Below are 230,357 nucleotides of genomic sequence, written 5' to 3' on the forward strand. Positions count from 1 at the left end.
GGCTGCTGGGCATTATGTACAATCAATGTAATAGTGTTGCAGTATATGTCAGCACTGTATCAATAAAGGAAAAGAATCACCTGCAACAGCTTCTCTATCCTGGAAAATAGAAATTTGTGAGAAATAAAAACCAAAATGGCCACTAGGGGAGATATGAGAGATAAAATAAATAAATACTTTCGATGTGCTGTTTCTCATATAGACACGTGCCCCAAATAAATGTAATTCATGTTCCTGTATTACAGAGAATGAAGGTGGCAAACTTGGAGGAAAAATATGTAGGCAAAATCCAATTATTTTATTTATCAACAGTTACAAGTCTATAGCAAACAAACCAAACAAAAAAACAGGGTATTGTTTAAAGGAAATCTTACATTGCTTTAGTCTTACAAATGAATATCAGTTTACTTAGTGAGATTTATGATTGGCAAACCCTTTGCTCCTCCAGCGCCTTCTCAGCAGCCAGACGGGTGCCGTGAGCTCCATGCCGCATCTGTGTGATTATACAGGTTGCAGGATTCCCTGTTATTCAACAATGAACTGACAGACGACAATAACACTACTGCGACTGCCACGATCATCTGTTCCTAAAATGGGTAGAACAGGAGCCCTGTGGTCAGCACACTGGGAAACCTATAATTACAGGCAGTCGCGGTAACTGGTCGTGTGGTATTTACTAACACTGTGCCAAAGTTGGTGCCACTTTTTAAGCATCCCCAGTGAGTTCCTGCCTCGGGAACCTGAAGAAATGGGAGAATAAAAAAAAATAAAGGGGGAGACTTTCCAAACTTTACTCCATTTTAGTCCACCGTCGCACTCCTCTTATACTTTCACAAGAAATTGCTTAGAATTTACTGTACTTTTGCATTCATTTTCCTCTCTTCATATTTCCATTTGCAATGCTGTAATTCTGTGAATATATATATAGAATTCATTTCATATTTTGTTCTCTGCTTTCCATACTCAGTTCTCGGTGTTGGACTGGGCCGGCAGGACACCGGGAAAAAACCCGGTAGGCCCCGGCCCTCATGGACCCCTGCAGCCCAGACCTGCTCCTCTGATTGGCTGGGCCATCAATAAAATGATATGCGGCGCTGTGCATGCTCTCGGGGGCCCCCGAAGTTTGGAACCCAATGGGCCCCCAGTGCTCCAGTCCAACCCTGTCAGTTCTTGTGTTCAGACCTCTGTTCCATTCAATTCAGTACATGATTAATGTGATTATCCCAAAACAAAAAAAAAAGGTTGGTGGCAAATTAACTATATACTGTCTGCAAGTATTAATGCTAAGATACCCCATTTGCTTCTTATATGGCTGGGTTTGTTATATACAGTATATGAATCAAGGTCTGTTTTATAAACACCTTTCTTGATTCTGATTTATAGTGATTGGTCCCAGTCCCTCGATCAGGGGACAAACAGGGCCGGATTTACATAGCAGGCGCCCCTACGCCCTCTGCCGTTCATCGCCCCCTTCCCTTCCTCTTCCATTTTGCACATGAGCAAATTTTCAGCATAGGGTCTGGAGTAAAGGGGATTAATGCAGAGGAATTTTTAAAAATGATTGTATCTCCTGCAAATCCCCAGTGCTTCCGAACCAATGCAGATGTGGTTGGACAGCTTGCTGCCCCCCTAAATTTCTGGCGCCCTAGGCCGGGGGCCTTTGTGGCCTTTCCTCAAATCCGGGGACAAACTCAAATAGATTCAAATCAATCCTGGATATTTACTCCCCAATAGGAGTAACAGGCTGTGTATAGTACATTTCTGTATAGATAAGTAACATGGGGAAATTCCTCAGCAGTGTTCCTATTTCATACATAGACTAGATGATTTTTTGATAATGTGTATTACAGCATTATAGTCTTGTATGGTTTAACCACTCTTCTAAAGTGTTCCATCGCATTTCTTAATAAAAACCAAATGAAAATAACAGACACAAATGCGTACTGAAATGACATTAAGAGGCAAAAGCAGCAAAAAGGAACGGGTTGTGATACAATGAAATCCGTTAAGACCTGTACAAAGGGACTGTACAATTTACATATACATTTATATACAGACACTCCATTTTTCCCTCGGTCACGAGTTCAATTCCTATTTCTCAGTAGCAGATTTTTTTTTTATAAAAACATCTAAAAAAAAAAAAAAGAAGCAACATTTTCTTCTCATTTCCATTCAGATAATGGAACATAAAAAAACAAAACAAAAAAAAACCTTATGAATAAAGTTCACTCAAAAGTGCAAACATTGTGAGATCCATCGGAGGCACTGCAACTGCGCCCACAGCATGCCTCTCTTCTCTCTGTCTCCTTCTTCTGGCCGGCTCTCCTACGCAAGGCGACCTACCGGGCAAATATGGATTAATAAACATGCCATAAAGGACAAGACACAAATAAACAACATTAATATATCGCCCTGAGAGGCCATGTATAATAAAGTGGCCTCCAAATCATTCTAATCACTTAGTAAAGGTAGAGGCTTCCAAATAAGAAATACTGTAAGCAAACTACCATTTCTCTGCAGATTTGCATTTTTGTGCTACTGTTAATGTTGTGAAAATGCAGTGAATAGTAGTTATATTGCTGACTTACTGAAGGGGTTAGAGCCGGGCCGCTTTCCAGGAGGGAAACTTCCAGCATTTGCACCTGGAAAAAGATTAAGAAATCAGTAATATTCCTAATCCTGAATTTGCTTGCATTTATGCAGCAGGGATTTACAATTCAGAAGGGTATTAGAGTTCAGCACTTCTTATGAGCTCTAACACGCCATCCAGAAGAAAAGGGCAAAGATAAATGTGCAACACAAGCATGAAAAATGTTCCTGGAGTGCCAAATAAGGCTGTGATTGGCAGTAGTGTATTGGTGTATTGGTAGCCCCAATGTGGACTGACAGCCTACAAGAGACTCTATTTTGGCAGTACATCTGGTTTTTATACAACTAAAACTTGCCTCCAAGCCTGGAATTCTAAAATAAGCACCTGCTTTGAGGCCACTGAGAGCAACATCCAAGGGCCTGGAGAGCGACATGTTACTCACAAGCTACTGGTTGGGGATCACTGCTTAAGGGGTGATTCACCTTTAATTTAACCTTTAGTATGTTATAGAATGGCCAGTTCTAAGCAACTTTTCAATTGGTCTTCATTTTTTTTTAAATAGTGTTTGCCTCTTTCCAGCTTTCAAATGAGGGTCACTGAGCACATCAAAAAAAAAAATGCTCTGTAAGGCTACAAATGTATTGTTATTGCTACTTTTTATTACTCATCTTTCTATTCAGGCCTCTCCTATTCATATTCCAGTCTCAGTGCATGGTTGTTGGGGTAATTTGGACCCTAGCAACCAGATTGCTGAAACTGCAAACTGGAGAGCTGCTGATTAAAAAGCTAAATAACTCAAATCCTACAAATAATAAAAAATGAAAACCAATTGCAAATTACCTAAGAATATTCCTCTACACGTCACACTAATGGTTAGCTGAAAGGTCAACAACTCCTTTCCAAGAAGTATATCACGAAGGCTACAAACTACAAGGGATAAAAGTCATGTGGGAATGATGGGATGTGGAGTTGTTAGATGGGGATAAATCAGCTCTTGGGCATTTTGATCTAGCCAGGTATATATTGGATAATATCTGTGGGTTTGTGTCTGCTTCTTTATCTTTAGACTGCTATATGTCTGTCTGCTTCAAACAGTGCAGGGATTTGCTTTGCACATTGGACAAAGCAATCTGAAGCAGTTATACAAGTGGCCACTAGATGGCGGGCTAAGATCACACATAGATCAGTACATTGAGTCAGAACAGTGTCAATGTAGTAGTATAACTGCCATTTTTAATAGAAGAGAACCCTGCAGGGTACGAAAGTAAATGACATTGATCCAGATTTACAGAAGTAACTTTAATCAAGTTTTTGAGGAATACAGCAATTACATTTTGAACTGTATAGGAATTAGCAAGAAAACATCCCTATAATAACACCCAATAATAAGGGCAGAGAAAGACGAGAAGATTCTGGGAGATTTAGTCGCCCGGCAACAAGTCGCCTCTTTTTTGGGGCGACTAATCTCCCCGAATGGCCTCCCTGTCGTCTACAATCTAACTCACCGGCGGGATAGCACTCGGATGGCTTCATTTTCCGAAGTTAATTCAAAGTTACCTGACAAGGAATCTTCGGGCAACTTCGGAAAATGAAGCGATCCGAGAGCCATCCCACTGGCAATTGAGATTCCAGATTCCAGCCAGTGGGAAGGCTTTTTGGGGGGTTAGTCGCCTAAAGGAGAGGCGATTAGTAGCCGGGCGACTAAATCTCCCCGAATATTCGCGTCTCTGCCCTAAAGGACAAGATGAGCCTTCGTTTGTATGGGCATGCAGAAATATCAGTCTGTCAGCTCTTTCCTGCTAAATGCTGTCACCGGATCACCAGTGATTTTCAAGGAGCTTTCCCTAGGGGAATCTAAATCATAGGGTTAAACAGCAGCACAGCAGGTTCACAGTGTGTTTATTTATCCTTGTTGGTGGTGGCTGGGGATCAGAACGTAACTCATTCTGCCTATGCAATTCACACAAGGTTGCTGTTGTTTTCCTAAATGGGAACAATTTGCTCATGGTCGTTAGCAGCAGGCCTTGCCATCATTCCAACAGACAAACACTAGTGGCTTATGTTTTATTTTTCCCCCCCCCTGATGGCTGCTGGAACACCGAGACTTGAGCCCCAGTACATTTTATTAGGGATCTATTTGTTTGTTCAGCGGTGGCCGTTTACAGTGCACATCACGCAGGTTCTTATACAGAGTGTATGGAATGTTGATGCTGCAAAGGGAACTAACTAAAGGAGCAGGGACGGGTGGATATGATTTGGTTTTACGACAGGACAAGGGTCAATCTGGTACTGTAAGTAAGGCTAAAGAGCTATAAGCTGCACATCCCTGATGAATGGAATTCCACCCATTGAGATGAAGGCTCCATCCACTACATTAAGGGGGCTCCTCATTCTTACACTCCAGCCCTGATATCTCTCATTTGCTAAATGTGCACAAAGGGTAATAAGGTTGGAACAATACAACATTCCCAGAATTCTGCCATAATTAGAGGTGCTGCAAAACACGCACTAGCCACTACTTGCTCCTGATATGTCAGTCTTGGAACAATAGTTGCGCTTCTTTCAGAATTGAAGTTACAATAGTGTCAGTGTTGGGGTTCTGGGAATGGGGTTCTGGGAATGACACCAGGGAGCACCTGCAGGTGAAACATACAAAGAAAGCCCTATGTTTACTGACTGTTCAAGGAGGAAGGTACAGGGCTCCCTTGTGCCCGAATGTGCTGCCTTATAAAGAACACCTATGTATCCATCAGATCATATAGGTGCATGGACAAGGCAATATGCTGCATCTATTTTTGCACCCATACTGCACCTAGGGGTTGAATAAAGTTCTTAAATATTTGCTTTTTCTTTTGCGCTCTTCAGCTACCTCCCCAAGGACACTTAATCATAGCCATTGAGCCTATGATTAAGTGTCCTTGGGGGACACGAAACGCCTCAGGCTTTTATACATAATGTAAAATAAAGACTTTTTGTACTGTTTAAAAATTTGGGCTCCTGGATTCTACTGATTGACTGAGTTTGGTGTTCTGGAGTGGAGCCTGTCCGTTATTCCTGTTTTCTGTGTCTTGCGCCCCTTTGCTGAAGGTCTGGGGCATGAGCACCCGGACCCACTGTGGAAAGCGGTAAGCTTGTCCTTTTACTTATTTACAAAATCCATGCTTTCTATGATCCTTAATATATTGTTTGTAAACCACACTCATTACCCACCTCTCTCTCTCTCTCTCTCTCTCTCTCTCTCTCACTCTCTCTCTCTCTCTCTCTCTCTCTCTCTCTCTCTCTCCATGTCTCCTTCACTAGTCTACATTGTAATTTCTGTTGATGGTTATATTTCATTGGACATTTACAGTAGCTCTTACTGCCATTAAGTGCTTTCTACCAGAGAAAATAAACATGTGTTTTACAAACATCCAATTACCTGGTTCCTTGCGGACTCCTAGACAGCCTTTAAGCTCTGGAAATGAAATGGATTTGTCCTTATTAAGATCACAGTAGTCAGTGAAACGCCGGGCACATTTCTTGGGTTTGGCTTTCTTTTTTACGTATCTTTTGAAGGGCTTCATCTCCTTCTTGTTTATGTCCTCACTGGCGTTGCTGTCTAACTGGCTGAAGTACCAAAGGACCACTCTTTCCTCCAGTGTGTGATTGGGATCTGGCTCTGAGAATCTGTAACGCAGAGATTACAAGAATTATATTTGCTCCCCAGGATTATTGTTGAAGTTTTACGCTCCATGGAATAAACCAAGTTGGTTTAACTTTTAGGTGGCTACCTATTAGCAAGAGAGGAAGACCAAACAGATATTTGCTTAATACATGGGCAAACCCAGCCCCAATGAAAATATTTATGCATTTAAATGCATTAGAGCAACCTACAGGCATTCATTGGTCACTTGTTTGAAAATAGATATTTGGCGATGTGTTACTTCCCAGCAAACAAAACGTTGTAACCTTTATTTACATTTTCCCAATGAGTTCCTTGTAACTGACCTCCCGCCTGCGGCCGGCGCTGCTGAGTTGATGGCTTGCACCATGTCCGTGGTGAGAGCGTCCAATAAACTGGTGATGAATTCCAGCTTCTTTCCTTCTGGACAACCTAGGAGGGAAGAAACAAATCAGCAGCTGTAAAGGAAAAAATATTCAGTACAAATATGAGCCTTTTCATTTGCCATCGTCACTTCTAGAAAAAGAGCATTTTTGCCAAGCTAAATTTTTTTTAGAAAAATGCAGACTGTGTGCTGAGGACTTAGCGCTGGATGGCTAATAAAAAGCAGCAGGAGCAGTTTCAAGTATTATTGGAATAAATAAAGTACGTCAGTGTACTGAAAGCTTGCCATTTCCACCAAACTCATGAGCAGCGAGATACATATGGAGGTACCTGCCACTGATGGACAATTAGGAGCAGCTTCATATAGAACTGAAGAGATGTTTGGAGAAAAACAGCCATTGGTCTAACCATGACCAAATCGCTTATTCTGAAAATTAAAATTGCTAAAGAGTAGTTGCTCAAACCAGTGTTTACTTCCACTATTCTAACTCTTAAGGCTCATTTATCATGCTGGTTAAAACATCACTGGTGATGTTGCTCACAGCAACCAATCAGATCTTTGCAAAAACGGAACTAGAGGGGGGCGGGCCCTGGCACAGGACGCGCAGCCGGGCCCCCCGCCCCCCTCTATACACCCGGAACTGGCCTGGAAACATGCGGCGGGCGGACTGCCGGGGGGCCCTGAGGGGGTGCGGGCCCTGGCCCTCTCGCACCCCCTGCTCCCCCGGTAGTTCTGCCCCTGGATCTTTGCTTTTGTTATCTAACTTGTAGGTGACTTGAAATCTAATTGCTGATTGCTTACTATAGGCGTGATGCTTTTCTCCATTGTTTTACACGGCATGATTAATAGGGCCCTTAACTCTTAATCCAAACACCACTGACGTATAAAGTGTCACTTTCGAACAACATCAATGGTTGTGTGCTAGAGGCAGAATTGGACCTGTGACTGTCATCCCACAATGTGCACTAACACATTATAAGGTGGCAAATTCATAAAAGCTGTTGTCAACAGGCAGCCAGCAAACAACGTGATTAGTGAAAGATTTCTAACAGCGGTTCCCAAACTGTGAGGTTGCTCCCAAAGAAGGGCTTGGAGCAGTGGTAGGGGACTTCAGTCTGAATGCCTAAATATTGCAATGCATCTAAAATCCAAGCTTTAAGGCCAATTAGGGTGATGTTTGGGGGGAAAATGTATTCTACTTGGAACTCTGACTGAATGACTGATACATCAATGATTTGCTATAGCTGTAATCTTTTGAGCTAGGGAGACTCTGGCTAAAGGTTAGACTTCCTCTGATCCTCTAAAGATGTTCTACAACCACTTACCTGGAATACATGAATATCATGCAGTATAGAAGGTAAAGGTTTGCTATCTCCCATTGGACACCAAACAATCTGTCTATCTCTTGCAAGTACCCTATAAGCCTTTGATCACACTGCATAAGCATAGCTGCCTGTCATGCAACTTTTCACAAGTGATACTCAAGGTATTTGTTGGGCAGCCCTTCCCTTATTTTAAACCATGTTTCTCGGCACTGCCTAAAGCTATATCAGCAAATGATTCAGCCAATAAGCACTTCACAGGGGGAGCCATATTTGGGTCACTAGAATGTCCTGCAAGTTCGAGTAAAACGACAATCTCACAATAGAATGTGATTTACTGATGGCTGCTAATGTCCGTATATCAGGGACAAGCACATACAGACATTTTCATCCTGCTGTGTCTAGACTGGGCCGCAGTAGAACTATCAGAAGCTCAAGACTTCCATTTTCATTCATTTATTAGCACGTATCAGCAGATATCAGCTTAGTAAGTGATTCTGTCCACGAGAATGGCTGCTAAATCAGCTCCTATACACTATACTTGCTAAGCAGTTGCTCCCTGTGACAATATTGCTTTAAATGTAACTGAAACCAGCATTTCTATTATCCAGGCAGCTGGTAAAGTACTGCAGAGATAAGAGACATCACAGAGAAACTCATGGAAGTGATAAAGCAGTCAGTAACAATTACTGCAGGTATTCACTCTGCGGAGCGGCATCCTCCCCTTTGCCCCAGCTTTCCAAAGTGATTTGTGAGGGTTTACTGTGGCTTTAAATCTCCTCGGTGCTCTTTAATAGATCAAACCGATTCTCCCATCATTTGGTTCTCATTATGTCTTTGTAAAGGGACTGGAGAGGACAAGGTAAATCTGCATTCATTCCTCAATCTCCTTCTGATCTACTCTCCTTTCCCGACATCAACGCTCTCCTAATCCATACAAGGAGGTTAGATTCTCAAACAATGAGCAGATTCCCAGCAATGGCAACTACAGATGCAATTCATTTCATCTGTCTATGTAACTTATGGGTGTAGGCTTGCTTGTGTCAAAGGAATCTCTGGAGCAGAGCTACTTTCCATCAGTAGATAGCAACAGCATGTATTAACCATTTCACAACTATCATGGCTCAAGTCAAGATGCACCCATTATTGCTACCAGCAAAGACTTACTCAGCATGTATTAGGAATTTTTATTTACATAGATAATAAAAACCCTTTTACAAAATAATGTACACCTTCAAATTATTAACATTAGGCAAAGCTAATTAATGAAAGTCCATTTGTGACAGTTCATGTAGTATGTGACACCAAACCACCCAATCCACCCTCCAGAGGATAGTCAGACTCAGCATGTATTAGGGTGGTGGCACACATGGCTACTGGGGGAGATTAGTTGCCCAGCGACAAATCGCCTCCTCTTCGAGCGATTAATCTCCCCTAAATGTCTTCCCTCCCAGCTAGTCCCTCCCAGCTAGAATGCAAATCGCCGGTGGGATTGCACTCGGAATGGTTAGTTTTCCGAAGTCGAACAAAGTTGCCTAACGAGGAAACTTCAGGCGACTCCGGAAATCCGAAGCGATCCGAGTGCTATCCAGCTGGAGATTTTCATTCTAGACAGCGGGAAGGCATTTAGGGGAGATTAGTCTCCCGAAAAAGAGGCGATTTGTCGTTGGGCGACTAATCTCCCCCAGTAGCCATGTGTGCCACCACCCTTAACTTGCATTAGTACAATAAAACCTCCAATGGAAGACCATACAGTTTAAGGAGCAAATAAATGATTAGAATTTTGAGACAATGTCCTATCTGTATAACATCAACCTCATTATCACCTCCCAAAGCCCCTGTGTCAACTTTAGTCGTATAATCCTGGAATAACAGAATGTCATAGGGCCCAAAGTGATACAAGTTAGACTGTGGCCAGAACCAAAGGAACCATTAATGCCAGTAAGTTTGAATAGGAATGTGTGTACTGTCTATAGCCATGAAAGATAGAATATAAAACATAGCTATACATTCCAGTGTATTAAACATATGCAAACAAACTGCTGCCATTGTCTTAAAGACAAACTGACACCAGAAATTAATTTTTTTTTTTTTTACTATAATAACATTGTCTTTGTATGCTATTTCTGATTTTCCTATAAAAGTTTTAAGGAGGCTTTTACATTACCCATCTGATCCCCCATGTTCGTCGATGAGGGGGCTGCCATATTTGTGCAGCCGAAGTCCGTTATCTTTAGAAACTGACAGTTTGAGATGGGATAGTCAGGTTGGCAAAACAGTCAAGAACTTCAAGTAACAATTACTTACAAAAGCAGCCTTCTCAGTGAAAAATGATCAACATGACCTATAGGGTATAGGTAGATAAATATTTTGAAGAGTAGTTTTTAGTGTCAGTATTACTTCAAGATGGCTGGCCTCAGCCGCCCTTGTCATGTACCACAGGTCACCTTTTCTATTATAATATAATTACAGATATGAGATTCATTATCCAGAAGCCCGTTATCCAGAAAGTTCCGAGTTACGTAAAGACTACATTTTATCCAAATAATACACATTTTTACAAATGATTTCCCTTTTCTCTGTAATAATAAAACAGTACCTTGTACTTGATCCAAACTAAGATATAATTAATCCTTATTGGAGGCAAAACCAGCCTTATGGGTTTATTTAATATTTACATGATTTTCTAGTAGACTTAAAGGGTTGTTCACCTTTGAGACAACATTTAGTATGATGTAGAGTGTGATATTCTGAGACAATTTGCAATTTGTTTTCATTTTTTATTATAGAAGGTTTTTGAGTTATTTCGCTTTTTATTCAGCAGCTCTTCAATTTGCATCTTAAAGGAGAAGTCAATCCGTAACTACAAATGTATTGTTATTCATACTTTTTATTACTGATCCTTCTATTCAGGGTTCAGGCCTCTCCTATTCATATTCCAGTCTCTTATTCAAATCAGTGCATGGTTGCTAGTGTAATATGGACCCGAGTTACATGATTGGCTAAAGGAGAATTCAACCCTTAACTTAAAAAAAACCCTACCCTACGTAGACCCCTTTCCCTCCTCCCCCCAGCCTAGCTGCCCCCCCCAAATGCCCCTAACGTTTTACTTATCCCTCGGTGCAGATTCAGGGATCACAGTTCACTGCAGCCAACTTCCGGGTCTTCGTGTCTTTATCCAGCGCTTTGTCAATTTCCGTCCTTTTGGCGCATGCGCAGGCCCGGATTTCTGGCGAGGCCACAAAAAATTTTAGGAGCTGCATGCCACCCTGCCGCATCCTAAATTTAAGAGCGCAATCAAGGCTGGTGCTAGGACCGCACGGCCTCAGGATGGGGCGTGTGAAGCTTCAGCGCTGGCCTCGGGGCGCCACTTGAGTAAATCCGGCCCTGCGCATGCGTAGTTGTCGCAAACCGGGAAATTGCTCCAACTGCGCATGCACTGCTTCGCCGGTCTTCTGTGAGCTGAGACTGAGACCGGCGAAGCAGCGCGGGGTAAGGAAAAGTTAGGGGCATTTCCCTGGGGTAGCAGCAAGGCTGGGGGCGAGGTGGGAGGGGGGTCTACGTAGAGTAGGGGGATAGGGTTTTTTTACGGGTTGAACTCTCCTTTAACAAATCTGCTAACTAGGGTCCAAATTCCCCTAGCAACCATACATTGATTTGGATAAGAGACTGGAATATGAATAGGCGTGGACCTGAATAGAAGGATCAGTAATAAAAAAAATGTAACGATACATTTGTAGCCTTACAGAGCATTTGTTTTTTAGAAGGGCGTCCGCTGCAAAGAGTCACAAGAAAAAGGCAAATAACTATAAAACTATAAAAAATAAATAATTGAAAACCCAAATGAAAAGTTGCTTAGAATTGGCCATTCTATAACATAATAAAAGTTACCTTAAAGGTGAACGACCCCTTTAAGGTATGAAGATCCAAGTCCCGAGCATTTTGGATAATAGGTCCCATACCTGTACTAGAGGGTTTGTATATTACAACTGTCTTGGATAATGGTTTCTAATGTAAATCCTTCAGTCTACCAGGAGGTCAGCGTTAACACATACAAGTGATCAACCCAGAACTCATAGTGCAATGGATTACCCATGGACGGGTTCTTCATATACACAATTTAACATGGGACCAGCTTTTATGTCAAGCAATCTATTGCAGCAACGTTTCTTTTTTTCCACATCTTTTACAAATGACTTCGATTTCAGGTGTTTGAGGTTTCGGCTGCAGGACAAGCCAAAACACACACAAATGTATATAAGATGTGTAAAGGCTGTGAAATCAATTAGATGTGTTAATGCCAGTAACTATACAGTCTATGCAACTGCACAACCCTGTTCAAATGATACAAAATGTTTCTGGCTGTTTATTTAATTCTTACTACTGAGCAGGAACAAAACCATTCGTTCTCTTCATTTGAATCTGGTCGCTAAGCAAAGAAAAATACCTTCCATAAATCAAAGTAACATTTTCATCTCATTTATTTAAACACAGCACTTAAGCAATTCTTTTGTGTATAAAGACAAAAGCTTTCATAAAAGTGTGGAACCGTTACCTGTAAAAGGTTTACTGACAAAAAAGATTTGTTATTGAGCTTAAAGTGACCCCGGTGCATATGAATAATTAGCTCTATCATGTAGCTCTTTAAAGTTGCATATATGTTGTGTTATTGCTTGTTTGGGAACTCTGTATAATAGGGTCTAATCCTTAAACATGATAAATACGGATTTCTCTGACACGACTTCCAAAATATAAAATATTGTACTTTATTTAATCCATTCAAATGTGTCAGTTTAGGTACAATGCATGATAACAATAATGTACAAACACTCTGAGGAAGTGCCTTAGGGCACGAAAACGCATCAATGTTGAGTAATGTGCATTGTACGTAAGATGACAAATTTTAATGGATTAAATAAAGTACAATATTTTATATTTTGGAAGTCGTGTCAGAGAAATCCGTATTTATCATGTAGAAAGTGATTCCTTGGCCAGGAACCCGGATTAGGGGACACGTGACGTCCGGAGCCAATCGGAGATCCCCCACCGAGATGTGAATTCTGGTCAAATCCTTAAACCCCAGCTACAAAGACCCATTTCATTCATTCAGGACCCTGCCAGATGAAGTGTATAATTCAGGAAATAGAATTCTGGGTAATGTAGTCCTTCATCCAAATGCTGGCTGAACTGACCTCCAACCAGTCAGCATTTAGATCAGTGATCCCCAACCAGTAGCTCATGAGCAACATGTTGCTCTCCAACCCCTTGGATGTTGCTCCCAGTGGCCTCAAGGCAGGTGCTTATTTTTGAATTCCAGGCTTGGAGACAAGTTTTGGTTGTATAAAAACCAGGTGCACTGCCAAACAGAGTCTCAATGTAGGGTGTCAAACCACATAGGGGCTACTAAATGACCAATCACAGCCCTTATTTGGCACCCAAGAACATTCTTCATAATAATGTTGCTCCCCAACTACTTTTACTTCTGAATGTTGCTCACGGGTTCAAAGGGTTGGGGATCCTTGATCTAGATGGAGGGGTAAATACCCCATAATTCTATTTTCTGAAGCAAGTCTGACAGCTGCCTGACTTAAATCAGAAGGACGAGGGTGTCTGTAGCTGGGGTTCCAGGAAAGACAGTGTTTTATGGAAGCTATATCAATAGCAATATCAATAGCACCACAAATAGGGAACTTAAAGTATTTTAGAAGATGTTGTTAAATGATTACAGGTGTCAGAGACTCTTAAATGTCAGTATAATGTATCAATTTATGTAAAACAGTTATTATACCCAATTTATACATTGTATAAAAACAAAAAATACCAATAAATTACTTCCCTTTAAGGCCACCTCCAACATTATTACCAGTTTGCTTCAACTTTCTAAGCATTCTGTAATATCCTTTCAATATGTCTCATTTTCTAATGTTCCCTACATTTCCCTCTTAGCCAAAAATCTTTACTATTCCTTCATCCCCTATTAACCTACCTCTCTCATTCCCCATTCTACAACACTGATCAATTTGTCACATAAACCATCCTACTTCTTCCACAACTATTCCCTATTTTCAGCCATTGATTTGCCCACCTTTAAACTGTGTGTTGTCATCTGTCAGTATTTCTGCCTTCACTTCCATTATCTATCTCAACACTCCCTCATTGGGTCTCATCAGTCATCCTCTTTGAGCTCTTTTCAATTTGTAATTGGAAAATGTACAGGGCACCTTAATTATTGTATGTCATTTACTCACAATTTACATTCTTGGTATCTTATTTAGGGGCATTGTTACAGCTTACCCAACTGCCCCTTACTAGTGTGCCAGCTGTGATATCTTCAGAATTAGAATTCAGAATACAGAATTACGCTACTCGCCTTGTGTTCAAATATTGTTTTCCATTGTAAAATAATTTTATTTTACATAGTACTATTTTATCATGTTAAAACTCCATTAGGGCAGAGACACATGCTCAGATTCGGGGAGATTTAGTCGCGACTATTCTCCCCGAACTGCCTCCCACTGGCTAGAATGTAAATTTCCGGTGGGATGGCAGTTGGTGCGCTTCGTTTTCCAAAGTAGCCGAAGTTGCCTCACTAGAAAACTTGGCAGACTTTGGAAAACGAAGTGTTCCAAGTGCCAACCCGCCGGCAATTTAGATTCTAGCCGGCGGGAGGCAGTTTGGGGAGATTAGTCACCCAGAAGAAGAGGAGATTTGATGTTGGGCAACCAATCTCCCCAAATCTGAGCGTGTGTCTCTGCCCTTGAGGTAATGAAGCATGGGCTCCACCCAGCCTTGGATCTGGCAATTCTTAATAGCATGCCAATAAAGCCCACTAAACGTCATGCAATATGTACAATAATGGTGAAATTTGGTATATCCATTATGCCAGATACTCCCTGACAATAACTGAATTCTGATGGGAGGCACAAAGAACCAAAAGGATTTCAGCTAGCCAAATCAAGCTATATAAACCATGGGCCTGTAACTTCCAAACCACAGTCACTCTTTAAGGACCACTATTGACCAGACTAAAGTAAAACTTGTCTTTCTCTTAATGCATTGGGTGGCTGTGTCACTTCCCATGACCAGTAGCCTTAAGCATAATATATACAGTATCTACAGGGCTTCCCATTTGAACTTCATTGGTGTAGTCCTCTGTCTGGAGACATTGCACATACAGTAAATACTGTGCATGTGAAATTCTGCCCAGCACTTGGCTTGGACACAATGTCCATGCACACTACACAGTAAGAACTAGTAGAACAGTATAAGTGAAACCTAATTCCTTTTAGAAAAAGACTCTGTAGTTTATTAGGCATAGCACTGCTAGTCATTGAAAGTAACATGGTGGGCCTTTGCTTTAAAACAATTCCATAAAGGCTACTTTATTTTGGATTTTAGCTTCTCTTTAAAAGATATTTAAGGGGAAACTAAACTGTGCATGTAAAGTATAACATGGAGTGTATACCATCCATATGTGACTACATGAGACTGTAGATGGGGCTGTCTGACTAGGAAATGTTCAGTTACACCTTATGCACTACATGCTTGTTAGTAGACTCCTTATCTTTATTCTACAATTTCCAGGGTGTCTGAAATGTTTGTCTTAATTCTGATGCAATTCCTTTGGCAAGTTACTTAATCTCCATAGGCACTACAGTTAGATTGTAAGCTCTACTGGACATTGATTCCCTGTACCTAAATAATCAGTGTACAGAGCTGAATAAAATGAGTGGCTTTCTGAATAAAGACAATAACACAATGTAATTACTGATATATTCGAAAGCTATAGAACCAGCTGTGCCTACTGCAGTCTGGCAGTGCATCTCCATCCCCTGCCATAGGCGTGTAGAGAGATAAGATAAAAGTGATAAAGCTCACACTGAGCCAGTTGGAACAGGGTGTCTGGAATGTTCACATTAATTCTGATGTACAAACAAAGAGGAAATGTGATCTGTTTTTGCCTTTGATGGGGGGGGGTTTTGCTTTACAGAGTGGGGCTGGGACCCTCATTCCAAATGCAATCTTGGTAAAGTACTTCCTCTGGGGACACATCCATGTTGTCGTAAGCTACTTTTGAAGGCAGTAATTGTTTTGAGAAATGCTTGTTTCCCTTTAAAGCCTGATCAGCCCTTGGAATGTATGACTGGGGCTGATCTCTGCTAGAATGGAGGCAAGATTAATCACTTACAAGTCAGGGCTACTGTATACTGGACAAATTAAAGACTTTTAAAGATTTTAAACAATTACCAGAACCCTCCGGTATTCCAGGGTAATAACTTTTTAAAATATTTTTAAAATATATTTTTTAATTATGGCTGGCTAGATTTGGTTTGAGAGGAGTATTACGTATTTGGCTGAATCCTAAAAGGGCATGGATTGCTTGTATGACAAAGGTGTAAACACTGCAAAACTCAAGTCTCAATTCATATTTCTAACCAGTGCCAAGCTATATAAACATACTTCCAACATTAGTTTGTTGCTCTAAGAGTGTGAAATGATGGCAAGAGTTTTGCTATGCTTGGATTCCAAGCAAAACCGCAGTTAATTCATTCTATCAAAAGTCACTCATGCAGATATGCATCTATTTCAGTTATACCCATCATGGCATCACTCAATACCTCTGGTCCAAAGTGCTACACGGAGAAGGAAACCAAGTCAACAGTTCAATTTTAAATAACAATACGTATGTGTATGTTCTCAATACTTCTAGTCTGAGACAAAATGAGCTGGTTACTATGGCATATGGTCATCTCACTAATCCAGGGCATTCACCACTGGGCAGTCCTGTGAGTACAACTAGTTGGATTCCACTAAGCATGCAGTTAATATCCTCCAGTGCTTCTCCTTAAAGGGATCCTGTCATCGGAAAACATGTTTTTTTTCAAAACGCATCAGTTAATAGTGCTACTCCAGCAGAATTCTGCACTGAAATCCATTTCTCAAAAGAGCAAACAAATTTTTTTATATTCAGTTTTGAAATCTGACATGGGGCTAGACATTTTGTCAATTTCCCAGCTGCCCCTGGTCATGTGACTTGTGCCTGCACTTTAGGAGAGAAATGCTTTCTGGCAGGCTGCTGTTTTTCCTTCTCAATGTAACTGAATGTGTCTCAGTGGGACATGGGTTTTTACTATTGAGTGTTGTTCTTAGATCTACCAGGCAGCTGTTATCTTGTGTTAGGGAGCTGCTATCTGGTTACCTTCCCATTGTTCTTTTGTTTGGCTGCTGGGGGGGTAAAGGGAGGGGGTGATATCACTCCAATTTGCAGTACAGCAGTAAAGAGTGATTGAAGCTTATCAGAGCACAAGTCACATGACTTGGGGCAGCTGGGAAATTGACAAAATATCTAGCCCCATGTCAGATTTCAAAATTGAATATAAAAAAATCTGTTTGCTCTTTTGAGAAATGGATTTCAGTGCAGAATTCTGCTGGAGCAGCACTATTAACTGATTCATTTTGGGAAAAAAATGTTTTTTTCCCATGACAGTATCCCTTCAACTCTTCACAGGAAAAGCATCACAAGGATCTAACTCAGTCTAAATAATTTACCTTACAAAACGTGTGCATTAAAGGCATACATCATCGTGCAGCTTTCCATCTGTTCAAGTATATATGCATATATGGTATCCAGAAAAAAACCGCTTACTAATGTCCAGTTAAGGACCAAAAGTCTGTTAGAAGTATCCTTATATTGACTGTGTATGTTCAAGTACATATGCATATATTATGTCCGGAAAAACCAACATACTAATGTCCAGTCAAGGACCCAAATTCTGTTGAAAGTCTCATATTGACTGTGTGTAGCATGCAGCAGGGAACATTTATTTATTAGACTTGGATAACATGCAAAATGCAAAAAACAAACCTCCTTGTATTTTAAGGAGCAGTTGTTTGTGTTCCAAGAAGAGAGCACAAAGATTTGCACGAATGTACCTGTGCAAACCCTCCCAGACTAGTGAGGTTCGGGCACCCCAAGACATAGGAGATCACTCTACTTAACATGGCTGCCTTGGCATCAGCAGTAATACACCTTGTGCTATTGCTTAGGAAAAGGGGACTTTGAATAAGCATTGAGGAGTCTTAAGTGCTGACCTTAATGCTCTTGAAGCCCTATATGTTTGCTCCAAGCAGGCCAGACAAACCAAAAATGGAATCCTGATTAAATTAAATGGATAAATAGAATCCTCTCCTGAATTTAATGGCAAATAAAAGTGTGAGATTTGATTGAAAGAATGACTATCCTTATTCTTTTTAGTATGGTGCATGGTGGCCTAGTCCTACAGCAAATAATAACATATGGTGTAGCTTTAAGGTAACAGGGGATCTAATGCCTGGAACACATTGATGTTATCATTATTTTTTCCAACCTGCTAATTCTCTGTCTTTAAATGGGTCTTCAGCGTCCGTATTTTTCCATCTGGCATCACTTTCGCACACAGGAGTTTCATAACTGCGCGGGATTCAAACACAACATTGAAATTGCAACAGAAACTTGATGTTCAGGTTTATATTTAATCAAAAACAGTAAAACAATATGGCCATGCATGCATAACTTTATGTATTTCTACAAATGTATACTAACTTACATAAATGTATGGGTAGACTAGAAATAGGTCTCCATAAAGCTATGAATGCAGTGAGCTTGTCTGTTATGACTGCTCTCTGCCATTACTGGGTCTTGTGGATCTGGCCATGTCTCCACAAAGGCTATAGTCTAACAAACCATAAAAAAAGCTGCTTTTAAAGGACATATTAGAACAGTGGTGATTTAAGATCACAATACAGCATGCAGGCGGCATTAAGGCGCATATTATATTATTTTTTCCATTAATATTTTTATTATTAAAACTTTAAGGGAATACTTCATCCCTACAAATATTCTTTTCATAAAAACATCTGTTCCATCCTATATGATTGAGTATAAACCTTACATTAATAGACAGTCATGTGTTCATATGCTTAAATGAAGCCTGTATCCTGTGATGGTCAGATTACGGTCTTACTGCAGCTCCCAGTATTTACAGATATCCATGATGCACACCAGGGATATACTGTAAGTGACTATAAAACCATGTTTGGAGTTCCCCTTTCTTTACATTTCCATCCTACCCTCTGAAAATTGCTACAAACTCAAAAATACTTCTCCTGCGGTCTAAAACCATGTCATTTTAATGGTAATAAGTATTTCAGTGTCAGACTTGCCCACCAGGATACCAGAAAAACTCCCCCGGCCATTTGCCTTGTATGTCTAAACCATGGCTAGTCCCCCAAAGAGAATAAAATTAGGGGAGCATTTACGTAAGATATTAACATTTAAGTAAAAGTGATGAAGAAAATAAAGAAAGTAAAGGAAAAGCAGTTCGGAGAGTGGGCCTGAGGGCCAGGATTTATGCTGAGCCTCAGGCACCCCATTCGGACACTGAGTTCTTTATCATGTACAGTTTGAAAATATTTCTGTTGTATTTATAATGCTCAAACAAAGTAATTTTTACCGTGTAGATGTTCCAGGCAATGGACGACCAGTGTCTACTAAGACACACCAACAATATCCAGTGGACTGGTGGCACTGCACAGGTTTGTAAAGGCCGCCTGGGGCACATTCTGGAATCACAATTCCCTCTCTTGGGTTCAGTTTGGCTTCCTCCAGAGCACTTTGTCGCTCCTGATCGCAGGAATTTGCCTTCTCTGCAAAAAGAAAACAAGTGTTAGCTATTTAGCACAGACTGATTTAATATTTCCATACAGTATAGGCAGGTTGCTCATGATTTTTGTGCTAGAATCCTTTCAGTGATCCCACAAAACAATATGCTTAGTATTATTACAAATGTCTCTCTCTCTCTCTAGTTTTTCCATTGTAAAAATGATCTAAGCAGCCATTCATTTTGCATAAGATCAAAAATATATGACCCAGTGCAAGTATATGTTCCCTTTTTAAGTAAAACAGTTTTAGTTAAACTTGAACCCTCAAGACTTGACTAGATCCATGTACCTCCATGCTGTACCCCTGTCTTTCCTTGGGTTCACCTGATGTTGCTTCAATTACAGTAGAGCCCCACCAGAAAAAAATGGTGCAATATCCAGGAAAATTTAACTCATGGTGCAATTTATATTGATGGGACCTCAAAACAAACTCTGTACTGTAAATTGAAAACTTAAATCAGGGCATGAAAAATTGTGGTTTTACTGTATATCACTACAGATGTCGGGGCTGAAACTATAACTATGAAATGTTTCCCTTCTTGACATAGTTATACCGATACCTCACACCCCCTAAGGGAATATGGGCACCTTTAACAAAGGAGGTAGTGGGCTAGATGACTGTACCTATTGGCACCCAGTACTAGTATAAACATAACTGGCATGGGGCAGGGTTGGCTAAATAGTTAGAGAGATTCCAGCTAAAGAAACATCCAATGTATATTTTCTAACAATTTGCAGGCCAACAATTTCTTCTTTGTCTGGGCCAGCTCTATGAAATAAAAATTGTCAACTTGGTTGTCTGGGGTGTCTGCAAAGAAGAATAAAATCCAAAGAGGTTACCAAATATTCACAGACAAATGAGACTATTAGTCCTGAAAAACCACTGAGATTAGTACTAGAATCCTAACACTGTACCTGAGTGTTACAAGGCTCCCAGATGGGAATGCTGTAAATAGCCCTTAAGTCCTCTTCTTTATTATAGTTGCTGTTATGCAGCTCAGCCTTGTTTTTGGCAGCATTACAAATAAGCATAGTCTGAAAAAAACAGCGTTGGCCCTGCACTATCTTCTTGCTGCCAATCTCAAAATTGGCATCAGCATTGTAACTGGAGAAAACTTCTTCTGCTCAGACAGACTTAATTGCTTTTTAGGCTAGGGGGGAATTTTTAGAGTTTTTATCCCTAAAGGTAAATGCAGGTGAGAACTCTATCAAGAACAGGCATGTGCTTCTACATCTGCATACACCATACTCTGTCCAATTTTGGCATTTGAGGTGATCAACCTGTGCAGTTCTACACGTCCCCGCAATGAAAAGCTTTTGTATCATGAATTTGTGGATAATCCACTAGAAACCCTAAATAGGGATAGGAATTTTGAGTTGCCTGCACCATTAGCATGGAGAACACCCACCCAATATATATCATTTATCTATTTTTTTCTATCAAAGCAGTTAAAATACTAATGGTTTTGGGAGAGTTATCCATCAGACTCACCATAAAAGCTGGTTATTGTTAAAAGTCTACCTGATCTTTTCCATACCCCTTTCCACTTAGATGCTCCTCTATTTCATTTTAGTCAATCAGTGCAAATGAAAAATTCCAGTATCAGCCCTAGAGGAGAATCCAGGGCAGGAGATGTGGATAGGATCTAAAGGTATGAGAGAAACTTTCTATAGCCAACAGCTATATCTTGGAGGGAGGGTGGAATACTAAAAAAAGGCTAGAATATGACTCCCTTTGCACTTTTGATGGCATGCTTCATACCTTTTATCATCAGACAGGATACTGCAGCTTAGATATTTTTGCTGAAGAATTACCACCTTGATACATAAAATACAGAACAAGTCCAATTTGTACAAGTTGTAGATTATGAACAATGTCACCTGTGTTATGATATTTGAATTACCCTGAGGCATGGATAGATGAGACTTTTTTGTACATATCCTATGACCAGGCATTGTAAAGTTTGGGGTACATAATAGCCTTATGTGTTTCACGCACACAGCACTTAAGCATAGGCTGAGATTGGATAGATGAGGGCTGCCTTATCTAATAATACAGCAGTCCAGTTGTTTTTAGATTGACCTATACTAGATATACCATGACCTGGATGAATGAAAATCTTCATAGTCATAATAATACTTCAATTTCATATCAGGGTGTGATTGGAAAAAACCTGTATGAATTAGCAAGAGTTGTGTATGAAGGGCCTCCCTGTGTTTACGACCGTAGTTCACTGCCCTTCTTTACTTATCCTACAAAATAAATGCAATAATAATAAAACATTTACAATACTTTTCTCCATTTACAAGCTCTTCTGTTTGCTAACAAAATGTTCTGATTTGTGCCAGATACAAAATGGTCCCGCAGGTTCACTTTAAACTATAGAGCAGACTGCAACCTTTGTTTTCTTTTTAAATGTAAAACAATACTTTGCGTAGACTATAAACTTCTATCAAGCAGCATGGTTGTAATTTTACAGTTAAATTCCAGTCTTTCAAAAAAAAAATTAATACGACACATGATTTGAATACCAGCCCTGATGGTTCAGGGTTAAATGGATGATTAAAAGTAGGCAGCCTGGGCCAGGGATATCCATTCAGCTCTCATTAGAGTATTTGATTTCTCTAAATCAGTATCTTAATTTCTCTCAATCAACCCTTTACCTGCCTTTCATCTGCCCTCTCTCACAAAGAATCCACCTCCTTTTCCAAAGAAAGAATTCACCTTTCAGCCAAAAAAAAAAGAAAAAAAATGCTAAAGGGTAAAGAAAATGTATTGTAATGTAATATTTCTGTTTAACAGCCTGTTCCCTGAGCACATGGAGAGCACATCCATCAAACGTATTGTGTGCACTGAACATCCACTTTACAGATTTGTATGTATATATGTATACTGTAAGAGGGGGTACCAGTAATGATTTTCTTAGCTAAGTAATTCTCCCACATCTCTATAGAACATCATTGTTCAGTGTATATATATATGTGTATATATTCCTTTTTTAGAAATCGGTTGCATCTAAAGTGGCATTGGGAAGTTTTAAAAAATGCCATCTTTTGTTTTATACGGCACTTAACTACGTCGGTATATGCAACGAACTGAGAATGTATTGTAACTTGTAATTTCCTTGTTTTTGATCAGAGTCAAATTATTATTAATTATTCAATGTAATAATTAAATAATTCTGATCACTACATACAGTGTCATATAGATTTAAATAATGATCACTTCAATATGTACAAGTATATGATACTGTATAGGAATACAAAATACTGCTACTTATAATCATTACATTGTATATATCACTATGTAGTATCCAATATTGTAAAATGAGTGGAACTTGCTGCCACTAAAAAAAAACGTGATGGAGATTGAAAGATGCGCTTGAAATCTCAGTGATCAACGTCATAGATAGTGATGGGCGAATTTATTCGCCAGGAGCGAATTCACGACAAATTCTTGCTATTCACCGCCGGCAAATAAATTTGCGAAACCGCCGTGAAAATTCACCAGCAAAAATTCGTCCAAAAAAACTGGTAGACACCAGTGCCGTTTCGAAAATTTTTCACCGTTTTGAGAATTTCGCCCCAAATTTCCCCATCACTAGTCATAGATCCTGAAAGAAAATGGTGGCTGTCAACCCCACTCTGCTACTCTGCATATGGTGAGCAGATGAGGGGAACAGAGGCACAGGCATTTGGATGATATGTTTAGGGAAGGCAGAGCATGGCCTATGGTTGAAAATACTTAGCAGAAGTCGGTTCCCCTTTAAATTACTTTAAACCCATGCTCCTTTACAGCTAAGTGATCCAGACTTCAACCCTCTAAGCAGAGGAGACAGGAGCTGAGCATCCTTCCTTCCTGGACAGCTCACAGCATAGGATGTGAATCTCCACATTTGTGAAGAGCGATCCATTCCAGTGCTTTTACACGCTTGATCAGGCTTGATTAAAGCATTTATTCAGGCAGCCTTCAGACAGTCTGATAAATTAAGGAGCACAATAAAATGTATAAGAAAAAATGATAATGGCATCAAGATGGTCTCAGTCAAGAAGAAGCACTTATTGCTAAACTGTAAACTATTTACACACTTCACTTTTATCTTCTCCTCTAAATATCTTTGAGTTAACGTGCAGCTGTTTCCTACAGTAGGTATGCATGGCCACAAACAGAATCCGGCCAGTATGGACCACAATGTTACATGAATCAAGATTAACAGCTTTATGCAACCTTTTTACCGTAATGGCATGTGGGCTAATTCCAAATGGTTTTTGCCTGAGCTTGGTGGACATGAGGCATAACGTCCAGAATTGAATGTACTCCTAGAATCTTAAATTATAGGTTCTTTGTGCATAGAATTTGTAGTGACTACTTATTTGTTTCCTACATAGTCTTGGGACTGGCACAGACTGATGTTTTCATATATCTGTAACCTTGGTATGAGTTAAAATGGGACCCTAACCTTGGGTTGCCTAGTGATGAGTGAAATTTCTAACCAAGTTTCCCGTTGAAAATGATGCCCATAGATTCCAATGGGTGAAAAAATTGGAGCACATCAAAAAAAAAATGTTGTCGCCTATAGACTGGCAAATTTTTGGCGTTTCCCAAATTTCAGCGAGGCAAAATGGGTTAGATTTGCGCATCCCTAGTTGCCACTTGTCCGTTGTTGACCTAGATGACCAAAAACCAGGAAAACACTAGAAATATGGAAACCCTATGATAGGGTCTTATATTTTAACTCATAACTCATTAAAACTGCCTGCCCAGTTTTCCAAATTAGGAAATCCAGACAGGACTCTCCTTGATTGACATAGTGATTGGCCAATTGCCACGTCATAGTGTTGCCCCTGATGTCACACCCCCTTGCTTGGATTCCAGCAGCTCGAAAGCGAGAACCCTACCCTAACCCTACACTGGACCTCACAGGTGGACTGCCACTGAAATACTGCCCGATGAGTTTGCTATCTTTTACCTGATCGCTTTCAGCTAATTTTTTATTACAAAATTGTTCCAATGGAAATACTTTTCAGTAATCTGGTAAAATAATATGCCCTGTAGCGACCCATGGACCTTTTCAAAAATAGGTAGTAGAAAAAGTGCCCAGAGGGTTAATGGCCATTTTGTGTCCTTATTTAAACAGTGCCAGACAAAATCAATTTTGTAAAAAGGTGATTATCCTTTTAACACAACTCCCTCTTTAAAAATACTGTTTGTCTAACAGTGACACTTTAAATTTACAATGCAAATGTTTTTGCAAGGCGATCCCTTCAACGACAGGAATATAACCATTAAATAGCAAAACACTGCTTCTTTCAGCAGAGCCAGCTAATAAACAAAGCTGGAAATGTGAAGATTACAGTGTGAGCTGTGTATATAGGGACAGAAAAAAAAAGAGTCGAAAAAGTATTTTTTCTAAGCAAACACATGTAATGCATTAGGTAATTCCTGCTGCATGAAGAGTTTATATGAATGCTCATATTTTACAGAGGCGACATACTGTAAGACAGTTAAGGGGCAGATTGACAGGTTGAAAGGTGTAAATAAATAAGGTTGTTCTAGTTCTCTATGGGTTGGGTATTTACAAGTGACCCATACAGATGTGACCTATGCCACGGTGAAGGTATCACGACACATGGCAATATATTATTACTGCATTGCAAAAAGTTTCCATGGGATTCAATAGGCACACTTGTACTGTACAGAAAGAGTAGCTGAAAAGCACCATTAATTGTAACGGCGATGTGTTTGGATAGTAGGCAGAAAACTAGTTGCATGAGGGAAAATAAAGATTTTTTTTGTTCTAACCCAAAAAAAGAATATATATATATATAAAAACAGCGTTCAACGGACATTGATTACAGGTAATGCTAAAATGCACATAAAATATAAAACAAGTTAGGGACCGCCATTCGGGGTTTACCTTGACGTGGTATGGTGGCTTATCAATTTTATGATCATAACTTTGTAACAAAATAACCCCTGTTGTGGGTACATTTGCAATAGCATTTATTATACTTATATATATACTTTAAAGCCTTTAGAGTGCTCCCACAACCCCCCTGTTTTGATATATATATATATATATATATATATATATATATATATATATATATATATATATATATATATATATATATATATCTATCTCTATCTCTATATCTATATATATATATATATATATATATATATATATATATATATATATATATATTGAAATATTTATCATTTAAACAATTCCCATAACTTTACAATAAATTGTAAAATAATGGGAATAGTAATTGCAAAATTACAATAATAGTTAAAGGAGAACTAAACCCTAAAAATGAATATGGCTAAAAATGACATATTTTATATACTGAACTTATTGCATCAGCCTAAAGTTTCAGCTTGTCAATAGCAGCAATGATCCAGGACTTCAAACTTGTCACAGAGGGTCACCATCTTGGAAAGTGTCTGAGACACTCACATGCTCAGTGGACTCTGAGCAGCTGTTGAGAAGCTAAGCTTAGGGGTTGTAGCAAAATATCCATCAGAAAATGAGGTTGGACTGTAATATAAGCTAATGCTACAGGACTGATTATTAAATTCTGATGCTAATTGCACTGTGCTGCCATGTAGTAATTATCTGTATTAATTACCAATAGGGATGGGCGAATTTTAACCGTTTCGTTTTGCCAAAAATTCGCTGCCGGTGAAATGTCGCCGATTTTGACAAGCTTCTTTTTTTCTTGACGCACAATGCCATCCAAGTCTATTGGCGTCATTTCTGCGGCGAAAAAATTCACCCTTCCCTAAACTAATCGACCTTATATTGTGACATTTCTATTCTATGTGTACTGTATATTGTGAGTGGGTCCCTAAGCTCAGTAAGTGACAGCAGCACAGAGCATGTGCAGTGAATCAGCAGAAAAGAAGATGAGGAGCTACTGGGGCATCTGTGGAGACACAGATCTTTACTGCTAAACGGCTGTGGTTGCCTTGTGCTGGTACAGAAGCCCAAAACATAATGTATAGAATTTTTAGTCTACTTCTTTAGTTAAGCTTAGGTCTCCTTTAAATAAAATGACATTCATTATTTCAGAGAAACCCATGTCAAGGTATAATGCCAAAATATATTTTTTTTATACCAATAGGTTTCAGTATTTTTTTAGTATGAGCAGCCATTTGCTGTGCCTGTTTTCTGATTATTCTAAGGGTAATGTAATAAAAGGTGCAAAGTCAGCCTAGATCTAGTAACCCTTATATGTTTATTAAAAATAACTTTCATTGTTGGATTATTGGGCTCATATCGATGATTATTTAACTCATACAGTATATGTTATCTTTCAATCAGATTAGCAGTAAATGTTACCTGCTGATTGGTTGATATGGTTCTGTACAATAGCAGCACCACTTATTACATTGCCCTATTTCTATTGTTATCCAAATTATAAGACAATAAGGAAAAAGGAATAGAGACAGAAGAAGCTAAATGAAGAAGCTAAAAGAGGTAAAAAGGGTGGGGGGGCTTGAAAATCAAGAGACAGGATGGAATTAAGAAGAACAAACTGGGAGAAGAGTGGGAAAAGGAAAATGAACAGGAGATCATGATATTAAGATAAATGAGGCTATGATGAGAAAAAATAAAATGGAATATCAAAACAAAAGAAAACTGATGAGAGAGAAGCTAAGACAATGGAATGACCAAGAAAGAAATAAACATATTTTTCTATGTGTACAGAACCCATGGCCCTGCACCCTGTCCAGCAATGCTTTCCTCCAGTTCAGCAAATGTGGGATCAGATACTCTGCCACAAGTTCCAAGGATCCAGAACAGCAGTAAAAAGTGTTGGCGTTAGAAATGGTTCATCCTGTCTACCGAATATAAATTTACATTGGAGGACATTCCTAGTTAAACACGCTGCCTGCTATCCATCATCTTGTGAAAAGGTCTATTTGCTGTTCTACCCAGTTCATTTCACATTACTGTCTCCTGCAAGGTTAGTGGCACTCTTTAAGTAATATGTTTTCTTTCGCTTTCAATCGGATAGTAAAAGGGGCTAGAGAGAAACCAAATTCTTTAAAGGTCATTTATCATACCCTTCTAAGGGGCCTCCTTTATTTTTACTGCCACATAGAATTTTAGCACCAGTGGATACAAGGCAATTATTGGCTTGTGTTCCCCCCTTCCATTATGTACACTTTACACCTTTTCATAAAATGGATTAACTGGCCTCTTTTTTTGAATATTTATGGGTTTTTTGGCTGGCTGTCTGGGAAAAGCCAAAAGCTCTACTCTTTTCCTGCCCTCTTAACTCAAGTCTGTCAAACTATATGGGCATATTCTGTCTGCCATCCATAGTGGCTGTGGCATTTTCAGTGCCCAAAATCAATATTGTCCATTGCAATTATTGGGACACACATTCCAACAAATCCAAAATTGGAGCAGAAAGACAACACTCCAGATTGGATATATCTATTGGTTAAAATAAAATGTGTCATGACTTTTATATAGGACACTACATTTTATGACATTCGGTTTATAAAGCCTTGTATTATAAAATAACCTGACATCACCTTCCTTTGACAAATTTAAGATTATTTTCCATGATTAATATTTTCACTGTTGACTTTAAATGACTACTTTAATACACAGCTTATTTAAACTGGTGTAAAACACAGTTAGGAAAATTGACATTGCTTACGTTATGTGACGGTAAAGGAAAGCATCCAATGAATTGATTTAACAAAGCAGATTAATGTGTTAATTTATTAGAATGAGTTAATTGAATTTTATTCTATGGGGTGTTAAAGCTCCACCAAAATCATTAAACCCCAGGAAATTAACAAGCACTGCCTTCATTAATGCAATAGACATTTGAAGAAGCTCTTTCCCACACTGGAATAAATCATAATGATGATCAGATTGTGGTCAATATTACTTTTAATCTGTCTTAATGTATAAGACTTGATTAAACTCCATCAAACCTTTGTTTCATGGCCATAAACATGTTATGGTTGTAATATATAATGATTTCAGATGTGTTGTTTTAGGATTTCTACATTCAGAAAGACTAAACTGGGTTCATTTTGCAACTGCAAGTGTTTAGATAAATATTAGTGAAATAAACACATACAGGTCTAGACAGGAATAGTAACTAGACCATGATGTAATACAACTAAATTATAAATATGTTTTCAACACACAAAACGGCTGTATCCATTTAAAGCAAGAATTGCATGCACTCCTGCTTTCATTTTAAGCTGCAGGGTTCTGGATCTTTGCAACTCACCACCTTTTGACCCCCTTTTGACAATCAAAGGGCAGAATGGAGGATGGTTGATAACTTCAGTATTTTATGATGGTTTAGAGAGAAATAAGTGGTCAGCAATAAGCTGTGATGGACTGGTGGGGTGAACGGGTAAAATACCTTGGTAAAGTACCACATCTGCTTTTATTATTAATATAGACCACTCTTTCCTTAACAGTTGTTCTTCAAACATGTGGGAGACAGAGACTGGGCAACAAAATAAAAGGCAAACCAGTTGAGATGAGTCTAAGTGAAATTCTAAAATGGTACCTTAATGCAGGATTCACTGCAACATGAACTAATCCAACTAAGCTATTTGTAATATAAGTGTTGTTTATTGTATAGCATGTAATATAACAAAAGGCTTGGGATAGAGGGACAAACCAGATAGTTATGCTGAGACGGTTTGTCCCATTCAAGGTCGCAAGACCCATTATATATATTTTGCTGACTGGTTACTACTAGACAGACCCCTAAATTATAGTCCCCCCAAAGTTTTCTTTAGACGCTGATCCATTGCCAGCTTCTCTTTTGTCAATATACTGCTTAAGAATTGGATGTGCAAATTTAGTGATAACAACAGATCTTCATTTATATAGAAATGATATTACATCAGCTTTATTTGCGTTCACTAACACAGTCTGGATAAAACCCACAGGTACACCATCTGGCTCAGGAATGTCACTTTTTTTTTTGGCCTACTCTATGTCATGTCTCCTCCAAGGAAATCTTCATAGCAGTCAGATCCAAAAGATTTTAAGAAGTCAAAGAAAATTACCTTAATGCAGAACAAAAATTGGCATATTTATATGAACATCACAAAATGCCATGAGTCAATCAGACAATAAGTTATTTTCGCTACTCATTAAAAAAAAATCAGGTTTCCAGTCATCTCCGTTTGGTAATGTAGAAATAAAAAGTACAGTTTCCAACAGCATTAGGCTATGACACATTATTTTTGGGCTGAAAAGCACCAGTGCCAATACTGGAAAATGCCCTGTGTGTTATAAGGCTTACAACCAGTGGTAACTTGTAACTAGGGCTGTATAACATTAAGTGTTAAGTGTTGTAGGCATAAAGACAAAAGTGTACTGATAACTGAAGGCCTAAGCTGGTAATTTACCTGGGTCTAATGAACAGCCAATTACAATGCTGATTTAATTACTCTCAGGAACATTTTTGTGCTGCATAAATATGGATTTATTGAAAGTATGACAGCAGAAGGCTTGACTGATTATTAAGGCTTGCCTGTAATTATTGTCTACAAGTATACATTTCTACGTTTTTCATAACTGTTCAATGTGCAATTCTGTTACACCAATAAATTGTGCTATATAGTATGATTTTTAAAATATTATTACATTATACTGTTATTACTTTTATCTGAGCAGACATGGATTTTTAGTTCTAGGCCAGACATGGCAATGGAGAGGCCTCTAAACATGATCATCAGACTCGTGTTTGGATCATACAGAAATAGAAAACTGTAGTGTAACTTTCTGTAAAAATGGAATATGTGGTGATGGCAGGAGAAGTTTAAACAGTAAAGTTTTTGTAAATTATCATATATTACTATCCCAAAAGATATATGATAATGGAGCCCATACCTGGGTGTTTAACGCTTGAGCTGTTTAGTTTGGCATCTTTGATAACAAGGTGCTTTATCCAGAGCGTAGGAGCGGTGATGTCTGCAAAAAACAAAAGATGATAAATGCAATAAAATTGAAATCGAGCATTCAGAAGAGTAGGTACTTTTAATTAGTCTCCCTCTATTATTAATATTATGATTATTATGATTATTATTAATAATAATTATAATAGTTTGGTTATATAGCAGGTTCATTTAAAGGGCCACTGTACATGCATTTCTTATTTTTCCCCTTATATTTGTGCAATGGAATGCTTAAGAGGTGAATGTGTAATTCCCTGTCTTCCCATACCTCCTTGCCTTATTTAACAGTATTACAGGCCAGGTATCAAACTTGCTTATCAGCTCCTACAGCCCTCCAGTAATTCCATAATCCCTTAACAAGAAGGGATGGCACAATGATACCAGTGAAACAGGGCATATATGGATTTCAGTCCAAAGCCACAGACACAGAGATGTCATACATCTAGGCTAGCATAGGCATTCCTGTGTTTTAAGCACAATACAGGAAATGTTGAGATTCTAGTGGCCTTTTAACACCTTTATAATAACCTACACTGAAGTATTATACATTTATTTTTATTAAATGTAGGGAGAGCTCTGAAAATCAATGCATGCAGAAGTAAAAGAGAGCAGAAATAGTAGCACAAGCACAAAACAGCAAGAGGACAGTACATGAAAGAAGAACATTTAAATAAATGAATACTCTGAAATTAGGACTGTGTACTGGGAAGCTCACAATGTCTCCTTCACTCTCTACAATACAGCAGGAATTAACTATGATGATGTGCTAGAGGTGATTCAGAGAAAGCCCACAAGCCCATATTTATGCATTTAGCATAGCACCTTGGCAATGTAATGCAAAAGGTTGTTCCTGTTTATTTTATCACTACCATTAACCCTACACTCTTTCTTTTATACAAGTCATTCTGTTGAAAAAAATCCAGTTAGCTTTGCTGCACAATACACACGGCTGGCCAATTTTGAATAAATGAGTGATGCTGATGATAGAATGAGAGAATACGATGTGGTGAGAAAATGGGAGGCTTTATGGATGGAAATGAGAATACAATGCCACAAACAGATGGACCAGGAAGGAAAGAGACACCACAAGGACCGCAGGTACCCTAACAGGAATTGAAAGAGACCCATCCTAGGCTACTCAAAGGGATTCTGTCATGATTTTTATGATGTAGTTTACACTGCAATTAATGCACTTTACAATATAAAATGTAATTCCTGAACCAGCAATGTATTTTTTTAGTTGTAATATTGGTGTGTAGGCAGCCATCTCAGGTCAATTTGCCTGGTCATGTGCTTTCAGAAAGAGCCAGCACTTTAGGATGGAACTGCTTTCTGGCAGGCTGTTGTTTATCCTACAATGTAACTGAATGTGTCTCAGTGGGACCTGGATTTAACTATTGAGTGCTGTTCTTATATCTACAAGGGAGCTGTTATCTTGTATCAGGGAGCTGTTATCTGGTTACCTTCCCATTGTTCTGTTGTTAGGCTGCTGGGAGGAAAGGAGTAAAGAGTGGCTAAAGTTTATCAGAGCACAAGTCACATGACTGGGGGCAGCTGGGAAACTGACAATATGTCTACCCCCATGTCAGATTTCAAAATTAAATATATTTATTTTTCAGAAATGGATTTAAGTGCAGAATTCTGCTGGAGCAGCACTATTAACTGGTGCTTTTGGAAAAAAAAATCCCATTACAGTACCCCTTTAAAACGTTCCGCTGGGTAATGGAAATAAGCTTAGCTGTGTTCAAGACATAGTAAAGGCAAGCTTATATTTCCATACCGATCTGTGCAGAGATGTGGCCCAGGCAGAACAGACATTTGTACTGCACACAGGTCTTGTGACCACAAATACTTCATACTTGTGATCAATTTATCAGGAGCCACTTTCTTGTTCTCCAAATAGCAGTGAATGAAATCCCCTATGGGACATCATTCTTATAGTTGCTTTGGCAAACTGAGACAATTAACTAGAGAGGTCATTAAATGCAGGCAGGTGTGACATTCTAAAGGTTTACATGGCATTTTTATGTGTAAAACAAGGAACTCTGCATTAGAATGATGCTTACGTTCAAAGGTTATTACTTGGCAAATTCAAGAATGCAGTCTAGCATCTTATTTATTTGGCCATTGGGTAGTAATATCTTACTGAAGTCTACAGAAGACCTCCTATTTGAAAGAACCAGCAGTAGTTTCATAATGAATATATATAGAACTCTTAGTCCTATTGTGAACATGGATATCAAATATGCTTTTCTTGTCTTCAGATCCATACAGTACATCTTACCCTTATCAGAAAATAAACGTACCCCTTTTTATCATTTCCCAACAAAGCCCATAGGGAGCAGACTTTATTGAAACAATTTGCCAGGAAATCTCCACTTAAGGGAATAAATTGGAAGCACAATACACAACCATAAAGGTAAGGGAGACCATGCATGCTATTTTGTTCTAGCACTTTGTCTCATGGAAATGTGATAAAACGTGTTAGTCAGACCCACACAGATATTCCATATACAGAATCAATGAACTTTGTAAATGTGCAATTCACTGGAGTTAGTCAGTATGTTGGTTTTACCTATAGAAAGGGGGTATTACTAATTTATAGAGGGTGATTCATTAATTAGCTAGACATCTCCAGTCATTTATAGCTTAGGCTATTCTGTGGCCAAAGAGAACATGATATAACCTGTGGCTGGACAGTATTATAAGGAATCTGTCAGGGATAAGTGAATGTGTTTGGTTTACTTTAAATGCAGCTCACATCTTGTTACTACACAATATTGTCTGCCTTTCTAACTGGAACCTATTTCTTCATAGTCCATATTACTATAGTGACTAAAAGATAGGTCTTCCTTATTCCAGGAGATCAGGGCACTCCACAGTTGCCATTATATTTTCTTATTTGTCTGTTTCTAAATACCGTTTCCATAATTTTGAGCTTTCTGGATAACAGGTTTTTGGGTAACAGATCCCATACCTCTAGTTATTAGGGATAGGGAGTCATTTCTACACTTAGGGGCACATTTACTATGGGTCGAATATCGAGGGTTAATTAATCCTCGATATTTGACCATCGAAGTTAAATCCTTCAACTTCGAATATCGAAGTCGAAGGATTTACCGCAATTTGATTGAACGATTGAAGGAAAAATCGAACGATTAAATCCTTCAAGTTGAACGATTCGAAAGATTTTCCTTTGATCACAAATTGCCTAGAAAGCCTATGGGGACCTTCCATTGGTGCTCGGTAGGTTTTAGGTGGCGAAGTAGGTGGTCGAAGTTTTTTTTAAAGAGACAGTACTTCGACTATCGAATGGTCGAATAGTCGAATGATTTTTAGTTTGAATCGTTCGATTCATAGTCGAAGGTCGAAGTAGCCAATTCGATGGTCGAAGTAGCCAAAAAAATACTTCGAAATTCAAAGTATTTTTCCTTCTAATCCTTCACTCGAGCTAAGTAAATGTGCCCCATAATATTAACATATTCCTTTGCCCCTAAAGAGAGACTGAGAAGGATATATGTCAAAACTTTGCTTAAAGGAACATTTGACAAGCCAAGAAGAAAATTTCAAATAACTGCTAACCACATATGTTTGGAAAGCAGTGCTGGCTACATGTTTCAATTACTTTGTGATTAATGGATGTATTCAACTTGGCCTTAAGCATTAAATATGAAATCTTCAACTCAACAAATATTTAGTGTTGATCGAGCACCGTATAGTAATTTAATACGTTCACACAGTCAGAACCAAATGCTCTACATGGATTTCTGAGAAATGAGGCCCACTTTTTAATTTTTTTTTTTTTAGATCTGCCATATTGTTAAATAAACCTGTCTGCATTATGGCTGTTTTTATAAGCAAATGACCCTTCTCTGGTAAAAGAGAAGATTTCCTGAGTCAATGACTAAACCTGCTCATGGGATGCAAGCAGGAAATTGCTGACCTTAAGGTCGTTGTCACTTTTGTAAACCATCAAGTTGGTTATAACAAGGGAACCAGAAACAGGTGTTAATCAGCTGTGCAGAAAGAGGAGATTAAGGGGGCACTGAACCCTACTTCTCATACATAACAGAAAAATGAGAGGTTCTTCTGATCTTATCTATTACAGGAATAATGCAAAGATTTGTGAGTGAACCATATAAACCACATAAAGAAATAAAATCAGTAATGTACACATGAATGATAGTATGAATGAGTACCAATCATCACAGGGCTTTATTGGAAGGCACACACAATAACTGTCTGTCTTGCATTATACACAGTAAAAAAAAATCATAATCCATTAGACCTCAAACAAATGTGTAATGAACTATACAAGAAGAGATGTGATGCATTATACATAGTCCCTTACCTCCTAGTTCATGAAGGTGCAAAGCAGGGTGTAGAAGCAACCTGGCCTCTTGCTTAGACTGTTCTGATTTTCTCCCCTCTCATCCCTCTCTCCTCTTATCAAGCCAAATAAAGATTTATAAAACCAACACCCATTAAAAAGAATTAGTAATACTGTGAGGGCCTAAATTGTTATTGATAGAAACAAAACAAAGAAGCCCGCATCCCATTCCCCCGAGAACTTGGTTAGTATGCCAGCACAGACACCTATAAAAACCAATTGGCTGATTGGTGACACTCATTTTCATGATCAAATTCACATTATTTATAGCATGTTGTACTCGATCTACACTCTAGCACTGTTATCCTCACATACATCCCACTTAATGCTTCCAACAAATACATTTTGCTATTTAGTGGAATACAGGTCCTATGCAATTGTTGGAGCAAAGGCCATCTTTTGGTTGGGTCACCAATTCGCAGTACAGGTATAGGACCTATTCTGCATAATGCTCGGTACCTGGGGTTTTCTGGATATGGAAACTTTCTGTAATTTGAATCTCCATACCTTAAGTCTGCTTTGAATCATTTAAATATTAAATAACCCATTAGGATTGTTTTGTGTTTAATAAGGATTAATTATATCTTAACTTAGATACAGTACAAGATACTTTTTTAATTTTTACAGAGAAAAAGTGAATCACGTTTAAAAATTAGAATTATTTGCTTAAAAGTCTATGGAAGCTGGAAGTCTATGGATACTGTGGGTCACACTGCAAGTGAAACCATGGATTTATGCAGCTTAGTTGTATGATAATTAAAGAGAAAAAAAAATCAGGCAAAACAAATAATAGGATATTGGCTTCCCTGCATTTCAGACCTTTCTGTACAATAGATTTTAGGATAATACATCCCGTTTCTGTACATAAGTTTTCAATTGGGACTGTGTGCAAGTTTCATAGAAAGATTCTCTGTAAAGCATTCTGTATCCTTTCAGTACTAGAATAATAAGTATACACAATTCAAACTGTGAGAATGCTGGCAGCCTGGTCCTTATCCCTTATCCTTATATCAGTAAGCACAGCTTATAACACAGTTAGACACAGAGGGCCTCATTTTTTAACAGGGACGAAAGGTTGAAGAAAATCATCACAAACTGGGTTGTTTTTCTCCTGCATAGTAAATACAGCCATGGAGTTTGCAGTTAATAAATTGTGGCCATAACATAATGGGCATGTAGACATATAGTTACATGCCCCTCAATTGCCTGAAACACAATATTTTACCATTTGCCATACAATATGCAAATTAAGCCCTGTATTCATACTTTGTTACTGACAAAGTCATAAGGTATCCCTGCATCTCCTTGGTTTCCTTGGGAGCTGTCCTTATCCAATTGCACAAAAAATTCAAGGAATTCGAGGTTTTCGTTGTCTTAGTCAGAACGTTCTGTGTTTATTTGTCATACTTTTAATATTAGGATCTGTTAATAAATTACGTGGTTTTAGAGAAAATGTGTTTTTCTTGCTGGTTCAAAAACCTCTAAAATTAGAGTGTTGATAAATGGGCCTCTAATACTCACAACAGGTGCACTGCCACTATGTACACAAAAAGTATTGAGTTTAAAAGTGTGCAAACGAGTGAACATTATTGTGACTAGCAGGTGTGTCTATATAAGTAAATGAGCTCACAGAGAGTCATGTTGAAAGAATTGCCTCTGCAGTTTTTGGGGCATAGGTGCTAGCTTTGATTTCACAACACTATTCATAGATTATTATTGCCATCTTCCCTGCCATATGCATACTCTTATGGATTCCTGTAACCAACAATGTACCAAATTTGCACCCTACTTAACTATATTCCAGGAGGGAAAGCAAAAAGTGTAACTTGAAAAGGACACATCCCATCCCCTGACAGATAAAGTCAGGATTCCAATACTTAATAAAATAATCCCTACCTATGACCCCACCCCCTACGTTTTGTGATGGATGATCCGAACTCTGAATTTCACCCCTAAGTATTGGGTGAGGGCCTCTTCTCCCTGTATGAAAAAAAAACAAACAAAAGTCCTGTAAGACAAAGATTTTTCCTACCTTTTCCCAGGTCCAGCAAAATAAAACACCCTTATCTTCACCTTTAGCCTGAATTAATAATAATAATAATAATATCAACCAGAAAATGTGTAGTTACATACATGTGTGTCTCCTGGGAAAAACCTTGGGGAAAAATTAGTATACATTAGCCCACTGGATAATGGGTTGGATTTAATTTGAAGAGAAAAACTTATCTCAGGATGTACCACATGAAACCTCAATTGACGTCTATGAAAAACCTGAAACTGAATTAGGAGATAAGTCTTTCACATTAATTGTTCCCAATTCAAATCCAGAAAAAACATAACCTGTTCTCACAATTCAATCAGATGCAGAGCAATTTCCCATAAAAATATTTGCTCCCAACTATGTCATGTTATGTCCATCATATAAAAAAACGTTACATAACTGGTTGGATTTGATTACCAACAAAATCAAAAATAGGGCACAAGTGGAGATCCTTTTACCGTCCAAGTACACGGTAGACCAAAGAAAAGTCGTTTCACTTGTATTAAAAAAAACTGTGTGTTTATAAGTCAAAGCTAATAAGGTGGATAAGGTGTCATGTGAAGCTTTGACTAATAAACACACACTTTTTTTTCAATACAATTGGAAAACATTTTTTTTCCAAGAGTTGATCAGGATTATAAATAAATAAATAAATAAATAAAGGGAATCTATCATTTGCCAATTGTAGTAAATATTTTTTACTACATCAGAGTTATCTCTATTTAAATACATTTTCTTAAAATAAATTCTGGGTAAGCATCTCTGTGTATTTTTATGCACGTTTGTTACATATGAGCTTGCCCATGTAAATAATGTATGGTCTTACTTTAGCACAGAATTGACCAGCATAAGTGCCAGCAGACAATTAACAGTCCCAATGCCTGCCAGATTGTGTATGTTTAATCTCCAGCTGGTATAACTGGGTAACTGGTTAAATAGATAGGCTGTGCAAAATAAAAAATGTTTCTAATATAGTTATAATGTAATTTATAAAGGCTGGAGTGACTGGATGTCTAACATAATAGCCAGAACACTACTTCCTGCTTTGCAGCTCTCTAATCTCTTATAAGCAAAGTAACTGAACAGTTATGTCCCATATGCCCCACCCCCTATTAGTCACTGATTGGTTACTGACTGGTAAAAGGTTAGAGATCTGCAAAGCAGGAAGTTGAGTTCTGGCAATTATGTTAGACATCCACATCCTGTCCGGATTTGACCCGAACAGACAGGTATTTTGAAGGGCTGCCCAGGTCAAAACTTCCTGCCCGGTTTTCCAAATAAGGAAGCAGGGCTGGATTTCCCATGAGTTGCCAATCACTGACTGCCGTGTCATAGCTCCGCCCTTAGACGCCACAGTCGGCCCATCCACATCACGGCCCACCCCCTCCATGTCACGGCCTGCCCCCTGCCCAGTCTCCACTGGGGGAAAGGTGGTAACCCTACTTTATACATTACATTTTTGGCTAACTATATTAGAAACAATTTATATTTTGCAAAGCCTATCTATTTACCCAGTTTCAGTTTCACACTGAACTGTTCCTTTAAAGGAGAAACAAACCCTTAATAAAAAAACACCTACCCCATACCCTAAATAGACCCCCTCCCCCCAACCTAGCTGCCCCCCAGGGCAAATGCCCCTAACTCTTTACTAACCTCTCCATGCAGATTCTGTCCAGCGGAGTTCACGGGGGCCATCTTCAGCTGCTTCGGTAATCTTTGGAATGAGCTTCTGTAATTTTCATGCGCTTCTGCGTATGCGCAGTTATTGCGAAACAGAAAATTGCTCCAACTGCGCATGCGCCGCTTCGTCAGTCTCATTCTGATCATTACCGAAGAGAAGAATATGGCGTCCGTGAACTGGAAAGAATTTGCACGGAGGGGTAAGTAAAGACAAGGCTGGGGGGAGGAAGGAGGGGGGTCTATGTAGGGTAGGGTTTTTTTTATTAAGGGTTTGTTTCTCCTTTAAGTATTAAAGTTCTAAGAAATATTCCAAAATGTAACATGAACACTGTTTTAATCCTGACAGTTTAATAGTCAAATTGATAGCTTATAATTAATAATGTAAAATTTATAACAAGCATTTATTTTTGTGTAACATTTCATTTCTTGAAAAAAGTAAAACTTGAATCTGTATACAATTTATAGAATAATAAGGCATGATTGGTTTCAGTATACTGGACATTCGAATAACATAGGCCTTCATTATATATGTGTCTGTATATAGATACATACATACATATACTGGAAGGGTCACACTGCACTAAAAATGATCTGCCTGGGTGTACTCCACAGGGTTTGAAAGAAAAATCAAACAAATGTATTTAAATCCCAACGTTTCCACCACCTTTTGTTTTTATTTCACATTCTGTTTGTGACTGAAATGTTGGGATTTAAAATATATCAGATTTTTTTTCAAGACCTGTGGAGTGCTTATATATATATATATATATATATATATATATATATATATATATATATATATATATATATATATATATATATATATATATATATATACCTAAAAAACACACACACAGGACTTATAAGGTGCAAAAAATATAAAAGATTTATTGCAACGTTTCGGCTCCTGTACTCGAGCCTTCTTCAGGTGGTGCCTCCTGAAGAAGGTTCGAGTACAGGAGCCGAAACGTTGCAATAAATCTTTTTTATTTTTTGCACCTTATAAGTCCTGTGTGTGCGGTTTTTTGTCGTTCTATGCATTATTCACTATAACCTGCACCAGGGCAATTGCCTATGGATTAGAGTGCTCCAGCTGCATGAAAGAGTATATATATATATATATATATATATATATATATATATATATATTTATATATATATATATATATATATATTTATATATATATATATATATATATTTATAATTTGTCTGCAGGTAGTGCAACCCCTCCCCCACATGCCTCCATATTTCTTTCTTTTTCTGGTGAGCAACACAAAGCTACACAATAAAAAAAAACACATGCAGAATAACTGTCATTGAAAACACTCTTTAAATACATTTTTATAAAAGGGACACCATCATCAAAATTAAAATGATTTTATTTGTAGTTGTAAACATTTAGTAACAGTGCTTCATTTATAGGAGATGCCATTAAAAAACGCCTCTCCGAACTTTGAAAACAAAAGAGTAGAGGAAAGAAAATACTTTTGATGGGTTACAGGAAAGAAAGGTGAGTAACTCAAATTATGAGAATGTTATAGTCAATTTTAGTCTTTGCACAGGGAAGTGCAATTGTTTTGTCTCCTTTTCTGTGAAAAAAAAATCATTCTTTATGAGCAGGAAGTGTCATGGATCTTAATTATAAATACTCATCATTTGCATATTTAACATAACTATTGTACAACATTGAAAGGGCCTTGATAAAATCAGAAGCAATAATGGAACTGACACAAAGGGGCTAATTACATCCGGAAAAATAACTGTCTCTTCTCTTCTCAATTGTTGCAATGAAGATAAGGAGAGATATATAACATTTTACTGCACGAGAAATCTAACTAAACGTTATTAGATCGGCCCCAAAGTGTTAATAGTAATTGATTTGAGAAACAAAATCATAGAACCTATAAACTATTTGTTTTAATGAAAACCAGCAAATTGAATATATGAACTTTTTTTTCCATACAGAGATTTGTTTTATAGTATGGTCCATATCCCAGCCAATCCCCTACTGTATAAATTCTTTTTACTGCTAATGTGCCACATGTCTATACAAGAGACAACCTACTGCTATATAAACACTTTATCATACAGAAGTGTATTTAACAGCATGGTTACATGACCTAGAAACAGACAATCTTTTACCATATGAGCTCCATACAGATGCGTAGTTCACATTATTGGCAAATCCACACAACAGCAAACTCCCCCCCCCCCATTTAATTCTGCTACAAACAAGTATAGTGAAAAACAAAATTAATTGTTAGTAGAGGTAACCAAGGACTGCCAACTGAGTGCCTTTACAGTATATAGATAACTTAGCTATGTGTATAGTAGTCACAATTTGTGGGTATCAGGGTATATGTTATCAGTTTTGATTATGCATTGATAAATACATGAAACAGAGTTTAATTATGAACATGTTAGGAGCAGTGGGTGTCTGGGATTTATCTTTTTCTTCTAATTAAAACAAATATTTTGGGCAAAGAGTTTGTTTATGGTAAGTCTGTATTTGGTGTTCCATATCTACTTAATGACACAATCTGTGTCACAAGTCTCCAATATGTTAAGTGTGGGTATATGATTCCTTCTTCAGGATGAATAAGCCTTAATTGTGATATAATATGGTTTTATTTGTACATCTATGGTGAAATGAGTGCAAGATCATTTTAATACTATTAACAGGTTGCAAGGACAAAAAGAACTTGTGCATTTTAACTGGCTAGTTATCGCAATTCAGAGATATATCTATTCTATATTTTGGTAATTAAGAACAACAATATATTTTATGGAAGCTATTACTATATAGATATCCATAGCAGAATAAATCTAGTAAATCTAAAAATTAAAAAATTACATTATGAACTTTGTTCCAAATGAGGTATTTCACATAAATTTTAATTTTTGTTTCCATAGAATTTATCTTTTGTGCATGAAGGCCCAATGTTTTTATTGGCCATAAATAGTATGTCTACCTTTCCTAGAGTAAAGATTGTACACCTAAGGTATGTCTCCATCAAATCCTTTAATGGAATGTACCTGTCTCAATGTTACATGTGTTATCACTGGGCTTTATTTCTTTTAGGTGAAACACAGGGGGGCACTAAGGCAACAAATACATTTACAGAAATGTACTGTACAGAGAAACTAGTGCTAGACTATATCTTTTAAACATAAAAACTCAGAAATAAGAGAAAATAATGGAAAAGGAATACATTTGATAGACCAAAGTAAATCAGTTGAGGTTCTAAACAGAGCCAACGCCATTTTCTTTGTATTGGTTCAGTCTTGGTGCCATGGAATTACTAGAAGCACTTCCATGTTCCGGAGAATACCAGAACTAAAATATATGCATGTGGGTATAATAACTATTAAGTTCAATGAGATCATGTAAGAAAGATAGGCCACACCTCAAGGCATGGCTTTATTCATTCCACAGGATGAACCAGAAACTAATACATACGCAAAGTAGTTTATTTGTAAAAAAAAAAAAAAAGAACCAACTTTCACAGACTGGAAATATATCTGGTTGGCTACACTTCATCACAGTCCCATCGGAGCAAAATTTTAAAAATGTACTTGAAGCATCACAAAGAACACCGTACAAGATGTGGAACCTATCGAACATTACAGTACAGTTATGCCCTCCAATCTCATTTTGCACTAATTCATTTGGCTATGAAGTCTGCATCTTCCACTGAAGAGTCAAACTATGCTTTATGAATCTTTACCCCAAGACCCTTATAGCAGGGACCGCAATCACCGGGCCACAGACCAGTAGCGGGCCACAAGCTATGTCGAACTGGGCCATCTCTGCAATTGCAATTACCTGCAACCCAAGCTCCCTGACGTGCCATTGCCATAACAACAGCCCAGGAAGGTTTCTACCAAACCTACACATCTACATCCCCACCCCCACCTTAGTCCTCGTAAAAATTGTCTTGCTTGAACTGGTCCATGGTGCAAAAAAGGTCGGGTACCGCTGCTTTATGGGATTCATCTGAAGAGTTTTCTAAGTTATATAGTTTTATATAGCCCTGTGGCAGTAATGAACCTTTTGGTGAAAGAAAGGTTTTAGGGTGTCTGGTTATGTCTTACAAATGTACTGTCATTATGGGTCAATATAGAAACTGTGTTATTGCCAGTTAATTGAAGCCATGAAGCATCTAGCAGTTTCTATTGGATTAAAAGGAAGGCAGCTAGCATTCACCTGGCAAGTCTCTCTAGAAGAGGCTAACTAAGCGAAGGACATGCTACAAAAATGCTAAATACTTACCATCTCCTTCGAAAACATGCCGGCTTTCCATGGTGGGTGTAGGCTTTGATCCATCATCTGAATTGAGGGTAAGAAAGAATCGAAAAGAAACTACCATTATTGAGGTAAATGCTATCTACTCTAAAGAACTGTTGAATGTTTTTGGTACGTGGCCAGGCCACATTAACACACAGACACAAGTAGACAGTCACACAAACAACAAATTTTGGTGAGGATGGAGGGGGGGCCTATAAAATTACTCACCATTTAAAGCATTTCTAGAATTTTCCACGTTTTGTATTGATTAAAGCAATGAAAGCACTCAAGCATTTGATGTCTTGATTGATGATCCTTGGTTCATACAGAGGTTTATTAGCTTTTCAGACTTAACGGTGAAACCTTAAAACAAATTACTTATAAACTGAAAACCTGTATGGGCTTAACATAACACTTTGGGCTGGGAGACATAAAACAAGAAAAATGAAAATATTTTTCCTTCAGCTCCATAATGTCCCCAGTCTACTTGCTAAGTAAAACTGTTTTGTATGAATGCATTTATTTGATCCCTGGGCGATAGTTGACTGTTAAAATTATATTGTTCCACAGCAAATATTTATTAGAAAAATATATTGCAATATGTTTCTATGCATGTTTATGGTCTGTACAATACTGGTTTCTATTATAAGGCACTGATGATTAAAGAAGGTATTTATACTTTTTTCTTTAAAATATATTGTGTTTCTTGAATTATTAAGTTTAGAAAGAAAGGCTAAATTTCTCCTTGATCTACATAAAACTTTTAAAATATCTGGAATTATACTGATCTGAGAATCGAACAACAGACTTTGTTACTAAGAAAAAAAAAACATTTATTCCTTACAGAATAAGCCCCAAAGCTTGTTGCATTAGTCTTGAGAAAGAAATGCCTTAAACCCTAATACATTATTAAAGGATAATGTAAACTTGTGATACGGTATTCCTTTATTTGATGTTAAAGGAAAAAGTAGAACTACCATGATTTGTTGACCTGTTGTTAGGGCCATGAAATCACAGGTAGGTATGTGTTACCAGCCAATAGCCAGAAAAGTTTATTGAAGGGAACGGATTATATATACATTCTCATATGGGTGGAACAAATAAGAAAAGTATGTTTCAATAATACACTATTATGAATTAGGGCAAAAATGGAAATATGTACACATTTATATATTATCTAAATATATAAATAATTATTATATAATATTATATTCTACCATTTCTCATTTTACAAGTAAATATATGCATGTGGGTATAATATTGAATTGTATTTTGAAACGAAAAAGTTAACAGTATTCTTTAGTAATTAGTTAGTAATAATATGATTATTACTAATGATTTCAACCCAGTAGCTGCTAGTGAATGAAAAAATCTCAATTCAAACATTATATCATATCTACCCACCCATGTATCCAGAAAAAAACCTACTTGCCGATGATTAAATGCCTCTACCTACTTATAATTATATATTTCTGCTCCAACTGTTGTATGTTCCATGGCCAAACCATTTTTATTTTTCAAATGGCAGACAAGCTGGCACGACATTTACTTAGATGATTATATTTCTTCTTTAAGGAAAAAACCTAGTAAAAGCCAGAGACCTCCCCAGGCAGCTGGTTGACTGACAATGGTTGTTGGCATCTGCTTTTTTCTGTTCTGATTAAAGAACATCAACATTGAAGGCACAATTTTCTTTTTTCTTTTTTTTTGCTGAAACAATTTACATATGTACTGGACTAATATTAGAAATTGCATCCATATTGAAAGAGGAAAACTTTGAGCCATTCTCAAATTACCTGAGATATTCTGCAACATTTCTACTGCTTTTTACCACTTGTTTTGGTCAGTTGCTGGACATTATCATACATGCAATCAGGCTCAAGGTAAATTTGCCACACTATGTTTTGTACCTATGTACTATTGCACTGATTGTGATGTAATGCGTGTGCTGGGATCCACAACCTTTGATGGAATACATTTTTTTGCATAGAGAAGATAATTTAATTCCAAGCAATTTCCATTGTACATTAATTAAAATGTCAGTGTCTCTAAATTAATTTGCAAATGTAACTGCAATTTAAAAAGGTTGTCCACCTTAAAATTAACTTTTAGTATGATGCAGAGAGTTTTTTTTTTTGAGAATGACATTTATAGTAACTGTAAAATAATGTTGATTAATGTATAATGTAAATGTAAAAGGGGAAAGTTGCTCAATATTACATTTTCTCTTTTAAGCAGATCAAACAAAAGAGTCACTTTGCTAGCGCCACCATAGGAAGGTTTAGAATTTGTTCTCAGCATTAGCTAACTCGAGAACCTGCCACAGCCTCTTGTTATGTCTTGTAGGAAAAAAGTATTATACCATAAATCAGCCTCACAATTCTCTAAAGTTGGGCAGAGCGCGACCACTAATATATGTTCCCACTACATCTAAACCGAGACCCATACAAAGTTCTGACTGGTGGAATAATAGTATTGATGAGTCTGAAGCTAAAACTCAACTCAACTGTTAAAACTGCTCTACTACTAAAACTCTACTATTTACACAAGTGCCAATGGCTCTCTTTATGACGGAGTGCTCAAGGAGTTGCCTCTTGATCCAGATACATTAACCCCAATGAGACACTTTTGATAAAGTTTCAAGAATCTCTTCATTAGAGGTGCCATATTGTTCTATAACACCTTAGTTCTATGACATATTACAAACTACTTTAATTGCTGCTGGGGGTATGGAGTATCAGGCACTCTCTGGCTAGTCAGGGCATTAGTACAACAAAGTCCTTGGGGATGCACCAAGCACGTTAAGCTTGTGTTCGTGATGTTACTTTCCATTAATAACAGAAAAAGTGACTATAAAATGAGTATTTTGAAAGTGGGGAAAGGTTTATATATAACTGCTGTTGGTAATAATTTCCACTAAAAAAAAAAAAAAAGCAAAAATGAATAGTTTATATGTTTAGTGTTACTTCATCTTAGGCATCTGCAACTTGTGGCTTTCCAGCTGTTGCTGAAATAAAACTCCGCTAGTAGAAGGCTGACAGGTTACAGTTCTCTGCTTTAGGTGATCACGTTGCTTAAAGTTGCGGAGGCAATTTGTTGTTTGCCAGGGACCTAGTAAATTTTATTTAATGGTGGGGAGGTCTATAATATGTTTATCTTAAGAAGAATTAACATTAGCGAAAAAGACAAATGTATGTCTAAAATTAGGATGTATTGGGAATATTTCCTAGGAAAATAAATACATATGTAATCATAAATTGCCACTGAGGCAAAAGCAGGGTGGGAAACCTTTATGTCTAGACTAAAAGGCAAAATGATGAACTGTGATTTACCCTAACGGACAGTCATTATGATCTCAGTGGCAACAACTACTTGGATCATTGTTATGATATGGATCGACTGAATGTCAACACAGATTGTTCTTCATAGAAAAGTGATCATCCTTTCAGGAATGCAGATTTGATCAAGATTTATATCGCTCAAACTCACTAGAAATAAAACTTGAAATGTAAAATTTCTCATAGGCTGCTGTGACATACCTCTAGCCAGTCGATTTATTTAGGATTTGATTCCCAATGTTAAATAAAAATAATATTTTTTTTCCGGTTTTATTATTGATTTGGATAGGATAACATAATGGATTCACTCAAAAATTCTTACAAAGGCCAAATGGATAAGAATACTGTAGGATTCCCCTTTTGTCAATATATTGCTCTTATCCCCTCTTGTTTTTCTTGTATATCACAGTCTTCAAAAAGTAAGGAATGGCAAGAAAGACCTTCAATTATCATCTGATATTTAGATGCCCATTTACTAAGGGTCGAAGTGAATTCAAAGTGAATTTTTGAATTCAAAAACGTTGAATTTCTAAGTAGTTTTTGGGTACTTCGACCATCGAATTCAATTCAAATTGAAAAAACTTTGAATATTCGACCTTTGGAAAATCGAAGTACTGTCTCTTTAAAAATCTTCGACACTTCGCCACCTTAAACCTGCCGAATTGCTATGTTAGCCTAAGTTTTTAGAAGTCAAAGTTTTTTTTTTTGAAAATCGTTCGATCGTTTGATTAAAGTGTTCGAATCGTTCGATCTGAATGATTTCTATGATCGATTGAACGATTTGAATTCGATCTAAAACAGCAAAATTCACTCAAAAAAAAAACCTTCAACTATCGAATTTCTACAATTCGATGGTCGAATTTCGAAGTTTTACCACTTAGAAATTCGACCCTTAGTAAATGTGCCCCCAAGTGTCTTAATTCAACACTTGGGGGCAGATTCACTAACTTCGAGTGAAGGATTCGAATGAAAAAAATTCGAATTTCGAAGTATTTTTTGGGTACTTCGACCATCGAATTGGTTAAATTCGTTCGAATTCGAACGAAATCGAACGAATCGAACGAAAAATCGTTCGACTATTCGACCATTCGATAGTCGAAGTACTTTCCCTTTAAAAAAAACTTCGACCCCCTACTTCGGCAGATAAAACCTACCGAAGTCAATGTTAGCCTATGGGGAAGGTCCCCATAGGCTTGCTAACCTTTTTTTGATCGAAGGATTTTCCTTCGATCGTTGGATTAAAATCCTTCGAATCGTTCGATTCGAAGGATTTAATCGTTCGATCGAACGAAAAATCGTTCGATCGATCGAACGAACGTTTAGCGCTAAATCCTTCGACTTCGATATTCGAAGTCGAAGGATTTCAATTCGAGGGTCGAATTTCGAAGTATTTTTAACTTCGAAATTCGACCCTTAATGAATCTGCCCCCAAGTGTTATCAGCATCACAGGCAAATGAGTTAAAATATTGTTATTAGTAGGCTCTTTAGTAAAAACACAAACAATACAGGACTATGAAGAATACATATTGTATATACATAACCACTCAAACAGCCATAAAGTCAACAAAAACAATACAAAACTAAACGTTTGCTATTAAAACAAAATCTCTACTCCCCAAAACGTTGCCCAAGAAGATCTTTTTGGCACAAATAAACTGAAAATGTGTGACAGGAAATTCTCTCACTCTCTCCTTCTGTCTCCCAGTGGTATATGGATTTCCTCTACTGTTATACCCCTGGTCACAGATAGAAAATTTTGTGGTTGACTTTTTTTTGTGTGCAAGATTTGGACAAATCATTAGTGCTTAACTAAACCCATAAAGCCATGCTACTTTAATGCACTGGACAAGCTTAGGGCTTATGTATGTGCAAACAAGTGAAGAGAACATGTTGTGATAGATAATTTGCACTACATTTGTTCCATACACCCCCCCCATGTGCACTTTGGTGAATACGCCAAAAATATATTAGAGGTAATATTAATATGAATCATTTGAGATTGAGTTCAGTTTGTATTACATCCTGATACTTTATAGAGCCATATCCAATGATTTACAGATTTGGTTGTTCTATTTAGCAGTCACGTGGCACAGGTCCTATGGATGGTATTATGTCAAAAACAGAGTCATAGGCTACAAGTGTCCTGTGAAGCTCAATGGAAATACATTTGCCCTTTGCAGAGAGGAAGAAGGCTCATGTAACAAAAAAAAACCTAACAATAAAAATAAGCAAAATATCCCTTCCAACAAACATTTCCAATACCCAATTCACATTTGCCCCATATGCCCGTTTGCACCTCAAATTAATCTCAGGATTTAAAACATTATAATAATTTCTCTTTTAATGTACTACATCTGTATCCAGGCAAAAAACATGATACGTTCTGGAGCCGAGAACCTACACAAAATATATAAAAATGTTATGACTTTCCTCGAGACGGTTTTCATTAATACATATGGTGTGCTCATTTTGTATATTAGCTTCACTGCCATTGCCCTGCTATTCAAACCCCAGAGAGATGTTTGCTTATTGTTTCATATTAAATATGGATAGTGGGGATCAGAATTCCTGGCACGACAAAGCCATTCTTTGTATCTTTGTTCTCTTGAACAGAATAAGCTTTACATTATTTGACTTGTACAATCATACTTTTATTTTCCATATTTCCAAGATGCTGGCAGTTCTGATTGTTTTCCTAAGCATAACCATACACATATAAAGCCATGGAATCTATACATATATATTCACAAAGCACTCGGCGAAGTTCAAAACCATCACCCGCAACATGTCAAACTTTTCCATAAGTGTTATTTCTACATAAAATATGATTTAATAAACTTACAGGCACATCAGCTCGGCTCAGGGATTTCAAACCTGAAGTCTTCCAGCTGTTCTGAGTATGATGGGGATTGAAGTTTAGAATAGCCAGCTTGTGAAACCTTGGGAAAATGTGATTTTTACATTAGGGGTCATTTATTAAGACCTAAGCAGAAATGCAAGAGTGCTAAGGGTGCAAGAAGCCAGGTCCCCGGTGTTGCTGTAATCTGTACTGGATCACAAAATCGGGTGCGAGGTACAGAGAACACCATTGCCGGACCTGTCATGCCCTAACCCCTGACAGAGGTCTGGGGCTAAATACAGGATCCCATTGAATCCTGATTCTGCTGCCACTCCCTAACTTGCATGACATGCAAGTAGGGGGACAGAAGGGGTGTGGAATAGGGGGTGACTACGATCCTTCTTGCCAGCCTCTCATGAATACATTGCTGTCAAATATAGTCAAAGCTGTATTCATGGGGGCAGCCATACCTCTCTGCATATGTTTATCAGAAGGCATCCTTGTGGCAGGGAATGTGTAGTGTTCTTATATCTTAGCAGCTTTAAGTGAAAATGGCTTTGCTAGCATTAAATGCAGTCATTAGTCAGCATATCTTTCAGATACAGGTATGGAATCCATTATCTAGAAAGCTCCGAATTACTGAAAGTCCATCTCCCATAGACTAAATTTTATTCAAATAACTTTTTTCTCTGTAATAATAAAACAGTAGCTTGTACTTGATCCAAACTGAGATATAATTCATCCTTATTGGAAACAAAACCTGCCTATTGGGTTTATTTCATGTTTACATGATTTTATACTAGACTTAAGGTATGAAGATCCAAATCACGGAAAGATCCATTATCCGGTAAACCTGATTCTGGATAACGGGTCCCATACCTGTATTCTAAATTCAATACCACTTGGAGATGTGACTTATTTGAAACAATTATTCTGCCACAAATAAGCAATTCATACTGATTTGCATTCTAACCGAACTGCGATATAAGATCTACAAAAGAAGTAATTTTAATGGCTATTATATTTCAAAAGAAATTTAAGTGAAGTGTATAAATTCCTGCGCACTATTGAGTTGTGCTTAACAAATGAAAAAAAAAATGGAATAAAATGTGGGGGATTCTCATGCAGACATTTCTGAAGACTAGAAATATATACTCTTTCGTTTTCACAAAGTTATTTTGCTACAAATTACTGTGAATAACCCTAATAGTATCATTTTAGGTAAACGCAAAAATATGTTTTAAGATATTTAATTCACTTAACTGTAGATGCTTTAATGGGTTTAGATTATTTCTGAGAATAAACTAAATGAGAAGCTGCAGTAATGGTGGCTTTCTCAATAGTGCATTGTACTGCAATTATATACTTCAAAGCTTGCAGATTGCACAGATGTGGCATTAGAGAGCAATAGAGAAGTGATAGAGCGGAAGCTTAGTGAGAAATACAAGATCTCTTCTTTTTTTTTAAGCCCACTTTGCAGGTGCATCTATGTAAGAACAAGAACAAGACTCGCATAGAACTAGAAGGGCAATACACTGAATGTGCTAATTGTCACAGCAATTCTTCTCTCTGCTCTGTGATTAAAAGGCAGTCTATGGAGACGACGGGAAGGCCTCTCGACCCCTAACAGCCCTACTGAAAGCCTCTTATGTTTGCCTTTTTGAGTCCTGATTGACAAATTCACTGCATGGCGGAGAAAACTGCTGCCAGAAGTACAATGTTCATTGGCTATGCTTATTCTTGCATGGGACCTTTGAGGAGTAAAAGAGAAGCGCACTCGTCAAAGACGAGTGAGAAAGACAGGAGTTTGGTGAGTCAACTTCAGAAGAAATAATTGTTTAGAGTGTACAATAAAGTGTATTATGAGAGGGCACAATGAACTTTCACCGTGCATCTTGAATAGTGAGATGTCAAAGTCCTAATGTACTGTGTATTAATGGCATCACTCTTGGTCACAACCCCGTTTCATTTGAATTAATTATTTTAATGGACACCAAACAATAAGAGTGGGAGACAAAGGACAATGTAACATCTATGTATTGGGCAAACATTTAAATTCAGCCATTTTGCCTTTTTTTTTTTTATTGGAGTGCTGTGAAAAATGTATAATAATGCAGCGGAATGCTTAATGAATCAGATGAAAGTGAGTGTAGGCATGACTTTGACATAGTTGTCCAGTTTGAATATACTGCAATATATATCTCTATATATAAATATATATCTCTATATATATATATATATATATATATATATATATATATATATATATATATATATATATATATATATATATATATATATATATATATATTAAAGTAGAATTCTTAATGAATCAGATGAGTGTAGGACTGGTCAGACCAGGTATGACTTTGACATAGTTGGCCATCTTAAATATACTATATCTATATCTATATATATCTCTATATCTCTCTCTCTCTCTCTCTCTCTCTCTCTCTCTCTCTCTCTCTCTCTCTCTCTCTCTCTCTCTCTCTCTCTCTCTCTCTCTCTCTCTCTCTCTCTCTCTCTCTCTCTCTCTATATATATATATATATATAGGCATTTTTTTAGTAGCTTGATGCTTAATGCACTAATTTTATCATCACAGCTCCATTATAAGGCGTGCTTTTGGTTTATTTTCTTTAAAACCCCATGCTCCCCCTGTTTTTTTTTAAACATGGTATATGCACATAGGCACAAAGAAATGCGCTGCTAATTCAAAGAACAACAATAATGTATTTAATATTATTTTAATGCCTTTTATTGGTAGTAGGTCAAGCAAAATATCCCCATAAGTATTCTCCCTCCTGGTTGATCACATGGGGTTATTTAGAAAGCAGCTATTACTACCTCATCACAACACTTTAGACTGTATCAGCAGTGAGTTTACATATGTAACTCATCAAGGTTTGCGCATTGCTGGTGACAGTGCATGTCTAGCAGCCAACTGGTTGAGCAGTCTGTGATATAGAAATAAAACTGCTTGAGTCAGGCATAAAACATTCATCAGTATGTAGCAGTCAGGAAAGTGCAGTTAGAAATTTATATGCTGAAATTGCTATCACACCCACAAATCCTTGCACATATAGTATATATTTCTGCAAAGCAACTTTACTATAATCTGTGTACATTTTAGCCTTGACGTGCTCAAGTGGATAAAATGGCAACCAACATACTCACATTACAGTAACTGTTCCAGAGGGGCCATCAAGTGTGTATAAACCAGCGCTTAGAAAGAATACATTGATTCAATATATTTAATAAATTATTTAGAGAAAGCTTTCCATCTTGCAGGTTAATTATTCTTACTTAAATTTCCATAAGCACATTGTACAATTAGTGCCAAATGAAAGAAAATTCAAGGTAACAAGATATGGAGAAGGTGCTTACACTGAGCTTTCTCGGGCTCGCTGCCTCGTAAGTAAGCCAGCAAATACACCAGTGATAAATCACAAAGTCCCAATTTAGTGTAATTTACTGGGATCCCATTTTCTCCCGTTTAACTTTTTTTTTTATAATACATAATCTGGCTTTCTACAAATCACCAGCAGGTTAGGGTCTCTGTATGACACTGCTGTTATTAAGTGTGTCCACTGCATGGATTTAGCATGATTAATCACAAGCTGTCATTCTTTCCCCATAACAGGAACACCTCCAGCGTTTTCACACTATTTCAACTATGAAGTAAATGATGAGGTCTTACATTTGGCACTGATACCTGGCAGGCCCTCCAAAAAAAGTATACAAGCTAAGAAGGTATTCTAAAAATAAACTTTGTGGGATTATGCAGATCATAAAGAAAGAGTTATTATTTCTATATGCAGCTTGAATGCTACCAGTTTAAGACGAGTTGTGGAGATATTCTAAGTAAAATGTGTCATCAATTTCTTGGCTGCTATTCTAACCCCCTGCTTGCAGGGCTCTGCTACCAAAGATTACAACCATTCTTCTTGTAGACCTCACAATTTGCAAGCACCAGGGCCATTTTTAAGATGTTCTGGGGCCCTCTATCAACGGTGTTTGCTTTACTTGTTCAGAGTCATAAAATCTCTGCAGGCAGTATCAAAAATATATATTCACTGACCCCACTGACCAATGGTAGTTAAACACCGTGAAAACTAAGGTTCAAGTTTAGTTGACTGAATCGTAAGAATTCTTCTGAATCTACACCTTTTGTTAAGAAAAACAAATTGGCTTTTTATAATGAAAATGATGTGAGCATCATAAGCCAAAGTTACAATTTTGTGCCATTTTCTGTTTTGAATGATCTGGGATCACAATGGGATTTAACTACATACACTTAGGGGCAAATTCATCAAGGGTCGAATATCGAGGGTTAATTAACCCTCGATATTCGACTGGGGAATGAAAAGCCTTCGACTTCGAACATCGAAGTCGAAGGATTTTGCGCAAATACTTCGATCAAACGATCGAAGGAATAATCGTTCAATCGAACGATTAAATCCTTCGAATTGAATGATTAAATCCTTCGAATCGAACGATTAAATCCTTCGAATCGAACGATTCAAAGGATTTTAATCCAACGATCGAAGGATTATCCTTCGACCAAAAAAAGTTAGACAAGCCTATGAGGACCTTCCCCATAGGCTAACATTGAGCTCGGTAGCTTTTAGGTGGGCGAACTAGGGGGTCAAAGTTTTTCTTAAAGAGACAGTACTTCGACTATCGAATGGTCGAATAGTCGAACGATTTTTAGTTAGAATCCTTCGATTCGAAGTCGAAGTCGTAGTCGAAGGTCGAAGTAGCCCATTTGATGGTCGAAGTAGCCAAAAAAACACTTCGAAATTCGAAGTTTTTCTTCTTCTATTCCTTCACTCTAACTTAGTTAATCCATGAGCGATAGTGAGTGATGCGAAAGGTATCAAAGTTGCGCTAGCGTTAATTCGTCAAGCAAAGCGAAGTTACACTAGCGATGCCTAATTTGCATATGGTGCCAAGTTAAAGTACAATTGACGTATTGTATATGCAGCATAAACTACATTACACAACACAAACCTGGGAAACATTCATATTATAAAATAGAGTTGTTATATTGCCCTACACATGTGCCAACTGTATAGTTTAGATGCCATATGTTAGGAAATGTAGGGGGGAATGAGGGTACCCCAAAAAAGAATTTACGTTCTTTTTCAGCCTACCACCCTTAAAAAAGTAAAAGACGCCAGCATTTTTTGGGACTTAGAAAAAAATGCAACTTTTTTTGGAGCAAGTCCTATCTACTCTATTGCACTTCGCCTGGTCTGTGGTGGTGAAGGCAAGTCTTGGGCAAGAGGTAATGTTCAGTAAAATCCGCAAGTTAGTGAATTAGCGTAATTACGTCCCTTTGCCAGAGCGCAACCTCATCTGGCATTAGGGTGCGAAGTACCGATAGAGTCAGTCTACTTCGTTAGAGAATTTACGCCAGCAACCGTTAGTAGATTATAGTAAATTATACTCCCTGTTAAGCATATAATAACTTATAAAATAATTCTCTTAAGATTCAAAGCCTGTTGCTCTACCACACCCCACTACATCTCCATACGTGTCCATATGTTCCTAATCATCTCCTCCATCTCTCTCAAGTTTAACCACTTTCTCATAATACCCATATGTACTGCCATCTTGGTCCTCCATATGATTAGAATTAAATCCATGAATTCTATCATAAGAAACTCTCTCCTAAACTCATCATACATACTGTATCTGCTGGGGCACTGATAGAGTATCTGATTCAGTTATGGAACTTATGGGCCAATGCACGATTACAAAGCATTACAAACCACACCGAAAGTAAAGAATATTGCTCTTTTTGGGAAACAAAAACAATACATTTGATACATACAAATTTCATTTCTTCCCCATGTTCATTCTACAGCAAAAAGACTGTAGAAAACCATTATATTTACTTGACTGTTGTTTTTGTTGTATGTTTTAACATATCTTGATGTTGGACTGCTGTGTTTTGTAAGGAAAGAGACATAGGTGGCAGTGATTAAAGGAAATTAATATTCAACATATTTTACATTCATACAGAAAAAATTGACATAAAAAAATTTTTTTTTATATGCCTAAAACCTGTTACTCAGCAATATGCAGTGTTTCTCAGCACAAATAAAAACATTTATTATTGATGATAGTGCCCCTTTAACATTTGTATACAAATAATGAGCTGTAGACAAAACAGTGTATATTAAAATTATTACATGAAGCAAATTAAAAATGAAATGTAGCAGAACACAAAAAAATGTAAACCAACACTGAACCAAGCTAAGAGCCTTTCTGAATTGTTAAAGGCACTTCTTCATATAGTGTTAAGTATTTCTGTACTGGTGGATGGTCCAGTAACGAATTTAAGATAATCTACTCACCCCATGTGATAATGCGGACTTTATTCATCACTGCTTAAGTCGGAATGTTCATAATGGTCTGATGTCAGGAGTAATTTGCATACTAAAGTTGGAAACCATGAACCAGCGACATGCAAACAATATACTACTTTGTGTGACCTTTTGCTAATTTTTCTCTTTTGACCTCCTTTTCCATTCCACCTGGTGTCTCCTTTTCGCTACCCTATTTACTGTCTCCATTAATTCTCTCATTAACTAATGCCTTTTACCTTATATTTCATAAAATACTTCTTTGGCTCTTTCATTTTCAACCCTGTTTGCCAGTTTGTTACCATTTTTTCTGTTGACTTATTCTCGTCTTGCTTTCACTAGTCTCACTCTTTTCAGTTTTCAACTGAAGGAAAAAGGAATGATAATAATCATGTACCAGAGCAATACTATTATCCTAAGACTACCTACTAATACCTAAATAAACATCTAAATGTACATATTTTGTGCTCTCACCAGGAAGGCTAAATATATAATTGCTATTGTCTAATATTGTTCATGGGAGATCCATAAAATAAACAACTGAATTAATGTTCTAAATGCCCCATTTGATAATGATTCTGACACTGTATGTGGCATGAGAGCATATTTTAGACTGTGTTTACCTCTTAGATTGACTGACAAATAGGGCTATTAAAATTATTCATAAAGATGCGGCAGACTTTGTCCTGGCATCCAAGACCCATGGCTTACAGTTATAGTGAGTATACTTGAAATTATTTGCTTCATTGTTATGGGTTTATTTTTGCTTTTGATTTCTGTTCTGTAATTTACTTCAGCATCCTATGAGACACCAGGCAATTTCTTTTTGGAAACATCAGTATTACTCGATTAATTTTTGTATCAAATCACAGAACTGCACTCACCTCTCCTGCCGGAATTGCCCTGACTTGAGGGCTTCTCAGTTACAGAACCTTCAAAGAAAAAAAAAGGGGGAGATGTAAAATATTCCCAGTGTTCAATTTTGTTTCGCAGCTCAATTTAACACCACACTGGCCACTGCAAGTAATCAACAACATAATGAATTACAGGCCTCCCTGCTAGTAAAGGTATTTGTTACCTATGATGACTAGTCACAGCCTAACCTGGTCTTGTACCACTCAGCAGCCAATAACAGGCTTGATGTCAGTGTTCTAATTACCCTGATTGGTTGCATTTGGTTACTGAACCAATGCAAATGATTGTCCTTACCAAATAACCACTAGGGTATTTTAGTTCATTCCAGTCATTAGACTTTTAACTATTGCTATATTCCCCAACAGAATAATGAATTTTAGGAACTCAGACATATGTTACCATTGATTACCTTGTAACTAAATGGTACCTATTCCAATCCTACATAACTCCTAGCAAAGTAAGCTTCCAGGATGCCTTGTCATACGAATAGGTATAATAACCAGCTGATTAGTCATTCTAGGACATATGTTTGGGCTAGTAACATTAAGATGATCTTGTATTAAGATATTTGTTCATGACAGTGTGCTATAATGCAAAGGATTATATCCCCCTCCAGCTTGGCATACAAGAAAAAATAAGCTAGTTCCAAATCAGGAACTTTATGCTCCTACTCTCTAGATCAATTTTTGAGCGAGAAAAGACAAGAAAACACATGAATTCAGGAAACAAGAGCCAACAGTAAGATAAAAAAAAAAACGTAGGATATGAAGAAAAAAATCAAACCAAATATGAACTTTTATAATCTGCTATTATTTGAGTCTTTCAGCCCCTCAAATCCCTGCATGGCAGCCCTCAATGCAAAATAAATAAATGTAATATATAAATATATATATTTGTGTGTCTTCTTGGGAAAAGTCCTCTTGCTGGGACCAAAACTTTGATAACCACCAATAAATAACTTATTTACAAGTCCCATGAGTGCTCCAAGTTTTCTTATATGGATACACATTTCACTGGATGCACTTGGGCTATTGATTTTTGTTTGGGAATTCATTACTACTACACCAGCTATATTGTTTAATATACACTTATAATGTCACATACTGTATAATATATATTTAAAGACCCTTGAATTTTTTTGAGTTAAAGTTAACCATGTTCAAGCTCTTGCAGGGTTCGGTTTTGGGGACAAATTTAGAAGCTGGGTGCAACTGTTGTATTCCTGCCCATTGCCAAAAGTATGCATGAATAGCTTAATCTCTGAACCCTTGCCACTGGACAGGGGTACCAGACAGGGCTGAAAATGTGCCAAAGGAATGGACGGCACTCCACGCTGCGGACCGAGCACCCCTGAAGAGGAACAGAAGCTGCTATAGGAGGGGAGGCTGAGCGGTCTCCTAGGAGAGATAGAGGTACCAGACAGGGCTGCCCTCTGTTCCCTGCACTACTCTTGTCATAGAGGTACTAGCCATCATAGTCAGGGCCAATAAAAAGATAGAGGGTTGTAAATATGGAGACATGGAGGAAAATATAGCGTTATATGCCGATGATGTGATGATATTTCTGGCAGACCCGACAGACTCCCTAGACAGACTCCTCCAAATGGCAAATCTGTTCGGGAAATTCTCTGGGTTGCTTATAAATTGGGAAAAATCCCATATATTTCTTCTGGATGATGAAGCCCCAAATTACCAATTACCCTGCCAACCTCTGCAATGGGTTACCCGTTTCCAACACTTAGGTATTTCCTTTGCTAAAATCTTTAGACACTATCTGCAAGACAAATTGAACCCTATGCTAAAATAGCCAGCCAGATGAAGGCATGGAGCTCACTCCCGTTAACACCACCGGGTAGAGTTGCATCAGTAAAATGATTTTCCTGCCGCAACTATTGTATATATTTGCCAGTCTACATACCAAAAAAGGTGTTTACCCAACTAGACTCAGACATCAAGACATTTGTTTGGGCAGGGAAGGGTAGCAGGCTTGCATATTTAGTCCTGCAACTCCCAAGTCTGCAGGGTGGGGTGGCCCTCCCAGACTAGAGATCCTACTACCTAGCATCTCAACTGCAACATCTGCTACCATGGACTATACAGGACAAAACCGATGCCTCCTACACTACACTTAGCTCATGCTGGGGTAATGAAGCAGTGCCACCATTGCATGCCCACTCCCTATTATAGGAACCCTTTTTCGAATATGGGAGACAGCACTAACACTTACCCAATATCAAAGGGTTTTCCAAGCATATAAATGTATAGCACTTAAGTGGCTTTCAGGAGACCCCCCTACAGTGCAAATGTGGAAATTACTGTTCCAAGCACATAAATATATAGCACTGAAGTGGCTTTCAGGTGACCCCCCCTACAGTGCAAATGTGGAAATTACTTATGCAAGAACACCTCACGCTGGCTCAATTAGTGTTTATACAAAGGAACGCACAAAACAAATTTAATCTGGTGTGGCAAGGCTGGGCGGATGCTTTAAAGTGAGAAGTTGTCCCTTCCTGAGAAACATTGACAATATACAACCTGTTGCACCGGCTTGTATGTGTAACACTGTGAAAGACTGCACTGTGGACAAAAAAGATATTGTGAACTGTATCTTCACCAACCATTGTTTTAATTTTCTTTTTAGTTTTGTATTTTGATTATGTTTTTCTTTTCTCTTTTTATTTTGTTATCTGGTTGTAAAAAAACAATAAAAAAGGATTATAACAAAAAAAAGTTAATCGTGTTCTTGTATCACTGTTTACATGATAGTGGGCTAACTGAGCTACAGCATCTTCCGCAGGCATGCAGAGATTGTTAAAGAGTTCCTAATCATCCTACGTTCACCTTTGCATAAAATGTGGTTTCAGAAGCTTTGGGTGGGTATAAATAATCATCTTTTAATGGACATTTAATTGCTGTGTTAGTGACATTATGAATTCAGTTTGAATGGACTTTATGGAAAGTGTTTACATCTTTAACTGCCTCCAGGACTATTTCAGGAGCATAACAGACTTTCCATATTGCTTTTGACATTTCTAGAAAGTCACCTGATGAAACAAGACAATGAAAGAACTCTGGACACTTCACTTAAGAAAAAACATGTATAATGCATACTGGATGTGGCCAAGATCCTGCTTGTCTTATTGTAAATGGAAGGAGATGCTCTTCCCCAGAGCTTGCCTTTTTGGGTAGTGATATGCTAGTGATTTACTGGCATAAGGACTAATGATTTTAGGGAACTAATTCTTTACATTCTCTTATTCGTGAACAAAGTGGGGAAACAAACATTTATTTTATAACGAGCACAGTGTTATTGTGTTATGGAGGTGTTTCAGTAACTGTGATACTAAACAGAATAATGCAGGGCCAAGTCCATGGTGTGCAGGGCTTCCAGTAAAGCTTGTAACAATGTAGTGGTGCCAGCCAAAATGAATCTTAGTTCTCAGTGAGCCCTAGTGCCCGCGGTAAACTGCTTATGGTATCCCCAACTGTATGTGCCCAGCAACCAAGCACTTTGGCAAGCTAGCTGCTTCGTGAAAACAATTAACCTGCTTAAAGTACCAAACAGAGTTGTTTATACACAGCCAGAAGCTTTCCTGTCTAGGCGGCAGAGCAATTCTTTATTTCCATTGCTTTAAATGTGGATCTGTGGCTCTCAGACACAACTCAGGGTTGTCAAGGTATTTTTTATACAGTTAGCTAAAGAGGTATTGAAGTGAGGTTGTATATGATTATCAAGGTGATCAGATTGGGAAAGTAAACAAATCCACTCCATGCTTCACTCAGCATGTCCTCTGCCATCCCATGGTCCCTTCTACTGTCTCTATCCCATTAGGTTGAGCCTTCTGCCCCCCATTTTACCATCTGCTATCCTTATAGACAATGACTGCCAGTCCCAACAATTGTACTGGTACACCACCACTGGTACAAGCTGCTGCTTTGTAGACAAGTGATATTGGGATGATGATGATGTTGAAACCCAATGCTTGATGAGTTCAGAGGGACACATTGCAAAAGTCGTAAAGAAGAAATACTAGCATTTCTTGCAAATGTTAATGCACAGTTATATTTATTTTCACAAACTTTAAAACACAGGAAGAAAGAAAAGAGTAATTGTGGCATGTGCACATTTTGAACCCCCCAGTTAGTATTTAATAACAGCCTCTTTGGCACAGGTCGCAGCTTATAAACACCTTTTGTGAGTCATTTAGATCCTGTTGTAGGGAATTTTTATTCTTGCAAATTACTTCTATGTTTAAAATTTACCTACAGATTTTTAATGGGGACCGTGAGGGCTATTCCAAAACCTGCAACTACCTTTTCTAAGAAGCTCATGGTGGCTTATGGTTTAGATTCACTGTTTTGTTGAAAGATCCATTCCCTTTTCAGCTCCAGCTTCTTGACTTAATGTTTCATATTGGCATCAAGAACTTGAAGATATTAAGTGGAATACATTGTTCCCTCTATATGTACAATGTTTCCTGTGCCACCGGCTGCCACACAACCACGAAGCATAATGGATTCACCACCCATGTTTAACAGTTGCAAGGTTTTGCTTCATAGTTTTCTTCTCCAAACAAACCTGTGTTTATTCTGCCCAAAGAATTTACTCTTTATCAGACATTGATACCATATTTAATATCTGATGTTTGTGATGAGATTGCAGGTAAGGTTTCTGCCTGATGACTTCCATGAAGATCATGTTTGTGCAAGCAATGTTGTCCCGTGGAACAGTGCAGCTCCACTCCTGTGTCACTCAATTCTCAGTGCAGGTCCTGAGAATTAAAATAGGCCCTGGCATTTCAGGTACACAGAGGCCCAATCAGCCCCCACCAGCCCACTAAATAGTGACTTTCTATGGCACCTTATAGCAGCACCTCTGGCATTTGCCAGAACCCACAGATTGCCAGTCCGGGCCTGCTTTGCAGTCATATGAGGGTTTGCTTTTGCCATTATGGGCAGAAACTGCCAGTTCTCTCTGAAAGTTTCTTGTTCTTCCAGATCTTGCCTTGACTTCCACAGATCATTGTAGTTCCAAGCTGGAAGGCTTTTGCAATCATTTTATGGCCTTCTCCTGCTTCAGACATCAGTTAGCTTAATTTTCAGATACTCACTCAATTGCTCACAGGAGCCCATTGTTGTTGAGTGACAGGCCAAACAATGGTTATGACTGGCCAAGTGGAAAGGGGTTCAAACGATTTAACATGCCACAATTACTATTTTCTGTGTTCCTATATTTTAATGTTTATGAAATTTCTACATACAAAATTAAACAAGAAACAGGGGTGCCAAAATGTTTACATTTAGCTTTATATCTAACAACCCCCTGCAATTTGGCTATGTTTGTTACATTAGTTTGCATCCTTACTGATGATTTGCTCTGTGAGTAGTTTGCAGTAGTTGCTGTTTCTGTAAGACAAAGATAGTGAAGGGATGGTTGTTTTTTCAGTGTCTTGCTATTCACATGGTTGTTTCAGTATGGGTGTGGTGGTTTAGCTGGACCTTTATCTGTAAGTGATTGTGCTTGTGTTGGCTAGAGGCAGAGGAATACAAGGACAAATCAACTTAGTTCGGATTTATTTAGAGCTTAGAAAGAAATACCAGAGCACATGTGACAGGAAAAAGAAGCAGAAGCAGGGTCATAATTCTATGATTCTCGGAAAACTTCTGTCCTTCCTTTATGCTTCCTATTTTGCACCTGCAAAGCCAGCATGAGAGAACTCAATGGAACTGCACTTTTGCTATTATTCTTATAAAACGTGACAGGGCTCTTCAGCCGCCAGCTACCCAAATACCCTGTAGGTCAGCTGGTTCGTCAAATGGGGGCTCAGCTAGACTATTTGTACCAGAATGATCAGTTCAGCATTCCATAGATAATTGAAGATTCTGTTTCAGGACCCAGCTGGCCTGCAATGTCCTTGGGTACTGTCTTCTCTACCTTTGAGAGCATAATACACCCTAACCATGAATCCTCTTTAGTATAGGCAAAAACCATATCCCTAATATAATTATATTAAGTATAATGTACAAGCCAACTGCTTATTGCAGGACAAAAGTCAGTTTTCTGTGCACAGCAGTAGGCTGGATACATTTAATGCATTTGACTAGGAACTACCAAATCACTTTCCTTGTTAGAGTATTCTGTACGGCTGTAATAATAAAATAACCATATTTGCTATAAAATGTGCGTAGTGCAGTACATACCCTTTTACTAGAGGTTAGTATCCCCTCTTGCTCATGGGGCGGAAATGTGCCATGTTTATTACTCCAAGCGGCAATACATAGAGATAACCAGTAGGTGGAACTCCTGTTGCACTACAATGCTCCCACTATGATCCCACTAACTAAGAGAAATTGTCAGCTGGTCCATTAGCTACTTTGCTGCAGTGTTGAACTCACTATAGCTCTAGAATAATAAATAGGATATACAATGAAAGAAAATTCTGCAATCAATTATGCAATCGTGCTGTATGCTACACATACAGCACAGGGCATGGGCACATATATGGCAAGAATTAATTTCGGTATCACCTGCAAATATACAATTTTCTTTGCACCTTAAGTGCCTACCCTGACAATTGTCTACTGTTGTGTGGACAGACATGTCTCCCAGGCCTTAATCTTTCTACCACGTAGGTAAAACGTTGCAGAAGGTGAACAAACCTTTTAAACGTGTACAATTAATTTTGATAAGAAAGAGGACAATCGGAGTAATTTTGAATTGCCCAAAACATACAGCTAATATAAGGGCTAATACCACTTTTGGAGCTCAGGGCTGTTAATCCTACCTTCCCAAGTAATATGAACACCAAAAAGCTCAGAGAAGACATGGCCATTCCAACTCACCTATAACAAATCCATCAACATTTACTGTACTGGATCTGGATCTGGACTGAACTGGATCCTAACTTGAATCTGTTAAAGTCACATGATATTAAGGGTCTAGATTCTACTGAGAATTACGTATTTGGTCAGACCTGAGCAAATCCTGAGCTGAATCCTGAACTGAGTGGTTTCCTAGCATGTATAAACATTTGAAAGACATAGTAATAATTCTAAGCAATTTTCCAATTTCCATTATTGTATTTTAATGACTTTAAACTTGTATTTTTTAAATGTATTTGCAACTGAAAGCGGAATATTCCAGGACTGCTTTGTGTCATAGTAAGATATATTAGGATTTTGAAAATTCGGAGCTTAAACTCTTGAAATTAAAATTAATTTATATGGACACAAATTACATATCTTTATGTGCCACAAAACCTACATAACTAGAGTCTTTGAGCCCTTTTATTAATTGTTGCATGTATATGTTTATGTGCTTCGACCTGCTTCTGGCCGAGTTGGAACTGACAATTTATAAGGCCCGAAAATATTCAAAGTTGGAGAAGCATCAATATAGTATAATACTATAATAAATTTCCAGTCAACCAGTAAACATTGAGAGTTATTATTATTATCTGTCTTTCCAACAGACGTCTCATTTTGTAGTATGGCACATACTGGTGTCACAGTGCTTTAATTAAAAACTATATTGGTAAGACTGGATAAGAGACTTCAAAGTATCCATCTCTGGTCTGGCCATGGTGTTTAGAATTGTTGTTACGTTCTCTGGGAGAAAAAAAGGATGAATAGGCTAAAGTGCTGTATATTTCTCCACATTCTGTTATTTGCCAGTGTTTATTTTTCTTAAACCCTATGTGACTGTCCTGAGAAAAGTGTGTAATTTTGGCAACAAAACGGGGCAATACGTCATGTACAATATGGTAACCTTACATGTCATGTTCCTGCAGGTTGACCTTGAAGGCCAGAACAGAGAGAAACACTTTCAGAATGGGAAACCTTCTAAGAGTAAGAGAGTTTATGAAATGTCCACTCCAGTAATTGAAAAACTCTGGCTGTAGGGAAGAAAAGAGAAAACAGCTGCCCATCTTTTCTGTTGTGACATTTCCTTGTATAAGCAGAGGGCTCCAGATGCTTTTTGTATGGCTGGCTGGTTTCCCAAAGCTCCTACAAGAGTGGCATTTTGGATAGGAGGTACTGTAGGGTCTTTTTCACATCTGAAGTAAGTCAAATGGATAAATAATAAAGGATTTTTTTTTTTTGGTTCTTGAGTCGGTTTTCAATTTGATTTTGGCTGGCAAGTGAATTTATTGAGAATAGAATGAGAAAACATGGAATGAGAAAAACACTTATTGGGTGACAAAGACAAGATCAAAGCTTCTATCATCCCTCCTGCTATACACACAGCATGGCCTCAAACCCACTGTTTTGAGAGTTATCCACATTTGTAATGTTTCTTTAGGTCCCTTTGGATAGCTGTGCAAAGATTTAATATGAGTGTAACCAGTAATAGCATGGTCAGGTGGGCTAAAATGAGTCAAATAGCCCTCCACAACATCCTAATTCTGTGTATCATGTGGAGAGCCAGGCCAATGAGCTTTGGCACCCAAGGCATAGTTAGTGGTAGATACAGGCCAACATACACAGGAAGGGAAAGATGGGACCAAAAGCTATTATTGATAATTTATTGGATTTGGGCAACAAAACTGCATTAAATTATTCACACGAACATACAACATGTGAGCAGAAGTGTTTTATGTCTCATTTGGCCCACCTCATCACTACTCTGTTGGTTATTCTTACGTTTCTTCTAATAAAGAGAACTATCCTCACAAACAAGGTGTGCCCTCTTATAATGACTTTGTATTTTGTAGTTTTTCTTCAGCAGGAGAAAATACTTCTGTTTCACGAGACTTACCAGGAAACAGAGCATGGATTAAATGAAGACAGTGGGGCTCATTTTATAATGCTGCACCAGTGCAGAAACCCATAGCAATCAATCACCAAATACTGTTGATTAATCTACTGCAAGTTAGAGTAAAATCAAATGTCTGATTACTTTGGGTTACTTACCAAGCTGGTGCTAATTTTCCCAGTGTTAGAAACTGAACTCTTTAACTAATGCTGCTGTCACTCTACAGGACTGAACTGCAAGAAGTGGGGCCCCCATTACAACAGTAACATTCAAAACTCCCATTTATCCATTTTCCTGTAATGTAGACTGCCGCCCTTCTTCCCATGTGCAGTACATTTTATCTTTAACACAGACGCATGAGAAAGGTGAAGAATCATTTACCATTTCTGCCAGCCCATGGAATTAAATATATTAAGTTTCTATATTACCTGAACATACAGGTGTTTTGTTCTGCACTGAAGAGCCGCTTACAGGTTTGCCATCAGGGGTGACGCACCAGCAGTATCCTGTGAACGTATGACATTGCACCTGTTGAATGAGAACAAAGCCTTTATTTTATTTTCTCTAGGCTTGGGAAATTTTTGAAATCAAACTGTTTAAGTTTGTAAACAGTGACTGTCATTGCTTTCTGCCCTAGGACCTCTCCTAATCTACAAGTCTGTATATATATAGCAATTTTAAACAAAAATACTTGTTTATAGAGGAGTAACTTTATAGATGTTGAGTATTATAACAAAACTCTATTAGGCTGCATCTGTGCCTGATATCAATGTAATATTTAAAAAAGAGTACTGGAAAGAAATGATTCACATTCATTTAGTTTTTTGTGCATGGGTAGCAAGAGAATTCCTTGCCATTTGCGGTTTTCCTTCTTACATCAAAAACCAAAACTGTGATGATGATGATTTGGTCACTCTAGATTGAGATGGCACCTTACTGTCTGTATAGTAGGGCACAAAAGACAGCTGCTGATGCAGAGTTCTGCTGATGGTTCTGAATTAGCTCATGTTATGATCCAAACGCTAACCCGAGGAGTTGCTAAATTTGGCCCATCGCCAGGGTGGTCAAATGGGGCAAAGATCTACTCCGTAACCTCAACAAATTTACAGATCTCTCCTTGTATTGCTGGCATAAGTCATGTTGAGATAACAGCTGGTTCAGCTCTTAAGAGGCATGCAGGGACCCTCCTTGCGTTTATTTAATCATATTGTAAGCTCTTGTGAACATGGCCATCTAACACTATTTTTATTCTGTAGCCTTTGTTTATTAAAAGTTCATGTAAAGCCTTTTTATAACTTTCTGGCACTATATAAATAAATGCTGATGATATACAATATTCGGGAGCATGCCCTTTAGGAACCTGATAAGGGTGCAGGTCCCCAAAACTACTACATATAGGCAGGGGAGATCTCTACTTTTACTACTGCATTGCCTTGATAAGATGGTCATTTGTCAAATACATCACAGAAACTATGCAGACCACCTATGATAATAAGCAAGACGGGTAGTGGCGTAACTACCTATACAGCATATCCAGCAGTCTCGGGAGGAACCAGACCAAGAGGTCTTCTGTATTATAGTACCCCCTCCCCAACCTCTTGTACCTTTAAAATATTGGTGCACTCCAGGCCCAGGATGTGCAGCGAGAGTGGGTCAGGATGGGGGACAGGGGAGGAGGGACTGTTCAAGCTGGGCCCCCCCAGTAGACATTTTGGTGGGGGGACCCAATGCTTCTGAGTTATACCACTGAGGACTGGTCAGTCCAGGCAGTTAAGCAATAAGATACCAAGGGGCAGTCTGGCTATGAAGCTTCAGACAGTAGAATGACTCTGATCACATCCCTGCAGAGGACAACAGATACCAGTCTGTCTGGAAAGCATTACCACTGCAGGTTGGAAAGCACAGATACGATTACCAAACAGAATGGTTTAGTATAATATCCATAATAACATGAACCTGTTGAACAACATAGCAGAAAACAGTGAACCATATTTTGCTTTCCCTTCAGTGATGGCTGCAGCAGTGGATCTTTTCATGAGCAGGATCATGTGTTGACTTGCAAAGTGTGATCCCTATAGAAGAACTAAAACTGTCAGCACTTGCATTTAGGTGCTTAAATGTCCTTCTTTGCTGGACACCACCTCACACAGCAACCCCCATAAGTTACCAGGAAAATGATCCTACAGGCCAATGGTCATGGAATAACACCACTAGGGTGAAAAGAAAGAAAAAAATGATGTTATACAGGGATGACTGTAGCTAGGAAGAGTTTTATAATAGTTAACATTTGCTCATATTCTGCACAATGATTTGCCATGAAACTATGTAGTATGTTCATGACATATTGAGGAAAAGCAAAACATTTATAAAATATAACAATGTCCAATAAAAATGTATCTATTTGAGGATAGTCCAGAACAACATATCACCTCTTTATTTAATGTTCTTCTTTTCTTTGTGGACCTGCATTCCACTGGTTTGACAGCTAGGCTTAAGATCTCCCAAAGGTGGCAAAGAATTTCCAAGCACTTTTAGACTGCTTTCAGGGGGTTCTGAGTTTTTTACATTAGAGATGTGATCTCTGAGCAATTACAGTCTCAGCAGTAAATGTTTGTCTTGGGTCTGGACCATTTGCTAAGCAATCACTTTTCCCCTATGAAAAAACTAGAGGAGAAGAAGCCAAAACTAACAATTTCTTGAATGACTATTCTTCATTTTGTCTATCACATCAAAATACATACATCTGGCTTTCTGTTGTTTTCTGGAATATGTATGGAATATGTTCTTATTAAATAATGTTTATGAAATTGTTATCTTTAGACATCTGTTCAGCAAGAAGAAATAGTTTACTGTTGTTACAACAACAACAAAAATATATGAAATTATATTACTTTCTTATTTATTCCCATATCATGCCTCCCTAATGTTGTGGAGACCAACTGCCACAACTGCCTCTCTTTGCACCTTAGCTGTATGGCAAAATTTCACAATTCATCTGTTCATAGGATTCCACAATAGTAATAGTAAAATAATGCTAACAATTCATGTAAAAATACGAATTTCCTGGGTGCTCGCCCCCTAGCGCCCGCCCGCACTACAACCCCCCACGAGTGCACTCGAGTTTTTCCCAGAAAAGCAGCTGGGCAGCAGGCCGCCCCTAATATTTTGCCGCCCTTGGCCCCGGCCTTTGTGGCCTCGCCACAAATCCGGGCCTGGAAATTCACCTCAGTATAGCCATGTAAGATGGATAGTGTGACATACGAGACAATTTATCTCTCTTAATGTGTTCTGATCAGTTATTCCTGGGGGTAGATTTTGCAGGCTCTGTGTAGGTTTACTACCTGCTGCTTTATGGCATTTAGCTGCAAACAAGCTGGTCCTTCTCCTCTGCCCCATTCCCCCCAGGCCTTATTCATATGTTCCAACCATCCCCAGAGCAAGCCAGACACAATCAGTATATATATATATATATATATAAATATATATATATATATATATATATATATATATATATATATATATATATATATATATATATATACTTTAAATATATATCAGTTTTATATATATCAGTTTTATGACTGTGTTGCCCTTGGTTGTCTGGTACCTCTTACACATACGAGTTTATAGGTGCTCAAAGGGGCCCAGACAGTTAGGATTCAATTGTGAGTGCACATTTTGCGTACCAGCTGGTCACATACTACCCAAGTCCCATTGGGACAAGTCAGGAATATCTTGTGCAGCACCATCTGTTGGTCAGAGGTCAGCTGATTTGTGGTTGGTTAGAGTTGTGCCTATGGCAGAGGTCAGCCAGTAAGGCCTCTGCAGATTAGCCTTGAATTAGCAGTATTTTTGTAGTCCCTTTTTACTTGTTGCCTACTTAATACACCAGGTCAATGGAACTACCCCCAGTTTCAGTAATATTACAGTAAGTTCAGTAATTTTTGTTCTACAGACATTCCATGTAGAATGTAGAAGGGAGGGCCAAACATATTAACCTCATAGAAATAATACATTTTCTAAATATCATCTGCTAAAAATACTGTATTGTTACTGAAATAATAAAAGTTAATGTTCAGTATCCCCTATCAGTAATCCACATCTCTACATGTTGGCTTTGAGTCAAAGTAGTTGATGGACAGTTAGCTCTAATATATCACTGATCTGTGCTCCCTTTGCCTAGATAATGTACTAGAGTTAAGTGTCTTAATAAAAAAAAATGACACAGCTTATATAAGAGGCAGAAGGATTGGTGAAGATAATTTCTTTTTAAATTGATATCTGTTACCCAGCCAAACAAGAGTGATTTCAATACAAGACTGGAAGACAAAAAGGGCCTGAATGAAAAATAGCTTACACTAAAAATTTAGACTGATGATGACATTGTACAGCTTATGCTAAAGACAGAACAGAAAGGCAAACAGTTGAAGACTGTCTATAAGGTGTATCGTCAATACCTTATTTAAAGGCAGCAGGTTGTAGAGGATACTAGGAAGATGGAAGAAATAACACACATTATTCATAATAAGAGCACTAAATACTGTGAAATATGGGAACCATGGGTTAGGTTTCTTAACAAATAGGTTTAAATGGGGGGATAGGCCAAAAGAAGATCAAATGGAGGATCTTTCTGTTTATAAAGATGACCTATCTGGGGGTCTGGCAAGCGAATCAGCCTGAACAACAAAATGGTAATTGTTTCATGCAGCTTTGTATGTTAAAGCGATGGGTCGCGTGCTAAGTTTGTGAATCATGGAAGTGTAGCGCTTGTTTTATATTTTCTTAATCTACTTTGTTATATTCTCATCTACCTTTTATCATTTTATCTATTTATATTTCTGTCACTAGACTATCTTTGTAAAAATTGTTAAATAAACTATGAAAATAAAAAAATACCTTTTTTAAAGGTGATCTGCTTTGTAAACAAAGACTGTTAATTGTTAGCTTTAAAAAGTTTAGATATTGAAAGCGGTCAGAATAAACTTGGAATGCTTTCATTTGTCACCTTATCTTCTTTTCCTACATCCAGATAAATAACCAATATGAGAAACTACACAGCCTTTTCCAAACTATTTGTGTCCGGCCCAGTGTGATATGCACAGTCAATTTATAAGCTCCAGATTTCTACTTTTATGGTAAAATAAAGGCATAAAATACAAAGCCACACTAAGCCATCAGAAGAGGAACCATATCCTATAGAGGCTGTAGGAGGCTCCTGTGCTGGTATATGACAATAATTCTTCAAGCCCAGAAACACACCCATACACTCCGATAAATGGGACCTAAAGTGGTTCTATAAACACTTCAGTAGTTCCTATTGCTTCTCCAATCACCCGATCTAAACACTATTAAATCTAACTGAGATGTTTTGGAATCTAATAATTGTAGACTAAATTTTACTCTCCTTCATTTCTCAAACTTTTTGAATAATGATTCAACATCCCACTAAGAAAATATTTAAACTTGTAATATAATTCCCTGGGCAGTTCCAGATAAGTTGAGACTTCTTAGTTTTTCCTCTTCTGTATCTTCTTAAAAAGTACGATCCCTGTGCTGCTTGAGGATCTTGCAGATCTACATGATCTCTATGTTGATCCTCTCTGTACTCAGTCACCTCCTTTGCTCTAATTACCTCAATCTGTCCTTATACTCTAGCAGACTAGACTCTAGGGGGCACATTTACTTAGCTCGAGTGAAGGAATAGAAAAAAAAAACCTTCGAATTTCGAATGTTTTTTTTGGCTACTTCAACCATCAAATTGGCTACTTCGACTTCGAATCGAATGATTCGAACTAAAAATCGTTTGACTATTTGACCATTCGATAGTCGAAGTACTGTCTCTTTAAAAAAAAAGTTCGACCCCCTACTTCGCCACCTAAAACCTACCGAAGTGCAATGTTAGCCTATGGGGAAGGTCCCCATAGGCTTTCTAACGTTTTTTCGGTCGAAGAAAAATCGTTCGATCAATGGCTTAAGATCCTTCGAATCAAATGATTTGAAGGATTTAATCGTTCTTCGATCAAACTATTTGCGCTAAATTCTTCGACTTCGATATTCGAAATCGAAGGATTTACATTCAGCAGTCGAATATCGAGGGTTAATTAACCCTCGATATTTGACCTTCGAAGTTAAATCCTTCAACTTCGAATATCGAAGTCGAAGGATTTACCAATATTCGTTTGAACGATTCAAAGGATTTTAATCCATCAATCGAATGAAATTCCTTCGATCAGAAATTTGCTAGAAAGCCTATGGGGACCTTTCCGAATAGGCTAACATTGATGCTCAGTAGGTTTTATTTGGCGAAGTAGGGGGTCGAAGTATTTTTTAAAGAGACAGTACTTCGACTATCGAATGGTCGATTAGTCAAAGTCGTAGTGGAAGGTTGAAGTAGCCAATTCGATGGTTGAAGTAGCCAAAAAATACGTTTGAAATTCGAAGTATTTTTTATTCTATTCATTCACTCGAGCTAAGTAAATGTGCCCCTAGGTCTGTATGCAATGGCAACATACAAGATAGATCTATCCAAAAATACAGTACACGTATATCCCACAGCAATGGGATGGTGACTAATTAAAATATATACAGCAGCATTTGCAAAAAGGCCAACACATACACAGCAACTGTTTTTGGAAGAGATTATTTTAGCTTTTTAGATTCCTTTCTTTAGGTCCAAGTCATTAGGGTCCTTCCTCTCCCAATCTATTGCCATATTGTAACACAAAATGCTGCTTGTTTTGGTGCAGATTTAGGAACATGTTGGTAAGAGTCACGCTAGTGGACTTCTTTCCTAATGCTCCAAGGTGATTGGCTGTTACAAACTTACATAGTAAGTAAGTAAGTAAGGTTGAAAAAAGACACATGTCCATCGAGTTCAACCTTTTTTTTTTTTTTTTTAATTGCAAACAACCAATCCTTAGTTTGACTACATTATTGTGGAATCAGTATTGTACACAAACAAAGCCACTTTGTACTTTAAAGATGGTCCATTCTTCCTGCTTTCTTAATGGTCCCTCTTTGAATTCCAAAATCTTATCTTTTCACACCATCCATGTCCTCTGCCTTTTCTCCCTTTTTAACATTTTACTTAACTAGGTTTTTCTGTACCATTTGCCTTTTTATCTCCTTCTAAATTCTACTTGACATTTTATCACCTAGAAAAATATCTAAGCATACCATCTCTTATCCACAACACCTCTTGCATAGCAGTATGTTCAGGACTGCTATACTCGGCTCTCGCAATGGTTTTCTTTGTAAGTCTCCTGTATCTAAATTTGACCGGACACTTATTAGGGAGTATTCTCTTTTCTTGTGCCTGTTTCTGATTGAGTTTGCCTTGTGCGTGGCTTTGATTTGGAGCGCTTACTGTAAAAGCCCCTTATTGTTGAATTCTTATCCAATGTGTTTTGGGCAGAGTGCAGCTGAAAATAAATAAATACATAGATACAGTACATGCTTCCCTGCATGCTTAAATGTTGTGTAATCAATGAGATAATTGATGCTTTTTACTTTGATGTCCCATTTCCCTGATGATAGAAGTTCAGTTAATTGGAGAAAGAGTTCAGTGATTAATGAATGCTAGCCAGGGGAAATGGCTGCCTTCTTTTCAACTTCATCTTACAGGCATATTTGGCATTTTTATTAACCTCTTAAACTAGGTATAAAAATCAGAACACGGCAACTGTGAACAGAAGAAAGAAAAAAAAAAACTCACACATGTTAAAAAGTTAATAAATCTTAACATATTTTTTATTTTCCATTCCTTTTAATATGACTGTACAATTGAACGTAACTCTAGAAATATTTAATTATCTAAGGCGTCATTACTAAGGGGCCAACTGTATTGAAAATATATTATGCTGCTGTAAAATGGATTTTACTTTTCCGCTCTTAAGTACTGAGGCTGCTTAACAAATTACAGGCACTGCTGAAGTAACAACATGACAAAATACAGAGGAACTCGGCTCAAACAGCCTGGAATCTAGAGCTAGATAAAGGATATCCAGGCTAGCATTCCTCAAACTGCTTGAGGATTGAATGATGAACACCACGTTGGCAGAAAATGCTACATTGGAAGTGAAACTATCCTTCTGGTGTCTGGCAATTAAAAAATCAAATGTGATGGATATCACTAGTTACCACAATGAGTAAGGCAGAAATCATTTATAACAGAGCTGTTATTATGGGATTGCAGTTTTACAAACCTGCTGTATTCAATGATGTATCAGCAAAGCAGAGAATATTCATTTGGTTAAGTCATTTTATTAGCTTAGCAAACATCTGGAAGTGGCTATATAGTTCACTAAAATGCTGTTTGGTATTTTAAATATCTAAAGTCTACAGGATATATGATTTTAGGGAGTAAAAAAAACACATGTATCCCAAAGTCGGGCTGAAAACTGTAACTTGCCAGAAGATGCTATGAATATAATAGGAATAGCCAGCCTGTGACCATGTCTCTAAGAATGAAGTGTTGAAGATCAAAGTCAACTGGAGAGCAACACTTTGACATACTTCACCATAAATCTTATTCTCTCAGTTCTTAATAAAACAATAACAAGCTGCTTCTATTTAATTCCAAGGCATGTTCCAATGTAAACTTTTGTTGCCGAACAAAACAATACTGTACTGGTTTGACACATAGCTATCTTGAAGAAGAATTTTCCATAATGCTCATATTTTAATAATCACCCAAAAGCCATGTGAAATGAATTAAAAATAATGTGAAACAAGCACAGAATAATGTGTGCAGGGTCACAGGGCGATTCTACAATTATGTTAGGTGTCCGTTCCATTTTTCTTTTATTATCAGAAGGGACAACATATAAAACCAGGTCTGATATGTCATACGATCAACCATGTTTACTTCTCAAACTCCCCTGCAAGTGCAGGTACATTACTCCTTATAAAATAGGTATGGGACTCGTTATGCTCGGCACCTGGGGTTTTCCGGATAACTGATCTTTCTGTAATTTGGAACTTCATATAAACACAATAGGCTGGTTTTGCTTCCAACAAGGATTAATTATATCTTAGCTTGGATCAAGTATAAGGCAATGTTTTATTAATACAGACAAAGGGGAAACTATTTTTTAAAAATCAGGATAATTTGGATAAAATGGAGTCTATGGGAGATGACCATTCTGTAATTCGAAGCTTTCTGGATAATGGGATTCTGGATAATAGATCCCATACTTGCACAAGTTGCAGTGAGTTAAAGGAAAACTATACCCCCTAAACAATGTAGATCTCTATAAAAATATATTGAATAAAAAAGCAAAGCTTCATGCAAATAAACCATTTCCATAAAATATACCCTTTAGTAGTATGTGCCATTGGGTAATCATTAATAGAAAATTGGCATTTTAAAAAATAAGGGCCGTCCCCTGGGATCCTAGGATTCACAGTGCACACAAACAAATCAAACAAACTATACATGTTAGGTGACATGAGCCAATTAACAGACAGAGTTGTGTCTTTTGCTTCCACACTTCTTCTTGTTACAGTTAGAGCTGCAGTATTTCTGGTCAGGTGATCTCTGAGGCAGCACACAGGCCATCACAAAATGGTGGATCAAGTCAAGAGATGTAAAATGGCAATATTTACTTAAATATATATACCAGTTTGGTAAGATTCTTTAATATGCAAATTAATTTGATATAATTTGTTGCTTAAATATCCATTTTGGGGGTATAGTTTTCCTATAAGTGCCAATGTACAGATAATAACTACTGATCTAATAATCTCACTATGCACCATTTATAAGCAGATATCAGTAGTAATTGTTTGAAGGAACTACCGTGTATATACTCGAGTATAAGCCGAGTTTTTCAGCCCCCAAAATATGCTGAAAAACTCTACCTCGGCTTATACTCAGGTCAAGCGCAAAAACCGTCATCAGCGTCTAAGAATAGTCGCCGGCGCCTAAGAATAGTCGCCAGCGCCCAAGAATAGTTGCCGGTGTCCAAGAATAGTCTCCAAGAATATTCGCTGGCGTCCAAGAATGGTCACCGGCATCCAAAAATTAGACGCCGGCACCTCCAATGGGAGCAGAAACCCTACATTTTTTGATTGAAACTTACCAGAAGCTGCTACATTTCTCACCCTCGGCTTTACTCTAGTCAATAAGCTTTCCCAGTTTTTGGAGGTATTTGTGACCATACACAGATAAAAAAATATACAAAAGACTTATTTCTATTAAAGAATGAGAACAAAATCTGGTTAGTGCACAAAAGGATGTCATTATATCACAAACTCCATTCTGTACAGTTTAACAAGCAATCTGTCTCACAAATGTATAACCTACATGTAATGGACGCACTTATGTGCAAAGTTACTTACAGAAAGAATTTTGTAAAAAAAAAACTTGGACATAATATATAATAGTGTAACTAACTAGTACATGTCAAGCTAGATTTGAATGACAAAAATGTGCAGAATGGAGCTTGTGATTTAATGACATCCTTTTGTGCACTAAATAGAAACCTCAAAGCAATGCATGTGCAAATTACAGGAGTTAGATGCCTTTACAGTTTTTATTATAAAAAATTTAAGAAAATGTCAAATATAATGGATCTTACATAAAAAATCATGAAAAAGTTTCTTGCATTTTTTCCAGATATTCCTTGTAACAAAAATGCACTCAAGAAAACAATCTAGAAACCATTTCTCAAATTGTATAGTTCCTATATATTTTAAAGGGTTTGTTCACTTTCAAACTATCTTTTAGTATGACACAGAGAGTGATATTCTGCAACAATTTGCAATTGGTTTTAATTTGTTATTATTGGTGGTATTTGAGTTATTTTGATTTTTATTCATCAACTCCAACTTACCTTTGCAACCATGCACTGATTTAAATAAGAGACAGGAAGCAGGAAGATTTCAAAGAGCAAAATATTTAAATGTGAGCCATAGCAACACCAATGAGCGTTGAAAAAGATATAAATTGCCTGCTCACTGTCCTATAGGCAACTGCTATCCAATATGTGTAGATAACACATTCTTATGTGCAATTCAATCTCTGCCAGTGTTATATTAAAACCTCCAGCAGGGGACGCAAGGGAATATAGTTTAGCTAAATAGTTGACTGAAAGGGATACTACCATTTTTTTTAGCTGCTTATTTTCATTTATAATGCTTAGATATATATATATATTTAGAGTTACATTTAGCAATTTTAATATTATGCACCCAACCCATAATTCTGCCAGAATTCAGAAAAAATACTAAAAGAAACATCAATAATAAACTTTTGCTATTGTGGGATTGGGCTTTACCATAATAAACCTCTGAATTGGATAAATATCACTAGCTAGGCAAAAGAATCCTAATAATAATATTCACTTTTGTTTAACTATTCAAACAGTTCTGGGTGTCTACATTTATATATTCAGCACTAGCCCATCTGCCTAGCAACACGAGTCTTACAAGTTCCCTGTCTGTGGTTTTAATCCTCTGGTGTTGAATGGAACATGATAGGTTCCAAACAAGGAACCAGTCCAAGAAATATCTTAGCTCTGCATATGAAATGAACCTAGAGGAAAAGAATTTCAAGATAGATCTTTCCAGAATCAACATGTTTGACTTAAATAGACACAGGACCTTATTAATTGATTTGAGACTTATGTTTATTCTTGTTAAGGGGAAAGTATTTACAATTTTGTATTACCTCTGTTATGTTGGTGTTTGCTTTTGCTACTGTAAGTTATAAAGACTGCTTTGGCAGAAGCAGAAAACATAGCAGCTCCTACCTTTTTGTATAAATACAAATGTGCAGATAATTCTTTATGCAACCCGATATCCAGAAAGCTCTGATTAATGGGAAGGCCATCTCCCATAGAGTCCATTTAAAGCAAATAATTCTAATTTTTAAAAATGAATAAAACAGTAGCTTGTACTTGATGTTTACTAAACGACACAAAGCAATCCTATTGGGTTTCTATTTTAGCAGAGTTAAGGTATAGAGTTCCAAATTACAATTATTTATCTGAAAAGAACTCCAGGTCCCAAGCATTCTGCATAATAGATCATATACCTATAGCTTTCATTAAAGAATGAAGTATAAATCATAATAATAAACAGGATATTTCTCTTTTTCATATACTGATTACCACTTACCACATACATCTTTTACTTTTTAATAATTGAAGTTAAAAAAATATCTTGCAATAACATTAAAGGGATCCTGTCATCAGAAAACATGTTTTTTTCCCAAAACGCATCAGTTAATAGTGCTGCTCCAGCAGAATTCTGCACTGAAATCCATTTCTCAAAAGAGCAAACAGATTTTTTTATATTCAATTTTGAAATCTGACATGGGGCTAGACATTTTGTCAATTTCCCAGCTGCCCCCAGTCATGTGACTTGTGCCTGCACTTTAGGAGAGAAATGCTTTCTGGCAGGCTGCTGTTTTTCCTTCTCAATGTAACTGAATGTGTCTCAATGAGACATGGGTTTTAACTATTGAGTGTTGTTGTTAGGTCTTAGATCTACCAGGCAGCTGTTATCTTGTGTTAGGGAGCTGTTATCTGGTTACCTTCCCATTGTTCTTTTGTTTGGCTGCTGGGGGGAAAGGGAGGGTGATATCACTTCAACTTGCAGTACAGCAGTAAAGAGTGATTGAAGTTTATCAGAGCACAAGTCACATGACTTGGGGCAGCTGGGAAATTGACAATATGTCTAGCCCCATGTCAGATTTCAAAATTTAATATAAAAAAATCTGTTTGCTCTTTTGAGAAATGGATTTCAGTGCAGAATTCTGCTGGAGCAGCACTATTAACTGATTCTTTTTGAAAAAATTTTTTTTCCCATGACAGTATCCCTATATCTTTTCCTGTTTGTAGGAATGTTATTTTGAATGCCTTCATAAAGTACTGATGCAAACCAGCCAGCCTTTTTTGGACCTATTCTCTTTTCTGGTTCCTGAATATTTTTTTATTTTGTTTTAATAAAGTAATAAAGAGCCGGCCTATTACAGAAAGCTGTACTGGGCAATGAAAATAAGCAGGCAATGATAAAAGGATAAAGTGAAACAGGAGAGAAGCCAGGCTTGAAAGAATGTGATCGGAGGGGACGTAAGCATGACAGAAAGGGAGGATATACAGTGAATATTGCGCTAGGAACTAAATGCTGAAAGACTCGAGAGAAAGAGTAGAGGAAGCATAATCAAGAATGAAAAGATGTCTGGGATGATTAAATGCTGAAACATGGAGAGAAAACTAAACACAGACGAATGTGTCTAAGCTATGACGGAAATGTAACAGGATATTCCATTTTCTACAAAATGTTGTTATATGGGAAAAAAATTGACTGAATGCTTTGCTCCTGGTACAGTGTAAGTTACATTATCCAGAAACCCGTTATTCAGAAAACTCCAAATTATGGGAAGGCAATCTCCCATTAACTCCATTGTAATCAAATAATTCAAATTTTAAAAAAAAAATGTAAATGATTTCCTTTTTCTCTCTAATAATAACACAGTTCCTTGTACTTGATCCCAACTAAGATATAATTAATCATTACTAAAAGAAAAACAATCCTAATGGGTTTAATAAATATTGAAATTCTTTTTTAGTAGACTTAAGGTATGGTGATCCACATTATTGAAACATCCCTTATCTGGAAAAGCCAGGTCCTGAGCATTCTGGATAACAGGTCCCATACCTGTACTTCAAGGGAAGAAATATTCCCTCACCTTCCAGCCTCTATCTTTGTTCTCCCTCAATTACGTCATCGGTGTATTGGCAAAAATAGTGAGCTCATCTGTTCTCTGGCTGATGCATTACAAAATGTGAGATCCTTTATTGGGAAAACTGTATTCCAGAAGGTTCGAAATTATGGCAAGGCCCTCTCCTATAGAGTCAATTTTAAGCAAATAACTCTAAATTTTAAAATGATTTCCTGTTTCTCTGTAATAATAAAACAGTACCTTGTACTTGATGGTAACTAAACTGCATGAATCCCTACTGGCAGGGGCTATCCCAGCCCCTTCTTTGCCTGAGGCAGCTAGTGGCTGCCCACCCCTGAGGGCGTTGAGGGGGGGTCCACAAAGTTGGAGGAGATAACTAGTGGGGTGCTGCCACCTTAGACAACACCCCTGCATACTGGTGGGAAAACAATCCAATTTTTAGCAGACCTAAGTATGGTGATTCAAATTACGGAAAGATCCCAGGTCCAAAGCATTCTGAATAATAGATCTTATACCACTTTAAAAATTCTGTGGAATATGTGGGTGCTATATAAGTACAGATTAATAATAATAATCGTACAGCACAAGAAGATTGAGGAATGCAATTGTAGTGCCCCAGACCAATGTTTGGACTAAGGTGAATGGAGAAATAGGCATGTAATCCACCGCATTCAACCTGTGCCAGCTAAAGAATAATTAGGAGTAGATAACTGAGCTTAAGTTGTTTCATGCATTCCTTGGGGCATATTCACTAAAGGCGAGTTTTCGCCAGCGACTGCTTTGCCAGGCGCTAATTTGTTACCACTAAACTAATTCACTAATATGCGAAGTTGCGTCTCAGCAAAAAAACGCTGGCAAATTTTTCGGTGGGGCGAGCATTTCATAGCGAATTATCGCTAGCGTTCATTTCTGCCCAGCTAAACCTAGCTAACACTCTTGTGATTTGATGAATTTGAATAGGGCAGGTACCTAAATGTCGTATGGACGTCTTTAATAGTAATGTTGGTGCAAATGCTTGAAGAGGCCACTTTTTCAAACACATGTCCAATGAGCTATAATAAAGACAGAAGAGATCCTGTAATGCCCTAGACATGAGCCCACCTTTAAACAAATGTGGCATGCCCCTCAAATTAGCTTTACAAATTCCTCACACATAAATCTTTAATAGTTTGGACCTTAAGGGCAAGGCCAGACGTGACGTTTTTGCAGCGTTTTTACGTTGGGTTTTTAAAAAAGAACAGCCAGGCGTATATACGCCACTGAAACCACATGCGACCGTCAACATACGTTTTTCATGCGTTTTTCAGCATGTAGGATTCTTTTCCCAACATGCACTTCTCATTGTTCTCATTGAGAATTTGGATGCCATATTTAAAATACTATTTACGCAAAGTGTGGTTTCAAACATGCAGATACCATAGAGTCTATTGATTTGCTAGTTTCTTGGCGTATTGGCGTTTCTGCTAAAAAAACGCCAATACTGGCGTCCTGTAGCGGATTTCAGCTTGCAATCGCCCTGTGTGAATTGCCATAGTGTGTTTTCCATTGGTTTCAGTGGTAGTGCAGTTTATGCGTATTTACGACTGGCTGTTCTTTTTTAAAAACGCAATGTAAAAACACCGCAAAAACGCCACGTCTGGCCTTGCCCTTAAAGGCAATCCCACTAATTTTAATCACACTATATCAATTATTTAAATCTTTTTTCCTTCAGTCTGGGAATTCATAATTATAGCAAGCAGGCAGGAGCCATTTTGTGGACACTGTAAAATAATAATTCCAGCAGCACTCCGATATGTGAATCAAAGATTATTTATTCATGCCATTAGCAGAGCGACGTTTCGGGCTATTCCAGCCCTTTATCAAGCTAAATGCAGTGGACACTGTTATTAAGACAAGCCTTGCATCATCTCAAAATCTTGTTTGTGCACCAGAATGGGGGACCTGATGTCCATCCCCATGTACTGGTTACACAATTAAATGGTGAAGAGAACTGGGGAATGTGGGGAGAGCAGTGACATCTAGGAAGTGCTGAATGGAAAGTGAAAGTAATTGTCTGCCCCGCCTTTATGCCTAAGGCATAGAAGAGGGGCAGACAATATTTGATTGACAGATGAGATTTTTAAATGAGCTTACAACAGCTATAAATGCTTTAATAAAAAATAGAAATTGGATTTCATGTTTCATTTGAAAAGGACTTTTATTATACAGCTTTTTGTGTCTGAATGACAGGTCCACGTTAATCATGTATGCTACATTAGTTGTGCATATATGGATACACAATGATGACTATCAACTATAATTCTTTGCAGAATTATAAACAGAATGAGAAGGATTTTTTAATCTCTTTACCTAGCAACTATAATAATGTTGACAACATTTATATTCACAAGAGGGTTATGAGATTCAGCAATTTCATATTTGCATTTTAAAATAAAAAGGTTCATTTGTGCATGGGAGGCAAGATGCAAAGTACAAAAAACAGGTGCAAAGTTCAGATGTGTTTGACCAAGATGCAACTTGCACCACCAATATGTAATTCCATGATTTGTACCTTACTGCAAGCGAAACACAAGCAAGCACTAGCAGCCACCATAGAAGGGAGGGCATTTAGTTGGAACATGGATGTCCCCTTGGACATTTATCACAAGGTGCTTCTTTTGGGGCAAATGTGAATACAAACTGCATTGAGACCCCTGTATGTAAGGCTGGATAAGCTGAGAGTTGTGATGATTTGGGCTTTGTGATGCTGACAAGCTTTGTGATATCTTTCCAATGCCTTTCATTTTAGAGTAGAGTGGCTTTAAGCAAAAGTCTCTTTTTTTCGAGACAGTATGGTTAAGATTTTGGAAACGAATGTACATATGGAATGAGTAATAATACATTCAGAATTAAGGAATGAAAATGTAATATACAAATCTAAATCAAGCCTTTGAGCTCTACTTATGTCTCAGAATTGACTGATTAGCCTATAATTTGTTTCATACATTTTGGCATAGTGGAAATAAACAATTGTTTCATAATAGAATTTAGTATAAAAATGTGTGGCTTTGGAATCATTTTTCCAGCTTCAGATGCCCTTTATATAGATTGTGTATGGAAATCATTATTGGCTGTGTTTAAATTGAATGTATATCCAAGTGGCTTAAGTCAGCAGCAGTAGACGTTCTATTTATCCTATTGTCATAAAGTAAAATTTTTGTATTTTATCTTGAGCAGGTAAAACCTCAATTCTGCATTTTTAGCCTCGGCAAAAAACTAAAATTCAAGCTTTACGGTAGAGGCAAAATCATTTAAACACTGGTTTTAGTAATTGTATTTACACATTTAGTTATGACTTGTTATTATTGTCCAATTTTATGCATCTCTTTAAGTCGTTTTTTTAAAACTATACAACAAAGCTTACTAAAAATCAAGCAGATTGTGGTTTGCATTGGTCCCCCCCAGCCATGCCTCGACAACCTCTTATATACCTCCACACAATATCTCGTAATCCTCAGCAATTTTTGGCCCAGGGAAATGGGACTGTTCTCTCTAAAAAGAGGCAATTTGGAGGTAGGCAAATGCATATGGTTAAAAAATATAACACATATATAGGCCTATGAATTATAGCAGGACACCAGGTAAAATACAGGCAAGGGAACTGTTATCAATAATGCTCTGGACCTGGGGCTTTCCAGATCAGGGATTGTTCCATAATTTGGATCACCATACCTAAGTCTACTAAAAAATCATTTAAACATGAATTATACTAATAGGGTTGTTGTGTCTGTAATAACAATTAATTATATCTTAGTTGGGATCAAGTACGATGTACTGTTTTATAATCACAGAGACAAAAACTGAATTATTTGATTTAAATGGAGTTTATAGAATATACATGGCCTTCCCATAATACAGAGCTTTTTGGATACCTGAACAAGAATGGCATAAAACGAGAGATATAAAGATGAAAGTAGTCCTCTAAAATATATTTCTCGTTTGTTAAGTGGAAAAAAAATGTTCCATATATAAATGTAATTTAAAAAAAACATATATAGAGAGAGAGAGAGAGAGAGAGAGAGAGAGAGAGAGAGAGAGAGAGAGAGAGATAATAAGTAATAAGATACATATATGTAAGTAAAAGATAAATAAAATAGAAACTGTAGGATTTGCCAGCGTATAGATCTTTAAACTATTTATTTAATGTTTCTATTAAATCTTGGAATCCCCGTTGACAGCTTATTTGAAATATGCATTTTTTCATAAAACTGAAATGGAGCCAAATGGAGCCAAGATCTAAGGTGACTGTAAGAAATCCTTGCCATGATTTACACTGGAACTACCTAGAAGAAAAGTAATTACCGGTCCCAGCAGTTCACAGATGGATTTACAATTTCAAATGTAACGGCAAACTTGCATCTATCTTCCTTTCTATATTCAACACACCATAAAGCAAGCACTGGATGAAGCCAAGCCAGGTTATCACAGCACACTTATAAGACAGACATCCTTTGGTCAGCAAAATAAGGTGTGTATATAACCCAAAATAGCTACATTTACGTAAATGCAACTTACTGTGCAAAATATGCGTTTGTATATAACATTTGAGTCTACAAAAGGACTTCCTTCCGTGAATATTTTAACCAGATGTCAAGCTTCTTGGAATCAAGGCTAATTGTTCTTTCAGAAATTTCTTTGCCTTGATTTAAGCTAGCAAAAAGCACTATAGAAACTATAGAAATACAGTTTCACAGTTTCCCTGCTCTATAATGATGCCAAAAACATGATTGATGGAAGCACTCAGAACAATATGTCCGGCACAAAAAAATCATTCATCTACTTTGACAATAAAGACACTGCCAAATCCACCACCACTGGGGAGTTAAAGCGGGAAAGAAAAATGTTTTCTAGCAACTTTGCAAATAACCCCGGATCACATTTAGCATTAATATCTCGCCCAAAAAACAAATGTAGTGTGTCTGCATTGTGCTAAAGAATGAAAAAAAATCACAAATGAAATGGAAACGAAGACCCTATTGATTTGAAAGTGTTGAATTATATAATGAAAGCGTTAGTGGCTGTGGGGTGGTTACTGTTCTTTTAGTCTTGCACTCCCCACCTCACTCTCCCCTTTCCTCTGTTCTGTACAGTAACAGGAAGGTAATAGGGGGGTTTGTATCACCTTCAGACAATTGAATGAAACTCTGAGTTCCCTCCTTTTCCTCTTCCTTTGCTATAAATCAGCCGCCTTTGCCCTCTTGTTACAACCTGCCAGAATAATACCTGCGCCACTTGGTCCAGCGTCCCACCCTCCCACTTCTTGCTGTGGCTTAAATTGATTTAAAAATCAAGTTGTTTTAAAATTTTATTAATCCTTGCCGAATCCTCGTGCCTAGCCAAACTGAATCCTTAAAATCTCATGTGGTTCTCTTTTTCCCTTCCTGTCTCTGATCTGCATATGCAAATTAGGATTCAGTTTTGCATATCCAAAATAGTGAATTAGCTGCATCCCTAGTTTTCACTTTACAACAATGTACATGCAATTGTCACAGCCATGGTGGTTTTGTCCTTACTGTATTGTGGTAAAATAACCTCAATGTAACGCCCATTGCCTACTCAGTGGTTGGCATCTGCAGGGTTAGGCTGGGCCAGAGGAACACAGAGTTAAAACCCAGTGGGCCCTGCCAGCCCAAACCTGCACCTGTACCCATAAAGTGGATCACCGTACCAGAGGCCACCCCTTTAGACTAGAAGAAAAGAACTTTCATTTGAAGCAACGTAGAGGGTTCTTCACAGTCAGGACAGTGAGGTTGTGGAATGCACTGCCGGGTGATGTTGTGATGGCTGATGGCTTGGATGATTTTTTGGACAGACATAATATCCAAGGCTATTGTGATACTAAACTCTATAGTTAGTATAGGTATGGGTAGATAGAATTTTAATTAAAAGTAGGGAGGGGTGTGTGTATGGATGATGGGTTTTCATTTGGAGGGGTTGAACTTGATGGACTTTGTCTTTTTTCAACCCAATTTAACTATGTAACTATGTATTCAGCCCGCGCTGTACCCTGATGTCCCCTGCCCTGCTGCAACTACTGGTTAGGTATGCGTGGGGACCCGGAAGGGGGTTGCAACTGAGAGACTGTAGGGGTATTTCAGGAGATGCAGGGGGGCCCGGAGTGGGGATGGGGGCCCCTGTGGTGGAAGACCTGGTGGGCCTCCGACCTGGGCATCCAGAATGGGTTTTTACAGATGTATAGGTTATACTTATCCAACAGCAAGAACTGTTTTTCCATTGTGTTTAATAAAGCTGTGGCCAACTCTCACCCAACCTCATGTATGTACATTTTTTGGTGTAGTCTAGGCAAGCAATGGTTAAAATTCTATTCATAGAATAAATACATTTTTTGACAAAAAGTATTTTGACAAAAAAAGAACATTTTACATTTGGCTAAAAACAAAAATCCTAAATAGTAATTAAAAGTGAAAATATTTAAATATTACAAGTCCCTCATTGAACAGTAATGTCAGGGCATCCAAGTGTTCAGATATAATGTAATGCAACATAATTTTTGAGAGGTTACTGCCATAGAGTACAATGACTGCTCATAGCTGGAGAACAGTTTCTAATTCAAAAAAAAGGCAATGGGTGAAAGGCGGGAATGTTCTGATAAATTAACAAAATTCCAGAATGTCAGGAAAAGGATAGTGAAGGTGATACAATTCCAGATGCTGGGAGATTGCCAAGAAATTGCCAGGAATCCCAATTTAGACTTTGATACATCTCCTTCACATGTTTTTTTCCTTCATGGCAGTCCTTCTAAATATAGAAAATCTGAATTTTAAAGAGTGGGATTATTTAGGGCAAGCCCCAACTTAGTCCAGATATGCCCAGTAACACCCAGATGCAGCTCAATAACCCACTTGGGAGGAGTCTGTGATTCCATCTAAAAGTGTAACTCTGAGGCTTTATCCATGAAATACAGACGCCGCATTACCAACCTGTAACTTACATAGGCAATTTAGTAAGCAGTCTGATTTGTGGAGTTTTGCTTATGTATCAGCTGAGTACCATTAATTACAAAAGTTCTCTGTTGGAACACAGACTAATTCTTACTTGAGTAAATGATCCATCTTCATTGCATTCAGGTATAAACACAGCTTCCTGGGGCTTCTTTGCCTGTTCAAGCGCTTGAGTCCTTTCCAGACGACACTTGCTCTGACCAGCATCTACAGAGTAAACACATTTTTGAGGTCCATTTTCTAATTCCAAGATAAAAAACTATCTTTATAAGCAATGGTCATTTTTTTTTTAGCAATGTTTTTGGAGGAAGTTTGGGATTAACTTGTGCATGCAGTAATGGCAGGGCTGATCCTGGCTCCTCTGCTGACCCCCTCCACCCATTGTGCTCACCTTTTTGTGGCCGGAGTGGGTCAAGGAGGGGGCCACGATGCCACGGGCAGGGTGCGCTTCGCCAATGAGGCGACTTGAGACTGTCGCCTCAGGCGGCAGCGCCCCACTAGGTACCAGGGGCGGCAAAAATGCCGCTCCTGGTACTTTAAGAGCCAAATTTCCGGTTTTCGCTCCTGGCCACGGGTGGAGGTCCAGGTGGGTCCGGGAACTAGCGAGAGAGAGTGCAATTACGCTCTCTGCACTAGAAGAGCCAAATGGTTTTCGGCTCTTAAAGTTACTAGGAGCTCAATTTTTTCCACCCCTGGTAACCAGTGGTAAGCTGCCCCCTGAGGTGAGTTTCTCAACTCATAGGCACAGGGCCCCTGACTGATGGTAAAGTATGAGGGTATAACTTCATATGTACATGGTGGGGCTACTTCTCCAACCACTTATACTATGCAGTAACACTGATATATGGAGGCACTTATTTACATATAGTCAAAAAAATATTTAAGGGCATACAACAAAAGACATCGAGTTTGCATCAAATCTAGTAATCCATAGCAACCAATCAGCACATACCATTTACTATTATGTAGATACTTGTGTTAAAGCAAACATCTGATTGGTAGCTATGAGTTACAAGATCTGGTTTGCTTCTAATACATTACCACATATTAAATGCTATCACGGGTATACTGTCAGATTTTATGTCAGTCGGGAGTTATGTAGGTAACCTCTACCAACAAGGGATGCATCAAGTACTGAATCCCATCCCTAACCCTCCACTTCTTCTGTAATTTTCAAAGAAGCAGCTAGCTATAGAGGCCATTTAAAGCAGAGGTATGACAAGCTCCAAAGAGAGATCATTTGTCTCCTAACTTTAAGGCATTTTCTAGGAACAGAACATGCACTATTTGCCCCAACATATTTAACCACCATTTCTAAATAGTGAAATTGCTTATTTAGGCCAAACCCACTGCTGACAGTTATATAATAAAACACAGACCCATGTAATACCCAGGGGTGCTGCGCCAAAGAGGCGAGAAACTCGCCTCAGACGGCAGCGCCCCACTAGGTACCAGGGACGGCACAAATGCCGCTCCTTGTACTTTAAGAGCCGAAATTCAGCTCTTCTAGTGCAGAGAGCGCAATTTTGCCCTCCCTGCCACCTTTGTGGTGCGAAAAAGGTGAGCGCACTGGGAGGGGGGGCGGCAGCAACAGCAAGCTGCCTCAGGTGGCGGAGGGGCAGGATCACCCCTGGTAATACCACAAGAAAGAACCTTCAGCAACCAGTTGCCCTTTACTATTTTAGTATAATAGTGCTCTTTTGCAAAAAGCAAGGCCTGTACAAACTGCTTTTGCTAAGATGGGAATGTAAAAACTTGACTGAGCCCTGACCATAAACCCAAACAAACCCCTGCCAGATTAATTGGAACATCCCTACCCAACCTCACTAATACTCTTGTAGCTGAAAGGAAACAAACTCCTCCAAAAACATTCCCATTTCTAATGGAAAGTCTTCCCGAAAGAGTACAGGCTGTTATAGCAGGTAGGGTAGGGACACACTGGGCGATTTGGGGAGATTTAGTCGCCTGGCGACTAATCGCAGCGACTTTTCTTCCTGAATGTCTCCCCTCACTCTGCGCCTGGATAAAATGAAAAGTCGCCGGCGCTAATCACACACGGCGATTCGTTTTCCGAAATCGCCCGAAGTTGCCTCACGAGGAAACTTCGGGCGACTTCGGAAAACGAATCGCCGCGTGTGATTAGCGCAGGCGATTTTTCATTTTAGCCAGGCGCAGAGCGAGGGGAGGCATTCGGGGAAGATTGGTCGTGGAAAGTCGCGGCGATTAGTCGCCAGGCGACTAAATCTCCCCAAATCGCCCAGTGTGTCCCTACCCTAAAGGATCGACCAAAAATGTGGATGCACATTTTACATAAATATAAAAAAGAAAGTAAGAAGGAGACAGACAAAGTTATGCAAATAAAAAATCTACATGACCTATGCATATAAATATATAGTATTTTCTTGCCTTTGCACCTTCCACGTTGGGTCACACTAAGGGAAGAGTCCTTGCACTTGGCTCGTTGATAATCGCACATAGATTCATAGGTCCGACCATCTGAAGCACATACTGGTTTATGTTGTGGCCTGGTGCAGTGAGGATTGCACTGAGGGTCTCTGTCCCGATCACTTATTAAAAACTGGAAGAGAAAGCAAAAGCCATAAACAACTTGCTTACCGTTCCACCTAAATTATTTCAAGTGAACAGCTACAAACATGTGTAAAAATTAGATATCAATAACACAAGATTCTGGCATTCAAAATTCTGCATAAAATGCAAACCTCAAGTCTTATGGCTGTCTTTACCTTACCACAGGGCCATAAATACCACTGAGAGGATCATGGTGATTTTGAGCTCACCTGCCTTACCTGAGGTATCAAATCTGAGCAGCCTCATAGGCTAATTAGGGCCAGCCAATCACTGAATCCTTCCTATATAAATCTATTTCTCAATCCCAGCCACAGCATTATGGATGAGTTCCTAGCTTTTGCCATGACTGATAGGGATGCACCAAATCCAGGATTCAGTTCGGGATTCGGCCAGGATTCTGCCTTTTTCAGCAGGATTTGGATTCAGCCAAATCCCTGTGCCTGTCCGAACCGAATCCGAATCCTAATTTACATAAGTAAAGTAGGGGCAGGTAGGAAAATCAGGAGACTTGCCATAAAAGAAGATTTTTTTTCCACTTTTTCCTTTCCTGCCCTAATTTGCCCATGCAAATTAGGATTCAGATTTGATTCGGTATTCAGCTGAATCTTTCACGAAGGATTCAGGCATTTTGCTGAATCCCAAATAGTGGATTCAGTGCATGCCTAATTCCTGAGTAATATGACTATCCCTAATTATTATTACTACTTCTTCTTTGCCTAGTCTATGGAATTTTGCTTTGAGTAACTTTGAGTATTCTAGTGTCCCCTGCCTTGCCATAGTTTCCTTCTATTCTGTAACCACTTTGTCCTGTTCTATACTTGTTCGGTCCTGATCTAGTCTGCCCTGTTCTGCACCTGCTCCATCCTGTTCTGCGTAGTCCTGTCCCTGGCTGTAGGAACCATGACCTTTTCCATCCTGTTCCAGTCTACTTTCCTCATTGGGCCCCTGCTTTTGCTTGCATGAAACACTCACTAACATCCCGTATAGAGACCCCTTACAAAAAAGCACCCAAGAGCTAAGGAATATTAGGCTGTATGTGTACATTACATAGGGGGCCTGATCATACAAAGCCAAATCTGAATATATTATATTGCTTTAAGCAAAACAAAGACATCCTTAGATGGTATTAACAATTCTTGTTGAACAGTTATATGGGTCACGTTGACCTATTTTTTCCCTTTCTCTTTGCCATAAGTTATAAAACCCCTGAAATCACTACATGATACCTCATCTGTTCTTTGCATTCCCTGTTTTTTATTAGAAGTGTTGAAATCTGCATTTGCTCGTTGAACTTTTTACATTCTCGATTTGCCAAACATAAGAATTTAACTAATTGAGCTAAAGTAGTGATGAAAGGTAATGTAATTACCAAAAATGGGAATTTCCACTGTGAGGAAAGCTAGCGGTGAGAGAATGATGCCTGATACAAGTTTACAGATGTAACTCTAATAGAGGAACTGAAAAAAAAAAAGCTAGCAGCCACCAGCCAAGTTTAATATGGAGAGTAACGGTACTTGTAATAATGCCTGATGCAGAGGTTGGAGAGGATTAAACTAATAGCGCAACTTGAAAAATGGTGGCCGCCTTCTGCTGATTTTCTTTTTGTAATTATATCAAAGGCAATAATTGCAAGGCCTCAGAATCATTGTTACTTGGCAAAAACAAGTTCCCACTTGTGCTTGGAGGTGCATTTAGGAGGGATGGCCATAGTCTACTTTTGTGCAGCGGGCACGTAATCTATTTCATCTAAAGTGCTAATACAGATGCACGAGTGTTTTACAGACTGTTTAACAGTTCTATCAAACGGGAAGCGTTCCAAGGTTTCTTGTTTACCTGTCAAATAAAGAAGGCATTGAATAATTACACCAATCAGCATCCACATGATTTTATGCCTCTGAGATATGATCTGTATTTAACCTTTTCAGTGTTTTCTACATGTAGGAGCAAGGCATCCATTATCCACGATGAATACACAAGCACAAATAGAATACTGCTGAAGGAGTGATAGATAATGCAAGGGCTCCATTTCATTTGTTGGAAAGTCTGGATTGAGCTCAGTTTTGGCTGCGGCATTCTTGTTTGAAAAGGTTCATTTATGCTGAATCACGAAATGTAAATGCGAAAGTTCAGTTATCCTCATACAGCTTGATATTTCGCAAGTACTGCTGAGTATAAGACAGGAGGGGAAAGGAAAACTGAAAAGGGACAGTTTTATTATTATTATTATTATTTTAACTATTATTATCACTGGGTTTTCTAAGGCCCACCAAGAACCTGGCACCCTGGACCCACTTGCATAACAATTAGATATAGATAGTGCTAAATGTATGCTTACATAAATAATGAATAGAATATATATATATATATAATATATATATGTATGTATGTATGTATGTATGTATGTATGTATGTATATATATACACAAAAGCCATGAATATCCTGTAAATTATATTCTTATAAACGGTGAGTTCTGATGTCATCAGTTATAAATCGTGAGTTCTGAGGTCATTTCTGTCACATGACTAACTGAAATTTGTGTATTACAATAAATAAAGTACCCCCAGTTGAAAAATATGAGGATATTTGAAGTTACCCTGGAGTTCCATGACCTGTATAAAAACACTCGGCCTTCGGCCTCGTGTTTTTATATGGTCATGTAACTCCTCGGTAACTTATAATATCCTTATATTTTACAAGAGGGGGTACTTTATTCACTATATAATCTACAGTCTGGTCATTTCCCTTTGGGACCAGACTGTAAATTATATCCTTATAAACGGCGAGTTCTGACGTCAGAATTCGCCGTTTATAACAGAGGCCCCCAGGTCGCCGAATTTGACGCAGCGGGCCGGAATTTGATGCCACGAGTCAAAAACAGATGCCGGCGCGCTCAAAATTTGACACCGGTGACCAAAATTTCGACGCCGACCCCTCCGACCCCCCCCCCCACAAAATGTAGATTATAATGCAAAATGTACCCCCTACTAGAAATTTATAAAGATATCAGAAGTCACCTCGGAGTTATGTGACCTGTATAAAAGCACTCGTAATTTATAAATATCTTTATAAATTACAGTAGGGGGTACATTATCCACCATATAAAAGCTTTTATACAGGTCACATAACTCCGAGGTGACTTCTGATATCTTTATAAATTACAGTAGGGGTACATTATCCACTATATATATATATATATATATATATATATATATATATATAGTGGATAATGTACCCCCTACTGTAATTCATAAAGATATTTATAAATTACGAATGCTTTTATACAGGTCACATAACTCTGATTATTCTTATTGCTTATTGATTATTCCACTGATTTATTAATGACTTGTGTTCAGTGTATATATATATATATATATATATATATATATATATATATATATATATATATATATATATATATATATATAATCCAGTAAATGGACCCGCACTCAAGGATCCTTGAAAAAGGTCCCAGAGAGGACCGAAACGTTGGAAATGAACTTGTGAATAAAGACACAATTATTTCACTAATATGAACGAGTGCCGGTCCATTTACTGGATTATATTATCAAGCTTTGACCAACGCACCACCATTGACAGAATTATATCCGGAAGGAGTGCGTTCACTGCACAGACATAATATATATATATATATATATATATATATACATACACAAATAAGATCCGCACTCACAGGACTTATGAAAATTATAGAAAATTTATTGCAAGAGTATAACGTTTCGGCCTCCTCCGAGGCCTTTTTCAAAGTAACAAATACATAAACACAAATGCTTTAAATACCTAGATTGGCGGGAAAAAGATTTTTTAGCCAATTAAAGATGACGTGTCCACCTCATCATCAAAGCACGACAAATATACATATCCCAGACAACATAATGTTTATCACAAAATCACTACACAAAAGTAAATTACAATGTAACAAAACCCACTCTCTAATACAATGTTAAAAACATATTAAAACCAAATATTCAGTAACATTTCCCAATTTGTTGCCATAATTGTTAACATAGTTGTTACTTGTTACGAAAAATATCAAAGTTTGAATAAGGGTGGAAGGTCTACCCAGGGGCTCCCTCTGCATATATATATATTCGATGTTACTTTTCTAATAACTGAAACTGGATAACATTCTAGTAACCATCATATTAACCCTCTCTCTACCGCTTAGTCTCATTATAACCCAATATCTCGCCCACCATCAATAATTTATTGTCAGGACATGGTAAATGTGCTTATCATAGTTATACTCATTATTAATATATCCATTAATATTCACTATAGGGTCCGCACCGTACCAAACAAGAGGCCCTACATTTATTCTATCCCAATGACCTGTATCTATATGACCTGATATTTAGGCATGTGCAAACTGTGCATGTGTATCCGGCTACATCTATATACTGCACCAACGATCCTTCGTGTAAAACCATACTAAGGTTGAAAAAATATCATTGTGAAGTTAAAAAATTTAAAAAAAATTTTTATAAATGTGAATGCCCCAAATCATGTAATATAATCAATAATACTCCTCAATATATAATAGAAATATATAAAGAAATATATAAAGATACACGTGAACATAAAGTGAAAAAAGAATAAAAAATGAAAATAAAAAGTACATCTAATATGCCCCAAGTGTCCAGAATTCATGATCCCGATCGTGATGTATCCATCAATCTTCATTAACCCCATAGTGTCAAAAGATGAATGAATAAAATCATACTATAATTGGTGCTGATACGAAAACGGAATGTCCTCTGTTTGGCCGCTGACCCCCCCAGTCGATGTGTCAGGCAGCAGTAGATGTTCCACTTCCATCTATTGGTGTTTTATCCAGTTTCAGTTATTACAATAGTAACATCGAATATATATATATGCAGAGGGAGCCCCTGGGTAGACCTTCCACCCTTATTCAAACTTTGATATTTTTCGTAAAAAGTAACAACTATGTTAACAATTATGGCAACAAATTGGGAAATATTACAGAATAATTGGTTTTAATATGTTTTTAACATTGTATTAGAGAGTGGGCTTTGTTACATTGTAATTTACTTTTGTGTAGTGATTTTGTGATAAATATCATGTTGTCTGGGATATGTATATTTGTCGTGCTTTGATGATGAGGTGGACACGTCATCTTTAATTGGCTAAAAAATCTTATACCCGCCAATCTAGGTATTTAAAGCATTTGTGTTTATGTATTTGTTACTTTGAAAAAGGCCTCGGAGGAGGCCGAAACGTTATACTCTTGCAATAAATTTTCTATAATTTCCATAAGTCCTGTGAGTGCGGATCTTATTTGTGTATGTGGAGATTGAAACTGTTGATACTGCACCCAGGCGTTTGAAACTATGTATCGAGAGTGCTGGCTTCATGGAGGACTATATATATATATATATATATATATATATATATATATATATATATATATAGAGAGAGATAATCAGCACTCACCATTCACTTGGTCACTTGCTGGGTGCTAACCAATCAATACTTATTTATTCACAGTCCATGAAAGCACTCACAGCAGACGCCATCCAGCGTGTATCAAAAGGTTATTTATTGGTGCATGGTGTATCGACGCATTTCGGCTCACCTGGAGCCGTCGTAAGGATCCTGACGACGGCTCCAGGTGAGCCGAAACGCGTCGATACACCATGCACCAATAAATAACCTTTTAATACACGCTGGATGGCGTCTGCTGTGAGTGCTTTCATGGACTGTGAATAAATATATATATATATATATATATATATATATATATATATATATATATATAATGACACTTTCTTTGTATCTCAAATGACAAATAATATACTGTAACTTGGAAAGGGTACATTTAAATTATGTAAGAGTATATATTTTATTCATTACATTTACCTTGATATTTTACAGAGCCATGTAAGGCTGTGATTAAACCTACTGACTATACCGTTGCTATGAGCATTTGAAAACCACACACCAGAACAAAAACAGAGACTGAGCAATTCCAAACAAGCCAGATAATAAATAAAAAAACATATTTTTTTACACCATGATTTAATGAGAATTTTAAGGCACCATAAAAAAAAAGAATCAGAGTTTTCCTTTAAAGTTGGACTCTAGCTTGCGCCAAATGAATGTATGTGGTTCCTGCTGTAATCATTGAATCTGTGCATAAACAGATGTGCACTGACTGTGACCCTTGCACATTGGTTATCCGGTCTACTTAGATCTTTTTAACACCCGTTTGTAGATGAAGACAGGTTTCCAAAATCGGCTGATAGCTGCGAACCCGAAAGGCAAAAATGAGTTAGCGTGGTAATTAGCACAAAACTAGGTGATGCTTGCGAGGCCTGTACTGTTTAAACACTTTTATGACTTTGTGAGAATTTCTAGCGGGCTTATGTGTGTTCTGCACGAGATTTGTACAACCAATTAGCACATGTAAAGAATGATGACATTTTAAGATACTAAAGTTTCTGAACTGTAGGAACACCTCCTGTTGCCCCAGGACACACTGTAAATGGTTTAAGTCGAAGGACTTTTAAAACAGAACAAGCTTCAGGCTTTAATATGTGATTAAATATCTTCATTTCTTAGTTCATAGTTAGTAAGTGCCCAATGCTAATAGTCACATTGCATACTGCCTAACATTTTGGAAACAGAAAGAGGGACAAAAATATCTTTGACCACGCCCATTTCGTGACCACACCCCCTAATTACCATGTCCATTTTAGAAAATGTGGCAGGTTATGAAAGTTTGAACACATTTCTGTGGTTTTTGTGTTATTACAGTTTTGCTAATGAAGGCGAATTGCTCTTTAAGCTGTTTCCACAGCTTCCCCAAGAGAATCTTATATTGTTACATAAGTATCTAAGTATCTATTCTGGGCTCTCTGCCAAAAGCCAATTAAGTTAGGAACGTTGTGTCTTTTTCTGGCTGTTCAGTGTAGGAGATCAAAGAGAAAGTCAGGACATTTCAGTTACAATCCGGGACTGCAGGCTGAGCTGTCAAAATCAGGACAGTCCCATGAAAAACGGGACAGTTGGGAGGTATGCATTGTATGAAGCTCTATGGGGCAAATTTACTAAAGGGCGAAGTGACTAATGGTAGCGTAAATTCGCTAGCGAAGTCGACCTACTCTACCGATACTTCGCACCCTTACGCCAGGCGTAGTTGCGCTCTGGCGAAGGGACGACGTAACTACTCTAATTCACTAACTTGCGCATTTTACTGAACGTTACCTCTTGCGCCAGACTTGCCTTCAAAAAAAGTTGAAATTTTTTCTAAGTCCCAAAAAACGCTGGCTTCTTTTACTTTTTTTAGGGTGATAAGCTGAAAAAGATCGTATATCTTTTTGGGGGCACCCTCCTTACCCCTTACATTTCTTAACATATGGCACATTGTGTAGTGTAATGTATTTGCTGCTATATATACGTCCATTCAACTTTAATTTGGCGCCGTATGCAAATTAGGCATCGCTAGCGTAACTTCGCTTTGCTTGACGAATTAACGCTAGCGCAAATTTGCTACCATTCGCCTCTTTGAGCGAAACTTCGGATTTTAGTGAATTAGCGGCACCCTGGCAAAAATTTGCCTGGCGAAGAGTGGTGGAGGCGTCGCTAGCGCATTTTCACTGCTTAGTGAATTTGCCCTATGTATTTAGCTATATATATATTGTCATATATATATTAGAACAGCAGGAAAACGAGTGACTTTTACTACATTTTACCTTAATGCAGTCATAAGAGAGGTCATGAAGGCCATAGCTACGTAAGATACTACTGAGATAATAATGTATGCTAAGATACACTTTACAGTTTTCACCCCTGTTGGGCATGAAATGCGTTAAATTGATTTTTTTTTGTCCTAATAAATTATTTTTTAACTTTTAAATTATTCCCACTACAGTCTGAATTTTTGATGTTTCTCAACTTCACACACTTGTTTAGTTGCTTATTGCTAGGAATAGGTCTGAACAACAACAAGTAGGCCAGACAGTTAACATTCAAAGCTGTTGCATCAGAAAGAACATTAGGGATACACTAGTAATACCCCTAAAGGCACATCTGTTAGCTGCCCTCTCATTCATCCTTTCCTCTCAGGTGTTTCCATCCATATAACACACTAAATAAAAATGGCTCCTGTGTTAAGGTGGGGCCAGATAACAGCTGCTGTCTGGGTCCCTTCAGGCTGAGTCTGAAGCTTTTTGGCTTGTGTTTGGGGCCCATCAACTATGCTGGCGATTCATTTACTATAAAATACGTGTTAATAATAAAAGTAGTAAGCGGCACAGTTATAAGAAGTTGGCAGTAAAATTCAGATTAGACAAGGATCACAAGAAAAACTAAATCTAAATGTAATTCTGCAAAAAGCACTTATGAAAAAGTATACCCGGGGGTCAAATAGGGTGTATGAAGTCACTCCTGCTAATCCTTTAAAATGTCTTTTCTTTAATGGTAAAACATTTGGGATCTGCCTTCTCTTTGCATGTCTTCCACATGTAATAATGTATGTATATGTCCAACAGTTAATGTCTTATTCGTAATTCATCAACTGCAAAGCCCTCTTTTCCTTATGTGTCAGTGGTGTGGATTTCCGATACATTAATTACACTGCTTATTTCGCTAAGTGTTTCCATTATTTCTACCTCTAAATTTTATTGTGCCTTGGCTTAGAGCTGCTCGGCCCGTCTGGATGAGACAACCCATAAATCGTCCAATTTACAGTAACTGAGTCACAAAATTTGAAACACAGAATAATCTATAGAGTTAAAAATGGCTGCAACAAAGCTGCATTAGGGAGCCTGGAACCACAAATAGTCAACTTTGCTTAAAGGGGTGGTTCACCTTTAAGTTAACTTTTAATATGTCATAGAATTGGTAATTCTAAGCAAGTTTCCATTTGGACTTAATTTTTACTTTTTAATAGTTTTTGAATTATATGCCTTCTTCTTTCAACGTTATCCAGCTTTCAAATGGGGGTCACTGACCCCATCTAAAACATATGCTCTGTAATGCTACAAATGTATTGTTATTGCTACTTTTTATTGCTCATCTTTCTATTGGGGCCTCTCCTATTTATATTCCTGTCTCTTATTCAAATGGATTCTAGGGTAATTAGCAACAGGATTGTTGAAAGATTAAACTGGAAAACTACTGAATATAAAGCTAATAAAAAAATAAAAAATGAAGACCAACTGCAAATTATTTCAGAATATCTCTATGTCATACTAAAAGTTAATTTAAAGGTGAACATCCCCTTTAAGGAGCAAATGTGAGTGCATTTTATGTCTAACCTAAATCTTCATTCTATTACAAAATAAACACAATAACATCTAATGCACCCCCAATGAAAAACACTATTAAAATTAAAAAAAAAATTTATGAGTATTCATTCTAGCTTAGTTACCATCAAGTGAACATATAGGGTCTCATTTCTCAGGTCACAGGGGTGCAAAGTTGCATTCCTTAGGACCCATTCACTGAGCACTGCACCAGGGACACTAGACCATGAAGGCTGTGCTTTGCACTTTAAATAAAAATCCAACAAAAGATACAGATCACAGTGTTGTCAGGATCAAGGGTGCCCAGCACTTAACACAAGCTATAGTCTGGCAGTAAGGACATGGCTCCTTGTCCCTACTTCTGCTCCCTAGCTTGTGGATGGTGTGCAAATAATAGGGTATTCTAACACACTCTGTATGCTGGATCACCATACACAGACAGTATGGGACCTGTTATCCAGAATGCTTGGGACCTGGGGTTTTCCGGATAAGGGATCTTTCCATAATTTGACTCTCTTATCTTAAGTCTACTAAAACATAATTTAAACATTAAATAAACCCATTAGCATTGTTTTCCTCCAATAAGGATTAATTATATCTTAGTTGGGATCAACTACAAGGTACTATTTTATTATTACAGAAAAAAAGTCAATCATTTAAAAAAAAAAAAATTAATTATTTGATTGGAATGGAGTCTACGAGAGATGGCCTTCCCATAATTTGGAACTTTCTGGATAACGTGTTTCAAGATAATAGATCCCGTACCTGTACTACATTCAGTGTGAAGCACAACCCTTTGCCTGATGTTTTAGAACACAAACAGTGCAAAGTTATTTTAAGTGGACCCAAACATAAAAATCTGTATTAAAAAAAGTCCTTTTCAAATTAAACAGGAAACCCAAATTATTTTTTTATTTAAGCATTCATAGCTGTAGTAAACTCATTCTTCCGCTTTAAATCAAATATTGCTTGCCCCTCCTGTATGCCTTAGGCATTGAGGCAGAAAAGCAATAGTAGAGTGCTTACACCCCTAAGCATATACCTTTTGCGGTACTAGGTGCAACATTGGGGGACCCACGCCTACCACAGGAGTCTTGAAGTTACATGGAGAAAAATACCAATGGCACACTGAAAATTGAAAAAGTGCAAGGTTTATTCACCCCAAAAACATTCACAAAAAAGGCAACGTTTCAGGTCACCCAGGCCCTTTAGCAATCCTAGGCATAGAGGCAGGGCAGGCAATTACTTTGACTTTCCATTCAGCACTTACTAGATGTCACTGCTCTCCCCACATTCCCCCCGTTCTCTTTATCATTTAATTGTGTAACCAGTACATGGGGATGGACATCAGGTTCCCCCTTCTGGTGCACAAACAAGAGATGATGGAAGGTTTGTCTTAATAACAGTGTCCATAAAATGGCTCCTGCCTGCTTGCTATAATTATTAATTCGCAGACGGAAGGAAACAAGATTCAAATAATTCTTACAGTGTAATTAAAGTTCATTTTGCTTGACTAACATGATAAAATAGGATTTGGAATTATATGTTTGGGTGACGGGTCCCCTTTAAATATAACGGCAACCTGCATAGTAGCGCCAGCTTTTTCTCTTCAATGGGTGCGAGACAACACTTGAAATCACCCCTGTAAATATAATTGGCCATTGCCGATATGTATGGGGTCCTGTTACTAAACAGGACCCCATACATAGTAGAAATCACATTAACTCTGAAGGAGGGGGTGATAATCGAGCATTTTTTCCCTGTCCCATTAAGTGAAAAATACTATAATATAAAGAGAAATGACACTGTCACTATTCCAAGGTTTTGTAAAGGCTTTCAAACAGCGGACATTGTACTTATGTTTATTCTCTGAGCTCTGGTAATGCTTAACAATGTGGCATTTCCTCAAGGTGCACTGGCAGTCATTCTATTCAAGGTAAGCAACAACTTGGTCCTGAGCCTAAATAGATTTTTTTCTTGTAAGTACTCAAAATTGCTTCCTGCCTGTGCCCTCTTGGCCATAAATGCCTGATTTGAATTTGAAAAACAGAACCAATATAAGATCGCAATTTCTTCTGGCATCTAACCAAAGAATGAGAATTACATTCAATTGAATGAGTCCACTTGCCTCTCGGTCATTCATTCTAAATGCATAAAATGGCACTTAGGCTTCTTTGAAACTGGCAACGCGGTTACATGACAGAGATACGCACAGGCCTAAGAGATTTGAATTGCAAAATGGCGTAAAGTGACCCTTTCAACCAGGTACTGTGGGTTTGGCTCACGGAGCAGTGAATGGAGCCCATTGTGTTTTCTTCTATTATGTGAAATCAAAGTGTTCTCAGATATTACTCTACACTGTAGGATTATTTCCAACCTCTGATAATGTGTCTTCACCTAAGCAGATTTTAAAATACTTAGGAAGAATTATTTGCTAATGTTTACATAATATTTCTGGGAAATGTTAAGAATAATTCTTTTCTTAATCAAAACCAACCCACCATAGCATTGAGAAGGGCAAAAGGACTGTGTCCAATATAAAAGCTTTAAGTGGCATTTCATATTCAACATGTGTCTTATCAATTCATTTTAAAGGAAAGTTAAACTTGGGCTAAGAGGAGCACCAGTGCTAAGTTTTAGGATATTGAATGTAATCACTGGGGAGTGCTTAAAATCCCCCCCCCCCTTCATGATTTACCTGTTACATTTTATCAAAAATTAACAGAATTTTAAACAGAAGGGGCTGCATTTTTTGCCCACTAGTTCTTTTATCAATTTAGCTGTTCCCATTTTCCACCCATTAACCCTACCAACTTCTTTTACAGGAAAAACAGTGCCCACCACACACCAGTCGCCCATACTGCATTGCATGCTACTGTAAGTGTAACATAGGTACATATTTATATTATTGTTCTTCCTAGACGGGACAGGTAATTAGTTAAATTAAAACAGTAGCTTTTCGATCATACAACTTCCACTTTTGGAGTATTTATCTTTATTTCAAGGTGATGGGCCCCAAAGTTCATGTGCTACTACAAAAACAGAGGTCTAATCTTAATTACTTGGAGAGAGTTATTAGAGGTAATTTACATTTGAGTTAGAAAGTATATGAGGGCCATGGTATTGAATTACGTGTTTATAGCCTAAGTATCCAAATGTGATAAGAATCATATCGATCCACTCGAGCTAAGTTTAGTGCCTTAAGAGGTGCCTTTTAGAGTATAGATTGGGACATTATGTTTTCTGCTATAAACACAGAACAGCAATGATATTAAATCGTTACTGTTCTCAATTGTATTCCCATAAGAAGTAAATGTAGAAGCATCAAGAACCACCCTATGTGGACAGAAGCTGCATTTAATGAATATAAACACTATAATGAATGTTGTAAACTAGCAATCCAGAAGCCATAGATTAGAAATGAGGAGCGCATTGTGTCAGAGGTGAACACTAACCCCAAAAAGTACATTAATAGTTAAAAAGATATGGGTTGAGAGTGTGGCTCCTTTAAATAATGGAACCAGTATGATTGTATGAACAGATACAGAGAGTTCCCAGACCTATCGCATAGCTGCACTGTTGGCTCAGCTCAATCTAGTCAGTGGCTGACTCAGGATATGGTTCTTAAAGCTTTACTAAAAAGTAATGTGAATAAGGCACCAGGTCCAGATGGACTACACCCTCGAGCTCTAAGAGTGCTTAGTTAAGTTTTAGACCAGCCTCTATTTCTGATTTTCTCTGACTTGCTTTCTTTTGGTATGTTATCTATGGATTGGAGGAAAGCTGATGTAATTCCTATATTTAAAAAGGGATTATGATCTCAGCCTGGCAATTACAGGCCAGTAAGTTTGACATCCGTGGTGGGCAAATTATTTGAAGGCTTGTTAAGGGATCACGTTCAAAATATTGTCCAAGTGAATGGCATTATGAGCAGCATGGCTTTATGAAGGATATGTCATGAGGTAAGTAGGATGCTGTTCCAAAAGGGGTTTGAGGGGCACACACCTGGTTAGTTTTCTTGGTTAATTGGGTGCACCTCCCGCAGTGTCCTTCCACACTGAGCCACAGGAATCAGAAAAGAGATGGGCAGCACTCCAGGAATGAGTAAAACTTGCCTTTATTTACACACAGCAGGGCAGCATAGCAACGTTTCGAGCCTCGCACGGCTCTTTGTCAAGCTTGACAAAGAGCCGTGCGAGGCTCGAAACGTTGCTATGCTGCCCTGCTGTGTGTAAATAAAGGCAAGTTTTTCTCATTCCTGGAGTGCTGCCCATCTCTTTTCTGATTCCTGTAAGTAGGATGCTGGACAGCAGCGGGCAGTGGATGGTATTTATTTGGATTTTGCCAAGGAGTTTGATACAGTGCCCCACAAACGACTGCTTTCTACACTAAGGGCTGTTGGGCTTAATGAAGTCATTTGCACATGGATAAGAAACTGGCTACAGGATCGAGTATAGAGAGTGGTTGTTAATGGTTCTCTACTTGGAGTAAGGTTCTTAGTGGGGTTCCTCAAGGCTCTGCATTGGGCCCACTTTTGTTTAACTTTTTCATTAATGACTTAGGGGAAGGTATTGTAAGTAATTTATCAGTTTTTGCAGATCACACAAAACTATGCATCCCATTTAATTCCATCCAGGATGTGACATCTTTGCAACAAGATCTTGACAAACTGGCAATCTGGGCAGCTAAGTGGCAAATGAGTTTCAATGTTGATAAATGTAAAGTCATGCACCTGGGATATGAAAATATCCAAGCCACTTCTACCCTTAATGGGACTGCACTAGGCAAATCCATAACAGAAAAGGACCTTGGAGTCCTTGTAGATAATAAACTTGGCTGTAGCAAGCAATGCCAGTCAGTAGCTTTTTTTCTGGGCTGTAGTATACATTGCTCCTGGCTTTAGACAGGTTGCAGTATGGTTGGCTCCTGGTTTTGCCTTGCTTTAAATGTTCCTGGTAGCTTGCAGAATGGTTGGGTCCTGGCTTTTGTAGGATTTATGTTTGGGTTTGGCACTTGGCTGTCACTACCTCTTTTGGCCCTTGGGTTTCTAGACCAGTTTCATAGAGTACATGTTATATATGATATTTTTGGAGCTTTTGCCAATATCGCTACGCTGGACCAGCTGGGCTTTTGTCAGTTTTATTGTGTTGAGGCAAGTTGTGGAGCTTTTGTCAGATTCTCCACGCTAGATCTTTGGGACAGTTTTTACGGATTTTGGTCTATTTGGTTGTTAAAGGGGGTTATTCAACTTAAAATGTACTTTAGGTTGCAGACATCTACAGACATCTGGTCACAAAGGATGAATTACCCTAGAAACCAGGGTATGGTTTTCAAATGGAAAAACAACAGTGATTAATGAAAAAATGACAATAAAATATAAGCCACGAAGTCAGTGTGTTTTTGAGTTGCTGGGGCCACTGACCTAGACAAGATAGCATTTTCCGTTGCAGTCTAGAAAAAGTCAAATGTTGCTTAGACCTGGTCCAAACTAGAATATACTAAAAGATAATAAGGGTGAACCTCCCCTTTTTAAAAATGGAGCAATAAGTGACTAGTTTTAATATGTTAAAAAAAAAACCTTCCATGTCCTTTCCTTTTAGTCATAGTAACTATATGACATGTCACAAGAAGCCATATGTCTGTATTTTGCCTCCTCTGTAGTGGTACATCCCATTCCCATTGAACACTGATGGCTTTCCAGCTGTTTTTTATTGCCTTTACAAGTAGACTTAAATTGAAAACATATCTGACCTGTTGCACAAGTTGCACCTACCCATTTTGGTCTCAGGTCTTTTTTTAGCATGTTCATTTCTAGAAAACCATAATGGCAAACACATAAACTACAATGCAGAATAATTCTGATGATACAAGAAAAGTGATATGACCTTGCTCAAAGCGCTTCATACATAGGGCCTGCAATTATTATGTTTTAATAATAAATAAATAAAAATGCATCATTTGTAAATATATACTTGTAAACAGTGTGTAGTCCTGTCATTAGTAATAATTGGTGCTTGGTTGTCTCACTTTGTCATATGACTCATTAAAACTTCACTATGATATACTTTGTATGTTGAAATATAAGGATTTTAGAAGTTGCTTGATACATGACCGGTTGCCTGTACCTTCATATGGCTATAAAAATTTTACAGGCCGATGTACATTATATATATACACAATATATAGTCTTGAAAGGGAAAGCATGAGCTAGTAAAACATGTTTGTACTCCAACAATGTGGGGTAGTTCAAAAGGAGACACCCACCTAATTCAAGGGACTCAAGTGGGTAAGACCCATGGACAATGCATTAAATCCCTTTGAGGCACCCTGTGAGATCCTAATATGCTTGGGCATGCAACTATGGTGCAATACCCTTGTTGTTCTGATGTGATCTGCCATGTTCCTTTGTTTTTCAATAGTTTTTCAGTCCTGTTTAAGAACCCATGGAGCCCAAAATACTTTGTGAAATGGTATGTAGGAAAGATCCTTCATTTTATTTGCAAGGGCCCAGAAAAAAAGAGAGGAGTTGTATGTACCAGTGCTCTAGCACAGAAAGCAGTGCCCCAGTGGTACAAACCGTTATAGCTACATGAGCTAAGCCTGCTAAGAGCTAAAATATCATAGAGTAAAATAAAGTGACTGGATGTAATTATATCTGCTAAATCCAAAATCCAAAATCAGTATTCCAATAAAGAAGCAACTGCATCTACCAAACATAGAGAACATTGTCAATTCTCTACATTAACACCATGCAGCAGACTTTGGAAAAGGTGACCAATCGTAAAAGTACATGACTTCCTGATGATTCAGCAGCTACACATACCGGCTCTGTATTTCTGTTTATCTTTCGAGATATCAGCACGATAGGTGCTTCTGCACTCTGTCTACTTTTTTGAAAGCTTGTTTTAATTCCATGCTCTCTTATTGAAGCCCCCGCTGCTTTTATTTGATTTTTTTTTCTTTTTTGATCCTATCTACTTGGGCTTCTTAAATTAGTTTGAATTAATTGAAGTTCTGACATCATCAGAAAGGTTTACCTCCTGGCACGGATCCTGAAGTGCTGTTAAATGAAATGCACAGAACTATAAGGCTGAAGTTCACTGCTCAGTTTCCAGGTGAAGGATATAAATCTGATGCCTTAACCCATTCTCCATGACACAAGATTAAAAGCAGTGCTAACTGGCGCCACATTTTCTGGGTCAAATCAATATGTTTGAAAGGCCGTCCTCACACCAAGGGTGCTGTCATAAGGTGGCGACAGAGTGATTGTGACTTATGGGATATTGTGGGAAGACATTTTCAGCCGTAAAGAACATTAATAAATCTTTCTCAATTGTTGCAATTTTGCACTACACCTTACAAAGCTGTGATCATTCAGGCATTCTTGGTTTTAATATTGTTTCTTTGATTAGAAAAGTAAAATAAATTACATGGATATGATTTTATGCTGAGTTCTTTAAAAAAGAAAAGAAAGAAAGAAGTGCCAGTAAATGCCAGAATTCTGTCAGTTTGCTTCTACATTTGCCAAAACCTATTATGCCCCCATTGCCAAATCTCTAAATGAATACTATCGGCACGCCTGGTCTATTCTGTCAATATTAAGAATATTTTTTCTCTTTAACTCAATATGTTCCTTACATACTACACAAAAGAAATCCATCCCACCGCCATGTATGGTTTTAGAGCTTTTGGCATTCAACACATGTAATCTGCAATTTAAATAGGAAAAGTCCTGTATAAACCCTTTAAAACAATGACACCAAGCCACCATGAAGCCAATGCAGTTGGAGACAAAAAAAAGAGGTGGGGGAAAGTTGCTTTTTGCATTTTCTTGTCTCTTCGTGGAATCCCGAAAGAGACATGAAATCTAAACACTCAGGGGCCGATTCATCAAGGGTCGAATATCGAGGGTTAATTAACCCTCGATATTCGACTGGGAACTAAAATCGTTCGACTTCGAATATCGAAGTCGAACGATTTAGCTCTAATCCTACGTTCGATCGATGGAAGGATTTTTCATTCGATCGAACGATTAAATCGTTCGAATCGAACGATTCGAAGGATTTTAATCCAACGATCGAAGGAAAATCCTTCGATCAAAAAAAGGTTAGCAAGCCTATGGGGACCTTCCCCATAGGCTAACATTGACTTCGGTAGCTTTTAGCTGCCGAAGTAGGGGGTCGAAGTTTTTTTTAAAGGGAAAGTACTTCGACTATCGAATGGTCGAATAGTCGAACGATTTTTCGTTCGAATCGTTCGATTTCGTTCGAATTTGAACGAATTTAACCAATTCGATGGTCGAAGTACCCAAAAAATACTTCGAAATTCGAATTTTTTTAATTCGAATCCTTCACTCGAGCTTAGTGAATCGGCCCCTCAGTGTCAGACTGGCCCACCAGGATACCAGGAAAACTCCTGATGGGCCAGGTGTCAGTGGGCCCTCATGCTGCTAAACATTTGCCCTATTTCAAGGCCATTCCCTATTTCTATGTGAACAAAGCAGCTAAACAGATAGAATAATAGGTTATAGTATGTAAAGAAACGTGTAGTAGTCTAGAATAGTGTAGAATAGAGGTTGAGTGAGGAGAGGAAGAATGAGTACTGAGAGTGGGCCCCTGGTCTATGGTTTTTGGGTGGGCCCCTGGTCTAAGATTTTTGGGTGGGCCCCTGGTGTCCCAGTCCGACACTGTAAACACTACACCTATAAGTAAAAAGCATTTCTTTCTTTGATTCCTAGGTGATTTTACTCATTTCTCATACTCATTTCTCTTAACACCAAATATCATAGGCAGAAAAGAATAGGTGTCTCGTGGGTGCAGAAAGCATATTCTTACCTTGATTCCAGGGCTTATGCACTAGCTATCATCTTCCATGTACAGTATTTCTCTGAATGGTAGGTTGATATTTTAGAAATTATTTTTCATATATGCAAAGCAGAAGTTTATTATGCTCAACATTTCGTTCCCCCACAGAGACCTTCGTCAGGAGTCAAACAGTGCAACCAGACCCACAATAGTGTGACAGAATTTAAATTCTGTCACTATTTGACTCCTGACGAAGGTCAGGGGGACCAAAACGTTGAGCATAATAAACCTTTGGAAGATTGGTTCAGCATGTTCTGTGAGTGCCGTTCTTCTGCATTGCTTGTGTTGTTTCTTATCTGGGACACCCAGGTGAAACAACTGTCTATGGTGTGCTGGTGTGCACCTAATGTCTCTCTCTCTCTCTCTATACTGTGTATATATATATATATATATATATATATTTTGGTACTTTAGCAAATTGGGAGGTATGCAGCCTCTGTAGTCATAAACTTATGGCACCAGCACACCATCTATGGAAAATGTTGACGTTGCCTGCAGCTTCCTTTTAGAATACTGTATATACACAATAGGTTATACCCCACATACTTTATTGTCTGCCATAAAGAACGGGAATGGAAAATAAACTCTTCTAAAATGTAGATTCCTCATATGAACCTCTATTGCTATTTATCTCAAAGAAAGCAACATGTGGTTCACTTCAAATAAACAGATGGGTTGAATATTATAGACTAATAACTTGGGTTTCACCAAAGAGCTGCCATTACAACAACTTCAGCAACTTGCCTCTCAGTAATAGACCCATATTGGCACAGTTCTTAAAATATGTCTCATACTGTATGGTGTTTTTTCCATCTTCAGCATTTCCATTTATTCTGGTTCCAGACCACCAGCATTTATAACACAGATTTGTGGTTTACTAAAACAATATGCAGCTTTGTATGGCTTACCACATTCCAAAAAAGGCAAAAAGCCTTGGCTCGCCAATGATTTCCTCAAGCCTCCAGTGAAAAACTATTGTATAGTATTCACACAGAATGTAGATCAAACAGTGACTAATATATGGTACATGGAAACAAGAATTTGATAGCGGTTGAAACCACTTGTCTCATCTCGCCTCGTTGTTTTCCTATCTACAAATGTTCCCTTATTAGGCTTACCCACTCCTTGTGTCAGGCAGTATTTATAAAGTATTAACAAAGCTGTGTATTACAATAGCAAGTTGAGAATAAAAAGAGAAGTGAGAAATCAAGAACCTCTTGGAATAATATTCATGGGGTAGCTTCCAAACGAGTCTGTACTGTCTGTTCTGATGTCCACTAGATGTCACTGTATGAATGAAGCAAGTCTGAAGTTCTTCACAGCTTCCTTCAACTGCTGTCACTGACAAAGGACAAATCACATACTACATTGCATTTTCTTCACCGTGAAATGAAAAAGTAAAATGCACTACCTTAACAGTATTTTACTCTATAGTGTCTTTTGACCTGTTTGCTCAACCACTGGTCCCTGGTTCTGTAGCCATCAACTGTACTGACCATGCCAGTTCATGGGGTCATTTGGAAAGTTTAAAAAATACAGTGAAATATCTAGAAACTTCTAAATGCATTTTCAGGATAGCAAGACTCAAATGTCAAGATCAAAAGCTACCCAGGGAGACCTCCACAGACCATTTTGTATGACATCAATGTTTTATAATAATTAAGACCCCAAACAGGTAATAATGGATAGCTGGCCTACAGCATGGATGATCTTGAACAGCATCAGGAAATGTTAAGTTAGTTGTTTCCCTAGCAAGACTAGCAGTGGTACATTAAATAAGTGGTGGTTAATGTAACAAAAGGCCCACATATTGTCCATATAAACATTGGCATAACTGCACTTACTATCTGTACTGTAACTAGGTTGTCAGTGTTTGGGTGGATGCATTTACTAACTTCTGTGTATGGGGAAAAGGTTTGGTTGACATAGTCAGATAACATTTTGTTTACTTTGGACTCACACATGACTTCAGTACAAAAAAGTGGATAGGGATGACATTTTGCTTGTTGTTATCAACAAACATTTATAAAGTGAGGCCGAAACCTTGTTTCAGTTGGCAGTAGGCAGCAATTTTCCAGAGGAGGCAAAAAAGTCACCCCTCATAAATTTAAAAGGCCAAATTGTGGGTTTTGAACCAGAAATTCTGTTTCTATAGTGCGGAAAGCACAATTCTGCTGTCTGAACTAGTTAAGTGGCACCCCTATTGCCATGGTTGGAGTGCAGAAAATGAAAGTGCTGAGGGGTAGCATCGGGAAGGCCACCTCAGAAGACACAGGGTTCCAAAACGGTCTGATGGTATAACAATATACAATCATTCTAGAGGAGCATATTTGCTTAAAATTGTTTGGGCAAAGAACAAAGAATGACTATGAGCATGAAGATTTTTTATTCTTTCTGCTATGAGTGCAATTAAACATATGTAAAAAGGGTGGAACAGTCATAAAGTAAACTGCAAGTGAACTGGTAATAATTTCCCTGGAGCTTCCAGCTAATCAGACATTCTGTTAATCCTTAATTATATTATTTCTGACATAGTTTTTAATAAATGCATATGTGCAGCATTTTGTGCAGGAAGCAAACCTCTTTGGAAGCCAGTACCAAATGGAGGCCAGTGAACATGACCAATGATGTAAGTTCAATTATAAAACAATGGAAAATAAAAGAAACCCTAGCTTGTCTGGGGTCACAGTTTAAACCAGTCAACAGATGTACTGAGCCAAACTGCTGTAGTGAAGGTACGAAGTAGATGTACAAAATGAATCCAGGAATCCAGGAAAATGTAAAGGTTATATATATATATATATACGGTATATATCCTGTGTCTTCGTATTTGGAAGATACACCGACAGGAGTACTATTAAAAGAATGTTAGTAATACTTTAAAGGGCAAATTAACTGCCTTTTTTTTACCTGAGCTCATTCAATTGGACTTATCTAGAAAAGGTATATAAACACTATCTGAACTTTGAAAAAGAACTATATTTTTTATACAAACATATCTGATTCCACAGAGCTATTTAATGCATAAGAACCATTTCCCACCCCAACCCTTTTGACTACTAACACCTCCCTCAACTTGTTCCAATGGGAAGTAATGGGTTATGGGACTTGAAGTCGCTCTGCTTTTCATAGTGGGTGCTACACAAATTCTGTTTAAAGCAGAGGAACTTCAAGTCCCAGAATCCATCATATCAGTACGGTACAAGGTGAGGTAGGGGTTGGATCAATTTGTGAACCTAAGGGGGGAACTGGTTTGAATAAAGGGTTGCCACCTGATCCCAATATTATTAATTGGGAAAAAAGATAAATATATCGGAAGGCCGGTATTTTTTTCCAGAAAAGGCGGCAACACTATTCCTATACCACAATTATGGTTTCCTTTTAAGCTGTGCAAACAGGTAAATCTGTGTAAAAAAAACACAAGTTCAGGTAGTATTTATGCATCTTTTTATACATAACTGAGCTCAGCTCCCACATGGGACCTGGCCAGATATATTTGGTGTTGTGTGCATAGGGTTGCCAACTTTTATATACAAGCTACCAATGAGGGTGGGTGGTGATTTAAGAAGGTGGCATTATGGTGGATCAGTGTTGTGGCCAGGCAGCTAGGGGAAACTGGTGGTGAGAGGATTGGGAATGTAACTGATAGGTTGGACACAAAAATGCAATTCTCCCACGCCACAAGGTACTGTGTCCTGTTGCTTACCAGCATATAAATTCTCTTAATAAATGTGCATAGCAGCATAACTCAGCTGGAACCTTGAAGAGCATAGTGGTCCTTGTAAATGTGATTGTCCTTTGTAAGATTATTACTAGAAATGGTATGCCATAAAAGTCATCGGGTGTAACCTAGTTGCAATTGACATTCACTTGTGATGCATACCAAACTCCCAAATGACCCTGGCTACAATCAGATAATAATGACTGATGGTGACCGTTGTCCACTATTCTTTCAGACTCAACATTGAAATTAGTACAGGTACTCACTGCTTAGCCAAAACATACACACGGTTAAATGTATTAAAAGGTGATAACACACTCCAGTGAGTAAAGATCTTTGTTGTTCCTTAGAGCTTCTTTTTTATGGCCCCATACCTCTTCCAAATGAAAAAAAAAATCATCAAAGCATTATGTGGGCTTTAAATAGCTTTGACTCGCTGGATGGTTTTCTCATTTTAGTACTTTCTCCCCCTAAAGTTAGCTTTGTTATTCACTTGAGCACCGACTGGGCCAAGGCTTCCTAACTGATTACCGCTGTGCCGCATCCAGCCAAAAAACGACTGTAGAGCCAACAACCCTATATTTTATTATATTTTATTATACTCAGTACGCTTGGTCCTTAATGCATTTATTCCTTTATGAAACATCCCACATTACCAGGGAAATTACAGAGCACTGGTTTTGGGCAAGCATTCAACGAGAATTTAATACCGCATCTTTTAACATTGTGCGAGAAGAATATGATTGAACATATGGAAAAAGTGTCAGATGAAGTGATTACAATTCTAGATGGAATTTTCCAAATGTCTGCACAAGAATAGAACGTCGGGGATTAAAGGATTCCTTAATCAAGCAGTCCACGTTAAAGGGTGAAGACATTGTCTGTTTTTGATGAAACCCGTTTTATTACTTGCAGGGAGTGAAAGTCACTTCCTTCTGTTTGATGGTAAACAAATGTTGTTGTCTTAGTTTGGATAACAACATTTGTAGATGCTATTAGATGTTAACGTGTTGAACTAAAGCTGGGATCTATAATATATTATTCAGCAGTTTAAAGGAAAACTATACCCCCAAACAAAAATATATTGCATAAAACAGTTGATATGTAAAACAAATCAAGCAATCCATGCATGTTAGTTCACATGAGCCAATTAACGGACAAATTTCTGTCTTTTGCTTCCCACATTTCTTTCTGTTACAGTTAGAGCTGCAGTATTTCTGGTCAGGTGATCTCTGAGGCAGCACACAGACCGTCACTAAATGGTGGTTCAAGGCAAGAGATGTAAAAGGGCAATATTTACTTAAATATATACAGTATATTCCAGTTTTATAAGCTTCTTAATATGATATAAACTATCTGTTGCTTAAGTGTTCATTTTGGGGCTAATGTTATTCATTAACTGTAGAGAAAGCAGTTACTACAACAGCTGGGTGGGAAGGTGGTATTCTATAGGGAACTGAAGCATAAGCCGTTTTAAAATGTTGGCATTAAAAATTCCTTATTACCTTATTGAGGGGGCTCACAGATATTGTTTTTTGAGATTTAGAGGTTGACATTTCAGAGTACACCCTAACAAAGTGGCCTGTGTACATATAAAATGTATCGAAATGCTTTTTTTAGAATTCATTTAGGACTCGACAGGACAGTGCAATCTATTTGAAGCCATAAACAGAAGCTGTTTTTTCCACAGGACTATGGAGAATGCCCCTACAGCTATATGGTAGGTTCCACCAACATGTATAAGCACCAATACACAAAGGAAGAATGCTCCTTGTACACAATAAGCAGAAACACCCTCATATTTTACTGTCTGCTCCAGCAAGTAAAATAAAAACATTGCATATAAATAGAGTATTTTTCCCCATGCATGCAGCTGGCTGGCTGGATAGGTCCGTAGGGAACCCTGATCAAACCTTAAACTGCTTCATAAATCCACATGAGTCTAAAAAAACACAAACAGTCATGGCCACCAGCATACGGAATGTCATAGCTCCCAACAGTCAGAGCAGTTAAAGTGTGACTTGCCTGCTTCCAGTGAAAGTGAAGATAGGAGCAAATTAATTGCTTGCAGAAACCATGACTTAATACCCAGCCGGTCACACAGAAACCCTTGTAACAATTCCTCAAAAACAGGCATACTAATAAACAGTAAAATATTACCACAGATTTGTTAGCAGTGCGTTTTTTGGTCTGAAGCTTTGCAGCTGTAATAGGTTTTGTTTGGTTTGTGGATTGGGAACACCGTCTTTGACAAGGACCAGGAAATTTGCAATCACAAGAAACTCAAAACCCAAGAAATTCTTGTTGGTAGCATCTAGTTGATAAGTTAGAATAAATTACCTCCATATGTAATAAAGGGCATTAAGTTTGCCCAAGTAACCAACCACAACCCAAAAAAAATGTTTCCTTTTAAACAGGTGATCACTAATTACTTTATTATTTAATGTTTAAAAGATTTTTAGCAGACTTAAGGTAGGGGGATCCAAATTACGTGAGGACCCCTTATTCCCAGGTCCTAAGCATTCCAGATAACTGGAAAAAGCTTCTGTTTTTAAATAATTATGTGAGAGTATTATTCTCAGATTTATAGAAGGGTTTGGTACTTTAAAATGCCTTAATGAAATAAAATAAAAATGACTGCAAATAGGGGAACCGCGGCCCAGTTTGGCCATTAAATCCTAGTCCCAAGACTTTCCTCGGAAGATCCTCTGATAAACAGAGAGAGAGATATCAATGCTAGTCCTGATGTCTTTAGCCCTCTCTGTTTTACCCTTGTCCCCAGCCCTCCTTGCTCACTGTTCTCATTGTTGTGAATAGAGATCTGTTTGGAGGCTGCATATGGGCCTTATACCACCATGTGGATGGCGCTGCTCTAAGGGTTACCACATGCAGAGCATGAATCAGAGCAGCCATCAGTTCCCCGCTAGGACTATTCAGAAAGGAGCCTCGGCTGAACACAGTTGCAGCTGTATTTGCTCTAAAGGGATTTGAAAGACACTGCCTTAATTCTGCTTCTTGGACAAACTTGACTCACCATACAAAAAAATGAGTATTTTCCAGGAAAAGAGAACATTAACTTTTTGTCATAGGTGAATACGACTTCTTTGAAAATCAGCACACTTTTGTGCAATACAATTAACCCTTGGGTCTGTTTAAAAATAAAAGATTTGAATAGTTCTGATCTGTATCTATCTATCTATCTATCTATCTATCTATCTATCTATCTATCTATCTATCTATCTATCTATCTATCTATCTATTAGAGATGCACCACATCCACTATTTTAGGATTTGGCCGAATCCCGATTCCTTTGTGAAAGATTCTGGCAAATACCAAACTGAATCCGAACCCTAATTTGCATACAGTATGTAAATTAAGGAAACGAGGGGGAAAGAGAACCACACACGGTAAAAAAACTTCCTTGTTTGTGTGATGAACAGTCACCTGATTTTTTGGATTCAGATTTGGTTCGGCCAGACACTTGGATTCTGCCAAATCCGAATCCTGCAGAAAAAGGCAGAATCTTGGCCAAATCCTGAACCGATTCCTGGATTTGGTGCATCTATCTACTGTATATTATTCAGTATATTCAGTTAACTTCCTGTAAGGTGATGAACACATCTTTCGAGCATCTTGTTTTCATGGGATAAACGCAAAAGGCAGCAGGGTTTACTAGAAAAGGAGTGGGGTCTGGGAGAATGTAGTTTAAATGCTGTTTTCAATTGAGAATATTCACTGCTTTTGTTCAAAAGAATCAGGATAATTGTTGTTCAGCAGTTATGGGTTCGGGTTTGTCTGCACAAGCTGTACAATGCATTAGAAATAAATATAAGAATCTCAACATTTATGCAGTGCAGTAAATACAAAATTCAGTGTATGACTAAACATATGACAGTATAAAAAATGCCACAACAATTACACATTATGTAAGTCATAGACACTGTTACACTCTAACAGAATCTTTATTTTTTTTCTTTTTGTTAATTAGTCCCATTCGAGGAACAAACCCCACATTGGAGGTAATACCCACTCTGACACTAATTTATTGTTACTTACTAGTTCTGGAGTTTAATTTATCTCTTTGTTTAGATGTGCAAAAAATCATCAAAAATGACAAGTGCAACTAAAGCTTCAAGGCAAGGTAAACAAAATACATTTATCATATCAAATAAATATAGCTGCTTCCCCAAGTAGCAGTACTACATACATTTTAAAATTTTTGCAACTGGTCTTCATTTTTTATGCTTTATAGTTTTCATATTATTTATGATACTTTCCAGCTTTCGAACACAGTTTACTGACTCTAGTAGCTCATAAATTATTGGTCTATGGGGCAACAATTATATTATTATTGTTATTTTGTATTCAGGGCCTCTCCTTATGATATTCCAGTCTCTTATTCAAACCACTGCCTGGTTGCTAGGGTACTTTAGACCCTAGCAACCAGATAGCTGCTGAAATTCCACCAAAAAGCAACTGAACAAAAAGCTAAATATTTCAAAAAACACAAGTAAAAAAAAAAAGAATCCCAATTGCAAATTGTCACTCTCATCAAAAGTTAATTTAAAGGTAAACATCCTTTCTAGCATAAGGGCTCTTACAGACGAGCGTTTTTACCTGCGCTCCCCTGCGTTCCGTTTTTCTGCGTTCAGCCGCAGGGAAGCGCAGGAATAGACGAATTACATTTTTTCCAATGGGGCTGTACTAACACAGGTGCGTATAGACGCCGAACGTAGAAAAAAATGCAGCATGTTGCGTCTCAACCTGCGTTCGGCGCCTACACGCGCCTGTGTGAGTACAGCCTCATTGGAAAAAATGTAATGCGTCTATTCCTGCGCAGGGGAGCGCAGGTATAAACGCAGGGGAGCGCAGGTATAAACGCTCATCTGTAAGAGCCCTAAAAGGGCAAATATATTGCCATAATTTGTTGCACGTGTAGCAGTAATTAATCCAGACAGTAATCTGAATGCTATTTTGGGGGTTTTTGCCCAAAGAGGGAGAGAGATTAGGAAACTGGGCTACAGGTTATCCAATCTGTAGAATGTTTATGGATGGCTGACTTTAATGGACTCAAGTTGTTATGCCAAACTAATTTATACCACTTGACCCCTAATGTAAAAAGACAAAGCAGCAGACCTATTACATATAACATGCCTAATGCTAATGGATATAAAAATGCAAATATTTTTGAGCACCCCCTTGCCAGACACTTCACCCTGTACTTACTGCAGGCAGTGGACCACAATTGAAGGTACCTGGAAAGGTTATTTGCAGAGTATTTGGCTGTAATACATGAGCATCGGGTCAACATGCTTATATATCAGATACAGACAAAGAAAGGCACTGTGCCATAAGACTTCATTTGGCCTTTTATTAAGATGTTCATGTTCATGATTAGTAAAAGTTGTTTTTGTTTCTAAAACTATCTTACCAAAATACATTTCTAAGAATAAAAAAAAAAAACATGAAAAACTTTTAAAGGAAATTAGGGTAGAAAATGCACAGGTACCAAATTACCCAAATTGTTTCCACTTTGGAGAGCTTGTTTGCTGCTGTGAAATCATTAACCTCTGCCACAAGCAGGAGAGATCCTAATGTAAAATAAACATTCTGAGGAAAGTAGAAATTCCACCATCTAAATGAAAGAGCCAAAAAAAACCAAATGCAAACAACTGATCAATTAAGATAAGAATCAAAAATGAACACAAACCAACTAAACAACCAGTCGGTGGCTTTTAAGAATTGATTGCTTTCCAATTGATTGCTTCCAATATGTTCTGCTTAATGGATAGAAAACAAAGCAATGCATTGTGCCACAATAAACATCCTCATACTGTTGTCCTTTTGTACGATTTGATATAGCCGTTACCATGTTTGATTCCTAACTTATACAATTAGCCAACCCCAACAGCTATACAATTAGCCAACCCCCCAAAAAAATTGTTGCACCGCCTCGTGCGTCAAAACCAGGGGCGTAACTACAGAGGAAGCAGACCCTGCGGCTACAGGGGAGCCCAGGAGGTGCAGGGGGCCCCATGAGGCTCTCGTTGATGAGCAATTTGAACATATATTGGTAAAACAGGACAAACACTGGATATGTTGGGGGCCCTAAAATTAATTTGCTGTGGGGCCCAGCAACATCTAGTTACGCCACTGGTCAAAACTATTTTGTAGCCCATAGACTTCAATGGATTCTAGCGAAATTTCGTCATTTACTAATTTTTGACAAAGCGAAACAGATCCAATTCGCCCATCACTATTCCCTAGTGTTAAAGGCGGTCTTAACCCCAAGAAAATTAAGCATTTCTGAAATTGACATTCGTTTCCATGCACTTCCTATATATTCGGTTAACCCATGAGTTGCCAAGTTTCAGTAGAGCCAAAAGCCTTGTTTTAGTCTACAACTGCAAATATCTAACAAACCACAAAAAAATAGAAAACGTATGTGAATTGCAAAAGTGTGCACCCTGAGTAAGTTGGCATCAATTCATATTTTTGCTATAGATCCCATGTCAGATCTGGAAAGATACCAGGGCCAGAAGAGATACTGTAGGGATTGAGAAAGCCGCACCAGGGAGTGTTACCTTTTATTTCCTAGGGAAACCCACATTTCTAGGGCTCCTTTATGAATACAACTTTAAAATGGAAGTAAAATGGCATGACATTAATGCTATCAGAAAAGGTACTTGCACTTTTGAGTACTTGCAGGGATGATCACAGCACAAGCAGGTTCATTTATGCAAGGGAATCACAATCAGCCTAGATGTGGCAGAAGTTATAGGGTCCACTTGCATCAATAGGTACCATAGACTTGTACCAAGTGATAATGTCATTAATAATGGGGCACATCAGTAGTGATGCCATCCAAAATCAAATCATGTGGAAACTGCACCCATCAAAACTTGATCGCAATTTACCAAATGTACTTTTGCATCCATATTGGTGCATGATTTGAACCTAGGACTCCAAAGGCATATAATACATATTATTTAAACACAGTACTAGACAAAATGATGCACTTAACCCCATCAGACTGCTGAAATTGAACTAAGCCTTCCACTTTCATCCATGGCTTTACATGATCTAAAGTAAGGTCTCGATAATGTCCCTTTAAACCTTAGACTGTTTATACAGACAACAGTTGTAATTTTAATCACTTCATCAGAATTATCTTTTTCCTGATCGTTGTTGTGTTAAACAAGGCTGCAGTTTCCAAGCCAAAACTATTAGTTGTGGAGGCTTCTGTAATTCATCCTCTCAGCTGACTGACTGGCCGAGCTCTGTATCTTTGCTGGAAGAAACAGTTCATTTATCTCTTTTAAACACTGGTTCTACTTCTGACACAATGTCTTGTTTTATAAAAACTTAGCAGTTTAACAGTAACCAGTCTGATTATTCTGCATGGGTTCTTGCAAAATCCAAGAAATTGCATATTTTAACCAACCAAAAAAAATCCTCACACACTTGTGATCTGCCTCTAGTGGTGGAGGTCAGAGGTTCGAAAAGAGCCTGCCCATCTTCTTAGGCTGCTCTTTTGTCCATGGCCTTGTCCTTTCCATGTATATAATACATGATACATACCTCCCAACTGTCCCTTTTTCAGAGGGACAGTGTCTCTTTTGACAGCTCAACCTGCAGTCCCTCATTTGTACTGTAAAGTCCCTATTTTGTCTGCACTGAACAGCCAGAAAAAGAAACAAAGTTTCTAACTAAATTGGCTTTTAGCAGAGAGCACAGAACAGCTAACAAGTGCAAATAAGATACTTTGAACAATTTTGAGACACAAAAAAACAGTTTAGATAAGGAGAAATATTTTCAAACTTTAATAACCTGCCAAATTTTGTAAAATGAACATGGTAATTAGGAGGTGTGGCCACAGAAAGGGTTTGTGGTCAAAAAATGTTGCTGCACCACGTGCAAATTTTTTGTCCCTCTTTTTACTTCGAAAATGTTGGGAGGTATGTGATTACTAAGTGGCTAACAGCTAAGTGCAAACACTTGAGAGTTGGAGAGTATACTAGAACCCATAACATTGATACAGGTATGGGATCTATTATCCAGAAACCCGTTATCCAGAAAGTTCCAGAAATATGGAAAGGCCATCTCCCTTAGACTCCACTTTATCCAAATAATCCAAATTTTTAAAAATGATTTCCTTTTTCTCTCTGTAATAATAAAACAGTACCTTGTACTTGATCCAAACTAAGATACAATTATTGCTTATTGGAGGCCTATTGGATTTATTTAATGTTTACATGATTGTCTAGTAGACTTAAGGTGTGAGGATAACGTTAAGGAAAGATCTGTTATCTGGAAAACCCCAGGTCCAGAGCATTCTGGATAACAGGTCCCATTCCTGTATATATACACATCAGGTGTTATGATGTTTTATATCTACCTCTAGACGCTCAGGTTGGCGGGTGCATTTCAGTTCCTCTGCGCGCTGGTGCACATGCGCTCACTCCTACGGGTGTCGCTGCGCAATTGCGCATGTGAGGTGACATAACTACTGCCATTCTCTGCCATCTTTGTTTAGAATTTTGTGTCTCCTTCTGCTCCCTCACTTCCTTCTTCTGTTTTTGTGCCAAAACTCCCTATTTAAACCCATTCTCTCATTATCCCCTTTCCCAAGCTGGCTTCTGGTTGTGTTCAGATCATCACAAGCCTTGTTTCCATTGTGTGTTTCTGATTCCTGATCTCTTCCTGTTTGTTTACAATTCTTGCCACTTGCCCTTTACCAATTGCCTGTATTGCCTAGGGGTGCCACAAAGGAAATCCAGGCCTGGCTCTTAGCCTGTACAGTGTATTGGAATTCTGGTCTCTGAAGTTAGTAGGATCCTAGCTAGAACTGCAGCAGAAAGTTCTGGGCCCCAAAAGGGCGTTGGTGAAAAACAGGACTAGTTGGGCACTCCAATTTTACAGAAGAGTCAGATTTGTGCCAGGAGCCTTGCTCCTCAGTTCCTGTCTAACTAGTACATTACAGATGTACTTTCAATTGGAAATGCAGGTCTTACTATAATGCTTACTTGGATGTTTTGTTTCTGGAACTAGTTGTTGGATTCTACTATGTTAGTGTGTAATGTAGTTCCCACTGTATTTTACATAGCTCGCTAAATCTCCCCATGTATTTTCTCTGACTGCAATACTATAGCCCACTAAATATATATATAATTTATGGATGGTTTTTTATGACACACTCAATTAGCTATTAAAACATATGGGATATTTGTACTATTACTTTTTTGTACTGTTTATTTTATGGGAAGTTATTAAACAATGATGAATTCATTTGCTTTTCTACTAGAATCTGAAAGTTTTCTAGTTTCCCTTTACATTTGTCTGTACAAGTGTGAACTACCCTCAGTTATAGTATCTCTTCCATCACAGGTGACAAATTATTGTACTAATCAGTGTGCTGGGGCAGGACCTGTAAAAAAAAGTCACTATTAGTCAAATAGTTGATAGATGCCAAGCACAAATGGAACATAAGGAAACATGACAAAATGACCACGGAGGAAGGCATAAATCAATTTCTTTGGAAAAATAGTAGCCTTAGGGTGCATCGTAAACAAAGATATGTCCCTCATAGGCCAAGGTAATAAACAATTACAGCTGTATTATGTCCATATAAGAAAAACACACACAGCTTTGCAAACGCCCCTTTGAAATCCTACACCCCTCCAGGGTATAAAGACAACATAGTGGAAGAACACTGGTGGAAATAGGCAATACAAACAAGGCAGTATGCAAGTAAACTTAAGAGCATCTGCAGAGATTCAAGCCAGGCAGAACAGTGCCCAGAAAATTATATGTATAACATTACTACTAAAAAAATAAAAAGATGGATCCTTGCAAATTAAAATGCCATGGATACAATAGAACTACATATAGTAGTATTTGGCACATCTGGTAACAGGGGATGTTTTAGCTATAAAAGGGGCATATTTATCAAAGAATGAAAATAGAGTTCAGTACAGTTTGTCAGAGGGAACCCCTATTTGTATATAATGTTAGGAGCCTATTCATATTTATATAAAAAGTGAACCCCTTTTTCTTTGATAAATATGCCTTTGATATATATCCAGAAAGTGTAGATCGCTACTACACTGTCTGTGGCATAATATTATTTTCTATGTATTAGTATTCAGAGATAAATGATATATTCATTTCCTTGAATGGTCCATTCTGAATCTAACCCTGAATAACCTAGCTAACATGAAAGCCCTGCCCTGTCAACGAAAGTGAAGAAACTCTTGTTTGTGCTGGTGAGCGGCAAAGCTGCACATGGCTAGTATTATTCCTCTAAGCAAGAGAGTAACAACTTCATCATGAAAACAGATTTGTCTTTTTGAAAATAAATATTCATAGTTGGCAAATAAAGAGCAAAGGGAAATTTTAGTACATACATTTTTCTATTTTTTAATGAATGATCTTGCAGCATAACTGCAGCTGTTGTACAATAGGAGAAAAGTAATGTGTCACCTTGTAAATTCCCCTTCTCTGAACTATTCAGAAAGTTTGCCAGATTAGTTGAGTCCCTTTTGAAAAGTTTGAATGTTTTTTTATAAGACCTTACTCTTTAAACACAGTGCCTATATCCATCATTCTAAAGGATAAACAGTGGAAGAGCAGACAAAAAGAGGAGAAACCATGGTGGAGGACTCACAGTAGAATAATATTTGAATAACAAATAGAAAACGTAAGAAAGAGAAAAATGAAAGCATGTGGTTATGGAGAAGGTACTGGTTACTAAATTAAAGTGTTATACTAACGAGATTGGCTTATTTGTTGTACAGGTACATGCCACATAAATACAGGTATTGAATGCTATGGGATTTGGGTTGCCATACTGGCCCGTATAATGATGCCAATGTTAGTAATAGGAAGAAAGTTAAAAATATGGGAAGGCTTTGTTTGCAAAAAAGTTGGCAATTCTATATGGGATCTATTACCTAGAAACCCCTCCATTTTGCACTGAAACCTGACAATCCCATTCCTCTATCCTTGTCTGATGCCATGTTCCTCTATGTTGGGCAGATGATGGGACTACATATTGCATACTTTTTTGGCGTAATGAAAGCTTTAGAGGAGTTCTTGAGTCTATTTTTTAACTGTGCTCGGTGTGAGAATCAACAAAACATTCATATACCTATTTGTATCATTTGGGTTTATGCGCCTTTTTAACATGAACTCAACTGATTGTGCTTGTTCTCACTTTAATATTTACGATAGACAAGTAGAATTAAAATATAATAAATACTGGGTTGTTTGACTATAAATGTTCGTATTCTAATATTCTGGCTACAAGACAGTAACTAAAATGCCAAATCCAAAGTAGGTTATTCTTGGACACACAGATTTACGGGCCCATTTGATGAAATCAAATTAAAAAACATTTCCACTAATCTCTAAAAATATATGTTTTTTCCATTTTTTTACAAGCTCTAAAAATTCTAGATTTAGGGGCACATTTACTATGGGTCGAATATCGAGGATTAATTAACCCTCGATATTCGACCATCGAAGTTAAATCCTTCGACTTTGAATATCGAAGTTGAAGGATTTACCACAATTCGTTCGATCGAACGAACAAAGGAAAAATGGTTCGATTCAAAGGATTTTAATCCATCGATCAAACGATTTTCCTTCGATCAGAAATTGCTAGGAAAGCCTATGGGGACCTTCCCCATAGGCTAACATTGGTGCTCAGTAGGTTTTAGGTGGCGAAGTAGGTGGTCGAAGTTTTTTTTAAAGAGACAGTACTTCGAAGTCGAAGTCGGAGTCGAAGGTCAAAGTAGCCAATTCGATGGTCGAAATAGCCAAAAAGATGTCGAGGTCCTATAGAAATCAATGGAAGCTGTGCTGATCCTCTTGGACTCTTTTAAATCAATCTGAACTTTTAGAGGTTTTCCAAATTGTCCGAAAAACTCGAATTTTGAGAGGTAATTCCCGTTCTTCCTTTTTTTTTATTCGGATCTTTTAATAAATGTCATTACATCTGTAGTTTTAGAAAAAGTAAGTCTATTTGTGGTTTCTCAAATCTCTAAAATCTGATATTTGATAAATAGGCCTCCACAAATGCAATAAAAACACACATTGGTGGGATGTCCAAAGGACTGGCCTAGGAATGTTTGCTTATAGGACTATAAGGAAGTAAAGATTTTCATGGAGTTTTATTTTACAGCCTTTGTGACTGGAGTAAAAAAACAACAACAAGATAAATGTAAACTAGCACGGCACTAAAACAAGTGACAATCTGGAACCTCCCAGAGGTATTCAAAAATGTCTGGGGAATGAGTTTCTAAGTTGAAAGGGTGGAACTGCAGAAGTCATTTTCATGTTGGCACAATCATTACCACTAAATGAGCAGTTTTCCACTTTCTACATTGCTCTTGTTAGTGTAATTGACTTCATTATCTGCACTCAGAAACCACACAATAAAAATCAACATCTTCACCCATGCAACCATACTACTGTGTGAATGCGTGCATGTCAAAGAACACCCACCATTGGCGCAGTTGCTGCCTTTTTCCAACCTCCAAAGGTGCCTCCAGGATGTTCAGACAGCGTGAAGGCAATGTACTGGTGAGAGCATAGCACTGGAACATTACATCTTGAGACTGCCTAAGTGCAATATGCCATAGGGCATTATAGAAAATAATAAATACATGTTAGCCAGAATAGAAATTACATAACTTTTTAGCATTGCTCTCCTTTGAAAATGGATCCTTAGTTTGTCCTAGCCAGAAAAATGTAATGGACTGCAAATAATTTTTTACAGGGGAGGGCAAAGGGGCAATTTGGCACTACTGGATCCTCACCTCACGTATTTGTACTTTATTATTAGCACAATTTATTTTTATGTTCTTTACTGGCAAAGCAATTACAACTGTAATAACAGTATGTGACAAATAGGAATAATGAATCAGTACGCATAACCAAGGGTTTCACAGAAATGTTTGAAGGGCTGATGCTGGCGCTGAGCCTCATTTTCCTTATCCTGTATTTAAAACAATTTTCTAATTTGCAGGAACATAAAATCTGGCTCTATACATAGTCTTTACATGACTCAGCAGGCAGCTGTAAATTGCACTGTAAACAATAAAATCAAAAGTTGCTTATTGTTCTCCTGAATCCATTTTAAGGGAAGCTGCACTCCCTTTATACAGTTATTGGTTATTACGCGTTATGCTTTAAGAATAGATGGCTAACAATAACTAGTTGCAAGCGAAAAGCCATTTTAAATCGGATTGATGAGAAAGGAGAAACTTTATAGATGCTATCTGGGAGAACGGAACATGTAAGGCACTTTTCTGTTTTTTCTAACAGAAGCTGATACTGAATTACAGTTGTTATAGAAATGCATTCAGACATTTCCAAGCCAATAAAGGAATGTCAGAGAAGACACTGCAGGCCCCATTTATAAAGCATATACTAGTGCCCAGATGGAGTAATTAGACTGTTAGTGTTATTTCTACTTATTGCAGCAGTGTGTAAAACCTTCCTGTTTATAGTTCATCAGGACTGGGCTGCTTCCTTACCTGTGATTAACACCTGGGCCTTTCCACTCTCATTAGTGCCCTTGGAATGGCTGGTGAAACCCGAGAGGATCTCATTCTCTATTTCCCAGCTGCTAGCCATTTACTACAGTTTTACCTCCTATTGATAATGGTGCCTCTTCCATTGCTGAAGTGTGAGCGGTAGAGAAAAAAAACTAGGCAAACTGTAAGAAAAAAAACTTTTTTTAATTTTTTTTAAATTTGCCCTTGCACTTACTCTTTTTATGGCCTCTCAACCTTATTTTTGCCTAATGCAAATATTAAGATCTGAAAATTTATATTATCTCCATTTTGTTTTATTTGTCTCACTTTCTGCAAATGTATTACTGTTTCATCTCACAGTTTTAACTATTCTAGACAACCATATTCTAATACCTGAATAAATGCTATACTACAAGGATCTGGGGTATAATCTGTATTAAACACCACTAGCGATGGGCGAATTTATTCGGCAGGAGGAATTCAGGGTGAATCTGCACATTTAGCCGCCCGCGAATAAATTCGCAAGAATTAAACGGACGCCAGTTGACTTTAATGTGCGTCAATTGTCGCCGGCGTCAAAAGTCCAAATTTGCCCATCACTAAACACCACCACTCTGTAAAGTTAACGGTGGTGTTTAATGCAGGCTGCTTTTTCTTACATTTCCACAACAAAAAGCCAAAAAAGTGTGTGGCCTATGCAGAAATATTATTGGATGTGTTTTCCAGTGAATGGAGTTGCAAATGACGCAATGTAGTAGAGGGACAACCAAGGAGTTCAAAGAGTAATTGGCATTCAGGTAGATAATTCCTTGCTCTGCCTTTAGTCTATCAATTTCATTCAATGCATTGTGAGATTTTGGAAACATAAAATAATACACATATTCAGGTTTTACAGGTGACCTGTCACCCAGACATTGAAAGCCGTATAATAAAAGTAATTTCCAAATTAAACATGAAACCCAAATTATTTTTTTTTAAAAAAACATCCATACCTATTACAAATTTGTTTAAAAATCTCAGCTGCAAATCAAATATTACCTGCCCCTCCTTGATGCCTTAGGCATAAAGGCAGGGCAGGAAATTACTTTGACTTCCATTCTGCACTTCCTAGATGTCACTGCTCTCCCCACATTCCTCCATCCTCCGCATCATCTAATTGTGATATCAGTGCATGGGCATGGGCATCAGGTGCCCCATTTTGGAGCAGAAACAAGATTTTGGCATGCTGCAAAGCTTGCCTTAATAACAGTGTCCACAAAATGGCACCTGCCTGCTTGATGTGATTGTGAATTCCAAGACTGAACGAAACAATCTTTAAATCATTCATAAAGTGTAAGTGAAGCATATTTTGCTTGAGTAGCATCATAAAATAGGATTTGGAATTATTTCTTTGGGTAACAGGTCCCTTTAAGTAGCCATCGTAGAATGTATAGCACCAGGATAAATGTTCAATTATGCTAACATAAAAGTAAACAAACAATAGTATTTGCATTTATTTATAAGACTTTTATAAGGTTTTCCATACTATTGCTGTTCATTTTGTTTTTACTTCAGAGAGTAAAGAAATAAATGTAAATTCCACATCATACGTAATGCGTGCTGGCAAAACATTACCGATAGCTAAGGGATTAGTCATAAAAGCAGAGAAGTGCCAATAAATATTTCAGATAAAACGTAGTGACTCAACAGAATCTCCAAAAACTTGAGATCTGTGCACATTTTGACACCTCATCTGTTTAGGGTTACAATGATCCTATTAGTTGAGTCATCGTTTGGATTTAAGCTGAAAAGAAATCTATAGACTGTGCCATGGCTGCTGGAGCAAGTGTAGGAGCTGTGTGAGTGAAGCTTGCCAATAAAGGTAGCAAGTGTTGGGAAGAAAAATGAGTTAAAGGTTATGGGACAAAAACTCTAAAATATAGTACCTAGTCAGTCAGACAACTTGAGCTGACATTTACACAAAAGTGTTGATAGGGTGGATCAAGCAGTGGTGTCTGCCCTGGCCCTGCATGAAGGAGGGACCTGCTGAGCAAATGTTCAATAACGGCACTGGATCTGGATCTGGTAGCTGGTGCCTTTAGAAATGGAGATGACCGAAGCAGAGGAAATGAAGACAGAGTTAAGACAGTGTGTATACTGGCAATGGGGATAACAGTGTCTGATAATGGATTATGGCGGTTATAATAGAGTGAAATGATGCCATTAATAAAACTATGGTAAAAGTATCTGGGAAGGAACTGTGGCTGTATGAAGGTATAATAGGTGAGATTTGGCCTATAGTAACAATGGGTATAATATCTCTATTAAAGTGCTATGGCGTAGAATGAATAATAGATTAAGGCAGTACCTTTAGTAGCAGTGGGGATAATGGCCTCTTGAAAGGAACTGTTTGGTGGCAGGAAATCTAGGAGAGAGCAGATGCAATGGAAGGCATTCCCAAAATATTGAACATGCCACCCCTAGAGTAATAAAGATAGCTATAAGATGGGATTGGAAGGCTTTTTAGCAAGTGAAGAAATACAGGGTTGTGGAAGATAGCTTGATTGCCATCTTGGGGGTATATTTATCAAAGAGTGAAGTTAGAGATCAACATAGTCTGCTAGAGTGAAATTCCGCCACTCTCCATTCATTTCTATTGGATTTTAAAGGGCATATTATTCAAAGGATGAACTTTCCTTTTCACCTATTGATAAATACTCTTTTAAAAAAAACCATAGAAATGAATGGAGAGTGGCGGAATTTCACTCTAAAGGACTGTGGGGATCTATAACTTTTTTCCCTCTGAGGCAAATTGTAGAGGCTTCAGAAGGGTCGTTTTGCCTTTGCCTCTGGATCAACTAGCAGTTAGGCAGGGTTTAAATAGATATAAAACGTTGAACTTGAATGGCATTTGTCTTTTTTCAACCTATCTTGCTATGTTACTATGTATATTGTGATACAAATTGCAGAATTATCTCTTGCTTTTACCAAGCAAACTACTTTTGAACTAAAAATCTACTAGACATTAAATTATCCTTAATTTGCTCAAGAAGACAGTTTTACTAAAAATAATCGGTATTCTACACCCAGAACTGATCGTTATAAATTAGATGTTGATGAACTGGCCTTTATGAAATTAATTTGGCTTCAAGTGAACTACAATTCCCAGCATCTCTCTAAATCTCCATGACTGGCAGGGCTGTAAGCTGCAATACACAACAGCTGGACGATAATAATCGATTTTCTTTTTTTTGACAATGATGCTGTAAGGCAATAAAGTAAGGAAACACAGGTGGTTTTTTTTAATAGCACTTGAGGTCAACAGATGTCCAGAAGAGGAAAGTGTCAGTGTTGGCCAGCGAGACAGAACTGAGCAAAACAAATCCCAAACATCTGAGCAGCTCTGGCCTTTTGTGGCCTAGACTGATTATTCCACTTGTCTGGGGAACAGTAATGGTTTTTGCTTTTGTTTTGATATTTTAAAAGGGCTTTTGCTCCACTGAGCTTGTAACTGAATCAAAGAAGGTATATTTGAGATTGGATGCATATAATAACTAAAGTGTGGACATGGAATAAGGCTAGAAAGAACAGACATCCAATAGTGACTTCTCTCCCTCTAGCATTATCCTGCATACGTGCTCCACCTAATGTCTGATCCAAAACTAACCTTGACTATCAAGACAAAATATGTTGCATATTATGTATGTTTAGATAATATAAATATTTTTTTTTAGTCCCAAGTGCGTGCTGACTTTTGACTAACCAGCATGGTCTATAGATAAAAAAAAGAGGACTCGGCTGTATTTAGGTGCTGCAGTTGCAGAGAGATAGCTTTGTTCTTTTTGTTTGGTTCTACTTTTCCACAATTTCCTTTTTCTTTTTTTGAGTAATACATGTTTTTTTAATTATAGAATTCTGTTTATAGAATTCCAATCCCTATTAGTATTCCAAGTTAAATTTCATACCTCGTTATCAAACATGTTTTACTAGCGCAAACAGCTGTGGACATTAGCACTACACAACAGGCAAGAGCAATTCCTAGCAGGTCCACCAGCCAGGGCCAATATTATTATTATTATTATTATTACACATTTATACATTGCCATGTATTCAGCAGTGTTGTATAATAAAGGGGTGTATACATACTAATAGAATTCCTATAAATGCTACACTGGTTTACTCAATAAAATGTGCCTGTGTTTGTGTGTGTGTGTGTGTGTGTGTGTGTGTATATATATATATATATATATATATATATATATATATATATATATATATATATATATATATATATATATATATATATACATATAGATACAGGTAATGAATGCTTCTGGATGACCTGGGATGGTTTCAAATTGATATTTTCACTTAGTCACTCTTTACTCCAACATCAGTGCCCTATGAATTAGGTGCATATGCAAATCAATGAACAAAATGCTGCAGTCCGAAAATTTGTAAATTTCAATAAAATTTAGGCAATGGCACACAGGTCATATATATCATTGGATTCTCTATATTCTTCCCAGAAGAATGACCCTGTCACACAAAATGCTTAAAGGGATTCTGTCATGATTTATTATGATGTAGTTTTTATTTCTAAATGACACTGTTAACAATGGAAAAAATTCACTCTACAATGTAAAATTTCATTCCTGAACCAGCAAGTGTATTTTTTTCTAGTTGTAACATTGGTGTGTAGGCAGCCATCTCAGGTCATTTTGCCTGGTCGTGTTCTTTCAGAAAGAGCCTGCATTTTAGGATGGAACTGCTTTCTGGTAGGCTGTTGTTTCTACTATTCAATGTAACCTAATATGTGTCGCATTGGGACCTGGATTTTACTATTGAGTGTTGTTCTTAGATCTACCAGGCAGCTGTTATCTTGTGTTAGGGAGCTGCTATCTGGTTACCTTCCCATTGTTCTGTTGTTAGGCTGCTGGGGGGGGGGGGTGATATCACTCCAACTTGTGACTGAAGTTTATCAGAGCACAAGTCACATGACTGGGGCAGCTGGGAAACTGACAGTATGTCTAGCCCCATGCCAGATTTCAAAATTAAATATAAATAAATCTGTTTGCTCTTTTGAGTAATGGATCTCAGTGCAGAATTCTGCTGGAGCAACACTATTAACTGATGTGTTTTGAAAAAAACATTTTTCACATGACAGTATCCCTTTAAGGGAAGCAATTTCATGCAATTGTGCACTTCCCCTAGCAATTCCAATCTGCTATGGATGGGTATTTCTGGGTGTTGTCGCGTGCCTTGAGCATAATCTTGCATAGACAACATCATTTCAAATACAGTTATTTGGGTAATGCATCAGAACTGCAGTTCATGGCCAACACACCCCTATGCGACCAAATGGTTGGCTTATATGTGAATGCGTATATATCATATTTTGAACAATACGTTATTGAATGTAGAACCCAAAGTTCTGCCCTTTAAGCAACCCAGTCAAACAAGCTTCCCATGTGTGACCAGTTTAACTGCTCTTCTACTACTAAATAAGCTCTCGCACTGCCAGGGTCCCTGTCCCCAGGCCGTAGCATCAGTGGGGCCTCCCTTTCACTGGCTGTGGATTGCATCTTCCCACACGTGAGCTGGGGACTCTTGTTCCTACACAAACAGAAAGACTACAGTAAATCATCTTTCATATTTTGTATAAAGACCAATGTGTGGTGGTAATCTGGTATTGGATTACAGCACGTCTTTCACTGGACTACTAAGAAGGAGGCACCTGGCATTGAAAACTAGTAAGGCGTGCAGACAACTTCCCTACTCTTTATTATAATATATTAGAAACAAAGGAGGAAAGACAAGTACAGGGCTGTTTAGGCCTGTGGACTTCATAGGGATCTGAATGCTTCCAGGAAAACTTTTCTTTAAATGGCAAGGGAAGAGATTTGTCTTATTTTTCATGTAAGTGAAAGAGTGAAAGGTTAAGGTGAGTTGCTGGGGGGACAGGGCAGATTAGCAGAAAACAAGGGGATCACTTTGATTAAAGCTGGCCATTGATGTTGAGATTTTTAAAAGATCCGATCCTCATCGTGATACCACGATTTTATCGGAACGATCGTACGAATTGACCATCAACTAAAAAGACCAATTTGCCAGGAAAACAAAGGAGCTGCCTGCTTGGCCCTACAAACATAGAGAGATTGCACTGGGGCCGACAAAGATTTTTTGACCTGGCCGATCAATTTCCTGACGGCCGAAAAATCTTAAAATGTAAGATTGTTCGAATCCCACTAACCGCACGATAATTTCGAAGGATTGGTCAGACTTCCCTAAAATCGGTCGTTCGGCAAGAAGAATCTTCGCGTCTACTCTGTGTAACCAAACCCACATTGTTTTGTGCATGGGCTAAAGTTTTATAAGGAGTCATAAAAAGAGCAATGGTTAATAGTACAGAATACAGACTGAGGCTGCTTTCCAGTAGGTTACATAGTATTTGGCTGGAATCCTTGTGAATTTGAAAAGTATTATTGGGGAATTTAAAACAAAGCTAGGCAGGGCGTTGTACAGTCAAACAGAATTTTTTTCTCAAGCTTCCAAAAACAATGGGAAAGTGGCACTGCTCATATAAGGTAAACATATTGCAGAAGTGCTAATGGCCAGATGTGAGGTGCTCTAGTTAAAGAACAAATAAAGCTCTTGAAAAAACGTTGGTGCACATATATATATATAAATATATATAAATAAGGCTGATTTAGAGTCCCATAAATATGATGGCAGAAAACGTTGTTGCTTTGTAAGCTCCATGCAGTAACATGGATTCTACAAAATGAGCACTAGTTAAAGGCCTAATGTCAGGGGTGCTGGGAGGGAAAAAAGGTGTACCCAGGTATATATATATATGTCTGAAAGGGTTTTCTATGCCATCCACAAAACTGCATGCTTGCCTTGTTCCCCACAGTAAAATTGCCGTAAAAGGGTATGTACAATGTGCTGATTGTATAAAAATAATTTGATGTTAATATGATAGATAATTAATTTTTTCATAAAATAAATTCTCTATTTAGCATCTGTGTGTATGTATATCTAAATTAATTATTTCGTAGATCTTGGTGCATTGACAACAGCTGTTCTACAATATGGGTGGGCTTTGTGCACAGTGATGCACAGCATTGAGTAAACGTTTGCTGGCACCTGAATAGATCTAAACGCTGTATATTTTGGTTCTGACTTGCTGCAGCTTGCCTTCAGCAGAACAATTAATGCAACCCTAAAAGTAATAGTAGGCCTGAAGGGGAGATAGATAAGGGAGGGCAGCACAGTATTTCATGTTAGTATTGAGGCCTTGTAGAACTGGGATCCTGAGTTCAGTTCCAACTAGGGATCTCTTGAAAAAGTGTGCAGTTAATTTGCACTGACTCATACAGGCTGCTTAGCCCTGAAAATTGTCAGATCCCTCTATTACAGAAGCAAACATATAAAATAAATACATACTAAATAAAGAAATTATTTTTAATGAAATGCGTTAAATTAGATATAAACTTTGGCAAACAACATTTATCCATGTTCTTCCCATGAGAGATCCCCTCAGCTTCCAACACCCTAGTCCAGTGTCGGACTGGCCCACCGGGACACAAGGAAAATTCCCGGTGGGCCCAGATGTCAGTGGGCCCTCTTGCCTCTAACCATTTGGTCTATTTCATGGTCATTCCCTATTTATTTATGGGGAAAAAAGAGGCTTAATAATGGAAGAATAGGGTATAGTATGTAGAGATAAAAGACTAGGAGACTAAAGAGTGAGGAGAGGAGGAAAAAGTGGGCCCACGGTCTAAGGTTTTCTGGTGGGCCCCTGGCATCCCAGTCTGACACTGCCCTAGTCCCACTGAGTAAAGGGAAATGTTCCTTTAGAAAAAATAATTGAAATTTTAAAGGACAGTCTAAACTGGGGAGGGATGTTGCCTTTCATTAAAACCCCTTCCTTTTCCTGAAAGTGTTTCATTCTAAAGAAGCAACCTGGGTCTTTTACTATCATTCATCACTTGTCACCCAGCAGGAGCCTGGGAGAATGATGGCATCAATAAGGAGCTAAGTGTCAGTCACTGAGGCTCTGCACATGGTAAAAAAGGTGCTGTAAAGAAACAATGCTTGCTATCCAGTTATTTTCTTTCAATCCAGTATTTTCTATCTTCAACATGTGTTGGATGACTTTGAACAGGTTCTTCTGCAATTGCATTTTATTAAGCCCCTTCCATCTCTCATCTCACCTAGGACTTCTGCCAATTGGCTTCACTCAGCAAATAGTTTTTTTCAAATGAGAGCAAGAAATACTGTCGGAACAAGACGTTGTTCCCAACCAGTGAGGTCACAAGCTAAACAGATGGGGGACATAAGACATGTGCCTCTCAATGAAATGCCTGAAATACTTTCAGATGTTTTACAGGAGTAGTCATGATCAGAGACACAGATGTCTTTTGGGGAACTGGACAAACGAAAAACTTTTGTTGAACTACTTAAGCACACAGATGATGTAAATATAATGCACTAACACCAAATTCAGGTATAGTTATAGATTTATAGGTGTAGAGTTATCCTGAAATCTATAGTCCAGAATGCTACACAAATCCACAACATAACGCGACACAATGGGTTATCGTGTGAACATGGACAAAATTAATTTGAGGAGAAAAAATGTTTTCATATTAAAGTATTGGCCCCTTCTTGACACTAGTTCTTATCCACTTGTTTCAGTTAGGTAAAAGAGTAGATCAATGCCTTAGGCCACTCTTGTGAATACTTACATCTGACAATATCTGCCCAATATTCTGGTGCACCAAGTACGGACACATTTTAGTGGCTGGTTCTGCTAAAGGAATGACAGTAGTACCTTATGCCTGCTACATTGTGTTGGCAATATCCCTGAGGACTTGTAAGTGGACCATCAAAATTCTTTATTGTAGTTATTTGCTTTTGCTTTACAATAATAAAATAATACGTTGTAATTGATTAACACAGAACATATGTATGGTGATAGAAACTGTATTGTGGCTTACTGTCATAAGATGAAAAAGAATATAAATATGGGCATGATAAACACTTAGCTTAAAGGGCAAGCCAACCACAAAAAAAAGAAAACATAATTCTAAGCAACTGTACAATATACATTCATTACAAATTCTCAGTGCTTTTAAAGTTATTTGTAAAAACAATTAATATTGAAAGCAGCATTGGCTTAACTCCCACTTGGTACTTTTTAAACACTGTTGCAGAAGTCTTGGTTCCCCAGCAAAGACAGGTCTGTAGATCAGCTGCCTTGTCTTACATTGTATCAACAGTCTTAGACATCAGAGAACAGAGAGGGACAGACAAAAACTACTTTCAATAGCAATACATATACAAATAACTTAAAAAACATAGAACATTTGTAATGAGTGTTTATTGCAAAGTTGCATAGAATAATGTTTTCTTTTGTTATGCAAATTTTTATTTTGGGTTTGACTTGCCCTTTAGACTTGTGTGTTCCATCTATTTGCATTTAAAAATTGATTATTGAATATATGACATATTCAGGGCAAAAAATATTAAAATGAAGTCAAAGAAGTTTATTGAGTGCTTTGATAGTACTGGGCCTTGAGAAGGAGAAAGTACATTTTACCATTACCATTAGTACAATTTTCAACCTAATTTGAGTCCTTTCATAAATATTGATAACATTCAGTATATTTTACTTTTGGTACATTCTTCAGCCTCCGGAAAGTCAGGCATAACCTACACTACAACTCATTTTTAAAACTGAATTGAACAGTCAATTTACACAATGTAAAAGCATAACCTATTCATTACAAATAGGATTATGTATTATGACAAAATATATGTCAGATATCTAGTTCCTTAAGCATTACTACTTTGTTTAACATTCTTTAACGCCTTTCCATTTAAATCCCCTTGTGTGGTGAAACTAGCATACCTGTTAGACTTTGGCATAAAAAGATTATTTCCATTTTTGTTTCACTTACTCCAGATTTCTGACACCAGCTCTGTAGGCCAGAAAGTCAATTTGGCTCCAGCATAATGGAGCCAAGAGAATGTAATAAAGGTAGGAATTATATTTAATATTTCTTTGTAAAAAAAATCATCATAGCTTGCCAAAGTACTGCAAGTTGCGAAATCTTATCTTACATATGTTTCCTCTAACAAAGACAAATTGGTAAAGATTGTATCATGGGAGGAGTACTATGGGAGTAATGTATAACTTTGTGAATAGTGCAATGGCAGCCACAAGAATGCATCACAGCAATATCAGATTAAAGCTGGCCATAGACGCAAAGATCTCATCGTACGAATCGAGGATTCGTACGATTTTCGGAACGTGTGTGGAGAGTCCCATCATTTTTCGTCCGGCGGAGATCGTCGTTTGGTTGATCGGACAGGTTAGAACATTTCAGTCGCCTGCCGATAATATCTCTGCGTGTATTGCCGATCGTACAATTTGCAGTGGGAGACTGTCACTAGCTTTGTCTATCGTACGATTGCTGTCAGGGGCAGAACATCGGCTGATCTGTTCTTTAACTACTTTATTTGGTCGGAATGATAAGACTTTGATCTGAATGGTTAGTGGCAGGTCGGGAGAATGGAAAGTCCGATAGTACATTGATTCGTATGATTGGATCTTTGCATCTGTGGCCAGCTTTAAGATTAAGGAATATCCCCCTAGCCCTTTAAAAAAGAGACAACCTCTACTGGCCCTTATCACTCTCATGATCTTTACTAAATCTTTAATCCAATTTAATATCACTTTTTTGTGAGGATTTGGTAATTTGTTAAATTGGTGCATTCCTAATATGCTTTCACCTTCTGCTTCCAGCTATAGGAAAAGTATAATTTGGGTCATGGAACGCCACTGTGGATTTTAATAATCATACTTGTTTAAAGTGGGTAATTATTTCTTATAATACAAATCTTTCAATTAATCAAGTGATAAACTTTTATCCATATGTATTCCTAATGGAGATGAATACAGGATTCGGTTCAGGATTTGGCCAAGATTCTGCCTTTTTCAGCAGGATTTGAATCCAAGTGCCTGGCAGAACTGAATCCAAATCCAAATTATCATGTGACTTTTCATCACACACACAAGGAATCTAAATGTTTGTTACCCGTGTGCTGTGCTCGTGGTTCTTTTTTCCCCCTTTTCCCCTAATTTACATATGCAAATTAGAGCTCGGATTTGGTTCAGTATTCGGCCGAATACTAAAATAGTGAACTCTGTGTAACTAATGTAATTGTGAGGTAATTGCAGTTTATAAATGGATTTTCCCCTCTTTTAACGTAAATAAAATATACTCACTGTAAAGGATGAGTAAGGATATTTCCTGAGATGTTCCACAAGCCTATAAAGGTACAAGCCCACAGGGTTGTTATTTTATGCAGCTCATTTAGCTCTGAGATGACTTCAAATAAACTCATATTGGAAAGTAGTGGGATGTTATATTTCTTATAGGGCAGACATGTTAATAAGTCATATGTCATCATTTATATTTATATATAAAGGACATCACTAAGCACTGTTTATTAAGATATCATTTTAAGGTTATTTACACTATTTTACAGGTTATTTATGGCTCCTGTGTGTTTTATATAATATATAATTATAGATTTATTATGTATGCAGACAGACACATCTCTGCCTCTCTGCATATACACAGGGATTTGGCCAGGGTAAACCAGAGAACTGAAATCCAGATCTGAAGCGTTTTCTGTTTACAAAGTGATCTTGCTAATGAACGTTCTTCCCATCATGTAGTTTAGACAAAGTCATCAGAGCTACACCAGACACCGCTCAACCGGGGGAGGAAGAAACACTGAAGACAAAAGAAAATAGAAGTAACTGTCTTTTGCACAAGAAAAACATTGGGGGATTCACTGCCAATAGATACATTGACCAAGTAGCTCCAGACTCTGTGTATTGGTCTCAAAGGGTCTCAAAGCCATACACACAAAAATAGTTTCCCTATTTGACCACCTAGGTGTTGGGTTGTATCAATCTGGTATATTGTCTGGCTCATTTGGGCCAAGTATTGGATCACAACAGAAGCCTATGCAGACCATTGAGAAGTGCATTACAGCTGTATATGGTCCTCAACAGATTGAGTATTTTTAAGCCTGATCAAAAGACACCTGGCTGATCCATTAGAACATGTATTTGTTTCCATATTTAGGTCAAATGACGGGTCTGGTCAAGTTAACAGATAACAGGTATCATTAGGAAGATTCTTGAGTGTATTTAATACTCTCTGTTCTCCTGTTAACCTGTACCTCTTCTACAAGTCTCTTCTTCTACATAGATTAGGATGTGCTCCAAGGTACTACTACTAGAGTATTAGACTTTTTAAAAAGTAGTCTCTGCCTCACAGAGCTTACATTCTAGTTTACTTGACTTCAATGTTGCTCAGTAGCCTACAAACGCTATCAAGAACAGTCATTTAGATTTTCATTTAGTCATTTCCTCAACAAATATTAAAGATGGTATTTATCTATATGGTGCCAGTTAGTCAAGAAAAAAGACATAGGGTGCAGGTACAAGAGTTGAACCTACTAGGATTCCATAAGTGGGAGCCTAGCGTCCCAATCCAGTAACCTGCCCACTCAGCCACTGATTTCCATTCCTTATGCGCTAAATATACTCTGGGTACTCTCATATTATCTGTTCCCCATCAATGCACTGGCAGACAGCTCTTGCTACAAACAGAATGACATGCTAATGGCAACCGCAGTGATTAGACGGTGGGAAAAAAAATTACTAATGAAGAGGGGAAAGCTGGAATGCAGATGCTTAGAACTGGAAGGAAAGATGAGATTAAGCAACTGAAAGTAGAAAAACAAAGATCTGGTTTTTGAAGAATGGGGTCAAAGTTAGCATTGCAACAAATAAAATTTTTGGAAAAAAAAATTGTTGCTTTATAATTATCAGCAACAGTCTTGGACCTTTTGGTGCCATTTAACTTCAGTTCTACTATTCAATATTAATATAGAAAATATATACCGCTCACTATGCTTTCTAACGTAAATGCACAAAACATATGGGGGTAAATTTATCAAAGAGCGAAGTTCCGCCACTAGAGTAAAATTCCGCAGCTCTCCATTCATTTCTATGGGATTTTGAAAGGCGTATTTATCAATGGATGAAAGTGAAAGTTCACCCTTTGATAAATACGCCTATAAAAATCCCATAGAAATGAATGGAGAGTGGTGGAATTTCACTCTAGTGGCGGAACTTCACTATTAACTTCACTCTTTTATAAATATACCCCTAAGAGTATTAAGCAAGTGTATGTATATATATAATATATATCACCCTAGATAAGTTACTTTTAAGGTTACACACAGCCAACATCAACGTTTGTTCTAACATTAAAAATAGTTTGTTCTAACACACATAGGTCCAAAATTACTGACCAACTGCTGCAGTCTATGAAGGCCTGTCAAAAGGAGCCAAAGTCATTGGAATATAGCCCCCAGCTCAAAGGGCCCATACATCAAGTCCAAAAATATATTCCAAAACATTCTCTCAAAGTTAAAAAAAATTATTCTTCATTTAGCATAAATATTAAACAGTAGGCATACAGACCAATCGATGTTTCGCCTTACGCGTGTCGTACCCACCAGTACTTATTCATAGGAATGCCTATGAATAAGTACCGGTGGGTATGAAAAGCGTAAGGAGAAACATCAATTGGTCTGTATGCCTACTGTTTAATATTTATGCTAAATAAAGAATCATTTTCTAACACACATAGGGGCACATTTACTAAAGGGCGAAGTGACTATCGTTGGCGATGATTCGCCAACGTGACGTCATTTCGTTACTTGGCCGATTTATTAACAGGCACAGGCGTCACTTCGCTAGCAAAGGAAATAGACGCTAGTGTTGCTTCGCACTTTAACGCCAGGCGAATTTTCACTCTGTGGCAAATGGATGTAACTCCGCAAATTCACTAACATGCGAATTTTACTGAAAGTTGCCTCTTTTGCCATAGTTGCCTTTGCCAGCTCAGACCCGGCGAAGTGCAATGGAGTGCATAGGACTTCCTCAATTTTTACTGGAAAAAAAGTCCCAATAAACGCTGGCGTCTTCTCCTTTTTTGAGAGTGATAGCCAGCAAAAGTCCTTAAAAATGTTTTTTGGGTAACCAGGTTCCCCCATTCATTTTCTTACATATGGAACACAAACTATACAGTGGGCTCATGTGTAGGGCATTATAACAACTATATTTTCTTAATTAAGGTTCCCTGGACTTGTGTAATGTAATATATTTGCTGAAACATAGTTGCGCTAGGCATAATTGAACGCAAGCGCATCTTCGCTTTGATTGCCGACGTAACGCTGCACTTTAGTATATTACTGATGTCTGAGAGAATTTTTCAGCCTAGCGAAGTGTAGCGATGTGTTCGCGAAGCCATCACTGGCGAATTTTCACAGGTTAGGGAATTTGCCCCATAGAACACAAAGATGAAACCTTGAAATTCTAAGTGCATTGGGCCGGCTAATGAATGACTCTGGGGATTTATACAGACTTAGAGGATACTGTACAATTTGGCCCCACATGTGGATGGTAAAATTACACTATTCCAATTTATGGAAGCTGTAGGAGTAGCGTGGTCCATGCAGTTTGCTGTAAAAGGAGATTGTTGAATTAAAGGTGGTGTGATCAGGGCCAGAACTAGGGGTAGGCAGAGTAGGCACGTGCCTAGGGTGCAAAGCTGGGGGGGCGCCAGGCACACACCTCCTCTGTCGCCTACCCCCAGTCTGGTGCCCGACTCTGTGTGGTCTTTACTTCTTCTTGCGCATGCGCCCGAATGTATTTGTCGGCAATTTGTGCATGCGCACATTCGCGCATGCGCAGAATCGCAAAAGAAGTAAAAACTACCGATTTTATGCGCATGCGAGCGCCACCATGCGCATGCGCACTTGGGCTAAGCCGGCGACGCGTCCGCCGGTTTGCCTTGGGCGCCTGTGCGGCGTGGCCCGGCCCTGGGTGTGATGGTGCAGGAATGTGATTATCTCATAGGGCCAGACTTGGAAATTAAAAATTTAAATAAAAAAATTCGAATTTCGAGGTATTTTTTGTGTACTTCAACTAGGGAATAGTCCAAATTTGATTAAGATTTTTTTTAAAAATTCAAAAATTCGAATATTGAAATTTATCATGTACTGTCTATTTAAAAATTTGACTTTGACCATTCGCCATCTAAAACCTGCCGAATTGCTGTTTCCAGTAAAACATGTCTTATGGTTTATCACGTAAAAAACTCGATTGAAGTCTCTGGGAAAAGACTGGAACTGAATTTGGAGAAAACGTTTTCTCCTTGAATTGAATCTTGTCCATGAATTTTCTCGTGACAAACCATGACATAACTTTTTCTCACTGGATTTAATCTGGCCCAATGTCGCTTAATGACCAGCCACAAACTGGCTTTTATTTATACTATAGGACCAGTCTACAGACAAGATGGCAGATTGAAAATAAAACTGATACTAATACATATGATATAAAATATAGAGTCTATATTATTCTAAATCTCTGGTGTTCCTGCATACGTGCACCAAAAGATTGCTGTACAGTTTCTTCTGTCCCACCGGAGAAAGTGACGATATTAACATTCCCCTTTGCTTTAGCCTTCAAGGTAAGGGGCAGAATTATGTTCCAGAAACTACTAAATGAAGCATCACTCATCTCACTGAACACTGGCTCTTCCAAATCTTTGTTTCTTTAACAGAGAATTCAGCTGTAAAGTAAAAAAAAAAACCCTACCCCCCTACCCTACATAGACCCCCCTCCTCCCTCCCCCCCAGCCGAGCTGCTCCCCCGGCAAATGCCCCTAACTCGTTACTTACCCCTCTGTGCAGATTCTGTCCAGCGGAGTTCACAGCAGCCATCTTCCGGCTCTTCAGTAATCTTTGGAATGAGAACAGCGATTTGGAAATTTCCAAGACTTTCGGTGCATGTGCAGTTGTTACAAAAAAAAAGAAATTTGCTCCAACTGCGCATGGGCCGATACTGCACTTACTTCCCGAGGATTACCGAAGAGAAAAAGATGGCTGCCGTTAACTCCGCTGGACAGAATCTGTACCGAGGGGTAATTTGCTCGGGGTAGGAGGTAGGCTGGGGGAGAGGAGGGAGGGGAGTCTATGTAGGGTAGGGGGTAGGGTTTTTTTTACTTACGGTTGAATTCTCCTTTGATGAAGGTTTAGATATTTCACTTTAAATAAGGGACATTTTTGCCATGTTTATTTGCATTCTCCATAGAAATTCTATGTTTTTCCACCAACTTACTGTTTTGGTGGCAATTTAAATCCTTAACCTCATCTCATCTATCAGCAATGTAGTCAACCGCATCTCACACATACAGGGCTACAAAATTAGAAAAAACAAGGCATGAAAGTCAAAACACAGTTCGGAGGTTTCACATTTCAGTAACATGCACAAAATGTCAAAACAGAGTTTAGCTCTGCTCCATTTGCACAGTTATTTATAAGTGTATACAATATACCTTTCTGCTTGGATTACTAGCGTCAAAAAATTACTGACAAATTATTTAACAAGTTCTTCATGTTAAACTACAAACCTTTGGGTATTATTGTACTACATAGTTATTGTGTATGGGACATAGAAGCAAAGGCTATTTTTATCACAACTGACACATTGCTAACCACACTAGAGATCTATTTCCTTCAAATCTTCTCAGCTCTGTATTATATGCTCCAGTATATACAGTATATAATATATCACAGCAATAAAGAAAAAAACTATTAGAAATCACCAAGAAATTCCATGGTCATTTAAGGCACAAAGCTGCAGGTTATGAAACTGTATGACTACTTGTAGTATTTATATCCAGGCATGGGACCTGTTATCCAGAATGCTTGGGACCTGAGTTTTCCAGATAAGGGGTCTTTCTTTAACTTGAGTCTCCATATCTTAAGTCTACTAAAAAATAATTTAAACATTAAATAAACCCAATAAGATTATTTTCACTTCCATAAGGATTATTTATATCATAGTTTGGATCACAGTGCTACGCAATATGTTGGCGCTATATAAATACATGTTAATAAAATCAAATCATTTGGATAAAAAATAGTCTAAGGGTGACCACCTTCCCGTAATTTGGAGCTTTCTGGATAATGGGTTTTCTGATAACCTGTATTTATAACATACATGTTCAGTGTGCCGTGGCACAAAGTGAGGCATTTATTAGGATATATTTTACAGGTTATTCCAGCTGTGTACCATATGTAACCAAATGTATACCATGGAAAACCTGTAAAATACACTCTTACACAGTGATATAATCAAATATAATTGCAGCATAGTGATGTCACTTCTGTCACAAGACTCAAACTTGCACATAATAAGAAATAATGTACCCCTCACATTATAATACATTTTATGGCCTGCATAAATGCACATAGCCTGCAGTTATGCCTTTATTTGGTCTTGAATTCCTCAATGACTTCAAATACCTTTATACGCGGTACAATAATCCCTCAATAAATCATGTGGTAAACAACTTGCAGCTGGCTGGAAGTAAGTTAAAATTTTTAAAAGTTTAAATTTCAACTATAAAACTAATTTAAGTTCAGTCGTTACCAGTTCCAAGGTGGCATAGGTTTAGACTTCAGATGTACTTTGGTGGAACAGGAAAACAATTATTTGTCTTAAATAAGATTTACATTAGGGATGCACCAAATCCACTATTTTGGATTTGGATTCCTTCACAAAAGATTCGGCCGAATACGGAACCAAATCCGAATCCTAATTTGCATATGCAAATTTTTACTTCCTTGTTTTGTGACAAAAAGTCACACAATTTCCCTCCCCGTCCCTAATTTGCAAAAGCAAATTAGGATTCGGATTCTGTTCGGCCAGGCAGAAGGATTCGGCCGAATCCTGCTGAAAAAGGCTGAATCTTGGCCGAATCCCGAACCGAATCCTGGATTCGATGCATCCCTAATTTACATAAATATATCAGCTCTATTATCCAGAAGCCCATCATGCAGAAAGCTCCAAAATATGAGAATGCCATTGTCCATAAACACACTTTTTTCTTTATTTGTAATTGCTCCCTATTTCTCTGTAATAATTTCACAGTATCCTGTACTTGATAGTAACTAAGCTACATAAATCCATGTTGGTGGGAAAACAATCCTATTTGGTTTAATTAATGATTCCATTTATTTGTAATAAAATTAAGGTTTAGTGATCCAAATTACAGAACTATCCCTGATAAGCTACTTGGCAACATTTAAGGGCCATGTGCAGCGGCGTAACTACAGTGTGCCGACCCCCCCCCCTGCAAAAAAATCTTCAGTGGGCCGGCGCACCCATTCCCCGCACCTCCCTCCCCACACCTGAGCAGCCTGCATCCCCCTACCCTGGGCAAAGGTAAGATAATGGCTGGGGAGGGGGTGTTCCATGTAACTATAGACGAAGCAGACACTGCAGTCCTCCTGCAGACCCCTCCTGCAACCATGGGGTCTGCTTCCTCTATAGTTACACCAGTGGCCATGTTAAAACCCAAATTACGCCACATTACTTACTGGTTATTTATTTGGGACCCTCTTGAGCCGCTTACAATATTCCCCCCACTGCCAGGCACACAGAGTTGATAAGAGGTCCATAGCATTGCTAATTTGCTGTAGTTTGAAAGTAAGAAAGGGGGATCTTCAAAACCGTGGCTTTTTTTGAGAAACTATTTAACACATACTAGCATATATATATATATATATATATATATATATATATATATATATATATATATATATATATACAACCTACTAGCAGAAATGTAGGAAAAACACAACCTTTAGAAAAGCAACCATAGCTTGTCAGACACGTAAGGACTTGAAATGTTCATTCTGAGCCAGGTACTGAATTAATCATTTCAATATCTGAATCTGAACATGCGGAATTGAAAGCAGTGAGGAAAGAGCAATATGTTACATAGCACCTGAAACAAATCGTCTGCCTGAGAGAATTTCATGGAATATTACTGCACAGCATGTTTAATTAGCACGCCCTTTGTCCTGAACATTGTCTGGCAGCAGGGGAAAAATGCATTTTTTTGGTGAGATAATACTTGTTGGGTGATGCACTATTACTTAAATACTGCAGAAATTACACAAACATAGACAAACTGAATAACAAGAAATCGTCCAGACAATACAACGGACGGGTCCTGTATGAAAGCAAACCTGTCAATGCCAGCAAGCCCAACTGTTCTGCATACATAAGTTCCCAGAAAATGTTGCACTCCAACTGCAAATCTGCACGAGTGCATGGTCAAAACTTATTTACTGTATATACAGGATAAAGGACCATACTTCATAAATAATGTTGTGTTTTCTATGCACTGCATTTGTAAATGGGCACTAAGAAGTTTATAGCAGATGCTAAAATATTATTAAAGGGAAAATGTACCCTTAGTTCAGTTTTTAGTGCGTTACGATGGATGAAATTAATCCAAACTTTTGAACTAGTCTCTTAACTGTTCTACCTCTTTACAATGGGAAACTTCGCAGTCACTTTACAAAAAGTAAACTGATTATGAACACAGATTTTTCTTTAATTATTGTTTTTTACTGCCTATCTTCATATTTACAGTCTCTCCTATACACCCTCTCATTCTAACATTCTGTTTCTAGGGGCATGTAACCTTTTCCAAACTGAACATCTACGGAATAAAAACGTTTTTCTGCCCATGACCAGCAAATCAGGACTTGGTATGTACATACCAATCAAGCCTATATATTGTTCTGCCTGGCATGGAGGACCCAGAAATTACTGCATAAAAAGTTTGCTGTCTGTACACCTAGGGGCATATTTGAGATTTACTAAGCTCAATTGAAGGATTCGAAGTAAAAAAACTTCGAATTTCGATGTTTTTTTTGGGTACTTCGACCATCGAATAGGCTACTACGACCTTCGACTACGACTTCGACTTCGATTCGAACGATTCGAAGTAAAAATCGTTCGACTATACGACCATTCGATAGTCAAAGTACTGTCTCTTTAAAAAAAATTTTGACTACATACTTCGCCACTTTAAACCTACCGAGCTACAATGTTAGCCTATGGGGACCTTCCCCATCAGTTTTCTAAGGTTTTTTTGATCGAAGGAAAATCCTTCGATCGATCGATTAAAATCCTTCGATCGATCGATTAAAATCCTTCGTTCGATCGATTAAAATCCTTTGATCGATCAATTAAAATCAAAGGATTTTATAGTTCAATCAAACGATTTTTCCTTCGATCGTAAGATTTGCGGTAAATCCTTCGAATTCAATATTCAAATTCGTAGGATTTTACTTCGAGGGTCAAATTCGAGGGTTTATTAACCTTCAATATTCGACCCTTAGTAAATGTGCCCCTTAAACTCACTAAACTTGGCCTGACCACTACAACAATCATGACTGTCCCTCCGTGAAGCAGTTCTGTCTACAATATGTTCGATTATAAGGTGATCTATCCCCTGCGAACGAACTTTCTGCAATCCATAATGTGGAGTATTTCTGTCCATTTCTCCTCTCTGCTTTTTCCCGTTTGTGTTTATTACTCACCATATCCTCGTTACAAGCAAATAGAACAGACAAGTCCTGATGATTTGGATTTATAAAATAGACAGTGGGGTTTTATTTGTGTAACCAAAACAAGTGCAGTTCTCTTGTTTTCAGTGTTGATGTTGCCCAACAGGAACTGTGTCCAAAAAGTGCAAAATATTTGGATGCCCAAAGTTCCAGGAAAATAAATAATGAGTCACAAACTTTGTACAACAAAACCCTTTCACAGTCGGCTCTATGACTCCAGCCGTTTTATTAAAGCTAAAAGATTTAAAAGGTAATAGATTTAAATAAGTAAGCTTATACAGGTGTGGGATCTATTATCCATAAAGCTCCAAAATATCAGTTTCTATAGAGTTCCTATTTTAGCAAACATTCTTATTAACTGTTTTCCTCTTTCTCTGCATTAAGACAGTACCTTGTACTTGATGGTAACTAAGGGGAATAAAATTATAGCAATCCTGTGCACAAAATGAAAAATAGCACAAGGGTATCTCAACGCAATACAACTTTACAAAGTCATATATCAACTGCACAACTGAAACAATTGTAACAAAGTACATACCACCCAACAGCAAAGAATCAAAGCATACAGGAATGTGGATATTCAGGCCAATGAAAATCACCTTCACGTTTCTGTGATTAAAGGAGAACTAAAGATATAATCACTGGGGGGGGGGCAAATATTAGGCATAATTATGGGGAAAGGGTCAATTTTTTCCCCTGGGCCCTCATTGCGCCCTGGCTGAATTGTGACTCACAGCACAAATAAATTGCAAGTCATCAGTGGTGCAAAAAAAATCAGAGGGGACCCACAAATTTGCTCGCACTGTGGGTTGCCCATGGGCCACCCTACAGAGGAAGCCGACCAGGGCCCCCCAGCAGCTTCCTCTGTAGTGAAGCCACTGCCCTCCAGCGATTATAGCTTTAGTTCTCCTTTTAGCATTTATCAAGGTGCATAAATCCATGTTAGTGCCAAAACAATCCTATTAGGTTTTTAAGTAGCCATAAGGCTCCCATATGCATGACCTTCATAGAAAGCGACAGTCCTAAAAATCCCAAAAACGTACCCCGAAGATTAGCTAAAATACAACTTTGATGCAGAGAACTATTTTTTGTCCTTGCAATACGTAAGCTATCTGGCATCTGTATGTGTTTTACTGGTTTAGTGTGATTGGTCCCCCAGTCAAGTTTATAATGCCTCAGAGTGATACAGAAACAAGGAACAGCAGGCCCTCTCTCACCAACTGCTTATTCGCCTGGCGCTGGGTCCCCCTGGACTGCCTGCAATGTACTCCTCAAAGCTGAACACGCGGTTTAAAGGGTCTTTAACAAAGTTTTATTGTGGTGTTGAACAAGAGCATGTTTTGGGGAATAATAATCACTCAGCTACAGGTAAGCAGAATGGCTCTCAACCCAACCACCTCACAGTGAGCTCACCTACAAAAAATGTATTAAAAATTGGTGGAAATCAAGAAGAAGCCAGAGCTGTCTATAAAGGGGTGCAGGCAGGAATGACCACTCTCTTTATATGGCAGCAGTTACATCACCCACTAATAGGATTGCCACCTTGCCAACCAGTAAAACTGGTGTTTGATGACACTGTTATTTATATGGAGAAAAGACATCCACATATTTACATTTACTTGTCATTTAGAAGTGTCCTGCTTAGATTGCAACTGCATTACTAGCAACTTGCCTACAGTATATACAGCACTGTAACTGCTCTATACAGGTATGGGATCCGTTACCTGGAATTGGAAACCCCTTATCCAGAAAGCTCCGAATTACGGAAAGGCCATATCCCATAAACTCAATTTTAACCAAATAATTACATTTTTTAGAAAATTAATTCTTTTTTCTTTGTAATAATAAAACAGTACCTTGTACTTGATCCAAACTTAGATATAAGGAATCCTTATTGGAGGCAAAACCAGCCTATTTTTTAAATAATTATTTAATAGAATTAAGGGATGGAGATACAAATTATGGAAAAAGCCCTTATCTGAGCTTTCTGGATAACGGATCCCATACCTGTATCATTTGCACATACTGTAAAGAAATTCTTGCTACTGCGCTTCCATTTCTAATAAATGAGTAAATGTATGCACTGAAAATGGATTATGGGAAATAAGGCTTCAAACAAGCTGATATTCTTTGTGATACCATGCTGTAACAATTATACATGTGTTAACATTTGTAGCATTTCAAAGTCAACCTGATGTTGCAAACCAATGTGCTAAGGTTGCAATGTGTTGCTTGTGTAACTAATAAAACATGAACATACTTACCTTCTTTATAGTCGCTATGTTTCTTATTTACCCATTGATCAAATAGATAAGAACAAGCTCTCCTGTTGGAGTTGAGTTGGTGAACAATGTTACATTCTATACAGTGTTACAAAGTACTGGTCAAGTCCTAGCTAACATGCCACATTGTAAAAATGCATTTCCAGCTCAAAATGCACATTACACACCTAGAATGCCACTCAAACAAGGTATAGTCATTGTGCTTCATGCCATATGAGATATACTAACAATATAATTGTACATTTACACAAGTAAAATAAAACTTGTTAGAGTAATAGGCAACAATGAAATTATTGGTTCCCTTATGCATACCTCCCAATTGTCCAGTTTTTCATGGGACAGTCCCAAATAGCTCCACCTGCAGTCCCAAATTGTTACTATGTCCTGACTTTCCCTTTGATCTCCTGCACTGAACAGCCAGAAAAAGATTTGTTTTTAACTTAATTGCCTTTTGGCAGAGAGTCCAGAATACTTAGATACTTTTTTTTAACAATTTAAGATAAGCAAAGAAACAATTGTAACTATTTAAGATAAGATAAGCAGGTCTCTTGGGGAAACTGTGACTTGCAGCTTAAAGGGCAATTCACCTTCATTGGCAAAACTGTAATAACACATAAAACCCCCAGAAATGTGTTAAACGTTTCATAACCTGCCAAATTTAGTAAAATGGACATGGTAATTAGGGGGTGTGGCCATAAAATAGGCATAGTCAAAAAATATTTTGCGTGCTGTGTGCAGCAAAACCTTTTGTCCCTCTATCTGTTTTCAAAATGTTGGGAAGTATGCTTATGTTTAATTAATGTACTAAAAATGCATTTAATCAGGATGACTCCTTAGCCAACACACACCAGGGAACTTAGTAGCCAATGAGAGACCTAAGTGCCACTTAAAGGGGTGGTTCATCTTTTAACTTTTAGTTAACTTTTAGTATGTTATAGAATGGCCAGTTATAAACAACAGCCATTTTTTCTTTTTAATAGTTTTTATTGCCTTCTTCTTCTGACTCTTTCCAGCTTTCGAATGGGGGTCACTGACCCCTCTAAAAAACAAATGCTCAATAAGGCTTCAAATGTATTGTTACTGCTACTTTTTATTCCTCCTCTTTCTATTCAAGCCTCTCCTATTCTTATTTAAATCAATGCATAGTTGCTAGGGTAATTTGGACCCTAGCAACCAGATTGCAGCAACTGCTAAATAACTCAAAAACCACACGTGATACAAAATGAAAACCAATTGAAAATGATCTCAGAATATTATTCTCTACATCATACTAAAAGTTAATGTAAAGGTGAACAATGCCTTTAAGTTCAGCTATTGCTAAACTACAACTCCCAGAATCCTCAGCTTCCCAACCAACGTCAGCATGTGAGATTTGGTTGTGAAGGAAAATGATTAGGACGGTTAATAGGACTGCCTTCGCTGGGATTTGAAACAGTCTTTGGAAAAAAGGTAGGAGACACAGAAGTAGGGGCCTCTTGGAATCATGTCTTCTGTTGCTGAGTTCTAATCCAAAGAAGCCAGATGTGGTCTCATTACTCAGTGCCTAGCCCAGTATCCTTTATACAGTAGTGGTTTGGGTTTGACAGCTCTCTGTTTATCTGTGTGTTGCTGTTGGGTTTATCCTGTAACAGGCACAACTCGGCACTAGTCTGTAGCCTTTCTCTAGACTGCCAGCTCAGCTCCCTCTGTCTGCTCTCAGCTTTCTCTTGCTTGCACTCATTACATTTTTGGAGCTGAAATTACTTAAAAACACAAAAAATACAGAAGAGGGCCAAACCAAAACAAGGTTCGTAATATAAGACTTCTCAGTGTTTTTTCAGCTGCTGCTACACTACAATTCCCAGCATTCTCCATACAGCCATGCTTTAAACTGCCATACTGCAAGCGCCCAATGAAGTGTGAGGTATAGCTGAAACCTGATGTTGAACAGAATCCCACCGATATATGTTTTCTGCAGGAGTTCCTATAGAATGCAATTGATTAATGCTCAGTTATTCTGAGTCTAGTAAAGTGAAAAGCAGTGATGTTTAATTATATATAATTGCACCAATGACAGATATGTAGGATAGATAATCAGTGCCTTAACATGGATCTAATATAGGAGATTGGAGTTGTTAAACTTCATGTCTGAATATTACTTTTCAACAATTTCCAGCAAACACAAGATGAACTGGTTGTCAGTGCAATCAGTATCCCACAGCAAGTGATCATGCATATGTTGGTACATGTAGACAGAACTGTATGATATAAGCAAAGTCAATTTAGTGCAAAGGTACTGTATAAAGTAGATACAGTATGTACCATAGACAATGCATTTCAATAAATACAGCTCAGATCTTCAGTGTACAGGTATGGGACCCATTATCCATAAACCCATTATTCAGAAAGCTCAGAATTCGCGAGAAGGCTGTCTCCCATAGACTCCATTTTATCCAAATAATCCAAATTTTTAAAAATTATTTCCTTTTTCTTTGTAACAATAATGCTTGATCCAAACTAAGATATCATTATTGGAAACAAAACCAGCGTATTGGATTTATTTATTATTTAAATGATTTTCTATATGAAGATCCAAATTATGGAAAGATCCATATCTAGAAAACCCCAGGTCCTGAGCATTCTGCATAACAGGTCCCATACCTATACTATGTTAAGCTCCAGAATCAAAGCTTTAGCTGGGAATCCCACCTAGAGCACACGTTTTCCACAGCTGGATAGGTAAAGGGAGTCTGCTTCTCGTATAGATACAGCAAAACCCACTTTTAAATGAATAAGTTAATATGTATGACCTAATGAGATAGAAAAGAGATTTTTCGATTGGCCTTCATATTTTATTTCTTAACAGTTTCTGAATTGTTTGCCTGCTTCTTCTGACTTTCCAATTTTCAAATGACCCCATCTAAAAAAAACAAATGCTCTGTACAACTACAAAAGTATTGTTATTTCTACTTTGTATTGCCCATCTTTCTATTCAAACCCTCTCCTATTGATATTCCAGTCTCTTATTCAAATCAATGCATGGTTGCTAGGGCGATTTGGACCCTTGCATCCAGATTGCTGAAATTGCAAACTGCTGAATAAAAAGTTAAATAACTCAAAAACCACAAATAATAAAAAAACATGAAAACCAATTGCAAATTGTCTCAGAATATCACTAGCAAACTGCTGAATAAAAAGTTAAATAACTCAAAAACCACAAATAATAAAAAAATTAAAACCAATTGCAAATTGTCTCAGAATATCACTAGCAAACTGCTGAATAAAAAGTTAAATAACTCAAAAACCACAAATATTAAAAAAATGAAAACCAATTGCAAATTGTCTCAGAATATCACTCTCTATATCATACTAAAAGTTAACTCAAAGATGAACAACCCCTGTTTCAATTCCAAAAAAACATGTCATATGTGTCTTAAAGACACATAGAGCTTCATTTTCTTTGTAGTACTTTCACTTTATCAGTACTGTAGTACATTTCTTTTTTTTATTAATTGTTACATTGAATGTACAGCTGAAGCACTGTTTACTCAATCTGAATAACCTCTGGCATCATATACATATAAAGATTGTTCACATATTTCTTATACTATACCACTTTTAATTGGGTTATCTAACACAAGTGTCATTAGTAAGCACTTATTAAAGTTCTTAGCACTGCCTGTAAAGTTTACAACATGCAAGAGTTTATATGCCGAGAACTTCCCACACCAGTCAGTTGAACTGAAGAAGCTGCTCGGATGAGTAGTGAAACGTCTTCAATAATTTACTTAGCAAGTCCAGTTTTTTTTAGATTTACTTATACTAGATATACCATGACCTGGATGAATGAAAATCTTCATAGTCAACATGCAATATTATAACCACATCATGAATAAAACAAAATTAATTAAGTCACATCAGTCTTCTCCCCAGTGGAGCACACAAGCATATATACCTATCACATTTATATTAAAGTCATTTTCAATAGAAGTCAGTTAACTTGCTTGTATGTTCCATGGAGTTATGTATTGCAAATAATAATGTATCCATAAGTGAAGGAAAACCTGGTGTAATAATATTGTGTTTTCTGTTGCACATGGTACCGGCACTCACAGGGTTTGCATGAAAAAATCAAACGTTCGATATAGTGAAATTAGAGAATAAGGTTTATTGAATCCCTATTCAATAAACCTTATTCTCTAATTTCACTATATCGAACGTTTGAGTTTTTCATGCAAACCCTGTGAGTGCCGGTACCACGTGCAACTTCTATATATATATATATATATATATATATATATATATATATATATATATATATATATATAAAACATGATGACAGTTGTGATGACAGTTTTGCAAGGGCTACAGATTTAAATCAAAATGCACTACTGAACAATTGCACCCAGTTAAATACATGCTGGACACATCCAGTCTAGCAAAGATCTTTTGCAGGCCACATGCCACATATACTTGGGTGCAGAGGGTTGTAAACAGGACAATATTGGCTGCAGCCTTGGGTAGTCTTTAGTAGCCTATTGACCTGTATATGGGGGCATAATGGTGGCCTCCCTGGTAGATATGTGATTAGAGTTATCCATTGGAAAGACTGGAGATTCCCATCAGGGCTCTTGATTTAGTCTTCTTCTCGGGAGTCTGCACGATCCTAACAATCATATCAACCTAGTTTGGGCCATCACTTGGAAGACCAGCTTGTTTGGCAAGCAGCAAAGATCAGCTGGTTGCCAAACAAGAGGATCTTGCTGCATATAGCCAGCTTAACAATGATTGCTAGTCATTTACTCGAGGCACAGTATTGATCCCCTTGATCCTCTTTAATACTTGCACACAGTATAACACTCCCACAGTGAGTGCAGCCACCTTTATGATCTCTCCACTATCCTATAAAGTGCTACAGTAGGTTGCCTGGAGCGACTTCCTGAAAAGCACAAATGCAATTTGCTTTCCAAGGAACGCTACTTTCCCTTTAGAGAAAAGAGTGTAAATAAACCTTGCAATTAGTGCTAGGCTGTCAAACCACTAGTTGGGAGTCAGAAACTGGTCCAAACTGCTTAAGGGCTCGTTCACACCCATATTCTTTTGCACATTACTTTCACTACAGTCAGTATTTTAAGTCTTCCTTGATTACTTGCGCTGGTTGAATGTGGGTCTACAGTATGGGATCTAGACAGAAGAAGTAGATTTGTCTGCTCGCAGCCAGGTTGCAGTACGCTGCAACTTTGGTCTGATGGTGGGACGTGTCAGATCACACACTTGGAACTCCCATCCAACTTCAAAAGAAGTCAGGGCATGTGTATGCCACTCTGGCAATGCCTGCACCTGGATCTGAATGGCAGTAATAACAATCAGTCCAACAACAATCTCTATACAAGAGCTGGTGTGAAGAGTTATACAGATGAATGCTGTAACATGATAGCGTAGTGAGCCTGAGCCTTGGAACCTCAATACTCACCCAGGGAGTGATACATTCAGTTCCATTATATCTTACTGAACAATGCAGGGCGAGCATGCACCCTGTTTTAAAGCAGTACACTCTCTATAGAACTGCTGCAGTGGTCACTTTCTAACCCCATACTCACCCGTTTACTATGCTCCTAAGGGTAATCTTAAATCAATAACTAGATTTTCTTTCATAATCAGAACTGCTTTTGTGTCCTATTAAAATGACCCCCATCCACAGGTGTGTAATGCCAGACAGGGTTCCTGTACTGAATGCCAGAAAAAATCCAGGGGAGGGGGTGTAAAAAAAATCTCAAAACTCAAAAACTTTTCGGGTGACTGGATGTTCTTTGTGGGGGGAGAAATGTAGGTTTATGCAGAGGTACAAAATCTTAGAAGTCTTTGGCTCACGGCTATAAGGACAAGCATCACAGTCGGTTCATGCTCTGCTGCCTGTCAATAAATCTGTGACAAGCAAAAGAGTAAAAACCTTTATTCTTCTCTACACATAACACTGAACGCCTGACTGGTAACATTGTGCCACTGCCCATGCATAGGAGAAGAACGGACACACCTTTAACCCAGAACATGATGCTGCTGCAGACAGGCTATATTCCTAGGAGTATATCAGTTAAAGCCTCAGTCCGTAGGTTCCTGAACTACAAATGCCAGCATCCGCTCTGCAGCCTTTGGCAACGCTGGGAGTTGGAGTCCAACAACAGCCAGAAGGCCACATGTTTATACTTAGGAAAGTTACACAACTTTGGAAATGACTTTAGCATAACCCTAATTGTCATTGTTCATTGAATGTGCATTGCACTTATTGAACTGCTTAACACGACTGGCACTGCCCATTAGTCCCCAGTATAACAATGCACAGCTTATTGTTCATAAAAATTGAGCATACATGTATGGCACACATATTCACAAAAAACTTTTTCTAGAAATAAAACAAAATATTAAATGAAATATACATTGTCTTTATAGATACTATTAACTTTTTTTTGCTATTAATGAAAAAAAAATATACATATATAAGTAGAGGAAATAAGAAAATAGAAGTGTCTCAAGGCAGTCAAAATCGCATCAAGTTGCGCAAAGACGCTGCCTGGTCACTGCAACAAGTTTCTTAGTGCCAGAGAAGACATATGGGGAGAGAAGTAATAGCAGAAATAGCAGGGCAGAGTGTAGTGGAATGCTAGAACGATCCCAGATTCTAATCAAAGTCGCAGCAGCTAAAATAACACTGGATGGAGAAACGTCAGTCTCTTACCCTGGGGCCAGTCGCTCTTTGGCCGAAACACTGAGGCAGATGCAGAAGGACAAAGTAGCAAGTTACAAAAAGTGCGATCACTAGTCTTGGGGTCATGTTGCCTCTTCTTATACAGGTGCAAAAACAGCAAAAGACAATCAGGCGTGAGACTTGTATGAAGGTAATAAAAGGGATATTCAGATGTGGGGGCAGATTGTGCGCAAAGCACAGCGCCGCGTCTCCTTTTGCTCTCTTCCTCGTCCTGTACCGGCAGCAGCAGATCTTAACACTTCCATTGGGATCCCATTATAAACCCGCCTGGAAAAGGGGGAGGGAGGGAAGGGAGTTGGTAAATTAGGTCTGACCCCTTCTCTTTCAGATGCTGCATTTGCTGAGACCACTGCTGCCACCTACTGTCGGTCGCAATTCGGGAAAAAAAACGAGATTTGCTGGGCATTTTCTGCAGAAAGTCTCCAAAGTGCGATGGAATTCTTACCAAAGCTGCTTCTTAAATTGTACAATCTCTGTCCAAAAACACTGTTTTGCACAATGAACGAAAATAAAATCCCAAGCAACACATTTTAAAGTTTTTTTATAAACTGTAATTTATATTGAAAATTAAAATGTATTTGTTTTCTGACTACTGAAAGCACTACATTGTTTATCTCTGTTCAGACTCTTGAGACAATGTGGCAGAAGGCAGCTAAATAACAGACCTGGAGGAGAACTGATTTCTGGCAGTCACACTAGAGGACAGAAATTAATGTTTAAAGAACCTAATTGTAAATTGCTTAGAATTACTGGGTGGAGATGTGCTTTAAGCTTCATCATTTATTTGGGAAGTGGTTGAAGGATGGATTCATTCTCCAGATAAGAAGGGTGAGAGTTTCTGCTGCTGGAAAATAGTGATTTCTGTTAAAAAGATTTCTGTGGCTGTGGAGCCTGTGTTACTTTCCCTAGTTGGCTTGATTAGTAAGGAAGCCTTTGTGCCATTGGAGGAAGAGACTTTTAATTGCTTGTGACTGTTGAAGGTCACCTCTTTGCAGCTGAGGTGAGAGCACTGAAGCCTGAAGCTGTAACAAAGCCTTTTGTTTATGAAGATTTCTAAATTCTCCTTTATCTCCGTGAAAGCGCACCTTATTCCAGAAGTTGGGTAACAAGTATTATGTATTATTACAAAAACATTTTGTCAGGGCTATTGCATCCATTCCAATAGAAGAGAGGGCTTGCACCGTGGGAGCTTACTATTAGGGAAATTGCTACCTATCGGTATCAGCAACTCCAGTACATTTATACATATATATCACAGTTATGCTGGTTTAGGGATTTTAAACCAAAAATAGGATTTGGTGATATTGTCAGAATTTCTGTAGTGAACAAAATATCCCACATCTGTAGACTTGGTTCCATAGCTCTTATTGCCAGCCAAAGTTGTACAGGCTCTACACAGTTTTGATTTTGCTTGAAAATAGTGGGTGGCAAGGGGGGCCTGAGGGGGCTCAGACCTGGGGTCTGATTCCTCTTTAGAAATCCCCCTTTCCTACCCACTGTCCTACCTGACAGTTGGTGGGGAGCTGGGGACATGAGGGGTGGGTAGGAATGAAGATTTTTTTGCAGGGGGGCCCAGCTGCATATAGTGGCACCACTGACTAAGCCCCCATGTTTTTCAATGTATATACAGTATCACATCTGCAAAAAATACCCCTTTTAAGTCCCTTTTCCTTTAGTCTGAATGGGTGGCCCTTTGTCTTTTTCTATTTTATCATTTCCCCTACAAGTTCCCATTCTCCACTGTCAATAAACCAATGTTGGTACTTTATAATGTCTGGTTTGGGAGGTCAACAACAAAATTCCATATTGTTTTTTCGTGTCTTGGTTTTGCAGGTAACTTATGAATGCATTAAGAAAACAAAAGGCCAATGGGGTACTCCCCTAACAACATTTCTCCAACTAAAAAAATGTTCCATTTATCAACAGTGATCTATCAAATCAGTCTTTTAGCCAGTTAAACAAATAGTATTTTTGAGGCCAAGATTCCTTAAATTAAATAGGAAACTTCGGTGCTGTATTGTATGAAATGCTTTATCAAAATATAAATTATTCCAAAATCTCTGCCTTCTCTGTGTCCATCAACCAAACTGCCTGACTCCCATACCAAGGGTCCACTGTTCCCTCTACGTTGTGTGCTCAGGTTTTGAGACAAGCATAATAATAAATTGTGGTGCCCACAAAGAATTTTGTTTGGTGTGCGCACATGTCCAAGAAGAAGTAAAAGGGAAAATTGCAAGGGTCAAACAACCTGCAGCTCAATTTTTGACTATTTATAGATTTATCAAAATAACAGTCACAATGCATCATTTGACCAAAAACATGGTAGGTCAGATCACCATAGCTCTAAAAAGAATACAGAAAATGTTATAATACAATTCAAATAAAGCAATTATTCACATAAAAATAATGAGTAAATATGATTCCACTTTAATACATACATCTTCTCCCCATTCACATAAGGTACTCAGCGTCTTAAGCTCTTCAGACACACATCAGGGAATCTATGGGTTAAAATTTTAATTCCATTCCCACAGTAGCCAGCTCACAAGTCCATTTATTTACATTATAAACTCTGTTATAGAACCTTATATTATTCTTCCCTTAACTCAGATTTTAGAGTAAACAGTGTAAAACATATCAATGGCCTCTAATCCACTTAATTTTATGTTCAGGTTACAGTCAAGTGACAATAGTCCAGAGGGGGTAAAGAAAATAGCACAGCATACAAGGGGAGAGAACTAAAGGGAGTATGTGCTTGTAATATTTTATTTTATATCAGTAAGCACCTTGGTTTTAAAATTGCAAACTTAAAATGTACTACAATATCAAAAGCAAATACATAAATTAAATTTGTAACTAGCAGAGCAGCAAGAGGTCAAACCAGGAAGCCAGAAAACCTAGCCAAGTTAATAAGAATGACTTATATCTTGCTTATTACTCTTAAAAAGTCAAAGAACAAATTATTACTGTGTAAGGAGAAGACTACTATGATGATTGAATCAAAAAGAAATAATGTACTAACATTGCTTTCAAAACGCATATAGTACTCCTCACACTTTATCAAGGGCCAGTAACCCTAGGAAATAGTGTTGGCCGAATTTGGGGCAATTCGCGAAACAGCACTGGCGTCTTGTTTTTTGTCGTCCGTCATTTTTTTTTTACGCCGGCGAATTTTCGCTGCAGTTTCGCCGAATAAATTCGCCCATCACTACTAGGAAATGAATGTATCAACATATGAAGTTATCAAATAGTTTGTACTACCCATTCTACCCATATCTGTAGTTTAGTCTGATTTTTGATGGCAGGTCATGATTATGTAGCGCCTAATGCTTTTCTGAGCACAATAGAAGGGGATTTGTTTAGACAGATGATAGAAAATGGCTGGACACAGAACAGTTTAACAGAAGAGCAAATACCCACTAATTTAAATGAGGATAACCTTTTAACTTGTTCAGTATAGAAACAAATGGTATAAGTAAAAAATGTTGGGATGCCACATACTGCTAAATAGTGAACAAAGTTCCAGTTTCAGATTGTGTTTGTGCACCTAACAATTTTTATATAGTTAATGTTTATCCATCAAATTCTTCTATGGCTAGCCATAGTAGAAAACCGAAAATGCGTTGATGCGGGGGACCATGCCCATGAGTGCTTCCACTTTTTGCTACTGTCTGATTTGGATCGGGAAAGCACCCGAGAAGTGTTCATGATATGGTGCATGCCAGGATCTACAGTGACTATATATATATCTATATATATATATATATATCTATATATATATATATATATATCTATATATATATACACACTGCCTTGATGCTCAGATATTTCCAAATGTTGTAGGTGTTGGGGACACCCTCTTAAGTTGCAGAAGAGCACATCTAACTTATTTTGTGGTCTCTGAAGGGGTGCCTCTAGGTAAAACACACTTATGGGGTTCATTTTAATTTGTACTGTTATCATTCATTGTGTGAATTAACAACTATAATTAAAAGCAAGTCCCAAATACAACATGTTTATAATATTTGATATTTGACTTAAATGTTCTTACCACTTTCGTTTTTAGGTAACCATTACCACCTACAGCAGTAATATTTATTGATCATAGCAACCATGTCAGTAGTATAAGATGCAGAAACTATCTGGGGGTTTAAGTGTCACCACCGTGCTAGCACAGTTTCTGATGTGACAATATGCTAGGGGGCAAGAGTTGTCGAGTATCAGTCTGAGATGTCTTTTGTTTTGATGACAGACTGTGTGACAACTAACCGCTTGCCTGGTACTGACATGTCTCCAGGGTGGCAGAAAGGTTAATACTTTAACTCAGCTTAGAGAGCTTGGAACTATCACTGGCAGTTAATACACATGTTTTCTAAGAGCTGGTTGGTCATTTAAATTGTAGCTTTAAATCTAGGGCCCTTTCTGTTATTCTTGATGATTACTCACAGCATCATTTAGCAGTAGTTATCAAAGGATGCTGGAAGTTCCATAAAATATTTACATAAAAATTAGAGTTTAGTCTTATTCAAAGACCTTGGAATAAGGGTAATGGCACACAGGGTGATTTTGTGGGTTTTGATGCAAACGTGTTTCGTAGTTCCATGGACTTGGGATAACAAGCATGTTTGGTGCAGTCAAGTGGCAATTGCTTATCACTCTCTGTGCCGCATTTTCAAGCGATAAGTGTCACTTGACTACACTGGATGCTTAGGAGTGATTTCTATTCAAAAAGTTGCAGTTACTTCACTTGTATGGAGAAGAATATTTACTTTTAGCCATGCCACTCTACTTCTCTCGCATGAAGCTCCAAGCAGAATAAATGAATCCAATGTAATTTCATGAAAAACCGAGTATAAGCGAAAGCAAAATGGATCACTTATGCAGTACAACAGAAAGCACAGTGTAAGCATGCCTTAAAATTTGGATTATTACATTAATCACACAGTATAAGGAAAAAACTCCTTGTGGCAGGACACAGCGTAGTGCTATGCAGTCTGGGTCATGTCAGGGCTTCTAAAAACAACATTTATTTCATCATCTGTGTTTTTAGACAATAGGGTACTCTTTTCTCTCTGGATCATCAGTGATTACACTGGCATCTACATATCGGTAAATATTGCCATTTTAAAACATTTCCCTCGAGCCACCATGTTGTATGTCGCTCACTAAGAAAATCATGGTGGTTCTGTAACAGGAAGAAGTGTGTGAGTAAAAGACACAGCTCTGTCCATTCATTGGCTGATGTAAGCTAGCATGTATGTGTGCTCTGGATTGTTTGTGAGCACAGTGCTTTATACAACCTAGAGGCCGGACTTAAGTACTTAAAATGGCAGTTTTCCTATATTGTATTCAGTGGCACACATATTTAGAAAAGTGCATTTTGTCATGAAAGACTTTATTTATATGACACAGTGTTTCACATAAGGGATGTTTTATGTAATGTATTTGTAAGAAGCCCTGAAGTGGCCCAAGCCCCTTGTTGCTATGAGCAACATCACCAGTAATGTTTGTCTCCACTGTTAATAAATATGTCCCCTAATGTCTGTCCAACACTGTAATGTGTCAGCCCTTTGGGAGGCAATTTTCCCCTTCGACTTAGATGTGTACTTTTGGCAAAACGAGAGGATCAAACCAAATCACGTAATATCTGCCTTTAAGGGACAGTTTCATTTTCTTCCGGGCAGTTCTTTGTGTGTAGGATGGCCCACATTAGGGGAGTCCCTTCACGACTGGAATGCAGTGCAGGTGGTAACCTTGATGCGCCAATAACCAGCCGCATGTGCTCTGATGTTCAGTCCTTTGTGCCTGTTGTACTCATTATACACAATGGAGACTGTCCAGGTGCAAGGTTATTGAAAATGTTCATTCCAGTGAAAAAGCATTTGTGCAAGCTGTGCAACACTTTCCTATTTTAACACTCGACACAACATATTTTTTGCTGCAAGAGCTGCTGTCATGACCATCTGACTGTTCTACACAACAATGCTTTAGAAATCTGGAGTAAAATGTAAATAGTACTGCAACAGAATGACACAGACTAATAGAACAGATTTCACAACAGACACACTGGTGTTTATATACTGTACTAACTAGCAGTTAGGCAGGTTTTATATAAAAATAAGTTGAACATGTGTCTTTTTTCAGCCTCAGTTACTATATATATGCACTGTGTGCAACAGAAGGATGCACCTAAGCATGCAGTTCCTTTTCTGTAGCTATATCTTCTTCTAATGTTTCAAGCCATAGCTATGTAAGCTCTTTGGGACAGGGACCTCATTCCAACTGTGTTTTGAAACTCTGAGGACTTCGGTGTTTATTCTCACTGTTTATGTGTTTACATTCATCTGTGGTGCCATACAAAAGCAAACACATTTCACACTTTATGGACACGTACTATGTAGCTCAGTTCTCTTGTGAGGTGTTTGTGTGTTTTGACCCCTACAGTCCTCTCAGAAATCGACAGTGGCCAACGTGATTTTCCTCACAGTGCTTCAGATTGTAAACTTTAGTGAGCAGGGTCTTCTGATCCTATTTTTATTCCTTAACATTTGTTTATTAAATTATTGTAACATTGTCTTTGAATGCTATTTATAATTTTGCCATTAAAGTATTTACCTGATGCTTTTACATTACCTTTCTTACTACCCTGTTCCTCTATGAGGGGGCTGCCATATTTGTGCAGCAGGAGTCCGTTAGCATTAGAAACTCTAACTGACAGGTTAAGAAGGGACAGTCAGGTTGGCAAAACAGTCCGGTTTAGGAACTTCAAGTGACAATTACTTACAAAAGCAGAACTATCCTCAAAAAACTATCAACATGAGCTATAGGTAACTTTTGACGCAGATTATTATTTTGAAAAGAACATTTTTAGTGTCAGTATCACAAACACTTGCTCTATTTGGTCTTAGTTGAAGTTCTTTTTGGAATTTGCAGGAGCTACCGGTATGTGGCCGGGTTGTAATAGGCCATGGCTAGGGTTGTGCAGTGAACATGGCCAAACATGTATAATTCTTGGTGCTGGTGTTGTACTTCCTATGTGTCGAACAACAACAGTCCTACCTTGTTTTATGGCAGGGATTGCAGATATATGTTCAGGTGTCTCACAAGACATGTGGCATTATGAGATAGCATTTATAAGTTATATTCACTGCAGAGGCAGACCAAAAAGTACCCCTAAATGATTAAATTCTATCACACAAAACAGCAATGTAACAATAACAGCTGTGTAAAACATTTCAGCAAGATCCTCATAAAGGGAGTAATTGTATGAAGGTATAATACCATAAACCATCGCTCCAGTCAATAAGCATGCTTCAGAGTGGAGGTGCAATCAATTGTTAACCCACACGCAGGGGTGATTCAAAACCTGGATGGATGCTGTACATGATATGCACATTTACTTCATACTTTAGTGAGTGCAATTCTATTCATCATTTTGTTTTAATAAATACAAGTCCTTTAGTTGCCATACATGTGGATTTCTTTTAAGAGAATTAAAGGTTAAGGCTTCATACCTACAGTGGTTGGTGAGTGCCCACTTAGTACTAGTTGTGATAGTTCAGTCATCTTTAACCTTTGGTATGCATTTTTGTATCATACTAATCCTTTGTGAGGGAAGGCAATATATTTTTGGCTTTACAGTGTCTATATCAATGGTGACCCCGAATTTTGACTTTCTTTACACTTGCCTATATATTATTACTATTTGTGTTCCTCCTGAACCTTCGGAGAGTGTACTGATAGTTGTCTAAAATATTTCATTAATAAAGGGAGTTCTGTAATTATGTCCATTATACCTTTAATATTGCTGAAACCATTGACTACTTAGGTTTAATATTACTTTAATACATCTGTTTTGAGGCTAATAGTGTAAAAAATATAAACACCTTCCTTTCAAATAACAACAACAAAGTGGTGCCCTTCATCAGATAGAAAGCGTATCTGCAGGTTCTGAAAAACAATTCAAAAATGTCTTTTAAAAAACTTAATAGTTATTAATTGGGCTGTTTTGGATATCTGGAAATTCTCCCCCATTAAAAAGGCAGGTTTATAGACAAGTAAATAGGAAACCGCAGAATATGTACAGTAGGTTTAGAGAATGATGGGGGGAAGGGGGTTGAGAGAGTTCTGTTACAGGTACCAGAGCTCCATCTGCTGCTGAATAGATTTCATGGAAAGAGCAGTAAATGCAGGGACTGTTTCTAATTCCCACTGCCACTACAGAAGGCTTATTCTTGTAAAACCAGCTGTGCCTGTTTCTGCCAACAGGTTAGTTTCAGTGGGCTGCAATGTATTGGACCTTTCTCTGTTACTCACTTGTATCCAGCAGACCAATTTGAAACAGGATTTCTTTACAAACCTTCCCTTTAGAATTCATTTGGATAGCAGCAGTCGTCAAGTGCCCAGAACTATTTGCGGGCTGTCAAAGATTTATTATTAGAGAATTATCAGAAAATGTGCAGTGGCTTCATTTAGCGTAGAATTACTTTAGGGATCATATAAAAAATTACTTGTAGATTACAATTAGCCTTTCTGTTCGATGATTTACTGGCCATTTTTTGTGTATGGCTGCAATATATTGCATACAAAGCTTTGCATACAGCAGATCTAGGCGCTGAAAGACTTGGCGTCCATTCTATGTGTGCTCCTCGTGTAGTACTTCTTATTTGTGACCACAGCAACTCAATTCACAATACTACAACTATACACAACAAGAGGTTGTCTGTCATGCCATTTCAATATTCTGTAGCATCATAATAGTTTCTGATTAGGAATGAAGTAACAGAATAGTGACTTGGTTAACACTGCCTCTTTCAGCTCTGAATTTATTTATTGCCTTGGGGATCTCACAGGTGACCCCTGCACTGAGCACCTCCCAGTGCAGGAGTGCAAGTTTTTTTTAATGTAGTCCCAGTGTCTGGTTAAACTAGTGTCTTGTGTTAATGTGATAGGTTGTAGGTGATAAGCTCCACTACAGCAGGCATGGATATAAATGACAAACGATCTTTGTAAAGCACAGTGTCATAGCCATATAAATAAATGATTCAAGTTGGTTCCTGTCCCACTGTAGTTTGCAATATGTTTCCTCCATCGTACAAACACTCTTTAGGGTCTATTTCATTAAGGTCCAATTAACCTACCAGCATGTTTTGTTGACTCGAGGAGAAAACTGAAAGCAGAAACCCACAGAAACATGTGGAAAACACACTATGCAAATGCCATGGCCGGAATTGAACCAGGTCCTTTAAAGCTGTAGGATAACAATGCTAACTACTGAACTTAATTATCTATATCTTTGGGGACATGGTTTTCCACATACAGTATACACTAAGCAAATTATGTATCAGACAGGGCTTATTCAAGTACTGTATACATCTGTGCCTTCCAGTAGCTGCTTGGACTACTGTATTTGTTGTTGCATCTCTGCAAACCACATTGTCTAGGTAAAATGGAGTGTTGATAGGGAACTATACTTTCTGTGACATACTTATGAAGCAAGTCTTTATGAAAATGTGCCTTTTATTGAAATCGCTTTTACATAAAACCAGACCTGAGCAGTTTGACCTAAGCAAATCATATATATAATTCATCACAAACTGTTGCACTACTGCCAGGCCTGGATTTGTGGAAAGGCCACAAAGGCACGAGCCTAGGGCGGCATGCCGTCAAGCCAGATCTGGGGGTGCACGGGAGGTTTTGCATCTCCTGCATGCAAATCCCAGATCCGGTGGAGTAGAAAGTGTGCTCAAACTAGAGGAGGGGTGGGGGAGTGGGCAGACAGGGGTCGGCCTAGGGGCGCTACAAATACAAATCCACCCCTGAATACTGCCTTTGTTCAGCAGTGCTGCATACAAAGGGGGGCAGGAGGCATGCCGGAACACCTCTTTATTTGTGCTTCAGTATGGAGTGTTAGGGGTCACAAAACATTGTGGCTCCTTTGTATGTGACCACGCTGCGCTGTGCTCTGTGCACCTTTCACCAGCAGTGCTGCTTGCACCTCCAATCGACTGCAGTTGGCCTGAAAGCAGGGCTGTATTTATATATAGGCACCCAAGGGCCTGTGCCTAGGGGGGTGCCTACATAACAATTTAAAATTTCCCCAACCTCTGCCAAGGACGTGTGAGTAAATCTGGCGGCCAAGCTGGAGGGTGAGGGGTATGAAGCACATTTTTGAGCATACATGACGTCATGTGAAACCGGAAGTGACATCCCACACAAATACCTATGGTGGCACTCGACTGAAATACAGGACTGCCTGAAAGGGCATAATTTTGCACCACTTAGTACTCCAGCACTAAAACAGTGTTAAATGAATCTAAAAATGGACCAAATTCAATTTGATGAGAAAAGCTTATCTCCTAATTCAGTTCCAGATGTTCTCATAGGAAAACGTAAGTCTATGTGGATATACACAGCATATAATTCACTCTAAAATATAAAATTTCATTCCTGAACCAGCAAGTGTATTTTTTTGACTTGTAACATTGGTGTGTTGGTGCCATCTCGGGTCTTTTTGCCTGGGCATGTGCTTTCTGAAAGAGCCAGCACTCGGATGGAACTACTTTTTGGCAGACTGCTGTTTCTTTTACACAATGCAACTGGATGTGTCGCAGTAGGACCTGTTATCTTGTGTTAGGGAGCTGTTATCTGGTTACATTCCCATTTTTCTGTTGTTAGGCTACTGGGGGCAAAGGGAGGAGTGATATCACTCCAACTTGCACTACAACAGTAAAGAGTGACTGAAGTTTATCAGAGCACAAGACACATGACTGGGAGCAGCTGGGAAAATGGCAATATGTCTAGCCCCATGTCATAATTCAAAATTAAATATAAGAAATTGGTTTGCTCTTTTGAGAAATTGATTTCAGTGCAGAATTCTCCTGGAGCAGTACAATTAACTGATGCATTTTGGGGAAAAAAAAATCCCATGACAGTATCCCTTTAATGAGCGCAGGAGTGCAAAAAAAAATGAGCAAAGTTCTGTGGGCGGCATTTCTCACAAACAATATGTGGAGAGAAAAATTGAGCAGCATTTTCAAATTCTGGTAAACCTGACCTTACAATTAGTAGAAACCACATTCCTAATTTATGTTACAAAATGATCCAGGGTAGGCAAATCAAACTGTTATCATGTTCCCCAAAGGTACATAGGGTATATCTAGGTCAAATGACTGTTTGATGTCTGGCAGGATGTTTGAACCTGGCTGCTATTTGTTTTGACTGATTCACAACCCAAACTCCCACTAATTTATACTGAATCAGCGAACTGATTTATAACTTGGCCATAAGTCAGCTACAATGTATCCCAACAATTGCTCAGTGATTCTGTTTTCAGCAGTGATTTGTTTGGACCTAGCATTGTACAAATCAGTTTGTTCAGATTCTGGATAGTGGTCACATTGGTCAGGGTTTGAGTTAATTTCTGATTATCAGTGGCAAAAAGATTGCCCTGTATTTACACAATATTTCCCATTAATCTAGATGGAATGTTCTCTGGAGATAAACTGAAGGCAATCACTGACAAAATTCCTTGTGTTTTTTTTTCATGTACAATTATGGCTATTACTGTACATTATGCATTTATCCTTTCGTTCAGAAAAAAATATATATATCTACGTGGAAATCATGTAGCATACGCTTACCATAAATCATATTGCCAGATGTCTGATTATGGTCATTTAGCAAAGAATTGGTCTAACTCACATTGATTTCTTCCTTCAAACCCAATTTAAAACGACTCACTAGGGATATTTATGCATTTTAAACTTAATTTGCGAGCAAATTTTGATAGAACATATTTAATTGGACAGATTTTAGGACTGTAGCCTATAGCAAATTACTCAGCAATTCAAAATATTACAGGTTTTACCCCTAGGGTATAACAATAAGCTCTTTGATATTTAATTCCCCAAATATATTAAATTTTTTTTAAGGGAAATCAAAAATGGTGCACTTAGCATCTCGTTGCTTTAAATCTACATCTCTAGGACAGTTGTGGCTTGAATTGGTTGTGTTAAGGCACACGGCTACTGTACTGCTTCCCAGGTAAAGCATTCCTCAGGCTCAGTACCCCCCTTACTTATGATTAATACCAAATTGGGGGATTAAGCAGCTCAATAATTTGGGAAGCCTTAATCCATTTCCAGCAATTTCTTTCTCATACACCAGTGGTTTGACATAGATAATACTGTTGTTGATGCCATTGGATCTCCTAACATTGGTTGGGTACCCTAGGATTAACGGGACTCTTGTATCATGGCCAGCATCACTAAAAAAAAAAGAGAAATCAAAAGTATTATGGAGCTGTTATCCGGAATGCTTGGTACCTGAGGTTTTCTCAGATAAGGGATCTTTCCGTAATTTGGAACTTCACATCTTAAATTTGCTACAAATTTAAACATTTAATAAACCCAAAAGAACTGTTTTCCCACCAATAAGGATACATTATTTCTTAGATGGTACAAGGTACTGTTTTATGACAGAGAAAAATGAAATTAGTTTTCAAATTTTGAATTATTTAATTATAATGTAATTTGAAGCTTTCTGGATAATGGATTCTATTCCTGTATGTGATTTCCTTTTCCTGGTTTTGACTCAAACCTCTATAATAAATAAAAATGATTTACCCTGGTATCTCAAATAAGAAGTAAATGTGTTGAGCAGTAAACAGGTACTTTGCCTTTGAATTATGCCTTATGAGAGTTTCTTATGACTGTTTATCAACCCAGGCTCAGAAGGGAAGCATTTGGGGGGAAAAGGGACACTTTTTTTAAAAAAAATAAAGCACTAATGGGGTTCAACAAATTTGTAGTCATTTGGCACCTGTGCTTCTCTTTGATACAAACAATGGATGCAATGGTTAGGAATTAGCAACATCCAGAAGGTCTTTATGCTGTTAGTGGCACTGGCGGTGCAGAAACCTTCTGTAAGTTTTTATTACAACTTTAAACACCTGGCCCAGCTGTATAAAGTCCAGGCTTTTGGTCTCACACTGTGTGCAAAACGTGCCTCAAAAGTGGTCCCCTGGGAGTAAAGGTTAAGACTTGAGAGTAACAAATATGAAAGCAATTAAAATGATTGGTGAGTTATTTATGGTATAGAGGCGAGAGATTTGCTGGACATCAGAAAATAAGTGCATGGGTTCAGGGAGGGGGATAAGAAGACTTTTGTGTGGGTTCTTTTAGCAGATGTTAAGGCTAACCTTTTTTCCATGTGTCTGGTAACCAGAAACTCTCCGTCTTTGCTTTGCAGGTGTTAGTTTGATGAGGTCAGGGTCAGTAGACAGTAGAGTATGAAGCTATGAAAAAAAATCAAATTCCAAAGCCAAGCTCTCTCTATTACTAAAATGCAATCTCTACAATATAACAAAGTTTTATGTACTGGTGCTAAAACCATATGCAGCTTCTTATAGCTTTATCCGTCTCAAGACAAGTCATCTGGAAGGTTATTTTTTTTTGCCTGTGATAACTCTGACTGCATAGGTACATTTATTTCACCGTCAGAGATGGCAATAACTATATCTCTAAGTGCAATAAACCCTTCAAGCATTTTACCTAGTTCCCAACCTCCCTCTGTCACTGGTGTTTCCAAGTGGAATGGTAGGAATTAAGACATTTCAGGCAAATTTGGGATAAAGTTCATTTTGTGCTTTTTCCGCTCTATAACATCTAAGTCCATTTAGGACTGTGCTAGTGTTATGCAGTCAGAGCCTCGTGGACATAATATAGAAGCTACTGCACCATGCTTTTGCAAAAAATTGCAATATTACTACTTTCCACTTTGCCATTTTTTGCTGCTGTTTGTTACTGCAGAGTTAAACGAAAGCAATTAAAGTCCCATTATTTTATTTTTCATCCTCCCAACCTCCCATGGCAAAAAAAAGGCATTTGGCTGGTCTTTTATAACTAATATCTTAAACTACATTGAGGCAATAATGGTAGAAACCATTTCCAGTGAATGTATCATTTTATAAATAGAGAAAATATTTGAAAAGTCTGTTACCTTTATATATTTGCCGAATGTTGCTGCTTTATACATAAATAGAGATGCCCAGCGAGCAGCCCCCTACATGTAGTAGAATTACAACTAATGTCATTCCCTGATAAAACTCTGTATACTATCTGAAGGATGCTAGCAAATGTATGCAGGGATGTGAAGTCTCAGATATAAATGATAAATATAAATAATAATAATAATAATAAAGAAAAAAATGAATATATATTTATCTACACAATATTATTACACTATTTTTCCAAAATTATTAAATGGCCAAATGGTTGCTTCCAATGCTTTCGACATGGTTAAAGGCAAGGTTCAGCTTTAACTGAACTTTAAGTATGTTATAGAATGGCTAATTCTATGCAACTTTTCAATTGTCTTTAATTTTTTCTTTTTTATCGTGTTCGAATGCTTTGCCTTCTTCTTATGACTACTTCCAGCTTTCAAACGAGGGTCACTGACCCCATCAAAAAGACACAAATGATCCAAAAGGCTACACATTTATTGTTATTGCTACTTTTTATTATCCATCTTTCTGTTCAGGCCCTCTGCTATTTACATTCCAGTCTCCTATTCAAATCAGTGCTTTGTTGCCAGGGTAATTTGGACAATAGCAACCAGGGGGCTGAAGTTGCAAACTGGAGAGCTGTTCCAAATTGTCTCATAATATCTCGTTCTACATCATACTAAAAGTTCATTTAAAGGTGACCATCCCCTTTAATGCCCTGTCTGCTGTGCCCTATAATGAGCCCTCAACTGAATATTTCTAAGAACTAACTCAGATCAGGCCATAATAAGGTTAAAAACATCTTGCCCTGCTAGCCGTGGTTTTATAGAGTGCTGAGCTTTGATTTTCAGATATGCTGACTGTGTTCCTTCACCCTCTATGGTCAGAGCTAGACTTGGTATGATGGCACATCAAGCACCGTGGCTAGATCTGCTGCTCTTGCCCTGGCAGCTGAGAGACTGTGGTAGTGCTCAGTGCATCCGGCATGTTTGGCTGCTATGTACAAATTGGCCACAGCTGCTTTCCCGGAGGCCTAGGCTTTATTTATACATATAGTTTACTTGCTGTGCAGAATTTTGGTTATGGAAACAAGATTATTAAAGGAATTTCACTTAACATTTTTTTTTAAATAAAAGAAATTAAGCCATGTCTTTAAAATGACAGCCAGGATTTATGCTATTTAATATGACTGCATGTGAGCATTAAAGCAGTCTTCTGAGGCTTTTATTTATAACATGCTAAGTTAAATGTTCCTCACAATTGCAGAGCTGGACCACAAAGTGATTAGTCCTTGAATTCCTATTGCCCCAAACCACAGATTTATCAGTGCTGCCAGTGCATTAAGTGGGAAGCACTTACAGATGGCACAGAACATGAAATATGGCAGCCATTTGGCCAGCTTATTGCTCTTTGCAGAAATGATTTTAAAAAATGCCTAAAAACTACAAGTCTGGAATGTAGAACAATAGCTCTAAAATTTCAATGGCGTACATGGGAAACTTGCAAGTATTTCTCTGCAATATACAGTACAATGTATATATATATAGCTATGGGATATGATCTGTTCTTCGGTAACTCCTTATCCAGAAGACTCTGAAACGGGAAGGCCATCTCCCATAGATTCTATTATTATCATATAATTCGCATTTTTAAAAATGATTTCCCTTCTCTCTGTAATAACAAAACAGTACCTTGTACTTGATCACAACTAAGATATAATTAATCCTTATTGGAGGCAAAACAACCCCTGACTGTTACTTAGCCCTTGTGGGCTTTTACATACACATGGGAATTGCCTTTTATGTTCATTTTATTTACATTTTCTGTTTTGACCAGTTTCTGGGATATTCCATTTTTCCATAAATAAGGAAGTGCATAGGCAGTCAGAGTGCCTGGCACTCTGAGCCTTTAAAGAGAGTTGTTGAGCCAAGCCTGCCTAGCAGTCTAAAACTATGAATATCTCAGAAAGCTTGTAAAGGGGTTGTTTACCTTATGATGTAGAGAGTGGTATTCTAAAACAAAATGCAATTGGTTTTATTTTTTATTATTTGTTGCAGCTCTCCAGTTTGCAATTTCAGCAATCTTGTTGCTAGGGTCCAAATTACCCCATAGCAATCATCTATTGATCTGAATAAGAGACCAGAATAGGAGAGGGCCTGAATTAAATTATGAGTAATAAAAAGATAACAATAGATTTGTAGCCTTACAGAACATTTGCTTTTTAGATGGGATCAGTGACCCCCATTTGAAAGCTGGAATGATTCAAAAGAAAAAGGCAAATAAATTAAAAAAAACTAGATAAAAAAAAGATAAAATGAAGGCTAGTTGAAAAGTTGTTTAGTATTAGCCATTCCATAACATACTAAAAATTCAAAGCTGAACCACCTCATACAAAATAAATGTAAATCGTAAAATGACACACAGGCCACTCAGAATAGGTTTATACCAATTCATATTTTGAAGTTTATGGGGGCAGTGGATGGCCTGTTCATCTGGAGTGCTGCCTAGGTTTTTAGGCATTTTTATTAGGTTATTGTCCCACTTCACCCTATGGTTATCACGAATAATAGTATATTTTATTAGAATACAGACTTATTTTGGCCTGGCCACTGTTTCTTGCATACAGGAAACAAGTTAACCCTGGACAGAGGTTGGCGAGGGTGTATTGGATTGGTCTTGATTGTGGCTGCCAAGATTCCTGTTACTGGCATATATGTGACCCTTGCCAGAATCCAAGGCACCATTTAATGAGATGTATTCTTTTCTGATGCACTAATCTATTTAAATATTGCTTGCAGCCAGCTGACTGTTCCAATCACCTACTGGCTTGGGTTACCGTTTTTGTTTGCTGTAATATTTTGCTCTGCAGAGGCAATTTCAATTAGAGCTATTTAGCCATCTGAATTGGCACAATTAGTGCAAACATTAATGATGGCTGCATGTGTTTTCGCCAACATGAAAGCCCTGCTTGTTTACTGCTGTAGTCCTAACAAAGCCTTCCCTCCGCACTTGCTTTAATTAAACATTAATTGTTAAATTTGAATTGAAGGATTTTACTGCCACTTGAACAGAGAAAAAAAAGAAAGGCATAAAAAGCCATCAATTAGCAAGTCACAGAAGACTATGCAGTAGTGTGAAAGCTTCTCCACTGTTGGAGAACTCACCCACTCATTTCAAATTAAAATGCTGTGATACTGGGTGCTCAGTGTAAACCCAATTATAGGGATAATGCTTTTGTTGTGTTTTGCTTGTGTTATTAAAGGGAAACTATACCCCTAAACATTGCAGGTCTCTATAAAAATAAATTACATATGTGAAATACTATATTCTGTAACTATATCTTTTCCTGTGAAAATAATATGTGCTGTGTCAAACTGGGGTGCCTGGTAAAACCCTTAAAACCTAAACCCTCACCCAACCCTAATCTGCAAAATATTGAGACCTGCACTCAACTCTACCCTCATCTTTTCGCTTTGAATGTTACTTCTGCGCACAGCTCTGGTTAAAAGAAAGGGAATCTTTGGTAGAAGTCTAATCCACAGCCAACCGTAACCCGCAATGTTTAGGCAAATTTCAATCCAAACCTGCCAAATGAAGGTAAACCTGTGGGTTGCTGCGGGTTTCTGGTCAACCTGCACATCACTAGTGCCCAGGGCCCACAAGGGCTGCCACCTCATGGGCCCCCACACATCCTCACAGTCCCCCCAGCTTGCCCCATTTTTATGTTATGCTGCAACCCACTGCCTCAAACTACCTCCCCTAACCACCGGGTGCGCATCTTACTTCTCTGCTGTGGCTGCAATTGGGGGAGGTCACAGGGAAGCAACATTCATTTTTGATTGAGGGAGCAGATCTGGGTCTGTAGGTCTGCCTAGTCCTATGCTGGTGCTGTTGCATAATCTTGAGCACTAATCTTAAATTAGGTTCAATCAGACAATGAATAAAAGCAGTGTCTTTTACACACTGCATTGTTTCCTGTCAACTGATCTCAGAGGAAGTAAACAAATATCTCAAAATGGTGGGTGAAGGCAAAAGGGCAATATTTCACCTGCTTTTTTTCCCAGTATCCATATCTTGTTCACATTTTAAGGGAAGAGTGCCATCTCCTTCCACATATGGAGATTTCTTACGTTGAAAAGAAAAGATAGAAAGGGAATCTTTTTGACACATTTCCTGTTTATTAAAACTCTTTAAAATGTAATTACATATTTACTATGGGTCCATGGGATTTGGCCCCAACTTTAGAAAATGTGGTTTGGCACCATACCATAACCCAATAGCCCGTATAAGAGCAAACCAAATCATTTTCATCCCCTTCTTACTCAGTAGAGTAGTGCAGTGGTGTCCCCTCTCCCCCTGCTGTTCGCATTGGCCATGGAACCCTTTCCTTCTCTATTGAAGAACACTGTTCAGGTTAAAGGTCTTAGGAGTCACAGAAACTGTGGATGTGTATGCTGATGATACTATACTGTTTTTAGAAAACCCCTATGGGGTACTGAATGCGGGCCTTGTGGTAGTCAACCGCTAAACAACTCAGATCTGACTATTAATTGGGCCATATCTCAAATTTTCCCAATTGATTCTTTCCCCTAGAGTGACAATCACACATATCAAGCCCCCTACAGTGGGTGTCCCCATTTAAATATCTTGGAGTATATATCTTGACTCAACTTCTTTCCGCTACTCTCTCTGATAGAACTAAAACAAAGGCATGGAGCTCCCTTGCTGGGGGTGGATAAACCTCTTTAAAATTATTTTACTCCCCAAATTCAAATATTTGTTCCGCCAAGTTCCTGTCCTTCTCCCTAGTAAATACTTTAGCAAACTGAAATCTATGCTTTCCATGTTGTATTGGGCCTCTTCACCTCCCCGGATATCGCTCACAATTTTACAACATAACTCAGATATAGGAGGACTAGCAGCCCCTAATATGTTTTATTACTACCTTCCCACAAAACTTGTAAACACTTGGTGGTGGGCTACTCCATCACCCCAAAATGCTGCTACTGCTATTGAAGTCAAAGTTGTAGGCTCTTATAAAGTCCTCATAAACCTACTATACTGAGGAACAAAAAGACAAAATATCCTATCTTCATTTACAAAAGTACAACATTACGGGGCACATTTACTAAGCTCGAGTGAAGGATTCGAAGTAAATTTCGAAGGTTTTTTTTGGGAACTTCGACCATCGAATAGGCTAATTTGACCTTCGAATACGACTTCGATTCAAACGTTTCGAACTAAAAATCGTTCGACTATTCGACCATTCGATAGTCGAAGTACTGTCGCTTTAAAAAAAACTTCGACTACATACTTCACCACTTTAAACCTACCGAGCTACAATGTTAGCCTATGGGGACCTTCCCCATAAATTTTCTAAGCTTTTTTTGATCGAAGGAAAATCCTTCCATCGATGGATTATAATTCTTCGAATTGTTTAATTCTAAATATTTCATTGTTCGATCGAATGATTTTTCCTTCGATCGATCGATCGATCGAAGTATTTGCGGTAAATCCTTCGACTTCGATATTCGAAGTCGAAGGATTTTACTTTGAGGGTCGAATATCGAGGGTTAATTTATCAGCTGACATATTTACGCAGGAGTTGCCCCCAAAAAGTTCAGCAAAGAATGGTCCCCGTTGATCTCTGAGCACCTACCGTCATTGTTTCCTCAAACCGAAACACAACTGAATAACAGTCCCTTCCCTCACCTTAATCCCCCCCTTTTTTTTCTTGTATGGAAGAATGGCAGTAGCCTTTATTAGGTTGGGAAAATTGTTATTTTAGTGTAACCAGTAACTACTTGAATTAAGTTCTCTTTTTGCACCTCTTGTATTGTGATAGACATGCACTTTCTGTATAAGGCAATTATTTAAATGGCTAGTGTTTATGTAAATCTATTTCTTCGCCTAGTGCAACACAACACTCTGACCAATTGCTGTAATGTCTTTGATGCATTATGTGCTCTGGAACTTGTTTTTTCTTTTTGGCTGAGTGAAAATTAAAATTCAATAAAAAGAATTTAGGGAAAAAAATGAATCAAATATTGATGTATTAAAAACTATTATAGTCGTAGTACGAATTCAAAATAAAGATAATTTGGCAAATTTGCATTTTGCTGTAATGACATAGATTATTTTGATTTTGGTGCTGTGGTACTGGATCTGATACAACGACCATATGGAACAGTCCCCCTTAGCCCGCAGGTAGAACCAAACGGGATACTCTGGCTCCTCTGTAATACACACCAATACCATAGTACTACAGACCATGCTCTATTATGCATAACTCATTAGTCACAATTTTAATACATAATAATGGGGCATTGGATTAAAAATTAGATGTTAACCCAATTTCGAATGTAACATAGCAAACAATATTATAAAAATTCCTATTTGGGTATCACGTTGGATTAAAAAACGACACATGCTTCTGTTGACAGTTGAATAAAGTATACACATGCTATCTTTTGCATCCCCAAACAATAACTGACTACCAGCAGAAGTATCTACAATAGGCAATGTGTTCCCATTCACGTGAACAGAAATTGGCACCACAACTAAACTGCTTAGGCACCAGAGCCTTAGAGATTTATTTGTACAGGTTTGGTATCCTTGACACTATTGAAATGAGTTTGAACACAGTACAGGAAATAGGACTTCTAGTAAAGGGTACATTTTTTACCTAGACTGATAAAATTATTGAAACAATATAAGACCAATTTTCAGCTTACATCCAACGTCTATTATGTGGCATATAATTGAAGGGTTTGTATTACACCACACCACTACCAACAAATAGTAAAGAAGACGTTGGTTCTTTATGTATTATAACAAGAAGGGTTGTACTTGGAGTATCTAAAATACGAACCTAGTAGTTACAATAGGAACTGTGTTTTTAACAGAGTCTTTGTTTTCATCACCAGTTGTCCTAATGTCCAGGTGTCTGTTTTGCTACCTATAATGCCTATTAAGTAAAGTTACCCTAGTGCTATATTTAAGATTTCTTTGAGCATTTAAGGACTATTATACTCTGCACACTTTCATGTCATTGGAAACCATAGAAACATTAATTCAGAACCTAATAACCAAATTAAATGAAAGCAGTCTCAGCACAAAGACTTGTGGTAAACCACTTATGATGATAGCCAAAAAAGAGAAAACCATACATTACTCATACATTACTCTCTGAACTTTATTATTCAGAGAGTTCTCTCTTTCTTGTTTGCTGAAATGAAAAAAAGCAGTTCTAATAACCAATGCCAACCTTTCAGCAAGTAGCAAGTACTGTGAGCTGTTTGAAAACAACATTTGATGTGTTGCTGTAGGTTGCTAGACCTGGGCAAACATTTCCCCAAGTGAGTGGTCTTTACTTGGCACTATACTCCGTTTACGTCAGACGTGTAGTGCCAACATTGAATACAAGCAGTCATTAAATATGAATAATTGCTGTATTTCAGTTACTGAAATTAACTTGTAACTTTATCTGGTTTTGTTATACTTCCCACCATATTTAATAGTGAACATTTGGAAGAGGCATGTTTGCTGTTACAGAAACAGGAAGAAAAATATTTTAGATGTAGACCGTCTACTTATAAAATTCTACCCAAGTTATCTTTCAGCCTCGATGTATATACAAGTATGGGACCTGTTATCCAGAATGATCGGGAAAGGGGTTTTCCAAAAACAGATCTTTCCGTAATTTGGATCACTATGCCTTAAGTCTATTAAAAAATCATTTAAACATTAAATAAACCCAACAGGCTTGTTTTTTTGTCCAATAAGGATTTATTATACCTCAGTTTGGATCAAGTACAATGTACTGATTAATTATTATAGAGTAAAAGGATGTAATTTTTTAACGTTTTAATTATTTGGATAATATGGAGTCTATGGCAGATGAATCATCCTTTACCCTTTTCACGAGGCTAGTTAGCTTTTGCATTAGCAAACCTGAATGTTAAAGGGATACTGTCATGGGAAAAAATGTTTTTTTCAAAATGAATCAGTTAATAGTGCTGCTCCAGCAGAATTCTGCACTGAAATCCATTTTTCAAAAGAGCAAACAGATTTTTTTATATTCAATTTTGAAATCTGACATGGGGCTAGACATATTGTCAATTTCCCAGCTGCTCCAAGTCATGCGACTTGTGCTCTGATAAACTTCAATCACTCTTTACTGCTGTACTGCAATGATATCATCCCCTCCCTTTTCCCCCCCAGCAGCCAAACAAAAGAACAATGGGAAGGTAACCAGATAGCAGCTCTCTAACACAAGATAACAGCTGCCTGGTAGATCTAAGAACAACACTCAATAGTAAAAACCCATGTCCCACTGAAAAAGATTTAGTTACATTGAGAAGGAAAAACAGCAGCCTGCCAGAAAGCACTTCTCTCCTAAAGTGCAGGCACAAGTCACATGACCAGGGGCAGCTGGGAAATTGACAAAATGTCTAGCCCCATGTCAGATTTCAAAATTGAATATAAAAAAAATGTGCTCTTTTGAGAAATGGATTTCAGTGCAGAATTCTGCTGGAGCAGCACTATTAACTGATGCATTTTGAGAAAAAAATTTTTTCCATGACAGTATCCCTTAAAGTGCCAAGGAAATGGATATGTAGTGGAGTGGAGCAGCAGTATCATGGTATTCCTTCAGTCCAAATGTAAACCTACATTTAGGAATAAAGCCAGAAGGTGTTAAAGCCTCTATAAACATAGTAATGTTTCAGTCTTTGTTTGAGCAACATAAAAATTTAATATTTGCTTACAGTTGCTGGTTATGCATATAACCATTGTGGTTATATGACCATCATGGTCAAGCTGAAAACAAGAGTAAGAATAAGATCCCATTGCCATTATCACACCAATAACTGGAATCTCTTCTGCTAGATGGAAAGGAGTTGAACTCTGTAAAAGGAGAGAAGCTTTCTCTTTGTGAAATTAGCTCATATCGTTACTGGAAAATTCTGTCTGCAAAATGCATGTTTCTGTATTCTCCATCCCCTTTCCCTGACCACCTAACTTCACTATTTGGCTTCTCCCCTGTATTCCATGTATGTGCAATTGAAAATGGCCATTGGTAAGAAGAAGACGTTGAAACCTGATTTGAAATGTAAACAACTTTTATGGACTACAATCATATGTCTCTGTAATGAAGTGCCTATAAAAAAGATATCAGAAAATACATTATCAAGCCAGTGAAGTGTTATATCTTGCATTTTTATAGTCCTTGGATAGAACGCCTAATTGGGGGTTAGGGAGGGGAAGCAAGATTCCTTTGTCTGAGCCTACTGATAAAGAGCATATGTGACATTATATTAATGTTCGTAATAAAATGAAGATTCTTTATGTGCATAGCTGCAAACTTTAAAAAAAATACGTTTTCATACAAGAGTCGTATGTAGCCAAATATTAGTGTTGTTATACTTTACTCTTGTGAATAACAGAACAAACGTTACAGATTGTGAAATCCTAAAGGAAAACCAATCCCTAAAATGCACAGTATTTGTTTAAGATTAATTTCCAATACTCAAACAGAAGTTGTAAAACCCACCTCCATAGACCTCACTATGAATGATCCTCAGCATGCCATGCAAGGTACCACAATGTCCCCAGTGCAACCTGTTATAGTTATGTCTAATCACTAGACAATGTACATTTCAGATTTGATTAAATATCCATTGGGTGGTCTAGAATATATCCTTTATTATCTTTAGTGATGGGCGAATTTGCGCCGTTTCGCTTTGCCGAAAAATTTGCGAATTTCGCACGAAATTCGCGAAACGGCGAAAAATTCGCGAAACGGCGTTTTTTGGAGCACTAACTTTCTACACTAGTGAATTTTGTAGAGGGCTTGTGTGATAGCGACGATAAACCAAAATCCCTATACCCAAAAACCCAGTTAATCTTTCCTGTACTCACTGGAATGCCAGATCCGTTTGCAACAAACTCACTGCTATACACGACCATTTCACTGCCAATTCCTTCAACCTTCTCGCACTTACTGAAACCTGGCTTTATGCTACTGACACTGCTTCACCCGCTGCCCTGTCCTATGGGGGCCTACACCTTACTCATACTCCAAGGCCTGGAAACAGACCTAGGGGTGGGGCAGGTTTGCTTCTCTCTCCCTGCTGTACCTTTAAAGTTCTTCCACCTGTCCCTTCCTTATCATTCTCCTCATTTGAGGCTCACTGCATTTGGCTCTTTTCTCCAGTTTCACTTTGCGTTGCTGTCATGTATCGATCTCCAGGACCAACTGCACAGTTTCTGGACAACTTTGCTGCCTAGCTTCCTTACTTTCTTTCATCTAACACCCCCATCCATCAAATTAGGTGACTTTAATATACCCTTTAACAACATTAACAACCCTTCAGTCTCTAGACTTCTTTCTCTTACATCCTCTCTAGACTTTTATCTGTGCTCAGACTCCCCCTTTCGCTCCAATGGTAACACTCTGGATCTCATATTTACGAGACTCTGTTCAACCACCAATTTTACAAACTCACTGTTTCCCCTCTGTGATCACACTAACTCCCTCCTCACCCCCTACTATTCCCCAAACACGTACCTACCGTGACTTGCAAGCTCTAAACATGTCGCATCTGCTTCCTTTGACTCTCTTCACTCTTATATCTCGGCCATCTCTTGTCCTTGTCTCTTGTCTACTATAGCACACTCACTACTGCCCTTAAGGAGCTTGCTTCTGCAAAAGCTAAACGTGCTATACCCAAACCACTTCAACCTTGGCATACTACTCATACAAAAGTGCTCCAGATACACTTGCGTACATTTGAGCGTCGCTGGCGCAAATCCCGCTTAGAATCAGACTTTTGGAGCTACATATCTGCCCTACGCTCCTATAACACCAGCCTTCCCCAAGCCAAAAAAATATATTTGACTTCAATCATTAACTCCCTTTCCAAAAAACTGGCACAACTTTTCTCTACCTTTAACACTTTTCTTTCCCCTTCTCCCCCCTCCATGCCCATCTGTAATGTCTCATCTGTGACATTACACTACTCAACCCCCTAGACTTCCATCACCCTCCCTCCACACTCTCCGGTCTCTCCTGTGCTCCTTCACCCCTGTCACTGATAAGGAAGTCTCAAAACTGTTGGCATCTTCTCACCTTACCACCTGTCCGCTTGATCCTATTCCTTCAAAACTTCTCCACAATGCCAATCCCTGTCTAATCAAAGCCCTAACTCATCTATTTAATCTCTCGCTCTCAATGGGAATCTTTCCTTCTCAACTAAAACATGCTATTGCATGAATAAATAAACTTTACTTGCACTAAATAATTTAGTCAAACAGAATGTTGCCCATTGTTTTCTATTGAAAGAGGTGAGAGTCTGCAGAGTCCCCTGGTTGGAATAGTACAGGTGCCTAAGATTGGAGAACTTTTGGTTTGTAAGCTTCATATCCATTAGGTTTGCAAGTTAATGTTTTATAATACAGTAATTTTGTTGTGTTTTGTTAATGTTACACTGCTCTTATATGTTATGTCCAGCTAAATACAGTAGAGCATAGGTTACACTAGACTCTAACACACAGGAATGGCCCTTTGGTATGTGGAAGGTATGAAGGGGAGATTGATCTACAACTCACTTGAGCTACTGAACCTCATTACGTGCAAAAAATGTCTCCAACAATATGTTGAACAAAAAAATCGTACATAGAAAGAGAGAACACATACGCAATATAAAATATCCTAACAGTTCTACTACTGTAACTAGACACTTAGCTAAATGTACGAATAGATCCCTCTTTATTTTTTCTGCAATGGGTACAGGGAGGGTTTCTCCACACATCAGAGGTGGGAGCATTCTGGACAAACTTCTAAAGCAAAGTGGATATTCTTCTTGGAAACTAGAGAGCCACTGGGTATGAATTTAGAATATAATGTCTCATGCTTTGTCTAAATAAATAAATATTTATTTTACATATGTTACTTAATATTAGAACTTTGTCACCCCATTTATACTATTTATATACATCATGCTATTTAACTGCTCTATTTTTCTGCAAAAATATCTCTATTTTTTTGTACTTTAATATCATATATAGGTTAACTAATGGTTGTACCTAATCTGTAATGATGTCTTGGATTGGCCTTTAAAAAATGTTTTGGTCCTTTTCCAATTACTGCCTATTGGTTTGGATTGGTGGTTGAATAAATGTTGTTGATTGGTCCCTTTTCATTTAAATATGACTACATGGTCTAATGTTTATTCAGCCTATGACTAAGTGCCCCTAAGACACAAAACACGTTAGGCTTTGCTGTGATGTTTTTGGTTAAAAAATACTTTTTTACTACATCAGTGTGGTCTGGTATGTACCAGCCCAATTTGCAATATTTGCCTCCCCAAGCTGAAGTTCTGGGGCTTGAGCACCTGGACCCCTTGTCCTTTTGGGTAAGTTCACCCCATTTTTCACTGTATACACAACTGAACGCCCCTCTTTTTATAAGCTAAGTGATTAGCAAACCTTGAACTGGGGGTTGTACTGGTAAGGTACCATTTTATAATTTATAATCTACTATTTTGTGTTTCAATGACAGTGCCAGTCACCATTGCTTGCGTGTTTAATAATTATAAATGGCCTCCACAATATGGGGTGTGCCACTTTATTAGTCCCAGGCCCAGCTGTACATAATAGTCAGGTACAGTAAGAATCCCCATACTGTTTTCACACAGCTGTCAGGAAATTCCCATCAACCTTTTCTTATCTGTTTGTAGCATTTGCAAACAATTACTCTTCTGGTAGCACTAAGATGCTAACCCAGCAGGCCGGCTATAATGATATAATCAATGTCTGCAATACTGATGAAAGGATAGCCTTGCTAAAGGCTATAAAACACATTGTAAAAGGTGCAGCTGGTATCTAGCTGTATGTCTCTGGGTGGAGTAATTTCCATTTCAATTTAGTATTTAATAGTATTTTAATATTTAATAGTATTTAATATTCATCGGCAGCATGGTGGCTCCTTGGTTAGTACGACAGGTGTTTAGCACAGGGTTTCTGTGTTTCTTAACCTCAATAGTTGCCACTTAGGCATAGGTGTATAGATGGAGATATCTATGCCATAGTATGATCTCTTTAAATTGAGTGACACAGTGAGCCAATTGTATCAAGTTTGCTCCATCTGTAGATCAACAGCTACAAAATTATGAGACTAGAAAATACGTTTTAACAGATACCCTGCCATTAAAGGTGAGCAATTCCTAAACTCTGGCTCGCTAAAATATTCCTTTTAGCAACAGAACAGCTGATGGCTCTTTTGATGCAGTGGTCAGTGGGTGGGTCCGGGACACACACCTCCCCCGAGGAGCTACTGGGGCATCTTTGGTGGTACAGATCTTCACCGCTAAAGGGCTGTGTTTGCCTCGGGCTGGTACAGAAGCAAAAAACATAATTTACAACATTTATAGCCTACTTCTATAGTTAGGCTTTAGTTCTCCTTTAAAGACTTTATGCTCTACGTGGAAGCTTAGGTGATCTCACTTCATTTCTAAATAATTCCATTTCCTAATATTGGTCCTGTTCCAAACACTGAGCCCAATATCTAAGTTTCAATAATTAATTATTTATTAAGAGAAAGACTAAGAAGATCATACTTACTTTAATAGTTCCTGGAGTTTGTTCACTGTTTTGCATCTAATATTGTATCAGGGGACTTAATAATGAGAAAAGTATGATTAGAGAGCCATGCTTCCAAGAGCTTAAGATTATGAATTTCTTGCATAAAATGCCAGGAAATTAAGCAGATTCCAAAAAAAATCATTCCTGAGATTAATGCCAGAATTTAGAGGTCTGTAATGTGAGAGATGAGACTATTTATGTAACAAGCCATTTGTATATGATACCATGTAAAAACAGTGGAATCTTGGAAAATATTTGAAACCGATCCATATCCTTTTCTCCTCATAGCTATATTATTCTGGAATCTCCATCACTTGGCAGTTCCAATAGCTACAGGCTATCACATGGTAAATATATAAGCAATTTTACTGCAGCTGGGAATATCTATTTCATAAACAAGGCTGCCTTATGGGAGAACAGCCAGAAGCAACCACTGCATACTGTCTGGAATGTTAGCCAAGACCTCACAATAGGATCAGTCCTGGGGGTTACCAGCTCTATATCCCCAGGAAATCCAGTGGTGCCAGATTTTAGGCTTCATCAACCCCACATACACACTCAAAGTATTTGTATGTTATGAGCACTTGTTGATTTAATCATTCCTGCTCTGTGATGTGGGTCAAGTTTTCCAAACTTTCATACACAAAGCAAGAGGTGTCCTCAGCTCCAGTGGTTTTTATCAGAGTTGCCCAAACATTTGTCTCCTCCAAGGCTCATTTAAAGTGAACAGTATACTAATATACTACCAGTCCAGCTCAGTAAAAGATGCATCCACTCCATGGAGGAGCAGCAGTGTGGAGTTAGAACTCCCAGAAGATACCTGCCTAAGTGTAGGGTCCACAATCAGGCTATTTTTTCTCTGGGAGGCTTCCACTGGAGGGGATCCATTTGATTATGGTGACACCATTCAGAATTTCTGCTCCCTATGGGTAATGGTGCATGACCCTGTGTACTTGCTTAACCTCTACAACTAAACTCTATTTACAGTACCATTGCTACTGTTCAATAAATCACCTTTTAGGTTAATTATTTCTATATAAGGTATACTTGAGAGTTACAGTTCAGAAGCCTCCAACCTTTCTTCCAACACCTTGATAGGGCCCCGCTAAATGAGAAGTTCACAGTACAACAGCGTAACAGAAGTAAAAGAAGTAAAGTCATTTGACCCCTCTTCTATCCGTTACATTAGCTTTCCTCTTTTCCCTTTCTTCAAGTCTTAAACAGAAGTTGCTCAGAGTCCTTGACCACAGAGACAACAAAATAATAAAAATAAACCTTGACTATTACTAAACTAGATCTTACTTGGATACAAATCCCAATATGCACATAATCGGTTTTCCATGTTTGATGGTTCTGATTTCTTTCTGCGTCCAGCCATGTTTCTACATACTTGCCTTTCTCTTGTGTGTATGAGGCTTTCAGCATTAAATATAGTGTAGGAGTTCTCTGAAAACAAGTCAGCAAATATTGCATAGTCCATCTTCATACCTCCTTGGAAATAGAAAGAGGGGCAATATTTTTTTGACCACCCCATTTTTGTGGTCACACCTCCTAATTACCATGTAAATTTTACAAAAAAAGGTTATGAAAGTTTGAACACGTTTCTGTGGTTTTTATGTGTTATTACAGTTTAGCTAATGAAGATGAATTGCCATTTAAGCTGCAAATCATAGTTTCACCATGCTTATCTTAAATTGTTACAAAAGTATCGAAGTGCACCTGGCACATATTCTGGACTCTCTGCCAAAAGCCAATTACAGTAAGTTAGAAATGTTGTATCTTTTTCTGACTGTTCCGTGCAGGAGATCAAAGAGAAAGTCTGGACATTTCAGTAACAAACCTGGGACTGCGGATTGAGCTGTCAAAAACGGGATAGTTGGGAGGTATGTTTCTTGCTGCAGAAGTCAACTGTAACTATATTGTGCCGGAACACCAAAAAAAAACAAAACCTGGTGGGCCCCTGCCGACACAGGCCCACTCCCTGCTCTGATCCTCCCCCGACCACAAGTAGAGGTTAGCAAGATACACGGCACACACGTGAAGTCTACACCTTTAATACATAAAGGGTTATATAACCATTAAAAACCTCCAAGATTCACAATATTTTTTTTTTTATAAATCTATATCTAGATATATAATAGGCACACTCGGTTAATATATTGTGATGTATTTTTACAAATGATATTTCCAACAATCCAAAGCAGCATCTATGTGTTATAATTCACCACAGAATAATTAGCAAGGGCTCTGTCCAACCAAAGCAGATGTTTTTAATTTGGAAGAAGCAAGCACACATTCTGTGCTTACCTCCAAGTAACACACGTTATTAGCAATATGACTTTAAGCTGCTTAAACAGAAATCCTACAACACCTTTCTGTTGAATTTTTTTTTTAAAAAAAACAACATTTTACATGGTGTTATAATGGATTAACAGGCACCAAGCTAAGAAGGTCTTGCATTATTCCTTGTTGCAGAGGTCCAGGCCTTTCACATATTAAATAGACAGCAGAAATGTGAGTATAGTTCCTTAACAGTGCCATAAATAATTATAATATGTAATAACTGTGTACAGTGAAGATTGTTTAAGCATACTTAGATTGTATGGCTCAACATGTGTTGTTTAACTTTTGTCCATTTTTTTGGTTTTATTCGTTTATTGGATTATTTGCCCCCTGTTTGCACTATTACTGCAATGTAAAATGACTTGACACCAATGGCGTGCAACTCTATTTCTCCTTATTCTTCCATGGAATGTCAGTCAATGGGTGTGTTTAGAAAAGCAACCTTTGTTACATTATTTTAAAAACAAACAACACCTGACGTGTTTCATGTCTCAAGGTACTTAATCTTGGAATATGATTAAGCACCATGAAGCACGAGACAAACTCATTTTTATTTAACCTATTTTTAATATATTTTTTGCCTGGAACAAATTTTGAATGAAACATTGTCCAGCAATGTCATACCCCTTATTAAGTAAACATCTTGCTCTGATAAAATCCACGAGGTGTAATATGACCCAGCTCTCAGCCTTCATCAAACTGTGGGCAGACACACGTGAATCACTGAATGTGGGCTAAAATATCTCACTTTGGGGCAAATTCACTAAGCGCCGAAGTGCCTAACGCTAGCGTCAATTCGCTAACGTTGGGCATTTTTGTTACTTCGCAAATTCACTAACGAACTCTGGCGTAACTTCACTAGCGTTAATTCGCACCCTTACGCCTGGCGAATTTGCGCAACAGACGTAACTACACAAATTCACTAATGCGCGCATTGTACTGAACGCTACCTTTTACGCTAGACTTCCTTCGCCACCTCAGACCAGGCGAAGCGCAATAGAGTAGATAGGGATTGCTTCAAAAAAAGTTCAAATTCTTTCTAAGTCCCAAAAAACGCTGGCGTTTTTTCTATATTATGGGTGATAGGCTGAAAAAGATCGAAAACATTTTTGGGGCTCCCCTCCTTCCCCCCTACATTTCCTAACTCATGGCAACTTAACTATACAGTGGGCACATGTGTAGGGCAAAATAAAAAATTTATTTGATGTTTTGAAGGTTTCCCAGGCATTTGTAGTGCTGCTACACATTCCTCCATTGAAATGTGAATTTGGCGCCGTATGCAAATTAACCATCGCTAGCGTAACTTCGCTTCGCTTAGCGAATCAACGTTAGCGCAACTTCGCAACCTTACGCTACCCCTGAGCGCAACCTCGGATTTTAGTGAATTTGCGGAGCACTGGCGAAACTACGCCTGGCGAAGTGCGGTGAAGTTACTCCTGACGCAACTACGAATCTTAGTGAATTTGCCCCAATAAAGGAAGCACTGCACCTTGGAGATTGATCATTTATTTCTTACTGGGGCTACCAGCTTACAATATTTTTGGTGACCATTTGCTAACTATTTATACATCACTTAATTACTTAGAGAGATCAGCGAAAAGTGGACAGGAACAAAATGCGTTAGACCATCTTTTTGTGTCCTAATAAATTATTTTGTACTTTTAATATACTTTGTTTTTTTAAATCTTAGGGAATCCCACAACATATCTTTATTCTCCACTGTTAGCAAGCACCCACTGGTACGGACAGTGGGATCTTCCTCAATCTTAAGGTGGCCATGCACGGGCCGATAAAAGCTGCTGACAGACCAAGTCGTGTATGGGGCCCTACGGCGGGCTTCCCCGATCGATATCTGGCCGAAAGTCGCCCAGATGTCGATCGGACAGGACTAAAAATCCCCCTGGATTGCGGCCGCTTCTGTCCGTTGATGCAGTCCCGCAATCCGACCGCCCGTTAGCCATCGTTAGGATCCGATCGTTGGGCCCTAGGGCCCACGATCAGATCAGCCCAATATTGCCAAACGAGCGGATCTCTCCATGTATGGCCACCTTTACTTTCCAAATGAGCTTTGAATAAACATGGTGTGGTGCCCTTACTTCACTTATTTTTGTGGGCTTTCAGGCACCGCTCTTTCTCTTTTTGCCAGATCAGCCAAGAGCCTACGCACAAAGAGATAGTTGGCCAACTTGGTTGAAAACAAATCGAAAGACTGAGTGTTGCCAATTTTAATATCAGTAATAGAGTACTTTTGCCAAAGCTTATTTTTTGACTTTTAGCAGAGGCAGCGCCAACAAAGCTGATGAGACGCCACCACGATTGCATCCAGGAAATGATATATAAGCCTCACATCATTAATAGAAAAACACTCCCAAGGGATATTTAAAAATGCTATTAAGACATATGTACAGACAATAAATTACGAAGAACCGGCATGCCTTTATATAATTAACGGCTACGAGGGGGTAAAATGGAGCAGTTGATATGATATATTTAGAGTTTGCAAAAGTTTTTGGACACTGCTCCGAGCATAATGTTTAGGGCTACACAAATGACCCTTTATGCAAAATGATGGATTAAATTCCACTTGGGCTGAGGTTGCAAGCTAAGTAACATTCTTTACAGGTTCCAGAGTTTTCAATGACATATTTTAGATGCTCTAGAATTCCATTTTTCACCCTAAATTACAGTGTGACTTTGTAACAGCTGTTGGCCCGTAAGATGTTTTTTATATAAAGTGGCCCATAACTGCTTTCAGCAGAATAGGAATTTTTCCCTAGTTGCTAGTTGCTAGCACAAAGCAGAATTAATTTTAGAAACTGTTATCATGTATGTCCCATTTATTAATTGATAATGTCCTATATGAAATGTATAGATCCCAAACAGAAACTGCCTTGCAGCAAGGGTCCAGCATGCAGTTTATTTTAGCAAAGAGTTACACTTACTTTCACCCACAAATGCATCAAAATGCTGTATAATTGTGAAATTATTAATTTAATTGAAGTGAAATACTAAACAGAGACTTTTAAAGTAGATACTTTTTTTTTAAGGTATGAATTCAATTCCACTAGGGATTACTCTTTTTATACATTGAATGCAAACTTAAATGTATGTGTATGTAGGTTTAATTTGAGTTAGCTGCACACAGAGAGGCCTTCTAACTCACCAGTCCAGATTTTAGCACTCTCCATAACACATGCCTTTTTGACCGCACATTCTATTTTCACAGCTTCCATTCCTCCCCGCTCTTGCACTCTACAGGGCTAGTTAATATGTGCCAAATCTTCACACCCTCAACGGTTTTCTAATGCCGACACTAATCATGTTCTAGGGAGCAGGTCAGCAGTGAAGGAGATGAAATTCGTGTGAACAAATTCTCAGGATGGCCCTTATGTCTCACACCTGCACGGCTATTCAACCACACTGTTTACACATTGTCAGTCAAAATTCATTCTTTACAACAACGCTCCAGTGATTGCCCTCCCATTGCACAGGGACCCCATTCTGAGCTCTTGTGTATGTTAAATTGAGCATATGCCTCTGTGATTAAATTAAGTTTTTGTAACTCCAACACCCTCCCTTTCCCATCTTTCTCTCTGTTAATAGCGTTGCTGGTGAATGTGAAGTGCTGGCATGGAGAAAAAGTTAATTGTAGACAATTGAAACTAGAAAGAGTAGAATTTATATAGTAAATATGCGCCAGAACAACAAGAAGAGGTCTGCCTGGTTACGTATAATGTGGAAGCCTGGGGCATTCGTAGGATGAACTGGTAGAGAAGCACAGCTGTTGGGATCCATGAATCCTGACGAACGAGTCTGTGACTGTTTCAGTCAACGGGACACACACGATTAGAACCGTAACTGATTATGCAGGGAAATAATGTGCAAATGTTACAAATGTTCCCTGAACAAATGAATATTTAAAATATGAAAGTAGCAGTGTGGTCCCTCTAAGAAAATTATTAAATGTTAAATAAATATGTTAAATATCCAGTTGCAACCAATCAACCACCTTAAGGTTGCACAGAAACCTATAAAACAAGCTGTTCTTTATTTAAAGAGAAGGCTGCAGTTCCATCTTTAATCATTCTTTCATAGAATATATATTTAAAAAATTAGGGATGCACCAAATCCAGGATTTTGCCTTTTTCAGCAGGATTTGAATCCAAGTGCCTGGCTGAATCAAATCCTTAAAAGGGTTGTGTACCTTTGGGTTAACTTTTAGGGCTCTTACACACGGGCGTTCCGACCTGCGCTCCCCTGCGTTCCGTTTTTTGGCGTTCAGCCGCAGGGGAGAGCAGGAATAGACGCAAGTCATTATTTGAAATGGGGCTGTACTCACTCAGGCGCGTGTAGGCGCCGAACGCAGGAAAAATGCAGCATGTTGCGTCTGAACCTGCGTTCGGCGCCTACACGCGCCTGAGTGAGTACAGCCCCATTTCAAATAATGACTTGCGTCTATTCCTGCGCTCCCCTGCGGCTGAACGCCAAAAAACGGAACGCAGGGGAGCGCAGGTCGGAACGCCCGTGTGTAAGAGCCCTTAGTATGATGTAGAGAGAAAATTTGCAATTGGTTTTCATATTTGTGGTTTTTGAGATATTTAGCTTTTTATTCAGCAGTTCTCCAGTTTGCAATTTCAGCAATCTGGTTGCTAGGGTCCAAATTACCCTAGCAAATATGCACTAATATGATTGAGAGACTGGAATATGATTATGAGAGGGTCTAAATAGAAAACGGACTAATAAAAATGAGCAATAACTATAAATTTGTAGCCTTCCAGAGCATTTGAAAGCTGGAGGGAGTCAGAAGAAAAAGGCAAATAATTAAAAAACTATACAAAAATAATGAAGACCAATTGAAAAGTTACTTAGAATTGCCAATTCTATAAAATACCAAAAGTTAACTCAATGGTGAACCACCCCTTTAAAATCACATGACATTTCGTTACACAAACATGGAAGTGAAAAATGTTTTAACCGCCTGCTGCGCAGGTCTGTTTGGCCCTTCCTGGCACTAATTTGCATATCCAAATTATGGCTCAGATTTGGTTCAGGATTCACTGAATCTTTCATGAAGGATTTGGGATTCACCCAAATCTCAAAAGTGGATTTGGTACATCCCTATTAAAAAATTATAACGTTTTATGATAAAATTATATGTATGGCTATTGAAAAATTAACGAATGATAAAAACCCAAAATGTAGTATACAAAATACACAATAAATAAAATAAATACATAATAAAGGAGACGGTATGGAAATACTCTAAATGGATATAACCCTTGGACACTGATTCTTACTTTAGAACCAATATATACTAAGCTCTATAGTTAGTTAGTATAGGTATGGGTAGATAGAATTTGATTAAAAGTAGAGAGGGGTGTGTGTATGGATGCTGGATTTTCATTTGGAGGGGTTGAACTTGATGGACTTGTCTTTTTTCAACCCAATTTAACTATGTAACTATGTAACTATCTTTTATTAAGCATTGATATGCTAAATTTCCCATGTCAAATCCTATAGCATATTCCAGTTCAAATTTGAACCAACCAAGGGTAGAAAAGCAGGTTTAAGAAAGTTAAGTGTCACTCCTAAGTGCCATGTTTGAACATTTTTTTTTATAAAATATAGAGACTGGAAACAGGACTATATGAAAAATTGTGATTGGATCATCACAGGGACTTATGAAAGGACTTATATGGTCCAATGCATTTTTTAAAAGTCTGGGAAGGCTTTTGGTGTCCCTCCGATATTTGGACCAATAACCTGCCAACTCATTGTAGAGTCAGCAGCAATTGTTGGTCTGTGCATGACAACTTTTAGACCATGTACCATTACCAGGGCCGCCATCAGGGGGGCACAGGGGGTACAAGAATACCAGGCTTGGGCCTGAAGGGGGGCCGGCAGTGCTGAACTTTTCGAAAGAGCCAGGCCCCCCTTGACAGCGTGAAGCCATGCCGCCCTTCCTAGCCAAAATGCGGAAGTGCCCAAAAGCCAAACAGCCAAAGTCCCGAAGCGGCGAAAAGACCAGAAGTCACGAAAACAGGCGAAATTGAATTCCTGAAGTGACGAAAAGACTCAAAGTCACGATAGGAGGCAAAGTTGAAGTCCTGAAGCCACGAGTTCAATTCTACTGAGTTTTTTTATTTATTTTTTAATCCCCTTGCCACTAATGTATTATTTTAATACTCTATAGGCCCCTGCCACCAATGTTTTTTTAAAAAATATTCTCTGGGGCCCCAAATTTTTTTTAACTTGTAAGGGGGGCCCTGGCACCAATGTTTTTTTTAAAAAAATATTTTTTGGGGCCCAATTTTTTTTACTTGTAAGGGGGGCCCTGGCACCATTGTTTTTTGTTTTTTTTTAAAAAAAAACTTATATGGGGGGCCCTGGCCACCCCATAACTTATAGGGGGGCCCTGGCCACCAATTTTTTTTTTTTAACTTGTAGGGGGGCCCAAACTAGCAATTTATTAAAAAAAAACTTTTATGAGGGGCCCTGGCAGCACAGTTTTTTTTTTAACTTATAAGGGGGCCATCAATAGCCCCACTTGTGTGGGGGGTTACCTTTTTTAGCCCTGATGTCTGTGTGGTCTTTTAACTGTGGTGTAGGCGAGATCTGGAGTGGGGCTTGGGGGCGGGGTGAGTGGGGCTTGGGGGCGGGGTGGGTGGGGCCCAGGGGTCCCCAAAAATGTTGTTTGTACGGGGCCCTGTGATTTCAAATGTAGTTGTACAGGGCCCTGTGATTTCTAATGACGGCCCTGACCATTACTATTCAAATATCTTATCCTCAGCTCTCATGAGCTTTTTCACCAACCTTCATTACAAAATTTTACCTACACAACCCCCAGTGCAGAGATTTCATAGCCAAAACGCTTGCTGACATGATCCATAACATCTTTCTCTCTCAATCTCTACCTCTTTTTGTTTCTCTTAAACATGACTTTCCAGTTTTAGCACAAATGTAGAAGCTTCACACGTTGTAGGCAGTGGTAGAAAAGTGTACTTCAGCGTCTCTCCTCTCTGGCACTAACTTGCCTTTCCCCTCTTTCCTTCTTCCACTTTGAGTCTCATGCTGTTTGACGTTATCATATCTCACTCTTAGGGGGTTATTTATCAAAGGTCGAATTTTAAAGCTTTGTGAGTTTTTTTAAACCTCGAATGAACTCACGATTTAAGAAAAGACTTGAATCAGTTAATTTCAGATGAACAACCCCAAAATGAAAGTTTTTCGCATGAAAAAACTTTAATCACTCAAACTAATCGAGTTTTTGAGCGAAACCCACTGAAAAAAATTCATGAAGGCTATTAACATCTTCCAATGGTTCATGGGACCTCTGTCACTGACTTTTACATGATCTACACAGGTTTCAGCTGGAGTATTTTCAGATTTGCAGCTTCGGTATAATAAGTCTCGAAAAATTTGAGTCTTGGAAAAAAAAACTCGAAAAATTTGAGTCTTAAAAAAAAAACTCGAAAAATTCAATTTTTTTTTCTTTAATCCCTGAAAAATTTGAGTTTTTTTTAAACCCAAACATTTGAGTTTTGACTGAAAAATACCCTTGAAAACTCGAATTTTTCAGGTTAAAATACAACTCGACCTATAATAAATCTGACCCTCATAAAGAAGTTAATTGCTTTTTTGTAAACTGATTTCAACCTTAGTAGGCCTTCCTAACAACCTCATATGCCCTCACACTCACATACAGTAGATGGCAATTCAGTGACTTTGTTGGGTTAAAAGTTACCTTTTCTCTTTTTCACCCTAAAAAACATCATTATTTTTCCAGATCTGACCATTCCACATATACGATTTTAGACACTGGCCAAATATTAAAAGGGTGGTTCACCTTTAAATAAATTTTTCGTATGATATAGAATGGCTAATTCTAAGCAGCTTTTCAATTGGTATTCATTATTAATTTTTTATAGTTTTTGAATTATTTGCCTTCTTCTTCTTATTTGGACACTAGCAACCAAATTGCGGAAACTGTAAACTGGGAGCTGTTGAATAAAAAGATAAATAACTCAAAAGCCAAAAATAATAAAAAAATCAAAACCAAATGCAAATTGTCTTAGAATATAACTCTCTACATCATACTAAATGTTAATTTAAAGGTGAACAACAACTTTATGCAATTTCAGCTTTCAACTGCATATTAATGCAGCATTCTTTATATAGGGCTCTTACAGACAGGTGTTTTTACCTGCGCTCCCCTGCGTTCCGTTTTCTTCCGTTCAGCTGCAGGGGAGCGCAGGAGTAGACGCACTAAATTATTTTGAATGGGGCTGTACTCACACATCCGCATGTAAGTGACAAATGCAGATAAAATGCAACATGCTGATTCCCAACCTGCGTTCGGCGCTTACAACACAGGGGAGCACAGGTAAAAACACTCGTCGGAAAGATCCCTTAGGCAACTATATGTTAGAGTTTAGAGTTGATAACCTTACAGTTTGATTTGCAGAATGGAACATTTGCTCAGTTCAATCCTAACTTATGACATCACTGTAAACAAATAAAAGGCAGAAATATATATTGTATTCACTGTATTTCAAAATGAATGACTGCATTCCTATTAATATACTCCCCAGGTGATACTCCTTTATTCATTGGAATCTGGACAACAATCAAAAATCATCAGCCAAATCGTTCAAAGGAACAAAAATATATACTGCTTACCGTCTTACTAGTGAAAATCAGATATGCAAACATTAGACTAAATGCACAATTTCTGCTATAAATGAGTTGGAACGAGTGGGTGTGGACCTATTAATAGAATGAATAGGGACATGAAACAAACATCTGCAGACTGCCTAGACCAAGGTTGTTGTATAAAGAGCAGTCCAAATATTCAAACTCTAAACCTGGACATACAAACTAGAAAATTCTTACACCTTTCCTAAATAAAGGCTGTACAATCTGATCATTAGGAAAATACACCTGGACATTGATTGACAAGCATGGAGGATTAAGCGTTGCAGACAGTGGAAATTAACTCTATTTTCCTACCCTTCTTTTTCTTTTTCCCCACAAAAAAAAGTCACCCCATGAATTAAAAGCACTGAAATGCTTTCAAAATCTTCTGACAGGTACAGACAGAACAGAGTAGGGAACATGACTTGGGGGAGCCCGGTGATTGCAGCAACATGCATGCCTGGACCAGGATTTAGAATAGGCCCTGGCATTTCAAGTACATAGAGATCCAAACTGCACACCACCAGCCCACTAAATAGTGACTGTCTATGGTATCTACCAGCAGCCCCACCAGAACCAACAGATGGCAACAGGCATGCTTTTAGCATAGACACCATTAGAGTGCTTTATTGCTCCTTTTAGTTTAAAAGAATGAAACATGTTGTCTATGGATATATGGCATTATGGTAGTATGGCTCTTAATTATAAGACTGTAGATTACAATTGCTAAATGCATCACAGAACTCAAAACTGGGTGAAAAACAGCAACAAAAGATCTCCAATTTGTGAAGGTGAACCAGAACTAATATATCGGAGGGAAGTAGCTCTGGCAGAAAATTCACTGGCATTCTGTGTATGAAATTGGCATTGTGGGTATAAAACATGCAGAACTGTGCAAGATTAGTTTGCCAAGTATGGAGGAATACTAAGGAGAGACACTAAACATGTAAAACATGTAAAGCCTACATTTTCCTACTATGTTTATAAGTTGGGCATATCTTCCCCACTCAAGCTACATTATTTGTACTGCATATACTGCCTCCATTTGCCAGCACCTAAAACAAATAACAGTTTTCACCCGGTGGCCATCTGATCCACAGCATACTTTGATCAAATGTTCTGCTGGGGTCGAGCTCATCTGAGCTAAGCTGAGCTCAGGAGAGGTGGTTAGGAGAGAAAAATTGGATCAGACAGCCAGAGTTTTTATGGGAAGAAGAAATGTTATCTCTTCATTTGCTGTTAGACTGGAGGGTGTGTTTAGTAATCTGAGCTGAGAAGAACTGAGCATGCTCATAAGTCAACAACCAAAGCTAATTCCTGAGAGAGGGGACTGAGTGGGTCAGAAGAGGAGATGGATTTCTAAGTGATTAAGGGGATGCTGCAACCTTACTATTAACCTTTTAACAACCAGAGTGGCAGTTATCTAAAGATTTAAAACAGGTTGTTCACTGATTACATTTTTGTGGAGGGGGTTTACATGTCCTTTAAAAAACCCCAACAAAACAAAGGTTAATAAGAAGCCACTCAAAGACAGTTTAGGAAAACCAGCATAGAGCAGTGTCACAGATACAAAGGGAATAGGCACTGGAGGAGAAGAGGGTGATCGATAGTGTCAAATGTTGCTGAGATCTATTAATAAAGAATGGGTCAGGAAAGTCATGATAAAAGAGAAAGCAGGTCAGTTGGTTAAATACTAACCTTTAAAGTAGTTTAGAGGGGGTAAAGAAAAACAAAGTGATGGGATAGAGGTTTTGAAGATTGGAGGGACCAATAAACGCTTCCATCAGTATGTGTTTCAGTAGTAAATGTTTTAAAGAGGAGGGGAATAGTTTAGCAGTCAGAAAACTGGTAGATGGGCTTTGACAAACAAGAGGAGCAATAGTGGAGAAGTTGGAACAAATAGGATCAAAACATGCAAGTTCTGAAATATCCTCTTCAGACATAAGGAAGAATGAGCACAGAAAATGACTGGGCAGGGTGGTAAATATCTAGAGGAGTAATGCATGACTATGTTTCATCACAGAAATCTCTGGTTTGAGATCAATGCCAGGGTTGAAAACATTTGGATCTAGTGTGCCAGGCTCACTAAGGGGCAGTAGTGAGTGTGTCATAATAGACAGAGCTGGCTAAAATAGGATAGTGGAGTGATGGTTGAGATGGTAAAGAGTATCAAAATAAAATGTGTCTACCTTTCCTTTGTTTTTGTCTTCTTCTGTATTCTACTAATCTTCTGAAATCTCTAATTCAAAGGGTGTTTTCTAAACTCTGAATGCAAAAATCCCAAAAAAATATAGTTTTTTTTTTTATTTGTAAAATCGGACTTTTAAAAAAATCACACATTTTTGGGAATTTATTAAACCCAGAGGATGGAAAAGTCTGAATCAGAAAATCCAGCATCTCAGGCCTGTCAAGGTTGCATATAAGTCAATGGGCGAAGTCTCAATGATTTTTTGATATGCACTGGGTTTCATGCACTACCCCGAAGTTTCATCCGAAATCGGAGTTTTCGGATGAAAAATCTGAAAAAAAATTGTGAAAATAGAATTTTTTTCCCACAAAGCAAATTTTTGCTAAAATGTAATAATAAATAAGCATAAAAAACTCGAACAGCTTTGATCGGAGTTTGTAGCAGAAAATGATGAGCTAAAATAACCCCCTAGATTTGAGATTTTACATAGGCTGAAAGCATAGCCAGATCTCCCTGCAGAAGACCATGAAATGCATGTTCATGACCACAAAGCTCTTCAAAGGCAACAAAACATATATTTTTTGCCAGTATCTTCCCATCTTTCTTACCACCATGCAATTACAAACACAGCCAAGGAAATTTACACTTGAGTCTAATGCCTTGCATCTTGACCTTAAAATATAACACCTTCTCTGTGGTGAGGTGAGAGACATGTTCCCTTGCTCTGTGCGGTAAAATACCACATTAAAGGATCAATGTCACCTAGGTCAAAAGTAAATGGGAGAAGTGAATCATCAGAGGGGTAAGGCTGGTTAAAAGGTGCACGGATTCTGAGATCCATGGGAAACTAAGAATATAAATTAGTAATGTATTATAAGTTTCATAGTGTTTATTTACAGACTGACAGCTTTAAAGAAAAGAAATTAAAAGAAAGAAACTATGCATTGTGCTGGGTTCCTTCTATCTCAACATGCATTCAAAACTCTAGATGTTCTTTTCATGGTTGGTACGTGCACATTGAGATTTGACTCTGTTTTGAATTACGTTAATCACTAGTGTATGTGTTTATATTATTTTCCTTCAATAGTGTTTATTTTTTGAAGATAGAGCATTTAGACATAATTGTAGTGCAGGTGAACAGACCCACTCCATATGTGTGTTTGGGTCTAACAAACCAGTAAGTAAAGGCAGGTTTACAGAAGGTTATATATATATATATATATTGGAAATATACAGTATACGAATCTCCAGATAACATTGGCCTGAACATATACATGTGGCCCCTGTCTTTCCAGGTCTGTAGATGCCCCCCACACACACTCCAGTGGAAGGCATCGGAGAACCAGATTTTCTGTTGGGAAAGACTGATTGCAATATGAATGCCTAGCAGGACTGTGCATATATTTACCTCTCAAAACCTTGAAAGGTATTTTGGCCTTCATGACAGAACCGTCCACATCATTATTTTAAACTAAACCATGTGTTATGTAGGACAACCAGCCTATGAAACAGAACAAGTTGACAAGTATTGCTTTATGCTGTCATTCATCAAAGGTTGCTTGTAAGCTAACATAATTAGTATAACTATTAATGTGAAGATAATGAGTAAGTAAAGGAAGTTTAATAAAAACCTCCACTCCTGTGTCTTTGGCCTTGAATTTTAAATCTATATATTCAGGTCAGATGGGTAGCTATTGGTTGTCTATGGATTCCTATTTCCCCTTAAAAACACTTGACCTAGGTACCCATTCAAAACTAAGGGGTTGATGCTCTTTTGTAAAAGACCAATAAAACATGAATGGCAGCTGTAACTGCACACATGGACCAACTTTCTGAGCATTTTTAATGGGCATTTTCTGGCCTAAATGTGCCCCATGTGTCTAGTGACAGTTGAGTGCCATTCATGTCACTACAGCTCACATGGGGGTAGCATACCATATTGCATTTCATCTCCAGCAGAGAACAGACGTCCTCATTCCTTTTCTCTGCTAACTGTCCTTTTATATTCTAGCATATCCTCACTCAGCATATATTCACCCCCTCAACATTGGCTCCCAATCTTTTTTTCTCATTCCAACTCTCCAATTTTGGATGAAACTATGTGTGAGATCTAACCAATAAAGTTGATGTCATCAGGGCTATTAGATGACTATTTATCATTGTGTTCGATACAGTATTACAAAAACTGTAGTTATATAGGGGTCATGAACAGCAACATGCACCTATAATTAATCATAGCCTACAGAATAATGATGTTATTGATGGCCCTATGCTGTGTAAGGTACTAATACTAATAGAACTGTGTTCATACACATTGTAGGATGTTATAATGATCCATACATTGTTTTTATTGCATAATTATACATGTGTTGATAATGGAATGGTGGCCATCCAAACATTGTTTTATAAAATGTTATTGTGTAAGCATGCACATCCATTTGGTATGGGAAGTCAGTCTTGTTTATAAATGGGGAGTTAAGATATGGGGAAGGATAAGATGAAAAGACAGAAAGCTGGAATGGAAGAAAAGCTCAATGATGAAGAGTGGAAATATAGAGGATGGTAGAAGAAGTGAGAATTAGAGAAACAAGAAAGTTGTCACATGAAATGCTTGGTGGCTAGACTGTCCCATGAAATGCCAATGTAACAAGGGAGAGTGAAGCAGTCAGCTGGAGAGAGGGAGAGGATGGTGCCATTTGCTCATCCAGCTCAGGAGCTCTGTGGCCTGCCAGCCAGTCTAGAGGGCCCCAGCAAAATAATCCTAATTGGATCCCGACGTTGATAAGAGTGGCCTGGGGAAAAATGCCTGAGTGCATTTCTCTCTTTTCCTTATTGTGAGATTGGACCTTACAACCCCCTCCTCCCATAACATAATATTACTGAACACCTTTGTTTGGCTTGTATGGCTCCTCTTCCCCACAGGCACAAGTTGTGATTGTTTGTGTGTAATTTTCAAACTGACAGCAATATTCAGTTGTATGGGAAAGCCTTTGTGCTGCTGCACACCACCTGTGTGTACTGGGGTCCTATTTTTAAAACCATGCTTACTTAGAGTCTAACAACAACTATTATTTTCATCCTGTGTAGGAATGAATGTCTTCCAGATGCACAGCAATTTCCAGCTGGTCAGCTGACCTCCAAAGTTTTTTCAGGTCCAGCCACTCTGTGATGACTTGCACAGTGCATCAAAGCTGGAATACGTGTGCCAGATGCAAACCCTCTAAGAAAGTTGTATGTCCGCTGTAGTGCTCAAGAACTGCATTGCCAGCATTGGATAACATCATCATTTTATTATATTTTCACCCAAACTCTGACCCATATTATGACTCTGCAGACAGAGAAGGAGGTTAGTCATGTAAATAACTCTCTAAGGTCCCCCCAAGGGAGCACATCCTGTTAGTGATCGGAGAACGAGACTGGTCTGTGTTTGCCAAAATTGAATAGATGTAATTGTAGAAGGTTTATCCTTTCCCAGGTTTTGTTTTTCTTGGTGCAGTAACATTTTTCTTACTATAACAGGGGTATAATAGACCTGGTAAGGACTAGCTTCTCTCTGAATCATGAAGGTGATAATAATCTACTCAGAGCATTTTAAAGACCTTACATCTCTACTATTTACAGTCAAGAGAAATTAGTTTTTTTTTAAAAAAAAACAAAAACAAATCTAGGACTGGATCATTATTAACTACAGGACATGGGGTTAGTGGACATCTCTGGTTTTCCAGCAGGCCAATGATACATACAACTCCGTTCATTATATGTGGGTGGGCCACTGGGCCTTATATATAATGGCAACTTGTTAAAGTGTTTGCAGATGCATACTAAAGAGAACATGACTGGCCAAATTGGGGATGTTCACGCTGGAGAAGAGGCGCTTAAGGGGTGATATGATGACTGTATAAATATATAAGGAGATCATATAATAATCTTTCTAATGCTTTATTTACCAGTAGGTCTTTCCAGCTGACACGAGGTCACCCATTACGATTAGAAGAAAAGAGGTTCCGCCTAAATATTCGGAAGGGGTTTTTTACAGTGAGAGCTGTGAAGATGTGGAATTCTCTCCCTGAATCAGTTGTACAGGCTGATACATTAGATAGCTTTAAGAAGGGGTTGGATTGCTTTTTAGCAAGTAAGGGAATACAGGGTTATGGGAAATAGCTCATAGTCCAAGTTGATCCAGGGACTAGTCCGATTGCCATTTTGGAGTCAGGAAGGAATTTTTCCCCCTCTAAGGCAAATTGGAGAGGCTTCAGAAGGGGTTTTTTTTGCCTTCCTCTGGATCAACTGGCAGATAGGTAGTTAATAAAAAAAAAAAAAGGTTGAACTCGATGGACATGTGTCTTTTTTCAACCTTACTTACTATGTTACTATGTTACTATGTAACATGGAAAATGGTCAGCTTCACTGCAGTAGACCATGATACACTGAATGGGCAGTCAAACTGGAGGGCAGTCAAATGGGTGTCCTACATTAGAGTCAAGGTTAGGGCAAATAAAAGTAGGAAAACTGTCAGTGTCATTGTGCAGTGGCCGGTGTTCTCTGTGTAGAGCTAAAGCTTTGTTAGCAAGTTGTATATTAAAACTTGTAGAGAGCTATAAGTAGTTCCAGCTGCTAAAACCAGAATGGGAAAGCTTCTGTGTTGGTAATCGTTGCCAGAACAGAAAGGATCCATTTGTCCTAAGGAAGAACTTGGATCACCTTAACCCTTTGGGACTAGGGATACTGCACCTTATCTCAGAAGAAGCTACATCCAGTTTCATGGAGCCAGTGAAACATTAGGAGCTAACCATTTAACTATGTAAACAGAATGTTTGCATATTACTAGGCAGGAAAGAAAGCTCCACTCTTCAGAAATGGACATTTCTTGCCTTGTTCAGTTTCTAGATAGATTGGCATTGAAGTAGGAGAGGTTTGTGGAGCATTGGTTGTCTGAGCCATATTCATGCTTTCTTGGGCAAGCCTCAATGTGCGTTCCAAAGGTAATCCAGTTGTTCAATTTCCAATGTCCTACAATGATCCAGGGTAAGAGAAATGGGCATGCTGAGAAATGTGCCCTTCAGATGGGGACAAATAATCATTCTCTACCAGAGCTCTGTGAAGCATCTGGCTCAATCCAAGGAGCTGAAGATATTTTCAAATCATTGTACTTGGATAGATGGCCGTAGACTCTGACACCGTCAAATTATCTGAACAGAATCATGCTTGGTATGGCCAAAATCCTTTTAGACATCCTTTTAGAGACCCGTCAACTATCAATGTTGTGGTATCAATGTTATTTCCAGTGTTGTATATCATATTTTAGAATATACAGATAAATATGTATAATTGGTAACCAGAAAGTCTTTTTTTACTAGAGCAGGATTAACACAGTAGATGGTACAGCTGTAAATCGATGCCTTTTAAACAACTGGGTACATCTAATTCCTCCCGTGTCTATGTGCGTTTGTTTTTTTCAGTATTATAGCAAAATTATCTGGTTTGGTCTGATGGAAGCAAAAGGGAATAGCAGTCGGCATTGTATGCATCTCACACCTGCAGCATTCCTGGCTTCATTCTTTGCCTTATCTGCCTCCCGTGTAAGAGAAAAGATTGATTGTGAACACACAGACTCTTTCACTACATCCCTGGAGGCAATAAAATATAGTATGTGCCAGAATCTTCATGTGTCTGAGTTTTCTCACACTTTCAGGAATTAATTATAATTATTCACAAAGCATTTCTAAAGGCTAGATTCCTTCACCCATGAGAATGCAAAAATACAATACGCAAGTAACTTTAATAACCCAGCACTGCCTGGGTGTTTAGTTCAAACAGAGAATGAAGCTGACATTGCTTAACCTAAAATCGACTTAATTCAAAAGGATAAAAATACAATTCGGTCAAAGGTACTGGCATTCATAAGTGCTCCCAACAACTTACGATAGAGGTGATTTCCCTGGCTGTTCTATGTGCAAGTTCATGTATTGACTCAATGGAAACCCTGGAATCAGCAATGTCATTGTAATTTTTACTAATCAGTTGTGTCAGTAGGTGCTACTGCCTTGGACCAAGCAAATATTTTTATTTACAACCCATGCCAGAATCCTATGGAAATTAAATTTTTAGCAACTTGCAAGCAATTTACCAAACAGACACTAATTTGTGTCCATATTTTTGAATTGTGCAGAATCAAACTTCCAGCAACCCTTATTTCTCCCACTTGTCACCTCTTCCCCCTGCTCATCACATCCCTCCATCACCTCCCATGCACACATCACCCTCCCATTTCTTCTGCAGGCTGCCGAGAAGAGCCATGAAACTAACTAGGGGTAGGCAGGCAGAACAGGTAAGTGCCTGGTGCCCCCCATTGTTGCACCCCTAGGTACATGCCTCTTTTGCCTACCCCTAGTTCAGGACCTGAGAAGTGCTACCCATTGAGCCACCATGCTGCCCATAGAAAGGCCACTTTGCCCACTTTTCTTAACAAATAAAGCTGCCATGTTGGCAAGATACTGCAAGGTATAATTTCCCGGAAGTACTTGTAATTGCCCCCAAAAAAGCAGAAGCAGTAATTTTCACTCTATTACATGGGATTGCTCCACGTAACGTGATTGGTGATTCCAATACCTACAGATGGCAAGATATTTACAGGAACTTTGTTGCCTGCGGGAGAGGAGATTCCATGTGTTTCCCTGCCCTGTGACAAAAAGTTTGGAGATCATAGAAAAGCACAAAGGCATAAAGAGACAATTCCATTGGAGGATAAAAATGATATTTGAATGTGTCCTTTGGTATTACTGGTCCTATAATATGCTACTTGCAAGGATGGTTTCAGGGTAATCAGGGGCGATCCTGTCCCCTCCGCCGCCTGAGGCAGCAGCAGTTTCTGCTGCACCCCCCTCCCCCAGAAATTCGCTCTTAAAGTAACAGGAGCAGCATTTTTGCTGCCCCTGGTACCTATTGGGGTGCTGCCGCCTGAGGCGACAGCCTCAACTCGCCTCATTGGCAAAGCACCCCTGAGGGTAATGCAAAACTTTAACCCAGAACGTAGATGTGGCATTCTCTGACATCCCCAGGCCCGGATTTGTGGAAAGGCCACCAAGGCGCGGGCCTAGGGCGGCAGCCACACCCACATTGGTTCAAAAACACTGGAGCTGCGCTGGAGATACAATAATTTTTTAAATTTCCCCATTGATAATGAAAATTTGCATGAATAAAGGGGAGGGGAGAGGGGAGATGAACGGCAGTGTGCCTAGGGGCGCCCTCTATGTAAATCCGGCCCTGGACATCCCTGATGATGCTCTGATACTTCAGGTAGACTGAGGTGCCACTTATACCCATCCAGGGTTCCTCTGTGGTCTGTCCATGTACACAAAGCATGTGAATTGGGCCAACCCACTCTACTACCTACTGATGAACAAATCTTGTCCATCTTCTGCAGATCACAGAGCCACATAACTTTACGTAGAAAGTCTACACCTATATTTAAAGGGGTTGTTCACTTTTGGGTTAACTTTGAATATGATTTATAGAGTGATATTCTGAGACAATTTGCAATTGGTTTTCATTTTTTATTATTTGTAGTTTTTAAGTTAGCTTTTTATTCAGCAGCTCTCCAGTTTGCAATTTCAGCAATCTTGTTATTTGGGTCCAAATTATCCTATCCACCATGCATTGATTTGAACAAGAGACTGGAATAGGAGAGGGCTTGAATAGAAAGGTGAGTAATAAAAAGTAGCAATAACAAAAAATGGGTAGCTTTAAAGAGCATTTGTTATTTAGATGGGGTCATTGACATCCATTTTCTATTTATTTTATGACTGTCACTTTTTGTGTGGATAGATGATAGATAGATAGATAGATAGATAGATAGATAGATAGATAGATAGATAGATAGATAGATAGATAATAGATAGATAGATAGATAGATAGAGTGATCAATAGACAGATAGATAGATAGATAGATAGATAGATAGATAGATAGATAGATAGATAGATGATTGATAGATAGATAGATAGATAGATAGATAGATAGATAATTGATATATAGATAAATAGATAGATGATAGATAGATGATAGGTAGATAGATAGATAGATAGATAGATAGATAGATAGATAGATAGATAGATAGATAGATAGATAGATAGATAGATAGATAGACATATACAGTATGTGTGTGTACCCACGTACAAAAAAAGGGATTGTAACATTTTTGAATCAATGTATTTTAGTGACACCTAGTGGTGCTTTTTTTTAACACCAACTTTTCTGCACCAACTTTTCTAAACAATTGTTTCTATTTAGCCTATTTAATATAAAAACAAAAACAATGGGGTGTGAGGGAGTAAACGTTGATACCCAACACATGCCCTCCAGTTAGGATAACAAGAAGCATTAAAGGGGTTGTTCAACTTCAAACACTTTTTTGGTTCTGTTGTTTTCAGATGTTTCACTAGAAATAAAGAATTAAACCAACTACTTTCTATTTTCTATTTGTGACGGTTTTTCTAATATTAAAGTGGAAAATGTCATTTTTTTACCTTCTTGAATCTTTCTAAAGCAGCTGTGGGAGGGGAGTCGCTGACTCTGTAACTATTCTAAATGGATACATTTCTTATCTTTATCCCTGCTGAGCAGAATCCCTGAGTTTCATTACAGGCACTTGTTAGAATTGATACAACAGTTGCTAATACTCCAGAGATGCTGCTAATGTAGTAAATTGTAACAGTTCAGAGTCTGCACCTGAATTACTGAGCTGCCAGACTGAAACACCAGAGAGAGGAACATTAAGTTTACAACTTCAATTTCGGAAAAATTATAAAAAATAGAAAGTCTTTATTTTTGGTGAACAATCTAAAAACAACTGGACTGAAAGGAGAAAATTGTTTCATACTTACTGTAATTTTCCTTTCCTGGTAATCCCCCCAGTAGCATATTTAAAACACACGGGTTCTCTCCCCTGTCAGCTATGAATAGAAGAAAACATCCATGCCCCCAGTCAGCATAAATACCTCCCCGCAGCAAACTCCCGCATCTTTAATGGTGGGCATGAAGCCATGGGGATGACACATTTCTCCTTTCCTGGTCATCCCCAGGAAGCATATTCAAAACACACAGGTAAACAAGCAACACAAGGGTAGGAATGGATATGCAAGATTTATTACTGAGAAACAGACAAAACTGGTGCCCAAACAGAGCCGCAGCTGCAGAAAGTATATTTAACTTATAGTGCTTCATAAATGTGTTAAAAGTAACCCAGGTAGTTGCTTTACAGATGGACTCCATTGACACACCTGCCTCTGCTGCCCATGAGACTGCGATACTTCTGGTTGAGAGTAACTGCACAGCTCTAGTTGACTCTCTGCCCTGTTCTTTATAGGCTGGACTGATGATCGTTACAATCCAACTACTCAAAGTCGCCATACCTGCAGCCTCACTTTTTATTGCACCTGCTGGTATGATGAAGAGTCTTTGCGATTTTCTCAATGACTTAGTTCTCTCAATATAAACTTTGAGGCATCTCTTAACATCTAACGTGTTCTCCTCATTGATGGTAAAACTATTGGTTCATTAAGATGAAAACTTGAGACATCTTTCGGAAAGAAGGAAGGGATTGGCCTCAAGACTACCTTCTCCTCATGGAAGACAGTATACATTTGCACCACCGATATAGCCTGTAATTCTCCTATTCTCCTGGCTGATGTCAAGGCCACCAAGAAAACTGTCTTCAGGGATAACCACCAAAAATAAAGCTTCTCAATAGGTTCAAAACGAGGGAAAGAAAGACCTTGAAGCACCAACGGCAAATCCCACAGAGGTGAAGATTTTCTAATAGGAGGCTTAATCCTGACAACATGTTTGAAAAAATTGTGCAACTAATGGATCTTCAGCCTGCCTAGGACTGCTGACATGGCTGAACCCTCAGAGAACTTAGTCTCAATCTGTACTACAAACATGATTTTAGAAAGTCCAGGATCATAGGTGTAGAAGGTGGTAATGGGTTATGGTTTTACTAATTGGCCAAAAGGAGAACCAATACCAGATTTTATGGTAAGTGGTAGCAATTCCAGGTCTTCTTGCTTTGCTAAGGGTATTGACCACCTGATCAGAACAGCCCTGTGTTTTCAGTCTGGACTTCTCAACCTCCAAGCTGCAGAATTGAGACTTGTCAGATCTGAGTGAAGATAAGGACCCTGAGCTATTAGACCTTCCATTAAAAGTAGTTGGATCGCTTGAGCAGGGGATACCAGAAGTCTTGTATGTAGGGGATTTAGTGGTTGAGAAAACCATTCCACACCTATGGAGTAAAATCAATTATCCAGCTTTATTGGGGTGATTAAAACAACAAACAGGCATCCATTTCAGATGTACTCCTACCCTATGACATGTTAGGTCACCTGACGCGTTTCATGCCTCTTTCTGGCACGTCATCAACCTCCCAAATCTCCATATCTTCTAGATCAAAGGGGTACAAAGACACAATCTTTGTTTCCACGGGAGTTTTCTTGGAGCCCTTGGTCCACTCCTGGTTCATCATCTCTAATGTCAGGGTGTAAAGGGAACACAGGTTTCTTTTTTTTAGAAAACTGAGAAAAAGCAGAAGACACGGACTGAGGCATTTCCAAATTCAGAGTTCTTCTGACCACTTTAATTAAAGAGGGAACAAGCTTTGTTTCAAAAACAACTTTAGAATCTTCCTCAGAAAAGGAACACTTCATCCTCTGAAGATACAACAATCTGGGAATGAGCAGAAGAAATTGGATCTTTACCACTAGGGGGAGCTTTGAAACTTTTCAAAAAAGCCTTTCTAACCTGCTGCCTAATTGTAGTTTAATCAACTGGCCAAAGCGATGATGTAGAAATTCTATCAGAAGCATTTTTGGGGGGAATAACAGGAGTAGCCACTGAAGTCTTACTCAGATCTCTAGTAGCATAATTTCTAAACATTCTTAACAGTCTTTTGTTCTTGACAGCAGGATTATCACAGGCTTTCAAATGCTAGTGCCACTCTTATTTTCTTTCTAATGACGCTTGTCTCTTTTTTTTGTCAAACTGTCTCCTTCACAGAGTCACTGAATAAACAGTATTAGAATATGGCAGCTCTTTTTGAAGAAAAGAGGGAGGTAGAAATACAACTGCAGGTTAAACTCACCCTGAAGCTCTAGACGCGGCACATTTGGGGGCAGCCGGCTCCATCAACCATGCAGAGCTACTAGGGGCATTGAGGCCAGATCAGAGCGAAATTTTAACTCACCGCTACCTGTGTCCCATAACATCACAGTTTTGGCCAGGGTGAAGGCACAAAGGGCATATTTTAGCCTCAGAACAAGCAAGTATCTATTGTAGCTGTGAAATCTGCTCCATGTGTCTGCGCCTTGGCTGACTCAGTGGCTCCAGGTGCAGGCACATCAGAGAGCTGATAGGAGCGTACAGGCACTTTACCAAGGATAGCAAAAAGTTGTGTTTTCTTTCTTTTGAGTTAACTTATAGGGGCACATTTACTAAGGGTCGAAGTGAATTTTCGGAGTTAAAAACGTCGATTTTCGAAGTCGAACTTTTTAACTTCAATTCGAATTTAGGCCTATTCGATGGTCGAAATACCCAAAAAATAGTTCGTACTGTCTCTTTAAAAAAGTTTGACTTCGACACTTCGCCACCTCAATCCTGCCGAATTGCTATGTTAGCCTATGGGGACCTCCTAGAACCCAAGTTTTTAGAAGTTGAAATAAAATTGCTCGATCGATCGATTAAATCGCTCAAATTGTTCGATTCGAAGTATTTCATCGTACGATCAAACGATTTTACTTTGACCGAATATGACCAAATTCGATAAAAAAAAGTTTGGACTTCGAATATCGAAGTGATGCAATTCGATGGTCAAATTCCGAAGTTTTTTACACTTCGAAATTTGACCCTTGATAAATCTGCCCCTTAGAGAGTGTTAATCTGAGTCAATTTACCATAGGCTATCCTTTCCTATTATTTGTGGTTTTTGAGTTATTTAGCTTTTAAATCAGCGGCTCGTTAGTTTGCAATTTTCAAAAACTGGTTGCTAGGGTCCAAATTACCCTAGCAACCATGCATTGATATGAATAAGATACTGGAATATGAATAAAAGGATGAAGACATTTGCAGGCTTGCAGGGCATTTGTTTTTTTAGATGGAGTCAATGACCCCCATTTGAAAGTTGGAGAGAGTCAGAAGAAGGCTCCAAATAATGCAAAAACAATGAAAAAGAAAAAATGAAGGCCGATTAAAAAGTTGCTTATAATTAGCCATTCTATGACATATAACATATAGGGTTGCCACCTGTCTGGTTTGCACCTGGGTGGCCCGGTTTTTGAAGGGCTGTTCAGGTCCAATCCGCCTGCCTGGTTTTCCAAATTAGGATAACTCTTTCCCTGAGATTGACGCGGCCACAGCGTCACTGGCCAATCTCTGCTACATCATTGGTCTGCCCTGCCTGGACCTAGAGGCAGTGAAAGGTGGCAACCCTAATAGCATACTAAATGTTAACTTAAAGGACCAGTAACATCAACAGTATTTTAAAGTAATAAACAAATTATGTACTGTTCCCTGCACCGGTTGCTGTTTGCTTCAGAAACACTACTATAGCTCATATAAATAAGATGCTGTGTAGTAATGGGGGCAGCCATTCAAAAAAGAAAAGCCTCAAGTTACACAGCAGATAAGCTCTGTAGAACATAATGGTTTTATCTGTTATCCATTATTTAACTTGTGCCATATAGCCTTTTTTAAATTGTTTAATGAAAGTACACGTGCTCGTGATGAAGATATTACCCATTTCTAAACCATGTTTCCTTTAAATAGTCACTATGGGGGGAGATTTATTATGTGGTGTACTAATGTTTGACAGCAAATCCCATCCCTAGACAACAGTGTAACATGCACAACCCTCTGTACTACAAACTCTTTCTCTGGAGTCCTAGATAGGGATGGGCGATTTTTTTCGCCTTGTTTTGCGGAAAAAATGACACCCATAACTTGTATGGTGTTGTGCATCAAAATAAAAAGACGTGCGTAGACCTTAATGGGCATCGGCGTCACTTCGCAGGCGGCAAATTTTTGCCGAAACGAAACGGGTCAATTTCGCCCATCCCTAGTCCTAGAGCAAAACTTTGCTCATAAAAGCTCACTAAATAATTCTGTTACATTGCCACCATGATGTTTTGATGTGTTGATACTTTGTATTGTATCTTTTTGCAGAATTTGTAAAACTATCCAATGACCACATAATTTCCCTTTGGTTGTTTAGCCTAGTCTGTATTTTGTCTCTTTGCCCCAAAGGAACAGTATTTTGGACTTGGTATTGATCACTATATTGAGGAGAACTAAACCCTAAAATGAATACAGCTAAAAATGCCATTTTTCATATACTGAACTTATTGCACCAGCCTAAAGTTTCAGCTTGTCAATAGCAGCAATGATCCAGGACTTCAAATTTATCACAGAGGGTCACCATCTTGGAAAGTGTCTGCTACAGTCAGAGGTTGGCCTGTAATATAAGCTGATGCTACAGGGCTGATTATTAAATCCTGGTGCAAGATGCACTGGTTTCTGTGCTGCCATGTAGTACTTATCTATATCAGCCTTCTATTGTGACATTTCTATTCTATGTGTACTGTATATTGTGAGTGGCTCCCTAAGCTCAGTAAGTGACAGCAGCACAGAGCATGTGCAGTGAATCAGCAGAAAAGAAGATGGGGAGCTACTGGGGCATCTTTGGAGACACAGCTCTTTACTGTTAAAGGGCTGTGGTTGCCTTGGGCTGGTACAGAAGCCTAAAACATAATGTGCAACATTTGTAGCTACTTCTTTAGTTAAACTTAAATTCTCCTTTAAAGGGGTGGCTCACCTTAAAGTTAACATTATATATAAAACAGCTAATTCTAAGCAACTTCTCAATTGGCCTTACTTTTTTTTTTTTAGTTTAATTATGTCATGTCTCCAGCACAAGTGGTTATCATGCTGCTACATGGCATTGCTCACATTTGATGCTTGCTGTAATTACGCAAGGCTATTTCATATATTTATTCTGAACTTCAATATGGCTTATGGAAGAATTTCATTTGGACTTATCTGGCTGCCGAAGTTCTACCATGTGACCCAGCAGTGCCTTGTGGAAGCCAAGACTCCATTTTACAGTCCATGTTGTGGAAGAAGCAGTTTTTCATTCTCCCTTTACGGTAGCATCGCTGGTAAGCAAATGAAATTTAAAGGGATATTGTCATGGGAAAACTTTTAAAAATGCATGACTTTGGGCAGCTGGGAAATTGACAATATGTCTAGCCCCATGTGAGATTTCAAAATTGAATATAAAAAAAAAAAATCTGTTTGCCCTTTTGAGAACTGGATTTCAGTGCAGAATTCTGCTGGAGCAGCACAATTAACATTTTGAAATAAATGTTTTTCCCATGACAGTATCCCTTTAACTTACTTTAAGCCACCTCTACAGCTTAAAGCACCTCAGAGACACTGCTGCAGACATTTTGAGCCCATTAATGTTGTAGTTGCGTACTTATGCATGTTTACATTACTGTTCATAGCAAACACTTGTATTTTGTTAGTTTCACCTCTCTATTCCACTTGCCTATCCAGTAAAATCTACAGACTCCAAGCTCAGTGTCTTTATTGGAGGACAGAATATGCCTTCTTCTGACTTAGATCACTGACCCCATCTTAAAAAAAAAAAATATTTCTTTGGTGGGGGGGGGGGGGAAGAATATCTTTCCCAGCAGATGAGTTAGCGCGAACTCAGACTCCAGTACAAACAAAACAGACGGGCACAAACCCTGCATGTAGTGAAACCAGATTTCTGGTGATACATTTGTATTGGAGGGTGCCAAACGAGATCCCCTTTAGTATGGTTGTGAAATGCAGATATGTACACACTCAAGGCTCAGAATTTCATTTCTTTTATTGGTAACATTTTCATAGAACAAGAGGGAAAAAGATCCCGGGGGGGAGGTGGGTTTACACAAACAACAATGCCTATATACAGCCAACAATTTACACACCTGATCTTGGTTCTTACAAATAAGGCCTAAGCACAAATTAGCCTTTATTACACAAACTATACAATTTGGACTAAAGCAGGAAGTGTAATCAAAACTGTCCCAGCAGCTTCAGCTTGTTGGTGGTCCGACAGGATTGGTGAAGGAGAAAGTTAAAAAAAAAAAAAATTAAGATACCATCCTGCCTATAATCCATGACAAATACTTACCACAGAAGTGAGCAAGTATGTCTTTCAAAAAGGGAAAGTGTGTGTGGGGGGGAATAAGTTCAGTTTCTGCTATCAGCAGATCGAGATCTGGATCGAGATCGAGATCTTGACCGTGATTTCTGTCTGTCGACAGATGCAGGCGATTTGGATGGGCTTCTTGATTTCTGGCTCTTTTCAGGAACAGGCGACCTACTCACAGACCTGGATTTGCTACGGTTGCTGCGGGGAGTGCGGCTGCGGCTACGAGATCGGCTGTAAGACTTTCGGCTTCTGGAGCGGGAGCGGCTTCGGGACCTGGATGAACTTCTGCTGCGGGAACGTGATCTGCTCCTTGACCGACTAAATAAAGCAAACCCAAAAAATAGCACATTACACAGTAGCAAAGCCTAGAAAATTTCACCACATGCAATTTGGCCACAGACTTTCTAATGGAAGAGAAAATAAACTGAATCTAAGGCAACGTCCGGTTGTATAACAGACCTAGAACTAACCAGCAATTCCTGCTCTTGTGGATTTTTGGTGGTAGAGTTTTGCACACAACTTGAAGTTATTACGTTGCCACAAAATGGCTACACCCTTAATAATTTATCAGGCCATACAAACATGTTGGGGAGGGGGGAACGGTAAAGCAAACATTGCTCTTCACAGAAAAGCTTTATGAATGCCCCTCCCACCTGAACAGCAAGACATCGATTGCACTTACAAGTTAACCCATCTTAAAAATAAAAAAAAAATACATACCTGTGTCTTTTATTTCCTTCAATTAGTTTTATCTTTCTGCCATTAATCTCCTTCCCAGAAAGTTTTTCAATGGCATTTTTTAAATCACTGTAGGATGCAAATTCAACAACCCTAAAAAAAAAAAAAAAAGCAAAGTAAATTAGCAAAGTTATGAAAGGGCAAGAAAAGAACTGTTCTTATGCACAGTATAATCCAACCCACACAATGGAAAGCTGGGCCACTATTAGCGTTAGATATAATATAGAATTAGCTTGCGGATTCAGTCCCATCATATTGAGTTGGCCCCCCATGTTTGGGATATACCCAATATATATAAAAAAAAAAAAAAAAAAAAAAAAAAAAAGGGGGGAAAAAGCTATATTACCCTTCATTAAGCTTTGGTCGGTGTGCATCTGCAAACGTAACTTCTCCAGCTTGTCTCATGAAATCTTTCAAATCCTAATATGAGAAGATACTTAATGAACATGCAAACATTGATGTGTAGAGAACACTGAAAAGAATGCAATGCGTTAGACAGGAGGGCTGACGGTAATTTCGCCAATCAAGCTTCAGTAAAGGAAGTCTAGAATTGGGCACAAGTGGAAATGCCATCTGCCAAAATAAAGCAGAAAGCAGTGTGTAACTATGGGAATACAGGCTTTACATAAATCCATGAAATAAGAGATACGCTTTACAAAGGTTATTTGGTGCCCAAACATCATTAAAAAGGATAGATTACATTACCTTCAATTACAACTCCCTAGGCTAGTCAATCAAATTGCATTAAGCGATCGGAGATACCGTCACGACACAAGCCCGACTGGCTCTTCACCACCCACTTGTGGGCTACCCAAGTGATGGAAGCCTTTAAATCGAACGACCCTCCCTATAAGGACTATGGACGATGGGCATCATTTTCTATTCTTGTTGAGTTAGCAAGGACTTTATTGCGACCAGGATTCCAACGACCACCTAATGTGCGTATTTTTCAACTCTGCCATCACGACCTCTTATTCGGAATCTTTACAGGAGGAAGAGCTCCCAACTTAAGCATCAGATCTTGGTAACTCTCAGGGGGTCGCTGCAACCTGGCACTTTAAGGAAGTGCTGCGGTAATGTCTAGACCAGCAACCGATCTAGATGGCAAACTCAATGTAGGAGCTGACTGGCAAATTCAACCCGGCCCAACCAAAAGTGACCAAGACAGAGCGATAACCAACAGGCGCTCCTCGTTACAAGGCCAACGACACACAGATAGGCTGGCAAATAAAGGTTTTAATATTTGGTTAAAATTAAGATAAAACAAAATGACTCCCATTACCCACAGTGCTAAAACCCATTTAGCCATTAAGAAAAATAGATTTCATTCTGTACACTTTTATACATAACACCCCATGCAATATTACTGGTAGACAAACCTGCCAGCTGACTCTTGAAGACAGATTTTCTACTATAAGACGATTCTCAGTCCTTATGGGTGGAGCACTACAGAAAAAAAAAAAAAAAGCCATAAATTTCCCAGTTTAGGGGTTGTTAATATTTCAACACTTCAGTTGGTTTTGGGTGGTCTTTTGCGTCTGGGAACTGCAGCAATGACAAAACACTTACCTTCTATCACCACGGGGTCGCCGACTACTGAAACGGTCATTGTATCTTCCTCTGCCCATTCCCCTTGGACCACCACCTCGAGACCGGAGACGAGCATGTTCAATTGTAACTCTGATTTTAAAATTATAAAAAAAAAAAAAAAAATGGTTAAAACCAAGAAATAAACAAACAAACCATGGTTAAACCACCAAAATGAAAACTTACCTCTCATTACACAGCTCTTTGCCATCAAGCTCATAGACTGCATCTTCCGCATCTCTGGGATCATCAAACTCCTGCAGAAAAACAAAAAAAAACACAAATATAAGTTGAAATATGAGACAAGCTGCATAAATCTTCTGCTGGCCATAGACACAAAGATACAATCGTATGAAAAAGATTTGTATGATTTTCGCACTGTGTTAAGTGTCCAGACAATTTTCATGCCATGTCGGTCGTCCAGTCAATCTGACAGGTTAAAAGATCGCCTACCAATAATATATGAGCATGTATTGCCTATCTGACGATATCAATGGGAGACTGCCACTACAATTTGTCCAGCACAACTTTTACGATTGCTGAATGTCAATTAATGGCCGGAGTAGAGTAATTTGTTCTCTTAACTACTTTATTTTAATCTGAATGGATAGTTGAAGGTTGGAAGATTGGAATAGAAGTTTGTTTGATGAAGCCTAATTTAACTTGCATGTCTATGGTGAGCTCTAGTACAGTATACCTTTACTTAAAAAAAAAAAAGACAATTTAGTTTGATCTACTAGTCCTGCATAATTTAACGTAAACAAGCATTAAGATTATATTACTAGAATAGAAAACCAAGTACTGTGGGAGATTATATCTATATATCCATATAACATGAAACTGTGCATGTGTCTAAACAAATGAGAATAGACTACTACAATTAAGCACCCCTAGTAACTAACCACTTAACTCTTACTCAGGGGCACAAACACTATTAGGGGGGTGGGAGAGAGAGAGAAAGCACTTTGGCAGCTTTGTGCCATCATGTTGTTTCTTCCCATTATTTTGTGTGCCACCCTAAATTGGTGCATACAGAATAATTCTTAAGTGATTAATGTACATGCACCACGGATGTCCTTTAAAGGGAAGATACACCCCACATTTTGACTGGAGCTCATTCAGTGGGCTTGAAAACTACATTAACAGCTTCCAAACGTTAGATTTAAATGGATTTGTTTTTAAGCTTCACCACAGCCACCTTCCGGGTCTTATGTAAGATGAGTGGGAGACTGGCTAAGCAGCGCAGGCGGGGTAATTTACCAGTTTGCGACAACTGCGCATGCACTGAAACAGACAGAAAGTGCACGGAAGGTGGCTGCAGTGAACTCCAATGTCCAAATCTGTTCTGAGGGGGCAAGTATTATGGGCATTACGGAGGGGGGCAGCTAGGCTGGGCGGGTCTACGTGGGGTGGGGGTTTTTGGAAAATGGTTGCAATCTCCTTTAAGAGTATCTCTGTAATGCAAATATAATGTAAAGCACAGATGAATGAGTTCTTGTTATAAGGGGAAGGGGGTTATATGCAATCACCAACAAATCTCATCAGGCTTACAGACGACCACTTACCACAAATCCAAAGCCTCTTTTCAAGTCAATATCTCTGATACGCCCATAACCCTTGAAGAAGCGCTCCACGTCTTTCTCCCTGGCAGCTGGGTTAAGCCTGCCAATAAATACCCTGCAGCCACTCATGGTTCAATGGATTTAAAACAAAAACCTTGAAAAAAAAATAGGAAAAGCGTTGAGATCATACAATATAGAACACCAGGCACACATTAATGCAAATATATAAAGATACTGATTTAAGATTTTTTTTTGGGGGGGGAGGGGAGTGGGGTATCCTTGTGCCATTACAGATAAAAGGCCTCTGAGAGGCACTGGCAGGAATTATAAAGGAAACCCTGGCACTAACGATAAAGGAAACCTTATATTTAAAACAAAAATTAAGCATTTAATTAGATAAGTTAAACCAATTGTTACACACAAGTAGAGATCGTGTTAAGATAGAAAAAACACATGAGGTGATGGCCACTAAGATGGCGCCGACAAACACGGCTGTGGGCGGAGACCCGACATGCTGAAGTAGGTACTGGGACTACAACTAAGGGAGAATAGGTCTTGCAACAAACAATGCACCCAATCATTACTTACATTTACCCTTCTACATTTAATTCAATAAAAATTTTAAAATACTGCTACAATGTACAAAAAACCGACTGAACGTCGCAAGCCCGTCCTTAATGTACATAGAACTTGAAACATTTTAATACGTAAACGACGAAGACATCCCTTGAACCCAAACGAACAGGCAGCCTACCTCTTTCTCCACTGCCAATCTCTCGCCAAATGACGCAGCTCGCAAGACACTGCAGTACAAAATGGAGAACGAGTGGGCGGTGCTTAGGAAGAGGCCTGGACATTGGGGTTACGCCCAATTACGACAAGAAAGCGATTGGTCCGCGGATATTACTTTGCTCTTAAAATGGCGGTGAAGCCGAAGTCTGGGCGAATGACTCGCTCCCATAGGGCGGAGCTTTTACAAACACCGTGTGATTCATTTGGAGGGGGGAGGGATCGTACGTGACGTCGAAGCACGTGCACAAAATGGCGAATGTGTATCTTTCTAAAGCACTGAGTTGGCTAAGCGAATGCTGTTCAGATGGTGTTAAGTTGAAATGTGTAAAATAAAACCTACCAGCCCTGCTGGGTTAGTAAACGCGTTTCTTTTTAATAAAAGCCAGTGTCGGAAATCTGCCTCTGCATATATTATCTTCAGCACTGGGTGTTTTCAATGCATGTGGTCGCAAATTCAAAATGGCGCATCTCAATGTAGCGGGAGTGACTAGTTTAACAATGCAGCTGGGCATTTGCAAGGCTGGCTTTATGGCAGGAAAGGGAAGCTAGAACCCTTACCCTACATTCCCAGTCAGTATCTATTGGACAGAATGAGTAATTGTGTAACAGGTGGTAATATTTACAACACACATAAGGGGTGCCAAGCCTGGTCTACTCCAGCTGTTCATTCACTACAACACTTACCGTCCCATAGACAGCTGCAAGCTGAACATCCTTCACATTTTTCTTACCCTGGAACTAGCACCATTTGTACAACTCCAGCCCTGCACATTTGTCTCAAATTGCATTCCATGTACAGTGCAGGGTTGCCACCTTTTCTGGAAAAAATACAGGCCTTTCTATATATTCATCTTTTTTTTTTCCTATTAATAACATTGGGATCAACCATAATTTTTACCGGCCTGGCCGGTAAAAATTATGCTTGATGCTAGGGTTGCCACCTGGCCGGTATTTTACCGGCCTGGCCGGTAAAAATGATGACTGATCACAATGTTATTAATAGGGAAAAAAGTTAAATATATAGGAAGGCCGGTATTTTTTTCCAGAAAAGGTGGCAACCCTTGATGCCAATGTTACTAATAGGAAAAAACGGCAAGTATATAGGAAGGACGGAATTTTTTTCCAGTGGCAACCCTAGTACAGATATTGTACCAAAGTACCTATGACTATTGAGGGTACTATGTGTGATTTTTCAGCAGAATGTTTAAACTTTCAGCTTTCCAATGAAGAGATAAGTAAATTAGCTGGGTCACTGGTTTCGTGGCAACATGCACATCACTACTGTGATTAGGGTTGCCACCTGGCCAGTATTTTACAGGCCTGGTTGGTAAAAATGATGGTTGATCCCAATGTTATTAATAGGGGAAAAATATAAATATATAGCAAGGCCGGTATTTTTATTCCAAAAAAGGTGGGAACCCTAACTGTGGTGCTAGTTCCAGAGCCTGGCCGGTAAAAATTATGCTTGATGCCAATGTTACTAATAGGAAAAAACGGCAAGTTTATAGGAAGGACGGTATTTTTTTCCAGAAAAGTTGGCAACCCTAGTACAGATATTGTACCATAGTACCTATGACTATTGGGGGTACTATGTGTGATTTTTCCTTTCCAATGAAGAGATAAGTAAATTAGCAAGTCACTGGTTTCGTGGCAACATGCACATCAATACTGTGATGCATATTCTCACTATTCATATTTAAATATCCTGCATGCACATGTTTAAGGGACCGTATACACAGCACTTCTTCTTGCAGTCCCCAGTGACGGAACACATGAACCATTAACCACGGGGGGGGGGGGATTCAGGAAAAACAACCTTTGTGTAAGGACCCTTATACCAGCTTGTACAACAAAAGCAAACAAAATATTGTAAGAATGCTGCTTTCAGAGGCCCCAGCAAGCCTTTGGGCCAATACAGGAATAATATTTGTGCCACTCTCTAATTTACCCAAATATACAGACTAGAATTTCAGTTCCTCATTAACAATACCACCACTGTACCAGCCTCTTCCCTTCAAGCTTCCCTGGTAACAGATATGTATGTACTGTATGTATGCATTTATTTTTATAGCACTACTAGCATACACAGTGCTGTACAACAGAGCTGTCAACCTCCACATGCGAGAAACTGCAGATATGAGAGTTGAGTACCTATATTAACTGATGGCTGTCTGTCCCTTTGTTTACTTTCCCAAAAGGCATGCGCAGTGAATGATAGTTTAACAATGATTATCTGTCTGTACCATCCGCTGACAGATTTCATTGTCTCACAACGGAAATTTTTATACCTGTCCGATCAACTGTTGTTTTGTCTGAATGATAACGATAATTTGTATTGAACTGAAAACATCCTTTTCACAAAAGGAAATATGCCTGTGAATAGCCACATTAACTCCCACAAAAATAGGGAGAGCTGACAGCTATGGTGCAATTTACAATACAGTAAAGTACACATAAGGCAAACAAGCACAATTAAGAATACTTCAGTATATATATATATATATAAAGATTATTACCAGGGGTGTCACAAGCGTGTGCCGCCCCCTCCTGCCAGAAAACCTGGAGGTGTGCAGCCTCTCTCACCCGCAAAGCCACCCCCCCCTGCCACAAGCTCGCACAAGCTTGAGCGCCTCAATTAGTAGAAGAAGAAAAAGAGCGCTATAGACTAAGCATTTCGCTATAGTTACGCCACTGATTATTACATATTAAGTGCCATGTAGTTAGAGGCACAGTAGGAAGGATGTCCCCCTGGAGCTTACAATCGCAGTACATCTTACAATAAAATATATAAATAGACACCACCACTAGCACATTACAATAAAAAAATCTAATTTCTAATTTAGAGTGTTTGCCTTGTTTCAGTTCCTTTAGACTAGTTTACAAAAAATGGGTCTAGTTTACCATCTGTCTTTGACTAAGTGGTAATTACAGTAATTACAGTCCTGCTATGCACTAAATCGCAGTCACTCTTTTTTTGTCCCCCTAATCCATTTTGAGATTGTCTGGCACCCAGTTGTTGAAAACAGACTCTCTCACCTTCCCAGCTATCAGCACCATTACAGATCCCTATTCAATTAATGTGCATACATTTAGGGTAGGGACACACTGGGCGATTTGGAGAGTTTTAGTCGCCTGGCGACTAATCGCCGCGACTTTTCTCCCCGAATGCCTCCCCTCGCTCTGCGCCTGGCTAAAATGAAAAATCACCTGCGCTAATCACACGCAGCGATCGTTTTCCGAAATCGCCCGAAGTTGCCTCACGAGGAAACTTCGGGCGACTTCGGAAAACGAATCGCCGCGTGTGATTAGCGCAGGCGATTTTTCATTTTAGCCAGGCGCAGAGTGAGGGGAGGCATTCGGGGAGAAAAGTCGCGGCGATTAGTCGCCAGGCGACTAAAACTCCCCAAATCGCCCAGTGTGTCCCTACCCTTAAACTGCTTTTACACATGAATATATACGTTTACAGTAAAACGCATAAAATTCATATTCAAATAATACTAGAAAGACACAGACAAAGGGAATAATACTAGAAAGACACAGACAAATATAGAATTCGAATTTAGTGTGCTTTGTATCTTTAGGGTGGGTGGTGGCAGACGGGGAGATTAGTCGCCCTGCGACAAATCTCCTCTTCTCCGGGCGACGAATCTCCTCGTGCTGCATTCCCGCCTGCTAAAATACGAATCGCCGGTGGGATCGCTTCAGATTTCCAACGTCGCCTGAAGTTGCCTAACTTCGGAAATGTCAATTAATCCCGCCGGCGACTCGTATTTTAGCTGGCGGGAAGGCAGTAAGGGGAGATTAGTAGCCCGCAGAAGAGGAGATTTGTCGCTGGGTGACTAATCTCTCTGTCTGTCACTAGCCTGAAGAAAATTACAGCTAGAGCACAGCATACATTTTCTGGGCTCTTACACACAACTGTTTTTTCCTGCATTCTCTTGCAGTGGCTTTGTTATGTGTTCCACTGCAAAGGGACACATAGTTAATCCAGCCCATGGTTTTCTATATTGTCTGTATTCTTTGTGCTGCACAGAACCGCCTGATGCAGCAAGTTGCAGTCCATCTGCATTTCCGTGCCTGCCTGGGTTTGGGAGAACGGTTCGTGGCGGCTACAACTGGTACATGGTGGGGTGTTTTGCAATGGGAGTGGGGCGTTCACTGCTAAAAAACAGAATGAACGTGACTTCATTTTTATTGTTATTCCTAGTTTTTATTGCTATTTATTGTTACTCAGGCCACCTGCTATTCACAGTCCAATATGACTCCAAAGTGCCTCCTGGTTGGTATGGTAAGTAAGTCCTTGCAACCAGAGAGAAGTTAAAATTCCAAACCTGGCAGCTGCACAGCAGAAAACTGCATCTACTGAAAATTGTCTTAGAAAAACACTGTCTACATCATACAAAAAGTTAATTTTAAGTTGAGCTATCACTTAAAATTGGCATGGTTAAACTAATTATATGCATGGCGCACCTAGAACTTTGAGCAGCTGCACCACTGAAAATTCAGTGTTTTGAAAGTAAACCAGTGTCATCCCCACGAAACTAGGCCCTTGGGATCTACACAGCCAAACCAGCTCTACTCTCTCCTGCCCCACTACTCCTTTTTCCTTAAGATCAGATGAGAAGTGCCGGTGTTAGCAATGGGGGGAAAGGAGTTAAACCTCTTTAAAGGATCTTATTATATACAACATATGTAAATATAGTTTTTCTATTTATGTTAGTATTTGGAAAACACCTACATGAATAATAGAGGATAAGGCAATACAATCATCATCAGAATAGGGGTGGGGTTGGGGGTGGGGGCCCCTCCTCCACAGCCCCTGGCCACAAACCACCTCTGCCAGCGTGTACCTGCTCTTTTCTGTTATTGATCATGCTCAGCAGCCGTGGAGAGTAGGGCTGGGCCGGTGGGGCCCACCGGGTTTTTTCCCAGTGTCCCGCCGGCCCAGTCCAACCCTGAATACAGTTGTTTATGATGCTACATGGCAGTCATTCACCCAGAGCTGCCTAAACACATTCAGCAGTTTCACAGCAATAGATTAATTCCAGATTCTTATACAAAGTCGCTGAAAAAATAGTAGCTGGTCAATTCTTCAGCGTGGGTTTGACCGACCACTCTCTTTGTTTTCTGTAAATATATTGTAAAATGAAGTGGTGCAATAAATAAGGGGGTCCTACAACTGCAGTTAAGATTACCATACCTTTAAAATTCCTGTACCCACAGGGGCATTTACAAAACCGATCTTTTTACTTTAAAGCTCTGACGATCTGCTGTTTTTTTTTTCTGTAACTGGATACAACCAGGCATAATTAGCATTTGGAGAATTACTTAAGGAAGAATTTCAGCTGCCTGCATCTTTACTAGGATTACAAGCCTATCTTATGAAATACCATATATTTAATTGCCCACTAAAACAAACACGTTACTGTATGTATCCATAATCGAGTTAACATGATTTACTAAATTGTGTTTATTAGTAAAGTTAGCAAAATGGCTATACTGTAGTTCAAATTTCACTTAAAAATAATACAGAGATCGATGTACTGTAAAAATGTAATGTATACGATCTGGACCACAGTTTGCATCTTTTATGAAGGGTAGCCACAGACTTAGCTGATACAATTGCTGCTCTTTACAAAAGGATGTATCAGTTACGTGCCCATATCTCTTTTCAGTAAAGTATACCTGTCAGATAGACATCATTGAAGGACAGTCACATGATCACCAAATAAAAGGTCTTAAATCATCCGTTCCGCCAGTAGATCATTCTTATTCAACTGGAGTCAACAATGGCTTATATAGCAAAGTCTTTCTATGACCTTTATGCTACAAACTTAGATGGGGAGAAAGTAGATTTCAATGTGTTTAGGGGAAGAGTGGTTTTGATAGAAAATGTTGCTTCACTTTGAGATACCACAGTTAGGGATTATACCCAGCTGAATGAGCTGCAGACTAAGTATCCACGACGGCTTGTAGTGCTGGGTTTCCCGTGCAATCAGTTTGGCTATCAGGTAAGTGATGCTATCATTAAAGGTAGATATTGGATCAATAAAAAACTATATAGCAGGCTTTAACTTTTCTTTGAATATGGCCTTTGAGATAGAATCTATGAAATGAATTGTTCATAGCAGTGCAATAATTTATATGCAGCAAGAAGATCTGCCATACAGCATGCTCGTGGGCTGGATTAAAATGATAATGTCTTTGAAAAAGTCTGAGTCCTTGAAGGGGCCACACCAGATCTTTAGGCTTTCAGACAGCTCCTATTCCATTTCCTGTTTCTTCCCGTGATGCAACCTCTTCTTGCTTTTTGTATTAATTCCTTGTAAAACCCGGTGGCATCAGAGGACAAGTGGGATCCTGCCAAAGAGAAAGGGGTGAAAGAGTGCCCCGAAATGGGACTCATTGATTTCCCCCTAGTTTTAGGGGAACAAATCTGTTTGTTTGCTACATAAGTATGTTCTACCAAAAGCATGGTTTATACTGTACATTGTGATTTAATTTTATTTATATAGCACTGCATAATATGTTCTGGGAGATATTTCACATAATACATTTTATTTTATTTGTACATATTTTTGTGCACTGCCTTTTTATGCTTACTGAGCAAATTACTTTTATCTGCATTACATGAGTCAGAATGTACTTCCTGTAAAATAAAAAATACCCACCTTCTAAGCCTTATTCTAATGCTTATTTATATATTTATATATATATATTTTGCTTATTGATATTGATTTACTATAGATGTAATCATAGCACCCAGTGCCAGCCCACACCAGCTAATCCTAAATGGGTTATAGAGTCAAAGAAGATTACACAATGAAAAAACCATAGTATACAAAAAAAAAGGACATTACAGAACAGAAAAAGTTCCAAAGAAGGATATCTGCATTCATGTGAATTGAGTATTGAGAAATTTAGATGTGAAGGTAGGGATTTTCATCAATAAACTCTAGATGCCTATTCACTAATAAACATTTCTAGCTTATTCTAAATACCTGTAGAAGCAGGGTGTAGCAAGTATGTGCCTGCCCCCCAGCCAGAAGAACTTTAGAAGGCCCAGCAGAACCCACCCCATTCACAACACCCCCCCCCCGCAAGCTTGCACAGGCGCGAGAGCGTCAATTAAAAGAAGAAGAAAAAGTGCCCCGGGGAGGGAGAATTGAACACTATAGAGGAAGCAGACCCTGCAGTCTGGGCCCTCTTTCCCCCACCTCCCCTGCTTCCTCTATAGTTATTCCACTGTGTAAAAGCCATTGGATGGTTGCTATGGGTTTTTTTGCTTGTTATTATGTAATTATAATATCCCCTATAAAGACTTTTTTTCTGTATACGGTTGAATAGATTTTTAAATTTAAAGGTCATACCACTAAATTGCTAATAATTTGAATAAACATCAACATTTTAATTTATCCATAGGAAAACTGTAAAAATGAAGAGATTCTCAATTCCTTGAAATATGTTCGACCCGGAAAAGGCTTTGAACCAGGATTCACCCTGTTCCAGAAATGTGATGTTAATGGAAAAGATACTCACCCTGTTTTTGCTTACTTAAAGGACAAACTACCAGCCCCTGACAATGAGCCTGCAGCCCTTATTAGTGACCCCAGATACATTGTATGGAATCCACTCCATCGTTCTGACATTTCCTGGAACTTTGAGAAGTTTCTTATAGGTCCTGAAGGAGAACCATTCAAGAGATACAGCAAAAAATTTCAAACCATCAGTATAGAACCTGACATCCAGAGACTTCTTAAGCTCACCAAAAACATCTAGACTCATATGTTTGCATGTATGAATGTGTAAAAACCCTGGTGCATTTCATATGTTTCCTTGCAGAAGTATACACTGCTGAGAGAAGAGTAAGCTTCTACAAAAGGTTTTAGTGCAGAGGTCCCCAACCTTTTTTACCCGTGAGCCACATTCAGATGTAAAAAGAGTCAGGAAGCAATGCAAGTATAAAAAATATTCCTGGGTAGCCTCTATGTGGACTGGCTGCTACAAGAGGCTCTGTTTGGCAGTACACCTGTTTTTTATGCAACCAAAACTTGCCTCCAAAACAGAAATTCAAAAATACACACCTGCTTTGTGGCCATTGGGAACATCCAAGGGGTTGGTAGAAACATGTTGCTCGAAAGCCACTGGTTGTGGATCACTAGATTAGTGTGTCTGTGCTCAGTTCTCTTTGTGGACTAATGGGGATTTTAAAATGAAAACCCTCAATTGTCAACTGAACAATTATTCTGCTGTATGAGACTTTGCCATGCAGTTAACTGTATGTTACATTTTTAAATAATACAATATTTACTGCTCCCCCCCATAAACCATTAGAAATGGTGGTTAGTGTTGTGGAGAGGCTCAGTAGTGAGAGTCTTAACTTTTACCCACTCATTTTTCTTTCCTCAGAGGGACAACTGTTTCTAAATTTTGCCCACAGGCCCACCCTTATAACAACTACACACAGGGCCATGGTGGCCATTGCATATTAAAAAGTAATAGGCCAACAGTTATCTTATAATTATTACAAAACAGTCAAAAATGGGTTTCAGGATCAGCAGATTATCGGTGTTCAGATGTAAACCTTGTTCTTGATGACTGTATTCTTTGAAAACCTGTTAGAAGGATACATGAATATTTTTACAGGACTGTGTCTGGACACTGCTGTATTCAGCCTGTATGAACTCAAATAAACATCATATGTGCTACAAAAGCTTTTATTGGAATGAATAAATAATAACAACTTCTGTAGAGAAGAATGGAGTTAGTACATTATCTTAAGGTCTCATTCTTTCCATTTATGAAGCACATCACTGTTAGAGGATGTACTTAGAGATTTATGAGGTTGCCAGCTCAGTTCCATGTGTTTTCTTGCCAGTGTGGCAGATGTAATAATTTAGGAACATTTAAGATGGTTTGGGCTTCCTATTTCCATTCCTCTGTAACTATGTAGCATCTTAATAATTTACATGAAAAAGAAGCCAGGACATTATAGTGACAACCATATTAATGAAGTATTTTCTCCCCGTGTGGGTTTTCTCCAGGTGCTCCAGTTACCTTCTCCAGTCAAAATGTTAGGATAAGTAAAGTTTGCCCTTCGTGGGCTGATAAAGCTGCCAGCTTGGCTCTCCCTTAATGCTCCTGCACATGCAGTACCAGTAGTAGTAATTGACCCCTAGTATGTTCAGCCGCATACTAACTATGTTGGAATAGGGTGCAAGTTAGGAGCGGGAGGGAGGATATCTGTGGGCTTCCCCCACCTGTCCCTCATGTATACAGTGCTGCTTAAAGGGATACTGTCATGTGAAAATATGTTTTTTTTCAAAATGCATTAGTTTATAGAGCTGCTCCTGCAGACTTCTGCACTGAAATCCGTTTTTCTTAAAAGCAAACTTTCTTATATTTAATTTTGAAATCTAAAATGGGGCTAGACATATTGCCAGTTTTCCAGGTGCCCTAGTCATGTGACTTGTACTCTGATAAACTTCAGTCACTCTTTACAGCTGCACAGCAAGTTACAGTGATATCACCAACTCTTTTCACCCCCAGCAGCCCATGAGCAGAACTAGATAACAGCTCCCTGTTAGATACAAGAACAGAACTCAACAATAAAAATCCATGCCCCACTGTGACTACTTCAGTTACATTAAGTAGGAGACACAATAGCCTGTCAAAAAGCAGTTCCATACTGCAATACTAGCGCTTTCTGAAATCACATGTCCAGGCAAAATGATCTGAGATGACTGCCAGACGGAAACACCAGAGACAGGAGCATTAAACTTAGATTTTGGAAAAAACGGCAAAAAATAAAAAATGGAAAGCAATAGAAAAAAGTCTTTATTTCTGGTGAACAATCTGAAAACAACTGAACTGAAAATGTGATTGGAAGGTGAACAACCCCTTTAAAGGTGAAGGAAAGTAATTTATATTTGGGGGTGCCAAAAGTTAGGCACCCCAAGTGATTGTATTTACTTATGTGGCACTCCAGGTTTTCAGCAGAAAACTGCACTGGCCCGTGGTCCAAGAGCCAGGAGTACCAAGGAGAGATCCTTTTTCTGCTTCTTCTTTCTTCAAATTTCAATTCAAAGAAGAATAAAATAGCCAGCTTTTTGATTAAAGTTCAGCTTTTTGTTCTACTCCTCATGCACAGTCGCAAGCTGAAAGAAGAAGCCAGAAGAGGATCGCTCTGTGGTGCTCGCTGGAAGAATCCTGGACCGGTGCAGTTTTCTGCTGATAGGAGCACTGGCCGAGGGTGTCAGGTAAGTAAATACAAACACTTGGGGGTGCCTAACTTTTGGAACCCACAAGTATGAAATGGTTTTCCTTCTCCTTTAAAGGTTTGAACAATACATGGTGTTACAAGTGTGAACAATGCATGTCTTTTACAGCCTGAATCCAAAGTGTAAACAATGCAGGGGCCAGTTAATCTCAGTTCTGATACTTTTTGAAGTTTAGACAAAGGCAATCAATCAAGGCCAGACTTCAATGGAGGGCCACACAAGGGGGCTGTGGGCCGCCAGTTGGGCAACATTGATCTCCACAGTAAATTCAACACACTCCAAAGGCTCATACTATGGCATTTTGGACTGGGATCTTGGACCTCCTTCGGGTTGGCTGAATTCAGGTTCTACAGAAGTGCTGGGATTTGTGCAAATTACAGTAAGCAGTGGGGTCTCTATTTTGGGTTCTAAGGAGCATGCAGTGGAATGTTGGGAGGTGAACCCTTGAGATGCCACATATGATATAATGGCAGATGCCATGCCGTTGCCTACATTGCAAATTGGCTGCTGAGTATAGCCTGTAGAGAGAAGCAAGGCTGGGGAATTTAGCGACCACTTTTGAACTTCTCTGGTGCCTGCATACTGATAGTATCCAAAGAAACTATTATACAGCTGTTTTCACTGCTTTCTAGTTTTGTTCAAATGTCTGTTAAGATAATAGTGCATCTGGTATTAGCATGATACTTTTCATATCAGATCCTGAGAACTTGATGGACCTGTTTATCTACTAGCGCAATTGTTATCTGTTTATTAGTCAAAAAAAGCTCTTTCAAATACAGTGTTGCCAAACACTTATCAGTTTATAACAGACAATGAGTGAGACGATGCAACATAGTAGAAAAACTGGTTTGGAATGATTTACTTGTAGTGTTGCTGTTAGAAACAATATAAATGTCCCACCAACTCTACTGCAACTGCCAAAATATGTTATATTGTTTTCTGCAGGGGGCAAATAATGTGCTTTTACCTGAGGAACAAAATAGTACCTATTTGTAGCCAGCTATAAAGAGTAATGTGATATGAGCATTTGTCTAATGCCATATAAAGCTGGCCATAGATGTTGAGATTTTTAAAAGATCCGATCCTCATCGTGAGACCCGATTTTCTCAGAACGATCGTATGATTGTACGAATTGACTATCAACTAAAAAGACCAATTTGCCAGGAAAACAAAGGGGAGCTGCCTGCTTGGCCCTGCAAACATAGATAGATTGCACTGGGACCAACAAAGATTTTTTAACCTGGCCGATCAATTTCCTGACAGATGTCGGCCGAAAAATCTTAAGACGTACAATCGTTCGAATCAAAGGATTGGTCGGACTTCCCTAAAATCGGTCGTTTGGCAAGAAGAATCGTTGCGTCTATGGGGTGCTTAAAGGGATACTGTCATGGGAAATTTTTTTTAACTGAATGTGTCTCAGTGGGACATGGGTTTTTACTATTGAGTGTTGTTCTTAGATCTACCAGGCAGCTGTTATATTGTGTTAGGGAGCTGCTATCTGGTTACCTTCCCATTGTCCTTTTGTTTGGCTGCTGGGGGAGGAAAAGGAGGGGGTGATATCACTCCAACTTGCAGTACAGCAGTAAAGAGTGATTGAAGTTTATAAGAGCACAAGTCACATGACTTGGGGCAGCTGGGAAATTGACAATATTTGCTCGTTAATGGCATATCGGGGAAAGATCCGCTCGTTTGGCGATGTCGCCAAACGAGTGGATCTTTGCATCTATGGCCACCTTTATAGTCCCATTAACTTTAATACACTACACATTTGCTCTGAGGTAAAATAATGGTGTCCATTACTGCTTGACTAAATAAAAAAAACATAGCTTTATAAATATCACTACTTTGTATTTATATTCAGCCTGTTGTTTGCAAATAGAATAAGGGGAAATATATTTCAGACACTTCAATTCAAAGGGATTCTTTGGGAGTCACAAGTTCCCCCCCCCCCCACATCCACTCCTTGTAATTTGCACTTGAATTAAAATGAATCCCTGCCATTGAAAACACACCCGAATTACCATTAGAAAACAGGCAGGGGTGGGAGTGCAATAACCAGTTATTTGTGAATGGCTGTGCACACAGAGGTGGGAGTGCAATCAGGGGTGAGACCATGACGTAAACATGGCTGTCAAGGGGAGTCAGTGTAAAATGTCTGAGTCTCCTAAACAATTCTATGTAAACTGTGCCTGACTGACTTGGCAAATCCTTGCCCCCAAAACCCAGCACCTAAGTGCCCAAATTCTGAATAGTACAACCTTTGTTGGAGGTGGGATAGTTTGCTCAATTGAGGAATATTTGTAATTTTCAGACCCTAATTCACCATCTCCTACCAAACAACCCGACAGCTGTTTCATAGCCAAATGTGGCTTTCTCAAGCGATTAAACATCACCAGATGTGACCTCCTTTTTAAAACCACTCTTACTGATCCCTCTTAAGATCTATATTTGCCATCACTGTAGTGCCACTGAAAACTCCTAAATGTCACCCCCCACATTTTAAATGAATGTGCTTTAATCCAGCCTTGCCCATATTCATAAAATGATTATTAGGTTGTGCTTGTATATCCAAATCCAATAAATAATGAAATAACATCAATGAAATGCATCTTAATTCAAGGGTAATTTAATTAGCACAACAAAAGGTAAAAGAAGAACCTTTCTGATACTAGCCTGCTCAAAAATCAATCAGGCTGCTACCCAATTGGAAATATATGCAAGCTGCCACAACCCCATTGATGCCATATAGTTTGAAAATAAAATTTTAAAAAAATTTTGTCTAAATTTCCACCTCGTTCATTTCCTTGGACCCGGTCAATTCCCTGGAATTTTATCCCATCCAAATTGTCTGCATGAATACAACAGCCATGTTTTGCAATACTTGAAAGTTCAGTTCTATGTCAATTATCATGTGGTTTTACATATTACCTTTTTTAATGTCAAGAAATACTATACTACCTGGTATAGGCCCAAGCAAGCCCCCCCCCCCCAAATTTCATACCATGTACACAATCCCAACATACCCCTGTACTAAGCACTTCAGCAGGAACAGTTCCCAAGTACAAAGAGGAACTGCACAAGATACAATTCAATAGGAACAGCCCCCCTTAGATTCCCCATAGCCTGTACAGTGATATACAATCAAACAATGGAACCATATGTATCCTCCTATACAAAGCAGAATTAGTCAGGAACAGTACCCCCTCCCCCCAGAATTTTACCCATAGCCTTTACAGAAAGGTACTATCAACCAATGCCAGCATAGGTATCCCCATGTACTAATCATAAGTCTGCAGGAGCAGCCCCATTACCTTTTCACAGTTGCCTATACAGAGAGATACCATCAAACAATGCCAAAATAGGTATCCATCTGTACTAAGAACAATTAAGCAAGATCAGAACCTCCCAAGTTCCGTTTAGCCTGTACAGAAAGGTACCATCTAACAACGTTAGATCTCCCTGTAATAGAGACAGTAAAGCTGGACCAGCCCCCCAAAGATTCCCCATAGCCTGTACAGAAAGATACCATCAGGAGCAGCCCCATTACCTTTTCCCAGTTGCCTATACAGAGAGATACCATCAAACAATTCCAGAATAGGTATCCCCCCTGTACTAAGCAAAATTCAGCAGGAACAACCCCCCCAAGTTGTACCATAGCCTGGACAAAGAGATACCATCAAACAATGCCAGCATAGGTATCCCCCTGTACTAAGCAGAAGTCAGCAGGAACAGCCCTTCAAATTTCCAATAGCCTGTATAGAGAGATGCTCTCAACCAAGGCTAGCATAAGTAACCTTCTCTACTAAGCACAATTAAACAGGAACAGTCACCCTAAGTATCCCCACAGCCTGTACAGAGAGATGCCATCAAACGATGCCAGCAAAGGAATTCCCCTGTACTAAGTAGAAGTCATCAGAAACAGCCAACCTAAGTTCCCCATAGCCTCTACAGAAAGATACCATTAAATTATGTCAGCATAGGTATCCCCATATACTTAGCAGGTACACAGCAGGAACAGCACCCACATTTCCTCATAGCCTGTACATAGGGATACCATTGAATGATGCTAGCATAAGTATCCCCCTTTACTAAGCACAATTCAGTATCCCACCGTACAAGATACCCCTAAGTTTCCCCATACCCTGTACCGAGAGATACCCTCAAACAATGCCTGCATAGATATCCCCCAGTACTAAGTACAATTCTGCAGAAAGAACCAACCCTAAATTCCCAAATAGTTTGTAGAATGTGACAGCATCAAATGATGCCAGCATAGGGGTCTGCCTATACTATCCACAATTCAGCAGGTACAACCCCCCCCCAAGTTTCCACATAGCCTATACAGAGAGATACCATTAAATGATGCCAGCATAAGGATCCCCCTGTACTAAGCACAATTCAGCAGGAACAACCCATATGCAAATGCAAATCAAGATGCAAATCATTTTGGAGGCAACTTTCTGGTTTCCTCCTATCTTTATTTTGTTTTTATGGGTATGGTAAGTACTTTCTTTAATACTTGAAAAATATATTTTTGCAGATGCTTCTAAATTGTGCAGAACTATAGGTTTTATGCAAGATGCAGCCACTTTGCAGAGTGATTTGTCTAAGTTGGGAAAATGGACAGAAAACTGGAAAATGAGGATGAATGTTGATAAATACAAGGTTATGCACTTTGGCAAAAATAACATAAATTAGTTATACACTAAATGGCAGTGTGTTGGGAGTTTCCTTAAATGAGAAGGAACTTTTGGTTTTTGTAGATAACAAGTTGTCTAATTCTGGGCAGTGTCATTCTGTGGCTACTAAAGCAAATAAAGTTCTGTCTTGCATAAAAAAGGGCATTAACTCATGGTATGAAAACATAATTATGCCTCTTTATAGGTCCCTGGTGAGGCCTCATCTGGAGTATGCAGTTCAGTTTTGGACTCCAGTCCTTAAGAGGGATATAAATGAGCTGGAGAGAGTGCACTTCAATTCTGGTAGACTGTCAAGGTTGGGGTTGTTTTCTCTGGGAAAAAAGGCGCTTACGAGGGGGCATGATTGCACTTTATATGTACATTAGAGGACATTATAGACAAATAGCAGGGGACCTTTTTACCCATAAAGAGGATCACCGCACCAGAGGCCTCCCCTTTAGACTAGAAGAAAAGAACTTTCATTTGAAGCAACATAGGTGGTTCTTCACAGTCAGGACAGTGAGGTTGTGGAATGCACTGCCGGGTGATGTTGTGATGGCTGATTCTGTTAATGCCTTTAAGAATGGCTTGGATGATTTCTTGGACAGATATAATATCAACAGCTATTGTGATACTAAATTCTATAGTTAGTGTAGCTATAGGTGTATATAATTTATGTGAAAGTAGGGAGGGGTGTGTGTATGGATGCTGGATTTTCATTTGGAAGGGTTGAACTTGATGGACTTTGTCTTTTTTCAACCCGATTTAACTATGTAACTATATTTTTAATTGTGCAAGACATATAATAATTGAATATCATTGCTTCAGTGTTAAAAGGGTAATGGAGAAGTTTGTCCAATGAAATATACTTTAGTAATGATTACTTCCCACTTCAAAACACAGCCTAGCTCGTTGTGCAGTCCCCACTAGACAAAGCAACTTTCTGACGTTGCGAGGTTTCATCTCTGGAAAAGGACTGCGCACGTTTCTGTCTCTCCCTGAGAGCGGGGATTTGGTTGACTGTTCCCTTGTAACCCTAGCTTAGGCAGCGACATGTGCTGA

At 38.4% G+C, this 230,357-nt stretch overlaps 3 protein-coding genes across 9 annotated transcripts; 1 reads left to right on the forward strand and 2 right to left on the reverse strand.

The window, feature by feature from the left end:
* Positions 1 to 277: 277 nt before the first annotated feature.
* smoc1.L (SPARC related modular calcium binding 1 L homeolog) lies at positions 278 to 153,792 on the reverse strand. Of its 7 annotated transcripts, none has more exons than XM_018228557.2 (14): positions 153,506 to 153,792; positions 88,337 to 88,508; positions 86,025 to 86,137; positions 65,668 to 65,767; positions 56,455 to 56,502; positions 43,004 to 43,060; positions 36,905 to 36,988; positions 30,554 to 30,634; positions 19,451 to 19,643; positions 18,326 to 18,408; positions 6,578 to 6,683; positions 6,009 to 6,256; positions 2,589 to 2,642; positions 278 to 2,339 (listed from the first exon to the last, which is right to left on the reverse strand). In XM_018228557.2, exons 1-14 carry the CDS (start codon positions 153,599 to 153,601, stop codon positions 2,326 to 2,328), a joined length of 1,449 nt encoding a protein of 482 aa, XP_018084046.1. In that variant the 5' UTR covers positions 153,602 to 153,792; the 3' UTR covers positions 278 to 2,325.
* A 55,520-nt stretch (positions 153,793 to 209,312) lies between these two features.
* srsf5.L (serine/arginine-rich splicing factor 5 L homeolog) lies at positions 209,313 to 214,451 on the reverse strand. Its single transcript, XM_018231109.2, has 8 exons — positions 214,299 to 214,451; positions 213,548 to 213,698; positions 212,169 to 212,239; positions 211,965 to 212,075; positions 211,775 to 211,841; positions 210,742 to 210,815; positions 210,378 to 210,488; positions 209,313 to 209,975 (listed from the first exon to the last, which is right to left on the reverse strand). The coding sequence occupies exons 2-8, from the start codon at positions 213,671 to 213,673 to the stop codon at positions 209,696 to 209,698; spliced, it is 840 nt and encodes a 279-aa protein (XP_018086598.1). The 5' UTR covers positions 213,674 to 213,698; positions 214,299 to 214,451; the 3' UTR covers positions 209,313 to 209,695.
* Positions 214,452 to 220,093: 5,642 nt separating this feature from the next.
* On the forward strand, positions 220,094 to 223,049 carry gpx2.L (glutathione peroxidase 2 L homeolog). The gene is made up of 2 exons (NM_001353539.2): positions 220,094 to 220,347; positions 221,759 to 223,049. The coding sequence occupies exons 1-2, from the start codon at positions 220,126 to 220,128 to the stop codon at positions 222,113 to 222,115; spliced, it is 579 nt and encodes a 192-aa protein (NP_001340468.1). The 5' UTR covers positions 220,094 to 220,125; the 3' UTR covers positions 222,116 to 223,049.
* The last annotated feature ends 7,308 nt before the right edge of the window (positions 223,050 to 230,357 follow it).

Source organism: Xenopus laevis, chromosome 8L, assembly GCF_017654675.1.
Source record: "Xenopus laevis strain J_2021 chromosome 8L, Xenopus_laevis_v10.1, whole genome shotgun sequence".
NCBI lineage: Eukaryota > Metazoa > Chordata > Amphibia > Anura > Pipidae > Xenopus > Xenopus laevis.

Excerpts from the sequence above, each read along its gene's own strand:
- smoc1.L (XM_041571872.1), bottom strand. The coding sequence starts at position 153,601 with ATGACCCCAAGACTAGTGATCGCACTTTTTGTAACTTGCTACTTTGTC. Across the intron at positions 88,509-153,505 it reads AAAGAGCGACTGGCCCCAGG|TTTTTAATAAGTGATCGGGA; the intron begins GTAAGAGACTGA and ends TTTCTCTTCCAG. Across the intron at positions 6,684-18,325 it reads TAAAGACAGAGAATTAGCAG|GTTGTCCAGAAGGAAAGAAG; the intron begins GTTGGAAAAAAT and ends CTTCCCTCCTAG.
- srsf5.L (XM_018231109.2), bottom strand. The coding sequence starts at position 213,673 with ATGAGTGGCTGCAGGGTATTTATTGGCAGGCTTAACCCAGCTGCCAGG. Across the intron at positions 210,816-211,774 it reads CTTCAAGAGTCAGCTGGCAG|GATTTGAAAGATTTCATGAG; the intron begins GTTTGTCTACCA and ends TTCTCATATTAG. Across the intron at positions 209,976-210,377 it reads GAAGGAAATAAAAGACACAG|TCGGTCAAGGAGCAGATCAC; the intron begins GTATGTATTTTT and ends TGCTTTATTTAG.